This window comes from Calypte anna, chromosome 11 (genome assembly GCF_003957555.1).
Source record: "Calypte anna isolate BGI_N300 chromosome 11, bCalAnn1_v1.p, whole genome shotgun sequence".
Lineage (NCBI taxonomy): Eukaryota > Metazoa > Chordata > Aves > Apodiformes > Trochilidae > Calypte > Calypte anna.
Window position 1 is genome coordinate 11,076,813 of NC_044257.1, and position 249,706 is coordinate 11,326,518.

Sequence of the window (249,706 nt, forward strand, 5' to 3'; positions counted from 1 at the left end):
AAAACCAACAAAACAAGAACACAAAAAAACCCCAACACACACACACTTTGCTCTTGGGAGGGTGTGTGTTGGTGATGGTATTGCATCAGATGACCTCTTTGTCCAATCTCACTTATTATACCAGTCTATGCATTACAGGGACTAAAAGCTGAGTAAGAGGGATGTGAGCTGAAGGCAGCCTCACCAGCCTAGTTCACATATTCCTAATGGTTCCCAGCACTAGCTGAGCATCTCTGGTTCAGCCCTGGGGGGTGACTTGAAAAAAAAAAAATAAAATCCTTGTTCTACTCGGTGGCAGCAAGGTGAAGGGTGCAGACCTGGGGATGGCTTGTAAGGTGAACATTTAGCAGATTTAGCGACCATGCATCATGCAACAGCTGCCAGTTACACTGCTGTCTGGTGGCTCAGGTGCCATGCTGGGGACTTCTACTACACTGTGGGCTTCTGTGGTGCTCCCCCTTGGCACCTGGGTCCTGACTCACACCCTTTGTGCAATGAATGTATGTTCATTTTCCAGTATGTGTTTCCTGCCAGGAGGCCCACATGGGGCAGTTAATATTTTCAAGTAAGTACTCCATTCTTTTCAACCAGGCTGGTTATGGGTTGGTATAAATTCTTATTGCATTAAGAATATGTCCTAGATTTTATTGACTACATTTGTGTCACACACGTGGTGAGGCACTGTTAAAATGCTTTGAGCTGGCCTGTCTTTGTATTTTTAATTTTTTTTTTTTTTTATTCAAGGAGAACATAAATTGCTCTTTTTAAATTATGAGAGTGAAAAAATAGCATGTATGTGAAAGCCCGATAGAAGTGGTGTACATCTGTTTCAAAGCACTTAAGTGCAGACTGTGTCCCTGAAACAATTGTGACATTTGTAACTCTTTCCATTCTGGCTGTGCAAAAGGAAAAATTGCCAAAATAGCCATTGTATGAAAACCACCACTAAGTTTCATTTCCAAATGTGAAGTCATTTGTACTTTGCAAAGCCAGGGTGCCAGAACAGACCTCTTTGGTGGAGAGGGTGGCATCACACTGAAGTAGCAGCTTGTATTTTGGTTTCTGTAAATCACTGGTGGAAAGAGCATCCATGGCAGACTGACCAGCTTAATGGAAAGGAGACACAGTAAATGAGGACACCAGGAGCAAACTGGTTCATGTACTCTTTCCCCAGGTATCAACTTTTGGTCATATCTGCAGACATAAGAGAGCAGAGCTGAAGGAACCTTTCATCTGACAGCCACAGCTGCTCTTGCAGGACCACTGAGAGCAGAAGGTAAATGTGACCGAGCTCCTATCTGTGCCATGAAGCTGAAGACAAGAAAGTGGCAAAGAGCTTCAGAAAGGTAAAATACATTAAACATCTTTTTGATCCTATCAGAGCTCTGGCCGTGGTTTCTGAATTACTGTGACTTAGCAAGGAAATGGAGAAAATTCCTCAAGTCAAGGTCCGAGTGCTTAAAGTTATGCAAGTTCATAGCTCAGGCAAGTATTTAGCTTCTGGAACTCAAAAAAATACTGGGAGCCTTGCAAAGGAAGTGTTCCTCCATACCGACAGTCATACATGTGAACTAGCCAGACTGGTTACAGCTTAATTAAAAATTGCCAGAGTGGCTAAATTCTTTTCTAAGTGCAGCTGCAAAACATTAGCTGTGGGCATATTTTAGACCTTAATTAGTAACACTTGCACTGGAGGACCAAAAATCTTTCATGAATGCAGCTGCAATCAATTAATCAGTTAGGCATTTCTGTAGGCAATACAAAGGTCTTCTGAAAATGGTTTTAGTTCCCACCTGGGTTAAAAAAAATATAAACTACTTATATGCAACAAACTACAAAATCAAAGATGACTACAAAATGTCTTTATTGAAAAAAGCAGATTATAGCATCTAAGGTTAAATGAAACTTCTGACTTTAATATTAAATAACTTAGGATGATAGCAAGTAGCTTCTTCTTTAGATAAATAAATCTACATTTCCCAATTTTTTTCTTCAACAATCAAGGGAATCAAACACTGAAACACAAAACCACAAGTAATTCTTAAGACTAAAAGACAGAAGCACATTGAAAGGTTTTACAAGGATATATATACAAAAATAGTTAAACTAATGTATATTTTCAGCATGTAAACTAGTTACATGATATACAAACTGGGAATTTATATATTTCCTACAAAATAAAAATCAACGCTGGTCCAAGTTCTTGGAAGAAAACTATATTCTTTTAAAGAAAATGAAAATATTTCTCAAATGAAAACTTAATTTAAGTCAAATTATATACTCTAGTTATGCCATTAGTTACAGGATGAATCACAAACTTTTAAACTTTTCTTGAAACACAAGAAAGCAGCTTTTGTCTCCTTTAGAGCTTTGGTTTACTTAACTACTCTGGAATTTCTGGTCTTAAAGAGCTCCTCTAACCATGTTTTCTTTTTGAAGCTCCATCTTACAAAATATATACACACACGTGCACACAAGTGAAAGGAAAAGGAAAGAAACCCAAAAAAACCCCCTCTGAAAGCTCAGTTATCTGAGTGCATTCTTTTGATTTGTTTTCAAATAATTATTTTGGTCCTTTCTTTGGAACACATCCTCCAAGAGACTCTGAATCGCCTACAACAGCTTGGTACTGTAGGGCCTTTGCAAGACTCCTTACCAAAATGGAAAGGTGTAGTCCTGATTCAAGTGAGAACGACTTGGTATTGTTTTAACTTTATGGAAATATTCTGAAAGCACATCAAAGGCTTCTGAAGATCAATCACATCATAAAAGGAACTCTTGAAAATGTCTATCTGTGTTGACGTGATTTAACGTAAGAATGCTCCTTTAAGAAAATCATTAAAAGAAGCTTTACCTAATTCCCTAGACAGGAGAGGCACAATGTGCAGAAACTGTCACTAGCACTAAAGAGGACAGAATGTCATTATTTTAGATTTGCTTTTATTTCTCTCTTTCTTTAGGGGAAACAAAAACCAAAACAAACCCAAACGTCCAGCAAAACTGGCCAGTTTCACTCAAGCTCCAGTTCTCATACTGAATGCTGGAAAAACAAAGCCATACTTCATTATACAGTAATGGAATGCACCTGTCTATAGAAAATAACTAGAACTGCTGATTTCTGGTTTTAAAGGAACTGCTTATTCTGTATTGCAAGAGTACCTTTTGATTTTTTTACCATGATGATACTTAACACAATGGAGCTAAGTAAAACTACAAGAGACCCAGACAAATTAACTTGTGAAATTAAGTTAAAATTATTCTGTTCTACAGTACACTCATTTTGAAAACAGAAGAAAAGATATGGTATGTATATATTAGATAGTTGGAGTGGAACCTAAGCTTGCCACTGAAGGAGGCAAAGTGTGAAAGGAAGGTATTGGCTGAACTTACACCATTTCTCCTGTGATTTTTGAAGGTTTTTCTCCTATACTGGCAAAGCATTTTTACCAATACAGCAAAGTCATGTTATAGGATGACACAGTCACAGAAACGTACTCAAACCTTCTTCATGTATTTTAATGATTGTTTTCTAAATTTGGGTTCCTTAATAGATATTTTAATGACAAGCAAGTAAAATGCTTCAAAGCTAAATAGGTTCCAAAGCAAGTTCCTTAAATTGAAAAAGTATTATGTTACAGCTGATGCTAAAAGTTTATGCTGAAGCTCTGGTATGCTCCATGCTGGTAATAATCTGAAGGAAGTGACCTAGTCATACAATCCAATTTAAAACTATTTTTTTTCCCCCCTTTTCTAGCATTTGCTGCTCAGATGCTTCTACTTCCTTCTGAGGCTGGGCTGGTGACTGTGGACACAGAGGTAATGTTTGCAAATGCAGAAAAACTGTGCATGCACCCACTGTCCTCTCTTTTGCAGGCCTGGCCTCTTTAAGTCACATTATAGAAACAGGGCACTAGTTGCACTATAATTCCTCTAAAACATGGCTATCACATTAAATATGTTAATTATAAACTAGTCTGTATTAATTAGAAATAGCTTTTTAAAGGAGCATCTGACTTCCCAAGGAGCATTCAGTGGGATGTGTTAATCTAGGTCAATGGAATTTTGGCAAAAGTTCAGGAAACATACCTTTTGTTCTTTACTAACAGAAAAAATAGTTGACAGGAATTTTTCCTATTCCCTCTCTTCTCCCAGAAGGAAATTCCAGATTATCAAAATGTTCTGGGAGTTAATTATCCCATTTAGGAATTAGTGTCCATTGGATACTTTTTTATACTTTTCAAGAGCACCATAAATGGCTTTTTAAAAAAATCAATGGAGCATAAGAAACTAAACTTCAATGGTGTTGTCCATTGGATGCTTTTTGTACTTTTCAAGAGCACCAGAAATGGTTTTAAAAAAACGAACAGAGCATAAGAAACTAAACTGCAATAGTATTGCCAAATAAGTCATTTCATCTGTCTGCATGCTGAATTTAACATAGGATCATTTCCAAACAGATTGGTCAGATTCTTATTATTGACATGGTGAGAACGGGCATGGAAATGTCCCAATTTACACATGTGGAGAATCTGACCTGGTATTTCTACTTCCTCTGGAGCAGAAGAATTTTATTTCATTGTAATTTTGGATACAGTTGAAGACAGCAATGATGGATCTATTTAAAATATAAATTCAGGAAGGCTGGATCAATTCTCATGAGAAAGCCAGGAATTTTTTAAACATACAGATGTGTGATTTGCATGTAAATCATCAACACATGGTAGAAAACAAATCATTAAAAAGATTTGTCTAACTTCCTATATGGAAGACATACATTTCCCCAGAGCTCTGAGGTTACTGTAAGAGCTTATGCAAAATATGAAAGTGTGTACATTCTATGTACAACTAATACTTGTTATAATATACCAATGTTTTAAATGATTGTTTCTGTTAAACTGTACTTTGTTTTCCAATTAAGACAATCACCATAATCAGTACTTAGAAAAGAACACAAAGCTGAAAAGACAATACAAAAACTACTGCCCCCCTCTTTTTTTAATGATGTATCAACATACAATCACAAAGCAGTTGGCAACAAATTAAGTCTTGTATAAAACAAGTAGTATCAAGACAGGTGTACCTCTGTATAGAAAGGGGCTGCTAACCCTATTAAAAAAAATACAGTTTTAAAAGATGAATTCTTTACTAAGTGCCAAATCGTTGAATTGATATAAATGAATTTAAACCATGGCTACATTTGTATCTGTCAAGCAACTACAGAGGTCTGTTACTTTGACCCTGCATGTGCCATTCCTTTGGACATATTTTTATGAGAGAGAGATGCTTGCCATGTTTCTTTATAAGTGAAATAGTCTTTGGATGACTGTGGAACTTTGTAAAAGCTGGCCTGACACTTGTTCACAGAATGCCATTATTTAACCCATGCTGACAACTGTCATTGCTAGAAATACTTGTTTTCCTTCTATTCACTATTTCTGGGAATCTGTATTTTAAAAAATGTGCTACTGTATTCTCTAAGACCAGAATTCAACAAAACTAGCTAAAATGCTAGCATTTATCTTATCATGCTTGCTGCAATATGATAAGGTGCTAACTTTTGGAAAGTAGTTCTACACTCCTTACTTGAGTGAAATCTCCACTGAAGGAAAGTGAGTAGGAAGTGCAGAACAGCCCTTTGTACTATTTTTTTTCTTTTTCAGAAATGCTGTCATTTACCCTTACAGTTAAGTGGTGAATTATGTGTTCAAGTAGACAGTGTCTCAGTGAAAACATCTAGATAAAAGAATGCATATGTACAAGATCTGAAAAGGACCCCTCACCTCTGATTTAAAAAATAAATAGCTGGTTTAGATGCTCATTACTGGAATCTCGTCTTTAAGGGAACAAGAAAGTAAAGTTTACATTTTTTTTTCTTCTCTTTCAAACTGCTTCTGGTAATGGAAATGTCTTTCAGAGTTCTGTGACGTGCATTGGGTAGCTTGGAGGTGGATGTGATGGCAGTTTAATGTTAAGGCGCCTGATGTGACAGCTGTGGCAGAGCAAGTGGCCCTCTAATGGGTAACAGCGATGGCCTTCTTCATCATTGAGCTGCAAGCCACAGTCCTAGAAGAAACATACATCCTGGATTAGCAAGTGATTCAGGTAAGTCTTCTCACAACAATGGTGATCTACCCTGCATAAGCCTGAGAGCTCCCTCCTGTGCCTCCAAAGCCAGCAAGCTCAAGAGTTTTTGGCAGGTGGACCCTGACTATCTCAATATTATGCAAAATGACACCACTGAAATTCAACAGGACAGTTTATAGTAGTACATGGCATTTTTTTCCCCAGTGTTTTCCATTCTTGTCTGTTCTTCATCCAATAAACACTGATGCAAATCAGACAAAAATAGGTCAAGAACTGACCCTGACATATGCAACCTGAAAGAATTTAGAAAGGAGAAGGAGCTGATTCTGCAACCAGGAAGCATGCAAGAAGTGGGGAAGTAATATAAGTAAAATAAGTAAATATAAGTAAAATAAGTAGTGAAGGACAGGAGTGGGGAAGAGCAGATGAGACATGTTTTACTTCAGAAGCATGGCTACACTTTCTCTCATTTGGAATAAAAAAATTAAAAACTTCAAGGCCTTTGGTCCATCTTTAGTAGAAATATGTACCTCTGGGACCAACATTTAACTACACGGACAACATGAGTGGAAAACAGTGGAGGAACAGAGATTTAAAAACAAACAAACAAACAATGATCCTGCCTGCTGACTGTTATGCAAACTGCAATAGAGATAATCTTGGTTTTCAGTTGTCATCATTACAATTTTAAGGACATTGAAAGTAATGGTAGTTTTGTGCTAGGATTTGGTGTTTTAGGTATGATAAATGCTTACCAACTGTTACTGTGCCCAGTCCTGACAAACCAGAGATTCTGAATATGTATCTGTGCAGTTAACCAAAACTTAACAAGTTGGGCATACAAGTCATTTTAGTATTGAAAACTGATGCAAACTGTTTAATTTGACACAAAGTATGGTTTTTCAGCTTTTATAGCTCAAGTTAAAATCCTCAAATTTTACAGTGCTGAAATAAGGATGAAAAGGGGTTTTTAAAAGTGACTTTAAAACTGGAGAGTTAATTTAGGGAGGCTTTAATCAAAGTTTCTGCCAAGGTAGTTTTCTGTGTGTTATTGTATGTTATATAATAATTTTATATTCCTTTATCTAAGATTTAAAATGCAGTTGCTTGGTAACATTTAACAGTACCAGAAACCTTACAGATGTGCAGTGTTCACACCTTGTTCCCTCTCCACAACTGTATTCCTTTTCTGCAATGACAAAGTTTGCCTTCTCAGTGGATTTGGGGTTTAGAACGGGGTTCTATTCATCTGCTTACCAGCTTGAGCTTCTCAGCAGAAGTTAAGTGGTTGCACAACAAAGAGATGACAAAGAAGAACTGCCAAGTTTCCAAACCGACCACCAGTGGATGACAACATTAACAGCATTTCAATGTCTAAGTGGTCATAGACTTTGCACAAGTCTCCATGTGAATACCCCAAAATACTGGCACTTACATTTCCATCAGTATTTGGAGACATCATGTACAGTTTAAGAAGCTGATTTGAGACCACAAGGCAGGGTTAACAGGGTTATCTACTCCTGTTAACACATGGCTAACCCCCTGATTTCTGTACATAAATGCACTCTGCCATTCTGGGCAGATTTAGAGGCAGCTTGACTTGCCTCAAACTGGAAGGAGAATGGAGAAATGAATAATGAAACAAAACTGAAACCCCCATTGGGACATTCTAATATAAAGTCACTATCCTGAGAGAGAAGGGGAGGGAGCTGTCATCTTTAGCTGAAGCCTGCACAAAGCAGTAGATGGAAGAAGGAGGAGGGAAGTACAGCTCTCCAAAATGCTTCAGTTAGCTGACTTTGGCTACGGGGTGGGCTAGCTGGTGCCTGGTGCTTACCTCACAGTGATAGCACTCCACATGGTAGTCTTTGTCCATTGACACCACCCGGATGGTCTCTTCGGAGCCCTGTTAGGGAAGCAGAGAGAAGGTAAGAGTGTTTGTAAGTAGTGTTTTCTCAGTCTTCTGTCAGTACCCAACCCATTGCTTTGGAAACCTGTTTCTTCCTCTGCAGAGCACAGCTCTGTGACCACTAAGGGTCCTCCCCCCCGGTGCAGCAACACTGCATGGATTTTTCTGCTGTTCATCAGCAGCAGGGCTGTCTGACATATCAAAGCTGTAGAGGTCATTTGGGAAGTGTAGCCAAAAAATATCATCCTCAAGGGACAAATTTGTCTTGAAATCAAATAGTTTTCCAAGGGTACCCAAGATCTGAAAGGTACCAGCCAAAGACTAGGACCTGCTGATCTAACGTTTCCTTGTAGACATCCTGGCCTGAGTTTTCCAGGACTTGTATTCCCCTCAAACCATCTGCTGCACAGCTATTTTGCACGTGCACATGTCACTGTATGTACCCCATAGGGATTTACATACCAGTCTGGCAGGTAATTATGTGCACAGGCCAAAACCTCAGTGAGAGGGTGGATGCAGTGGAGTTGTGTAATTTCTGGCTGAGCCCCAGGCCCTGCAGAGCAGCCCATACCCTTCTTGTAACCTCCTAGACTCTTTCCCTGATCCCCTCTGAAGCCTCTGAAGACAGAGCTCATTAAATTCGTTGCCTTGCATTGTTTCCAGTTCCAGGTGTGGTTAGAGCATCAGGTATAACATAGACCATGTCTGAGAGAAGCTGTGGACAAGTTACTGCCTGCACTGCTAGACTTGAACTAACCTAAGAAACCTCCATGGGAAAGAACGTGGAGTCTATCCTGCTAGCTATTAGGTGAGTCAGCAGCCAGACTGCTTTGCTTTGCTTTTTCTTTTTCCTTTTTCTTTTTTTAAAAAGTAATTTTGTAAGACAAAAATCCAGTGAAATTTACATGTTTTCTTGTCACATTCCATCACCAGGTTAAGCAGTTCTGGCTCAGCTTTTATAAGGTTTTTAATTATGTGAGACTTGGCCATTTAACAGAAATAATAATGACAGAGTAACATGCACTGATGAAGGCAGGCGTGCTGAGAGGCTCCAGCCATGGGCTTTACTGAGGCACAGCAGACTACAGGATGCATGCTCTGGCTCTATAAACATGACAAGAGAAAAAGGAGGGAGGCACTGGGGCCCTGGCTTACAAATGAGTTGTCAGTGACCACTGCAATAGGAACTCAGAGGATCGTGCACCCATCGGAGCACAAGGGAGCAGGACTGCAGGCCAGCAGAAGGGGCATGTCTAATGCAGAGCTCTTACCATCCTAACTACACTGTCAGGACAGGCTGAGGTTGCAAGCATGTCATTCACCTGGCTTTCCTTTTAGCTAACTTTTCGGCAGCCTTTTCCACCTCTTGAAGCATTTTTATGTTGCCATTGCAGGACAATCTGTGTGGTCTTTTCACAGGGTCAGGGTAACCCTCAGATATCTTTTCAAGCTGGGGCATCTTAACAGATCCCCATCAGAAATGCAAACGTAGCAGACAAGGAAAATTGCTACTTGAGCTAATGGGGGATTCTAAAAATAAATAGGGCTTTACTTCTTGGGTTGTTCTTGGAGCCTCAGTCAGGCCTTTCAATTAGATGAGATTTACAACAGCATAATTAAGACCTGGAAAGCACCCTAAAGATACAAAGTACTATGCTGCATAACTAGTATGACTATTACAACCTCTGGGAATGTTTGGGAGTGACATTATTACTGAACTGTATTTAATTTAGTATCTGACATAGCACAGATTCTCAAAGAGGGAGGAAAAGCATCTAATGTGTTTTTAGAAAGTGTCCATAAGCCAACAGCTGTTTGCTCTGAAGAGTGTGTGCACATTAACACGTACCTGTGCTGGGAGGATTGGCTGGTTACAGGAAGCACATTTTGGTGCAAAAACCCTACGGTGCAAGAAAAAAAACGTTCAAATCACATGTAAAGTTTCTTCAAAAAGTAGAAAGAGAGTTATTCTTGCATTTTACAAAATACAGGTATATGGGATTTGAAACATCTCTAAATGTTTGATGTTCAGGAAAAAGGAGATTTTGAAGAGGCTGATCTACCCCTGCTTTACTGCTTAGGTTTTCCCAATCTCTAGGTGTAGTGAATCCAGCTCTCTTCTGACGGATGTCCTCTCTCTTACCTTCCCCCACCCATTAAGCCATTCAAATTCTTCCAGAGTGGCTGCGTTGAGTGCCAAGCAGCTCCTGACTTGCAGACTGTCACCATCTGACATCAGGAAGACAACTAAATACTAAGTAAGAAAAGGGCTGATTGTGTCTACGATCGACTTAAAATAAACAGACATCAAATGGCCTTATTTTATTCACAGTTGCATTTTATGACTATCACTGAGCAAGCATTCTCTCTATCCTTGTTATGTGGTCAATTTGGTACCAATAGGGTTGAGTTCTGAGTCATTTATTCTTGCTGCATAAGATGAGTGGAGCTAAGCTTAGCTCCACTAGAAGCATTCATGTTGCCTTGGAGTGGGAGCAGAAAAGCATCCAAAATCACTTAAACCACAAACATTTTGTCAGGTAAGCCTAAATTAATTCTAACACTATCTCCTAATTACATGTCTACCATCCAGTTTTGGGTAACCCAGCTTATGCTCACCAGTGTCATGCACTACCAGAGCCTCAGCTCTTAGACAGGTCCAGCAGAACCTACCACCACTCACAGAATTAGCTTGATCTCGTTAGTATTAGAAGTTCTGAAAGGAGTAACAGCCACCAGAGAAGTCTATCCTCTGACACAACTGGATCTTCAAACTCATCTGGTCACTGCTGCTGTACCGGGCCCATGAAGTTAATTTAATAAAGCTTTAAAATATTTTACAATGCACTATGTGAGACCAGCACTCGAAGGACATCTGAACAAAGGGGAACAACCTTGCTCATCTACTACACAGTGTTTAACTGCTATAATGTTTCCAAGCATGCAATGAGTTTGCATACTCACGTATGGTAGTCTTTGACACAGTAAATTTTGTTCTCCACATCTACAGTGAAGGGGACTCCATCCAAGCACTCGTTACACACCACGCAGCGGAAGCAGCCCGGATGGTATGACTTTCCCAGGGCCTGTAGGATCTTAAGAGGAAAACAGCAAAATAAGTGGATGCGTGACAACATGAGATCCTCCCCCCCCCTCGACTGATATGCCTGATTCTTACTAATGGCAGTGAGAAAAGCACTTCAGGATGAAATTACCACTCTGCAGCTCTGTCAGCAAGGGGCCTTTTAAAACAATCAACTTGCTTATTTCGCTGGGTTTCAGTAGGCTCCCAATAAAGACAGAGAACTGTGAGAATCAGGCTAATGCCCATCAGTCAGCTCTGCAAGGCCAATACTGCCAACAGAAATTAAAAACGGCTTCAGAGACCACTTCTTGGAAAATCTGTTGCAGCCAGATACAAGTTACTGGGATACAGAGTTAATTCACAAAACTTAACAGGCTGTGACAGACAGAATCAAAACCAGTCATGACTCAAAAAATAAAATAACAGAACAAGTAAATAAATTGGTGTCCCTGTATAAATTAAGGCTCCTAATTCACCACAGTTACTGACTGGTTACAACTCTGTCATAGGGCCCCCCCCATCAATTTCTGTTAAAATCCCATCTGTATCTGTGTCCATATCCATATGTTTGGATACAGATCCATCCATCTGCCCAGGCTTTTCTCAGGCTGGCCTTCCCTATTGCATATTAAAGGTTTCAAAGAAAGTCTTGATGAAGTCTCAGCTACAGTGCTACAGAACAGATCCCCTCCCTCCAGGCATCCTTGTCTGTAACGCTCAGTGAGGTACTGAGACATCAAGGAGCAGGCACCAAGCTCATGAACAAGGTTCTGGGAACACTGAGACATGGTATCGTCTTCAAGCCACTCTCAACAGGCTACAGCACCAATTGCACACAGTTCAGGTATAAAAAATATTTTTGGAAGACAATTTCAAGAAGTATCTGCTAGCAGCAGTGCTCAGGTTGGAGCTGCTAATAAACTAGGGCTGAAAAATCTCCACAGGCCAAGCTGTCATGGTCCTGTAGATGATTCTATGGATAGAGAGCAAATAAACAGGAACTAAGAAGTATCATATTAGAAAAAAATAACAAAGGCAATTCAATTTAATCCTTTTTTCACCGTTAATGAAGCCCTATATCTCTCTAGTTGTTGAGTGGCATCAGACTCCATTTGGTTTGCAATCCTGTTCCTAGCCAGAAGCACTTCATCCCTGTGCATGTTGCTGTCTAGGCAGCTATGCAGCACATGCTGTTAGCCTGGGCTTGTTGTGCTGTCACCCTTTTGCATAGAACAGCTCCTAATTCAACTGCACTTTCAGCCTTCAACAGCTTCAGCAGAGCCCAGTCCTGTGGGGCTGCAGCTCTCTGCTCCTTTGCTGTCCAGAGGCATCACTACTGTGCAGGCATGTTTGGTGTCTGTGCACTCCCAGGGAGGAACACAAAGGAAATGACCAAACAAGACTCCTTAATTCCTAGAGCTCCCAGAGCAGCTTCCTTTTGTCAGAGTGTGCTTGCTGATGGGAGAAAGGCAGACAAGCACCTGCCAAGCTTACAGCTACTGAGATCCACAGAGATACCGTGGACTCCTGCCTGGGATTCTGCAATTAAGGGCCAGCTCAAAGCATGCAAGTCAGGATATCCCTCCCCCTCCCAGCATGACACAACTCTAGAAATTTGCTCGTGGGCTAAAACGAACAATATCCTCGTCCAACCAGTGGTGCCAGGATAGGAGCCAGAATCCTCATTAGCAAAGCCTCGGTTCCAGCTCCTACCAAACCTCTGTGTTTGCAATGCAATAGCTACTTCTGTCTGTTGGGCATACTGAGGTTCCTGGACATTCCAGAGAGGAATATAGATGTACTACATGATCTGCACTTGTTCAATCTGCAAGCCACTTCATTTTGTTTGGAAATTTCTGCTTCAGAAAGAGAGTAAATTCTTCTGACTTTCACTCACTGAAACGATGCCAGCAGTATCTGGCCCAACCCATAGTTCTTTGATTTTTATTTTTTTTTTAATTATGAAAGTAACTCTGACTACTGACTCCCTACAAATCCCAGTGGCAATAATGCATTTTAACTGATGTAGAGAAAGTGGCAGAAGGTAAATAAAGGAAGTCACAGAGTGGGCAACAAATCTCAGGACTCTTGATAATGTCCCTCTCCTCTCCAGCCCAGATTCCATCCACTGGACACAAATCTTGCTATTCTACTGTCTTCCAGAGCACAGCCTCTGTCTTCCTTCACCATATTCTCATAAAAATCTCTGCTGGATTTCCCCCCTTAGAATTCCATCTTTTTTTTTGTTTTGTTTTAACTGGCACGTGGCACAACAACAGCTTCCCATAATCTCAGGCAGGAAAGAGGCCCAACCACCTGTACTTAATAGTAATAGAGCATGAAGGTGTTTTTGTTTATTTACTGCCTCAGCTCCACAAATTACCTTGACAGGAGTGAAGACACAGGGATAGCCTGACTAGAGAAAAAGCACAGTATCTCACCCAAAGTACATGAAAAGCATGCTGCCCCATGGTTAGGAACTGAAGGTGTCTTACCATTTCCATTATGAGATGTCCACAAACAAAGCACTTGTCTGCTGTTTGCTGAAAACCTGAATACTGTTCAAACAACAGAAAAGAAAGGATTATTAGTAGCCATTCCTCTAGCTCAGAAATGCATTCCAGACCAATGCTGTGCTATTTTCCAGCCTGTGCTGTGTATGACAGTGAGCTCTACAACAGGTCTTGGAGACACTGACTCAGCAGCCTTCACTCTGCTCTTCCAGCATGCTCAGATAACAGCTTGACTTTCTGATCCACTGCAAACATTGACATTTCCCATGTAACAGTATTATTTTAAGATTGATTTTTAATTTTGAAGCCTATTTGGTGAGTTCATGTATAGTATAATGGAATTATCTTGAATTCACTCGTTTGGTTGTAGTTGTTGTTGCGAACAGATATAAAGTAAGACTTACCTCCTGATTTCTGCTCACATCAGTAGCAGATGCTTACTGGCCTCAAAATTTCAACCTACCTTTTCCTAAGTGCTTTACACAAGCTAGAAGAATGAAGAGAGGCCCAAGGAGGATTTAGCTACCTCGTGGATACCAAGCTTTTTAATCAGGGAGGAATCTAATAATCCAGTTTGTTGAAGAGTGGGCTCCCTGCACAATGTGAGTTACAATAAGGTACCTCAAAAAGATGACACAAACCCCAAATCTCAGCCCATGCTCCAGCCTGTGATGGGAAGTGGGAAGGATGGGCAGTCCTGGCAGAAGAGCACTCTCGGGTTTGGTGTGTGGAGCATGACACTGGGGAATTACTTTGCTCACTTGGGACAAAATCTTGAAGTGTTTTTGACCTTAGCTTTGTACTGCCCTCCACAAAGCAAATCCTGTTTCAGATGCCAAAGTCTGTCTTTAGCCCTGTAGCTAGACATATACAAAAAATTATCAAGGTTATCAGTCTAGACAACTCACCTATCAAACAACTACCCTACAGGCAAGAAGCATTTCATAGAATCATAGAATTTGCCTGAAGAACTCCAACCACGTAATTTTGAAACTGGTATTTGCAGTGGCTGAACTTTACCCTCACCCACTGCAGTCCCATATAAATGAAGTGCTGTGTGTGCACTCATTCTGCTAGAGGGTGTCCAGTTATTTGTATGGTATTGCACAGTGATGCTTATTTCAGCAATTAAGGTCATAGCAAAGCTCACCTGAAATGTACTTCAGTTGCAGACGATAAGACAGGCAATGGGGAGGATAACTGTAAACCAGACTCTTCTCCCAGAACACAGGTTAATTGGCTCAGGCACCTAATGCACCCTCAGAGCCTCAGCCCAACAGAGCTTATGGCTTGCTCCATTCCTCCCTTAATTTAGTGGGGATTAAGCATCCTGCACTTCAAAAGCCAGTGGTTCCCAGCCTAGAGCTCCTTTTTATTGGTGTGAGGGGCTGACTTGTTATTTCAGATCAATAGGTTGGAGACAAAATTATTGTTGCTATGCAGCAAAGTGATTATGAAGGAAAAGTTCTCCCAGACACTTTGATGGGCTGAAAAAGTGAGTAAATGATGGTATGGCAGCCGTCACAGCTCCAGATACACTACACACTAAGGAACACAATTCATGCAATCTTAAGAAACTTTGAAACTTCATCAAAAGAGACCAGGGTGTTGAGGAACAAATCTAGAAGTAGGTAGTCCTAGCAGGCTATTTCTGCAAGACATTGTTTGTTTGCTTTTTCTTCTTACTGATGCAGAAAAAAAGTCTCACTGCTTGTGATGCTTCCTGGCTGCACTGTATCCGAGTAACCACCTGGCTTGATTATTTCCTAAGGTTGTGAACTCAGGGGTGACTGGGAGCAGGTGGGTAGCTCCTGGTGGTGCAGACAGAGGAGGATTAACAATAGTACCAACCCAGCTAATTCTAAAATCCCACTGGAATGAATTTACCAGTACCATCTGGCTGTCATTTGATAAGGAATGCAAAGAAGCACCTACTCAGCTATTGATTAAGAGCAAACATTATTCCTTAGGAACAGAACGGCATAGTGGTCAAATTAATGTCATTTATTGCTAACTAGATTGTCATACATTACACTGTTTGTCAGAAAGAAAGGTTTTGCTGACATAAAATCGCTCTTCATATGACTAACCCTAATAAATTAAAACCATGACTTGTTTTTAACAAGAGAATTGTTATTTGTCAAATACATCCAGAGCTGTATTACCCAACTGAGACGACTTTGCCAAATGGCAGTAAGTCTGATAGCAGTAATAAACTATTTCACAGGCCCAGGGAGCTTGTCCTTTACTACTGTACTCTTTTCTGATCACAGGATTGATCCCAGACAAACTGGAGATCTGATTCACTGAGATCAGGGCTTTGGATTCGGCTTGTGCATTGTATCTATTTGGACTGGAAAAGGATAGCAGTCTCAGATCCCAGCAGCACAGACACTGCTGTTTAAAGGTAAACAATAGATTATTTTCTCTACATTTTTTTTGTTTGTTCTTAACTTGCAGAGTTCAAACCAGGCTGTTATAAGTTTTTAAATTTAGGAACAGAGCAAATGAAGTCTTAAAACACTAATCAAATTGACATCCTCTGTCTTCGAAGCACTTGATTATTAACTTTCACAAATCTTGTAGGTACAATGAGAGAGAAGTTGTGACTTGCTCCAGACAAGGCAGAATGGCCTCTTTATTATCTCTCAGCACACCTAAGAGCCTCCATGATGGTGAGTTCCTAGCATGGCTGGGTGAAAGAAGCACTGGTTCCCCAGAGTTATGAAATAGGTAACTGCAAGAGATTATGCTCTACAGACTTGTGTTTTCTTTCATTAGTAACATAGCTGGAGGGAGAACGAGCTTTTCACACACCAACCCACCCTCTCTATCTGGAGACGTGAAATAGAGGTGAAACAGTGAAGTAATAACAAGCAAGGCTCTAGTGGAGAAGCCAAATCAGAGCTATGCTTCCTATAGATATGGTATTTTATACATACAATTTCTTTTGGCACATAAGCAATACTGGGCTCAATTCTAGCCTTATTCCATAAGCATATCCTATGTGCCAGTTTGGTGTTTTGTTTTGTTTTTTAAATAGTATTTTGTTGGCAGACCAGTAAGATGATGTAAACACAGACCAATACATTGAGAAGTCTACAGACAGTCTTGTACCCAGAAAAATAAGAAGCCTAATTTTGAACTTTCCTAAACGTTCATTATGCTCATTAAACATATATAAAAACTTTGAAAGAAGTTATAAAAGGAATAGCTCTGAAAATCAAAGCTGAAAATGAAGTGTTAATCTTTACTGTTACTTCCACTGCTTAGAAATAAGATGCTAGTTACCAGGATGCAAAGAAAATAACTGCATTTTGAAGAGCTGGTGTATTATTTTTCCCTATTTCTTAGTTTGGTCCCAACTGTTTTCTCCCATGTTTACCTTGTCCTTAACTTCTCCCAGGATAATAAAATCTCAGTTTATGTGCATGAATCAAGACTTTGTAGTCAAGCTTCTCAATAATACTTAGATAAGACTGGGGAAACTAAATAAGCCTTGAGAAGTATGTTAGTAATGTTAGAACAGAAGAGTAAAAATTAAAGTAGAAGACTTGGCTGGCTGAACTTTTGTTTGCTGTCCACTATACTTTGATTATCAAATGGGAAAAATAAATCTCTAATGATTCTGTCCAAGAGTCTTTGTTTAAAGGTAAGAGGAAAACAAGTCCCCTCCTGTCCTGAATATTTAGAGCTTCTAGTGTTCTCCTGTGGTAATCTTGGGGTTTATAACTCTTCTGTCTAATGTGCAATATATCTAAAAGAAATTAACAATGAATTTTGAGCATATAATGAACAATTATGCATGGAGGATAACCCCACCAATTACAAGAAACAATTTCTCCAGTCTGCCGTCAGTCCCATATCCAGTCTTGGTTGTCTACACAGGGTCGTAAAATTTGATGTTCTCAGCAAGATTTTCAAAAGCAAAAACATTCAGAAAATAGCATGCCTGAAAAAGTGTCAGGACCCAGAGTTTCTACCTTAGGCAATGCCAGACCTCTGACAAGATGTGACTGCTTCTGCTTCACATGCCCACTGTGCCCAAGGAGAGGCTGATGCACTTCCCTGCTGCTTCACACTCAACAAAACCAAACCTTCCCCCTGGAAACAGACTCTGGAATCTCATTCAATCCCATTTTCTTCCATGATGGGGATGTTCAAAACCTGCTAAAGGTTAGTGCAAGCAGAGTGGGTTACATTTCAATAGGTGTGGCAGTTGCTGCCCTGGTAATGATATGAAGCCATAAAAACTACAATTCACTGGTACAGCCCTGCAAGGTTGCCCAATATGACTGCTCAGCCTCGACTTGAGATTCCTATTCTTTTATGCTTTAAGGGGTTTTGAGAGGGATGATCAGGAGTTTTTGCCAAAGTGCTTCAGGCATTTAATTCAGAAAACTAATTTCTGAATTGGGTGCTATGCTAATAATGTATTCCAACCCCAGGCTGCCTGTAATCCCTCACAGACTCTCTTCTCCTTGCTTTCCCATTAGCAGAGCATCTGTCTTCTCGCTGCTTTATTGTTTGCTCTCTGCATGGGACTTTTAGTACATGGGGCACAACAATGCAAGAAATTCATGGGATCACATTAAGAGAGAGAGAGAATATCAAATTTGGTTTCATGCAGATGGGGTTTTTGTTGTTGTTGTTTTTTTACACACATATTTAAATGCAGTGATTAAACTGAACTGAACAAAATGGGGCCTTCTCAGGCTCAAAGATAGGGGAGCCTCATGGCAGGTGGCAGAGATTAAACTAAAAGAAGGTATTCCAGAACTTTACACTTCACCTCACTGAAGCCCTTTCCTATATCCTGTTGCTTCAGCCTGTCTTGCTATCAGTGAGGAAACTCTACAGCAGCACCTTACCATTACACTTCATTTCCACTTTGTTATGTCTGCAGGACCTGGATAGGGCAACGAGGGACTTCATGTTATGCACAGAGGTAACTGTTGGACTCACCATGCACAAAACTGCCAAAAAGCAGGAATTCAAGTGGTAACTAACTTTGCCTTAGGAGTCAGACATTTTATAGCCTCTAAAAAGGGAATAGCCATCTACGTCCTAGAGAGCCTACAGAGACCCATGTGTGAGCACTCACAAAGGCAACTTTCAAGTCTGATTAAGAGCCAGTAATGGTTTTCTTAACTAGATCCTCCTTAAACAAACTCCTTTGGAAGCTCTGCAGTGACAACCATCGATAAAAGAGCCTGCAGCAACTTGAACTCTGCATCATATCATACAGCCCAAAATCTATTACCTTGACTCACATTGTGCAGCACTTCATACTTCTCAGCACTATAATCTTGCTTGGGGTTATTTACTGTCACTACTACCATATATTATGTACACTGCAAAAGAAACTGTCTACACTAGAACATACCTTCCTGGAAAAAAAAAATCTGGATTTTATTCAAAACAGTTGTTGAAAGATTTCAACTCAAAACATAACAGCAATTAATAACAACATTTACTGCAGAAGTGGAAACACATCACTTTCTCACATGTTTTTTTCCTAACTCTCCCACAGAAAAAAATTAATGCTATGTGCTTACAAGTGTTTGGCAGGAGTTACACATAATTAGAAAGAGCTCTAGTTCTTTTAAGTGTGTTACAGTTATGGCAATTTACTTTTCAGTGTAATATAAAGAAAAATGGGGAAATCTGAATTCTTGGATCACCATCTCAAGAGAAAATAGAGAGGACAATCTGGCATGAGACAAACTGGACTGTGTAGCTTGCTCTTCAAATCATTCTACTAGAAAATGTGAAGTATGGGATAGTTGCAAAGCTAGTCCAATAGTGATACGTCTCAGAAAAAATACCAACTTTGTCTTACTTGTCAGTTTTGTCATGGCACAGAGAGTGATTCCTGTGCCCCATTTAACTATCCATAACCCTGTTGAGGAAATTCTGAGCTTCCTTTTACTGAATATAGATCTTGTTCAACATTGCATTACATTATGCTTATATACATTATAACCCAGGTATTGCCTGTGTATTGCTTTTACAAACTTTAGAGATTATTCTGGATTCCAGTTGGTCTCCTATTTCAAAGCACCAGTTTGCTTCAGCTAGCAGGCCAGCAGTTTGCCATGCCATGCAGTGTCTGCAGCATTCAATAGCTTTAAAAATTTGTCCTTTGATTAAAATTTGATTAATACCTTGGAGAAAATCCAGACCCCCCCTGAAGTCAATGGGACTTCTGCTACCAACTGCGATGGACTTTTAACTTGTTGATACAGGATACAGCTCAACAGGATTGTGCTGCAATGGGAGATGAACGAACCCAAACGGCCAGCTCTGCATACTCTTCATGATGATTCACATTCAAATCTGAAGAGGCCACTCAATGTTTTACTGTCCATTAGTATTTTGAAATTTGCGTCTTGAACCCATCTCTAGGTTTGATGCAACACTGCAATTCAGAGTACCCCAATTAATCATCATTACTGTCAAATTTGTTTATAGAATAAGCTCAGGACCTACACTACAAACTCTGGAAAAACTAAGGAAGGCAAATATTCACATGGTTTTGACAGTGAAGGGCTGGAAAGAGACACACACACAAGTAACAACATGAACTGCACTCCCTCACATGCCCATTACAGTAACAGACTATAATCTGTTTGCCTTTTTTTCTGGTGACAATATTTGGGAGCACAGCAATGCTCTGCATTCATGATGCCTCTGGAACTTGAAAAAACCTCCTGTCCCAGCCTAGAGCTGTCAGTGGCTTTAAAATACTCAGTGACTTCCTTACACTTCTGCACATCAAGAATACTGCAGCAAAAGCTTCTGTTAAAAATACCAATAAACACCCATGCCTGTCTGTTCTCTGACTGGAATCTCCTTAATACAACATCATCACAGTTACCTGGAATGCCATTTGCTCTGTGATTCCCATTAGACATGAAATGGACACAAGCTGCAGCTTTAATCAGTCTGCTTTTTTTTCGGAGAGACTCACTTAGCAGCAATGGGCTCTCTGACTAATGCACTGGTTCCAGTGCTCACCTCCCAAGGGGATCTCCAAACATCTATACTCACTGAGATGGAAAAATCAAACCTCTGACTCCAGCTGACACCAGCTTCCATTACACTACATAAAAATGATCTTCCTAGGGCACCAGCAAGTGGGCTGGGCCGTTTTCCACCCTCTGGGCTGGGAAGGGCAGAAAGGGGACACCCAAAGGTCTCCTGGAGGCTTGCTCTTTATGGCTGGCATGTGCAAAATGAAGTTTTAGTGCCTTTCTCTTTGAGGATTTATGGGCAGAGTGACAGATCTTCCTCCAGTCTTACTCACTGAAATGGATGAACAGCTTTAGATAAAACTTTCAACAACTGACAGCTAAGTTAGCCAGAGGCAAAAGCCTGGTGTGAAAAAGTTCACCCTAAATGACAAAATTTGGCAAAGTTATAAGCCAGTGAAAGAGATAATCTTAAAAGGGAAAGTTTTGGATGACCTTAATTCTATGCACTGCAGCTTGTGGTGTCTGTAACAGGTTATTTCCAGAGCATATGAGTATCTTCCAGTAGTGCATTAAGCAATGTACCTAACATCTGTCATGAGGTTCATTTTCACTCTCATCTCCTCCCTGGAGGGAAATTTTCTCATTTCTTAACCTCTATTGGACCCCCACTCAATAATGTTTGTTACCTTAAGAGAAAGGGAAAAGCCTATCCAAAAGAAAAGAAAAAAGAAAAAAAGAAAGAAAGAAAAAGGATAGAGATAATACATCTAAGATTCAGGCTGATCTGGTGACATTTTTAAAGTCTTTTTTGCCAAGAAAAACAGTAATTTCTTTTTAACCTCTTTACATGATATTTAAGCACTGAAAAGGAAAGACAAATTAAAATTATTGAGCTATTTTTCCTTCACCCATGATTATTCAGCCATTTATCAACAAAATGGAGCAGGAACATCTGACTGGAATTATTTATTATACAGTAAGGCATTTATGTTTTGTTCACTTCATCAAGAACAGTGTCCCTGTTATGGTGAGTTAGCCATCTGTGTCCTAAGAGCTTTCAGGGAAGGATTAAACTGTCATTTGTTTTATTTCCTTTCATGAAATAACTATCTTAGCAGGGCTGAGGAAAGACCTGGATACTGCTGAACTTGCTACCTTGTGGTGGCATGAAAAAAAGTAACTGGATCCTCTCTGGAGCTGAAGCAAAGCAACGAGAAGTTTGAGGTCTTGGTTTTGTTCTTTCACTCCTTACAATCTAACATACCAATCACTACTAGAAGTGCTCCTAGTGGAAACTGTAGAGATTAAGCAATCTCTACACAGTGCTTAGGCAGAAGTGGAATTATCTGTGTATTTTTCTTTTTTAAATCTGATTCATTCATTACATTTAGCCAATATGGCTTGGGTTTAGGCACTGAGAGAATTTGCAGCTAATCAGGGCTCGAAGCAGGAGGCTGAGAAAAAATAAACAAAGAAGGAAGAAGTATGCCACGTCCTCCAGGTAGCAAGGTACCAGCCCTCCTCCATCAATTCACAGCCCCCACAGAAGGCTGGCACCATCCTCATGACAACAACTGCAGCATGTGGCACCACTTCCCCATCTACAACTCTGCAAGTGAATCTAAAAACTTCTAGTCCTCCTTCCCTGGAAAGAATGAACAAAATAAACTGTCTGATTCAGAAAAAGATAATTTGTGCCCACAGTAAGAAAAAACATGTGGGAAAACTATTTGCTAGAAGAATGTACCTTGTGGCTGTTGCCAAAGGTTATGATGGGTGTTTCTGTGCTTTGGATAGCTTTATGGCTGCACAGTGGAAATTGCTGGTAACGAATGATACCATCTACATTTCTCTAACACCTTTCATCCAGTAATCAAAAGGACTTTTCAAAGAACAGAGCGTTGAAATGCTCAATGCTAGCAGCTCCTCATGTCACACTTACACAGAGTTGGTTTTTTGAAGGAACTTGGTAACCAAAGCTCTCTGGTACTCACTATACTTTCAGTGACAACTGAGCTCTCTTAAAAAATTATCCACCCAGCACTTCGCCACTGAAGTGCAGCTGTCCCTGGGGTGGAAGAAAGACACCCTGGAATACCTGCCACCAGTGCTGTGCTGATTTTCAAAAAAGATAACTTAGTGAAGGAGGGCAAAGCCTTGCTCCTGCAACAGTGCCAAACATTTATAAGCATCAGGCAATGGCACTCCTCAAGGTCCCAGCCTCAAGGACTGTAGAGAATACTGCAGTGAGATCCACATATCACCTTTGATAGAAACAGCGGATCTGTCTTGAGTGTGTGGGAGTTATAGAACCAGGTAGCACATGTGAGCCATCAGTTACACCTCTGGAGACTGCCCAGAATAAGCCATTCCAACACAGAAAAGCAGCAGCATTGCAGAATGAAAATATTGACATCTACAGGATGCTCAACATTTCCAACAGTTACAGTAAGGAGAAGCCCATAAATGTAATATCCGTTCTTCCCTAAAATTTCCTAAATTGACTGGGTCACAGCAAGAATCAGTTCAGCTTTTCTGCCCATTATTGTTCATGTGCTATTTCCTGCAGTCCCAAAATGGGACTTGCTGCAATCCCTGTGTCTTGCCAGGACTGTCCTGCAGAATATCCCCAGTAAGATGACAGGGGTGAAGCACCTGTAGCAAATTACACAGAGGGATGCACAGAGGGAGCAGTGTGGATGGATAGAGCTCTGCCAGAATTAACAAACCTCAGCCCTGTTCTATGCTGCCTGTTGGGGGTGGGAAGGGAACAGGGTCTCCTCCAGATAGCAGGGTGGTTTCAGCCCCCTAACACCCCTTTTCCCCCCATCTGCATTGTGTTTGCAAGTCAGCTGCTTCCCCTCAGCACACCTCCTGCTGGGAAGGCAAGTGAGAGGCTCATTCAGACCACTGCTGCTTTGGTGGGACTATGAGAAATGAAACACTGACACCCCACATCCAGGGAGAGATCATCCTGCTGTTTCAAGCCTAACCATGTACACGCAGCCCCTTCCATACAGTTATCACATGTATTTCACAAATGTCCCTAGGGTGACAGCACAGTACCTCCTACCCAAATTTCCTGTTCCTCAAATGTCCCAGTAGTTCCCTAACTTGCAGAAAGCTTATTCCTATGAGGTCCTTAACCTCAGTTTTCCTGGGAAAATCACTGCAAGTATCTCCCTTCAGAAGCTTACAAGAGAACACATATAAGAAACGAAGAGGTTTCCCCCCAACCTTTGAAAACTGAATGTTCTAGAGTTTTAGATTGAAAATTCTCTTATTTAGGATGACATTATGAGCTAATAACACCAATCATGTAATTAAGTCTGGATGAAAGGTTTTGATCGGGGGGGAAAGTTACATTCCAACACAATTAAAAAAAACCTCAAAGGTTTAAGCCCCTCCATCTCACACTCCACCTCTTCTACACCTCTGCCTTTGCTCTTCTGCAGAAACAGAGGCTAAAAAGGGCTGAAAAAATCAAGGGAGAAAACCCAGTTTTCTCTCAGAAATGTAAGCAAAACAGTGGTACATTTAAATTCCAGAAAAAAACTTATTTTCTGCACAAAATTCAATTTGCTCTTTTCAACAGTCTCCAGCTGTGGTAGGCTGAGGGCAAAGGTGTAAGACAAATATGGCTCACATTTAAGAAATTACCATGATTTTTATGGATTGAGTTGGCAAGAAATGCATTTGTGCACTCTGAGCTGCCAGCAACGTTTCTGTTGGGGGATACACTTTGAATAGGGCCATATATTCATTACAAATGGAAAGTCATTCTGGAAGACCCAACCTTCTAAATGAATGGTATTTCAATAAATAAATTAAGGTGGTATAAATTCAACATACTGATTCTCAAATCCATCAGTCTCTAAGCTAAAATATATCACTCCTCTCTAGCTTCAATTCCCAGCTACGCTGTCCTCTTTATCTTAATTATAAATCATAGAATCATAGAATTAGCCGGGTTGGAAGGGACCTCAGAGATCATCTAGTCACTTATCAAATAATTCTCTGTGTACTGTACAACCCTCAGTCTTAATTGCATAAATATTTTATTTTTGGAAGAACACAGCTCATCAACAAGTTTCAGTTTTCTTTTCATTACTCAGTCTCCATTAAAGTAAAGCATTTATAAAAGCTCTGGACACATGGAGAGAAAATTAGTTGCTCCTCCGTGGCTAACAGTTTTTAGCTAATCACAATGCAGCCCCACATCACTCTGAGCACAGCACTGATTAAAACAGTGCCTGCAACAAAGCAACATTGTACACAGCCATGACGTGCTCCAGTCAAAAACGTCTCCTCTCTTGTTATGATTGGTATTCCCCAGATGTTTGACTTTGAGCTCTAGCTTGGCAGGCGAGGCTTTGTGGCTGCAATTCAAGTCCCAGGCTTGAGCAGCTCCAGTGTTTATTCTCATAATTTACACGTTGTGATGGCTTACGGACAGTTCTGTACTTGGTTTCATAGCCACCACTTCAAACCAAGGGCCTGATCCTGTCTTCATTATGAAGTTAGTAGTAAATGCTTCTCAATTGCAGCACTGGCAGGGGGGCCCAAATGACTAAACCATCTCTCAAAGCCAATAAGCCAATATAAAAGAACAATTTGGTTTAAAAACAATTAAAAATTCCTGAAATCTTACTTACTAGGAAGTCTTCTTCACAGTACACCTTGCCATTGACATTGTAGAATGCTTTTCCTCGTAGTCTTCTCCCTGTTAAAAGATGGTACCATCAGATCGTGCTCTGTCCCCAAACCCAGTTGTTGAGGTCACAAGGTGAAAAGCAGACCCTGCTGTGCCTGATCTGCATGGCCAGTTCCTGGCCCTCTCCTCCCTGGTCCATCCAGTTATGTGGATGAGAGTTAGGCTCCTGGCTCCATCCTGCCTTAACAAATTCCTAATCAACTAAACATTACCTCTGGTGCAGGTTATGGAACCCAGCTAATACCAGTTCCTGAAAATTTTGAAAGATAAACCCAAAAATCATTATTCTGGGGGGAAAAGGGCATTTGTAAATTGAGACTATTTTCTTGGCAAGTGAAATCACAGCAAGCATACATCTACTGCAATCAACATCAGCGATATGTTTCTCTCCACAGGACCAAACCAAGGGGTACTGCATATGCATGTTCCTGTAGCCTTAAAAAAGATGAATATATTAATCAATGCCACAGCACCTACACTCACAGCTCCCTGCGATACCAGAGCAGTTTGAGGCACATGTGACAGAGAGAGTGGCATAAAAAGTCAAACCAAAACCAAAAGATCTCATTTTCAAGTTTGAACACTTGCCATTTCCTTAGCACTCACAGTACCCTACTGACAGAGCCTGCGATCAGCCTTAACTGATGTCTCCCTTTATAGCAGAAATGCACAAGAAACTCCATAGAGTCCCAACAAAAAGGATTAAATACAGGAATTCATAAACCACCAACCCCAACCCAATTTTAGATATAGCAGCTCAGATCTGTCTTACACCAGAGCTGCTTCTGTGGAAAGCAATGCCATTTATCAGTGTAAAACCAGAGAGGGAGGAGAGAAAACACACTCATCCTGACTCACCTGACTTCAACTCTGTGCCAGGGTCCCACTGGCCAAAGCTCCCAAACATCTGGGTGCTCTCAGGAGCCACTGGCAGCCTTGGCAAGCAGATGGCACAGTGCCTACAGTGGGCTGTGTGCTGGCTGCCCTTGGGTAGAGGAAGAGGGCAAAAGGCTCTCTTTTATCAGGTCAACAGACCACCCCTCCCTGGTCACTGCTGAAGCTTTTACACCACATGATGAGCCTAGACACCTCCTCCCAAGGCAGTAGCAGTTCCCCCATAAATGCCACCAGTCTTTACAGAGGGCTTAACTGAGGGCTGGCGAGCTGAGCCAGCTGCCAAGCACAGAGGGGCAGGAGTGCTCTCCACGGTTACCATAAACAACATTGAGGAAAATATGATTAATTTTCAGTGCTTGAAAGTGCTTTTTACACGTTGCCACTGAGAGCTGATCCTGGGAAACAGTGTGTGGCACAAAGAAGTTGGGATCTGGGCTGATGCTTTTGGGAAATCACATGCAGCATGTGGTTGTCTGGCGGTTTTACTGTCGTGGCTGAGGGAAATGCTTCTTTTGTGTGCACATTCTTGGGCTGTCGATCTCAGGGGCTGCTGTCTCCATACTGCTGGTAGGTGGAGTCAGCTCTTGTTTGTCTTTCTAGCTGCCTGGTAGCTCTGGTAAGGACCAAGAGCCTGGTGGTGTAGGCAATGTGCTGATACTGTACCATCTACTCCAAAACCCTCAGGAAAAACTGGTCCATCGCACACATCACCAAAGCAAGGCGTGGGGCTGGGACAAGCAATCAGGGGGTCACAGGGCCTCCCTCAACTGATGCAGAAGTAACCACCCCTAGATCTTCCCTCCTGTCTGCTCATGCTGGTTTTAAACCTCTCTAGTGAAAAGATAAAGGTAAACGGAGGGGAGGGAAGAAAAGGACAGGCTTTTTAAATTAAGGAATGGCTTTTTAAAGGGTGTGTTGGGTCTGCCAGGCCAGCCTTAATACACAACTCATCTTCAGATAGTGGAAACAAAGAGGCTGCACCCAAGACAGGGGCTTGCCTTGGACATGCTGATGCAGCACTTCCACATTAAGCACTCTCACTGCTGATGCAAAGCCAGGGCATTTGTTTCAGGTGGAGAAATGCTGGACATCACCCTCACCACACACCCATTATGGTTAGAAGCAGCAGAGGTAATTAGGGATAAATCCTGAACTCCACTGCTGGAAGGAATTCTGCAGGAAAGGAATGCCCTAATTCAGGCAGGTGTCAGCATCTCCTGAGGCACTGCAGAAGGTGCATGAGAACCCATACATCCCACTTTGTAACCCAGGGTGCAGAGCCTGGCAGTGCTCATGTTGACAGAAACACCTCAAAGTCTGCTCCTTTTGTTTCCTTAGCACAGCATCTCTGGCAGAAGGCAATGGGATTGTAGCTTTTCTGGATCGGGATGGAGTGGGAAGCCAACAACCCAAAGCAACCAAGGCAAACCCAACATTTGGGACTGGCTCTCTAAGATGTTATCAGATGTATTTGGCAGCTGATTGCCCCACAACATGAAACAACCTCACCTTACCCCAGCGTAGCAAATCTGTGAGCTTCCATCTCAGCCACTGCACAAGTTCTGAGCCCTTGCTCCAACCCTCTGCAAGTCCCCCCCAACCTGCCAAACACAGCTGCCAGGGTGCAAATATCTGTTTCACACAGCAGTATCTTTCAAAACTGAGGAGGAGCACCATTTTCCACCTGAAAAAAACTAGTCACCTCTTAGGGAATCAACTTGCCTGAACTCATAAAGCAGGCAAGCACCATGCTCACATGTTATAATTACTACTCTTTGCAATAATTAATAAGATAGGCCTTTTACCTTAGAGGAATTTCATTCAGGGATCTTACAATAATTATGTCATAAACAAGAAACAGCAAGTTACTACACAAACAACCATGACTGCACTATATTGGCTTCTACATACTGCATTCTAGAAATAAAAGCAAAAATGTACATGGTCAAGCACTAAACTCTACAGAAAAGTTCCTGGGCACCATGTGTAAACTCCAACAAAAGGAACACGCTGGCAGCTGCAGCCAGGAGGGAGACAAAGCCCAGGGAGATGCAGTGTTGGCACTTCTCCCTCTCTGGGTTAGGGTACCTGCCCCCACCTCCATGTACTGGACAAGGTGGTTTCACCACTCATGGTCTGGAGTAACTTAGGACCCTACACAGCCCCAGCCCATTCTGTGTAGCTGTAACCTATTACTGTCAGTTAGTCAGAGATTATAAGTTTTAAAAAAAACAACCCTAACATTGCTTTAGCCAGCTGAGTCAAATGGCTGGCCAGCTGGACCAGGTAGCATCATCCTGCCCACTGGTACACAGAACCTGTACTTGACTTCCCATTGAAGGACTGAGTCTATCCAAGCCTGGGTCACTGTTTGCTTTCATAATATTGAAACAAAAAAGTCAAATAGTTTCTGACAAAACTTGATGCAACTTGCCGATAGCTCGTTATAATAATAATGAGCACTTATAATGAGCTGCCTAGCACAGAGTTCACAAGCACAGGGTTTCACAAACACTTTGTTTCTTTCCTCCTTCTGCTGGATACCCACCTTGGCACGGCTGCCCTGCCAGACCAGTTTTCAACAGCAGGGAGGAAGAGGCTGTTTCACACCCAACCAGAAGAGCAGCAGGTCAGCCAGGACAGTGTGGAGGGACCATGGGACAGGGCAGAAGCCACCCAGCCTGCTATAGGGAAGCCCCTTTTCCCTGAATGCTCTTTAGAGCCTTGGTTTACTGTAAAAAGCAAAGCTTATGCTCTCACAGCAACAGCAAAAGCTTGCTGCTAAGAACTTTTCCATTACTTGGCTGACATCTACACATTTGAGGGATGCTGAGCATCAGGATAAGGGAGTACCACCACCCCAGAGACCTCACAAATGCTGCAGCAAAGATCACAAAGTTTCACACAGATAATCTATATGTTAATAAAATGCAAGATGAAATTACTGTCCCAAGGAATGATCCCAACTGGCATATGCAAACAAAAGGACAAACATCCAAAAGAAAGCAGGCTTCTGGAACTTCTAAAAATATACATAAAATCAGAATCATCTCTAGGTTCTTACATCAGTTTTCACATTTAACCAATTGATGAGTCTGGTATTTAAATGTATCTAGCAATTACTTCCTGCACAATTTTTTCCTCCCTATGTGTTGCAAATAAAAGGAAGGAATGGGAGAGCTGTTGGCTTTAACAAAGGATTCAGCTTGCAGAAGACAAAATGACCCACGGTTCACATAGGCTGTCTACAACTTTTCTCTCTGGTCTCCACAACACTTTGCTGGGTGAAAACACACCAGCCAGAAAGCCAAGAGGAGGTAAAACTTTTTTTCCAGCACTGCTTCAAAAGCTGTCCCAGGTCCTCGTAGAACAAAATGTGAATCAGACTGCATTTTATGGTCTGAAGGAGGTGCTCCAGAGGAGTGCTGAAAGCGTCTTGTCCCCTCCCCACTAGCCCTGAAAGCATCTTCAAAGCCCTCCCTGCTGCTGCTGCTGGCAGTGGGGTATTTGCCCACAGGGAGGTGAGTTTATCAAGTTGCAGCCTTCAGTGGTGCATCTCCAGCCTCACGTGGGATGATGCAACCGTGTCGGGGGCCAACCCCCCCTTCCTTTGTAAGACAAGAGATAGCCACATCTCACTGTCACAGCGTGGTTATTAGCCCTAATTACTGTCTGCAGCATGCTTTGAAGTTGAAAAGTGCCAAGCATTATTATAATATTTTAAGTACTTTGATGATTAAAAACATGCAACCGTTGGGTAATAATCGTGATTTACTAGCACTGTAGTGTAAGCAAGTTCATGTGAGAAGCCTGCATTGTCTCAGTGCCTGACGCTACTTAAAAACAAGCAGCTCCCCTCTGACATAATGGGAATGCTGCAGCCCCAGCCTCGCCTCCCAGATAAAGCCTTGCACGCCCCTGAGACTACCGGCACGCTGAGAGAAGTACAGCAGAGCAGCTCCTCACCATCATCCCTCTCGTGATATACGTGCCTCTTCTTGTAACTTCATGCGCGAAAGTTTCAGTGTTAGAGGGAACAAAGTGGGAGATGACTAACAATGTCCTTGTTACTTCTAACATTACAGACGTGTGGAACTCTTAAAAGGACTGTATTTTAGCCAGAAATTGTGATTAAACCCTCCCCATATGGAGTGCAATTGAAAAGTTCTGTTGTAGGTAGTGCTGCTCAACAAATTTGTTAAAGCTGAGCTAATTAAAAGCCTGAACAGCCCAGGCTAGTGCCATAGAATATTACTCAAGTACCTGCCCCTCCTGTTAGCTGAGGACATGCCTGGGTAGGTCTGACCACACACGAGCAAAGGCCTCAGCTCTGATGCTGCTTCTGCCATGGGGGCACAGCCCCCCAGGAGCCCCCAGGTTGAGGCTGCAGCAGGACCAGGCAGGATGCCGCTGCTGCTGCTCCTCATGGGAAGGTGGCACCATCGGCTCCTGGCTTGTCTCACAGAACAACACAAATACACAGCATCCTTCTTTAGCTGCTCTTTCTAGGGGAAAGAAAGCTTACCACACTGCTTCTGCCATTGGGATTTCTTCCCCTTACTTCTTTTACAAATTGTCAGTTCTAAGGCTGAACAGGACTCTCTGCACTCTGGAAGCTCTGGTCCATGACTCACATGGCTTTCTGAGCATGGGAGCCCCTGGCTCTTCATGCCTGACTGACTGAAGAACCGTGCATATCTGTTTTAGTTAGCAATGTTGAACATGGATCTAATTGCTTATTAACTGCTTCAGATGCCACCTCTGCAGTGACTGATGGGACACCAGCATCATTACCAGTCCCATGTTAGCATGTGAGGTGAAAGCCTCTCAAAGGTGTCAGACTAAAGTGACGTAAACATACACACAGGATTAATACACAACATTTGCTCAAATATTTCCCACCTGCCATAACAGGGAATATTCCCATGCATTGACACAAAGCCCTGTACAAGTGAAACCAGACACAAAGTGGCTTGGGCTGAGCAAATGTATCGGCCACTGTCTCCATCATCACTCAAAGGAAATGTAACTTTACTCCACCAAACTTGGTAATGTTGTTTTGGAAAAGCCCCTGGTATGGGTCTGGAGCTTTTCTGATTCAGAGCTGGACTGCAGCAGCCATCCAGGGGCTGCCCACGCTCCTAAATGCAGACAGCACCAAAGGTGCTCTTATACCCCATGTGCCACCCCAGGGCTGTGGTGCTGTCACCACCCAGGCTGCAGCTGGAGCCCAAGTGATCTCCTGTATGTCTTGTGGACATCATCATGACAGCACAGAGCATCACGATGGAAACCACCCTCCAAAGCCTTAAATGAAACTCTGGCACAGACACTGCAGCCTTCCCTGCCATGCAAGGTGTGATCTGCCCTCTGAAGAGTGTCCATGTGCTCTCTGAGTACGGCTTCACTGACAGAGAAACTGGGATCAAAGTAACTCAAAAGCTTAAGGGTGACCAAAACATCCAGAACCCAACCTGTTCTCCACAAACCCTCACACTGGAACACAAATATTTCTGAAAAGCGGAAGCTAAACTTCAAGTATCTAGGATGATTTCAGGAGCTGAGCTTCAAGAGAAATACCAAATTTTACATGGAATAAATAAGTGAAAATATAAGTAATAATAGCCCACCTCTTCTACCTCCTCTATCCAGTCATCTCAAAAAAAAGTGATGCAGACCTTCACCCAGATCTTTTCCTTTACTTGGCAGAGAAGGTTCACCTGCCCAAGAATTAAAAGATGTGCCAAAAGACAGCAAAAGCTTCCAATACTTTTTTTTTGTAACTGTTTCTCCTTTACTCACACATATGAGTCTGGGCCCGCAGCTCACCATCCTTCCCTCAGGCTTATGATTGTCCATCTGCCCAAAGATTATTTTTTTTTTTTGGTATAGAGTTTCTGTCCCTTCACCCACTTGAGAATGGGAAGCACCAGGGCTGCTTCAGCCCCTGAATAACAATTAATTAAATTTTTCTCCTCCGTCTCCTCCAGGGGACTCACACAAAGCCACGAAGCTACGTGAGCACAACCTCTTCACGAGGGGGTCCTGCGTCCCAGCCACAGCCGCATCGCGGGTGCCCAGGCAGGGTCTTGGTGGCAGGAGGGGTCTGCAAGGAGGACTGTGCTCCAGCCCCTGGGGTTGGAGAAACTGCCACCCCCCACTGCCACTGCCCCCTCCACCCCCTCACAATGCTCAATTGCTCAGGCTTTGTGAAAGGAGGGGTGAATTTCTTGGGCTTCCAGGGTTTTTAAGATACGGGGAAAAAAAAAAACCAACGAACTGAAGGCCAAATTATTTTGAATAGAAGACACTGCGTGTTGGCAGAAGGCACTTTTCGCAGACTCCAGCCGTTTGAAATCTGAAACACTAAAAAGTGGCTACTGTGGATGTGCTGTATTCTTCTTTTCAAAGCAATCTGGCACACAATTTTGCTCCCCTGTTTCAGGACCCAATCCTGCATTCCTTTCACGCTCAGACTCCCATTGACTTTAAGGAATGCAGGATTGGATCCTAAATGTGTGCTTTACTCACACAATAGCTCCTCATGGTTACAATCTATTGAGAAAGGCACACTTTAAAAACCATTTGGAATTGCAGGCTCATCCACAAGGCCAGAATGCCTGTAAAGATCTTCTATTATTTCAAGAAAAATGGTCGGTGTGTGTGTTATGCACACACACAGTTTTCCTGGTTTCAAGCTGCAGGCACAGCTTAGCTTGAGATGCATCAAAATATTTTGAGCGCTAGCCTGATAGTTCATAAAGAAACCACGTGTAATTTAAGTTTCTGAAAAAAAGCAAAACTCCAGGGGGAACAACAACAACAACAACAACAAAAAAAGCCACTGAAGCAACATATAAGCAGCTGAATCTTTAGGACGGTTTTTCAGAGAACTTTTCAAAAACCCTCTAAAAGACCTGCACAGGCTAAGACAAAACAGAGCCTTGCACTGCTGTTTGTGAGGATGCTGTATATTGAATTACGAGGCTATTACGATGCAAATCTCAAATGTACAAGCTTTTTACTTGGCCATAAACACAAAACAGTATACATTGTCCTTTCAGAAGAAAAGGTTTGCTGCTAAAATAGCAGAAGCCCTACGTAAATAACCAACATTCTTTCTGCCTGAGGTCACTGACTTGGCCTATTCAATTCCGGGCTAGTCTGGGATTTGACAATCTAAGCAGGGGAGAGGCCCTTTCCTTTTTTTCAAAAGAATGCTGGGATTTTATTTGAAATTTAAACTCTTGCAAACAAAAGGTGGCATCGTATGCTAGAGGCCTATGAAGGTGGAGTACAGGATGTGTATTGTTTTCTCCCTTTACATAGATTCTTTCAGGAAAGTGTATTCAGAGTCTGTGAACAAATTCTAATCAAATATTATTATCAGGTAGGAGATATAGCAAGATATAAAGGAAAACTCACAACAAAACAGGATATACACTTTTAAAAAATATTGATGCATGGAAAGCATAAATTGTTTCAAATATAAATTATCACTAAAATTTATTTTTATAATCTTAACTGAAAATTCCTCTGTATTTTAAGTTCCCATACTGTTCACATTTGTACACTAAAAAAAGACTTTCAGTGCAAATTTACTGTGGCTACAAAGTCAGCATTCATTCTCATTCTCTATCTGAAGCTGATCTGTCCTGGAGAGGCAGATGGCATTTCACTGTTTTCCCTCTCATTTACCATTGCTGAGCTCTCACAAAAGTACACTCGTATAATACAATTTTCATTCCCATTTCCATTTCTGGGCTGTGACCCAGGCTCTGCACTGCTCTCTGCTCGGTGGGTGCTGCCACATGGACGTGCTGGTACCAGACACCTCCCACCTCAGGCGACTCTGCTGGGCTGAATTTGCAGCTGGTGTAAATTGTGACGGCATCACTGAATTCAGCACAATTTATACAAGCTGTAGACCTGCCCCAAGCTACTATCTTTGCCAGAAAAATAGTCTGTCTCTGCTATGCACTCACCAACGTGTGCTACAATCCAGATGAAAACAAGGCAGTTTATCATTTTGACATGTTTGTAGCCCAAGGTAAACCCTAGACTCTCCTCTTCAGTTTACCTTAACCTGCCATGATGTCAAAATGAAAAACTTCATTATCTTCCCTAGGATTCTGCCTCATGTCAGCTACTACACTGAAGCAGACACCCTCCCAGCCAGAGAGCACGATGCCTTTGCAGCCACCAAAGCCAGCAAGCCCAAGACTGAGTAGAGGGAACGTGGAGGGTACATTTCTGTCCCACTCTAACTTTGTGACTTAAGTAGTTGGGTCTCTAGCAAGATCATGTAGATAGGTATCTGCTGTTACCTTGCTGTAAAACCCCACCTTTCTCAGCAGGGTATTCTTAATCTCCCTGCCAGGTTTACTCCAGTGTGGAATTCTCTCTTCCTTTCTCCTCCAACTCTTTGCTCAGGTTATTTAACCAAAAAGTTTCTTAATGCTGCAGGGACAAGATCATCCCTGACCTCTGGTACTCGGGCAGTGTTCCTGTGCAGACCATATTATAAACTTAGCAGATACTTTCAAGCTTCCATATAATTTGCAAAAGCTAAAATTGGCAGATGTTTCCTTTCTCTCCCACTTCTGTATTTATTCTGTCCCATACCACCCATCAATTTCAGAGTTAAGGCATAAATTATGGAGCTCTGACAGAAGAACTTAAGAAGATTCTTTTAAAAAAAAAAAAAAAAAAAGCCAAGTATGTATTTAAAAACAGGAATACAGCAGCCTGCATTGAGGTAATAGCTATTTTGAGCCTATATATTAATATGTATCTTGAAATATATTTCTTAATAAACTAGCAAGTGGACACACTAACAGGGGAAATGTAAACTGAAGTTCCAAATGTACTTCAATTAAGCTTTTTTTTATTTTCAGGGTTGGGGTTGGAAATAAAAAATAAAAATACATAATAATAATTAAAAAAGCAAAGAACAAGGGCAAAGCAACACAGACCACCAGGTAAAACCCATGAGAAGCCTCCCCACCACTCAGCAAGTTGGAGGGAAGGGGGTGTAATTCTTGCCACAAGGCATCTTTCCACTGTGGGAAGCCTTCATGATTTCACCACAGACCCTGCTTGCTATCAGCAAAAAATTCCACGTTTTCAGTTGCTGCCTTTAAGCCAGGTCTCAAAAGAGGACTTGACATCACACTATCCCAGAGTCCCAGACCCAGCCAAACTGCAGACACTGCAGCCCACGTGTCCCTGACTTGTCAGGACACAACCTTCCCAAGCAGCCCCACAACCTGGTGTGTGGCTTTCATTCAAGCTCCAGCAGGAACCACCATAATGGCAGCAACAAGGACCCACTGAGCACGGCATCTTGGTTCCAGCTCTGGCCAAGAGTGGAAGCTCAGTGGGAAAGAGCATTAGAAACAGGGCTTGCACAGGCTGATGTATTCCCAAGAATAACCTCTCAGCTTCCAGCAGCCAGCACTTCAGGCCTTCCTGCACCATGGGTTGCATCATAACTATTATATTTAATAGCCTCACTGGACCAATCCTTCTTTAATTTGTCTAATTCCTCTATGAGATCATTTATACTTTTGGCCTCCACGCTGTCCCTGTGGCAGTAAGTTCCACAATTTCATTATGTATTGTATGCAGCTTTCCCTTTTGTTTGTTTTAAACCTCTGCTGATCTCAAACTCCTGTTGCATCCTAAAGAATGAAGCAGCCCTGTACTCATCACCACTGGCCTAGAGAGGAGCTTTGTAAACTGAAACTTCAGTCCTGAACTGCACCTGGAAATGAATGAGATGCAGATTACAGGCACAACTGGTGTTTTCATCTAGCAGCTTTTTAAGACTCTGCTCAGGTCCTCACTGTACAACACAGAAGTGGACATATGTAAGTGGAACTGATAGTCCTTGGCTCAAGATGTTCACACTGTGTGTGAGCTCCCTGCAGGAGGGATGATCAAACCACCCAGTTCTGCATTGCCTGAAGTTCATGAGCAGACTTCAAGAGAAGTACTATAATACACACAAAAGATAATTTGTATGGGTATATATCCAAAAGAAGAACCCACTGCATTCCAGTAACACTAAAGAAAGAAACCACAAAATGTTTGGTCCCCTACTGCCATCTGGACATTCAGAGCAGGTCAAGAACCCACCAGAGACACCACCTGATAAACTTAACTAGCAAAAGTTGGGTAAACTTTTGAAGTGAGGGCACTGAAGATCCCTCACCGTTGCTACCAGGTTTTTCTTTTTCTCACGCAAGTTCAGCCTCAACTACAAATCACAGCTTAGCCTGGTTCTGAAACAGATGCTCAGAAAGCTGATCAGGAGGTGGAACACCAAGTCAGATTGTTGAATGTCATCTCTGCAGAGTAAGCTGCAGCATCACCTTCTCTCTTTATATGTATGTCAAACAAAAGGAGAGGACACAGCCCACTCCTGTGGCAACATGCAAGAGAGCCTCAAGGGAGATGAGCAATTTCCCTAAACTATCTTCTGTGTTGTCTCAGAAAAACAAGAATGGATCTGCCCAGAACAGTTCACTTTCTTCCTTCCAGTAGCATCAAATGCGTCAGCACCTCAGAGCAGCAAAGGGCGCTGCTGCTGAACCCAAACACAGCAGCAATGCCTGGGGTGAGACACATCCAGAAAGGGTTCAGCAGCCAGGACCAGTGGCACCCATTTGTTTGTGAAGCCAAGATCACAGTGCTGAATTCTTACTCCCTGTAGATAAGTCTTCGCAACAAAGTGAAATTGTTAAGATCCACAGTGAGAACGGAAGAATGTATTGGAGAAGGGTCCTTAGGACAAGAAGGACCAAGGCAGCTTTAAAATATCAGCACACAGTGGAAGAAAACCTGAATATTCTCAGGGTGGCGGTATAAAAACATTCTGTCAGCTTTGAAACACATACTTCAGGTTTAGATTATTTAACAGTAAGTTTGAAAGAACTGCCCAGAGAGACAACTTGTCTCTTGTTCACACTGGTGAACAATTATACTGATGTTATTAACATTACTTCAGATTTATTTTGGGTAACTTTGAATGAAACCTTGCTAGGACCTTAGATAAGGGTTTTAAATTATATTCTACAGCTGAAAAAAAAACCAACAACAAAAACCTGTAGATTACAGTTGTACTGAGTTACTGAAATAAACTGGGGCTTGCTCAGCCCATTTAAATATAATCAGAAATCAGCCCTCCAAAATAGCCTGCCCTTCATGTTTTGTGGTGGACTGACCACAGCTCCCTGCAGCAGGTCACATTAGAACTAAAACCACAAGCAGTTTCCAAGACAGAAAGCTGAATAGGTAGGACTCCTGATAGTACACTCACTTCTTTTGGCACTCAGGTACAATAAGGATATTGTTCCTTTAATGCTTAGCTTTCCTTTTAAGAAGTATGTGAGATTTCAGCCAATTCTCCCCAACGATTAGTTCAGGATGAATGTACTTAACTCAGGATTCAGCTGGAAGGAACCCAAGTAGATGCAATCAATTTTCCACTAAATCCACTTCCTTCCTCTCTTCCCTACCCAGCATGAGACATCAGCTAGCCACTACAGCCAGTGGTGACTAAAACAGTAAAAACCTTTGCCTTCAGCTATGCTTGTATCAAACTTTGTTATTTGCTCTTTTGCTTTTCCCTGGTTTTCTGTGTTTGCATATGCTGTTCACTAGCCCAGCACTGGGGTGAGGTGGAAAAGCAGCTCTTCATCAAATGACAAACACACTGCCTGCTGTGAACACCTAAGTTTGTCATTCACAACTGCACAGAGTCAGCAGAAGGCAGAACTTCACCAATAAAAGACAACTTTCCTCTTTGCACATACTTAACTGGAACCTCCCCAAGGTTTCAGCATGGGTACTGTATGTAAGAATCCGCCAGCATCTGTGCTGTGCCATCTCCATGTGTAACAACAAATTATCTTCACCATCTAAACACAATATTTCTGAGGTATCAGCCACTTCACTTGAACCAGCCTCATGCAGCACTGCCTGGAAAAGAACAGTTATAACAAGAGGGATGATTTCCAACTAGAATTTAACCAGGGAAATAAAAAATAACATCCTTTCAAAATAAAGGCTTGGAAAACATGATCTTTGGCTCTTACTTAGGTGCTTTTTTAAGAGTTTAAGTGGATTATTTCTGCCCTCACTTCCCCAAGCATATACATTCTCCTCTGTTAAATAACTTGTAGACATAGCAGAACAAGTACTGTTAGCTGTGTATTATTTAGGCTTTATTCCTTTAGAACAGCAGTCTCCAAACTTCTTTGATCATGTTCTAGCAGTAAAAAATGTTTGAGCATGCCAATACATGTATTATTTCTAAATTATATATATTACTGAAGTGTTTTCTTCCTGCACCCCAACGGACTGTGTCTGCACCCCACTTTGTTGCTCTCGTGACCACTGGACTGTTAATACTGATTCAGCAAATTGTTTCCCTTACACTACAGACCAGTGTAAGGTCTGAACTTACATCACTGCAGTTCCTAAGGTCAGTAATCCACTGACTCACACAAATAATTTATTTGCATTATTTCCAGGAAAAATTTTGCAGGGAACACAATTGCAAGAGTGGCAGTGTAGAGCAGCCGGGCAGTGAGCAAAGTGGCTGAGGTTCTATGGCTACATCCAATTGAATGTTAGGACATATCTCATGTTCTAAAACATATTAATAGACAACCACTGAGACACAGCAGTCAGGAATCAAAAACGATTGCTAAACCCATTCCTGCTTTTAAATACGCATTAAATTGGATGCCTTTCATCCTATGTAAGTACAATTCAAAGAGGTGGCAGGTATTGGTGGCCTTTTTCTGCACGTGCCCTGGCACCATGGGTCACCTGCAGCAGTACTGTCAGCTGGGCTCTCAGCAGCCACTGCTGATTTTGTTTTTCCTTACAGGAGATACTTAAAGAATTTCCCTCCTCCATTTCTTTGCTTATTTCTTGCCTAGCTCATTGTTCACTTTAATTGCTACTATTCCACAGTGCACATTCACTTTGCATGGCAAACAGAGAGTTAAGGCTTGATGTTTTTAGGCAAGAAAAATCAGCTTAGGGGTTGGGGGAGAAGAGGAAGAAGCAAGCCTAAGGAGGCAGGGAGAGCAGGGAGCACTGCTGGAAGCAGGAGTCCATGCCAGAGGAAGGCAGGAGGCTGGGCAGGCAGGAGCAGGTAGGGGATGGCAGTGCTGGGGACTGACCAGCTGAGTCACTGGGGAAAAAGCAGTAACAGGAGATAAGGATGAGGTTATATGGGGCCCTGGACAGGTAAGGGAAGGAATACAGAGGGGTTTGTACCTATAAACTGAGCTTGTGAAGGCAGAAAGGAGCAAGGGGTGCACAAAGCATCTAGGGAACCCCTCATCAGGCACCTGATGCCTCTGTGTCACCTGCACTCCATGGGATGAACAGGCAGAGGAAAGGGAGGGTACCTGTGGGACCTGAAGACCAGTCCTGTGAGCCTGCCTCCAACACCATGAAGCAGCACACACCCACAGGGGACTTTGGGAGTGACTTCAGAAGGCCCCAGTAACCTCATATAGGCTTTGAAGCCCATCTCAGATGCTGTGACTGCAAACAGCCTCCCCCACACCCTCCTGAAGCACTCCTCCCAGACCTGCACAGGTGACAGGAGCTCTTTCAGAGCCACTCAGCAGAAGATGCTTTGAGAATGTGAAAAACACTCACTGCCTCCAGTGACCACCCCATCTCCCTGCTGATGTCACACAGGAACTAAAACCTGAGCTATGTATCTTTCCCTGTCACTTGGGTTTGTGGGACTGATTGGTCTTTGCCATTTCCACTTGCAGGGTGGTCATTTCATCGCCCAGGAACATTGTGGGTGAAATGCTGAAGCACCTGAGCCCCCACAACCCCAGAACAAGGGAATTAGGTTGTTCTGGCCCGTGCCCACAGGCACAGACTGTGGTTTATGTACCTCAAGTGCTAAACATCCATGAGAAGACCAAGAGTCCTGCAAACGCTCAGCACCATTCCCTGAGAAGGGGTTGTTTGAAGCAGGCAAGGAACACAGGACTACACTCAAAGTTGTTACACTCCCACTTTCTCCATCAATTTAATAGTTCTCATTACTTTATTTGATTGTTGAGCCAGGAGAGCTGGTGAGCACTCATCAAAGGGTGGAACACCAGGAGAAGATCACCGATGTTCAAGGGACAACACAGAGCACCTACATACTGGGTACCAGCCAGAGCCAGAGACTGCTTTCATCCTCTGCAGCCCAGCACTGACACCACAGTGTGTCACAGCATCCCTGCTGCCTGCACTACATCCTGGAGAACTGGTCCTGAGAACTGCCTACTGGTGTCAACAAACCTGCAAATGGAGGAATACTAAATACAGACTGGAGCTTGGCCATCAGGGAAGCCAGGGTAGGCTTTTGCTTCAGTTTTTTTTTAGCAAGTGTTTACTGTACCTAATTCAAGACTGTGGGATTGAGCTTGCAAGCATAAAGATTTCCTATTTTTATGTCAGTTCAATGCAGGGCACTTAACACATCAGTTCCACATTGGTAAAATAGTATGAGTTTCTTCATAAAAAAATAAATTTTTACTATTTCTGGCATTGTGTTCATAATCAAAGCTATATTGCAAAATCATTTGCTTTTTATACAAGAGGCCTGGCTAAGGTGAAGCACACCATCAATGTCTGTGTGATGGCAGCAGGCTCCTGCTGCTGACCAGCCCAAGGTTCATGTTGATCTCCATGAACTCAGGAATACTTTGACACTAGCTGAAAATGGATTTATCCTAAGTCATGGCCTGATCCATCCAGGAAGTCCCAGTAGAAGCTCTGGTCAAATGCAGTATTTTTAGGAAATGCAATATTTATTGGAAGGGAAAAAAACTGGTTTCTGGCTAAGATCAAATTTATTAAGTTTCTTCCTGTCCTGTGGTGTGAGGGACAGAGGCAGAGAGGAGTAAGTGGGGAACAAGCACCCACTCTCCCCCCACCTGTAAAACCAACCTAAAATTTCCTGAGAAATCCAAGGATAGGAGAAAAACACCCAATGCTGGTAAATTCCTCTGGAAAGTGACCTGTAGATGTCAATTTACCAGAACCAAGCTGGTCATTCTTTAACAGTAAGTTTATAAACAGGCAAAACATTCAGCTCATGTCAAATACCAGGGGTCACCAAAGCACTTTCCCTAGTGCCCAGGGACAGCCCACTGCAGCTATAATCAGCCAATCCTCCTGAGTCCCACCATTTAAGTGAGAAAAAATTTATGGTTGTTTATGTAGGCCTTAGGCCAAGCCTGTTTCTCTGATAAGCTTCTCTGGTGCATTTGTGTCTCACATCCGATTTAGAGTCCTCTGAATACTGGAGACAGCATTCCTTGGATACTTAAAATAAATTAAAAACACAACGTTAGGCTTGGACAGAGGAATGGGAACATTACTCACGTGGCCCCATGCACTTAGGGCTCTGGGGAGTGGTGCTGGGAAAGAAGTCTTTTTAAAATCTTACATTAGTCCATGTATTTACTGACATATAATCCTCAAAATGGTCCTCCATAAATACACATTATTTGAGCAAGTCATTATTTTCAGTAGCCTGCTGCAGCAGCTGTATGGCTTGGCTGCCAGACACTGCAAGTGTTTCCTCCAGCAAATGCAGCTCTTTGTGATACAACCATTATTTAATAATTTACAAAACTTCTCACTTTTCCAGTACTTTGGCTTCAGGATCTCCAAACTATCTGAAAATATTAATGAAACCCCCACAGTATCACCCATGTGAGGTCAGGCAGAAAAATTATCTCCACCAGGGCAAAACCAGACAGGCAAGACAAACACCCCAGGATGACAAGGAAAGCTGTAGCAAGTGGAGTAAAGCCCTGTCCTCTGACTCATGGGGCTGATTTGCCCCTTTTGTGAGCACCAACCTATTAATCCCCTGAGATAAATTTTTTTTCTCTGTCATTTGCCAAGATCCTCTGACAGGAGAAAGCCTGAAAGAGAGAACACCATTGTCTATTGCCACTGTTTATTTCATAAATGTGAAGAGAAAGTTAACAACAACAACAACAAAAAAAAAATCCATTTTGTACATGGCAAGATTCTTATAGGAAACAGCAAATCTAAACCTGCAAGAAGCAGAAGCATTCTTAGGGTGAGGAGTGACAGTGGAAACCTTTTATGTATAAAATTAGCTGACAAGCTAAAAACCAGGCTGCTTTCTGGTGTGGAACATCAATGAGTTTTTAGGCCATACAGACATCTCTGCCCCGAAGTAAGTGGTAAGCAAGAATTAAGCCTGAATTAGAAACAGTCTGGACAGGAGGCATGGATGAGGTGCAAAGCAAGAGAGTCCTTTTGTTGGACAACACATGAGGATGAACATAACAGAAGCAGCAAAGAGAGATTCCCACTTCACACTCTGTCCTTCACTAAGCACTCCTGTCCCTGTTAGACAGAACTTGCTGAGTAGGAGAGGGAGAGGGTGGCCTGGCAAGGGGGGAGTGGAGAGGTCCTGCCACTGCATAGCAGAATGTCACCAGGGGAAGGGACAGCAAGGAGGCCAAGACTGGGAACAGCAGGAAAACAGGTAACAAGAACAGAAAACTATCAAGTTGTAGAAGTATGCTGAAAGCGTGGAAAAAGCTTTGCTGGTGAGGAAGGACAGACTGAGGTTCCCATGACTGCAAAGCAGTGATTCTGCCTCCTTGGTAAGGGGATGTTGACCTGCAAGTTCCCCCGGGAACTTGGGAATCCAGGAAAAGCCCAAGACAATGAGTCAAAACAGCAAATGACCAGTACAGTAAGGTTTCAAACACTGCCCAGGGCAAGGGGGCAAGCTCACTGTTTTCTGGAGAAAAAGATACATACAGTTAAGATCTTCAGTATCTTAACTGTAAAGAAATCTGTCGTGCTAACTTGAGAACTAAAAGATTCCCCCCCCCGAAACAACAATAAAGTCTGGATTCTTCAGTAGCAGAGCAGACTCATGCCAGAGCAAACAGTCAGGGGAGATGGAAAGTTGGCCCTCCCTTCTTCAGAGGAGATGCAAAGAAAAACTGAAGCAACATCCTTCCAATGCACCAAGAAAAGGATCAGGTAATGGTGGCCCACAGCCCACACTTTGGGTCAGTGCAGAGCAGTAATGGTGCGAGTCATACACCCAAAGGGGAGGACAAAGGAAAGACAGACACAATGACAGGAAAGAATCCAGATAACACATTTTATAAGGGAGACCAAACACATAAGTGTGGACATGTTCATGTATGGGAACAGGTTTGTGTGTGAGGATCAAATTAACTGAGATAGGCACTGGGAAAGAAATGAACAGTTGGCTGTGGGAAAAGATTTACTTCTGATTCTCAACCGATTTACTGAGTGCTGAAGTGATGAATGACAAAACTGATTAACTGGCACATGTGGAAATAAACTTGATTTATAGCTAAAGAAGTGTTGATGATCTATATTAAATTAGATTTTTTTTCAGAGAGCTATGGCATTCGGGGGTCTGCTTTTCAGATGAGTAAAGGATCAAGGACATCACTAAAGCACTACCTAAGCACTTTGCAAAATGTATAGGGACAACATAGTTGAACCTAGAGTAATTAAAATTACAGGAAGTCAACCATGTGTATTTCCTTCCATTCTTTTCCTTAATTTTTTTCCCTATCACCTGTTCTACCCTTTGTTTGTTAGGTAATACTTAAAAAGTACAGAATCTGGAAAAAGGAATCAGAAACATCTGTTGATAATGTCAGTGACTTCCCTGCACTATGTTCTGGATTATCTGGACTCCTTTCTTTTTGAGAGATGAACTCAACAGCAGCCCAAGGCAATCTTTTCTCTTGAAGAAATGGATATGTTCCAAGAAAACATTTTAAATGGGCAGAAAGGAAAGCAAGAAAGAAGAGGAAAAAAAGAGTATAGAGGGAAAGATGAAAAAAAAGCACACAAGAGATGTGGGTTTCAGTCTAAGACAATGGAGACCTTCAGGTAATAGAGGCAGATAAAGAGATAGGGACATTTTAGCAAATCTTGTTACACTTAACAATAGGTGGCATTCCAAACACAAAATTATGCAAAAGGAAGTGATTAGGTTCTCTGTGGCTTTTACTGCAAAACAAAAAACAGACGGAGAAACTTTGTTAATTAGTTTATTTTCTGTACTATGTGTTTTCCACCCCCTGAAAAGATCACGGGTGCTGTCAGTGATTGGTTCCACATTATGAATACAAAAATATTGTGAAAGGAGCACATCTATGGTCAGTCAATCAACATAGAGAAAAGTTTCCATCATTAGTTGCCAGGCAACCTCCACCAATTAAAATAACCATCAAAAGCCATGCATTTAATGCTGGAATAATTCATAGCAGAACACAATTACTACCTTTCAAGGACAGAAGGAGAGGGAGACAAACTACTAGCCTCCATTGCATGCCCTCTGATAATCAGAAATAGGGAATAGAGACATTTTCTATTTTTCTGTTGACTAGCCAGTTATCAACACCACCTTCTCTGGGTGTCAGCCTCTGTATCTACCAATGCTACAGAGTAAAGCAGCCCTCAGACAACAGTGATACTCTGTATTAAGACCCCTCCAGCCAAAATACCCCAAACTTTGAGCACACTCATCTTCAAGTGTCTGAGGCATTTCCAAGGAGTTAAGGCCTGGACTGGGCCAGATGAGCCATGCTTTAAAAACAGGTTCACTCCTGAAGTTGAACTAAATTCATTTAAAGCAGTCATAGAATTGAAAACCTTTCATAACATCTAGTAATATTGCCTATAGAAGGGACACAGAAAATGGACTGGTGTGTTTATCTGAAGTCAAGCACACAGATCACAGTGCCCTGCTGTGCTAGGACTAGGCTCAGACTACAGAAAGCAATGCAGAGAAACCACTAAATACCTCCTAAAATACAAAACCAAACCAAATACATTCTAAATAAAGGAGAATTTCCTGTGTCAGTTCAATCTCAAACAGTTCTGACTGCCCTTTTCCCATCCTGTCCTTTTTTGTTTTTCTAAAGCCTGGAGTATTATCAGATTAACCACGGATTAAGATAAAGGAAACATTTTTCTACCAATCAGTACTGAAGGTACTTGGGCTGCTACACGGGCCGGTATCCAAGCTTGACTTTTAATTCCCAGCAGACAAGACTACATTCCTTGGCTGAGACTCATTCATGGTTCAGAGTCTTGCGCAAGGTGAACCCAAACCTTCTGAAGGCAGCTGTCACCTCTGCCATCCCACTGCCTCTTCTTAAAGCAAGCACCTCCCTTTCTCTGAGCTTTGCATTAGTGGGTTTGTCTGGGACTGCAGCTTCAGACATACCTGGAATAGCTTTTAACCCTGTCTTGATAGGTGTTAAAACGGGAAGTACGGGGCTAAGCACAGGCTGTAACTTATACCAAAGAGGCAGAATGACTCAGGAAAAATTCCACGCTCCTTCAGCCACACCAGAAGTTCTCAGTTACACGTCTACACACACTGCAGCCTCAGCAGCACACACAGCAAATCCTTCAGTACTTTTTCCTAACTAAACTTGCACCTCTCCAAACCGATTGGCTTTTCCTGTGAACCACACTCCCAGGTAACTGCCCCGCACACAATGCAGGGCCCTGCTGCCAGCTCCAGTTACTGCCTGGAAACCACCAACCCTTCAGGTGCCTGTGAATTCAATGCAAATGCAGGGGCTGAGCTGGGGATGAGAAACAATCTCAGTTGTGCAAGTGGAGGGCATCCAGCTCTCACGCCACAGGGGTCGGGGAGGAATGTTCCCACATGCACAGGACTGAATCACCATCACCAGCCTGGATGCCTTCCCCTGAGCAGCAGGTATTAGCCAATGGCTCTGGCAGGATGACAGACCAAAAATCCCAAAATTCCAGTCTGCTCCAGTCCAACAATATGTGGTTAAAAACCAGAAGGGAAAAGAGTGTGAGGACATTAGCTACCCAGCAGACTTTCACTGCTCAGCAATACTCATTAGCTGCTGTGTTTCCCTGTGCTCAGAAGAGCTGTAGAAAGCTGCAGCAGTCAGATGAACAGACACTGGATCTGCAGCTGAGTCACCTCAATGTCAGCCACCAGGCAGCAAAGAGTTAAAGCAACTGACACACTTACTTGTACCACTGTGATCACCAGCTCTTAACACTGGTGGACACAGTGTAGAGCTTATACATTTGACACTGAACTTTGCTCTATTCCATGCAAAAAAATCACATTCACAGAGAATTTAATTTCAGGCTACGAAGCAAGTACTGGTAAAGTGCAGTTTGGATGCAGCAACTCATGCCAAACTTATAAATATAATAGAACAAATATGAACTGAAAATTAACCTTCCACTGGGAATCTGGCTATTTTAAAAACTCTGGTAAATATACACTGAAGGGACACACAAGTTGTTCCATGCTTTACCACCACCAAGGGCAAAGGTTCAACCTGTGGCAGAATATATGCAGAAGACCCTTTCCACTGTCAGAAGGAACTTCTCCCTAAAAGACAGGACTCCAGCAACTTCCTCTTAATAGACAGCAACATTCAGCAGCACTGAGTAGCCTCAGAAGGGAGCTGTGGTCTCCAAGACTTACTAGGAGCATGAGGTTGCATCCACAACCAGAAACCAATTCCCCTTTCACATCATTTGGCAGGCACAGGCTAATTCAGAACTGCTCTTTATACCTTCAGGGTAACAATACCTCCTGCTACAGCTGTCCTACTTGTGCCTCTTAAAATGGCAGTGCTGTCAGCCCTTGCTGTGACCCTTCTCTTAGAGTCTTGTAGCAAAAAGCTTGTGAAGTCTGGACAAAAGCTGATGCTGAGACAGCAGCACCAGTAATCAACTGAACCGTGATACCTTTACGAGCTGTCCCTTAAAATGAAACTGCTGTACAAACCCCCCATGAGGGCTCCAGCCTGATCAATAGCTACCAGGTAAGAAATGAGCTGCATACCTTTGGGATTATACAGTTTGCTTTAGGCTTCTGATTGATCTTGCAGTGATTTCCTGTGCCTTGAAACCAGTGGCAAAAGTGCAAATCAAAGACGAATGGCATGCTCAAACATTTGCCTTCATGTAACAGAACAGAACGTGCCCCTCATTTTTATGGTGAAATATGTCCCAGCTTTGAGAGTACAAAGACTTCAAACGTTTAGCTCTGCAAAGCTCATTCCCTGCCCATCTCCTGCACCCTCAGAGTAACAACAAACCAATATTCCTCATTATACAGATTTATTTTACAGCAGTTTCTACAGTCATTGCCACTAGATTAAAATTTCCAGCCTTAAAAGATGCTGTGGATGGCATTATGATCCACAAACTGGAGGCACCTGATCAGTTGTTTTCTTTCATGAGTATCAAACAGAACCCATTCATTCCTGCAACTGATCACCTACATTTACAGCACACAAGCTATCAGGCATTACTGGAATTACTCTTTAAAAAATCCCGTCACGCTCTGAAATACTACCAAGAGAAATTAAATGAAGAGCTTTTCAGGCAGACATTTTTCAGCTCATCTTCCATAAGCAAAATCTGCAACTGAACTCCTGTCAAAAACAAAATTTTACACTTATCAGGAGGGGCAGTGTATGTTGTTGCCTGAATTAATTTGTTATTTAAGATTCAGCAAAGCATGCTGACATATGAGTAACAGACATGTGCTTAAATACTTTCTTAGTGTTCTGCTTTATCAAGGCCTAAAGATGATAACAATGGTCTTAGGGCTGAGAGAGGATCTGAATCTACATTTAAAACCATCCTAACAAGCTTCAGTTGTTTTCGCTAAGAGATTGTGGATAAAGATCTGCATTGAACTGTTTTCTCCCAAGGAAACCAGATCACTTTGGTTTTTACATTACCTGAAGAGAATTATCTGACTGCTGAAGAAAGCTTTGGAGAATGGCTTTTTGCAGAAGGCAATAGGGGTTTACACAGAGATGTCACAAAAATTAACTGACAAAGTTCTGAAACGCTGAACTTGCTCTGTTAGGGCAGCAAGGCTCAACTATCCAAAGCACACTTCCTATTCTCTGACCTCAACTCACTGGCACAATCTCCTTGTTTTTCAAGCTCCTGTAAAACTCTGAATCAATATAGTACCAAGTTTTATCCCGAAGTTGCCAGAACCTAGGAAGACAATTAAGAGATTCATTAACTGAGCATTTTACCAAAATATCTGAAGTGGCAAGAAGTCTTCTGTTTATTTACTGTACCTCAAATATTTCCTCATCTTTCTTGACTACAAGCAACATAAATCCTCCAGCAATGATGTGACACATGATGGTGGGAACTGAAAAGAAGATCACTGGGACAAGTGCTGTATATGCTCCCTGGGATGCACAGAATGGCCCATTCTGCCACATACTGCCCTTTTCAACCAGGGCACCCTGACAGATGTTACTTGCCTCTTGTTTTTTGAACAAGCCAAACTCAAAGAAATGCCTAAGAAAGGACTCAGGCAGGATTTCCTGCTGAGGGTCTTTTCCCACTTCTGTGTGTAACTGGAGCTGTCTTGGCTGAACTGAAAATCCTCACTGCTGAGTGCTGAAACGAGGCCCTTGGAGGCTCCATCACTCACTATTCAATTTCAGCCTGAGGTCTCCAAACCACAACTTTTCCCAAGGGTTTTTGTTTTTATGGGTTTTTTGGTTAGTTGGTTGGGTTTTGTTTGCTTGCTTTGGGTTCATTTTTTTTTAAATTGCAGACTGTTAAATATTGGGCCCATATCTAAATCAGATGTCTTCAGGTGCAGACTTCTTTGGTTACTGCCTTCTACTTCTAGATGGATTATACTGAAAGTATGACTGATAACCACTGGAGAACGGTTTGGATCATTCTTGTTGTTTGGGAAAAAAAAAAAAAAAAAAAAAAGACAAGCTTGCACTCTTACTCTAGCTCACAGTTCACAGTATACATAGGAATTAGTGTATCAGAACTGTTTTGGCCAGAAAGTACTAATGTAATTGACCCTCCTGTTAAAAACCGAGAAGGAGTTCACATGTTGTTTTTTTTTACCTCTTGCCTAACAAATGTTATTAGCTATCAGCTAGTTACCTGTTTGTTGAATCTAAAAGCTTGATTCAGCTTAAAACATTTTCCAAGGGGACACTTGGTTTTAATGAGACCAAACCACTGAAAATCTGCCACTTCTCTTGCTATTTCATTCCAGTAGTTAATCATCCTCACTGTATAAAAACAGTGTATTATTTCCTATTTGAATTGTGTAATTTCAGCCTCCAGAAAAGATCTCAACTGTATTTGCTTTTTGTCCATACAATACCACTTTGCAATGCTGCTCCTAGTAAACGTGTTTCCTAGCTGCAGCCATGCATCCCCTCCCATCACTTCTGACACCCAAAACATAATGGGATCTCACAATGAGCTTTCCTCCAGTCTTTTATCATCTCTATAATTCCTTTCAAGCCCACTCCAGTTTTTCCTCCTCAGAAATCTCACCTGGGTCCCACCAATGTCACACTGAAAGTAAACTGAACTCTGCTCAGAAACTGCAGTACTGTGAGAAGTTTCCATTTGGTTAATTGCAAGAGAGGTCCCGTAAAGCTATGTCAGCAGCACACTTTAGGAGGCAGTTCCCACAGATGACACCTGCACGCCTTGCTCCCAAGGTGTGGATCTACCAGCACTGTCCTGAATCATTGTGGGTTTCCCAAAGACCGCATAGCCCCCAAATAAAGTAGGAAAACAGAGATAAAGCAACACCCCCTTTACAGTTATGCTTATTTTGATACTATTTCGGAGATGAGTTGAGAGGAAAAGCTCTGCTTTTATCTCACATGGCACATAGCTAAACTTAAGCTTGGATCAAGTTTTTTTAACATTCACTCAAACACTACTGCCACATCAGCATCACATCCATCTTCTCAGTGTCCAACGTAAGGCAGCCTCCACACATTTCCTTTTCAATGGGACTGTACCACAGAAGGAAATCCAACCCCTTCTTACTTGTGAACCATCCTGGTTCACATAGCTGAGCCCTCCAGCCCACCAGCAATACACCAAGAAGGCTGGATGACAACCTGGAGCACTGTTTCCTCATGCATGTGTGTGACTCATGGAAAGCTGTGTACATCACAAAATTCCACCAGCACCATGGGGTGAGGCAAAACTGCACTCTGAATGGACATGTCTCAAGTTGCCCTATGGTAGATGTATACTGGCCAAACATACCATGCCAGAACAGTCACAAAAGCTTGTTGGGCTTTTGAATAATCAAGCTGGGTTTGTATTTTGCAGATAAAATACATTCCTCAGCCCTTACACATTCTTCTGAGGAACAGGGTGACCTGTGTACAGACCCCTGTGGCATCAAACATGCATCCTGACTACTTTAAAAAAACAAAACAAAACAAAGCACACCATGTCTGTCCCTGAGAAGAAGGGCATTCACCCATGCAATTAGGCTAGGTTAGTGGGGCAATGAGAGGATAGATATAATCCAATATCATATTTTGTAATCCGCTGCTAAGCAGGATGCTGTCCACTTTTGGACCCAACAAATTAGCTACTCATTCACTGTCAGCAAAGCTGAGAGTGATCCCTAAAAGGTCTCAATTTATTCTAGAACCTACTGACAGTCCAGAGTAATTTATAAAGGTCACTAAATTCTATGTCCAGGTTGTAGGATTCTTTAAATTGGTATTTATCTATACAAATCTCCAGAGAAAAGACAACACTTCTTCTTTCACAAGTGAACTTTACAATGGTCTTTTCATTATCAACTTATTTGGTTCTATGCCAATAATCTTCTACTCTTTCTTTTAATCCTTAATTAATCCTTTTTATAAACAATCTATGCTTGGCATATTCAGCCCAGTAAATCTTTTGCTGTGTGTATGTATCACAAAAAGTTTGTCAACATCCAGCCAAATATTTACATATATTAGGAACCTAAATAAATATGTAGGTATATCAATAAAAATTACACGCCTCCTAAAAATTGAGTTCTGATACTTCCCTGAAACTCAGTGGGAATTTGTGAGCTCTCAGCAGTTACAGACAAAACACTGAGGAAGATTCCAACTTGAGTTCACAATGCTTAAGGCAAACTCTTCTTAAAGTGCTGCCCTGAGTTTTTCAAGTACAGTTTGCCCATGGCAAAGCCATGACTTCCCAAAATAACACACAGAATAATCACTTTAGGATGCATTCAGATTAAAAAAGAAACCTAAAAAGGTCTCAAGAACAGTGAGGAGGAGACAGTGATGTACCTGCAAATTTTCCTCTAAAAAGTAACAAATTGTAATAGCTTAAGGTGTTTCAAAATGCCCTTTTCTGTTTGTTCTTATCACATCCAGGCATACAAGAACAATCTTTGATCATTAGCTATATACAGAAATGAAAAACATACATGCTTGACCAAAAGTTGCATTTGCAAACAGAAAGTGAGGGAAAATATGGTTTGTCCACACAAATTTTATTGTTTAGTTTCTTTGGGGTTTTCTTCTTTGTTGTCATTTTGGGGGTTTGTTATTTTCAAGATTTTGGTTTTGTTTTTATTTTCCTGTAAAAATGATAGGTGGGCATTATAGTTCCATAAACACAAGTCATTTGAAGTATGTAGTGCTTAGAAGGGCCAGGTTGATGCCAGTTTGCAAATGCAGCCCTTAACACAACTGAATGCTACTTTTCTGGGCTGTTAGGAAAATGCCATTGAACACTTACAGATGGCAAATAAAAACCAACTTTTGAAGCTTGAGTCCTGCATGGGAATTTTGCCTCAGGAGGCAGGCAAAATGAGGTCTCCCTTTGTACAAGGGTTGCTAAAGGAATATATATTACAAAAGGAAGCCACTTAATAAGGTTATGGTAGATCTGACTTACCACAAGAGCAGCACGTGAAGCAGTTGGTATGATAGAGGTTACCCATTGCTTGGCAAGCCTGGCTCGCTCCATACACACCTTTTCCACATTTTATACAAATACCTACAAAGCAGAAAAAGAATGAAGTCAGAATCCTCTGCAGCTCCTAAAAACCAGCTCCAGGCTGTTGATTCATAACACTCAAAATAGCCCCACACCAGGCCTTAAACCAATAAGCTCCTCACGCTCACCCTAATAGATTCAGTTGCCCAAGACAGCAGCAGGCAGCTTGAGTGAAACAAATGCCAAAATAAAGGGGTGGGGAAGTCTCTGCTGGTATTTCAATACAGACTGGAGCTGGCTGTAGACAAAAATCCAGATGTGGCAGGCGCAATGAGAGGACAAAAAATGCACAGGCTCTCTAAAAATAACTCAATTTTCCCAATAAATAATTCAGTGAGACCTTCACAACTAAGTATTCCACCACACTATATTCCATAATCACTAATAAAACAATTTAGTTAAAAAACAAAGACTTCTCTTTGCCCCTCTCTCCAGCAATGCAACATCAAGGTCCATGGTGAAGGCCATACTGGGAAAATGGGTCTCTCAGACACATTTAGCCATTGCTTAGCTCTCCATGAACCACAGTACATAGGCTCATAAACATAACCTGGCACCTTACAAAACACAAGAGTGAGGCTTCTACCTTCCTTATGGTCTACAGGCACAAATTCTGACCACCAGTTTTGCTTTATCAGGGTCAAAAATTCACCTTCACTGCCCAAGGACGCTCATGGTGATGCTGAGGATGACTCCCATGAAATCCATGAGACCAAAGTAAAGAAAGAGCCAACATAGCACTGGCAAAGTCAGCAGTCAGCTCCACACACAGCAGACTCGCAGGAAATGTCATGATGTCAGTAAGCTCTACAGACAGAGGGTTTTTGCGTGCTTTTTGGTTTGTTTTTAAAAAGCTGCTTCCTCGTGGTCAGAGCTTTACAAGTATTTTGCCCAGGCATTAAGTTCTACCTATGCATAACCCCTCATAATTCAAATCAGGGCAGCAAGATAATTCACAAATCCCTTTGCTTCTGTATTCCCATGAAGAAGAAACAAAATGCTGGAGACTCCATGTCCTTCTGTCACATACTTAGGACTACTGATTTTAAGTTTTCCTGAGATGCTTACTGGTTTCTCTGCAACCGTAGCAGGACACTACAAGACAAGGCTGTGTAATTTACTTCTTTTTTTTAAATATTAAAGTAGAAAAAAATAATTTTTTTTGCCTCATGGAACTCTAAAAGGAAGCTGCTGTGCTTCATGTGTTTGAGGCCCTGTTTGTACAAACTCATGCACAAGCTTAGCATTAATCATTAGCATCAACAGAACTGCTAATATATTTTAGAGTCTAAAAACTAGACAACTATAAAATTGGACTTTAATCACCCAGAAATCTCCCCTGCTGTGTAACATTTTATAGAGACAGACAGAAAATACAAGCATATCCTGTGTTGTCATAGACAACACAATGCCCATGAATCTCTGCCTCCTCGAAGCTATTCAAGACAGCTTAAAAACCATTTCTGAAACTGAACTGTTCAAGTTCTTGCAGCATTAACACAGCCACCTGTGTGGCCTGTGTAGTGATATCAGTTTAAATGGGATAGCACCAAGTTTAAAAGTATTTGAAGAAAAAAACCCAAACATCTTATGCTATTAATTAAAATACTGAGGAGAGAGATACCTTTCATTCAACTATCTCAACATCCTGGCACAATGAATGTTGCCATTAGGCCACCAGCATATTTTTCAAGTGAAACCATTTTAAAAAATCTATTAATAACTATTATTTTAAAATCTTAAACCTGGTTTCAGTGAAGCAGGAACTATAACTTCAATATTATTGGGTACCAATGTCCCAAGCTAAACCTGTAATATCAACCAGCTGCCAGCTAGATCCATCAGTTCATTACAAATAATCTGTTAAGCAAATGCTGGTCCTTAGGCTAGCTCAGCTCTGACACAGAAAATTGGAATTTCAGAAAATGTGTTGCCTTATCCAAGGCTGTTACATCTATTTATTTACTTGTAACCAACTGTTATGAAAAGACCTATTTGCCATGAGTTAGTGGTTAAGTGCTGAAAGACAGTTATTGATTACTATGGACACTGATCAGAAGAGGTGTCCTGTCAGCCAGCAGCTCAGCATCCACAAACCTGTTTTCTGTCCCATCACATACCACAAGCTCTGCAATAGGTCTGGTCCCCCCCCTGCCCTGGGACATGAGGGGATGCACACACAGCACAGAACATGGGGCACACACTTGACACTGTGTCAGACCTTGGTGTGACATTTCAGTTTGCTCTTTGGCAGGGGAGCCAGAAGAAAGCCCTTCCAGTGCTCCCCAGCTATCTGTACCCTTCTTGCCCATCCTTTCATGCCATCCAGGTACCCGGGACTGGCAGAGAGCAGTTGTCTGACTGAGGTGATGCCAAGATCTACCTTTTCCCATTTACACTTATTATTAAAGAAGAGCAGAAATCCACAGTCTAATTCTCTGGCATTTCCATCTATGAACTCTCATGTATAAATATACTACAGCCATGAACTGCTTTGATAAATGGAGTTACTGCCTCATTTCTTTGCCATTGCTCCACTGAACCATCAGAAGCAAAAGGAGGATTTATTGTGGATGTTAAACTTCCATTGGCATCTCCAGCAAGTGATTCGTTATGAGCAGCTGTCAGTTTGTTAACTCCTTTTCTCTAAGAGACTACTCATTAACTCCAGGAATGAAAGACCACAGAGATGATTAGCATACTAAAAAAGCACATGCATAACTCCAGAGGTGTATTTTGGAAAATATATATGCAGCTGTGGTGTGAGTATAGTGTGAGCTCATAAGTGCCTAGGAAAAGCACTGATTACATGGCTGTTCAGGTCTGGTTTTCCACCAGTCACAGCCCAGACTGCACACTGCAAGCTTGTGAAAGCCTTGACATAACAGCTACATCACTTTTTTTCCAGATTTAATTTCAAAGCTTGTTAAACTGCCTATGAAGAATGTTCTGTTACACAGCAAGCACGTCTCGTTTCTGACACTTTACTTGACATGACTTCAGATCAACTGTTTCAGCCTTTTTACGAGTCCTTGTCCCTCCCAACACCTCTATTCTAAGTAGCCAACTGTACCTCCAGTTCTTTAACACATCAGCTACAGCATTTTCACCAAGACATCAGCTCACCTACAGATCTGGTGAGAAAAACTAACTAGAAAAAAAATGTTACAAGACACTGGATATACCCAAAGTCTGCGGGTGCTGCCCACATGTTTAACCACCTTGACTGTGTCAGTCAGAACATCTCTGGATGCAAGCCAGGGAAGCCTCCAGCACTGTGTGGCAACACAGCCCTCAGAAGCACAATGGTCTCTTGGTAACTCCTGCGTTAGCAAAATCCTAATACCACAGCGGAAGAAAGTAAACCAGGTATTTTGATGTCAGTAATTTTTGCTCCAGACTCAAGATGTATGCAATGCAATACATTATAATAAGCAAAGACATCAGCAGCAACTTAGAGAAGTTAAGCTACGCAATTATTGTTCAGCCTGCTACAAGATATTTGCAAAAGTTCCCTGTAGTAGCCTATGCCTTAGAAGTTCAGTTTGTGAAACCTGTATATCAAATCCTGGAATGCTCTACTGACCATGCCAGTACCAGTTGGTATTTCATACACAGACTATACCAAGTACACAGAACTGGGAAAAAGACAGCAGACAAAGGTTAAATGAAGTTTAACTTGCCTAATAGCAGATATACAACCACCATTCGGCCAAGTTTTGTCCTCAGACACATGCGGAACTCAGTCTGTGCCTAATGCCATCCTCACTTAGCCTGAAGTCAAGGATTTGGCACAAACGGAAGGAATATGGTACCATATGGCATCTAAACTCCAGTACAGAGCAGGTGCCCAACTCAGAGGGAGAAGGTGGCTACTGTACTCCTTGACTGTGCCACAGCTCAGGAATGAGCTGCAACTTTACTGTCTTATGGCCACACCAGATCTCCAGGATAACTGCTACACACTGCCTACAGTAGGAAACAACCAAGCCCTGTCATCAAGAGTTACGGTAACGCTAAAATTAACAACTAACACATGGCACAGATGATTCCCTCCCTGTCTCCGCAGCTCTGTTTATGCTGCAGTGCTGGGAAAAGGGTGGGTGAACATCATGCTAAGCTACTGCAAAACTCTTTCTTCTCCCAGGTATGAAAAGACCATCTCTACTAAAGTTCTCAATAAGCTTTTCCATACCTGTGACCTAGCCAAGGTGCAGGGGCAGGAAAAGGAAAACTTACAGCCATGAAGAACAAAAGAGGAGGAAAGCCTTAACTTGGCTCAGGAGTACAAACTGCAGCAACAGAGGCCAGCTACAAGAGCAGGAGGGCTGTGGAGGGGCTGTGTCACCTGTAAGTGCCACTGGACACAGGAGGTGTTCCCACACAGGCTGCAGTGCCTGTAGTCAGTGGTTTCACACCATGCAGGTTTTACACATTGTGTTGCTAGTACTTTAAAGAAAAATCATTCTGCTAAGAAGATGGGTAAATAACAAAGCATCAGAGCTGCCCCAAGCCCAGGCAGCTGTGCCACTGCTGCAGCAGTACCTGCCTGAGCTGATAGCTGCTACTGTGCAGACGTCCTGGACTGTGGCAGTTCAGATGCTGAGAGATGACTTCAGGAGAGAAAAATGCTCCCTTCCTTCCAACAACCACAGGAGGAGGGATCTTCCGACACACACGTCATCTCCCAGTCAGAGGCAGATAAAAGAAACAAGGCACCTACACAATGCACAGGGGCAGGGCTTCTCCCCAGCAGCCAGGCAGGATTAAGGTAGGCAGCTCAGGAAACCCCCTTGGCCCTTGCCACCACAAGTAGCTCTCGATGGATGGCTTCAGTTTATCACCCGGTAGATACCTGGCAAACGTACCAAAGCTTGAATACCCATCATAAAATATAATCTCCAATGTACAAGTTATACAAATAAATATATCCTGGACTCGCTCAGCAACAATGTCTTATGACACAAATGATAGATGGTAGCCTGATGAAGCTACAAACACTGCCCTCTTCTCCAGGGTAAGATTAGAATACAGCGAAACTTGAATTAAGGTCAGAAATTACAGACTAAGTGAAGTGGGAAAGGTAAACATTTTAAGCTCCCTTCCCAATCCATAGTCCATCCACACCTGGCACTGCAATAGGCCACAGCCAGGATGGTTCTGACCCCATTCTGTAACATAATTCTGAGCTGCAGGTGCCCATGTGCTCCCTGCAACAACAAAGCTGGTGTCTGAAGCAGGTTAAACTGGAGGAAGACACAAATCACAGCTTAACCAAAGCACAAGTTGTGGACCAGAAAGTTTTTTGCTGTCATTGATAACCTTACTGAGGTTGCTGCTGACCTTGGTTTCATCCTCAAGGAAAGAAGGTAAAAAACCCACCAATAAACCATTTAGGCTCTTGAGATACGTATCTGCTGCCTTTACAAGTTCTCCATCATTTCAGTGCCTACCTCCTACAGGAGGTTTTAACTCAATTAATACAGAGGCTCAGGACAGGAGTGCAGAACCAAAGTGCATGTGTAGAACTTCCTCAGACAAATCAAAGTTTGAGATGAGTTTAACTACAAACACAGTGAAGTTCACATTCACTGGAAGTTTTGTAGAAGCAAGCTCTAGGTTCTAGCTCCAGCTCCTGGAATAAATTCCATTATCTCCACTGCCTATTGCTTAACAAGGCTGTGGCTCGTGTCAGACAAAGCTGTTAAGGGAGGTCATGGCTGTAAGGGGAGCACTGGGACCAGTTCCAGGAATAATGGTGCTGATCAGGACACAGGAGCTGAGCTTCACCTGCCTAAGGGATTGGTACTGCCAGCAGGTCAGCAGGAATAGGCTGATGTTGACCCCTATCTGCTTTGGTAAATACATGAGCTGTTCTGTTTTGCCAGAAACTTCTCAGAGTTTCCAATATAGGGATGAGCTGAAGGACCACAGTTTGGGAACACAGAAGGCTGTAGAAACAACTCTCAAACACTTCCCCCTCCAAGACTCTGTGCTTCAGCAGCTATGAGTCTGGGGCATGTCTGTGCTGGTGAATTAAACCACAACAGCTCCAGGTTAGCACTGTGGAGTAGAAGATGTCATGGGAGGCAGTACCAGCTCTGATTAGCTGCTGCTGGAAACTGGAAGGTTTTTGTTACTGTTAAAGAAGACCAATCCAGTTGCACATTGAAAGCCTGAAGCCAGCACAGCAAATACAGTATGAGAAATTGCTGCTCTGAACCATGAAATTACAGACACTATCTCCACAGAGTTCCTCCTGCCCTGGCCACAGCCAGCGCGCTCCTGCATAACTCCCCTTTGTGTGGATCCCCGACTCTGCCGCAGAGCCTCCTGACAGCACAAGGCACATCACAGCCCCATTGTTCTGCGCAGTGTTTTAGTAACACTGACACTTGGTTTACAAATATTCATTCATTTCTCTGCTTCTTGATTTAGTACGTGGCAGTTGCAGGATGATTTATACCTCTCATTTGGCATTTACCAAAAGATCTTTTGCTGCTGAGGCACTGAACTGGAAAAACCCAGCAGTTCTCGTGGCTGCTCCATCGTCTGTGCCACTTTGAGTTGCTTTGTCCACGATTTAGAGCTCAGCTCCATGCTCAAGTTGACAACCACAGCACAAGGGAACTTACAAATAGCTTCAGGAAAAAAAAAAAGAAAAAAAAGAAAAAGCAAGAAAACACCACTTCTACAAGTACCTTGAGATTACTGGGATCAGCAAAGTAGGGGCACATGTACTGCTGGGTGGGTAAAGGATAGCAGAGCTGAGAAGGAATGACTTGGAGAGAAAAGAATGTCTGTTCAGGCCCTTCTTTGTCTTATTGCCCCTTTGCTGCTGAACATCTCAAAGTCTTGTTGTGGACATACATACTCTTACAGCCCAAAGCACCAAGCCATCAAGGCCTTTCAGCTCAAACCACAATTATTTTGCCTGTAACTGGATGAGTGTGATCACACAAAATTCAATCTACTTGAGGAGCGTTAAAATTTCTATCATGGCAGTGATAACACTGCTTGTACTACTGCTGGCAGAGAAGGAACCACCACATCTGGGGTCACCAGGCAACCCAACAGAGACACACACGTAGGTCACACAGACTGGAGGGAGCAATGCTCCCACAGGTCCTAGTTTCAGTCCAGGAAGGTGTTAACACCAACATTCAAAGCTCCCCAGTTCTCCTCACAAGTTTCTTGATGACAAGCTGGTGTAGAGTACCAGGAACATTCAGCCCAGCTGTATATTCACACTGATGTAAGAAGAAGGCACAGCTTCACACTGCATACTTAAATAAAATGAGCAACAGAAAAGGTGTCAGTTCATAGATGGCACTAGAGAAGACTTCTCAAAAGAAATACTTGGGTTGCAAATGTACTCATAAACATTTGGTTGTAATTAACATGGGCACTGCAATTTCTACCAGTGGTCAGAACGTGGGCCTGAGAAGCTGTATTTGAGCTGTTTCCAATACCAGGTTTACAGACATAAAGCCAGTTTTATTACAGTAATTAAACAAGAAACAAAATATTTAAAGCTTTACTTTCATCACCTTTCCTTTGTGCTTACTGATACCACACATTAGCAATACTGCATCAGCACATTGCAGATTTTCCTACATAAATGATATTGATTACAGTACAGAACCAGATAGCAACTCTACTGTATTAGCCCCCTTTTCCACTTTTTACTTTGTCTTTAGCAAACCATTTAGTTTAACCACATATTTAGTTTCCCTATGTGGCTTATTTCTACATGAAATGGAAGCCATAGGCACCTATGTGGTCTTCAGAGAAAAGACAGTTAAATGTTCTGAGATGACATGGAAAAGACAGAATCAACTTAAATGCTTTGGTTTAGAAAAAACTGCAACCAGGTTAACAGCATTGATGCTGAAAGTGCCAACAATACAGCCTAAAAACCCTGAACTCCCCAGTACATCAGACCTGAAAACATCAGCTGCACAGACATGAAGTTAGAGTTTTCATTACATTCTCCTGACACTGCATGTATGAGTCATCACTAATATATGGCAGAAAAAGACCATATATTACAGCTGCCTTCCTTGACATACTTAAAATGGGTTTATGATTACACAAGGAGACTAGTCTAAAAGTTTCCAGGTGCACTTTTCTATTTTCTTAGATAACGGTCTATTTCCAGAAGGAGCATGACAGCCTGGAACAGGCATGGCATTACGTAACCACGTTTGGTTATAAATTCAGCTGCTCCTTCCACAAGCAGTATACAAACACTACACGTCCACAGCAGCCCCCCCATTGCCAGCACCCACCCTGCAAAGGTGCCACTGGCTCACTAGTTCTCACCTGCTGCAGAGGTTCATCATCATTTCTAGGTTAAGCAAACCTAGGAATAGGTTTGCTTAAACAAAAGAATGCATATAGGTAGGTATTATACCAAGCTACTTAGAAAGACTGAACTATTCACTTAAGGAATGCTGGAAACTACTTAAAAACCCTTGTCGTATCAACCCTCTGAATCCAGGGTTTTTTGCAGTTATTAGAAGTGACACAAGGAGGCTTTGAGAACATGGAGAGAGACATTATCTTCCTGTAAGGACATCCTACAGGAACTGCAATTACAGAGAGTCACTTGCCATAGATTTCTCCCACTTTAAGCTCATGAAATATTTTAATTCTAAGTACCTTTTATTGACAAGCCTCATTTTCCTAGCCCTGGCTAGAGTGAAAAGCCCATTTTCCTCTGCAGCTGTAAGGCCGAGTCCAGGGAGGTGCTCAGTACTAGTGCAAACAGCCACTCCTCTGCTCCTATAGGACAAGAAGACACTCACACCATAAGAAAAGCCTGTCCTGATCTAGCAAGCTGAAACCCCTTGGGACATCTGGTCAAACACAGCACTAAAAGACATGTAAACAGGATATTCTAATTTTGCCACCTCCATCTCCGGTAAGCAGTGATACCACATTCTATATATATTTCATCACTATGGATCCAAGCTGGGGGGAAAAAATGTAATAATCGGAAAACTAACAAGTTGCCAACTTTCACAAAGCACATAGCAAAACAAGGCTTCCACAGACTTGGGCAGTCCCATGCAACTCTAAAACAGACAAGTGGTAGTTGCTCCAGGTTTTTGTCAGATTCTATATGCAATGATTCTCACAAGAGGATAACTGATCTTCCCATAACTACAAAAGGACCCGAGCTCTATTTTCACCTTCACTGAATTGCTCTGCCAGCCAGCACTGCTCAGAACCAGAGGACTGGGCAGATCTCACCTCACTCAGTAGTGACCCTTCCACTGAGATGGGCAGCAGCACTGCAGTATGAGGTCATGCTCCAGTGACTGAATAAACACAGCTTTACAATGCTTTGTACCATAAAAACAGATGCCACACAGTGTAAAGTACTGATGGTTACCTTCGTACTGGCAGAAATTCAGGCAGGTCAGGTATAATCTGCCTGGACTACTTTGACTTTTTTTTATGTATAATGCTGGAACCACAGTGCCCAACAAGATTTGCCTTCACAAAACAGACACCAGCATCTGCCAACCAGCCCTCAGCACTAGAAGACCCAACCATACATCAGAGCAGGCCTGTTCCCAGAACTAGACCTTGGTGCCTTCTCCACATCTACTCTTCTCACTGTCTCCATGCCACTATGGCAAGTTATCCTCTATTTAAGATGACTTTCATAAGATGGACTCAGTTCCTTGTAGAGCTGGATGCTAGACTCCAGTAATAGTGATGAACAAGAGGCAGGATACTCTTTCTCTCAGTCCCTTCATCCCACCATCCCCTCAGCTATCCCGCTGCTCAGACATCACTCATTTAGTAACTCATCAGCTCCACCAGCCACAGTCTGTCAGCAAAGGAGCTGTAGCTAAATTTTTAGCAAGATGTATGAAAAAAATAATGAAAACACAGTATTGGAGCAAATGCCTCCAGGACAATTCTTCGTTAAAAAAAATATATATTTCTAGAGGCAGCAAAAAGGAAACTCAAGAACTGCAAAACCAGGGAAAGAATGAGCAGGCCAAAGGGTTAGGGAGGTAATTTTCCACTTTGCTAGTTACAGTAAACATCTCCAAATAATGTGATCTTATGCAACTGATCAGTCAAACCTTTCTTCTCCATTTTGAAAGGTTACACAGTGGTGAAATGTTCGTTAATTTATGTCTTAGAGGAGCAGCTAAAAAGTAACAAAAACATGCAATCTTTTCGTAATTATAAAGTCAACACCCCAGTGATATGAGAAGCCTCTATTCATAGCAGCTAAAAGGAGCATTCATTGCCCTTTACATCATCCCTTCAGTGTTATGTCTTGATGCAATTTAACAGCAGGTGAAATCACTAAAAATTGGGAACAGTGTGAAAATTTTTCCTCTATCTGGTTTTAATTAAAATACTCAGCAAAACACACAGGACCAATAAAGACAAGGTAACCCTTTCCACCTCAATTGTGCTGTCTGTTCATCATGACAGAGCTCAATGGAAACCCCACATGCAACATCAGTGGTAAATATTTTCCCTACTATTAAAGCAGTGGTTCAGATTAGGATCATGACAAACGCAGTAAAAGATAATTCAGAGGTGATTATGATCTATGTGGTAAGTGTCTTCTGGCCTTTTAAGTCCCAGAATGTCCACCTGAGAAGCTGACACCAGAGTAACTGCTATTAGGAAGCCCAGATGAGTCCCGAGATGCCTCACAGGCTCAGATCATGGCAGTGAGATCTTCTATCCAGGCACTGGATGGTTGGGAGAGGCACTGACTGACAAGACTTGCCCACATTAGCAGAAGACAGAACCTACTCCAAATCCTCCAGGTCCTGCAGTCCCCTGGTTAGACACAGCTCTTATGGGCAAACTGCCCAGACACTGAGAATATGCAGGGCATGGACACAGCATGCTCCCAGGCATCCAGGGCCCACATTCAGCTTTGGTATCCCAATGATCCAAGACAGTTGGACATGAACACCAGCTCAAGATGCTGTTGGCTTTCTTTGCCACAAGGGCACACTGCTGGCTCATGTTCAGTAGAACCCCAGAGGGCCTTTCTGCAGAGCTGTTTTCCAACCACCAGGTCCCCAGGTCATGCTCTTGTAGGAGGCTGTTGCTCAGGTGCAAGTGCAGGTGTTCAACTCCATGAGGTTCCTGTTAGCCTGTTTCTCCAGCCTGTCAAGGTCCTGCTGAATGACAACACATATACCCAGTCTTATCAACAACTCACCCCTGTAATACAATTTGCAAACTTGCTAGGGATGTACTCTGGCCCATCATCCAGGTCATTAATGAAGACGTTAAGCAGTACTGACCACAGTAGCAACTTTTGAGGTGCACCACAAATGACTGGTGTCCAACTTGACTTCATCCTGGTGGTCACAACTCTGAGCCCAGCAGCTCAACCAGTTTTCCATTCCTCTCACAGTCCACTTATCTAGTCTGTACTTCACCAATCTGTCTGGAAGGATGTTATGGGAGACAGACTCAAAAGCTTTACTAAACCTGAGATCAACAGAGCAGTGGCTCTCTCCTCATTCACCAGGTTTTTCATCATAGAAGGCCACCCTATTACCCCTGCTACACATTTTCCCTAGTCTTCCTTTTGCTCATACATCTGCAGAAGCACTTCATGACCTTCATATTTTTCACCAGATTAAGCTCCAGAAGAGCCTTAGTTCTCCTAACACCAACTGAAAGTGCTCAAGAGTGTTTTTATATTAATCTCAGGTCACCTGTCCCTCTTTCCACCTCTTACAATATATTTCCTTTTAATTTCTTTCTTACGAGCTCCTTGCTCACCCCAAGCAAGCCCCCTGTCACTCTTGCTCAACTTCCTGCATGTTAGGATGGACCATTTCTGAGCCTATAGGCAACAATTTTTCAAAAATCAACCATCTCTCGTGGACCCTTTTCTGTTCTTCTTAGAGACCTTAAAGTCAACAAGATACATAATTTATATATGCAATACACTAAGTCGAGACAGTCTACAAGAATTCTCTACTGCAAGTACTAGCAGACTGCACTTAAGTATTCAATTAAAGCTTTCTCTAACTACATTCACAACAAAGTAACAGGTAAGTAAAGATCTCCCTGTCAATATTTACACATTTGACTCCCACTTAAGAGATTTAACTCCCCACTGGATGCTCTTTAGACTTCCAAATAAGCATAAACCCATTTCTGAGTCTGACCTTTAATCAAAACATTTAAGGATCAGTGTGTAAATCACTCAGCTGGGATTTTCCTTCTCATGCCCTAAATCACTGCAGCACAACCTAATGCAACCTTTCCTTTTATTTCAGCAAAGCCCTTCTGAAATCTCTCCCTTCACTGTATCCACTAAGAAATAATATTTGCAACCATTCCAGTAAAAAAAAAAAAAACAAACAAAAAAACAACAAACCGCTCACAAAACTTCTTTTGAAAACCAGCTAAAAGAATTAGTTTATTTTTTGGTTGCTTGGGGTTTTTTTTTCCTCCTCTTAAAAATTACTAGGGTCTTTTGACTTTAGACCAGATGGATCTAGTCTCCTCTATCTAATTATACCCATGGGAATAAGAGTAGCTTTTACTAAATCTGTGAAGAATCTCTACTGTGCTGCCTCTGCAGGGTTAAGAGTGATGTACAGAGCTGTGCCTATATATCCCCTGCTTGTCCCACTTGTGCCTTTGAGAAGGATTTCATCATTTCTGGAGAGGAGCTATCTGTTCAATTTAGAGAAAGAATCACTAGTTATCCTCAACTAAACCAGATTCTGTTTCTGTCTAGTATAGGTCACAAGCAGCCTTCTCTGGCTGTCTCCCACCATAGCCAGAAAGAAAGGTGTTTCTTCAAGCAAAGCAAGAAAAACGAAGTTATCGTTACAAATGGTTGCTGCACATTGCTTTTCACCTGAAGGAAACCACAGCTTTTATCTGGCAGTGGCGTCAGTGACTCAGGCTGACAGGAATGGCTTGTGCAAGTCTCTGGCAGGGAGAACACAGGATGAACAACCAACCTTTTCCCTATCTTACCTTGAACGAGCAGATATGCTGTGAAGATGTGTGGTACCACATAAGAGTTTGTCAAGCAACTTGTATCATCCCTAGAGAAAAAGCTGTGTTCCCCTACAGGACTAGGTTTAAATCCTGGTGATATCTGAAGTAGGTAGCATCTAAACATCTGTTGACAGCAGGACCTTCAGACCTGAAACTGTCCCCCATCCTCCAACCTCTTCTTTCTGTGTATAATATTGCCCAGTGCACATCTTGCTACTACTTCTCAATGAACTGATCTTGGAGCTCTTTGAGAGCAGAAAACTTTGAAGTATTTTATTCTTATTCAGGATCAAACATGGGGACTGTTCTCTGTTCAAATTCACATTCCAGGTCACACATAACAGAACAACCTCATCTCACCTTTTTTCCCCCCCTCCCAGGTCCTGGCCCTGAGCTGCAGGATGAAACCAAACATGCAACTATTTGTTATGAAATGGTCACACCTGACCCTGAAGTCAGACTTCCTGTACTTCAGACCCCAAGACAACACTTGGTCCCCTTAAGCCAACTGCTCAGTAAGAAATTGCAAGCTGCCATGTCAAAAAAATTTAAACAACAATTGGTTCACAGGCTTATTCCATTCTTTTTCTGGCTGGTAAGTAGTTTTTTTCAGAACAGTAGTGCCACGGGTGTAAATGATGTGTGCAAAACTGAGCCTGGACCAGCAGCACATGCAGGTTCTGGCTGCTGACCTTTCTTCAAAACAGGAATGTTCACTGTTTAGGGAGATGTTTTTACAAATGACTGGCATCTGGCTGTGTAGTTCTTGTCCTCTGAGATGAGTGGACAGGTCTGTGAGTCCTCCAGTCTGGTCTGGCCCAGGCACAGTGGCCTTCAGTAGTCTTTCAGCTTGTCATCCTACCTGCACAGCAGTATTAGAAATTCCCCATGCAGGCACACTGTACAGACCAACCTACTTGGAAGTGCAAAAGCTCTAAGCCTCACTATTCATAGGGTATTTTGTCAGGAAACTTGAAGAAAATGCTCCCCCCAGACCTTGAAATGCACTCTTTCTGACCCTGCAATAACCTAACACCAGACTGAGAAATCTGCCAGTCTTTAACCATACAAAACACCCAGTAATTTCAAAGCAAGTTCTGCCTATAAAGAAGCCCAAGATTTGTTCCTAAGCTCAGGAGCCAGTGTATTTTGGTTTGTATGGTGTTTTTCTTTCACAAGCTACAGAAAGAAATTAGATGGACGTGAGATAGGACAAGGGGCAACAATCATGAACTAGAACACAGAAGGTTCAACCTAAACATAAGGAAAAACTTCTTTACTGTTAAACAGAGCACTAGAACTGGCTGCCCAAAGAGGTTATGAAGTCCCCACGTCTGGAGACATTCAAAACCCACCTGGACACCATCCTGTGCAACCCTCTCTCAATGAACCTGCTCTGGCAGGGAGCTGGTCTAGAAGATCTCCAGGGGCCCCTTCCAACCCCTAACATTCAGTGAGACAGAGAGCCCAGCCAGAGCCAGGCCACTGCAGCAGCCAGACAGGTACAATCTGCTCCCCACTCCTGGCAGCCCCATGAGGAAGGAAAGGCCCTCCAAGGTGGGGAGCAGAGGCAGCAGTAGGGAAAGGCAGAGCTTCACACACTTGGCACACCAGAGCTTATTTGCAAGTTTACACTTGGAGCATCTTCAAAGTACATTCATTGTGAAGAAATGCAAATCAGTCTCTGGGGATCACCTCTTTCTGGACTGGTTCTTCACCAGCCTGAGTTTCTCTCGGATGTGGAACAGGGGCTGAAAACGCCTTTTTCTAAGAATAACATCAGTTTGCTATTACATGGCATGCAAGGCTATTTCAGCCTAAACTAGGCTACTCTTGTTTTTCCTAATAGGTCTGGAAGACTTTTGGTTTTGTTTTTTTTTTAAATAGAGTGGTCTGGCACTAGAGTCCTTCCACCCCACAGCAGAAGGGGAAAAGCTTGCCCCTGAAGCTCTAAGGCAGCCTAGGATCTGGTGAGTGAATTGCCATGCCTCTACTCTGCTAGAAACAACACTAAGGGGCAAACCTTGCCTTGTACCTGCCCTGTGTTCAAAGCTCCAAGCCCAAACCTGCCAGAGATTTGATTTTTTTCCCCTCTCTCTTAATTGGGCAGTGACCTGCTTTGCAGGTGTTGCTATGTGGCTGCCAGGAAGCCCTGCACCACTCTCCAAGACCAGGCAAGACCTTCTGGCACAGGCACTCTTGCCAACCTCACACAGGAATGTTTCCCTCAAAACTAACTCAGAAATAAGACTGGGAGGTTCTCCTTCCAAGGCCAACCAGAACAGCAAGCCTTTTTCTAATTGTTTGTAAAATAAAAACTGAGAGAATCTCTGATGCCCACCAACATTTCAGGAAAAAACCTCAAAAGTATCCATAAAAGGGATCTATTATGTTGCTGCAAAAAAGGCAACCAAAGGAAAAAACTGGCAACAGTACCCAAGTCCCCAGCCCTTCATTCACAGCACACACATCAGAGTGCTCTTCACAACCACCTGCAGATCAGAGGCAACAGGTATCACATCACTCACATTCCTCTGCTTTCTGCATCCTCTACAGGCTCAGGACTTGATACCTTTAAGTGACTTCTGTTCTGGGCAGAAAACTATGAGGAAAGGAAAAGCAGAGGGTGCAGGCACAACCTACATCCCACCCTGCCAAAATTACACATGAAAGTCTAGTTCAGCCTCTGGATCCACCTTCTTCAGACTGACATTTCAGTGTCCCAAGACAGTGGGATCCCAGCTTCTGCAACAAGGAGCTTTCCTAGGATTCACATGCATCTTCCATAAAAACATCTACTGCAAGAGAGCAGAGAAACTTGGGAACTCAGAGCAGAGCAGATAGCAGGCTCTGTGCAAGTTGAAAGAGGTCAGCAGGACTTAACAGAGCATCATAGCCCTCTCTCACATCATTAACTCCCCACCTGCTCTTTGTTATTTACATCATAGTTTGCAGGAAACTGTCTATCTGTCAAGATACCATGTTCCCAGGGAAACCACACATCACTTTTACAGCCAAAACACAGAGTAGTCAACCCCACAGTGGATATATTCTGGGAGGTACAGAGGCAACTAGGCAGGCCAGACAGAGGAACACAGCAAGGGTAAAACACAGATGTGAATTTGCTTATTCCCTGATCTCTGTGGTGTAATAAAAACAACTAGAGATGACTCCAAGATGTCAGAAACAAGTCAAAAATGCCCCAGTGACCTCAACAGGACTGTCACGAATGAGGAAGGTTTGGATTTATCTTATATCTCTTCCATTTTCTAAATAAAATACATTGGTTTATACCTTGTATGGATTTTGAGATGTCTTAAGGATTCTTTGAGTTAAGTCACTGAATCTCTGCACCTGAGCTGCAGGAGTTTTCCACCACTGCAAGTGCCTGGCTTGCTGTGAACCACTGCAACTTCACAGGGCTGTACCACAGGCTCAGCCTTGCTCTAGCCAAGAACAGGTACAACAAGCCAATATACTTTAAGACAACCAGCTACTGACTTCAGGAAATTACATACTTATTTCTCAAACCAGCTCAAAATCTGGACTCAAACACACTTGAATGTTGTGCAGCTCTGTTTTGTATCTTGAGTGTTTAGATCTGGGAAACATGGCTTTGATTAAAAATGGGCAAGCCACCAACTACAGAGAATTTTCACATAACTGCTTGGCAAAAGAAGAGCTGCAACAGTTATTAGTCATTAATCAAAAGTTCTGCCTTGTCCCCTGAGGAATTACCTGTTTCCCCCATCTACACCTGAGAATTGGAATGCTCAAGGTTAACAGCATGGCAACTGCCACAACAGAGAAAAACAGAGATCCAACATTTTACAAATTACAGCTCTTTCCACCACCTGGTATAAACAGCTATTTGTCAAAGCTGATATTGGGCCACAGTATCTTTTGCATCTTCCCCCTTTTTATTTTGGGAGAAAAATTCTCTTTGAACTAACTTTGTTATGGAGAGGTAGAAAGAACAACAGGTAAGACACTCCAGAGAGACCATGAGCCTAATCCTGCTGCACTCCATGGTGATGACAAGAGGAGGCAGGGCAGCCGACCACAGCACTGGGTTAGCACTTTTTTGAGCAGAGCAAACCATGGGTAAGTGGTAAAGTCTATGCACTATCCCCTTCTCAAAGACATTCCCCCAGTGATGATTATTTTCTATTAATTCAAGCAATATCTGGCCCAAACAGACCAAGTAGGCATTTCACACCAGGAACAAAGAGCACAAAACCAAGATCCTACTCTTAACACTAATGAAGGCACTGTCATATCCATGGAAAACAGAATTAAGCCACAGCAGCAGAGAGCTCAGCTGTCTCATTTCAGTCAGGTCAGCACTAAGATTTATGTAAAGATGTAAAAAACAATGATACTTTTTCCTACCTTATTAGAAATTCTAACAAAGTTTTCCAATCAACTACACACCATACATGTGCTGCAATTTTGCCCACTGCAAAGCCCATGCACAAAAATGAACCTCAAATTACTTGCATTTAAATTTGGGACACCCACAAAACACCTGACTTGCCCTGTGTTTCAGGTTCAACAACACACCACAGTGACCTAACCAAGGACCTGCATTTAGGACTGGCCTTACCCAATGCTTCCCAAAATCCCATGGGCCAGGCCTGTCAGCACAGAGTTAACATTGAAGGAGAGGAAGAAAGTGCAGCAGAACCACCAAACTTCCACCCAGGAGTTTTACTCACAGGATCCCAGCTCCCTGCACTGCATTTGCTTGGGGACAAGCTTGTCACACAGCAGAAGGGTTTATGCAATGACCGCCAGAACAAAAGGGTATTTCCCATGCCTGGGAGAGACCACAGGGTCTCCATGGACCAAAGGAAATATGATCCCAGTGAGCTGGACCATCTAAATATGCACAACACCCATACTGCATTTAGGAATGGTTTTGTGTTTCTCTTTATTTTAACTTTGAAATTTTCTAATTTTTCCAAGTGGCCACATTAAAAGGGGGAAAACATCTCGTTTTCACTTTCCACAAGTTCTGTGGTGTCACAAGTGAAACAGTTCACCAATTACATGTTTGTATGGACAGGAAAGCAAGCATGTGAGCCCCAAGCAGTCCCTCTGCAATAGCTATCCACTTCTCACAAAAACTATAAACAGGTTCTGAACTGAGCCTTGTTCAGCCAAATTCTTAAAAAAGCAATGGTGCTTAGCCAGACTTGATTGACCTTTTTGAACCTACTAAATGCTGCTTCCTTGTCCATTTGATCCCCTCCCTGGTTATTTCATGACAGTATGTGGTACTGATATCCTTTACAGTTGCCACATCCTTCCCTGAGCTTTTGCCAATGTTCATACATACACTCATTAACCCTCACAGCAAGCTGGATGCATTTCACTGCTGCCACCTGCAATTACAGAGTTCAGGCTAGGCTTGGGGGAGATGGTTAATGCTAAAGTATTTGTTATTTCAACCCAATCACATTGCCCTTCAAAGTAACTTGACTTAGTCCTGGCACTTGGAGAAACTCAATTCTCTGGCACCTCAGCTCTCAAAGACTCATCACAGGGCAAACTCTTGAGCACACCTGCAGCACAGCACCCATCAGCAGACCCCACACCAGCCCAACCCTGATGAGCAGCACCAGCCAAATCAGTCCAATATACCCCTGCTTCCAATTCATGCAGTAGCTGCCACTCTTGACCCCTTCTCTCAGCAGCAGGAAGCGTCAGGGATTGCAGTCACACTGCCAGAGGATGGCTGAGCTGTGCTTGTCAGCACATGAGCTCCACCACCACCCCAGCAATGCAGGGGTCCAAACCAAACTGCAAACTGGTTTGAATGCAAAACCTGACATGAAGAATTTTTTCCAAACATCTCAAATTTGAAAAAAAAAAGGTGTCACTGGCAATAAATCCTTATCCCCAGCTGAGTACCCCTGTGTAAGCTCTTACATGCTTTATATCCACAGTAGCTCTCAGCTGAGCATTAAATAAGTGTTTGTGCTCTGGGGTGCTGCGGTTTTTTCCTTAATGAGTCATAGGGTTTTTTCCTAAAAGTTTGCTGGAACGCAAAAATGTGACATTAGAGAGTTGGTAAGACTGCTCAGAAAAAAAAAAAAAAAAGGAATGAAGTTTCAAACTGTATGAAATACTCCTGATGAAAGAGATATATTGCTTACTTGTCAATATTCTTGTGCCCCTCTGTCTCAAGGCACAGTAGCAAACAAGCCTAATGCTGACAGGGAGTTAAAAATACACTCTGAGGTTAATAGACAGAGTTAAACATACCCCACAACAGAAATATCTGCTCAAATGTAGAAAAAGAAGGCAAAATCCACTTCCAGAGACAACATCCACACAGACACAACAAAAAATCACATCAATCTCCAAACACTGACATTCACTGGTTGATCATTAGCACATCTGCTAATTTTGCTAAGAGCTGAAGGCTGGTTCTGCTCCCAAACAAACCAACAGGAATCCTGCTGCCAGCCTCAGGAGCTGTCACACCCCTGGAGCATCTCCAAGCAATGCCACATCACAGCCCCAGGTACCTCTGTCTTGTCAGGACTTGAATCTTTAAGGCAGTTGAAAGCAGCCCTCCAAAACAAGCCTTCTTAAACATGTAATCCAACAGACACCATGCACATTCCTGCATTTCTTCCTCCTTGCTTCAGTTTTGCTTTGTATCATACATTCCCAGCCCTGTCGTTTGTCCAGGATGGGCATAAAAATCCGAAACCACATTATACTGACTCACCCAGTTTCTCCAGCCACAGAATGGGAACACAATATTGTATCATTTACACATTTCAAATGTAAAAATGATACAACTTTGGGAAGATTTTCCAAAAAGAAGCATCAACCTCAATCATGTAACTACAGCTACTTCGACAGTTACCTGTTCCCTCACAACAGGGTCATGTTTCTCCTCTGCAAAATATAGCACCCACAGAATCCATTAAAAGATTTACTCCCAATTCACACACCACCATGCACAACTTCCCAGTGCATGATTTAACACCAAACTGGGACATTCACACACATAAATCTTTATGGGGGATCAGGCATAAGGGCTAGGTAAAGAGCTGCCAATACAAGTTAAACTCTGTGAAAGTAATAATTTTTTACTTTGAGTCTTGCTTAGGATCTCTCCCTCACCCCTCCTAAGAGGGCTGTTTTTTTTTTTCCTGTGATGGGCACAGGGAAAAAGGTGTGTTTAATAGCCTGATGTTACTTCTGGGAATCTGAGAGCCTCCTACTTGAGGAATACAATGCAGACCTGGCTTGGAGCTTGTGACAGAGCCCTAAAAAAAAAGCAGATGTAATTAATTGCTTATCATTTCACACAGCAGCCCCATGGCTCTGCAATCACCAGGGGTACAGCACATTCCAAACCAAAGCAAACTGCTACACAGGCTCCACTCAACCCTTAACAAACCAGTACCCTGTCTGCAAGGATACAGACTCAGACACAGGTGGAAAGAAACTCCCTTCTTCACAGGCATTCTGCATGTAAATGATTCCTTTACTGCAGACCCATAGAGCTGGGTGGCTCATCCTTTCCCCTCTTGGACTATTGCTCCATCACCACGTGGCTCAAAAGCAGCCAGCTACAACATCCACAAGGGTATGAACAGAGGTGCATTTCCCAAACTATAAAGCAGCAGTAAAGGATAACAATTCCACCAGGAGTTACTACACCACAGCAGTGCTTAGGCCTACAGCAACTCTGTGCTACACATCCAAACCTCTATATCAAAAACCTTAGCTGTGGGACCCCTAATAAAATGTGGTGGTTTTTTGGAAGCTAGAAAATATACCAAGTGTTCTGGTACCAACTGCAAGCCCACCTAAATTCCATCCAGACTTTCAATTTCATCTTTAAGCAATACAGCTTCTAGGGACTATACACTATCTGGTCTTAATTTTGATCACACATCCTTCTACCACATCAACCTGCAAACACAAAGGAAACATGAACATGCAGCTGTGAACTTAAATACACTGGAGGGCCCAAAAGCCAATCCTGCAATGTCAGCAGTATTTCTCAATGCAAAGAAACAGATTTGTGTGTATGACTGTGTACACAAAGGGCAGAAAGGGTGTGCATGTGTCTAGGGATCTATTTCTTCCCTTCACCTACCTGCCAGGCCAAAGACTTTTCAACAGGATGTTATCTGTAGCATTTCTTGGTGGTGCTCCAAAAACTGTGTGCTGGTACTACTGGGTGGTTTTCTGGAAAGACCCAGCAGCTCTCAAAAGTCAAGCATACTTTCTAGGGTAAGGACAGGCTTTTGCTAGACAGTTGACTAGAGTTATTAACAGAAATCAGACTTCGTGTCTCATTCAAGACATCAACCAATCCTTGCTTTACAGGATACAGAGGAAGGGGCTGTTTCCCTCAGGGTGGAAAAGGCTTAGACAAAGGCACCTGTGAAAGCTGACAACTGACTGTGATGGTCTAGTCCTTTCTCACTGGGGAGCACCACACATCATACAAAACTATTCTGCATATCAGAAAGAGATATGGGGCTGAGATGGCAGCAAGGGGTGAAGGACTCTCCATGAGCAGTAATGAGAAAAGGCACCTTCACAAAGAGCATTGCACAGGGGTGTTAGAGGACATGAGCAAGATTGCCAATTTGCTGGTCCATCTCTAGACTTTGCACAGAGATTAAACAGCCAGCACCCCCCCCCACCCACTCTTCCATCTCCTCTTTAGTTCAAGACAGTGAGACTTAAGTCACTTTTTGCACAGGATCCCACTGCCCTGACCAAGATTAGCAGACACGCCTTGATGGCTGAGGGCTGCAGCACAGCAGGGGCTGCCAGGACAGCACGATTGCTGCCTGTGCCCCTCTGTCAGCTCCCCTTCCATTCCTGACAGCACACCAGAAGAGCCACAGGACATGCAGAGAAGTCTTGTTCAGAAACCAACAGGCAAATCAGCATGACTGTTCAACATTATGACAATTCCCTGCCTGCTAGATGACAAGCCACAGGTTTGCAGACAGTCCCTTCAAGGACTGCTCTGACTTGGACGGGCATGCCAAAACCCAATTTTTGCCTTAAACTGTCTTTTTCAACACCTAGAGATCGGAAGAATTCTGCAAAGTAAATAGAATTTCAGACTCCATGTGAGCTGATGACTTTCCAACAGCCATAAATGTCCTGTTGACACCTCAGGATTCACATTCAATTTAAAACATCCCTGAAACACAACTCTTGACAATTCACCTCATCACATACAAATGCTCAGCTGAGAATAGTTATGAAAGGGAGTGAGAGTGCTTTTTTATTACCTCTCTTCTCAGCAACTGCCACTAATCTGACCATGTTTACAGAACTGTCAGTACCTTGGCAGGGGACAGACACAAGGTTTCAAAGTGAAAATGATGAAGCAGTTTGGGCAGAGGGAGCACAGGAAGCATCTACAAAGGAACGAAGTCTCACAGCTTTACCCCATGCACAAGTGCAGACCACTGCCAAAGGAATGGTCTCAGCCTCCCAGAGCCTTCTGTCTGCACCCTCTCCCTTGGGTCATCTCCAGCCACTTCACTGACAGAGATGAACTGGAGCAGCTCGCCAATCCAGCCTGGGAAAAAAAAAAAAAAGAATCCTTCCTTTCCCCTTCCTTGTGTGCAAGCTTTATTTCTGTAAGGTCAAGGAGAGCATGTGGCTACAACACACTGGTGAAAGCACTTGGAAGTGGCAGGGTGCTACCTCGCAGCTGTCCAACTGGAGTAGGACAGGTGCAGAGCACTCCTTTTGCAGCACTGTCACCTTCAGTCAGATAAAACCAACTGCAGATGGGTGTTTTCCTTCTCTACAGATGCACTGAAGCCTGCCAGAAGATAGGGAAGGATGGAGAAGGTGAAGCAGTAAAGCAATGGTCCCAGCACACTGCTGCCTGGAGCTATTCACACCAGCATGGAGCTATTCACACAGCTGTCAGTCCCCTAGACCTGCTGGGTTGCACACTGTGTGGCTTCTCCAGAGCCCCTTTGAAGTTCAAACCCTGCACATGTGCTCCCCATCATGTATTTATCTGCTTCAGACTACAGGTGCCTCCTGAGGCAGAGCAGTAAGATATGGAAGAGCAGCCAGGGCCTGCCAGCACAAGAGCAGTTTGGGGGACACTCAAACTGCCCCACAAATGGAGAAAAAGGGCAGAGTTGCCCCTCCACCAAACAGAGCTGGATAGTCACTTAACTTCAGTTTCACTATAACATGCTGCTTAATTTTTCACTTTTTTTGGGGGGGAGGGAGAACAGAACACAGTAAAATTCCCGGTGTCCTCATTTTAGTATTTACTCACTTAGACGTCTAATTAAGGAGTATTAAACCATCTCCTCTGCTCCCTCTACCTTTGTTACACAATTGGCTCAACACTTCTGTTCTCCAAGGGCATCACAGATCACACCACACCTGCCTCTGCAGAATGCCAGACACCAGCACTACGGGGTAGAATGCATAAAGACTCCAGCTGCTATGCAAATCAAGACATTTCTCCTTGCTTCCCTTTATTAACATTGCTTAAGACTTATCTGAGGCAAGTCAAACTCACTAGCAAACTTCTCCCCATCCTGTTCTCACTCTCCTTGCCTCTGTCCCATCAGCCTGCAGTTGTCCCCGCCAACTCCACTCATGTGCTTGCTCAGGTGAAGCTCAGCATTCACTTCCAGGAGTGATCAAAACCAGAAATGCAGGACAAAGCACCCCAGGATTTATGAAAACCACAACATTTTAAGGAAATCAACTTTCTCTATTAATGCACCCTTTTTTTTGGGTTTCACCTGCTTCCAGGGTGAAAGTCACAGCAGTGCTACTTTGTGGTGTTACAATAACTACAGAGCAGCTGGAACATACACTAAGTGTAAGGGCACAGGCTTACTGCTGATCCTACATAGGACAGATCTGCCAAGGCTTAGGGCATGCTGCAACATGTCACTACAGAATATACCTGCAAGTAATGACACTCACAACAGACAAATTCTTACAAAAAAAACCTACTCACAACAGATTCCCCAGGGCTGATCCTGGATTCTTTGATCACACACCAACCTCCCCTGGCCACTGGAAACCCCTCTCAAGAGGCTTAGGACAGCTGTAAACTTGTTTCTGACTCCAAATACATCTTATTTCTCAGTCCCTCACTCCCTCACCGTTTATCACAGACATTTTGAAAGTAACATTTCTCTCAGTGTGTTAACAAGCCCTCTCATCCAGCTTCTGCACATATTCAGAAGTGAACCATTATTGTCCTCAGCTTGAGACATTCAGCTAAGGAGGAGTACTATGCCAGGTACCAGACTCCACAAAAGATGCAGTGGAAGACCATCAGCTTTCCTATCAGCCCTATGCAGGATGAAGAGAAGCAGTAAGCACTGCATTCTGCTTCCTTTGTCTGGACAGGACAGTTTGTAGGAACTATGCCACTGCGGGTCATGGAAAGGTCCTCACAGGAGAGGGTATTGCTCACTCAGCTACCTCTGCTTACAAGGAATCCAGCAACTCCTCCCTTCTAAGCAGGGTGTATTAATGCTTTGCCAAAAGTGGGCGACCCAGGTAATGCATGTCTCATCAGCAACACTCATGTTGGTCAAAAATCACACACACCAGCAAGCCTCTCCCCTGCACCCAGGCAGCACACAAAAGAACAGACATAACTGTCCCCTCAAAGGCCATGGACAGGGGCTGGCTCACCCACAGCCCATCACCTTCCCAGGCCTCTTTCTCCCTCCTCTGCCAAGAGCTCTTACACCCTTACATGAGAGCCTTCAACTCTCATTTAAGCAGGGGACAAACTACTCCTGACTACTCTGTCAGTCACCCTCATCTGCAGTCCCCAGGACAGGAGAAACAGGGCAGTATTTGCACACTCCAGGATCATCTTTCAAAGGCATTTTGGCCTTTTCCACCCAGCACAAAGAAAGACAGGGAAGCTTAATCCCGACTAGTGTGACTACAAAACGCGTTCACCCGTTTCAAGAAGCTACTTTTGGTCTACAAAGAAGCAAGAACAATTCAGGAGATTACCAAGAGGCTGATTTAGACTCAGCAAGGACAGAGGGTTCTTCTCTCCCATCCCAGGGATGACACTGACTCCCGCCAGCCCTCTGTGATGAGCAGACCCTGCGAGGCCTCATGGGGCAGAGACAAAGCCGGGCTCCCACAGGCACGCTGAACCAGCACAAAGATTTTATTGAAAAGGCACTAAAAACTGCTTCACCAGTCATGCTCATCGTCTATTAAAGTTATCACAGACAGCCCAAGAGCATGACTGCCAACACCACAGCTTCAAGGATGCTGAAGGTTGTCAGCTTCATCAGTCCAATAGGAAGGGAGGCAAACGAAAGAGAGCATAAGCCCTCAAACAACAGCTTCTAAAACACTTCAGACAAGTCTCCCATCTGCACACGAAAGGGGAGGCATCACATATCCTGGCAAATGGCATAACAGACAGAAAAGAGATCACACATCAGGCGCAAGCTATGGTGCAAGCACCTCTGACACCAGTGAGACAGACAGCAGCACTTGTAGCTATATGGTACTTCAACAGGTCCAGAGCCGCTCTGGGCATCACACGCTCACTTTCCCCGCAGCCAAACCCACCCAGTCCTACCGCTGCTCTTCAGCCGCTCTCCCACTACAGGCCGTGGACGCCCGCTCCCCCCCGGCAGCTCACTCACCGAAATACTCCTTCTTCATGTGCATCTCCAGCTCCTTCTCCAGCTCCAGCGTCAGCGCCTCCAGACGCCTCTCCGCCTGGCTGGGGCCGCTCTCCCGGGACGGAGTCACCTGGTAGGGGAGCTTGAATTTGGGAGCCGAAGTGGAGCCTTTGGTCGGGCTGTAGGCGTAGGGGGAGGCCGCCTCGGGGACGGCGGCCGGGTGCTGCTGGTCGTGCCGCGGCGGGGACTGGGCATGGATCTTGTGGTAGACGTCCCCCAGCTCGGGTGCGGCGCCGTCCTCCTGCAGACCCGGCCCCAACAGAGAGGAGCGGGGCGAGGGAAGCTGCAGCTCGGGGTAGGCACTCATAGAGCCTCGGGAGCTCCGCGAACTCTGACTAGAGATGCTGGAGCGGGGGCTGACCACGGCGGCGCCCGCCGCGCTACGGCCCTCGGGGCCGCAGAGGCTGGAGCGGGGGCTGGCCAGGGCGAGCCCAGCACCGCCCGCCCCCTCCTGCTCGGCACTGCCCGGCGGGCCGTACCTGGAGTCCGAGTAGCTGGAGCGGGGACTGGTGGTGCAGGAGTACTGGCTGGCGGTGCTGGAGCGGGGGCTGGCGTGGCGCTGGTCGTAGCCCATGCTGATGCCGCTGGTGCGGTTGCTGCTGGGTTTGCTGCTGCCACCACCGTCGTAGCTGGTGAGGCTTGCGCGGGGGCTGGAGTGCTTGCTGGTGTCGCTGGCCGTGCTGGCATAGCTGGAGCGGGGACTGAGGGCCGCACCGTCGTACTGCACCAGGCTGGCTCGGGGGCTGCCGTACTTCTCCTGTCCGGGCACCACCAAGCTGGAGCGGGGGCTGGAGAACTTCTCGTAGGGCAGCGCTGCCGCGCCGCCCAGGCTGGAGCGCGGACTGGAGAACTTGCCGTGTTCGGCGGCGGGACCCGGCGAGGAGGCGGCCAGGCTGGCCCGCGGGCTAGCGGCGCCGTACTTGCCGTCCGGGCCGCCGGGAGCCCGCCCGCCGCCCTTGGCCACGTAGCCGCCCTCGTAGGCGCTGCCCCCGGCGTAGCGGTAGCCCTCGGCCGAGTAGCGCTTGCCCTTGTCGGCGAAGCCGCTGTAGCAGGGGAGCGCCACCTCGGAGCGGGTGCACAGCCCCTCCTCGCAGCACGGCGGTCCCGCGGCCGGTTGCGGGTCGGCGGCGCGACCGTTGGCGGCGCGGAGCGGGGCGGCCGGCGCCGCGGGCGGGTAGGCTTTGCCGCAGGGGGCGGCGGCGGGGAAGGCTTCGGCGGGCGGCGGCGCGGCGGTGCCGTTCATCTTCCGGCCCCGCTGCTCCGCCGTCATGTGGGCGGCGATGACCCGCTTGGTCTCCTCCAGGTCGGGGTGTAGCGCCAGGTCCCGGCGGCCGCCCCGGCCGTACAGACCGTCCGGGCAGGGTTCGTAGAGGGACAGATCCTGCATGAACTTGGTGGCCTTCAGTGCCATGTCCTCCTCGTACTTCTCCATGCTCGGCCGGAGCCCGGTGGCGCGGGGCGGGGGAAGGACGGCGAAAACTCTCTGCGAAACCACAGCCCGAAGCAGAGAAAGAAAAGAGGAGAAAAAAACCCCAAAACCAAGCCAAAAAATTCAACAACAACCAAAAACACTCCTAAAGAAAGCCTCTTCCCGCGGTCCTGGCGGGGCAGCAGTAAGACGCAGCTCTTTCTCTGGAGAGCTGCTCAGCAGCAACCAGGCGAAGCGGCAGTCACCTCAGCGGCATCCCCGCGCCGCGGCGTTCGACTCGGTGCGGCCGCGCTGCCCAGCGGAGCGCAGCGAGCGGAGACGAGGAGCCCCTGTGTCACTTTCCAGCCTTAAATAAGTTGCTCGGTCCAGTCAATGGCGCGCTGCGCGGAGGAATTTGTGCTCGGTGGCTCCCTGCCCCCGCCGCCCCCGGCCGGCCGCCCGGTGGCGGGGCCGCGGCCCAGCCCGCACCCCCAGGTGGGGGGCGAAGGCGGCGGCCGGCCCGGAGGGGCTTTGCGGCGCGGCGAGAGGAGCGCGGGGCGCGGCAAGTCAGGGACTCCTTTGTGTGGGGCAGGAATGCGAGGAAGGAGACTGGGCGCTGCGTCCCGCTGGAATGTAGTTAATGCCGGAGCCAAACAATGATTTTCACCGAGTCAGTCAGGGAGAGGGCGGCCGCGGCGCTGCTCGGCGGCGGGGCCGGCAGCTCCCCTCCGCGCCGCCCGTTCTTCTCGGCCGGCGCTCACCGAGTCCTGTCCGGGGCCGGCGGGCGGTGCCGCTGCTCGTCCGGGACCGGGGGGCTGCTAGGCTGTCACGCGCCCCGGGCCGACGGCGGGCGGGAATCCGTGATCTGAGTCCCGGCGTGAGGGCTGTGGGGGAAGCCCGCAGGAGGGGCTGTCAGGGAACAACCGCCCGGGGTTCCCGCCTTCCGGGGGCTCCGCGAGCCCCTGACTGGAACTTTCCGGCGGGACCCGCGGCCTCGTCGCGCGCGGTGCAGGGAGCAGCTCTCGCGCCCCCCCCTCCTGCTGGGAGCGTCAAAAACCGAGAACGAGATGGGGAAGGGGTGTCTGTCCGCAGGGTCGGGGGTGTCTGTCTGTCCGCAGGGTCGGGGGTGTCTGTCCGCAGGGTCAGGGGGCTCAGCCCCGCTGCTGCAAATGGCTCACACACACCTGTGCGAAATCCCAGCACTGGCCAGGTGACTCCACTGAAAGGAACCACAGTTCAGCACGGCAGCTGTTAATTATTTGCAGTTATTTAGCCCTTACAAAAAAAAAAAAAAAAAAAAAAAAAGGCAACATTGAGACGCACGATAAACATATTGTGGCCTAAAGCAATCCATGAATTGACAAGCGTTTCAAAAAGCACGCTACTGTCTGTGTAACTTTGGAAGAGCTTCATCTGTTGATTCGGTAACAAACAAGATCCAGCACTGCTTGCTGTTTACATCTGTGTACACAGGAAAAAGGCTGTCAGGAAACACCTCCGAAATGGCTACTGCGCTTAGACCTCCAAGGCTGAGCTGTGTTCAACAGCTGATTTTTATCAGCCTTACAAATCCATGATGATCATTCATGATGATGGCAGAAATGCTGGCAAAGCCCTAGCAATAGGCACCTGAGTGGTGTCCTTACGCTGCAAGGTGCTGAGCAACCTGTGAAGAGAGAAGTATGTTGCAAGTTTGGGCTCTAGGCACTCTGCTGTGCCAAGAACATTTTATCCTGTTATCATACCTAATTAAACATTAAAGGCACCTGTGCACTCAAAAATGTCCCTAGCTGTGGAGGGCAATTGATTGGCAACCTGTTTGTGTGTGCAGGGGTGCTCTTTTCTAATAAGTGTTCACATCTTTGATTACACTTTTGGTCTATCTCCTAAACAAATGGTTACCTGTGCTTCTACAGCTTTACTACTTGTGGAACAAGTTACATTCTACCTGTAGTCTGCAAGTGTGTGATGGTGAAAAGTGCCTCCTGAAGCTGTGTGTGTCCTAGTGCACACCATTGCTGCTCCAGCTAACACAGCACAAGCCTTGGGCAACAGCACAAAATCCCAACAATGTGCTGCTGCACAGAGCAGGATCAAAGCAGCAGTCCAAGCTCCCATCCCATTCTATCCTGGGACTTTCTTGTAGAGCTCTCAGCCAAGATACAAACTGTGCTGTCAGCCATGTAGCATGGACATGTACCCATCAAAAACAGGATCTTTCCACAGAACACATGGAAATCAACATTAACTTGAGCCCTCATCTGCTCCACCAGGGGCCTCCTGTGCACATTTTGTTCAGGGCAGTGAGCACCTCAGAAGCTGTTGCTTTCAGATGCAGAGCTATTTCATCAATAGTTCCTGGGGCCTGTGCTAGGATGTTCTATTCTGTTATTTTTAACTACTTACTGCCCATTTTTATAAGATTGTCTTCCTAATAAACTAGGAAATGCTCATGGGCAACTCGGTCCATCAGAGCACATGTAAATGAACTTACAAGGTTTTTTAGGTTTTTTTGTTTTTTTTTTTTAGGAATACTTTACAACATTAGATAACTTTACCATTGATCTAACAGAATGGGTAAGGCATACTGGGAGGTTCTGGCTATATGCTTATACAAGGAAGCACTTTGAGCATCTGTCTTTACAGTAGGAACTGCTGAGCTGATGCTATGTGAAGCTGGAAGCATAATCTACAGCAGGAGCATTCTGAACCACAAATCTGACCCAGTTCCACCTTTTGAGTTAACACAGTTCTGTGGCACTTCTGCTGCCAGTAGGCAGCAAGTTTCTACAGTAAGCCTCTTGGTACATAAGTCTTCAAGGAACATTCTTTGTTGAGTATTAGCTCATGGGAAAAATACTGGGGTCCAAGAGAATCTAGGGGAGCTAAGAAAACAGGCCTTCTTAGTAGCAATGTGGATCAGATAATAAAAATCACTTACTTTTACTGTTGAAAGCTTGAGCTCAATAAGGAAATCCTCAAAGCAAGGCCCAGCTGAGCCTGTAGCAGCCCTGGTCCAGAGAGTATCCCTGCACAGCATTCCCATCTCAGCCTTACTGCAAGGGCAGTACAACAGACCTGCTCTTCACCAGTAAATTGTACTTCTGTCAGACACATAATGAACATAACATTTATTCACACTATAGCCACAGATGTAGCCCACATGGGTGAAATAAATATGTTTGCAGCAGTACACAGCATACTCAAGCACTGCTGTACTTCTCATAGAGGACCATATGTGCTGGGCTGTGCAAACAAAAAGTGTAGAGTTAAAGCTGCTGTTGCTGTAGTAAGTAACCCATCATTCTCCTTACTGTGATACGTAAGAAAATACAAAGTAATTACAGCTTGAAAATCCTGATGTGTTTTCCTCCCCCAGTTTATTTTCAATATAATTGCTTAATTTTAACAGTAAAATGTATATATTGCAAAAAGACTCACACTTGCACAACTAAGCACACAAGAGCTGTCAGAGTATTATAAAAGCTGAACTTAATTTCTTAATTTGGTGTGGTAATCCTTATGTCTGATTTTAAGTTATATCAGTAAATCAGATATTAAGGAAAGCCAGCTGCTTCTGTTAAATAAACTTCTTTGTCTAAGACTTAAAGGGAGCAAAAAAGCCAGGTGGAGTTATTGATCTGTGAACATCAGCTGGCTGGGCCTCCTGTTTCTGCTAATTGCCCGTGCCTGCAAAGGAAAGGCTGCCCAAGCCAACAGGCAGGGAGACCTGATGGTCTGCAGGGGATTTTCTCTCCCTGAGTTCCAAGTAGTTTATTGCCAACAAAGCAGAGAATCTAGTCTAAATGTAAGAATTCACAGGTGAAACTTTAGCCCTCAAAGACAATGGCAAAAATCCCACTGACTGGTGTTGTGGTGTATGTTAATATCAGATGTGGTTTTACTGACACAACACAGGAGAGCATTCTTTGTCTTACTTCATCAATTTAACAATTTGAAATGCTTGACAGATTTGCTTATTCAATTGGATGCTACCTAATTTTTTTTCAATCTCCCTTGTCATCTGCAACACTAAGGAAAAAATGAAATTATACCTTGAAGGCCACAAATAAGACTTATTATTACTCAGGGACTTACTGTTCTGATTTCCAGATTTAAAATCGATCAGTTCCTTGGTGAGGAATGTAATTATTCCTATTCTCTGGTCTATTTTAAGCCTAACAAAGAAATAAAACAAAACATAACACAACACAAAAAACGCTTGTGAAATTCATACAAACATTATGCAGAGAAGTGCTTTTATTTTGTGAGAAGGGGCTGAAGTTTTTATTTTACTCAAAACAATAGCTGTATTGTATTTATCGTGGCTTTGTTTTGCTTGTTTGTGTCCTATATGTTAATTTAATGTGATAACTTAAGTATAAACAAACTTTTTGGAATATAAAGTTTGGATATTAATATGTATTTGGACTTGGGTGATTTTTTGCCCAATCACCTTGCTCTGACATATTTTTTAAAATACTCTTTTGCAGTTGATCACAGCTTTTGAAAATTGAAAGTATTGAACATGTTTTAGGGCACCATCTTCTGGTAGACACAACACATTGTATTTGAATGGTTACCTCTCCTAGGCACAACTATTTAAAATATTTTTTACTAACACTACTCTGCAGGCTTACAGGTCATTTCTCCTTCTAAATATGCAATAAAACACTATTTAACATTTTTTTCATTCTTCTTATTCATTGCAAATGCAGCTATTCATTGTGCTGTACAAACATAACTGGGGACAGACCCTGTGAAACTCCAGTCACAACAGGAACTTTGTGAACTTGCTAGGTTAGTGAGACAGACAGCATATGTCCAAGCACTTAAGATTAATACAGCATTTATGTATCTTATTTCTTTTACAGTTTCATGTTCCACTTCTTTCAGATAATAACACTTCTGGCCAAAGCAGTTTATTGGTTCATACTTCAAAGATTGCACATGGCCTTTGTCATACTTCCTTGCAATCACAGGACATAATCACTGTATATTAAAACACAGCGTAATAGCAGCCACTGTATTTGCATAAATACATAATTTAGTTGGCTAGCTCAGTTAGCAGTGCACCCACTTAGTACTTTTAAGGAGGACATAGGTTATACAGTTTCTTTTAGTTTCAGAGACTTGGAAATACAAAAAACAAACTTGGGATCCTGCAGAACTAAAATTTATCTTGACTTGATAAAATCCTAATACTGCAAACCATAATCTGGCAAAAAAAATCAGACAGCATTTGTGCATTTAATAAAAAAACAGAACCACTGCAGGAGGGGCCAGACTGCTCTACATGTGCCCCTGTTCTCTGCTGGTGCATACCAGGGACTGCATGTGCCTCTTTGCAACCATTACAGAAATGAGGAAGGTTACAAGCACTGACCTCCTGACCTGACAATGCAACACACTTCAGCTATGATAAGGATGATTTCAGAAGACAGATGACATTGGTTTGTTGAGACCACCAATTACATTTACATTTCAGGATATTTTCCATATAAAATGGTATTATAGACAACCCTTGCGAACTGGAAAAATTTAACAAATTAACAAGTACAGAGCTGTTCTGGAAGCAAAGGAACTAACAAAGGCCAGACTCCTACAGGTCTGTATTCTGCATCCTTTCCATACTCCAGTTTGTAACCCTCGTTTCCAGATCCCAAATAATGCTGCAGTCCTGGCTCCATCTTTGCCCCATAGACCTCTCCCACTTCTGTGGGTCTGTTTCTCCTTTTCTACAGACACTTACTTGTCAGTTGCAGAGGCTTTGAAACCACAGATGTAATCACTTCATGTTTTCAAGTAGCTTCAAATGTTGCTGGAGATGGCAGGCAAAGCAATTCCGTATCTTTAGGAAATCATTCTGAAAATTTCTCACTTTTTCTCATGTGATTGAACAAGTATGCTGATGAGAAAGACAAAGATAATGACATGTATCTGAACAGCAATTTTCTTCTCTTAATAAAAACAGCTATAACAAGCTATATCTTAGGAGTACATTTATTTACTTCATCCTGTACTTCCCTAAAGAATCAAGGCCTCCAAATCAAAGCTAAATTAAATTTACTCCCCTTTCATTTGTATGTTCTCTGTAATCATTCTGCTTAGACACCAGCTCAGAAATAATCTCAGGCAGGCAAAAAACAGATGACTGACTTGTGTAAGAATTGTTGTGTTACTCTGATCCTATATTCTGCTTTCTTGCAAATTCATTATCTTTGATGCAAAGAAAGGAAGTTAAAAAACCAATCTTTACCTAAGATGCAGGAACAGAACACAGGGAAAAAAAATATTTTCCTTAATTCAGTGTTTATTCAGTTTTCTAATCCAAATCTACAGTTCTGGGGCAATAGAGATGAGGCTTGGAGCAGATAATACCAAAGGTATATACAAACTGAACAGAAGCCCATTTTATCTTCTGGGATCTAATAAATGGTTAGCAAGAGGTCTTTCTTGTAAAGGTCAGAACTTAAAATGGCACATCAATCTGCTTGCCAGCCATCACAGACAACAGGCCAGGAAAGCATGCACCTCTGTGGTTCAGCTATGAAATGTTTTCATAGAGTAAATGTCACCTAGCACTAGTACAAACATTAAACAGTTATCGACAGGTTTAAGGTGCTTTAGGAAATGGGTTGCTGGGGCTCTCTGTCATCCTGGCCCCAAAGTTCTTTCTCCAGAATGTTTATCAATTGCCCCTTAGCAGTAATTCTCTAGATGCTTTGAGACTCAGACAGTTGCACTTCCACTTGTCTTTTTTTCTTCTTTAAAGAAACACAATGAGATTGTGGAAAAATCTTTAAGCATTTCTCCACCTTAAGTCAGAGCAGCTTAATGGATCTCTACTTAACTGCTGTATATCAATGGTGGTCAATAGTCCTTTCCATGCACCACTGCAGAAAAGGGATATTGAACCAACACCATTCAAAGACAGATACTAGACACTGCTAGCAGCAACTACACTAAAATATTCCACTATTTTTCTTGTCCTTTTCATACATGTACTCAAAAGTAAATAAAAAATACAGATATCAAGAATGATTTTTTTGTTCAGAAGTTTATCTGTGCTATAGAAATTTGTATCAGTATAAACAAACAACTAGAGAAAGCTGTATGACAGAAGACCCAATTTGGATCAGTGTAAATAGCAATTTGCAGACTGAATTAATGAGCCTGGCTTTAAAATTATTAGTTAAGACAGAGCTTACATCAGGCTTGCCAAGCTGAGACACTGGGAAGAATTTGTGCTCCATTTTAACATTTAAATCCCACATCTTCCAACTACATTTCCTTCCGCATTAATATTACTGCTATTAGGACTTGAATAAATTGTCAGTAGAAAAGTGGCTTGCTTTTTTAAAAAATTATTTAAAGCTTAATAAATGCTTCAATTTATAATTTGCTCTCAAGGGGAAGAGTAAGTTTAAACTGGAAAATTCTACATTAATACAATGTTAGTCACTAGTAGCCAATTAAGGAAATTCATACTCCATCAGTTCTGAAAAGCAGTTTTTCATTTAGCAGTTTGCATTTTCAGTGTTTCATTCAGAACTGCCAAAGTTACAAGAACTGAACAGAACGGCTGGCACTACATGAACAGCCTGTCAAATGTTCTATAGAAGCAGCATGTGTAAAGAAAATATATTAAAATCATTCACTTTTAAGTATTTTACAGGGAGGATTTAGGAGAAATTTTTGGCTAACTACTTACTATCCAGACAAGAGAAGCAAAATTACATCTCCTAAGTACATAAAGATGTAATTGCTTATACAATTAGATTTAGACTGCCTTTCATGCTGCAAACCAAATAATGATTCATTATTAAAAGTATTTAATGCTTCGTTAAGACTTAACCTAACAACTGTCCTGCAGTGGTAACCCCATTTAAGATATAAGCATGGTTAACTCTAAACATTTTTGCAATCTGTCCAGGGCAGAGTTGTCTACTGCCCTGAGAAACTACTATGACTATTTTTATGGACAACAGCATCCCAAACATTTTAAGAGACCATCAGAGTACTGTTATTCTGTTAACATGAACAGAAAGCCAGCAGAAGCCAGTGACACTGAACAGTCCCAACACTTCTTCAACCCCAAATCTGCTACTGTCATATTAATTCAATTAAGCTCATATACCAACTTCCAAGTCATGAACACTCTCAGCTTTAGAAAAACAAATGCAAAAAATTACCTGAATTACAGCCTCCAACTGTTAAAATAATAAAAAAAAGTTAGAACACTAAATTCCCATATAAATGTATACAAGCAGAGAAATTTCTCATATAGGTAGTGAAATAGGGTCACAATACTTCAAGACACTTTACACATGCCATCAGCTTAAAGCTTTGTCATGTCACAATGAGAAGCACATCTAACTATGCAAGATACTTGACTACTAATTTAATAAACTAATATTTTTCAGTAAAGCTTAAAAAATGACAGCCTTAATTTTTGAAAAATTGAATCAAACATTGAATTCTACCTAGTGCTTCAACTGTTTATGGCATGACCTGTCAAAGCTTCTCACTGTAGCACTGGAAGTCCTTTCTGTGATGTCACCTTTACCTCTGAGTCTTCACTCATGCTGGCCCACAAGTAACTATCTCAAAAGGATTTAATTTCACGGTGGAGTCTTACAACTCCAAACAAGCTATTGCATTTGACTGTTACTACCTAGAAGAAGAGACAAAACATTAAATGCATTGTAGAATCAGTAGTTTTGAACTGCATTGCAGTTCAACACTAATGCCAAGCTGACTTTTGTACTAGACAGAACCAGATGCAGAAACCAAAACCTAAGAGTGTGTTTTTTCTGCATTCTCCTTCTATACAGTTAACCATTCAGTTTGCAAACTGCAACAGAATAAATCTTATCTGCTCAGTTCCTCTGCTCTGTGAAGCTTACACTCCATACTGTATTAATAAAGCAGCTTTGGTTCACTGGGTTGGAAAATAATTTCAAATAAAGTCAGATAAATGCCTGATTAATGCATTCTAAGAATCAACACTGATAGTTCTGAGAGCTACCAAAATAGCTTAAAAAAAATGCAGTTAAATTTTAAGACATCAATTCTAAACAGTACACTTTTGTCTTATGCACAAAGAGTCACATGTAAAAGAGCAGTGCAAGCAATGCTTCCTTTCTGAAAGGATGAGGTGGTGTTAGCGTGTGGATGGTGGTGCAAGGCTCCAACTGAAGAGGCCAATAACTGATTGTCCAAGAAAAAAAACATTCACAAAAGTTTTATTAAAAAAATTCCCCATTCACCTCAAACAAGTGAAGCTTAAGTTCTGTACTACTAGGTTATGCTTAGAAAAACGAAAATAATACAGTAATTTTTGAAGGCTATACATTGTAAAATCCCATAAGTCAGCATAAACTTGGACTGTGCAAGCAAATATAGCAAGTATTTCAGATGTCATTTATTTGGTCCATCAGATGTACAGTATAGTAGTAGTATCTGAGTTTACAAAACATCAAATATAAATAACCTGAAACTGTAACAATACACAAAAATTTGCTTCTTACATTGACATACCAGGCAGTACGAGCTGAAAAACTTGAGTAAATTAACAGTTTTACAGTAATTTACATAGTGCCAGCTGAAGTTTAAGAACACTGTTAAAACATGGCACTAATTTGCTTTACTGAATTTTCTTCTTTACTTGTTCAGGGTGTGAAAAATGTTTAGCACTAGGCTAAAAATACTTCTTTTCAAGCAAAAAAAGAAATGTATAGTTACCTAAAATCTGGGCATTAGCTTACAACCCTTCACTAAACAAGAGTAGGTTTTTTGTACTATTGAATTATACCTAAAAGGTATTTACACAAAAATATCATGCTTTTTTCATGACTGTTTAAACAAATACTTACTGTAAGTATTTATAAACTATGTTTCTACTACACTTAATATATGGAATTAATTAACCTCTGAAAGAGTCTATCAAGATGAGAGCTTTATCATCAAGAAAAACAGACACAAATTATTTAAGCCAGTGGTTTGTTATTCACTTGGAACAAAGGCCTTAGAATTAGTCTAGTTCTGGACATTTTTCACATCCCAACATAATATACTGTAACTGTATTACATTAACTGAATCACTTTGCCTGTTCAGTCTAATGCTATGATTTCATCTTGCTCTTCTGTCTGCTCAGTACGCACTCTCTTTGTAGACACACACTCTTTGTCTTCTAGTTTTCTCTTGAGGCCTTTGTTTTCCTTATCATCATCAACATTGCTTGAAGTACCTTCATCTTCAGAATCAATAATCAATAAATCATCCTGATCTGGAGCTGCAAAAGATATGTTTTTAATTCAAATGGATACTGTAAAGATAAGTCTACTCTCAAACTGAATTTCATACATAAAAATAAGATTGTCTCTGATACAACAAATATGTGTTGGAGCATTCCTTATCTGTATTCTTTGTTATTCAACTGCAAGAGTATTTTCCATTTCTCTGGAATCAGTATAAAACAGACTTTTCATGTTGTTATTCTCTCTTCAACTAGAGGTAAGGAAATTACTGTGATAACCAAAAAATATGGCAAATATGCTACTTAGCATGTGCAAAATAGAAGAGTTCCATGCTATCTGCAGCAGTCCTTGAGAAACAAACTTTTACACACACTGAGCTGTATTCCAGCCTCTCTTTCCACTAGTGCATTTAACAGAATTCCCCTAGAAGCCATGTTCCATGAGAGAGACAGCACGCAAAGAGAGGGAGAAGTGCAAAAGTGAGCAGATTTAAAGAGCTTAAAGATTACGATAGTATAAACAAGGGAAAACAGAGCCAAACGTGAACTTTCAAGACATCTAGTGGATTTTGTTTGAAGTACAAATTCACTGTAAAAATTTTATGCCAGTTCTTTAAATTAAAAATTTAAAGAAATTTTAGCAATATTCTTTTTATTATAATTCACTTATCTCTCCTGAAACAAAAGGCAAATGGAAGTGACTACATGTGTGCACTTGTGTACGTATCTTAAAAAGGACCATCTGACAGGCAAAGGAACACCATCCAAAAGTATAAAGACAGAACTACAGATATTTAACTTGCATGTCACAGCAAGTATTAATAGTCTGTAATAATTATAAAATGTTTCCAGTAAATTAGCCTTCAGTGCTTGTGCATCTCATATTACTTTAAGTTAAACTATTCTGAGTATGTTCAAAGAAACGCTCTACATTACGTAGGTGATGGCACTTCTTCCTGGGTAACAAATACTATTTTCTTGCCATGCTTTGCTTGACAGGTAAAAAATAATTATTTTGTGTAATAAAGACGTCTTCTTAAATTAACAAAATGAAACACGATCAAAGAGATCCACAAAGTAATTTTCAATCTGTAGGAAGAAAGTGACAGATTTGGTTGATTCGTTTTTGTCAAGCAATAGCACAACCATCAGACAGAATGGATCTCTTATTTAAATCACTGTGCAAATAGTGCACATAAGCTGACAACCCACCAAGCCCTGTGAGTTAAACTATAAAATTTTGAGGTGTAATCATTTGCAACTATCTTTGAATTTCTATTTAATATTATATTTATACACAGTGGCAACTTAAATGTCTTACTTCATGTTGGCAAAGTTAAGTCATAAAACTGAAGACAACTATTTTAATTAGACTGCACTACAGAAAGACTACTTTGTTTTATTCAATATTGATTACTGTTATTTACCTGTTGATGTTGAGGGTTGTGCTCCATCATCACTTCCATTGGTAATGTTCTTGGATGTTGGTTCTGATGGTTTAGGGCCAACTTTTTCAGGGGTATCTCCAACAACTTCAAATTCTACATCTTTTTCTAGGTCTTCACTGCAGAGAAATAAATATACTTTTTAAAAAACAGGTGAAAATAAAAAAAACCTTTGTCTTTTTCACAAAGTAGGTATGTCATTCTAATATGCCCCTAGAGCACCCTGTAACTATGACAAAATGAGAAAAAACATATTAAAAAAAGGAAAATATGCTCAGTGCTCCTGTATATACTTTGTCTATTTGTAGACACCATTCCACCCAGTACCATGTGCTGAGGAATAAGAGGAATCATCACCTGAGCTTACCCTTCTTCCTCATATGTCACATTCTAAGCCTTGCTGGAAGTTCAGTGTGTTAATTTACTGTACATAACATGCCTATTACTTATCCAGGGTTAAAATACACAAACTGATTATTTCCAAGTTACTTCAATTTGCATTGCTATATCTAAACACAGGTAGTCAAGTTGAGCATCTACTACCTTAGCAAGCTGGTTCTTTTGTGGTGGTTTTTTGTTTGGTTTGTTGGTTTTGTTTGTTTGGGTTTTTTAACAGCAGTTTTTTGCTTGTTTGCTGTCCTAAAAGTACATTTGGTTTTGAACTGTATTTTTATGTTGTGTGCTGACAGATTGCCCCAATAAACTTTTTGTAACCCTCAAGAAAGAAACCCAAAACATTCCACAAAAGAAAAAAAGGCCCCCAAACAAACAAAACTCCCCTAAACCCTATAAATTAATAAAACCCCCCAAGCCATTTCCTCTTTAACCTCTATATTTTCTTTCCATAGCTTGATCTTTGAGTTTTGTTCATTAATTTAACATTCTTAGTTTGGAAATTATGTGTGGAACTGCTCTACCTCTACACACAAAAATAATTATTTCAGAATATTTACCTATGAAGCACATTGATTAACAGTGTGTAGTCCTGGAGGAAATCATCTGCTTGTAGTCGGGTGCCATTTCGAATTCCAAAGTCTGATAACTTCCTGTGGTTATTTGCTAAAAAAAAAAAAAACAAAACAGTGAAAAACTGCAGTGTATACAGCTATTTATCTTTTACACCTGATTAAACATGATGGAATGAATACTCCAGAAGTTTTATGTACAAATGTAAAATTATCATTGCTTATATTTAAAGAAAAAGCTGATATTTAAGCCTATCAGGAGTTAATACTATTCCTGTTTGACTTACACCTCGTGCATCATGTTGAAGCACTTCACTATTACTGCATTTAGAAACATTCTGGATCTATTTGTGTTACGATCACACTTACAAGCATCAAAAAGATCACAATCTAAGAACAAGAAAATGGAAGAGACTTCACTCTTGAAAGGAATCCTGACACGCCAGGTATAAATTATTTCATATAGGGAGCCTGAACTGGACAGAGTGACCTGTAGACCTGTAGTGTACCAGCTATTCTCAAGCCACTTAAATCCTTGCAAATCCAGTCCTCTTCAAATATTAGTCCACAGGATGAACAATAGAACATTTGCTATATTTCCATTCTCTGCATCTTGGTTTCTTCCTAGTTTTTATCTGCTATTATCTAAGAAGCTTCAGTATGCATACCTTCTGTTTCTCCTTCTTCTGAAGAGATAAGGATAGTCCCTTTTCCATCATCTATTTGCACATCTGGTGCTACCATAGCAAATTTTTCTTTCACTATCTGAAAAGATGAAAATTATTATTTAATCAATATCTGACTCAATAAAACTTAAACAAGAAAGAACCTTTTGAATTATGTTGATTTTCTTTTCCTGGCTTATTTTCAGGCAGCTGCTGAAACTTTTTTTCTTTGTACTTCAATGAACAAAATCATTCTATTTTTGCTGTCTGAAACCTACAAGTTCAGATACTGAATTTTTTTTAGAATACATCATAAAATTACAGATTTACAAGTCTCATGTGACCATGCAATTGTAATGTGGCTAATGAACTGAAATGGAAATTTAGCTTTTTGCTATTGAAAATAAATAGACTTTAAAAACAAAAAAAGTAATTACCGAATATAAATATTCTTTCACAGATACACAAGAACATACAAGCAAGAAGCATACTGGCTAATTTAGCTCTTCTTTTAGGTGAGAGAAACGCAAGATGTAGAGCAAATACAAACAGATGATGTTCAGACAAAATATGAACAAAGCCCCAGCTTTAATAATTTACAGTATTAGAATAAAAATGAAAGCTGCAGCTATTATTCAAGATTTACCTTATCCTGGAGTGTTAACACAGTAACTTTGTGTACATTAAGTTTCACAGTCACTTCTGGCTTACTTGCACACACATAACAGTTAGGATTTGGTGGATCCAAAGCACAAGGGACCAACAGCTTCTTTCTGGGATTTGGCTGCTTGTTCAGAAAAATCTTGAGGACAGATAAGAATAAAACAAGTTAAACTACAAGAAACAGCACTCATAAAACCTGTTTCCTACAGATTTATTCTCTTGGTGTCACTGGTTGGTTGTTCCCTAATCCTCTTTGACATGCCTGCTGAATGCTTCCAGAAGGAAGTGCATATTACAGTCAGTCCACAATGACACTTGTGTTGACTGACCAGCTGTCACCAAATAGGTGAAACAACCATTTTTAGAGTGATGTCAGCCTGGTTCTCTCTCCAACCCAGCAGCCAATTTTCATTAAATCAGAGGAATTTAATGATCCTTGAGACTTCCACTTCTCTTTCACTGCAGCTGAAAGTTCCCAGCACACTCAGAATCTACTGAAGCAACAAGTGAGAGACAGTAAAACTACACAATAGTCAAAACAGGTTAAATATGACTTTTAAACAAACAATGAATAGCAAGAAAGTATAAAGTATCTTGTTCTAACTTACCGTTCTACACTGATCTATTTTTCCTGATAAAATCTTCAAACCCTCCAGCACTATCAGACCAGCTATTACTGCATTTGTAGTGGCTATAGCTGGGATAATATTTCCTGCCATTGCTGCAAAATAAGTAACAGTAAACAGATTTTTACTAGTAAATCAAAATGAGTAGTTAAGATTACTATTTAGATAAAACAATGTTGTATTTTATCCTTACACTTGATATCAAATCTGCTCTTCATATTCATACTGAAAACATGCATCCTGAGATTCGCAGCAGAAGTGACAAAATCCATCGCAGAAGGGTCATCCTGACAAGGCAAAATGTACTTAGAAATCAGATTACTCATTGGGAAAAGTTTTTAACACATTATTTCTAATATCTTAAAACCAGAAAGTTTTTCAAAAAAGTCTGCAAATGTTCCATTTCAAAGTCAGTATACTTCCTCTTTCAGATGGAAAGTTTAGACAGTGAAGTAGTACTTTAAACAAATGTGTTTAGAAATTGTACTTAGCATTTAGGTGGAGTTAGGATATTTAAAATGCCTTGTATATTCAAAATAATGTCTAAATCATAAATCTTACAATTATTTATGCTCAGTTTCAAAAACAAGGAGTATTTTTACCATCTGTTCTAATACTATTCTACTACTTTGTCTCTGTACATTTACAAACTACTTTTTTTTCCTTATGCCAAATGACATCTGACCACAAAAACATTAAACCTACTCTGGTGCTAAAAGAGAAAATTCTTTTCTTCTTTTTTTTTTTTCAGCAAAACTTGTATCACATGACTACTGTCAGAGCTAATTATTATGTACAGCTCAGTAGAACTATAGCTACAAATTAGATGTATAAGATCATATTTTAATGAAAGCTAGAGCAAAGATAAAAATGGAATTACATTATTAAAACATTAAAAAAAATTATGACAAATACTTCTGAATTTGTGCTTTTAGAAGTCTATGAATTAAGATATTTTCCATCCCAATACTTAATACTTACACACAAGTTACAACATAGTGTTTAATGTATAGATTTGTTTACATATGGGAAGAGCATTCAGTGAGGTGCCAGACATTTTCATTCTAAGCTACACTATTTTAGAATGAAACTAATTGAATCTAATTGATATTTGTATTACCTATGTAGAGTGTAACTGTTTCTGATGTGTTTAGTAAACTAACCTTATCCCATATAAGCTCTGCTCCATCACCCTTCTCAGCCAGGTGTAGTCTCAGGGTTTCAACACTCTTTGAAAACAAGTGTGCATAGCTCTTGACATCAAGAACCTGCTGATCCTTCAAGATTGCAGAGGATTCATTTTGTTGGTCGGATATGGTTTTCTCTTTGGGAAAAAAAAAACAAAACAAACAGTAACACATAATTTTTCAGCAAAACTCAGCTTTTGGAGATAAATGTCTTAGTGCTTATGGAAGGGTCTGCTAGAATAAGCTGACATGTAATTTGGTGAAATGTGAATTTTCTACAGCCAATACTGAGTATCTAAAATAAAAATTTCAGAGCAGTTTAAAAAAAAAATATTTCTACACAGAGAAAAAAATTAAATCCTTAGGAATATCAAAGAATTAATTTGTTCATTATCCACTACACTACTGTGACAGTGAGAAAATTTATGTATGAGAGAGATATATTAACAAACAGCAGGTATGACTTATAAATATAGATTGTGAGCAGGGACAATTACCTTGGTTTTGTACCTCAGCCCAGTCCAGTGGCACTGGAGGCTTTCTTTTTCTCCACAGTTTATCCATTGTCAGCAGGTATCTTATGTCATCTTTGAAAAGCTAGAAAAAAATTTTTTTAGAAGACAACAACAACAACAACAAAAGAAAAAACAACTTTATTTTGACATCTGCTGTGAAATTGAAAAATCAGCATTAGATTCATGGTTTTATTTTCTCCTTGAAAATATTTTAAATCTCATAAACAAAAATCAAATTCCACAGAAAAAAAATAATAATCCCAGATGTGAGAAACTTCTTACTCTCCATTCTCTAACACTTACTGCATAAAGCAGTCACAGCTCTGATTAATTTGGCATGGAATAAAGAAAAGATCAAGAACCAATAGTCCAAACAGTGGGTTCGTGTGCCAGCTGAAGCCATCACTACAGCTATTTTTACATTCTTAAGATATTCTTACCTATAAGCCAATGAGTGAAGTTACTGCTATCTATGACCATTACATTCTATACTCATTTCCTCTATTTATCCATTTCCAGCTACTACTTAAGAGAAAAGACTCCTAAACCAGCTTGTATTTTCTTGTGCCAGAGTATGATTCAACACAGAAGGCCACTGAGAGCTTCTAGGCCCTCCAAATCATTCTGATTATGCCCAGTGAAATGCCTAGAGAATTCAAGTTTATCTTTTCATGTTAGAAGTAATCTGAATGAAGTTTTTTCTGTGTATTATGGACAAGCTGCTGAAGCATAAGGAATGATGTAAAATATGCAAGTGCTGTAAAAGACCAACTCAACAGCAAAACTGGTTGAAGTCATAATTGCACGATTGATGGCCAGCATTAACTGTGCAAACTGGGTTTTGACTAACTTTAAAGCACCTCATACACTTAGAACAAAGACATAATGGGTAAAGAAGATACCTTAGTAAAAAGTTTCACTGGATCGTATCCTGTTGATTTAGCCCACTCCTTGGTTGAAACACGTTTAATCTCACCATCTTCATTGGATGCTCGTGCCCTGGCTTCTGCTTCTGCTGGCTCCCCTATTAGTAAAGAATTAATCAAGTATTTTAATTCACAAAAAGAAAAATCACATCCAAATATGTCCCCTAGAGTCAATAACTAAAATTATGCAGTGGCTCCACTGCACCCAGCAAAAGCTGATTTACGTAAAGTGCAACTCCTCCTCTTTTTAGTTCTGCAACTGCAGCTCACTAATTCAGCTCCATGTCACATCATTCCTTTAGTAGCAGAAACAGTGAACAATTGCTTCATATTAACTTTCTCCACATGATGTTGCAACTTCATAAATCTCTAACTATCCCCTTCTAGTAGTCTCCTTTCCTGTCTGAAGTCTTGGTTTGGTTAGAACCTCAACAACAACAACAAATCAGCTTGTCACCTCTGCTCACATGCAAAAAAATATTCCACACATACAGCTGTTATCCATGTTGTGTTTTTTCCCTTCACAGTCACATCCAGCAATTGCTGTTGTGATTCCTAATGCTGCAGTAGTATGAGGGAACTAAATTATGCACACTATACATGAAGATCTGTAAGGGAATATACTGTTAATAGACCCCAAAGTGGTGTGGTACAGTAAATGGAATCCTCTTAAAATGGAGCTGAACTCTCTAGCCTTAAGAAATATACAGGAAAAAACCATAATCTCTGAAACAGAACATTTTAGTAGCAGGGTAAGGTACCAGTTTGCAACACACTCACAGGCAGCTTCAGGGTCAGCTCTGTCAGGAGAGACTTCTTGATCAGCATCTTCTTCTCCAAACAACTGGCTGTAAATAATTAAGAAAAATACAACGCTACAATTTCATCCCATCTGGTTAAAGACTGAAATATTAGCTAACAGTTACACATCCACTTCAGAATTATTGATATCAGAGTGACACTTCATACATTGCCTTTTAAATTGTTGGGATTCATCACATGACGATTTAACACTGAGAACACAAGATGTCCAGTTGAAAAATGTACTAAAATGTAATAAATGTAATAAAATGTAAAAAAATGGAATAAGGCAGTTGTGTGTAACTCACTCAGTAGTTGATGCAGCCTTACATTTATATTGCAGTATTGAATGCATTGCTTATAAACCTTCAAGTTCCCAGCAAACTTTACATCTGTTAATACATGCATGAGACTGAAAATCGTGTTAACTTCACTCAAAGGTGAAGAATAAAGTAACCTCAACCTACAGCACTGTGCCAAAGTGAACCACAGTACCTAATTTCTTTTTTAGAAGATCACTCACTTGAACAAATACTTAGCCCACACAATGCAATGGATAGGTTCCGATGGTGTATTCCTGATTGTGCAGCCTGGAAAAGTCTTCTGAGTTGGTTTAGGATGACACTCATAACACTCTGTCACTCCCTAGTGAAAAGTGAACAATTTGCTTGTCACACTGTGAAGGCAACTGACAGCATATGCTATTACCAGATGAACTTTAACCACATCTCAACACACCCAACTCCCTGTTGTCTAAAATAGTCAATGATTTAAACTTAAACGACAAGAGTAGCACACAACCTAACCTTTTTAATAACTGTTACTTGTCCGAGGTAGCCTGCAGTTCCACTCTCTATAAGAGGAACATCAGCAGCCAGACACATCCTGTTCACATGGTTACGGGCAGCTGCAAATCAAGAGTTTTTTAAGAAAAACTTGAATAAATAGAAGAAAAAAGTTTTACTTCCCCAAATTTAATCTAGCCTCTTATGCAACCATTTATCTTTATGCAACCATTTATCTTGTTTCATTACAGAGCACTATATCTTTTTCAGTCAATTTTCAAAATTAACACAAAATGTATCAATGCTATTAAATGTAGCAAACACAACTGAATAAAATTACATATGTACAAACAATACTCCAGTTCCCATAAAACAGGAACATACTTAGTATTTACATTCAAAAAACCTGTAAAAGAACAAACTAAACTTTCAAGTTGCTAGTGAAGCACATACGCATGAGTCAAACTACAGAGTTAAGAGGATATTCGGTATTTGCAGAAGTACTAAGAATAAAACATTAAAATTCTGTTTCTATGAACAAGCAAGCAGTAATATTTTCATCTACAATATAAAAACGATAGTGAAAACTTCACCTCTGTTATCCAGAGCATTCATAACCAACGTAAACTGGCGGAAGAACTCTACATTATAGTCAGGGCTACAGAAAAGAAAAACAACACTCAAAATGGCAGATCAAAGTTGTTGGTTATTATACCACAACAGAAATTATATACATGCATAGGGTGGACTGATGATTGTGTAATAAGTTACACAGATTATAAATTTACTGCTAGTCTTTAACTGCCTCATTTGTCTTCTACCCATTCTAAAGCTGGGGGAAAGCATGAGTTTCATGCTGCTGAAAGGAAGCTATAGCAATTAGTACTAATTTGACCAATGAAACAGGCAGACAATGAAAAAGTGATTATACTGTTCTGAACTAATGAGTAAATTAGCTGAGTTATGGTAACTGACCTTAAAAACCATCAGCTAAAGCTAAAAAAATGTGCACGCTGTGAATAGCTCATTACACTGTTGATAATTCATTATATTGTGATAGCTCAATTGGTTTTGATTGTGCCTCCATGTCCTTAGGAGCCAAGACACAGGATTTCAAAATATTGACATTTTAATATCTTTATATTGCATTTTTCTGATTTAAAGAAGGTGGCAAATAAGAGAGAGTAAAAAGGAAACAGGATTAAAGGTTTTACAGTTTCAAGAAAAGAATGTTTCAGTGAGTAACAAACAGAATTCAGTTCAATATTACAGAATATTAATTTTTAAGAAACAGAAAAAATATAAATTAAAACAGAGAACAGCTAATGATAATCTACATGATTTTGTACTCTGGTCATTGGTTATGGATCACAAAGACTAAATTTTAAGTTTTGGGCATATATAAATGACACTCAATTACCTACACACAAAGGACTCTGTTTTTTTAATAACAGACTCACCATTCACACTTATTTTAATTAAATTATTGCTCACGACATAAGGGCATCCTTACAGTATAGAAACTTAAATAGTACATGTTGCAAGTAAAATTAAAAAATAGACACAAGCAAATGGCTACAACTAACTAGGAGAGCTTAAGAAAACTCATGCAAAATCTACACTTCCACTCAGGTGTGTGATAGTCTGCTATTAACAGCTATTTCTCCTTACTGTAGTAGCTTTGTAAAATATCTTAAAGAACACCATCTTAGTATTTAACACAGGACTTGCAAATCAAAACATGTAATTAGAGCTTAAAAACAAACATACTTCATGATGCTATCATGGTAAGCTATAATATTAGCTTCTGGATAAAACCGTAACACGCTTTCCTTGGCAACCTAGAAATAAAAAAAAACAAACAAAAAACAAAAAACCACTTATTATTATCTTCCTTCCTTCTAAAGACAGACTCAATACTAGTTGAGTATTGAGAAAGATGACTACCTTAAGAGGTTTAAATACGTTTATAACGAAATGTGGATAGCTGTGATCAACCAACCACCACTTACCTCTTTACAGTAGGAAAAAACCTGTGATATGTTTCTAAGACTGTCCATAAAACATTACTAAAATGAGCTTTGATTTTTTTTCCTCACCTGTGATTTTGATCTTCCAACATGTTTCTTTTGAAATAAAAACTGCCTGTTGAGATTGCTGACATCAATAGTATCCAAATCAATCTATAAACATACAAGAGAGCCATTTCACTATCACAGCAATAAAAGGAACAAAATCATTAAAGAGTTTGAAGCAAATGCCACTGACCAAAAAGCATGAACTTCACAGATCTGTTTTCAGACCTGTATGCAGGTGTTAAATCTGAACTATAGCAATTGTAAAGGCACAAGGATCACATAATCATCTTCAGGAAATACATACATTTGTTAAAGAATTAATAACTATGGAACCTTAACTCAAAAATTAAGGCCAATATGACAACAAACTTTCTGAAAATAGTCCCTACTAAAAAGAAACATGTTTTGAGATTCATACGCATTATAGTCAGCAGAAAGTCAATAACTCATTGTCCTGTGTATCATAGGAGAAAGATTTTAGTAAGAATTCATCAGGAGCACAGCATACAGACTCAGAGACAGAGATACTGCAGTAATCAGTCTAGACAGGCCCAGTCAGACCCTAGGTGGGACAAACCACCCTGAATGCTGGTGCTGCACCACACTTCTTCAAGGTTCAAGGAAGGCTACTTGAACTAATTACTACTTTACATTTGATCATGGCTTTGAGCAACTCAATCAGTAAACTGAGGGCTGCACTGTCATCTAATTCATACACTGCAGACAAAAGCATTTACTCTTTGTAACCAAGACTAGCACTTAAATGAAGTGTCATAAAAATATGAAGTTTATGAATTATGAAAAAAAATCCAATCACACAATTAAGATGTTTAAAAACATATACCACAGAACATGTGATATACAACTTCAAAGGATGCCACAACTGTAATCCCCCTAAAAGCCATTTCTATTAATTAGTATATGCACATGAACATTGTAATTTCAAATGTCTTCACGCCCCACAAGAATTAAGATTTAATTAGAACTGTGAGAACATTTATCCCTTTGCTGTCACTACTTTTCCTTTAATGAAACATTTTTCTTTAGTTTTTTAGAAGTCCTCTCTTTTCAGAGGGCTTCTAACATTTTTAACTAGGAGGGAAGGCAGACAATTTTTCTAAGCCTCAGAGATATGTCTCCCAAATTCCCATAGATAATGCTTTCAGCTATGCAGAGAGTGCTATCACACTGACTGTGCAGTGGGAAGTTTAAGCATGACCTACTGAGGGTGTTCTCGTATGCTTTTGATTTAATTAACCAAACCTGAATAATGAAAAAACAGTACCACACACTTCTCACTTAAAATACTTTGCATGCAAGATCCAGACTCCAAAATTAAACTTCCATTTTTCTGAAGGGAACAGTATATTAAAACTTAATCCTTAAACAAAAAATAAGAACTGTAACAGCTAATGAGTTTTATTTAAATACTAAATGAAAGCACTTGTGGATCTAAAGCAAACAGAAAATGCACAATATTTAAGAAATTTATTATAAAGCAGCCTGTTTATTACCCTTAGTATCCTAGTGACTACTCAAGGTGTTGCATCTTTCCTTGAAAATGTTATCTGCATGAAAACACATTCCTACCTCCTTACCTTCTGAGTGTAAGATACACTCAGAAAGTTTGCTTAGTCCAAAGGCCAAGAAACTCAACTGAAAATGATTTAGGGCTTAATTCTGTTAAAACTTCCTACTACTCAGAAAGCTTTTAGTGTTTTAACTGGAAATGATAACAAGTGACGTAAGCCACAAATGATCCAGTACTATCAAGGCCAGAAGAAGAAAAGGAAGTTTTTCTCCAAAGAGAATACTTGAGACCATGAGACCTCAACAGAATCTTCAATCTAGCAAAGACTAATCTCAATTTAACAATTCTCTCATTTAAATAACCTTTATACTGCTGCATTTTAGTAAGTTAGAAGGAAAGGCCTCAGAAGTTCTTAAGAATATATATTCACATTGCTAATTCAGACTTGGATTTTAAGTAATTTTAGTTTGTTCTGCATTAATGAAAATAATGACACTGCCTATCAACAAAGTATGCTTAATTAAATCATGTATTTGTGAATTGTCTGGTAGTCAAAACTATTATTTTTTTAGTATTTTTTAAAAATAGATTTCACAACTTGAAGAATAAAAAGCATTTTCAAACATTCAAGTTTGACAGCACTTAATAACCTAGGAAAAAACTCAACCATATCACAAATGTCAACAAAAGCAATTTAATCTCCTAACAGCAAATCTCCTCTATGTGTAACAATTCTTTTTTTGGTCTCTCCTTGTCTTTTGCCTACCCACTCTGTATGCTATCAAAACACTACTGTCTTGCATAGAACACTGCCAATGATATTTTTAAATGAAGATGGCCCTGATCCAACATGTACTTGAGTTAATGGAGTCTAACCAAGTCGGCCTTAAAAGACAATACTAAAAAAACCAAACTAGAGTTGGTGAAAGAATAATCGTACCCAAATGAGATTTATGCCTAACAACTGGAAAATCAGGAGACACTAAACCTTTCCTATTCTAACAGCCAGCAGGAGTACACAAATGGCACAGAGCAGGGAAAGAAAACAAGGATAAAAAGTGCAGAAACTGCAGGCTTCCACTCTTTTGCATGTTTACTTCAACAGCAAAATGTTAAAATTGGATGGGCTCTCAGTGGCAGCCTCAAATCAAAGGGACAGTTTGGAATGACACTTAAGCATATCCTACAATTCTAAAACGTATTTCAGTAGAAAGGCCTGAGCTGTCAGAATAACAAGGCAAACCAGTAGTTGCACTCTTCCACAACCTGATCGTTTCAGATAAAAGCTGCTTCTAATATGCTCTTCTCATTAAGTCTGACTGTAAAAAGAAACTTCTTAAAACTCATCATACATAAGTCTCAGATGTGACTCCTGGCCAGGCACACACAAGTAAAAACGTCCTCAAGGAATAAGACCTGTGCTCTAGCTGGATTTGTACTTCCACGATTTCTTAAAACCACATACTTTTCCTAACTACAATTAGAAACTAATAAAGGTGGGTCATCAAAGCTTTGCCAATAGTATTTCTCTCTACCTCATTTTCATAATCATCCTCTCAATTCTGCCCTTCCTATACACGTTCAAAGATCTGTTTCAGGAAGCAAAAGTGAAAGCAACAGCCCGCGGGAAGCTACCGTGACCGGACGAAGAGTGACAGTTTTACAGCTCGGTATCTAAGAATACAGTTCACCTCCAAAGTATTTCGGTTTTCGCTGCAGTCCATCCCTGGACCATTACCCAGCGTATTAGCCAAGGAGGCAGTAGGCAAAACTACGGCTCGAAGGAGCAATCGCTGGGCAGCAACCATGGCACAGCTCTGCTTCCTTGCAGATCATCAACAGGCTCCCGGAGGGGCGCAGCCACTCCTCCGCCGACCGAGGGCTGTACCCACCGCTGTCCCGGAAAGGTGGCCCGACCTCCGGGGGGACACACCGCCCGCTCCCCCTTCCCGGCGCCCGCTCAGGGCGGTCGGCGGGAAGCAGACCCGCGAGGCGCTCCCGCCTGAGGCGGAGGCGCGGATGGCGCCCGCAGGCCGCGGCCCTTTTGTGGCGGAGCCCGACCCTCGGCGGCGGGGGCGGCAGCCCGGGGCCGGCGGCTTTGGCGGGCCGGGAGCAGTTTGAAAACACGCAGACAATGCGGCTGGCGGGAGGGGCCGTGCCGACACAGCGCCCCCCGCGGCCCCGCCGCCGCGGCCCCCCTCAGGCCCCCGGCCCGCTCCCGGCCACCCCTCCCTGCCTTCCCCGCCCGGCCTCGGCCGCGCCGCTGCCCAGCGGCCCCTCAGCCGCCCAGGCCCCCGCCCCGCCCCGGCTGCGGCCCCGGCCCGCACCACGTCGATGTTGCTGAAGCCGGTGAGCACCAGGTCCTTGAGGAGCTCGCAGCCGATACCGCCGGCTCCTACCACCAAAAGCCGCGCCTGGGCCACGGCCTCCGCCAGCTCGCTGCGCAAGGGGCCCGACACCGGCAGAGACATGACGGCGGGAGGGCGGGCGGGCGGGAGAACGACGGCGGCGGCTGCGGGCAGAGGCGGCGACTCGGCGCGGCGCTCCTCAGCCGGGCCGCACTCCGGTCAGCGAGCTCGGCCGGGAGGAGAGCGGCACCCGCCCTCCAGCGCCTCCTGCCGGAGCGGAGGGCCTCGGCCCACGCACCGCCCAGGAAGGCTGCAGCGGGGCGGGCCGGGAGCACAGAGCCGCCGGTTCGAGTCCCGCTCCTGCCGGGCCCGCAGGCCGCCGCGGCTGGGGGTCTGCCGGGGGACTGGCACCCGGAGTACCGCCCGGAGGCAAAGGCGGCCCCCCCTCTGTCTGCTGCTGCCACCACGGCTTGGTCCACACACTGCACTCTGATCTCACTGCCAAGGCCGGGGAACGGCAGGGCGAGCACCAGCAGTGCTCAAGGTGTAACATAAGAGTTTATACAGGTTTCACTCAGTTAACTCACTCACTTCTAGAAAATGACACGCTGTGCTACAACTCTTCCGTACTAAATAGCAGTTTTGAAAACACGTGCCAGCATTTTTGCTCCCCCTTTGTGGAACGCACTTTTAGTGTGCTAACTTATGCTGCGGCATTAAACCTGTACAAAAAGTTTTAAGGGTATTTAGTTAAATTACTCCTCCATTAAGTCAATTAAAATACTGCAATTTAGCCTAAAGCAACAGGGAACTCCACAGAAGAATGTGAACAGTTAACAGCAGCAGCACGATCAGACTGTGAGCAGCAGCCCGGAGTAGCAAGGCAGGGGAGCTCACCCCTCGCTGTGAGAACTGAAATGCCAACAAAAACCTCCAACCTCTCCCTTCCCAAAGCACTGTGACTGTCAGAGCTCATTTAGCCATATAAATGTAACATCCTTCACTGGAAAAACAGAAAAGCTTCATCACAGGAAGACTGTAGGGACAGCAAGGTCCTTTCAGACACTGCCCACTGAATTCCCAATCTGCCATCTAAACAAAGCAGATTTTTTTTTAACTCAATTTAAGGTCTTCACTGCTAACAGGTCCTAAAAAATGAATCCTGTTTGTCTGATGAATGCCAACAGTGTAACTAATTGCAATAAGACAACTTTTCTACTTTCCTGACCAAATAGTAATTGTAACTAGAATAATGAAACAATCTACACTTACGTTTCCATGTGTAACCAAATTATGCAAGTTTTCTATCATCACATTTTAAAGGCATGCTAATACATACTTTAATAAGTTATTCTTAGATATAAGCAACACATCACCAAGTAAATTAATTTCATTTTTCATCACATCTGAGGAAAATTCTGTTGCACTTTTACTTGCAGTAAAAAAAATAAAACACAAAACCAACAGACCTTCCTTCTATGCAGAGAAACACAATTTATTTAAATAATCTCTGGTCTGGGTCTTCTTGTACAAAAATAAATTCTTCAAGTGGGTTCTGATGAGCGTTGAAATCTGTTGGCCAACAGCTCCTCTCACATGTGTAAACTATAACAGTTCCAAATTCCACTGACAGATCTAAAAACAAAACAATAAAGGTATAAAATATATATATATAAGCTATAGCTTATTGTTATATTTCAATCTTTGCCAATTCAGGAAGTATTTTTCATATTCAGAATCCTATGTACATAGCATTTTCTAATTTCAAAGATTTTAAAGAAAACTGACTCAGGATTTTCAAAGAGCTCCTTAAGTGTTTGCAATCTTCTCTGGCAGTATCATTTTTCCAAAATCTGATTTATGAGGCCATAAAGACAAAATCCTCCCAAGGTCATGGAATTATCTACATTGCTGTTATTAAAGTTCACTGGTGGCAAATGGAAGTTGCAATCACGGAGCCTCCACAAACCTGAGTTAAATCTTTTGCTTAGTGAAAGGCAAACAGAGTGTTTTTTATACAAGATGATCACTGTAATGAATTATGGTTAGCAAGAACCAGTCCAAACTGCAGTTCACTGAACTTTATCAAGGTTATTGCTCCTAATATTCATTCAGCTAAGACAAAGGTCAGCACCTGAATCACTCTGGAGCATGCTGACCAGTGCTGGCATGAGTTGAAATTCAAATATTCTGTTGCTTCCACAGTTACTGCAGGCTGGAATACCTTTGTTAATGTTGGCTGGGGGACATGTTATGAATAAAGGCTGGCCACCCCAAGAGTATCTATGAAAGAAAGGAAAATAATAATAATACTTTTAATCAAAACTTAATTGGAAAACTTACATGTTGTCAGCTGCACTGGGATCCCCTGAAATCCCTGAAATTGCCTTAAATAAAATACATTGTTACAGACAAGAACCATTGCCTAATTTCAGGTAAACAATTAAAGAATAAAAATGAAAAGTTGGAAATATTTGGAAGGTCAACACTTGGAAAGTCTTCTTAAGAGCTAGATTTAAAGGAGACAAATGCTTTGAATGGACACCCCCAAAAATGTGCTGTATCTGGTGCAGTTAAACAAACAAAATACACTTTCCTGAAAAAAGGAATCCTAACCAGCGCCAGTTAAAGATACTCAACACAGAAAACATCTCACAGCTGCTGGTTACACCACAGATGCTTTACTGTAAGAGTTATCCTAACTCTTACAGTGTTCAGACATAAGCAATTAGAATGAGCTTACAAAACTTCAGAGGAGCAAATAGCCTTGAAATCTATCACAACAGCCTAACACTGTATATTGTACTTCCATCTCAAAAGTGACTCTTGAAAACCCTTATGCCTGTATTTCAGGAAGTCTTTAAAGACAATCTGCTCTTATGTTTAAGAAAGTCTCCCAGAGCCAGATTGCAGCTCTCTGATCCTGGTTTGCTTCTCATCTACTTTGCATTAAGAAGTCCAGCCAGGGACTGCAGTCTGACAACACAGGCCAAACAGCTCTCTTAGAGATTTTTTTTCCTGTTGAGAAACAAAAATATACATCTATCTCCAATGGTTTATTTTGATGAACTAATAATCCATCTCTATGCTTTGTTACAACCAGATAATCAGCATACCTTAGAATCTGCTCATGACAAAGAGATATTCTTTTCATAAACTTATGGAAAGTGTGGTCCATGCTTTTTACTTCACTCTTCTCATATTTTTCATTGTCACCTTCACCTGCAAACCTACAAGAAAACAGTAAAATAAACAACATTTCCAATAAGTTTTTCAGCACAATATGCATGCTTTAAATAAGCAATGATTACTGTACATTCCCATTACATTAAACTAAGTAAGCTGAAAAGAAATTGCACTTTTTAAATTAGGAGGCAGTTCCTGTTAGAGGTTGCAAGTGAAAATTTTCCTTCTAGTTCCTTGGTTTCTGGTGGCTTACAATCACTAACTGCATTTCAGAATACCACATAAGATTCACCACCAAATACCTTCTTACACCTTAAAAAAGTCATTCCTTTAGTAACTTTGCAGAAGTTCTAGTTTTTAAATTACCATGTTGTTTTTACATTTTGAGTATATTCTATGATTCTATAAAGGTCAACAAAACTCAACAGGAAAACCACGACTAAAAAGCATTTTGTGCAGATTCTGCAATTGACAGAAACTTTAGACATCAGAAAGTTAAATACTGTCCACAGTTCTGGAAAAGTCACTGGACATACTAAGATAATCAAAAAAGAAATTATCTGGATCCAAGTGGTCACTGTGATCACATAAGATAGCAGTGAAAATACTGTCATTTAACTACATTAAAAATTGTTTTTCAGTCAACCTTTACAAAACCTTTGTGAGTCTTAACATCTCAGACACAAGTAAAAAATCTCTAATTAATTAAGCCCTTAAAAATTCAAGAAAAAAAAAAGTTTCAGCCCTGTCAGGAAAAAAAAAAGTCAAATGTCACAATATAAATTCATGCCATTCAGCATAAGATGATGCTTAAACCATACTGATGTGGTTTCAGAGATGGGTGATCCACTGCACTATCTGGAACCCAAGGACATTCCAACTGTTCACTCAGAAATAGATATATTTTGGCATAACACAGAATTTGACAGAACTGGGTGCACTGTTATGTTCTTCCAGCAAAATACTACACACCAATGATTCCAATTACAAACAGAACATTCAGATTTAGTGAGAGCCAAATTTAAATTATCAGCCACTATATAGGAAAGAAACTATGTAATCCCTTCAGTTTCAGCACAAAACTCAGATCTGTTCTCACCTTTCTGACATTAACTGTTCCAAATCAACACCCTCTCTCTGCTGATATTCCTTCAATAGTTTATCTGCATGATCTGTATCAAGGAAACCAGTGTAGTCTTCCTCATCCACAACACTAATGTAAAAGGGCTGGAACACAGGAGCTGGACTAGACATTTCCATTCCCTCACTGACTGGAGGATGAGTGTTCAGGGAACCTGACCCATCTGTGGCTTCAGACAAATTAAGCTGTTGGAACTGGGATGCACACTCTATCTCTCTGGACAAGGAGCTGCTCACTGCTTCATTTAAGCCAAGCAGCTGAAGAGAGGCACATGCAGGAGATTCTGCTCCATCACTGGCCCCCCAGTCATCTGCTTCATCACACCAATCCTTTGCAGCAAAGCTTGATTCTTGTTTCTGAGAAGAACAACAACAAAAACATCCAAAGTAAAAAAAAAACAAAGGAAAAAGAACATTGTCAAGATCAGCCACTCTAATGCACTTCAACTACAGTTTCATAACATATAGAGAAAACTAAACTTTAACATAATGTTTAGTGTTATTTCACCTATGTTCCTCACAGCAGTAGTTACCAGCATACCCACATTTACTTTTCTCAGCAGCACAGTTATGGCAAAAACATCTCACAGTGGAGAAGCAGAACAAGAATTCACTGAGTTTTTGTACAGCCTTTGTACACCACGTTGCCTTACCATGGCTACTGGCATGATCACTCACAGCTAATTGGGGTATTTTTATCTGAAGTACAGTTATTGAACCACAGGTAAGCTCAAAGAATATGGAGAAAAATAATAATACCATAATTTCATCATACATTAAGACAATTTCCCACACACCAAAACTGAAGATGCACCAGCTGAATAAACATTCTCTGCCTGCCATTACTAGATATCCTCCTCTTTCATCTTCTTAAGCCAACATGCAGTTCTTCTTCACAAGAAAAAATACTAGAAGCATATTAACAACAATTGAGTCAGATAATTTAAAATGCTATCCTAAGTTTTAATTAATCTATTTAAAGTAGCAAATAAACAAAACAGCTTAAAGATCAAACCTAAACAGTATAGCCCACTCACTTAAGAGTTGAAAAGTAAAATGTTTAGGTATCTCAAGTATTAAATATCTGTTATAAGCCTAACACAGATCACAAACAAGCAGGTAAGTTTTTAGTAACATGAATTCCACAGCCACAACTCCTCCACAGGCCCACATACATAACCCAAAGCTGGCACTACAGCACAGCTTCTGGGGAAAGGTTATGGTCACTTACACAAGCACACATGCTGGGTGTGAAACTCATCCACCTCAGCTGCATCTTTGTTGGACAATCTCAACCCCACACTTCAGCACACTGAAACAAGGGCAGAACCCCAGAAGGCAGTCTGCTCGTTATACCTGTTTCACACTGAAATCTTCGGGTTCCTGTTCTTGCGCCTGCAAATACTGGGAGCGCAGCACCTTCCAGCTTTTAACGGGCCGTGTAAAAGAAAACAAAGACACGTAAGACACACAACTCCCCGGCCTTAAGCGCATTCACCAGCCAGGGCCAAGCGGTGCCCGCCCGGAGGTGCCCCCCGAGGCCCCTCACCCGCGGGGAGCTCCCCAGCAGCCCCTCTCGGCACAGGCGAAGACGTTGAGGAGGCGGTGGAAGGGGGACCCCTCCAGCGGGCAGTACACCTGCACCAGGTGCGCCAGCGGCTTCCCGCAGAGCCCGCAGCAGGGAGATCCGGGCCGCACGGAGGGCAGCCGGTCCTGCAACAACACCACCGGCACGGCTGGAGAGGGGCCCGGGGCCGCAGGGCCCCTCCGCCTCCAGCCCCCTCCGTCCTCCCCGGTCCCGGCCCTACCGCGGAGCCGCCCAGTTTGTTGGTGGCCCAGGCGGGGGCCTGCCCGCCTCTCCGGCCCGGTCCCGGCATGGCGGCATCGCGCAACCCCAGCAGCACCGGCGGGCTGCCCGCCATGACAGCACCTCCCGCCGCGCTACGGCAGCCGCCAGCGGACACACCCCGCCGGATCGCCGTTGCTGCTTGTGTCAGCCCCTCCTGGTGCTGGGTTTTAGGGAAAAACACGATATCTGCAACTCCTTCAATAATGAGAGAGTGCTGGAGAAAATAGTACACCTGAGTTATTTCCATATTGGTTTTTCTTAGAAAGATCTTTCTTAGTGTTTACCTAAAGAAATCACCGTAGTGACCTAGTTTTAGTTGTCACGTGTAGTGCCAAGGGTAACTCAGTTTCAGGCATTTTTTGGAGTTTCTCTTACATAATTTTAACATTCCACAGTAATTTTAATATGAATGCTCAAGACAGAGAGTGTTAACCAATTTCTAAGGCCAGCTTCTTCGGATTAGATGAGCAACAGAGTCAAAATAAGCTTACAGAGGAAGACTGCAATATAACAGACAAGCCAGAGCAGTATTATGAAAAAACCTGATTACAGAAATTGATAAAACAGCTACTAACAAATGGTCAGGCGTGCAAAAAGAAGATACTTCTTGATGATTGCACTTTCTAGAAAGGCTACTGTATCACTTGGGTGTGATTTAACCCCTTGATATTAGCCTTCATCAGTAACGTGAAAGAATAGGAAGCTCCAAAAAATTAAAAGCAACATTTATTTATAACAGTTTACAAAACAAGTAGAGATTTTTTTGTCCTCATGTGTGAGCTGTCAGGTCCATCACACGTATTTTTTGATGGATGCTCTGGTCCCTACAGGCTATTTCCAATTAAAGAAAGTAGAGACTGTAAGAATGAAAACTGACCGTTCTCTTCTGAAAGAAGTGGGGAATAAGCATATAAAATATTCTTGCTTTTATGATATATTCTGTATAGATAATTTCTTACGGATTTCAACATATTTGCCAATTTCCCCTTCATTCCCCTTTCACACAGGAGCACTATTCAATTTTGGCATCCACTGAGTAGATAACATAGTTATTTTATGAGCCTGAAAGATTATGGGTTTTTTCTACTTGCTTCATTAAATAGTGATTTTAAATCCCACAAACATTCCAAATTTCACCGCAGTTCTCTCCTTTCACTGTGATCATGACAACAGATTATGTAATAGTGAAGGTGATTATTAAACTCTGCATCCTAACTAAATTTGTTCGACTTTACTTTGGGTTTTAAAAGCAAACTATACCCTCCACAACTCCTATAAATCAGTGTGCTCTGTCCTTTCCTTCAGCATTTGTTCTGTGATCTGTGTCCAAAACTCCATTCTGTGTCCTTTCAATTTCTTTGCTGCCTTCTGCGTGAGGTCTATTCCCAGGTATCCTTCATCCAGATCATACTGAGGCCAATGGACCAAGCCTTCTCCATTGGGATTTCTGAAAATAACATAATGAAATATTAGCTCTCCATTTGCCTATCAACTGTGTTCTAACTGCTCAGGCTGACAGCGTTTTAGAAAACTCACATCAGTTCAGATGGTGATTCTAGTACCGGAATAGTTGGATGTTTTTAATCAAATTGCTCACCAATAGAACATCAAATGTTTAATAATACTTTTGGATCTAAAATTCCACTGCAGATTGTACAACAGCCCTTGCTCTTTCTTCTTTTTTTTTTTTTTTTTTTTTTTTTGGTCTGTAGTTTCATTTAAAAGTTTTTTATTGCAGTCATTAAGACTAGAAATAATTTGCTTCAATATTTATCCTAACTTCTGCCAAATTTGTAGGAACTACCATGTAAGTATTGGTACTATGTTCCATGCAGCACAGACAAAACTTGAGCTTCAATTAACATTATGATTCTCACCCATATCTGGCAAAGTTAGTCCAGTATCTCATAACAGTTCTGCTAAGTTTATTTTCTTCTTCTGTAGCGTTACCTGCAAAATGAGAGATGAAATGGCAACATTAAAAACTAAATAATAAACAAAGAAACAGTGGTATCAATTCCACTGTCATTAGTTACACTTGTTACTCTGAGCCATGGGAGTTTTACCTGAGAAGAGCTCTAGGAGAGAACAACAGATGAATGATTTAATGAAAAGTTACTACTAAAGACAGAAAATGCTTATATTGATTTCAATGTTTTTGATAGAGAAAGTCTAAAAGACCTCCAAGTAAGTAAAATTAACAAGAATGATGTGTTAAAAGGAAAACTTAGTAAGCATGGATACAACACCTGCTAAGAATGGCTTTCCAAAGACAAATGCAATCTCATCACCATGATCTGCTTTTACAAACTCGGGCACAACGCCTGTCGCTGAACTTGGTCGATGTTGAAATTCATAAAAATAGACTGGGTTACCAGCATCTAGTAGAAAATACACAGAGGAATGTTAGTTTGAGAGCTGGAAATACCTGCTACCAAAGATCATAAACTTTCATTAGGAAATATTTTGATAAAACAAAAACACTGTCAGTTCTTTGGACCATGAAGTACAATGCATACTGTCCATAACACACCCCAGGATGGAAATTTACATTTCTTCCATCAGATGCTGGATTGGACACTCACCTCTATGGTATCTAGCCACTTCAATGGATGGAAAAACAAACAAAGAGTCTCCCATTGCATCAAGGACGCCATCTCGCACCTGAGCACGCGTTTCTGCATTCTTTACATACTCACTGTATACTTCATCAACAGCTTCAGAAGTTATACCCTGGAATGAACAACAGAAATACTTTTTATAATTATGATGGAGACTATAAAGAGTAACAGCAGCAACTGGGTGTGCCATCTGCACATCCCTGGTTAAACCCCAAACATGACCTTCTGTCAGAGAAAGTCCTCAACCCTGCCAGAGTATGGCTCAGAGTTCAGAGCTGGGAGTTACACAGCTTCCAGATATAGATGTTCTCACAGATTGAGGTTTGGAAGATCTAAAGATCACACTCCTTTATCTAAACATTAGTCAGTGATACTTCTGCATAGATGGAGTTGTCTGTTCTCCCTCTGTGCAAATAACCAGCATAAGAGAGAATAAATCCTGTTGAATTTCACAAAATTAATTTATTGTTGTAGATGGCCATAATTTACTCCCTGTTAGAACATGCCTGGGCATCTGCCTTTACAAGTTGATGATGGATGCCTTTGACACCAAATCATCCGTTGCAACTGCTGGCCCTGTTGATGAAGTCCTTAATTCTTACCTATAAATCTGTATTTTTCAACACTGAGTAGTTTCAGGAGATCACAAAGGAACCAGAAGGCTAAAAGGTTTGTAAATTACAGGGAAACAAAAACTTATAATACCTAAGCATAGGTCTCTCAGTGCCATTTTAAACATCTCAGGTTATCCTTTCTAGTCTCCAACTACTGTTTCAGAACAGTGCATTCTATAGGTCTTGTGTCATACCTGCCAGCACCATGCATGTCTTGAATGATCAATGATATCTGAAGTGTCACAAGAGATCTGTATTTAGGTACCTGAATCACTCTTGGATTTCCACAGAAGTCCTTTTAAAAAAGAGGGGCATTTAAGCTAGAAATTTAAGTCTCTAGTGTAAACAGGATTACACTGTCTGCTGCCATAGTAGGAAGCTGTCAAACAGAACAAAGTTTGCCTCTAAAATGCACAAGTGTACAAATATAGAACCAGACCAGTGAAGAAGCAGCTCTGGGTCATTATGAAATAGTCTGTTACCTTAAATGATAATGCTAGGGAGCTCTGTAGAACTTGACGTGCAACATCTTTATCTAGACCATCTGTGTAAGCAGGATATTTCATGAGCTGTGTGATAGAGAGAATCATATTTGTTAGAAAAAGCTATATTAACAAAATGAGACATAAATAAAGAAATTTTAAGTCTCTTACCATAGGAAGAACCCATCCAAATTCACAGTTGTTTACTCCTATGATATAGGGGACTGCATTGATTTTCTTTTCAGACAGTAATTCCCTGGGACTCTTTGGAAAAAACACACCATCTGCAGATGCACTGATGAACAGGGAAGGCTGGAGGGAAAAAAAAAAAAAAAAGGAAATTCATTAACTTTATTAAAATACAAATTCTGCTTCTAGGAAAAAAATTTGAATTTTTACTGTCATTTCAAAGGAAAACAAACTAAAATGGCAAGTGAAAATATAAGAAGTATTAGTCTTCAAGCCATCTCTAAATTTTCTCAGATTTTCTGCACTAGGCAGAAGATCCTGTGATGTGTTTGTGAAACACAGGTTATGATATAATAGAATAATAGAATGGTTTAGGTTGGAAGGGACCTTGAAGATCGTCCAGTTCCAGCCCCCCTGATAAGCAGGAACACCTCCTACTAGACAAGGCTGTTCCACGTCCCATTGACCCTGGCCTTGAACACTTCCCAGGGATGGGACATACACAGTTTCTCTGGAAAACCTGTTGCAGTGTCTCACCACCCTCATGCTAAATAATTTCTTCCTAATATCTAATCTAAATCTACCCTCTTTCATTTTAAAACCATTACCCCTCACCCCATGACTACATGCCCTTTCAAAAAGTCTCTCTCCAGCTTTTGTCTAAGTCCCCTTCAGGCACTGAAAGGCTGCTAAAAGGTTTTCCTGGAGTCTTCTCTTCTCTAGGCTAAATAACCCCAACTCTCTCAACCTGCCTTCATAGGAGAGGTGCTCCAGCCCTCTGATCATCTTTGTGGCCCTACTCTGGGGTGAATTTAACATCTCTTCTTAGTGCAATCCTATCATGGATTTGTGGAATAGCAGTGGAAAAACTAACTTCAGTGTTGAAACTGGAAAGGAACATGGAAGCCAGCACTGTGATAAGAAATTTTAAGTAGGACATGATATATTAATTAATTTTTGGGTTCTCCAGGGGAAACTGTGACATTTCATCCACTCTTTTCTTTCCCCTGGCAGACTGTGACAGCTAAACAGAAGCAACTCAAAGTCCATTCAGAATGAAAGGGAAGTAACCTGTTCACATTCTTCAAGCAAGGTAGAGCATAGCTGCAGGGTTGTCAAACTCTGGAAAGCTCAAGAAAGTCAGATGTTACATGCACTTCAAGTTATCCTAATATGACAACACATAAATTGCATACTCTGTTACTGTTATGATAATACTTGAAATATCATTTAAATGCAAGGAGCATAATTTCACCTACCATTTTTATTTGTGTCTGTACTATCTCTTCTTCTGTTTTTGCTCTTAAGCATTCAACTACTGCATCCGAGCTGGATTTTTCACAGTCAAAGGCAGAAGCAATTCTCTGCAATGAATAAAAACAAACATTTTTTCACACACTTCCCACAGAAGGCTCTGTGTGGCACCGAGCCCGAGAGTCCAGCAGAGGGGAGTCTAAACTTCTGCACAAGGTTCATTGAAGTCACACATGTTCAGGGTGCAGAAGTGGAGAATAGGAAGCCCTCATAACCCTTCTCACTGTGAGCTGAGCAGAAGGACAAAACATACTCCTCCAAGTTATTTACATACAGAAATAGACAAGATATTAATTCTGGTAAATAACATGCTGTGCTGAGCAGGCAGAATGACATAAAGGAGTTAGAGTGATGGACAGTGAGAATGCAACCACATTGATGCTAACAAAGAGCACATCATACTATTCTTGATGATGTCTTCTTGGATAGAGAAACAGCTCATTAGAGAGACAGAGTTGCCACTTCTTATCCCATTCTTATCCCAGATTATCAAATCTAGGTTCCTGGAAGTTGTTTTGTGTAGTTGGAAAAAAAAAAAAGTGAATAAGCTCTTCCTTTCAAACAAAAGGATAATTAATGAAGTCTTTATATTTTGCACACAACAGGCATCAAACAGGAGGGGAAGAGAAGAGTGTTCCTAATCTGGTGCCATTTTCTATGCAAAAATTTTATCTCAGCTTTTGAAGAAGTACCTGTGATAGTATTCCTTTACATTTCACACTCCTTCCCTGCCTTCCTTCCTTACTTAGTCTTTTGCTTTCACTCAGACATATATAGATATTTGGGTGCTTCAAAGGAAAACATAATTAAACATGCATTATTTGCATACAGAAATGCTGTCTTTAATGACTGACTGTGGTTTAGTTTCACAAGACAAGCAATCTGTTTCTACATTTTGGAATAATCAGTTTAAGATACATAAAATTATCTGGAAAAATAATGAAAACTACTACAAAACACCTACTTGTGCTTCCTGCTTAGGCTGGCCAGTGAACAAAGCCCTGACTGCAGTACCACTCTCTGAAATGGCCTTATGGAACAAGCCCTTTGCCAGGGGAGACAACACCTGTATAAAAACAAGAACAAGCATAATGATCATGACAAGCATTCAGTTCTGATCACTGACTTGGAATTTTAAGATCAGGAATTGTCATTTAAAATGTTTTGAAAACAAATGTGATAAGACTCTTATTCTGCAGCCTCTGATCATAGTTCAGTTATACAAAGGACACCATCAGGGATAAGGAGTTCATGCCTGGCTTTCCCCTCTCATAGCACCTCCATTCCAAGACTTTATGGAGCTACACTGCAAGCCAGATATGGATCTAGAATAACTGTGTCCACGATAACTTGGCTGTGCCTCACAAGGGGAAGAGAAGACTATTGGCCTGTGGGAAGGAGCTTAGTAAACAGACATTTTTATCACATGTCACTGAACTCTGCTTTCACTGTTTGATCTGTATCAAACTGTGAGACCAGAGAAAATCCTCTTAGCCAATGTGCTCAGTGTTGATGAAAAAATTTTATATCATCATTGGGATACAAAACACACATCTTGTTCAGCTCTTGTGACTCTTCACCTATGTTACCTTGAACAAGTGACTGTCAAAGCAAACAAGAAATAGGCAATACATCCTCTTAGAGGACTCTTCTCACAATGATAAATGTTTGGGGTTTTTTGCACTGCAAAAGAACACCCAGAATTTATTTTAGTAAATGTAGAATAAAATTTTGAGTCTGAACTATAAGATTTAGGCATGAAAATAATATTTTCATCAATCAGCAGCTGTACTGATACTGCATTCTACTATAGATCAAGGTGATGTGTCATTTACTATGAAGTCATCCATTTCATCTCACTAACTTTTCAAGCAGGTACTAAGAATGAACTCGGACAGTGCTTTATTTTTCCCTAGGTAATTTAAATACAATATTACTGTGAACTTACAAGAGCAGAAACACTGATTCCTCCTGCTGATTCTCCAGCAATAGTGACAGATCCTGGATCTCCTCCAAAATGCATGATGTTTTCCTGAATCCACTGAAGAGCTGCTACTTGATCCAAATACCCCCAGTTACCAAGAGCATGTTCATCACCAGTGCTGCAGAGAAAGAAAATATGTCTTTAAATGCTCAAAGCAGGAAACAAAGCAGAGAAAAACACAATATGTGGTATAAGAAATCAGCTGCCAGTCTCTAAACAGAGCTTCTCTGCACAACTAAAAAAATAAATGACTCAAAAGGCGTGGAGATTAGAGTAGCAATCAAACAGGAACAGACTTGCAAGCTGATCTGGGACTTGCACATTGTTCTCACCTATTGCATAATTAATTAAGAAATTTATAGTTTTTTTGCATAAGCAAGTATTCTGCACCTCTCTTTATTAGGGCTTTGCACACACAATTTTGGAAGTCACTTAGCAAGAACTGAGATAAAATATCTACCTAAAATATCCAGGAACACCTAATCTGTACTGAATTGTTACAACCACCACATTGTCAAAGGCTGCTAGTGCTGAACCATCATATGATGAAGCTGCTCCAAAAACTAATCCACCTCCATGGATCCATACAAAGACCTGGAAATACAAAAGCCAAAAGACAACTCAACACACAGAAGAGCTCATAGTAATAAAAACTAAAGATAAACAAAAATACAATATTTTGTGTTGTTTCACTCTAGTGTCTTTGACATAGTATTTCACAAATTGTAAATATCTTTCAAATATGAGGCTACATTCTTAGAAAATGTAATTGGTTTTATTAAATATATTGTAACAACGCTCTTTCACAGATTATTTAGAGAAAAATCAAACATTACTTAGCTAACAAGTGTCAATATTTTTTCTTTTTGTAAACTAATATATTTTAACAATCTTTTAACCCCAGAAAATATTTACTGAGGTAAAACATATAACATCATAATAAAAAAAAACCTGCTTTGGCAAGTCTGCATATAGTCTGGGTTATAGATTTGCTGTAAAATTATCTTGCTAGAGATTTTATAATGATTTTACTTACGGGCAGTGCCTCCTTCTTTCCTGTAGAAACAGGTGCATACACATTTAGGTATAAGCAATCTTCAGATATTTGGAGGGGAACTTTTTCTTTTCTATTAGTAATTATGTCTGAAAAAAGCTGTCCTTGTACTTTATCCTGTAGACACCTGAATAAATGAAAAAAAAAAAAAAAAGCAAGAGAAATAACTAAAACTTCAAAGTTACAAAGTGCAGATTCCTGTATGTCAAAAATAAAGTGTAAATCAGAAACCAATCCCTCGTATATTTCTGGATTGTTGACAACAGAAAACATTAACAAAAAAATTAAGCTTTTAATATTTTTTCTTCCTTTGACCAGGCATTAAGGAGATCTGTAAAAAGGAGCCAGTTTGCAGGACTGGACAGTGCAATATAACAGCAAGATGTAATTTTGCATGTTTCAAAATATTACAGAAACATACCTGCAAATGCATATGGCTATAAATTACTTAGATGAAAATGCAAAATAATTATTTTACATTTAAATAACTTTTTATACTTTAATAGTAGGTATTAGGCTCGAGGTACTAAACAAGGGCAGTATTACAAATGAAATACAACATTTATAACAGACTTGAACTGGTCTGTATTTCTTCTGACTTAAGCATCTGACTCACTCAGCATGCTCAGTACATCAGTGTCCTGTAATTGCAATAATATAAAGTTATTAAAAAGATGAATGATTTAGTTATTGTCTTACATTGGTGGGTAGGAAGTGGCATCTCTGACACCTTTCCATGGCTCAGGTGGCTGCGGTTCAGAAAACCTCAGTGGTCCAACTGGGGGCTTAGCAAAAGGAAGTCCCAAAAAGACATTTACATCCCTCTCAGCTGCATCTACTTTGAATTGATACCCTCGGACTCTCCCATATTTGGTTACCACTTCTGGTTGCTCTGCTTTTTGTCCTGGGGGGATACAACCATAAAAATCACATAATTGTTCTATTTGTAATTAACTACCAGATTTCTAAAAGCTTTGACCACTTAAATATACATCTTCTGTTTGCTTAAACAATTAATTTTCATACAAAAGGCTTCAACAAACACTAATCAGTATAGTTGGCACTATTTCAGCCTTCCTTCTGACTGGCTTGTACCTACAAACTTTCTCAGACATAAAATCTGTCTTGTCTTACTACCCACACACATTAGTAATACCATATCGATCTTAAACCTTTTCTGTCCAGGTTGTTAGTTTAAAGTCCAACAGCTTGTTCCCATTAAGAAAAGGCATTTCTTTTTAAATAAAAGATCTCTGAATACACAGAATACATCCCAGACCCTTGACAGTTTGTACAGTCAAAAGAAAAATCTTCTAACATACCTGAAAATAGTCTGGCATATATAAACACTGTTAACATTTAGTTGAGATTCATTTTAAGATTGGTGTGAAAGTTCTCAACATTGAATTACAAATGTGGTGCAGTAGCATTCTTTGCCTCATTAGATAAGGTTTTGGGACAATAATTTGGTTTTGCTATTTGCAAAAAAAAAAAAAAAAAGGCAAATAACACATATGATGGAAAACCAATCACAAAAAGCAATTAAAAACTATTTGCTATTCAGATGTAACTTCTGTGCAGCAAGGCTATGCACCCATCTCCTCTGACAAAGCTTGGGTTCCCCTAGGTGAGTGAGCTGCACCTATGCCCTATTTTCTTACAGAAGCCAATAGGTAAAACCCCCTTTGAAGCTTACCAGTAGCTACCAGTGCTGTGAACCCAATGGTGAGAATCAAGGCCAGCAGTGCTGTATCCTTTCCTGTTGCCATTTTGCAAGCTGGTCACGTATTTACCTCCTGGGTGTGCTGCCTTATATAGTCTGCTGGGGAGAACTCTTACGCAAGGCAAACACTGATTAGAAAAGCAATATTCAAGCTGTAAGGCAACCTACCTGTCAGAAGACAAAGCCTGTTGCCTTGCCTGGAAGCCTGTGCTCCAGTGGGAGTGTACAGCAGGTCAGCTGTAAATGGGAACGAGCATACCTTCTGCCTTGCAAAGTGGCCCAAAGAGCTTCATGCTGGCTCCCCATGTGCCTTAAAATGCTTTGAAAAGTTTTCTATTGCACCAGGAGGTTAACAGCTGCTGTACCTCTACTGTCTCTCACAATTAAGTTACCATTTCCTCACACTACACAGTAGAGTGACTAGGAAAGGAACTACACTACACTGTTTATTTCATTTTGGTATGAATATCTCAATGTAAGGAACACACAGTCTAGCCACAGAGAACAAAATCCAAAGCAATACTCCTGAAAAATGTGCTTTTGCTGAGGTAAAAGGTATTTTTACTCACACAAAAGGATGTTTTTTTTTCCACAAAAACAATACTAGAAAAATCTTTAGCTTATACTGCAGGGTGGATACTCCACCTGTCACTCAGTCCTGTGCATTTGTTTTCTTTCTCAGACAATACATGAGTTTTGCAACACTGAAGTGATTGCTCAGTCAACTTTAAACTGGATTGCTTAGAGATCAAACGTGGCCCGTAGCATCAGGTGTACACATTCAGTGCATGCTGAGTATCTTATGTGTTTGCTCAGTTAATGAGGGAACTCCTGCTGTCTGTACTGAGCTCTGTACTGCAGCAGCTTCACAGTTAACAATGGCAACGCTGTGCTAGTGTGGTTATCAGCTCTTCCTGAGTGTATGGTTAGTGCACAGTATTCACTGGCAAGTGGACTAACACTGTTAAGTTTGAGCTACTAAGAGAATAATGTGGATAATTTCATTGCAGAATTTTTATAGCTTTATAGATCTTCTCTGAGAAACTTTTTCTCAGGAACAAAGTTCATGACACTGAAGGTCAATAAAACTGGTTTGAGATTAGTCTGCACTGCTATGAATTTACAGTCTATACTGTACTGAGTACACTGACAGGTATAGTAGTAGTACAGGTGAGTGCACTGTGAAACGCAGTGAATGGAAGCAGGTGCCTGGGTTACAAGTGATGGAGTTTAGTATAAGCAGTCTTCTACCTTGACCTGTGTGATGAAGAATTCCTAGAAGCCAAAGAGTGTAGCAGCAAACTCCAGATTTCTGTTTGCCTGCTTGAATACTGATGCGAATTCTCTCACTGTCTCCACTTACCTTGGACTGCTCTGGTTCCTGGCATGGAAAAAACTCTTGATGTGAGATGGAACTACAAGAATCCCTGCTAGTGACTCAGCTTCCATCCTGATGAACATGTAAGTCTCAGCTCACTTGTGACCTAGAAACTACAGGAGTCCTTTGCTACAAAGTCAAATGTTTGTCATTGTCCTTCTGTGCAAACACAGAATCTGGGACTGACTGATGGCAAAGAGAACAGCTTGGAACACCATGCAGAGCACCATGGAAAAGAGAAAGTGTGAAAATGTTACCAACATTGATTCTTCTAAGGGTGTTATTGCTATTGAAAAGGAAAAATGTGTAGTAATGGAGATTGTTTCTCCCTTTTCTTACATTTGACAGAAGTCTTGTTCCAGCTCTACTGTTACCAACTATGTATCACAAAAGTTAGAAATATTCTATCTCTGTTTTAAAACTGACTTACAAAACAGAATATTTTTAGTTCATTTTTTTTCCCCACAGAGGACATTTTTGTCTCTAAACAAAACCAAAACTTTTGTATCATCACTGATACGCTTGCAATCCAAAGGCAATTTTACTTGCAGATCAAGTCTTTATTGATTTCACTTTATTAAACAATATTGCTGCTATGATCTGTCTCCAGTCATGGAGAAGTGACAAAAAAACCTGAGCAGTGGGGAAATTTGGTACATAATAAGCAATCCTTCTGTTGTAGACAGGAATCACAAAGGAGAAAAGAACAGTGGGAATTATTATAGACAATTATTACAAGTATGAAAACTGCAAAGAAAAGGTGAAAAGGGAAATGTTATTTTATCCTCAAAATTATTTTAGGCGATTTATTTTATTATCCTAATAGTTTGCCTATTATGGGTATGCTTTGACTGTAAATTATAGCTCTGAATTAATGTTCCGTTTTTCCATTCTTTTGTTACTTGTTTTTTCAAATATCACCTTTCTCCAGAGATCTATCTTCTCTTCTTTCAACTTTCTGGCTTTCTTTTGTTTTAGATTAATCTCTAAATATTCTTCATTCAGGTTATAAGATGGCCAGTAAACCAAACCTTCCCCATTAGGATTTCTGTGAAAAACAAGAAAGGAAGAGTGAACACCCTTTTCAGTTGAGGGGCAATTCAATTCACAGCATTTAAAACTGAATCAATACCACAGCTAATTCACTTTTGAGTCAGTACAAGCCAAGTGTGTAATGAAACCCATGATTCTTACCCATTCCGTGCAAAGTTAGCCCAGTACTTCATTAGAGTTTTACTAAGAATCTTTTCTTCCTCTGTAGCTTCACCTAAAAGACAAAACACCAAGTAATTATTACCTGTGACAGAAATCAAATTCATACTGCAGAAGCAGCATTTCAGTCTGTGAATTTGTTGTAGCAACTTATTGATTACACAGAGACACTGTACCTGCAATATGTTAATAACATAGTAATCATCTAGAGAAGATTTCAGCACTCTTTATGCTTATCATTAGCATAGATTATCATAAATATCCATATTCTACAAACAAGGGACCTGGGTTACAAGGAAATAAGGCCATTTACCTGTAGTTTTTCAGGAAACCAGAAGCAGAACCAAGAAAATAACCCATGTCTCCTGAGTCCCATTACATCTCAAAGAATGGGCCACATGTTTTAGTTTCTAGCTTTGTGGGACTGAAAGTTCCTCAATTATTCAGAGATTGCCTAGGCAAAGGTTTCTTCATTCTGACATAACTTGATGTCATTGCTTGTCTCAACAATTCAAGAATTTTCATTTAAATGTAGTTACATATATGAACACTGTGTCAGGTAGGTGAAAATAATTTTAGTTACAGTGTTATTGTGTTATAAATGCATCTCAATTCATCAAGAAAAATATTATCTATTTAAATGCTCTCAGTAATTTCAGAAAAACAGAAGAAGAACTGTACAGTGTTTTATAGTGTAGGATAAAAAAAGCAAAGTCAAAAGCAACAAAATAATCTAGTAATATATTAACTAACATTTTTACAGCACAGCTGGATTGCTCCAAAGTTCAGTGGAGTAAAATGAAACCCTTTCATTAATGTTGGTGTTGAAACAGACTATGAACTCTTGTGCAAATGATAAAAATAGAAGCAGAGAAAATGGTGAATTCATTTAAAATAAGTAGAATTTCTGTGTTTCTTTGTCAAAACAAGAACTGCTCCTAATTTGCTTAATGGGAAAGAAATTATTATTGAATACTGAATATTACTGTTTTAGCCATCTGCAATTAAAGCAAGTTATTTGGTTGATAATATGTTTGAGGATGTGACATCTTGTATCTAACTGCTCGATGACTGGCACATTCATTTGGACTGTACTAATGTGAAATTTTGCCTTAAGGAACCAGAACTTCCAGAATCCTATGAGAATGCCCAAACTGACAAGGCAATGGCAATTTTGGGAGTGCACCCTTAATCCTTCCTCAATAGTGTGACTGCATTTTAAATAAAATGCCTAAGTATTGAGACATGGGAGAAAATAGTCTTTAACCTGACCATTAGATCTTCATGCAGAAAATGAAATGCTGGAGTTCCTTGCTGTAACCAACACAGATGGAACAGTATCTGCAAAAGATATGAGTCCCCTATTCTCTGGAGCTTGCAAGCCCATGGGATTTCCTGGAACGTGTGTGAAATTAACTGAATTTCCTCAGAAAAATAATGGAGTCTAGATTTCCTGGTTCCTGAGTACTCTGCTGATTCCCTGCAACTTAAATTGACCTTTCCTTCAATTTATTCTTTAGCCAAAGCTATCTGCCAAGTTAATGAATAGAGCTGGTACAATGACACTTGTGTTTTCCAGCAAATGCCCTATTTGCTAAATTGTTGACAACATGTGTAACCTACTGTGCTTCAGAAACAGCAAAACCATGACATCTGTACATGATAAAGAATGGAGAAGACAGTGAATTAATGTTACACAGATTCTAAGAGGAGAAAGGGTTATACTTTGGTCTCACTGTTAATGTATGCACTCTAATTTGATTAAATGGAAGTAGCACTACTGAACAGAATAATTTATGCCAGTGAAAAGAGTAATTTGTATGTGACTATTGAATGTCCTGTTCCTTACTACGTAGCTGAATATCACCAGCCAGGAATGGTCCCCCAAAGACAAAGCCAACTTCATCTCCATGATCAGCTTTCACATAGTCTGGTTTACTGTCCCGATATGAAGTGGGTCGATGCTGATACTCAAAGAAGTAGGCAGGAGCTCCAGATTCTAGAAGATGTAACATTTAGAGTTAAAGATGAGATGCATAAATTATGGCTGGCATCATCAGTTTAAAATATCACTTTAAATACACCCAGAATCTTTATACTGGAAATGTAAATGTAATGCTACATTCAGATATGTATTTCTGTTTTTAAAACTAAGGCACTCACAGCATTTGCACATTAAAAAATTAAAAAATTCACCCAGGAAAAAATATAGGAAAAAAACCAGCATCAAATTATTTTCCAGTTCTGGGTATTTTGAAATGTCTTGCCTACACTTAGAATACTTAGAAAATCTCCAGAATACAGAGCTGCTGACTTCCTAAGTAGCAGAGGGCCAAAGGACAAATTGTGGCACTCAGTGCCATGGTCTGGTAATCATGGTGGTGCTGGATTAAGGGTTGGACTTGATGCCCTCAGAGGTCCTCTGCAACCCGGCTGATTCTGTTATTCTGTTCTATGATTCTAATTCCAGGTTGCTTTAAAATGTTTTCATTTTAAGTCTGTATACTTTACATAGCAAACATTTACCTGTGTTATCGTTCTCTGTTCTCATACTGTGGCTAAGAGGACAAGTGTAAGACACCAGCACAAAGGAGTACAGACATTTCACACAGTCCTGAAGGATCTGTATCACTCTATATTCCCATCAAGTTCCCAGTGGGAATCTTGAGAAGGGCTGCCTACACACGACAGGATTTGTGTCACTTGATCCAGCATGCAGTGAGGTTTGAATATCCTTCTAGTGTTGATTAGCTCACCCCTGAGATAATCCAATACTTTAATGGATGGCACGACAACTCCTACATCCCCTAACAAGTCCAGAAATCCATCCCGTAGCTCAGCAGGATCATCTGTGTTTCCTAGATATTTATCAATTACAAGAGGCAAAACCTCTGATGGTATGTACTAAGAGAAAAAGAGAAAACAAGAAACAAATAGAAAAACAAACCTTGTCAGAGGTAGCAACTAAAAATGTCATCTTTTAAACTTCAGAGATTCTGCAAAGCACAAAGGTCCAGAGTAGCACCCATGTCAATGGGAAACTATCGTGACAAGTAAAACCCAATACCAAAACCAAAGCAAACCAGCATCAGGTGAAATTTGCAACAGATTTGTATGGGTTAAAACTCTACAGGAATCAATGACAATCCATCAGCTGCTACTGATAATAATACCTTTGTCTTCTGTTGTGTTTTTTTGTTTGTTTTTAAGAAAAAAGAGATGGGAATAACAAAAGTAAATTCTCTGGGTCCTTAAAAGATGTATTTACTACTAGACTACAGAGCAAGAACAGTATGATCTCCAAACATTGCTTGTCAGTGTTAGAATTTGCTGCTTGAAAGATGCATTTCAAAACTAAAAATGTAAAATAACGATTTGAAAATTACATTTAATTTATTATAAACAGACTGAAAAATCCTGCCTTGAAACTCATCAACCAGGAGACCAGCCATCAGAAATCATACATTTAAGGACACTATTACAGTAAGCCTACATACAAGGACATCAGATAAAAGTGTTGGTTCAGAGGTCTAGAAGGAAAAAGGTATTTCCCCAAATTGCAGGCCTGACTCAGTCCTATTTCTGTGTAACTGCATACAGCACAGTTCTGTCAACTTTGCTTAGACTTTTCCCAAGGCACAACATGATTTCAAGTCTTAGTAACACTCTGACTCAAGCAGAAATTTAGAGAACACCAAACTTCACAAATCTGTTCTAGGCATTAAAAAGAAATATCACTTCTCAAGTTAGATTAGTGCAATAGTTCTTACCAGCATTGGTAGGAAAAACTCTATTGTTGAAATGATTGATTTTCTATCTCCTATTTCCTTTAAACCTGGAACGTCCAATGTCTGCACAGAAAAAAGAATGTTATTAGCACGACTCAATCTCTCCAGTATTTTTAAAATTGGAACTATATTACTCCACCTTATTCTTAGTACTGGTGTTTATTTTTGAAGCACCACGTAATATGCAAAATGCAGTATGATACAGCATCTGTATTGAAAAGCTTGTATTTACTAGAGTAAATGTTTCCCTGGTCTAGGTTTCTACATAAACCACTCACACTAACCAGCTTATCCTTAAACGAACACACAACGTTGAGAAGCTTACATGACTAGAAAATTTCAGGGCAGAACTGAAAGAAAAAGCTTATTCTGTCTCAAAGACTTATTTCCTCTCTAGTAGGAGAGACCTTAAAAGTCACTGATAGCCTCTCTACCTCTAGTCCAGTTGTTTGAACCATCTGAGGTAAAGATAAGGCAATGATCCTCCTCTTTTAGAGCATTACACAAAATGAGTCTTCTGTTTACAAAATTAATTAGAAAAGATTTCACTTTACATTTTTCTTCTTGGACTCAGTACCTGCACACTTCCAGAGACACATACTTACTACATAGATTCAGAACAAATGTTTTTACTACATAGATGATCATGAATACTTAGAAAATGAAAAAAACCAAACAGACAAAGAAGAGAGAGGTCACAAATCCACCTCCTATAGTTTTGAGCACTGCATAGCAACTACTCACTTTTTGGAAACACACATGAAATTCATATGAGAAAGAATTTATGCACTGAGAATGGGTGGGGCATGCTCTGTTCCCAGCTGAGCTTTTCAAATGACAGATCTTCCTGCATGCTAGCAAGGAACACAGAGGTGATGACATAACTGGCAGCCAGAGCTCATAATGACCTACAAGGTAACATGTTTAAGGTGACCAATGCCACATTTTCAAACACTCTGTGTATCAAGGCTGAATACTGTGTGTGCAATGTCTGTGTGTTTGTTGTCAGGGAAAGGATTGCTTTTAGGTTTGTTTTTTCTTTAGTAACAAGCACTTGACTGTTGCTTTCTTTTTCCTCTCTCTTACTGCTAAGAAAATAATGTATAAAATTAATTTCATGTAGTTTAACTTGCAGAATGAAGTCTGTCTCACTGCTTTGTGATCAAAATTCCTTGTCACTATAGAATCATAACACAAGCAAACTTTACTTCATATATACTTTTCAAGAATGCAAAGCCTTTTGGCCATATGTAAAAATTGTTCTACCAGTAAACAACTGCTCAGAGCTGCCTGCATCAGCTAACACAAACACACAAGAAAAATTAAGAATAGCCATTAAATTACATCTCTAATATTCCAGCCAAATTCATTGTTGGTGACTCCTATCATATATGGGACTGCATTAAATTCTTTTCCAGCCAATATCTCTTCAGGTGCCTTATGAAGAAAGACGCCATCCAGAACTAAGGGTAGAAGTGGGTTTCCCTGAAGGAAGAGAAAAAAAAGATCAAATTATTTGTTATTAGTATTTTCCTCTTTTTCCTTCAAATCACATAATAAAATGTCCACATTTAATGTTACAAGTTTCAAAAAGAAAAAAAAAGCTTTTCAGATATCTAGGTATCTACAGCTGCTGTAATATACATTTCCAGCTTTGCACAAGAGTATCAAATACTAGCCTGGTTGGGTCATGGTATGGAGCAATGCAATGGTTTCTTGATCCTGTGCTGCTTCTAACTGACATTAGAACATAAGTATTCTTGAGTCTTGCTCATAACTTTATAGGTGCTGAGACACTTCACTGAAAATTCCAAAGTTAAATTATTTCAATATTTAGGGTGTGTTCAGACAAAAAATAGGAAAAATCAACTTTGAAACAGGCCAAAAAAGAACTCTAATCAGAGGCTGAGCTAAGTTTTGCAAATATGCAATTAAAAAAATCTGTTACTAAGTAAAGCTTCACCTACCATACTTTTAGAGACAATATCCTTTGTGTCCTGGTTCCTTAAGCAGTTTATCAGTGAGAGTGAAGTGCTCATCTCACACTCAAATATACTTGCAATTTTCTGAAAATTATTAACAAAGATAATAACTGTTAGCTCTGAGTTGGTCTTCAAGGAATTTATAAACAGAAAATTATTATACATAGTACTGTTAATAGTTTTATTTAAGGGCAGATCTAGGTGAGCTTGATAGGTCTTCAGGTCTTTGATTTACCAGAAATACTGAAGTTTGGTCACAAAGTTAAATCATTTTTATATTACTTATATTACTTACTTCTCTTCATATATTTTCACTTTTCTACAACAAACCTTGCTGTAGAGATAATACAAAGTTGCAGCATAAATTAAATAAGGCAAGAAAAATCAGATCAACTTATGAGAGATTTACATTACTACCAACACCTTTTTCAGGAGAAGAATTAAAAGATACTTACAGAGAGGAATTTAATTTTAAAGTGTTTTTTGTTTTTATTATTAACTGGTTAATAATTTTTTAAAAAATTAATTTACTTCAAATAAAGGCCCACCATAAAGACCAGAAATTAATAAAAATGGAACGCTTCTTCTGGATTCTAATTAAACTTTCCATAAGTTTCATAGTCCATGAAAATAGACATATGCCTATCTTGGAAGATGTGTGAAAACCCAAATTGACCCACAGATATTATAATCATATAGCTGTACAATCTATTTCCAACACCAAACTAGCACAGTGTTTGAAAATAAATACACTATTTGAATGAAAAAATACTTAGTGCTAATCCATGTATTTATAGATATGCTGTGAGGATGAACTTCACCTTCATTGAATAATATGCATTCAGATTTTTCCTTTTTCTCCTCTTAGCTAAATTATCAGATATAAAAAATATCATATTTTAGGTTGTTAAGGCTTTGAAATGAAAAAAAAAAAAAAAAGAGCCTACCTTAAGATCTGTTGAAAGATGTAAATCTTTATCAGGGGGTAGAAGAATCCCACTCTCTGATATTGCTTTATGAAAGAGACCCCTAGACAAAGGGGATAAAACCTGCCAAGAAAGGAACAGAAAGTATGTGGGGTTTGGTCTCTTCTTCCATGTATGTGGTGACAGGATGAGAAGAAGTGACCTCAACTTGCACCAGGGGAGGTTCAGATTGGGGTATTAGGAAAAATTTCTGTACTGAAAAGAGTGTTTAGGCATTGGAACAGGCTGCCCAGGGAAGTGGTGGAATTCTTGGAGGTGTTAAAAAATGTGTGGACCTAGCACCTGAGGACATGGTTTAGTTGGCTGATGGTGCTGAGTTGATGGTTGGACTTGATGATCTCAGAGGTCTTTTCCAACCTTAATGATTCTATGATTTATTCTACATTAAGGTCTTTCTGCCATTAACTTTGTCCTTGATTAGACTGCTGGATTTGGTGGGGAATTACACTTTTTTATGTGCTTATAAGGGAAGTGTCCAGATTTAGCACAACATGCCATTAATGTTACTTTGAAAAATCAGATTAAGCATAAAATGTTGCACTAATTGATTTTTTAATACTTTTTTTTTTAAAAGACTTTACTTTTTAGTATATGTACTGCATGCCTACATGTGCAAAAATGGAGCAAGATCCTGCAGATACACCAAAGAGTGTGACAGATCCTGGATCTCCACCAAAGTGTTCAATATTATCTTGGATCCACTGAAGAGCTGCTACTTGATCCAAAAATCCCCAATTTCCACGAGCATGTTCATCACCAGTACTGAAAGAAAAGAAGTATAAGCCAACTTCTCAGGAAAAGTACTAGCTCTAATATGGGAACAAAATAATTAATAAACTCAATAATAAATAAATAAATTTATAATTTAAAAACCCCAAACTTCACCAACTTATATTTTGTGAAGAAATGTCATATTTGGCAAAGGAAAGATCTGTATGGCCTTCTGCCCTCCACAGTCAGATCTAAGCCCCACTGACTTGCTCCTATTATTTGTTCACCCACCCAGATGGATTCTTGGCCTTCACACTATGATTTGTTGCTTTACACACCACCTGATGGAACAGGCAAGAACATCCAGAACCAAATAAGCTATGATTTGAGAGCAGGCTATACTCAAATGATAATGCAAAATTAACTTAAGGACACTTGTTAATGTTCTTAAATCCTGGTATCAGTGAAATATGTACATTAAAACCACTGTAGCAGTGCAAAGTTGGTATACAAGGTCAGCTGATTTAGAAAACAAAATGCCCATGCTTTAAACATGATAGGAAGCATTTTGTAAAAAGTTAAATAGGTGATCTTACTTGAAGAATCCAAGGAGTCCAAGTCTGTACTGAATTATTACTACCACAATATTCTCATAGGCTGATAGTGCAGAACCATCATACCTAGCAGCACCACCAAATATAAAATTGCCTCCATGGATCCACACCATTACCTTAAAAACAAAAGGATGAGACACACTTTTATACATTGCTCACTCCATTTCATTTGAAAATGGAAGACAACACGAGAGAATTAAGAACACCAAATCACTGAAGCTCAATGGGAGCTGAACTTTAGGTTGGTGGACTTTGACTTTTACATAATAATATCACTTTTGCTAACACAGCACCACATCTTCCAAAGCAAACAAGTGACTTAGGAGCTATCATTCAGCGCAAACTTTTGATGACATGAGTTTGTACAATGGATTTACCTACAGGTAATTTGTCTTTCTTGTTTGCACCAGCAGGGCTGTAAACGTTCAGATACAAACAGTCCTCAGAAGTTTGGAATGGAAGGTGTTTTTCTTTGAAGGTTTTCTCAGCTGTTTTCAACATTGACAGATCTTGAGGACATCTTCACAAAAGGAAGAGAGTGTGATTATTAGTAATTAACCTGCAATAGCAACAATGTAACAATTACAAAGAAAACACACTTCCTTTTGCTCCACAGACTGAATTCCCACAGGGTGCACAATCTTTGTGTTACTTATACACAGAGATGCAATCTGTAAAAACAGAGCTTTACACTTGTACTTCAAAAGCTGAATTATTTCAGTACAGTACAAAGAGAATATATGACTTCCAAATACAGGAATTTCCCAAGAATACTTTGTGGTTCCTAGTCCCACAGTTCTTAAGAAATATTTCAGTACTGGCATTATATTCACTACCAGTCAATAAAAGCTCCTTGCCAAAAATCAAACTCTGTACCCTAAAAGCATGACAACACTGACAAATATTCACAGGTCCTACACAGAAATGAATTGAACAGCTCTCACAGTGGTGGGTAAGAAGTTGCATCTCTCAGATCATTCCATGGTTCAGGTGGTTCAGGTGGGGAAAACCTCAAGGATCCAAGAGGTGGTTTTGCAAAAGGAATCCCAAGGAAGGCATTTACACGTCTGTCTGTCCCCTTCACATCTGTCTGTCTCCCTTTCAGCCGTCCAAGGGTGATAGTCACTTCTGGCTCAGCATCAGTCTGTCCTAAGTAACACATAAGGTAAAAATAAAATAAAATAAAATAGCATCTTCATAATAATCAGACAAACTTTCCAGTGAAGCATTTTTACTGACTGCATAATTGAGAAGATTTCAGTTTACTTCTTTTAACTTTGTTCAGCTTTCATTTTGCATTTGTGCAATGACAGACACGCCCTGCCAAACAGTTCCATCACTTGACTCTGCCAGTGACAACTGGAGGTAGCTAAGACATAGTTTATTCACTGTGCATCAGCATAAAGCCTAAAAACAAAATTCAAATATCAGAGCAAAAAGCAACTGCCAAAATCATAAACATTTTCTAAATTTATCATCCAACAAGATGTTTAAAATATTATGTTTAGATAATCCACAAACATTATTTGTTTTCTACCTTTTAAAACAGAAAATTCTATTATTTTAGAAATGGTTACAAGCCACAAAATCAGTAATTTTTGCATTAAGCTTATTAGGATACTTCTGCAGTTTGCTAACAAATGTGTAACAGATGCACTACCTTTGAAGATCACTACACTCAAACTTGTTAGTGCAGTTGTTTCCCCAACAGCACAAATAATAGATTTTGCATCTCACCTTCTGCTCCATTAGTGATGAATGCTATAGTACAAAACAAGGTACAAAGAAAAGTTATCTGTCTTTGAGGAGCCATTTTTTCTCTCCCCTGTTCTGACTCCAGACTGTTTTGTGGTGTTATACAGAAGAGAATGGTACAAAGGTCCCAGCTGAGGACACTCTGAACAGGGAGTGCAGCAAAATTCCCTTTTGAAAATGCCCTGCACTAAGCACTTTCAGAGCTGTACTTGATACAGAGTGAAAATACAATCCCTTAGTGTAAGACACTTAAATCATTACCTGATCCTGACAACGGATGACCTGAAAATGACTCAGCATCATCTGAGAACAACAAAAGGTTGAATCACAGTTGACCTGTTGTTAATCCTACAAGCAGAGAAAACAGAGAGATTCTGAAGAGGTTCCAGAACTGTCAACACTTAAATTCTTGTTAAAAAAGTCACCCCAACAACAAAAACCTCACCTATTACTTTACACCTTTTGATGCAACACGGAGAGATTAAAGTTGAGAGTCAAGTTATTGCTGCTTCTTTATTATCAGCCTCAGTGGAGGTCAGAAAGCAGGGTCTATTTATCAACACCTCATGAGGTATGCATTCCTCTTAGAAAGTGGGAAAGGCCCATGACCCCACTTTCTCTATAAAATAGCTTCCTACAGTGGAAATAGGCTGGCAGTTCAGCAAACAGGTTTTGCCTGCTGTCTGAAAAGGTCCTAAAAAATGCTGTAGTTTTTAGAAGCATGAAATCCCTCAGTGTGGATGACTGCCTCTAAGCAGATGAGCCTCAAGGCCACCTTCTGCAAGCCCAGTCTGCTCCACTAACCCTAAGCTTCAACTGGCAGAACACCCTCTACATTCTGAGTCTGTGCCTTTCTACCTTCGATTTGTTTCACATCTGGACCATGGTGTCAGTTTCAAAACAAACCTCCTCAGGCTCCTCTGTGCTGCTTTCACTTCCAGTGGGGGCACTCACAAAGCTGGTGAAGCAAACTTTCCCATCACAGATCTAAGTTCATCCTGCTTGGGAAACAGGTTTGTCAGAGGAAGCCTCGTTCTTCTTTGACACAACGGGTCACAAATGAGATAGGTAAAACAAGATGTTCAGTTCAAAGGAATTTAGAGCTTCTTGCTGTTTCTTAAACAGTTCCAGAGTCTCTGTGTTGCAATAGCTTCAGAAAGTCTACCAATTTCTCACAAATTTCACCTGGAACTGTGCAAATATGCACTGCAAAACATAAGTTGCCTCCTAGTTTGCCTACTTAGATCTTTCTGGAGCATCCTCTCTGCTTCAGCTGTTTTTGTTCCACTCCAATGTGAATAGCCCTGGGAGTTTTGACAGTTCTTCCAGCAGACTAAGAAGACTTAAAGACGAAAACCAGCAGAGAGATTTCAACATACAGGAATAGGTGTGTGCACCTATGTACGTAGATGTATGTAGACATCCATCCATGCAAGTATACATGCTCATGCACGTGAGGCAGGGAGCAAGGAGTTGGAAAAAGCAGGATTCCATGAGGCTGCTTAAGTGGAAGTTTCCATCAGTGAAATCCAATGAATACAGACTTCTTGCTGCCAAACAATGCTTTTTAGCCAATTAAAAACAAAACAAACAAAAAAACCAAACAACAACAACCAAACAAATAAAACTGACTTTTAAAATCGACCAGCATCTTCACCACTAAAGGTAAGTCATCTCAGTCAGCTCTGTATTTCATAAACAGAAACACAATGACTCCACACTAACTGAAAGACCAAATTGAGATAACGAAGGATTAGGTTAAGAAGTGAACTTTAATGTCAATGTCAACTGAAAAGAATAAAAGAAGTGAATATTAAAGCAGAGATAAATGGAAACTTTCCTCAGAGGTAGTTTGTTTGTCTTGAAAATATCTGCAGATATGTAAACGTTTCAGTTATCTTCAGAACAGGTGTCCCTGGGGAAAAGCCCAGCTCCCTACAGCCAAAAGTACACTTGTGAGAACCACCCTGAATCTACAGATCCACAATATTGTTCTTTTCTTCCTTCTGCAATATCTTTTGAAGCAGTAACTCGGTTCCTTTCACATCCTCTTTTCCTTCTGACACTGAGGTAACTGCCCCTCTCTGTCTGGGGAGCTGCGATGACCACAGTTTGACACAGCAGGTGTGAAAGAAACCAAACGCTACAGAGTCCCTGTTTTGCAAAAAGAAATCAAATACATGGCAAGGAAGCTAAACCAGATAATGCACTGAATGTTTACTCGGGGGGGTGTGCACTAACTCCATTTTAAGTGGGTGTATGAAGCCAAAACATGTCCTCATTACACACTATTGCTACAGTTTCTTTAACTTTGTAGGGTTTTTTTCAGATACAAATGGACTTCTCAAGGCAATTAAAAGATGAAAGAAATAATTTTTATCAAGAACATTTTGCATGTAACGTGCAATTTAATTCACCCATCCCTGACAGCACTAAGCTCCCTTCAGAGGTCCCTCACAGACCTTCGCTCTCTGTTCAAAGCTGAGCACGACTCCAGCCGCCCAACTCTTCCCGCCCAGGCCTTCCCTCAGCGTCGGTCCCCGCCTCCTGCGAGCAGTATAGCCCACACAACCCGCTCATTCCGCCCCTGCCCACCGGCGACCACTCCCGCCGCGGGGAAAAGGGGGCAGGGAGGGGACCGAGGACTCCGCCCCGCCCACCACCGCCTCAGCGCCCGGTGCGGCTCCGAACGGCGTCCGGGCTCCTTCCGCCCCGCCCAGCGCCGCTGTGCAGCCGCCCGCAGCGGCCGGCCAGGGCTAAGCGGCGCCATGGTGGGCCCGGGCCCGGGCGGCGGGGCCGCGCTGGAGAATGCCAACCCGCTCATCTACCGCCGCTCCGGGGAGCGCCCGGTGACAGCGCGGGAGGAGGACGATGATTTGCCCGACACCATCGACGACCGGGAAATCTTCGATATCCTGCCGGGAGGGTTGAGAGGGGCCGGGCCGAGGGCGGGCGGGCCTGTGGGGCGGGTCGGTGCGGCTTCGCTTTCCTTAACGTCGCACATCTCATTCGCTCCATTAACGACCCCGAGCACCCCCTCACCCTGGAGGAGCTGAATGTCGTCGAGCAAGTGCGAGTGAAAGTGAGATCCGCGGAGCTGCGCTTATCTCCAGGCCTGCCATCTCGGACAGGGCCGCGGTCCGCGCTGCCGGGCAGTGCTGCCACCTGCGCAACCTTATTGTTTTCTAACGTTAAAAGAGGTTTAGTATAGATAGCAGTCTGCTGCAGCTGAACACAGGGTTTTAAAATGTCAGTGAAAAAAAAACGATAAGCAGCAAAAACAAAGCTTCAAACTGCATTTCACATACAATGCCTTCAGCAAGCTGGGGGTAAAGCCACTGAATTTTGTTCATGAAAATGTTTGGTTTCCACAGGTGAATGATGCAGAAAGCACGGTGTCAGTGGAGTTCACTCCCACCATTCCTCACTGCAGCATGGCGACGTTAATTGGCCTCTCCATAAAAGTAAAACTGATCCGATCTCTGCCCGAGAGATTTAAGGTGAGTAATCAGATGCCCTGGAAATAAAAAGAAAGGGGATGGTGTTGGCAAAGAAAAGAGGCAAGCAAACAAACAAAAAAAGGGGAGGAGGGGAAGGAATCTCACAAGCATACACTGAAAAATAACTAGGGCTTTTTTCATACTGTGGGTGAGGGAAACACTCGTGGAACCACAGAGGGCGCTGAACGATCGATGCAGAATGAGAGTTGTGTGACAGTCACATCAAGGGCGGGTGATGGGGGAAGTCACCGCAGTGCTCTTGGCAGGGGAGGGGCAGAGGCTGGTGCCTCGTGTTTGAAGGAGGCTCAAGCATATGGAAATATTCTGTAATTTTACACTTTATTTTATTCTGCTCTACATAGTAGTTGTTAATGGCAAGAATGTCCTTTTCACACTCTTTGTTATTGCCTTCATTGTATTATTAAATAGTTTGAACCTGAGCCTCCAATGTTTTGTTGATTTGTCCCCTTTTTTTGTGCTTTTTAAGCTGGATGTTCACATAACACCAGGAACACATGCCTCTGAGCATGCAGGTAAGGTTTTAATTGCTGTTGAGCGGTTTTTTTGGTTGTTTTTTTTTCATTTTGAAATTTGGGAGAGAGTCTCCCACACCTGCAGAGCAGCTCGTTAGTTTCTGGGACTTCACGTGCGTCAGCTTCTAAGGGGTGTTACAGAACAGGAGTGTGTAATAATGGCACTTAGGTATGTTCTGTACTGTACTTTTAACATCTCCTCAGGCAACCTGTGTTCTCACTAGTCATTGATTTTCCTGGGTTATGGAGGACTCAGAAAATGGGGAGAGACTGGAAGGAAATTACCTCTTGTGTTACACCTACACATGTGTAGCTCCCCGTTGCTGAATCATACACAGCTTGATGACTTAAGTTGTGGTAACCTGGTATCTTTGAATTCATATAGCAGCTCTGCAGGGTACTTAGCATCTGCAGAATTACTTGCCTACCTTGGTACCATGGCAACAGCATGATGATGTGTCTCAGTGTAAAATGTTTTAACAAAGACATTGTATACCAATGTTTGACTGATTTCTTGTGGTGTTTCTTCCTGCACAGTTAATAAACAGCTTGCTGATAAAGAACGTGTAGCAGCTGCTTTGGAAAACTCTCACTTACTGGAAGTGGTGAATCAGTGTTTGTCTGCTCGATCGTAGTTGCCCAATGAGGAAATCACTGGTATACTGCTGTGTTAAATTAATCCGGTGTGTAAGTGGTGATGCTGGTGTTACACTATACACATATCTGTAAGAAAAATAAAATAATTTAGATTTTCTTAATGAAATGTTTAATTACTCCTACAAAAATAGTACGTGGGACATTAGCTTACAGGTGGTAACAAAAATATAATAAGAATTTAATTTTAAATTTAAATAATAAATTTTAAATCCTGCCTAAATCCTGCATTATTTAGGCAGGATTTTTCTTTTAAAATATTTGTTTCAACCTGTTTTGAAACAGTTCCTCACAATTCAAAATTAACTACAAACTGCATTTGGGAAGTGGTTTTTGCACACTGGACTTTACAGGTACAACAAGGTAGTCAGCAGTAAAAATCTTTACATTCATATGACTGCTTTGGACTACTGTTACATCAAAAGCTTCAGACATCAAAAATTGTGTAAGTTCTTGTGTGTACATTTGCAAATTAGCAATAAGTGTAACCACTACTTCTACATCATCTGCCTGGTTTTTATTATATAAACTTGGTTAGCCAAATATGGAGGACTCCTTAGATCTACATAAAACATGATTTAATTTTAATTACTCATTACATGTGGTAGGAAATACGTTATCTTTGAGGCAGGGTGCTTTTTTTTCCCCATGCACCTGCCACAATATAGGAGTAATTAATAGCTTTCAGTATGAACAGTCCAGCTATCCTCTGCTGAAAGACTTCCCTGGCAAAGTCTGACAGCTCAACAGCAAATTATACTTTAAACATACTGAGATTTAATCGTAGTATTAATAAAGTATACTACTAATAATAAATCCTTTCAGGTATTTTGTTGCCTGAAATCTTGCAATGTAACCTTCAGTATCATCAGTTATCTGGAGAATAACTAACTCACTTTTTAAAAAGTAGACTGTGCTCACCTATTTGATAGTAATGCTTTATATTTCAGTAGTATTTTCTCTTGGAGGGTCTCAGATGCTATTTGAAAAATGGTGAAGCTTATGAACACAATGTAAACCACTATGTAAACAACTATGTAAACATATAAAACTAAGTAAGATAGTCATCCAACCTAGTCTGTGTGGAGCAGCTGAGGAGACTGGAGCAGTGGTGTACCAAGTGTGACATGTAAAGTCATATAGCAAAACAGGACAGAAAAAAATCCAAATCTTCCTACTTCAGAAATGAGGCACCCAGTTTGCACAGGGCTTCTACAGAAAGAAAGTCTGAAGCAGCCGTAGTCTGTTTATTTGGCTTAGCATCTTTTGAATGATTAGATGCTCAGATATATGAATTGAAACTGTAAGTAAACATGGTATTTATGTAGTAGTAATAGTGGGAAAGGCAGTATGACCCAACTGTTAATTCCGTCTTTCCTCTTTGCCTTTCTTGCTGAATCACTGAACTCATTAGTTCTGATGTTGCCAACATCTGCACCACAAAGGAAACTTCAACCACGGCAATGCATGCAGGCAGCTCATGGGCAACACGCTTGGTTGGTTTGATTTTTGTTTTCTGTTTTTTTTAATAGAAATTAATTTTGCCCTCACAGATTTTGGGGAAGAAACAAATGCAAATATGTGCTAGGGGGAAAAACAGAAGGATGACTAATCTGCCAACAGATTGCTTCAACCTGCACTCCCAGTACAGAAGGCATCAGTAAATTAAGTTTTGTTGAATTTCTCTGCTTGGCTTTCTCCACTACATTATGATAGCGTTAAATAACTTATTTGGATGTTGGCACTTGCCTCATGAAGCACATTGTACACAGTAACCCTGGAGGTGCATTTTTAACCAATTTCCTTTTCAAAGAAGCAACACTACCTGATTAGGTTTTTTAAATTTATAGTATTCGGTATTGGAGGATGTTCTTTTCAGTAAAGGGATTCTATAGGGGGATATCAAAGAAAAAGTCTGGCTTTTGCTGCTTAGGGATGGAGAATTGTATTACTTTAGATCATAGAATCGGCTGGGTTGGAAGGGACCTCTGAGATCATCAAGTCCAACCCTTGATCCACTAGCAGAGCAGTTACTAGACCATGGCCCTAAGTGCCACATCCAGTCTCTTTAAGTATCTCCAGGGACGGAGAGTCCACTACTTCCCTGGGCAGCCCATTCCAATGTCTGATGACCCTCTCCGTAAAGAAATTCTTTCTAATATCCAACCTAAACCTCCCCTGGCAGAACTTGAGACCGTGTCCTCTTGTCTTGCTGAGAGTTGCCTGGGAAAAGAGACCAACCCCCACCTGGCTACAACCTCCTTTTAGGGAGTTGTAGAGAGTGATGAGGTCTCCTCTGAGCCTCCTCTTCTCCAGGCTGAACAGCTCCAGTTCCCTCAGTCTCACCTCATAGGACTTGTGCTTAAGTCCCTTCACCAGCCTGGATGCCCTCCTTTGCACCAGCTCCAGCACCTCAATCTCCTTCCTGAACTGAGGGGCCCAGAACTGGACACAGTACTTAAGGTGTGGCCTCACCAGCGCTGAGTACAGGGGCAGAATCACTTCCTTGGATCTGCTGGCCACGCTGTTCCTGATACAGGCCAGGATGCCATTGGCCTTCTTGGCCACCTGGGCACACTGCTGGCTCATGTTCAGCTTCCTGTCAATCCAGAGTCCCAGGTCCCTTTCTGCCTGGCTGCTCTCCAACCACTCTGTCCCCAGCCTGTAGCGCTGCTTGGGGTTGTTGTGGCCAAAGTGCAGGACCCGGCACTTGGCTGTGTTGAACCTCATCCCATTGGAATCAGCCCAACTCTCCAGTCTGTCCAGGTCCCTCTGTAGAGCCCTCCTGCCTTCCAGCTGATCCACACTCCCCCCCAGCTTAGTGTCGTCTGCCAGTTTGCTGATGATGGACTCAATCCCCTCATCTAAATCATCTATAAAGATATAAAACAGAACTGGGCCCAAGACTGGTCCCTGGGGGGCACCACTAGTGACCGGCCGCCAACTGGATGCAGCCCCGTTCAGCACCACTCTCTGGGCCCGGCCCTCCAGCCAGTTCCTAACCCAGCACAGAGTGCCCCTGTCCAAGCTGTGGGCTGACAGCTTTTTCAGGAGTATGCTCTGAGAGCTGGTGTCAAAGGCTTTGCTGAAGTCCAGGTAGCCCACATCCACAGCCTTCCCCTCATCCACCAGGCAGTCACCTGATCATAAAAGGAGATCAGGTTGGTCAGACAGGACCTGCCCTTCCTAAACCCATGCTGGCTGGGTCTAATCCCTTGTCCATCCTGTAGGTGCTGTGTGATTGCCCCCAGGATGATCTGCTCCATAACCCTGTCAGGCACCGAGGTCAGGCTGACAGGCCTGGAGTTTCCCGGGTCCTCCTGAGTGCCTCTCTCTTATCAATTGCTTGGCCTCACTCGAGGCCACCAGCAGAAGGGTGTGTCACCCTTCGCAGCCCTTTATAAGAGCCCTCTCTGCAGTGCTGGGTGCTGCCCCCTTATCATCTGATTGGCCATGTTTCTTTAAGTGGTATGTTATATTTATGAGGTGATAGAAACAACAGTAAGAACAAACCAGTTTCTTTGGTGCAGATCACAGGTCCTTTCGTTAGGGCTCCCTCAGCTTGGATACTTGCTGAATGATAAAATACCACCCGTTGCAGCTAAAATCTTCTATTCCCTGCTTTTAATGACTGTTAGCTGGCTTCTGCTGTATGGAGATAAAGTGGGAGAAGAAAACAATAATTTTTTACAAGTATTGCTTCTCAGACTTATTTTTCAAAAAAGCTACCCCTAAATTTAGTCTCTGGAATGCTTTGCAGTAGGACACATTCCATCAGAAAATATGACTCTTTAGAGCAGCTGTGTGTTGAATACAAACAGCCTCATTCAAGTCCAGGAAAAATGCCAGAAGCAGACATCTGTTTCTCATTCCTAGGCTCTGGACAGAGCCTTGCAGGGGTGACTGAATGGCATTCACTACTCTCAATCTGCAAACACTGGAACAGGAGATCCCCAGAGCAACTGGCTGTGTTGTGCACTACAGTAACCTGCCTGTGTTTGAGCATGCAGACCAGCAGAGTTTGTGCATTTTGGGTTCCACCACAGTGCACATATTTGGGCCTGCCCACACTCTCTGGGAGGAAACAAGACTTTTTTTCCAGCTGCTCCCATGCTGTCATTGCTGCCTCACACCAGCAGTATGAAACTTCCAAAGACTCTTCATTCTTCAGTTTCATGAGTGGCAGGGAAACAGCTCAGCAGCTTTGTTTCCAGAGATGCAACTGAACTGTCCATGGATGAACGTTACAGTTCAATGGTAATAGTTCTTGTGGTCCTTGGGTGTGCATCACACAGCAGGAAGTGTTAGTTAAAAAAAAGTTATTTCAGTCTTCTAGCCATGGTTAAGATTGATGTTTACATTAATAAAGTGCTTTGATAAAAGATCTCACTCTGGAACTTTGATTTATAAGCTAAGAGTTCTACAATTTCTTTTTCCTTTTTTTTTTTTTAATAGCTGTTAAAAACATTTCCTGTAAGCCTGTCAAGCAGGCAACTATACGACTCTCACTTTCCTTAGGAAATACGCTGTTTGGCATAAATACACACTGAACAAGTGACAGAGTCAACCTTTTCATAACGGAAGAACAGCTTATAGCAAAATCTTTCAAATGTTGCTATGGAAAAGTCAGTATTAGCAATGCTGATAAAAACAGAAGTTGAGGCTGTTACCTGTGTGTTTAAGTCTGTTGGTATGTCTCACGACCATTGCCAGCAACATTTAACAGCAAGCAGATAAAACTTCTAATTCCACAAAATGCTAAAAATACACACGTTTACAAAACAGAGAATAGCAGAGCCTTCATTTTGTTGAAAACACTTCAGTAGTTGCAGAAGACATGCTATCACATTCTGTAGCCTTCGTATGCATTTCTTACAATTAATTAATACGTTTCTTTTGTGTCCTACCTGTAAAGAGCTTTTGCATCCTGCAGCATGTTATCTCCATTCCTTGACTTTGTGGATCAAAGGAGCAGCCCTGTCTGCAGCGATAAAAACATCCTGGTTGTTTGGATGGTTGGAAACACTGCTTTCTCAGCTTCATTCCACACACTCATCAAACTTGCCCAGTAACTTGCCAGTTGTCTCATCAGTTTTATTGCTTTCTACATCTTGTTGCAGCGCATGCAAGCTTCAGATGCCAGGGCTCTTCAGTACAGCAGTTAAAAGAGACTCTGGTTCCTGCTCAGTTCCCAGCACAGGGCTGGAGGGAGAGAATAGGGCAGAAGGTAATTTCCAGCAAGTCTGTGGAACAAATATAACATGGGAATGGGGAGCAGCTGCTGCCTGAGAGCTTTGGGAAGGCACAGGAATAAAAAGAGGAGGAAATGGCAGGGGCTTACAACACCTCACTGTTCTACTACTGGGTATTTCCAGCCTCTGCCTGTGGCAACATGGAGAACAGCCAGCACTGGAGGCTTTGTTCTCCAAATTGCAAGGGCTATAAGCAAGCTCCTACTATCAAATGCTAGACATCTCCCACCCCTCTGGTTTCCTTGTTTCTTCCAAGCTGTCTGCTTGCAGGGGAGATGCCCGCATAAAGCCTGTAGCTAAGTCATGGCCACCATGTGGCCCTCTGCCCTCTCTTGCTGGGCTGTTCTGCAGCCCATCCCATTACCGCCCTTGCTCTGCTGCAGGTAAAGAGAAAACCTTTGCAGTCTCACAGCAGTTAAGCCACAAAGAGCTGGAGACAAGAGGACAGGCATCTGTGCAAAACTAATGATTTAAGTTGACAAGGGGAGATGCACACCTTGCCAGACTGTAAGCACAGTAGCTAAAGAGCCTGGGCAGCAGCTGTGTCTGCACTGTGCCAGGCAGAAAGATCCAAGCAACTGGCAAGTCATCACTGCCAAATTCCCCTTTATTTTGATGTAGCTTTGAGAGGATGGTTTATCATAGCACTTTTTTTCTTCATCTACCCAGATCAGTTTCATCTGGGTTCCCATCTGATGTGTCACACGTGGCTTTGACCAAAATAACAATATATTGTGAGGAGCTTGCTTAACCCCAGGACACCCTGTAGCTTGATTTCTCTATACTTTTGCTAATGGGAATGCTGGCACATGCACTGCCTAAGGGACTATGAAGGTTTCTCAACACAATATTTTTTATTTCCCCCCTCAAAGTGACAAATTAATCATCCATGTAGTCTGAAATGCTTGCTGGAGAACAATAAATGCCAATAGATTCCAATTTTTTTCTGAACACTTTTACTAGAACAAAGCTTGTTTTACTACTGAAAATCACAAAATTAACACTGCAGCCAACATTTTTAGAAACACAATTACTTATGAGGTAGACAGAAAATAATGATTAGGAATGAGTCATAAATGGCTTCTCTTCAAATTGGTACTGAGTTTTATTTTCATAACTGCATTTTAGGCGTTGTTTTTTGAAACAAAAGTCAATAATGTAGAGAGTCTATAAAATACTACTTCATTAATGATTCTTACAACAAAATGTACTAGAAGCTTGGAACAGGAGCTGTTATTTAAACAGCTTCTTCCTTTATTTTCAAACTCACCATTCTGGGTTGGATCCTACAAATTTACAGTTTTAATTTAATTTATACTCTGGATTATATTGTTAGAATTGAAGTAATGAACTCTCACCACATTTTCTTTTGTTGTTGGTAAGACAAATATTGGGTCATTTAAAATAAAACAATTGAGAGTTAATTGATTTTTCCAAAGAAAAGGTAAACAATATCAACTTTAACCTCAATCATAACTGCCTTACTTTACATGTGTATCCCATTTGTGGTTTTGTTTCTGTAGTCTAAGCACTTTACAGATGTATTTCTGCAGTTACCAATTCATACAATTGATATTTTTCTGCATTTTACGGCTGAATAAACAAACACTACAGCTTAGATGCAAATTGTATACACATCAGTTAATGTGTATCATACAGTTTAGGATTTGCTACACATTCTATAAATACTTTAAACTGCAGGAACTTTGCTATAGATGTTAGGAAGATGACGTACCTTTCTCTGACATTTTACTGTGATCCAGCCTTCATCCTCTTAGAAGTTGCTCAAATCTTTCATTGTCTACAAATAAATTGTATCTTTTTTTGGCTGGCATGCCTAACTGGGCAACACCTGCTTCACACAAAGAATGACAAGATGAAAGAGACAACATGGTATGAGTCATGCCTTGGTCCAGCTGGGAAGAATGAAAGCCATCCCCCAGAAGAGGCTCTAGAAAAGAGAAGAAAGCCATTCATGAAAGCTGCCAAGACTGCAATGTAATGTCTCTGATTAGCTACATTCAGGTCTGTACTAGCAAAAATACTTGCCACAAAACCTGCAATGCACAGAGCATGTGCTTACACAAACACAGACAACTTGAGAGGGACTGACCAGTTTCAGGACAGATTTCTTCAAGGTTGGCCCCAGGTCTCCTGCCAGCACTGTGCACAATCTGTCCCTGTCGTGCAGACTGCCCTGCTACTCCCAGACTGGCAAATAAAACTTGAAAGCTCTGCAAGTTAAATATATTTCTGCATGTTCAGACAAATCAATCAGTGAGATGTAGAAAAGGGAATATAGAAGAAATGAGAAACAGGGGATAGCTGAAATCCTGAGCCAAGATCGATTTCACATGGGTCAGGGGCTGTCCTGAGACCTGGCCAGCACAATCCATGATGAGAAACGAGGAAAATGTGTTAATCCAGCACCTCAGAGCTCCTGCTGCCTCTCAAGGCTGAAAGGAGTCCCCTCAAGGGCCAGAAGATGGCCTGGCACCTCTGTCATCCTCTGTATGCTGGGTTCATCACCCTCATGGCATCAGATCACAACATTTTTTGGCTTGCATTGCCTTGAATCCCTTCACGCACATAAAAGCAGCATTCGACATTCACAACAGCTCTGTCCCTGCAGCGTGATGGACTGTATACAATAGGATGCTTTTACTTATACTATCTGTTTTTTAAAGCTATTAGGATTTAATCTGAACTGAGATAGAATTTATTTCAGCTAACTTGGTATAATTCTTGAAGCATTCAATTTTAACTGTGATGACGGTTAATGAAATCTGCCATAAAATTGCTTGTGGGTTTTAGTCTATGCAAAAAGCCTTACAAATAATGTAATAGATATAGAGAAATTAATAAGAACAGTACACAATGCACTATTTTCTTTCCCAGCTGATCAAGGGAAGCCTATATATCGATAAAACTTGATGGTGACAGGGTGACAGACGCATTTCTCCAATGAACTGTTTTCTTCTTATAAGGCAAAAAAAGCACTGCATCCGTATGAGATCATCTAGAAAAGTCCTCCTTCCTGAAAAATACTATATTCTTTTTAGTTGCCTAGCTACATGCTGCTGTTACCTTAGAAGGCTGTAGACTCATCTGAATGATTCTGGTGGTGCCGATGTGCTTGAGCAGAGAAGTAGTGCAAATATATAACCCCTCCTTTGGTAAAGATTATGAAAGAAAGAAGCGGGTGTGAAAATAAAGAGCCTTTGCAGAAAAGCAATTTACTGCATTCAACATAATCCTTTTGACATTAATTGTTGAATAAAGACCATTTCCCCTCACAGTCCTGGGTGCGTGAGCAGGCACTGAACTCACAGACTTGATGCTTTTGACGTGAGAGTCTGATGCCAAGGAAACGTTTGCCTTGTTCATGTTAATATCTGCGGTGAGTAAATGTACAGAAGGGAAAAGACTGTCATGGACTGATTCTGATCTCTTTTCCAAAAACATAACAGAGAAAAATGCCATGAAATGCAGTCAATTTGCTGAATTTCTTTACCACCAGAGACTAGGATTATCACTGTGTCCTTCTTTGAAAGCAAGTAGCTCTGATGATTTGGAAAATTAAGAAAGTCTACTTAAAATGCTCAGGGCCCGAAGATTTACATTGTAATGTGCCAAGAAACCTCTGTCAGGGAACACTGCCCTCAAGCATGTGGCATGCAGAGATAGAGAGCTGAGCAATAATTCCCTGGCACTTGCCCAATGTGATCAGCAACTCATCAATCCACTGCCTTGCCAGAGATTTCAGTATGCTGGTATTTGCTAGATGTGGGGAAGCTGCTTGTGGAATGAGTGAGGTGAATGGAGAAATAAAGTTATTTCTTATATGCTTCACTGGAACTGGTTTGGGTATAGAATGTCCTTGACGTGCATCAAGATTTTGAAGTTTTATCTTTAGGACTGAGAGATTCTGAGCACTGGAGGTTTGATTCAGCTTTTTCTTGCCAGGACTGCTTTTGAATTTAATATCTACATTTGCTTTCATAAAATAATATTTTTTCAAGTCCACTGTCTATAACTTTTTATATAAAGTATATAAGGCACACAGTAACATTGTATTTGCTTAGTCTATGCTTCTGCTTACTCCCTGTATTTTATTATCAGCCTAGATCTTGATAATTTTATATTTTTTGGGAAGTGGTAGATAATGAAGCATATGATGATTATCATCATCCTTATTATATTCTTTCTCAAGGGTAAAATCACAAAGGACTTTGACAAATTAAAGTGAAAATTAAAAAAATTTATTCCATTGTAGTTCTACAATAAGAATTTTTGAGGTCTTCATCAGAATAGCTTGTATAGCAGGAAATCAGACATTTAGAAGAAGAGATGTCTGCTACTGTTATGATACAAATGTGGAATTTGACAAACCCAGCACATTCCAACTGGACAAATCCTGAGATTCTCCTGGTATGATAACATCTCTCACAACTGAATTCCTACACACTTTGCATGAACTATTCCATGACATCACTCACCACAGGAGTGATGCACTGGTTTTATAAAGAAGCATAAAGACTTTCTAATTCAAATTAATAAGTCTCGCCAGTGACTGAGTTTTTCTCCCTGCTTCAGGATTTCATTTGTTGAAATCAAAGGGAAATGGAGTTTTTCCCACAAGGGAAACAAGACCAGATTTTATCACTGAAAGCAAAAGGGCAGCTTTCTTAATTCTGGTTGCCACCACTTCCCACCAGGAGCCTTACATAAAGTGTAGCAATTCTAAGCATTGTTAAGTGCACATTTGAACACAAAACTCAAGTTCTCTGTGTAATGAAAGATAGATCAAAAAATCTTTGTCCTTATTCCTTATCTACTACACAGAAGAGGGCAGCACAGTTAAATTTTCACTTGATATTGTCACAATCCTTATAAATTGTGTTTCTTGCTTATGTTCTTCACTCAGTGAGGGATCTATGTGAGTCTGACTGGAAGCACATTGGTCATTTCAGAGGACCACAGGTCTGTCCCTACTAATGGGTTCTCAGTGCTAGGAAAGTTTTCCTCATTCCTCTGTCATATGGATAGAAACATCTACAAGGTGTTGACTTTATCCAGATTTTCAGACACTACATCTCATCTTCTTTCACTTGATATCTCTGTAATGTGTGGAAACACAAGCAAAGCCTTGTCACTGTCACAGTCTGCCATGCCCCCAGCACCCTCACTGTCATCTTGTGCTACAGAGAAGCTTTTCCTTCTGCAGTTTTTGTGCTTTTTTCTGTAGTACTATGTAGAAGAAGCCTGCCAACAGGCAACCTTTTTAGACATATGGAGGTGATGGCTTCTGTGGGCTATCAAGGGCAGATTTAGGCTGTCTTTTACCTGATTTCTTACCTATTAGATCCTTAGTTCCTCAGTAAAATAAAGTTACTGTAGGTCCGTAAAATGTTACTCAGTGCTCAGTTAACAGCATAAATAGATGCTAGGAACTCTCAGGATTAACAAAAAACAGAAAGCACTACTGTACTCTATGAAAGTCCATGGGCTTTCCATGCAGATTGAATTATTGTCTTTCTAACCTGTGTGCTTCTTGCCCCTGCCTTCCAAGATGTATTAGAAAAGATACACAGAAGGATAAGTAGAGATCGTGACTACACAAGGAGTGAATTTTCTAGGTTCCTCAGCTGAGAAAGGTAATTACTGAAGCCAGCTATAAAAAAATTACATACATGAAGGAGATGTGAAGAAAATCTTACCCTCTGCTTCAAAGTAAAGGGAGGTGTTGCAGTATATAAAAAATCTGCATGGGTTAGAAAGCAATTAGAGAAATATACAGAAAAAAACACATCAAGGACCTCTGAGAAAAAGGAATATTTTTAGCCTAGCAGTTATATGAGGGGAATTTTAATTGTGTTTATTGTGTTCTTACTGACAATTCTTCTTTAGATATCTGCTACAGACAACTGCTGGAAACTGGCTGTAAATTGAGTCTGACCCACAACAGCACCTTTAATGTGATATTGTAAGTAGATCCATTTCTCTTGCCAAGAGCTATTGCTGGTAAGCAATCCATCTTACATTTACAATTTGCTTGCTTAACACCATGGACTTCTTAGTAAGACTGCCAGCCAGCCATTTACTTTGTCCACTCCTTATAGCAAGTGTCTGTTGCAATCTGTAAATTCAGAAACCTTTTCATGGTATCAGACTTCTAGATATTTCTTGTAAAAGGCCTCTGAAATCCACACTAAGGAATATACAGCCCACAGGAATTGTAATGGGATATTTAGCATTCTACTCATGGATGGATGATGCATGTCATGCACATTGTTCGTGACACGTTTAATACAGAAAAAGGGGAGTGAGGGGTAACAGAAGAAAATAATTATGGAAATATCTTAGGTCATGTTCTAATTTTAGTCTAAACTTGAAATGCAATAGGACCAAACAGCTGATCACATACAGAATGTGCTAATTGAGTCCATTCCACAGTGACTCAGGCAACTGAAGGGGTTTTCTGACACTTGTATCAGGGTATAGCATGAGGTGTTACCATGTCAGTAAGAAGTAAACCTGAACCTGAAAACCTAAAAATCAATGCAAAATTTGGAGTTAGACTGAGACAGAACACATTCCCTACGTATATTTTAACAGGATGTTTTACTAATAGTATGGCATACTCCATGAAGAAGAAGTAGGGGATCTGGAGAGGCAAAAATGAAATTAGATATGCTACTTGTGCAAGCTTTTTTTTTTATAAGCAATGATTCACCTGGTTCAGTTCATCTTGAGTTTCTCTACTAGAAGTTTTTGAGCTTACTCAAGGCCTTGAGAAATTCAGAGTAGTAGGAAGATGAACCACATCTCATTATTCTTATCCCAAGTTATTTTTTGCGCTCTTTTGCAACCGTTTCAGAAAGACAGATATCTTTGTTCTGTGTTACAAGCAATGGACTTTAAATGTACTTATTTTATAATATTCATTTGCAGTGTCTATCAGTAACCTTCATAATTTCTGACCTGGATCTGAGAGGAAGCATGATAGCCATGAGAAGAACCAACTTCTGATTAATATTGTAGATATAATAATGGGTATAGTTAGGTTTCTGCTTGCATTTCCCTCTTGGCACTTTATGTGAGATTTCTAAGCTATGTCAATTTCTATTGACTCCAAAGCTCATATTTCTCACATTGTTGTTGCAGCCCCAATTCATGGCTACCACTACTCAACCAAAAGTACAACCTGTCAATAAATAGAAGAGTAATTATGAGTAAAAGCATAGCTCCTTGCCAAACGGATGTGGAGTCCTCCCTTGGGAATGTCTAAATGCAGGTTCAGTAGAGATGCAACTTTTATCAGACTTTCCATCTAAGGACTTGGTGCTAAGGCTGAAAGCTCTACCACTGCTGCAGTTTCTCCTGCAGTTCAAGCTGTAGCCTGCTTTTAAAACCCTATATATTAATTACAAGATAACACAACATACCATATGCTACACATACAAGGGTCTAATACGTATTTTCATCCATTTCACAGACTCAACCCATTAACCCACATCTGTTCAGCATATGCTGATCTGTGATTTTATGGGTAGTGGTGAGGAAAACTCAACATCAAAATTGCACTATATCCTAATTTTTGAAAAATAAGGTAGGTTGTTTTTTTTTTAATTAACCTGTACCTCTATCTCTCTTGCTTAGGAAAAAGAAAAAAAAAAAAAAAAAAGAAAATATTTCCTACTGCTGCCTCTGTCTCTTCTCCCACTGGTATGTCTGTCAGTTCTGTAATTAAAATGATAATAAATGCTGCTATTTCTTTTTTAGTCCAGGTATTTGGGAGGCAGCCAGACTCTCATTCTGCAGGAGTAATGCTTCATATAACTTGGCAAGAACAGACCTTTGTGGATATCTCTGCAGTTTGTACAGAAATAACTTCACCCACATAATGGCTGATTAATTAGACTTGAGGCAGTGCAGATGAGTTGAAAAGCAAGGAGAGGAGAAACCCACAGCTTCCAGCATAGAGACATGCCAAGAACAACACTTTCTCCCAAACCTCACTGCTGCTTATCCAGTCTTTGGGCTGCTCAAAATATTTCTATTATTCCTAATAAAATGTTAAATAATTCAATGTAAGACAGCAGCAAAAAGCAAACACTGTGATTCAGTGATAATAATAATTTGATGTAGAAAAAAAAAGCTATTTATAATATGGCATTTGACCTTGAGCAAATACTGATGAGGTAGAATATCACATAATTAATTCAGCTCCCAAAATTCTGCTTGTTTACCTGAAAATTCTGTGAAAATTTTAGTGAAAATCATATGAAATAAGGAAAATTAAAACCACGTGAAGACAAAATTAAACTGAAAATACCCTAATACCTTTCCAGAGAGCTTTGTGTTCAGTTCCACTCAATACAGGATATCAGTGTTCCTTTCTTTGTAAGTCTCATATCAGAGTCTTCCATGAGAACTATAGGACACACACCACAGGTGCTGGGCAGCCAAGCAAAAGTGAAGTTTTTTGATCAGTTCATAAAAGGGAGGCTAAATGACTCCACCAGGATCCCAGAATACTCTGAACATTAGGGTGTAGCTGAATGGGGTCCCCGAGACCAAAAATAACCCACTGCTTCTGGCCTCAGCAGATTCTGCTTGTTACTTGTGTTAGGCCGTATCTCCTGATGCAGTGGGATCTGGGTTAGACAGCAGCCTCTGGGCTGCAGCTCTGCTGCTGGTTGTGACACAGCCATTGCAGGGGACAGGCACCTGGCATGCTCAGGAGTCACCCATGACTCTACAACTGCAGATTGTATCTCTGCTACTGTGATAATTCTGATTCTCTCACTGCGACAACAGTCTGTCATGCAAGCTGGAGTTACTTTCAATATTGGTAAGGGTTCAGGTCTGGCTTTTGTGTAAAATCCAATAAAATCATAAAATTTCCAGTTTCCATTTCAGTATGTAAGGAATGGTATATGAGGCTTATTAAAATTATCACGTCTGCAGCAGTGTCTAAAGCACTTGCTTAATTAAAACAAACCCTAGACCAGTAGAAGCTTGAACAATAGAAAATAAAATTAGAAAATCAAGACATGAAAATATCTTTTCAATATAACTGCTAGAAGCACAGTTACATTGAAGTGGAAATGGAGGACAGGTGGAAAAGGAGATATTCAGAAAATCCTTCAAAAAGTCTGGAAAAAGCAGCATTTCAAGACAGAGGTTCTCATGCACCCCACTGAAAGCAGCAATTGCCATGGCAATATGTATATGAACATACAGGAATAATTAACAACAAATAGAATTACATGATATGTGAAGAAGCATGGTATACATCTCAAATGGTTAACCTGAATTATCTGTTAATTCCTTCCAACTTCACAAAATAGCTGGACCAATTAAGATCAAAGGAGATAAACCAGCTACATGACCCCTGTGGTCTCCCCCTCTCTCTGGTTCCAGGCACAAATCCCGTGGCAGAACTGCCCTGGCACAGCACTGCTCTGTGCAACTTGGACTCATCCGTCTAGGAACAAGCGAGGCCCCAGGGACCTAATCCAAGGCCATCTCACTTACTGTTAAAGGACAACTCACAGAACCCAGTGCCAGATCCAGAGAGGTATCCTGTAACTGTGGTGGTATTCTATAACCATTAATTTGTAAATTGCACCTGGGTACTGGCAAAAAAAACCCAAAAAAACCCAACCAAACAAAAAAAAAATATTTGCCACAGAGCCCTAAATTTTTTTGTTGGTTTGTTTTCTACTTGGTATTATTTTATTTTCAGTTGCTTTCCTGTTGGAACACTGTCCTCTCAAAGTTTTCCATTTAGCACTTTTACATATGCCTTTCCTGTTTTGGTTTTTTTTTTTGGATAGTAAGAGGTCTTGCACAAAGATCATTAAAATACTCATAATTGTCATCAGCAAAAGGCCTTGTATAAAATAGGTCTTCTGTAAGTCCAGTCAGTGAAACTCCCATTTTTAGTTTGGTTCCAGTCAGTAGTGCTATATGTGGCACAAAAGTGGCACTGTATCTGATTCTGATGCTTCTCAGACTTCCCTTCTTTCACACAGAAAAGAATTTAAATATACTCCCACTTTATATATCAACTTCTAAAACTTGACTCTGACAGACAGTAAAGGCATGCAAGAAAGACTGGTCCAAAAGACTTGCAAAGTCATCCAGAATATTTTCAGGTGAGAATTTTAAGAAAAAACATTTAAATTTTTAAATAGTTAACCAAAGATAAACCATTTCTGGAAGCGTGTTTACTAATTAACTGCATATAAATACAGATTAATCAAGATGATTTCACAGATTCCAGTTTATCCAAGTTAAGTAACCATGGTGTACTTCAAATACTAACAATAATTTATTCAAATATGATTTAAAATGCTAACCAGGGCTTCATAATTCAGTTCAGTTGACTGAAGCACTCACTTTGTTTCACCACCAAACTGACTATTTAAACTGACAAGGCTATTTTGGTTGTTATTTTGTGAGACAGGCAGAGAACTTGCTGCAAGCACTTGGTGATCTTTAGCTGCCCCATTAGCACGTCAAACTGCAGTTATCAGGATGAAGGGGCCAAAACCTTCCCAAGAGCAGGGACTGTAGAATTATAATTTATAGACAAGAAAATATCCACTCACTTAATTTCATGGGAGAAAAATACCCATTCCCTGTAGTCAGTCTCTTCAAAGTGTTTTCAGTGTTTATCTTTGCTGCAGTTATGTAGCCTGGGAAGTTTAGCATGTTATTTAAAAACAAAACCAAACGAAACAAAACAAAACAAAACAAAACGAAATTAAACCAAACCAAGCCTATCTCTGAGCCACTATGCTATATTTTATAGAATCTTGTATTCCAACCCCACAGTTCCTTTGCCTTCCCTTACTTTATGGTCTACATCTATGGCTTCATTTTCCATCACCTCCCTATCTCGTCTGCTTTAGCCTTGCTTGAGCAGCTGATTTGTAAACCCTTATACTGTCACGAATTCGATGGCAACTAACCCGACACAGAGTCACAGGGATTTTCCCGTACTCATCAGGCTGTAATCTTTTGGGAGAAGGAGCCAGAGCTATTTTGGTTGTAAAATGTGTAACAGGTTTCGGTTGCTAGGTAAACAATGAACTGTATACACGATGCTTGGTGAGCCATTCAGAATACAAGTATAGCTATCTGATTAGTCGTTTCTTCACCCGATCACCCTGTAATGACTGTGTCACTCAGAAGACTTTCACTGTCTCACTTTGCTGTTCAGGTGAAACCCAGGGAACAATTTGACCTTTATGTTTTACATTGCCCTCTGAAATGGTTAACGCTGCCTGATACTGAACAAATACTGAACATTTTCAGATATTCATCCTAATACTGTAGGCACCAGAAATGTACCTAAACTCCTGGATAACGACACAGTTTAGCAAGCCGAGGGAACACATGTACACACAACACGCGCTCCCTCACGCAGGACTGCGAGTGGAAACAAGCGACACGGCAGCCAACGCTGTGCTCCGTCCTCCCCCGTGGGGGCAGCAGCGAAGTACCCGGGGCAGGGGCGTAGGGCACCCCCCGCCAGCCTCCCTAACCACCCTTTCCCTCACTACACGTCCCGCTATTTCCCACCGACCCGCTCCGCGCCCACTCCTCGCCTTCCCACGGCTCTCGCCCTCTCTGGGAGCGGAGCCCCGCCACAGCCCGCCTCGCTGCCGCCAACAGCCCGGGCCGTACCCCCCCTTCGGCGGGGTTCCCCGCCCCCGCCCAGCCGAGACGAGCGGATCGAGGGAGGTGGGGGTGGGCGCTGGCAGAGCCCCGCGTCACGGCGGGGAGGGCCGAGCGGCGCCGGCGGAGCCATAAATATGGCGCGGCGCGGGGTGGCGGCAGCGCTCGCTGGAAGGAGCTCCGGCACGGGCGGCTACCGGCACGGGCGGCTACCGGCACGGGCGGCTACCGGCACGGGCGGCTACCGGCGGGCATCCCTCCCCGCTCCCCTCCCCGCTCCCATACCTCCGCCGATTCCCCCGAGGTAAGCGCTGCTCCGCGGGCGGCGTGGCGGGGCTCTTCCGTGCTGTGGCAGCCGGTGCTGGGACGCGGCAGGGTCGGCGGGGCTTGACAACTCTCCTCTCCCTTCTGGCCACAGCCCGGCACCCCGATGACTCTGAACCGCGGTGACAAGTTGCGGTACCTGGACAAGCGGCGCGGCAGCATGCCCTTCTCCGTGCACCAGCACCTGCACCGGCGCAGCATGCCGGTGGACGAGCGGGATCTGCGGGCAGCCCTGCCGCAGGACGAGCTCTCCGGGCTGGTGCGCTGCACATCGTACAGCCCCGGCGAGGAGCACCGGGAGAGCTGGGCTTCCGACTCCTCCGACTCCGTCATCTCCTCGGGCAGCGACTCCGACAGCAGCCTCTACAAGGTGATCCTGTTGGGCGAGCACGGTGTCGGCAAGACCAGCCTGGCCCGCATCTTCGGCGGCGTGGAGGACAGCGCGGACGCGGAGGAAGCCGGTGAGGGCACGGGGCGGTGGGTGACACGCAGGGAAGCACCTGGGCGGAGCAGGAGTCCCGGTCCCGGGGACCGCCGCTCGGAGCGGCGTTACCGCAACCGGAGGGCTTCCAGCCTCACCTCCTCGGGCATTCCTCTCAGGCCACCCCCTCCCAGGCTGCCGTCAGGGATGGAGAAGAATAACTTCTTTTTTTTCTGAACTTTTTTTTTGTTTGTTTGCACAGGAAATACATACGACCGATCAATTATAGTTGATGGAGAAGAAGCATCTCTCGTGGTGTTTGATATATGGGAGCAGGTACTGCAGATTTAAGATTTTTTTTCTTTATGGCTTGGTTGGTGTTCCACTCTTTAAAAAAAGTAGAAATGGAACGTCTGTTTCTTCGATCAGAACAGTAACATTAAAAAAGTGACATTAGAAAATTAAAATTCATATTGTCTTTGTTCTCCCCCTAATTTATTTCTATAGTGAGGCAGATAATTAAAAAAACCTGAATAGGGCTGGTGTGTGAATCCCTTAATGCCTTTAAATAAGCAGCAGCTTACATGAGCAGCCCAGGGAATTACTTTAAAATTACAGATTCATGATACGATCAGTGCAGATCTTATATTGTCTCTGGAAACAAGACAATTTCACTTTTAACATCTTTTAAATAGCAAAACCTTTTAAAAAATGGGGAGACTTTTACAGAATCTTTACAATAAAACTAAGAAAAATATCTTCAGGGTGCTTACAGTAATTAAAACATCGATCAGACTGTGTTTAATAGATTTTTCAGTGCAATAAGTCTTTCTCCTACCATTTCTTTTAGGATGACAGCCAATGGCTTCAGAACCACTGTATGAAAATGGGAGATGCCTATATTATTGTATATTCAGTGACAGACAAAGTTAGTTTTGAAAAGGCCTCTGAGCTAAGAATCCAGCTAAGAAGAGCAAGGCAAACAGAAGACATTCCTATTATTCTTGTGGGCAATAAAAGTGACCTGGTCAGGTCCCGGGAAGTCTCAGTTGATGGTAAGAGACACTATTGATTTATTCAGTAATGTCTAAATTAGTGTCAAAGGCTATGGAGAATCATAGAGAATAGAAATTGCACTCTGGAAAAATCAAGGAACCTAGGTCATGATGAGGGACCTGGTACCACAGAAAACAGTGGAGATGGTGTGTGGGGGAAAAGATTTGTGACTGTAAAGAGCAATCTTTGAACTGCAGTACAGGAAAACAATGCATCAGAGCTGCAGCTTTAGGATACTGTTTAGTGTAGGATTTATTATTGGTCAGTATTAACTGAAAGGGTTTGATTGTCCATTATGTGTGCAGCAGCACCTGCTAGTCTCAAGATGTGGTAGTTCAAGCTATGCTTTTTATGGGACAGGAGTGCCATGTCATCCAACCCAGGCAGCCTTTGAAAAGGTTGATCTTTATACAGCATGATCAATCCTCTTTTTTTTTAAGTGATTCCATCACATTTGAGTATAGCTGGTGGGATCAGTCTCCTTTAATCCTTTTCTGTGTTCTTCAGTTGTCATCAGTGAGAATTCTCTCAGCTAGTAGCATTTTGATAACTAAAGCACCAATCACTTATTTAAACATTTGATGATCTTGGTTTGGTTTATTGGTTTTTTTGTTTGTTTATTTTTGTTTGGGTTTTGTGTTGGTTTTTTTTTCCATTGGGAAGAATACACCAAAATATCTCTGCCTTGATGAAGACCCATCTCTTGCTGTATGTTTTTGCCATGTTCTCTGTGTTAAATGCCTGCACAGGGAACTCGAATGGAGTTCATCAGTTATCACATTTTCCAGGCTGGTGGCAGCGCATGGTTGACCTGTTCTAATCATGACCATTGGCACTTTGCTCAGATTTGTGACTTGAACAAGGAAATTTGCACTACAGCAATGTTCCAGAGTTACATGTTTACGTATGGAACATTGTGCATCTTGCATTTTGAATGAAGTCCTAGCCAAACCCAACTTCATGTCCTCTAGTCATCTAGTCAATGACTTGACCTTGTGGACTGTATCAGCTGCATTTGTAGCTTCCATGGAAAGCTCTCACTTATTACAGCAAGGCAGAGGTGCATAATTGCTCAACAACTTCTAGAGGAAATAAACCCCAGTTCTTTCTGTACCTTACACTGTTTCATATCCAACAGCAGGCAGGCATCCAAGTCCCTCTCCTATATCAGCTTTAGCTCATAAACAAGACTGGGATGGTCTGCCTAGAGGACAATTGCTGCCTTATATTCAGGACCATCAGTCAAATGAGATTTCTGATCACATTGCAACAAAAACAGAGTAAGGGGGCGAAGCCATAAGTGCAAATTTAGACTTTCCAGCCATGTAGTAAAGCACTTTTGTGGCATTGAAGACACTTTCCTTGCTTAAAGTAAATTTTTATTTTGCTTTTCTGCCAGTATGTATGAAGAGACAATGTCCAGCTCCACTCATCTCCCTTCTTCTCTTTTCATCCAGAGGGACGAGCCTGTGCTGTTGTGTTTGACTGCAAATTCATTGAGACCTCAGCTGCTCTTCATCATAATGTCAAAGACCTGTTTGAAGGTATTGTTCGGCAAATTAGACTTCGCAAAGACAGTAAAGAAGACAATGCTAGGAGAATGGCCAACACAAAAAGAAGAGAAAGCATAGGCAAAAAGGCAAAGCGATTCCTTGGGAGAATTGTGGCAAAGAACAATAAGAAGATGGCTTTCAAAGCAAAATCTAAGTCTTGCCATGACTTATCTGTGCTGTAGAAGCTTTCAGTAAAGCGAGATGTTGCACATGGGTGATGAACAAGCATTTGACTGTTATGAGAAGTGTACAGATAATCCTCATGGTGATAAGAAGAATGACATCAATTGCAACTCTCGGATGCCTTAAGGTGCGCAAGCAAGTCTGGAAGTTGTACTACAATGTCTGCTTCATTGAGAAATGATTTAATTTTCAATGTGTGCAAGGAAATGAACTCAATATGTGGCTTGACATGCCCACATTTTCACTGTGTACATATGTTATATCCTCTTGTCCTGTGCATACCAGAGACACAGAGATAAGAAAGGATGATATGTATCACCATAGACTTGTCTCTTTTGCAGAGCAAAACTTAAAACTTGTACGCAGGCTCGTACACTCTTTTTAGTATAAAGCAAACAATGAAACAAAAATCTTTTTGAACTTAAATGTGGGAAGGGAATGAGTAGAACCACATTAGAATGGGAGAAAAAATTATATATATAGTTAAATACAAACCGGATACCATTTTATGAAGTTAATTTGCACTTCCATTAACTGTTATTCAATTAATTTGTTACTTGTTTACATGCAGATTTTATAATAAAGTATTATTTCCTGTTATAAAAAACTGTGCTTTTCTCATAGTAGGTATAAAAAATGAGAGCAGTATTTTTATATAGACCTTTTTTCACTGTACAAAATGTTATACATGGACTATGCAGATTTACATGTGATAAAGTTCTGGAACAAGACAAATCAGGAATATCCTATGTTCTTTTGTTTAACAGTTTCTTTAAGAAGTAAACCCTGCTTTTATGAATACTATATTTCAACAGCTCATATTGGGAACGGGGCCTTGACCCTTCATATTGCTGTTTCATCTTCAACTTAGTTCTTGTCAGTTCAGGTAGGAGCAGGCCTCTATACTATGCCTTTAGTTAGATACACATCTTGTGTCTACACCGATAAATTGAAGCCTGCAGTGTTCTACTTTTTAAGTCCTGGCTTGAAGGTCTCATGTTACAGCCAATAAGCAAATGTGGGTGTTTGTTTTTTTAGTTTGGGGTTTTTTTCTTTCCTGGGAGCCATATAATTTTCTCATTTACTCACAAGCCTGTAGCTACCTTACAGTTGTTTCAAAGGCTGGCAAGGCTGTTTGAAAGAGTAGCAGGCTTCAGTTGCAGTGAGTGGTGGCCTTCGGTGCTGTTACAGGTTTCAAGTTCGTTTTACTGTGTTATAACTAATGTTTTCATGATGTTTCCCCATTTGCTATTCATGAAGTGAAAATGCAGCCACATGTCAGTGAAAAACTTGGACATAACTGCATTTGCTTTCTAAATTCCTCTTCAAAGGATACATTCTCTTTAATCCATAAACTCAGTTCTCAAAAACAGAAAACAAATCCTCTTCTGTCTTTCTTCTGCTGTCCCTGCCTGAGTCCAGTTCTTCAGAGAGATTGAACCAGCTGCCTGGGAGCTCAGTTTGCCCATGTTTTTTTAGGGGCAACTCTCACCATACAGCAGACAAATTGCACGGGTTCTTACACCTTACACTGAGTTTCCCTGAGCTCGAACAAACAGCTCTCTGCTAGGTTAGACCCCTGCTTGGACACTCATCAGGAAACACTTGGATTTGGGAGAAAATTAATCTGATTTCTATAGGTAATGCTCTGTAGAATTACTGTCTCCTGATGGTGGACCTAACTGGTTAGATGCAAACTTAGCAGATGGTGCTGGTAAAGGGTCATGCTTCTTATCAAGAGATGTGTTTACTTTGTGTCCTGAGTGAAGTCTAAAGTGAGTAATTCTGTCCTGGTGCCAAAACTCACATTTACATGATGATACATTTTAATTGGATTTGGCTTTTTTTCATCAGCCTTGCTTTCTGGCAAACTATTATCACTGGAACATTTAACCCCTGTCAGAGTATGCCAACAGCTCTCTATTTTTGTGCAAGGAGTGAAGCAGTTGCTTTAGACCTGAAAACTACAGCAAGTGTGTCCAAATTCATGTGCATAAATTGGGCTCATACCTATTCATACACATGCTAAAGTTACTGACAAAACTACATGGGTTCCCTATATGTTTGCAAAGCTTCTGTCTTTTGGTAGCCCTATGATTTCAAGTATGACCTGGAGAGGACTGACATTTTATTGACTTGAGAGATTTAATAATAAATACAAGGAACAGAATGAAAACTCAGAGCTTAAGATACTGCATTTCACAAAGTGCAAGAAGTTATGAGGATGTGTCACTTAGACTGCTGCAACATAACTGCAGCTGCAAAGCCTCTTCAAAGGTCATGGTTAACAGCAGTGCTTTATTTGCACCCTGATACACAAACCAGGTATTTTACTGTGTTCATGAATTCAAAGGTTAGGTTTGGACATCTCTAAAGTCTGACATATTTCTGAGGTGCTCTAGCACATTTCTAAAGGTTCATTTAAACCTTGGAAAATAATTTGTATTTTGGAAGTATTTTATATAGGACACTATGAAACAATAAACTGAATCACTAACGAAACATGGATTAATCTGTCATGTATTCTATAAGTTAATACTGTTCAATAAAATACTTACTCAAATTGTTATCATACTGGGTTTTTTCATTTGTTTGTATAGGAATTAGCATAATACATCTATGGTTCATGAAAAGGTTTGTTGCTACTGCAGCCCTGACAATAACTTGCTCTAGCCCAAGATCATATTCTATGCTATAGAATTATTACCGTTAAAACTATTTTGTAGAAATTTTATAGTTCCTTTTATAGTTCCCAGGAAAAAAAAAATATCTTGGATGTCATTCAGTGGAATTTCCAAGTAGACTTTTCGGAAGTATATGTGCAACACCAACTAGAAGTCAGTAACAGACACCTAATTGACAAATGCCATTAAAAATCAACCTTCTTCAAAAGGTTACTTGTATCCTCAAGCACTTGAAAGTCACCTATCTTTTTTCGTAATTTGAGCTGTTTTATTGGTCTGGATACTCAAATTCTTGTCCTGAATGTGGCAACTCTGTCATGTGAGAAATAGAGAATCCCAGATAACAGTATTTTCTCTATTTCCAGAGTAGAAGAGAGTGTAAGGGGTAACAATGGTGTGAGTTTTCTTAATTTTTACCAAAAACATCAATTTTAATTTGAGGGACAGTTCACACAGTTATCTTTGCTGCTGCTGCTGCCAGATGAAGTTCCTATTACTGATAATTGTGATGGTGGATTTTGTGTTGGCACAAATCCATTTGGAAGAGCTCGTTATTAACAATCACAGTGGAAGAACACTGCCTTTTATATATGACACATATGTTAAGTAAACACATCAAAGCCGCCCCTGCTTGCTATTGCTAAACTAGCTCCTGCAAATTCACCATATGAGAAATGTGAAAAAAAACATTCCTCCATCTGCTAAAAACACCCAGCGTAAATATAGATGAAATGTTAACTGCTGGGGGAAGACTTAGCATGACCAAAAATGTAGTTTTACTCAGTTTTACTCAGACTAGAAAAAAGAGGGCATGATCTACATAGTAACATTGCATAACATCACTGCTCTTTACTGAAAAGGATAGTGCATTGACTGTGGTAAGTATCCTGTGCGTAATAAAAGATTGCTGAGCCTAAATAAAAAAGGGCTAATACTTATTATGCTGAATTTTGCTCTAGTACTCTTACTTTTATTCAGATACAATCTACAGATTTAATTGAAAGCACATCGCAGAGCCTTCCCTGAAACTCCAAAGACAAAGGTGTTGCCTGTGCATTCCAGTACTATCATTTAATTTATAATTTCCCACATGATGGACATTATGTCCATTATGATGGACAATTTGATTTCCTATTTGCATAAAGGAACATTTGAGCTCCAACAATATTGAAGTTATTGATTTCTAGAAATTAAAATAATGAATTATGTAAACTGTCCTTGTGCTTTATGACATGGATGTTGAACTGAGAAGTAAAAGATAAGAAAAGAACAAATGCCACTGCTTATCCACAAAAAAGATTTCTCTAATCAACTGTTCAGAATTTAAGAGGAGCCAACATTTTTAAATTTAAAAATGCACTAAGGATTCTAGCATTAGAAGGTAGGAATCAGGATAAGAAATTTATTTCAACACTGATTTTTTCACCAACAAAATAGTATTAATTATGTACCACAAAGGTGTTCTGGCCACTGGATAAGATGGGCAGAGTATGTTCTAAAGACTCTCCTCTCTCCTGGTTTCTTTTATTCCCTTTTTTAAATTTATAAATACACTGGATGAGTAATTGGAAACCAGTTAGGAGCCTAAAGACTTTTTTCCCAGTATTTCCATATTTATCACAGAAGATGAAGAAAATATGAATGGGAACTGAAATTTAGCAGCTTCAGAGACTGGGATAAATAGGACAGATTTTAAAATCTTAATTTTCTCACATTCCTAAAAAGGCTTGTCTAAGGTCCAAAACAGAGGCTGGAGAAAGGATGTGACTTAGAGAACAGCTGCTCTGCTCAGAATTGTCTAGTCAGACCAATAAAGATCTCCTCAGCTTGTTCCTGGCAGTAAGTCCCACTTTCATCAGCCTTATTATACCAGCATAAGTAATTATGGTACTGTTAGGCTTGTAGTCTCACTGAGGGTTGTGCCCCTTGCTGTGGGAATGACAGTTTGCAGTTCAATAGATTCCTTGGCAGAAGAACAGTAATTTTTGTCAAATCTGAATTGGATTATTCTAATGCATGACACCTAACAAAGAGCTTTCAGGAGCTTCAGGTAGTAGGAAATACAGCCACATTAATTAAGCTGGCTAGGTCAAAACAAACACATAACTTCTGTGTTCAGGCCCAGGGTGCCATATGTTTTTAGGTGAAGTGATGGTCTAGAAAAGTTGTAAATATAATTGGACATCACTAATGTTGAGAAACCTTCAATTTGTTGCATGTTTCTTGGCTGGCTACAAATCTTGCTGAACTCACTATAAACTCAGCAGCATTGCTTGGTTTTGGACAGCTCAACAAGAACAATCTTTGTATTTATAATTGCAGGTATTCAGGTATCTTATTAGAGGTATTCAGGCCACAACAGTTCAGTGCATTTGACACTGCAATAGTAACTGCAAAACATTATGACCTATTTATTACTCTTACAGATCAAGGATGCAGAGTATGAACCAACAGAAGTACATCTAAGCTGAACTAGAACACAGGGTGAATTTTCAAGCTGTGGAAACTTGCATTAACCCCATTTCATTACAGCCCTGCCATTGGAATTTACTGAGGAGTATTCACCAACCTTCTTTAATGAGAAGAATGGAGTCACTGTCTTTAGGTATCAGCCAGGTGCTGAACAGCTTTCCCACAGATTTTTCAGCTGAGGGTATCTCAGTCGTAGGGCTTCTTTGTCACACGCTTTTCATGTCAACTTCAACTTTATCTTTCCAGCCCCCATTATTACACATTGTCACCCTTGCAGCAGTGTGGTGGGAATGGGAAAGTGGAACCCCACTTCTGCTGCATGACTTACTGAAAAACACGAGTTGTAACATGAACATTTACATAATATAGTCTAGCTAAAAATGTCACATTTTGCTGCATGTAAGTCCCTGACTAAGACAGCAGAGCAAATTAAATTAATCTCTCCTTGAATGTCAGAGGAACTGTTGCATTTGCAAGGGAAAAGGGAATGGTAGATTTTTAGCTAATTTGTGCATGGAGTAAAAAATAAAAAAACCTTATGCAATCTGACAGCCACCTCTCATTTTTACTCTATAGTATTTTTTTCAGTGTAAATGTTTTCTGCTATCTTGTTGTATATGCTCTTCTGCTCTTCTGAATGTTGATAAAGTTGTTGCATCTCTATCCTTCCTACCCAGTCCCACAGAGAAAATCTTAGAAGTCTGACACATGAGCTCTCAGGGAAGATAAGTTAGGTGAAAGACAAGAGAAATGGAAAAGTTTCCACGATTTTGAAAACACTAAAGAAAACATTTTATTCAATAAATTAGTATCTCTATGCAGGGTTTACAACTTGCAGTCTACAGCACTGTGGTAGTTCATTAAATTAAGAAAGGAAAAATGCAGAACTTTTTAGTCTTTATCAATAATTACTATTTTCTGTGTTTATCTTCATACTTAGAAACAGATCTGAAGTCACTGTATTAAACTGCAAAGAAGTAGAAAAACAGAAGCTACAAAGCTAGGTAGGATGTTTTAACTCTTCTTTTTTTGTCATTACCAATAGTAAGCTTTCACTTGTACAAGTAAGGGCATTCAGTTCATATCTATGCTAAATACACAACAAATGTATTTAACATGCAGCCATTACCCACAGAACTGTTTTTCATTCTTTTTTTTTCCTCCCATGTAGTAATTCAAAAGATAATATTAAAAATCTAAGTTATGGCACATAAGTGAAATAAGGACAAAAATAAAGCAGTAGATAGCACTGGATAAGCAACTAATGCCTCCCACAGACCTGTTTCTTATTCACCATTTATTTTTTCAAGATACTGGAGAACTAAAGTATCCATGCATGTCTGCACGATGTTATACAAAAGCTGAGCCATTCAAAGATCGAAGCAAAATTCTGAATGGCCAAGTCCTCAAGCACAAACATTTGGGACACAAATATAATGTACCTTCTGCCTTTTAAGAGATATGCTTAGCAGAAGGTCCAACTCTTTTTAGATAGGCTTCGAGGGTTCTAGAAAACAGCATGTCATATTCTAAAAGCATATTCAATTAAAAAGCTGTTAAGGGCATTTTAATGAACAACTCTATACTCAACCTTCATAAAATGAGCTGTAAATTTAATTCTTACTTAAATTCTGCAGATCCTGACTTGGTGAGTAACTGGTTCATTTTTAATTATAAGGTAAGTAATTACCTAATATGTCTCTATTATTCCATTCCCAAAGTAATGTTCTGCCTTTCCTGAGTAAGAAATATTTTTTATTTTAACCAGAGAAATTGGCCAGCTCTTTTCTGCTGGCTTGGACTGTGACCCCTTTAAACTCACACTGCTCCCACCTGTCCCTCCCACAAGAGTGAATAAGGAGATCTCCAGCTTCTGAAGTGAGCCCTACAGTCATGAGCAATTTGTCTGCTTTTAAATCACTTTTTAAAAAACTTTGCTCCAGTGTCTTGCTAATATAGTATTCATTTGAGGAGTATGATGCCAAGCCCAAAAGACCAAACCACAGAAAAATGTTGACAGGAGCTTGGATGTTGTGAATATTGTAAAGGAAAATCAGCATTCTGGGTGGTAACCCCAGGTCTTTCTTGGCTGAACAAAGATGTTTAATGTAAGTATTTTGTAGGCTTGCTTTTTAAGATTTTTTGAATCATTCAGGCATTCGTTTTATATTGCATGGGGGATGTTTGGTGACAAGTATCAGAGACATATGTCATATTATGTCTTACAGTGAGTTTTCTAGGATTTTTTACTTTGGGTACTATAGGAAGATTGACTCTATGTTGGCATCTGCAGAATTTACATAGAAGTCCGAGCAAAAAGGAAAATATTAAAACTATTTCTATTACCAACTTATATTTCCATTCAAGGGAAGAGATGGAGTACTTGTGAAGCAAACCACTTCTAACTTCACTGCTGAAATTGCAGATGGGGTATGGAGTGGGTAAACAGGACAGAGCAGACCTGCAGGTGTAGCTGCAGAGTGTGCTTTTAGATCACCCCCAGCTATCAACCATTCCCTTCCCAGACTCAACACCCAAGTGCAGGGATTCTTATGCTGAAGCAGAGAAAGGGAGGGTAATTAGAGGAGAGGAATGAAAATATTGCTGGTACTGTCTTCTTGTTGCAGAGCTTCTTCTAAAAGAAACTGCATCGTGGGGATTGATGCCTTCAGCAAAGAGCTGCGCCTGAGGAAGACCAAATGAAAAGTTTCCAAGCTGCTCACGAGGGAGTTTGTTTTCCTATGGCGTGCTTGGGAGGAAACTTCTTGCATCCCAAATCTTTCCCTCTACCCTTCCTCCTCTCCCCCCTGTCCTCTCCCCAAAGGGCTGTTTTTAATTCACTGATGGCAAAGCTTTCCTGTCCCAGCAGGATGGAGATTTAATTAATACTCCACCTGGTAATAACATAATCCAGTAAAATCCCATCCATTTCAGGGAATAAATATGTGCTGCACAGCAATGCAGTTTAGGCAGTTTGCTGTAGTTTTCCTTTAATTTAACTGTATTTTCATGAGAAAAGTTGTGAAAACTTTTCAGATCTCTAAAACATTTTACATGCCATTTCAAAGGTCACTTGGTGAATAATGGGTGAAAAACACTAACTACATTTAATATCTGTGTTTTGCTCATACCTTGTAATTTTCACAGAGATAAATCGACCAAAAATCCCACTGAGAACTCTTAACTCTTCTAACTCTTCTCACTTACATCCCTATCTCTATGGCACAGAAGGCACAGCACCTTCATTACTAAATACACACACAGCTTTCTAATTCCTCATTCAGCTGAGAATGACTTATGCAAATGATACAATTAGGAAAATCACAGGAAAAAATACTACTCTTTCTTGGAGAGTCAGCAAATTTAGCCCCCATTTTGGGGCCTAGTACAGGCTTAATGTCATCAAGGTACACTGACTGTGTAGAATCAAATTAGTGTTTGAAAGACTTGGTTTGGAATTGTGTTCTTGCTGTACTAGGGGGAAAACAAAAATAGAATTTGGCATTTTGAGAATGTCTATGTCATCTCATGAAAATGTATGGTATATTTGTAGGATCAGGACTATGTCTTGAAAAGAGAATAACTGCAGGGCAATTTGTCAACGAGGAAATCAGACCAGTGACAAAACCATGAAGTTCTCCAAACTAATCAAAACCAAATCCCAACAATTCCTTCACTGATGATTTATTTTACTTAATTTGAGGAGCCATAAGACAGGTCAAGTATCCACTATAAAAATAAGAAAGAGGGAGTACAGTAATTATTAATAAATTCAACCTTGGGTTGGAATGTTGTCAGCACTTACAGTTCATTGGTTAAAAATAATTAAAATAATAAATTTAATGTCACAAAGACAAAGAATTTTCAATAGATTAGAATGGAGCTAAGAGTTAGTTTTCCAAAGAAAGGCATACAATTCTAAGACATTATCCTAATTCTAAAATCTGCAAATTTATGAAAGGGTAACTGAAATGTTGCTTAACATTCTATCCATTCTACCTTATGGAGAGGAATTATTATGTTAGAATCTCATGCCTATTAGAAATTCTAGCTATGGAAGTTCAGGAGAAAGTTGAAAATGTAAACCAGATGGAACTCAAAGGTTCAAAAGAAAGTGATTTCATAAATTTCATAATTCATAATTTTGTATCCTGGCTTATGAATTTGTGACAACATTTTAGACTGGTAGCATCATGGATGTGTTGCTGTGGAAAGCATCCATTTGCAGGTTAGAGAACCAATATGAACTTGCTTCTGAGTCTTCTTGAGTAACAACAAGTTTTAAACAATTCTCTATTTTCTCTGTACTAACTATACTTTATGAAATGAACCACTAATTTCATATTTTTCTACTGTCCCTTACCTGAGGAAACAATTTGTTGTAGAGCCCAGTTTAACTGTGTGATATTTTTAGTACTGTTATTAGATGTATTATTATTTTATTTTAAAAATGAAGAGTCTGTGAATTTGCAGCACAGCACACTCCCCATTATCAAGATTTGCCTACAGTTATTAGCTTTTTTTCTTTTTTCCTTTTTTTTAAATCTTTGTTTGCTATCTCAGATGTTGAATCCTTAAGAAGCAAATAGATATATTTATAGTGTTATGTAATCCCACCAAATTTGGAACTACTTTGTATTCTTTTTGTCCACACCACTTTTTCTTTTTGTATTGAAACATCAGGTACCATTCCTATACCCTTGTGGTACAGGAAGAGACCCAAATTCACCTCAGGAATTGTTAGGCTCTAAAACCAAACCATCCTACAATGCCCACTACATGCAGGGCTGTAGCACTGCTCTATTTTTTCACTTGTTTTTTGTAATTCAGACCCATTCCATCTTACATTGAACAAGTGTATCTTGGAATATGGATGAGTCTGGATCCAGCTCTCTTGCTTTCAGAATCATTGCTTGATGAAGTTCCTTCTCACTTGCCCTCTACTTCCTTAATGACAACAGAGTGTACTTTGGGGATTTGATGTGAGGCTGGGGAAAAGAAAAATAATTGAACACCTCCCAGAATCATGTGGTGGGAGTATGGTTTCCTGCTGGCAAATACAATGGGTTAAATGCTAACCCTGATGAAGCCAGTAAGTTTTCCCTTAGACCCAACTGGTGCAAAAGCTGTATTTCCTCTGTCATAGAAGATGTAGAAACTTGAAAAACCATAAAAAGGAAAATAAGTTCTATTTTTAAATTAATTTTGTACAAATTGGCAAACTATGCAAACAAAGAAATCGAACCCTGTAGCTCATGTTCTGTGTTTTGCAGAAGAATGTTTTAACAAGTGGATGCACTCAGACAGAGAAATTAAGAAAATTAATCCAGTAAAGGATTCCTGATTATTTTTGTTTCCAACATCTCAAATAGTTGAGTGACTAAATGCAAAACTATGTTTCTATGTCTGGGAGGCAATTAACAACAGAAAAACTGCAGAAAAGTCTTTCGTTTTATTTGATTGAAAATAGAATGGAGGTCAGAGTCCTAAAGGCATTTGCTGCTGCCCAACTTTATGCTGCAGAACTCACTGAGGTTAAAGGAAAAGTTTTAATTTAAGAAATAAAACATATCATTTGGGATCTGAAGGGCTGACTGTCCCCAGCTCACTCTACACACCACCCCTTTTGCCAGAGAGTGTGTGTCTTGCACTCCAGACATCTGGCTGACCCACCCCCAGCCACCAAGGGAGATAGGGCTGAGCTAATACCTGGATACTCCTCATGTGAGAGGTGCCATCCATATTTAACAACACAATTTTGACAATCCACAGCAGAATTTATCAAAGCTCTTCTATCACACATTTCAGTTATTAGATCTCTGCTATACAAACTCATGGGTATTGAAGAATGAGTCAGTTAGAACTAAACCTGACAGACTGCTTTAATGAAGGCAACTTCAATATTGCTCCCTCCCTGATGTGCTCATATTAAGACACGTATGTGCTTGTTGCTATCTGAATAAAGTTCCAAGTAACACATGCATAGCTGTATGTGCAGAGCTACTGCTCTGATGACTGCCTGCAGTACCACAACATCCATTGTGGTATCACTCTTCTTTTTGTGTAAAATACTATTTGTTCCCAAGAATAATTTATTTAAAAGATACCAGAAAAATAATGATTAAAATAGTTTCTAGTACTTTCATGGAAACAGCAGAAAGAGATATTCATCCACTGTTGGATTTTTGTTGCTTTATATCAGGGGAATTGTCAATTCAATTTAGGCAATTGTTTTAATTTAGTTTATACCAGGGACACAATTAAGTCAGTTTTCTGACACCGTGACAGATACGAGGCATAGCTGGCTTAAATAAATTTTTTTCCACATATCACTCTTTCACAATTAACCTTTCAGTATCTACTGATCTCAATAAGAATTTCCGTACAGCCCTAATGATTATATTTTTTTTTTAAATGTACCATAATTTTTCTTTAATAAGAAAATTTGATAAAATTACTACTGCCAATTTCCTAGTATAAATGAACTTATGTTTCACCCTGAAAAACTTTTATCTTTCACAAGGATATTTAAATCAGACTTCAGTTATCCAGCTTGTGCCTACAGAACTATCATCATCCTAGTTTGTGGCTGAAATACCACAATCAGTATTTGCTACAGCACCAATGACATTAGTGAGCTCACTCTCCCTTTTAAAATATGTTATAAAAAATAAATATGTAAAATAAATATGTGCTAGCTGAGATTCTTAACAAATTTCTACACCTCTGATGTCTCTATTTAAGACAACTGAAGACTTAACTCCTTTAGAACATTAATTTGGCTTTTTTAGTTAAAGCTCCAAATCTTAAAAAGAAGCAGCATTTTATTTGAAGCTGTAAGCAACAAAATAATCAGAAGTAGTGGTAGGTAGAATTAGACCTTTTAGAAAGAAGTGCTTTTTTCCCTTTCCTCTTTCTTTTGACTAAAGTGAGAGTCCAAGAATAAATTTATGTGAATATCCTTATCACTTGAGACATGTTAACCTTGTACAAGACAATATTTTCCCAAAATAAATTATCCTAGCAAAGTTGGATACATATTAGCAGATGAAAAAAAACTGGATATGGTAGTAAATTGTGTTGTTATGAGAAGTTTTATGTACTCTAAATGGTATTCTGTAATACAATCTATAGGTGTTTCTCTAACCTACAAAACAGATCACGTGCAAAAGTTGTCCCTCTAATTTTTTTTTCCTCTCCAGGAGTATCATAAAGGATCAATCGTTATTTAAATTTTTCTGCCACATAACTTCTGATAAAGCCAAGAGAAGCCTTTCCTGGTACTGGGGCAATAAGAATTAATCTTTTCACTTTTCTGTGGCACATGTTAGGACTCCACAGACTATATATATTGTAGGACTCCATATGCAGCATAAAGTCAAAAACCAAAATCCTTATCAAGAGAAATTGTATGATATTGGAATAGATATGGTCTCTTGTCACTAACAAAGAGAAAAACAGTATTAAATTTCCAAATATTTATGCCATTAGCATTAAGGAAATAAGCATTTAGTGTTAAGTAGATATTTGTGATTCCAGACTGTCTCTATTCGAATGTACCTTCCAAGATACAAAAAAATAATTCTATTACTAGGCACAGAAATCTTTAAGTTAAGGTAATTTCTTGAGTATGATCTTAGTTCACAATGTTGAAACATTTTGTTGCTAAATTTTTAAAGGCATGATTGACCCTGAGTTTGTCATCTTCTGTGATTATTTGCTTTTGTCATGTGCTTAAAACCAGAAGCCCCATTCTTTACTTCCTTTTAAAATTGTTATGCAAAGAAAGTCTCAAGCAGTGTGGAATCAACTCAGATGAGCTGTCTGCTGTAGTGCACCTAACCTTTGGGTTGGAACTAGATTATCTTTAGGGTCTCTTCCAAACCAAACTGTTCTATCATTCTATGAATAAATAATGAAAAAAACCACAATACCCTAAATTTGTAAGTATAAACACTGTTGTCTAGACCCACTCCTTTTAAAATACATACAGAAAACAATTTATACTGTGTAATTCTCTGTATCTTGGAACCTCACAGGGCACAGAAATTTTTGAGAAGGCAAAATAATTCCTCAAGAAAACAAAGTAAAAATACTTTTAGCATTTATGCTCATTCATTTTCATGGAGCCTGCAACCCAATGGGAGCAAAAGTCATTTACAGTAAGCTTGCCTTTTAATTCCTAACAACAGTTTTGAATTCAGTAACTTCTCTCTGCTAGAATAACAAATGGTCATTCTCTTTGCAAGACATAAGCACCATCTGCCATTTAATAGGTGCTTCAGTGACTCATTAGTCTGTACTTAAACTGACTTTGAACAGAACACTGCCATTTTATTACTGCTGTGCTTCACACCACCAGCTAGGACCCTTAAAATCAATACTGATAATGTCTATCTCTGAAAAAAGTTTTCAGCCTCATGTGACCAGTGCTGGAACTTTATTTTCAGTCGTAGTACTGATCTCTTCACCTGGCACTTTCTGAATTCCTGAGCATACAACATGGTCCAAATACAAGTGTACTATTTTTCATAGGGTAAAATTACAGCTCGTATTTTAAAGGGGATTTTTAAATGCTTTGCATGTGCTAGAAGTGTGTTTGGAGTGCACAGCTGCCCAGATATGTGTACAGAGTCAAGTTTTGTGCACTGAAACAGGTATTAAATGAGTGTGAAAAAGTATAGACATATGTTTGATAGTGTTTGAAAAGTTACTTAAAACGCTATTGGAACTTCTTTAGGTAACAAATTAAATTGTATTTTTATGCCAATTCACCTTCTCTTTAAAATTAATTCCAGGTGCATTTTTATCTGTAAATATTCTAGCTAGTCTTAAAGTCACATTGCTACAACCCCTTCCCAGCTGTTCTTGTTACAACCAACATACACTTTGCCAAGTCTATAAAAAATTAGTATTTATATATCCCTTTTATTTTGCATTTGTAATGTTCTTGCTTGTTATGTCAGATCTTTAGTACTGTGACTGGAGATCACCACATGGAAAAACTAAATAGGCTTGACCTTGTCAGGACTACTCAACCAGCTGTCAACATGTGAATGTCCAAAGAGAAAATAATTAACAAATAATACTTAATAAAGAAATGAAATAATTATTTTAAACCCATCCCACATTATCAGCTAATTTCACCCTACCTAATACAAGTTTGCAAATTAAAGATTATGTTTTACTCTTACACCTTCTTAAGCTGACATCTTCTATACTCCCAAATACACTAAATGCCTCACACATGTAATCAGAGTTACAAACTTTGAAAGAAAACCATGGGGGCTTATGTATCTCTTGGTGACAACTTTATAGATACCTGTTATTTCCTGAACCCTTTTCATGCCAGAATCACATCTAATAGCCTACTCCACAAGCAGAATACACTTCTGTGGGTACTTATCCTGAGTCACTTGTCTTCTTGACACTAATTCATGCCACACTTAGCAACAAGGTTGTTTTCATTCCCCGGGGGTTTCAATATGAGGTGAAGCTAATAAAAAAATCTATAGCAGAAGTATTTGACTATAATCAGAAGTATGCTCTGCAACCTCCAAATTAGGAGATTTTTCTCTGAAGACAGAAAACATGCGTGCATCTGGTTACATGAATGTGTACTGGTGACAAGCACAGATGAAGTGACAGACTCAAACATCCAAAAAGGCCGATACTGCTTCAGGGGCAATATTAATAAAGCAATGTCCAAACACTTGATCTCTTCATATTGTTTCTTTCTGGACAACATGTAAGCAAATTGCACTTTCACTATGCCCAGATAACTAGAAAGCTGCAAAAAACCCATCACCCACTTGTTACCAGTAAGCAGAGAAAGCTGTAACTCCAACCTTCTGTCCCCAAGAAAACACAAGCAGCAGTGACAGGACTGGGAGATCTCAAGAGGAACCCATCTTCTGGGGGATTCAAGGGACAGAAATTCAGATAGAGAGACAGAGGAAGCTTATCTCTATACCTCAGTTTATTGCTTTCTCCTGTATTTTCTATATTTTAAAATCTATTAAAAATTTAAATATGAACTTCACATGCCCTTTATTAGTTGCAACTAATAGAGGTTCTCCTACAGCTCTGGTAACATCATATGTATTATAAAACATGTTTTAAAAATTTGCACTTGGAAAAGATGAAGGTGAGCATCCAGAATGAAACTCCATGACCATAACCACAGCAGTAAAAAATGGAAAAAGCAATATGCCACTGTTGGCTGAAGATATCTTCTCCACAGTTCTTAAGAAACATGGCAAGGTAACATCAACTTTCCCAGCTCCTTTCTAAAAATGTTCATTGCTTTCTCTCCTCCTACATTTAAGCCAAAAGTTTTACAGATCACATGTGCCAATCTTTGTAAATTTAGTCAAGCATTTCAATAAAAGAATCCAATTTCTAGAAATTACATAGTGTTTATACTAAAAAGTTAGGAAATTATTTGCTCTCCCAAAGAAAAGACAAGAAGTGAATATCAAAAGAACAAGAAAAAATGCTTTGCCTCCCCAGAGATAAACACAGACATCCATGTGGGAAGGAGAAATACCATGCCTTACTCTTTGGGATTAGGGCATTCTTTTAATTTGCCACTTGGCATTATGAACACAGTAAACAAAGAGAGAAAATATAGAAACCATGTGACTGGTTGTTCCATAGCCTTTTGCACACTGCTACTGCAGACTTGCTTTCAGATGTCAGTACAAAGCTGCCTGCTCACTGATGCTCAGTAAGAAATGTCAGGGAAGAGATAAGCAGGCTAAAAGGAGACTGTTTTAGAATCACAGGCTGTTCTATCATTAGTTCTATAGATAAACTTCCCAACATATTTTTGAACAACAAATGTTATTGCTTGGCCAAACGTAAAGTCAGAAGGAGACAGTATTTTAATATGGAACCAGGGGTGATTTCAGGATCTTCATATAGGGTGAGATTGTTTAACCTTGTTAGGCTGCTGTTTTAAACTGCTAATGTACTTGAGTGTTCATGTTATAGTGATTCTTCTCGCAAAAAAATGGGGAAAATAAGTGTAAATCTTCAGGACATAAGTCAGAAATAGAAAGAAAATAACCTACCTGAAGGTAGTGATCATTAAGATGTCATAGAATGCAAAATAAAGGCTAAATTCTCAACAATTCTGCTTTGCAATGGAAGAAATTCATAGAACCATAAAATGGTTTGCTTTGGATAGGACCTTTTAAGGTCATCTAGTCCAACCCTCCTGCAATGAGCAGGTACAGCTTCCACTAGATCAGATTGCTCAGAGCTTCATCCTGCCTAGCCTTGAAAGTTTCCACGGATGAGGCACCTACCACAAGCTCTAGGCAACGTGTTTCAGTGTTTTAACGCTCATCATAAAAAAATGTCTTCCTTACATCTAGTCTAAATCTACTCTTTCTTAATTTAAAACCATTTATCCTTATTCTAGAGCTACTAAAAAGCTTGTCCCCATTTTTCTTATAAGCCTCCTTCATGGAAGGTGGCTATGAGACCTCCCCAGAGCCTTCTCTTCTCCAGTCTGACCAACCCCAGCTCTCAGTCTTTCCCCATAGGAGAGGTGTTCCATCCCTCTGAACATATTTGTGTCTCTCTTCTGAACCCGCTCCAGCAGATCTGTATCTTTCCTGTGATGAGGGCCCCTGAAGTGGACACAGTACTCCAGGTGACTCTGGTCACTCCCGATGACTCTGGTCACCAGAGCAGAGTAGAGGGGCAGAGTCACCTCCCTGGATGTGCTGGCCACACTTCTTTTGATGCTGCCCAGGATACAGCTGGCTTTCTGGGCTGTGAGCACACACTGACAGCTTATGTCCAGCTTTCCATCCACCAGTACCCTCAAGTCCTTCTCCACAGGACTGATCTCAATCCCTTCATCCCTCAGCCTCTACTGACTGCCTCAGGCTTGCCCTGACCTAGGTGCAGGACCTTGCACTCTGTTCATATGGGCCCATTTCTTGAGCTTGTCTATGGTCCTGAAATACCTTGTAACTCGGACTTATGGTATCTGATGAGACACTTTGTGATCAATATTTCAGCACACAAGCCCTAGTGCTTCCAACAGTAAGCAAAGGACATGCCATTCATCTTTTGGAAACATTCTGCAAAGTTAAACTGAAGGGATTTGCCCAGCTTCCCAGCAAAAAGGTCTATTAAATTTGATCTGTATCTGCTTGTGATCTACTAATGTCAAAAAAGAGCAAAATAAGGTGCATCATATTTGACTTGTCAACAGGGTTTACAATGCAGCAGAGTGTGTGTGGAGCACAAAGGAAAATAAGTAGTTTTAGACCCCCTTAGGTAACAGATTATGAACCTCAAAGACTGGCATGGTGACAGAGAAAATAACAGCCACAAAAAAGTAATGTACCTTGTAAAGGTACTCTCAATCTATTGATCACCTTTGCCTGAAAACCTATATTAATATTTCTTACCCACAACCTACTTTTAAAGTATTTTAGTTAGTATTTTTAGAAGTCCTCTTAGTCATATCTAAATGTATCCCAAAGGGATTTAATTTAGACTGCTATTAATTTTCCTCTTCCCTACACAGCAAGCACAAATATTATAAAAGCTCCTACATGAGATAGCAAGTGTTTTAAAGCTAGCACAGATGTCAAGTAGTCATGATGTGAGGGAATAATCAGCAGAGAATGTGACCTATTTGGTATTATATTGCTCTCAGATCATTATAAATCAGAAATAATCCCACAGAACTCTGGCTTATTATATTGATGAAAATGAGGTGTAAGCTAGAGATCTCTGATTAATCACAAGAAGTTTCTTTTGTCTGAAATGCTGAAATGTCTTCAGCTTGATGGTTTCCTCAATGTATTCATTTGGCTTGCACTGGTCACACAGTTTTGCGTCACGTCTCAGAAGGTGGCTTTTAACAGCAATATTCTTTGTGTTATAGGTGTTATAAAAGGCTTGCTGTGCATTTCCATGTTTGTAAGTGATGCAAAAGTTATTTCACCCTGCAGCAGCAGCATTCATAGTGTGAAAGCTAAATGAGTTTTAATGGGTACTTGTAACTTGCTCCAATCTGTAGCAAAACCTCAAGAACAAAGGAAAATACAGGACAAAGGTGGTGCTACAATCCTTAGTGCTATACATTAAATTAATGCAATGTAACAGCACTTTCCTCACACTGCTTTCTGAATCTCACAACTGTTCCAAATATTAACCCTTGTATGGTCTGTCTCCACGTGCAGACACACTCAGGTACCTGCAGGCTCTCTCACTCACCACAGGTTCTTAGTGTTCTTCCTTCCACTCATCACACGTACAAATGTAATATAGACTCTAGTGAGTTCTTTGACCCCAAATTCTCAGGTTAAGCTTTCCTTCTGACAGTTTAAGAACAAAACCAACAAGGAGCTGTCTGTGCCTTCTCCAAACATTTCCAAAAAAGAGACATGATGTAAGATACATAAAATCTGTAAGAAAAAACCTCCAGGTGCTGAGCTGAAGGGTTTAAATAGCAACAAGTAGAAAGAACTATCTGTGCCTGCAGTCCCAGGCCACACTTGAAAGGTTTTCTGCACAATTGAAAAAGCTCATGCTGTTCCACTACTAGCCTGATCAAAACTGCCAGCAGATGGGTTAGGAAGGAGGACAACAAATATCATAAGAACTGGCAAATTTGAGCCTACAAAACAAGGCTGATAAGGAATACTTTAAGTCCCTTGAATGCTTCAGAGAAAAGATGCAGTAAATTTCTCTTGCTAATCTATCTCATTGACAGTAGATATCCCAGGCAGCACTAAGATTTGGGAACTTACAGGACAGAAGTTTAAGAAAAGAAACTATTAAATAAGCTGTGAATGAAGAGTCAGCTTGAACACAATGACAATGGGAAGGTACACACCGATCTGTCTTTTACATCTGAAAAAACCCAAAACGCTCATACAAAATGCTCTAAGTACAATGCATTTAAAAGTTTCAGGATAGGCAGGTGCTTGCTAGGCAAAGAAGTGTGCCTATAAAAGATATTTGTCATGTTGAACCCCACTGTGTTTTAAATTACTGTGTCACCAAAACCAGTTTACAGTCTTGAAACCTGGAACATCCTTTGTGCATGGCTGTGCCACTGGCTCAGGTGACCCTTCCAAACCAAATGCTGAGTTACGTCATAAACCTCACACAGGTTCCAACTTAATATTTAGAGTATATGTTCCAGATGGACCCAAGGACATGTGCTATTTCTTTATCTGTAGAAAGCAAGATACAGCTGGGTAGTTCTCCCTTGTTCTGTACTGAAGTGTTTGGACAGTTATAGAGCTTAGGACTTAGGAAACAAGAGCCAGTTATCTATTTTGAGACCACGTAGAATGCAGACAAGCATGTGAACTACACAAAGGAATGTTTTTTAGAGACTGAACGATGGACCATCTCTCTTAGAGCTAGGAGTAAGCTCTAGGTTTGGAGAGCTGTTCAGGTGCTCTCACCATAAAGTCTTGAACTCCCTATATCACTCCAGGGATAACACTCTGAATAACCAAATGAATACATAGTAGAGAACAAGAGCATGCAACACAGCAGCTCTCATATGACAGCTTAGTTTTATGGGAAAAAAATTTCCATCAGGTTTTCAGTTCTGATTTTAAGTTACCTAAGCAGTAGAAATGTAATACACCTTGACATTACTCACTCTGAGTGGCACTTCAAAATGATCTCAACAATGCTGAGATTTTCTGTGACTCCAGGCAGAAATCTTTCTGCCAAACTGTATCCTAAGGCACCCACCACCAGATGATGCTGCCTCGGATGACTCCTATCCTCAATTCTTCTGTGAATAAAATCCAAACACAAATTTTTATACTAGACTTGTTTCTGAATCTGCAGATTATAAAGTACAGCTCAGAACGTACAAACTATTATCCTTGAAAAATACTGCCTGATGCTTTGAGTACACCCACATGATGCATCACCAACAATGACAAGTTGAATTTTAATTTTTTTTTGTATTGCAGAGAAAGGTGTTTCTGAAGTTCATTTTGTGCTTCTGCAGTCACTGTGCATGGTATGAAAAATTTTCAAGGGACTAAATCTGTAGTAATGTAGCAACCACAGAAAATTTTGGAAAGTGCAGCTAAGGGAAGTCAATACAAATGGATAGGGGATTAAATAAATCTGTAAAGATTTTTGTAAACCCATAACTTGAAATTGTATCAAACTGTGAAAGCTATTTTGCACTAGTAGGAAATAAAAGAGGAAAGGAAATAGTGAAAAAAGACTTACAGACAATTACTATCATTAAATAAAACTACAAAAAAAAAAAAAAAAAAAAAAAAAAAAAAAAAAATCAATAATGTCAGATGTTGTAAAAGAGAACTAAAAAAGGCTAAATGTCTGCTCCCCCAAAACATAATGTCCACCCTGTGAAGGTTTTAATCAAGTGTTATATCAACTAAAGAATGAATGTCATGGCTTGGGCTTCAATGAGCTGGCCCTGTAGCAGATTCATCTGCCACAGACATTTTACAAATTACGTTTTATACAGAGAAAAATTTCCTGGAAATACAACAATAGAACAGGAAAACTCAAAAGTAGTAATAATAGAATGAATTTAGAAGGCACAGTAATCTCATTTTTTAAGAAGCTAACACAGGTTACAATGCTCTGTTCAAATGTAAAATGCTGCATCGTGTTACAGTGGCACAGACCTGCATTCCTGGTCTGTGTATTCTTTATGTAGTAACATGGGAAGCACTTATTATTTAATGATCAAATTAGAAATTCAAATTTGTAAGCTGCTCCTTAATGTCTCTTTCTCTAATTTTTTTTCAAATGCTACATAAGGCTGTAGCATAAACACTGTAATGGAAAGGGCACAAAAAACCCCAAACAAATGCAAAGCTGAGACAGTAATTTTAAGCATTTTCATAGACATGGAAAAAGAGTTTTTCCTCTCCTGGACAAACAGATGGAGGCCATCACTTAAGAAGGTCCTTGTTTATAGTTTAGATAAAGGCTTAGGTCAGACTAGCAGCCAGGAGTAACGACCAATCTGGACAGCTGGTTTCTTAGATTAAATGAATTCTGTTTTAACCAAATGATCACTCAAAATGCGTCAAATGAAGCAACAAACTCCAGAAAGAAGGGTTCAGATAAAATCAGATTTTCTTCCAACCTTCTAATCTAATATTATTCCTCTAATGTCCCAAATACAGCTGTCAATTTTTAATTTTTTTTTTTTTTGTTCCAGGAACTGTTAAGCTGTGAAACACATCATCCATGTCACTGTGGTTTGGGTAAAAAGATTCAAAAATATCAGGCTAACTTCTCTCTGACTGATACAGCAACCTGCTATAAATCTCACCCTCTAACACAAAACTGAAAACATGCTCTGCCTCCCTTGTGATAACAAAAGGGCACATCTTCCCTCATTTAAGAATTCAGAGAAATTTCTATGGCTTTCGGGCATTATTCACAATAGAACCATTAGAGAAAGCTGCATCACCAGCTCAAGAGAAATGTAGGATGGAAGAACATTCAAAGATCAACATCCATCTTCCTGCCAGGCTCCTTTAATACAAGCTTAAACCCTTCACCCCCTCCCACTCCTGACATTCTCAACTCCAGTGACTAAGTTTACTTGTACAAAGGAAGCAAGAGGGTAATCCTAGGGAAAAGGTCCATACAAAGCAGTTTGGGAAGGGCTACCATCCACTCAGAGAGAAACCAGGCAGGGCAGAAGGTAGGAGGCAGCCTGCAGTTCAGTGACAAGTTGCTGGAGTTCTTAGGGGTCTGAGACTGTCATCACATACATGGGCATCATGAGTCAGCTTGACATCATCTCCATCCAGCCTTAGGAAGTAACAGCCATCACAGTGACACACCAGACAGATCAGGATGCCTGGTGCCTAAGGACTTAGGATATGGTGTATCTATGACAGCTTTTCATGAACTGGCCACTCTATTGAAAATGGGAAGAGGGACTTTCCTAAATTCAGCTTCTGAAAGCTCTTCCCCAACTGCCTACAACAAGGAGTGCCCATGCTGTATATATGCACAGCCACACTGATATGAGAGCTAACATCACCCCAGGTAAGTGAAGACAGGCCACAGCTTTGCCTAGAACATGATGTGTATGATCTCTGGGTAACTGTCTCTCTTTGTATACATACTCCTTCATCTGTCCCTCAGCAGAGGAGCTCTCTCCTCAGAGCCCAAAAGCTGTGCTTCTCTCTCCTGGCAACTCTCACTCAGGGCTGCTCAAGGACTTTTTCCTGGCACCACAGGATGCTGCAGTCACCTTAAAGTGAAGATGTAGCAGCCAATAACTCAGGATTATCAGCAGCAAGTGATCAGTACAATTACAAGCCTCTGAAAGACACGTAAGTATCATGGAAAATATGGTACAGAAATGTCCCAGAAACAATCAAAATTCTTTCCTGCTAGCAGGCTCAGCAGAGATGTTATGTCCACCATCTTCTTACCATTGGCAGTAACAAAACTGAATGAAACCATTGGTAAATATAGAAAAATTGTCAAAATCAAGAATATAGAAATATTCCTGTAGCAAGGAAGCTTCTCCAAATATTTAGCAGAAATTAACAAGAAAGGGAGCCTAATTTCATGTTCCTAGATCAGCTGTCATGCTTTTGCAAGAGACTTAAAAATGTCTTGATAAGTTTATCTTATTTGTAGACAGCTCTGTGCTTGACACATCCCAGGTCAACAATTGTCATCTATTTGTATTAGTCAAAGATGAGGAAAATAATTTTCAAGGATATTATGCCTTAGCAACAGTGGAAGTTGCAGCTGTAGAAAACACCCAGGTAGCTCCTGGTGCCATTTTCCTTCTAGAACTCCTGAATGTGAGTTATCCTCAAATCATTTCCAATTTAAGTCAGGAAATGTGATTTTAAAAATCATTCAACTCAGATGATGTGACAGTGTCCTGCAGTCTTACATCTACTCTGGGTAATTCTTTGGATTAGAAACATTGGTTTTGATACTGGAAACTTGTGATTAATTTATCTTATGCATAACCCCATTAAATTCAGCCTTCTCTTGTGCATTTGCAGAAGTGCTGTGGTGTGCACAGGTTTGTTATGAAAAGATTTGCTTTGTGTTGCACATTGGAAAGCAAAAGGGAAATGTATATGGCAACAAGTCAATTTTAATTAGGAGATCAGGAAACAGATCTTGGGTGTATGACCTCCAAGTGACAACAAATGAGCGTGTTTTTAATTTACGTGAAGATGTTTAAAATCATTTACATGCCTGTGTTATGGACCATCAGTCTTGTTTTTCTCACCAAAAGACTTAACTCTGCACTTCCACATGCTTACCCCTACATTTTTGGGTATACTTAAAAATCAGTGCTGCATTTTCCCAGTGTCTTACTCCAACCCTAAGTGCCTGCTCAGCTTGCATTGCTTGAGCAGCATCAGAAACACGGGGCTGTCTAACGTGTACAGAGTAAAGCCTGCTGCTGTTCTATTTACTGGAACTCCAAAGGGATTCCCTTAGGCATGCAAAGATGCAGAAAGGGGAGGAAAAGGTCGCTTAAAATAACAATCCTATTTTAAACATGGGTTAGAGATCTCACTGTCTTTCCCCATAGGAAAGCAAATAATGCTGTGAGGGAACCCATTCGCATGACTGTATGCACATACTTTGGGAATAGGGTCATATGGGTAAAGAGGCACAGAATCTAAACAAAATCACCCAAGAAGCATATTAATACTAGCATAAACAAATGGATGTTTAAATAAGAACGAGGCCTCCATAGTGGCTTTGACTTTTTACTTTGAGGGCTGATGAGGCCCTGTACACGTCTCATTTATAACAGTCATCTTCTCCTTTCTCCTTGTTAGGAACTGTTCTGCATTCACAGAGTAGAAAGGGTTTGCATGTTATAAAAACAACTGACAAGATGTATTTCATGAGGAGTGTACAGCCTAAACACAAGTGTTTGTAGCTACATCTCCATGGTAACAGAAAAAAAACGGTTATAATTTTCCCAGAGTTTGTTGTCCATTGTTCCTTAGACTATCTAGCATAAAATTGTTTTTGCCTTTCATTAGTGCAGTACTGCAGAAATATTTTTAGCTCCACTAATTCAATTTCATATTTAAATCAATCTGAAAATGAGTTAACTTTCAGTCTGCCAAAGGATGTCAGGCAAAGCCTTCACTGATTTGATTTTGCTTTGGCTTGAAACAATAGAAAAATTACACCACATAACAATAAGGAAATGTGTCCCAAAGTTCTAGAAGAATTTAATTATTTTATTTAGATTTCATTATTATTCTTTTGAATTTATTTTATATAAAGTGCAAACCTATACAGTTCCACAAACAGATTCACATTATCTTATCAGAAGTCTGAATAATAACTAATTGTATATTCAAAAGATCTCTAAGCAGATTGAGAAAATTACATATACAAGTCCTGCAATATTGCAGGAGGTGGCCTTATACTGTTGTATTTTACAAAAACTGAGGCTGGGTATTTTGCTGTTCGTTCATAAATCCAGCTAAAGGCAATAAAAACTGGGTAAATACAGAAATTGGCTGCCTACTGATATGTAGAAGTAGTCTGGCAGAAATAAATCTCCAAGCCCAGCATTTCTTCGTTTCCAGATGCCTTCTATAGCTAGTACACCATACATCAGACCTTACAGTCTACACTATCTTACATTTTTTGGATGCCCTTACTGTGATTCTCTGTCCATCACCCAAAGGGGTGTAACAGAATTAATTATTGATGTTTCACTTATGTGGGAACATATGGTCCTAAATATTTATAGAAAGAGCCCTTGAACTTCTACGTATTAGGAAAAGATGCAAGCTGCTCTCTGAAGATTCTGAAGCCTGTCATGGGTCACATTTCACCTTTATGGTTTAGATTTTTCTCTGGAATAGAAAATTAGTTCTGCTAACACAACACGAGGCTTTGAATGATTTATAAAGAAAACGTTATTGAAAAGTTTTTACACAAGCCAAATTACAAGCAGCCTGTGCAGATCAACACAGAACTTGAACAATCTTAGCCCCTCTCAGTCCTACACATCCTCAGAATTTTTCCAATTATTTTTTATTATTAAAAAGGATTTGAATGGTACATCTATAGCATGCCAAAGTTTTTATACAGACTGAAATATTCATGCCTAATTCTAATAATATTAATAAGGTAATAAATTCTACTAATATTAATAAAGAAAACATCATATAAACTTAAATGTTTTGGGTTTTTTTTCATCAATTTGAACTCTATCAGTATGAGGTTCTTGCTGGGAACAGTGACAGTGACAGGCTGGTGTACAGGAATCCACTTATGATGCTGATAACAGTATTAGATGAGAATGACAACTTGCCAGTATTTACCCAGGAGTTTTATCAGATATCACTCAAGGAGAATACAGCCCAATTGGACAATGGTTCTTATGCAGTAACACAAGTTGTAAAATCATGACTAATTCACCACAGCTCTGTGAAAGAATAATAATTTACTTAGGACTCAGCTGCACAACCTTTACTTCAGTGAGCATATTACCTTGGCTGTCAAATGAGTCAAACCAATAACTTTTTTTTTTTTTTTTTTAAGCAGAGGACTTGCTAGAACACTTGAAAGTTTCACTGATTTTGATCTAGAAGAGGCACTAGCATTTATAAAAATTGTCTTAAACACATTGTCTTAAAATGAAAATTTAGAATTTCATTCAAAACAGCTTTTTTTCCCCACTAGTTGCATATACACCATAAAAATACCCTTTTTAATAGTTGTATTTATGGTTGCTTTTTATCAAATTCCCTCTCCACTCGATTTTCACTGTTTGGAGGAAGTGAGATTATCACAGTAATGACCCAAAGACAAATAACTCTAAAATTGCTTCTGCAATACTGAGCCAGGAGCCTCAGGTATCAAATGGCTTTTCATTTCATATTGGCAAAGAAATCTGAATGACAAGTTACACAATAGGAGTGATAACCCTGCAGGATTACAATTGGAATGCCAGTGCTGTGAAGCATTACTGGCCTTCTTGCTGGAGCAGCAACCCTTTTGAGAGGCTTTGAGTATAGGAGGTTTTCTGTAGTCCAGTGAAAAGAATAACTGCTAACTTCATGGTCATGACGATGATGCACTGATTTCCCCCAGTGACACAGCACTATTGCAGCTCCAGTGGCATGGAAGATTATAAAGAAGATTATAAATATCAATGACACTCACAGTTTGGATTCTGGCATATAGATCCATTTTACATAGAGTATCCACATACATGCAGTCAAAATATAGATATTTTTACAATTAAGATTGCTATGGAACATGATCTGGTGGGCAGATAACTTTATTCTCCTGACTTCTCTTGTAATCAGATTTAGAGCAGATTTTGAAACCCAAGAGGAGATTCATCTTTTGTCAAATCTACAACATCACAGACCCTGTGTGCATGTGTAGTTTAACACATACTAATATGCCTACTTTTGCACCTTAAGCATGGATTGGAGTAAATACCTTCTTTTGGCTATCACTATGTGTATTTGCTACTTCGAGGAGTGCATGCCAGCCATCTATGTAGCCATCTATAAAGGCCTCCTTACTCTTGCATATGCCTGTGTTTGAGGAACACTCAAGAATCTGTACATGTTGTCCACCCAGTTACTGAGTTACAGTGTTGCTAACCATCAAGATGTTAAGAAAATCAGAATCAAGGCTCCCAGATCATTAAATCACTCTAAATACCATATGCATACACAGAGACACATTCCCACACAAATTATGCAGGGAAAGGGAGTAGAGCTGCCTTTTGTAAACCTCTGCATTTTAGTCAAGTCACATTTCTACTCTACTATAATCAAAGTACGAATTTTCAGTAAATTTGCAATAACAGCATGTGTACTGGGCATACTAATTTGGATGTCTGTAAGAACATCCAGCCAGTAAGAACACTTCAGAACACCAACTGTCTCCTGAAGTTTTTATATTAGGTCAGAATTTTTACCTACTCTTCCAGGTTGAAAAGGTCTCCTTTCCTTGGGCCACCATTGTTTTTTGAAGACATTAATTGCTTATATTAAAAAAAATGCTCTGATGAACTGAGACCAGCTTCAAGAAGACTGACAGCCTTTTCTTCCAATCTCAATTTTTCTCTGTTGTTTTTAGAATAGCATGTCAGGGCTTAGGACAGAGATAAACAGCACAAAACACAGAAATGATTCCAAGCATCCTTGATAAGTATCTGCCCCGTTAAGACGTTGTCATTCTTATTATAGAAGGTGCAATGTTTGATCTCAGAGGGGACAGATTAACACACCAGACTTGGAAACTTTACTCTAATAGCTAGCTGTCAAAGGAGTGCTGACATCTTAGAGAATTGCACTCTGGAGTATTGAATAATGTTCAGTTACTCAGCAGCCTAATCACATCCATACGTAGAGAGCCATGACAAAGGTTAAGAGCAGACCTAACTTGGTTTCCACTAAAGTTATTGATAAAATTTTCATTAATTTCACTAGGAGAAGAACCAGGCTAATTGCAATCTGATACACCATCTCAAAGATCAGTTCATTGTTTTGAAATCTAATTATACTTGCATAGTGATGGAAGGGAGAAAGGGATGTGTTGTCTGGTATATTTATTAATCTTAGTTATAGAACATAAGGGGTTTTATGCAAAAATACTTTCCCCCCTCTTTTTCTCCCTAGTCTGCTCTTCTTTTTTTCTCTCCTTAATTCACATTGTCAATTTACCCTAAATTTTGATTCTAAGATTATTGAGACATGGATAAAATGTATACCTTGATAGAGCTCACAGGCCAAGGACTTTGACTACTAGTAGTTGTAACTAAATGATACAATAATGCTGCCAAGAATATATAATATTAAATTAACCAATTCTAAATTAAAAACTGGGGAAAAAATTTTGTATCAGGCACTGTATATAAACTATAACAATTATCAGATTATACCAATCTCTTTCCTGCTACTATAGCTAAGAGTGGTCAGTTGCTATAGCTACTTCTGTATTGTCATGAAAGAATCTGTTACACATTGAAAAAGTTCATAAAAATAGTATCTTTAACAGTGCTTCTGATTTATATATATCGAAAGAGATAAAGCTATAATACTAAAGTTCATTCACATCTCCAGATGGAACATTCAAGCCTAAATGACCCACAGACCAGCACTATGAGCATCTGGTCTTCTTAAAAAGAAATGATCTGAAGTTTGTGAACCAGTGGGTTAAAATGGACTCAAATGAAGAGGCTATGATACACACATACACACACACACACAAAAAAGTCACAACTTCAGTTCAGCCATTAGTTGTTTAAATGTGGGTCACATATTAAAAAACCTGCCAAATTATTTATAAATAAATTATTTATAAATATTTATAGCTAATATTATAATACATATAGATAATGATTTGTAAGATAGTATCATGTAGGAATCTACTTCTCAGAATCTACTTCTTTAGTATTCTAATATTCTGCAGAATGAGACTAGGACAAAAGCTGCTCATTGCATACAGCTTCCTGGAACAGTAATTCTGCCTTAGCAGGGTAAATCTGACAGTGATGAGATTGTTACAATATATAAGGTATGAAGCTCCAGGTTGGAATTCTGCATTTACTAAAAGTGCTTACAACATGCTTACTTATCACTTAATGTCTGTTGGAATTGTAGACAACCATTATCACTTTCCATGGAGCTGAAAGCACATCAAAGTGGAAGAAAAGAATTACAGATTTGCTGTAATCTAGTTTCCAGAGAACTCAACTTTTTATGAAAAACAGATGTTTCCTCCTTCTCCTGTCTGGAGAAGCTCAGCACAATGTGATATAAAGCTACAGAACACAAAAGGAGACACAAACATTTTTTAAAAATTAGAATTAAATTACCTCCTTCCTAAAGTATAACCTAGGCTCCTGGAAATTGCTGTTTAGTTTTTCCTTGACTTTAACCAAGCAATTTGACTCTAATTGAAGTGGCGAGTGACACTACAGCATATGTAAGCAAATAAGTAATTGCACTTGTAAAACTAACACATTATTTCTACAGTCATCTCCATCAGTAGCAGATATGGCAGTCCACCTAAGGTGTAGGACCAAGTCTTACACTCTTAAGCTTACCTCTTCCCCATACTGGTGAGAATCCTGCATGGTAAGGGCTATGAAATGAGCTATAGGGATTTTTCCTCAGGTTTTATTCAGGTTTAAGGGCAACAATAGATTTCATTAAAGCAGTTTGGACCTTGTCCAGAGACCATATGAGTCACTAATAAAGGTAATTAAAAAAAAATAATTATCTTTTAGTAATTGTATAATGCAGTACATCCTTACTGGTTTATTTCTGTGCAAACCAGCCTTACCTTTCTACTGACGTCAGTGAAGGGGTAAGACCTGGGCTTCCTAGTGTTATCAGTGGAAATGCTAATACTCTTAAGCAGACAGCCATGTAAGTGATAATGTTCTTTTAATGAGGTCAGCTAGAACAGTAGATTTTTGGTCACTGCACGTCACTTAAAAGGAAATTTTAGCTTCTGACAGAAGTGGAATAAGGAAAAACAATATTCAAAACTAGCTTCTCAGTCAATAACAGCATATGTACAGGCTTGGACAAGGTTGGTCATCAACAAACATCAATTTTAGTACAAACTGTCCAAAACAGAAATAGAAGATGTTAATTCAGAGTTGGGCTTCAAAATTACTTGTTTGCATGTGAAGAGTTCTGATAGTGTTTATCCAATTTGCAGATTACAGGAGTTTTGTATTACCTAAAAAGGTATTTTGCCCTTGACACATAATACAAGCTATTGCATCCCAGCAGGGAGTCTAGAAAACACTCCCAAGCGAAGCAAAAAGAATAAGGTAACACTGTATTTGAGGGACATACATTGTACTCTGTAAACCTTAAGAGGGAGAAGTACAAACCTGTTTTTATCTGGTTGTTCTGCTTTCTCAGCAGCCAGTACTCTTCAGCTCATTTGAAATGGGGGTCAACTCTGCTTCACAGGCCTCTCCAAGCTTTAATCTCTGTTCAGCTTGATTACAGATGCCAGTCCTGGCTGCCATCTTCCTTTAGAAGCTCTCTTCCTCCCACACAATGAGCATGCCTGGAAAGCAGTAAATAGCACCACTCAGTTCCTCTCCATCCCACACAAAGGCATCTAGAGAAAACAATGATGGAGAGAGCACACTGGTGGAATGTATTTTCATACCCCTTTGATGTAGTGTTCTATTCCTACAAAATTGTATTGCTGATTATAGCAGAGAAAGTCTACTGTAACCTATTACATCAGTGTGATAAAAATCCTTTTCTTTCATGCAAAACAACTCTTTTCCTTTCATTTAAAAAGTGACCAGTTTCATAGTAAAATTGAGAAAGTCTCCCTTGATGTCACAACACCATACCACTACATGCAATATGAATGCACCTAAATAGAAAAGGAAAATGGTTCTTCCTGGGGTTAAGACCTGAATAGCAATACGTCTGGCTTCCAAAAATGTATACATGATAACCTTGTTGAAACAGCTAGACACAAAAATTGTCTCCATTCAGTATGTGTCAAGGTGGCTGGCAACCAGATGATCCAATTTACACTGAGCATCACCAACATAAAAAATTAATTTACACTTCTTTCTGAAAAAGTACTTTGGGAAGTAACCTAATTGCTATAAATCGCAAGCTATTTCTATTGACCAGAGATGTTAACTCAAGCAGAGCAGCACAGAGGCAGCAGCCATTTATCATTCTAGAAGCTACTGCTCTGCAGTGATTCACACTTAAGTGACATCACCAAGCAATTTAACAAGAAAAAACCCCCTCCAAGTAAGTTGGACAGGAATGTTTCTTTTTCAGCCTCTGTCTGAATCACACCTAGTTGTGACAACAGATGGAGAATCTACTCTTGCCTTTGTGAATGAAATAACCATACGTGAAAGCAAGTGCTGTAATTCAAACATCCATCTGTGTCACACAAGATTGTAGTGAGCTGGCTGCAGTGGGGAAAGGCTGGCACTCACATCACCTTGAGCCAGCAACAACTTCTGAATGGTGAATCACTGAATGTCTTAAAGAAGGTAAGGTCAACAAGAGGACTGTGATCACATTTCTTTATAGACAGTTACATCAAGAAGCAACTGCAATTATTCATTCCTAAAAATAAATAGGATCAAGCATTCCAAAAGATCAATCCTAAACAGTTTCAAAGTCAGGACTGGAAGGAGCTTAGCCTCTCATATGAAAAACTCAACAGCTTCTACTGTTAGGCATTAGCATCTTAGCTTTGTGTTCACTAGTGTCAGAGGGTCACATTCCCAGCCTGCCTCCAAGAGTGCATACCCAATTTTAGGTGCTGAAAACAGGATTATATACATGGGCCTAACAATTTTTGGCTTGTTACTTTTACTAATCCACAACAGTTTGCTTGAAAGATTAATCACAGTCTGAAATTAAAAGGTAAGCAGTATATTACCTCTCCCATCATTTGTTCATGATGTCAAGAAAGAAAAAAATTCATGGCTTATTTAGTATAATTTTTTTGTCGATTACCTTTGGAAGAGATTTTGTAACCAAGCAAATATTTGCAATTTGAGAAATACTAACATGAATTACACATACTGATTGAATCACTTTGTATTCATGGACTTGCATGTCTAAGACTTTTTTGTAATTCTCTTATCATCCTTTCTTTGTCCTTATTTCTTCTTTCTGATTTAATAATTCCAATTTTTCAGGAGGCTAAAATTATGCATACTTCTTTACATGAAGTTTAATGTATGCAATACAAAAAGGCATTATATTGATTCTGCTTCATAATCTCTATTTTCCAGAATTTTCCATGATACTACCTTAGACATGAGTCATAGAGACGTTGTAAGATTTATTTTTAGCAATGTTGTAATGACACAGATGACTACATTTTCAGCTGTTGCTTTTAAACCTGTGCTTACAAAATATTGGACATTTGCACATGCACAAGGATGCATTCTTGCAGACTCGGTATTCTGTAAAAGACCATGGCAGTATTTTCCCTGCATGCACAGCCTATGGTTTTAAATAGTTAGAGAACACTTGAAAATCTCATTGAGAAAAGTCCACCCTGATTCTTTATAAGGAAAAAGATTAAAACTTGTTGAAGAAAAAAATTCAAATTCATAGAATAATTTATGTTGGAAGGGTTCTCAAGAGGTCATCTCCTGGTCACATCCAATTTACCATTCGAGGCAGGACTAGTTTCAAATTTGGACCTTGTTTCTGAGGGCCTTATCCAATTGACCTCAAAGGTTGAAAGTGGTATTTTTTCCCCTTCTCTCATACATGATCATATAATGATCCCACCATAACTGCAAGTACAGGTAGAATTGCTTGGAACACCTTCTCACTAACAATATGTTGTGAAGCTTTGTACTATTGACACCTTTTAGAAAAAAGGTGGGCAAGTTAACACTGGACTATGCCATATATAATGCACATCCAGACCAGACTTTATTAACTTGGCAAATTGTAGTCACTTAATCTCCCTGATAAATCTGCACCTGTTTATAAGGATTTAGGACACAATCAGACTGATGATTAGAATGATGTCTTTTGGCTTTATTATCTATGCAACTGTGAAATGAGACGTATTCATAATGAGCATTTTCCTAATTTTCTGACTTGCCTAAGTTTCCCAATGTCCATACTACAAAACAAGATTAAAATGGTTTCCCATTCAATCCCCCACCCCAAAAAAAAAACCACCACAAAACAACAACAAAACCCCCACTTCCTAGCAGCCTTGTGTTAAGGCTGCTCCATACATTTTCACTGATGCTGTTTTTGCTACCTTACTCCAAGCCAAAATGTGCTCTTAAGAAAAGCAGTTGTGCTAATCTGCCAACATGTACATGAAAGCTGTCTTTTGCCTTGTGCCAAGAAAAAAAACCTCCTAAATCTGTCCGCTGCAGAGCAGTTGCCTCTGCATTTAGTAAGTTACCTGCAGGTTCAGAAGGATATAGACAGCAAAATATTTTCTTGTTCTTTTTTCCTTATTACTGCCAGTAATGCAGGAAATAACTGAAGAGAATAAAGATTGTCCAAGACTGTTTATTTTCCTTTGCACCTGCAATCTGGATGGAGCACACTCAGTGTCCTAACAGTAAACCATTCCAATTATCTGTAAAGATACTCTATTTTATTTGAAAAAGAAAAACAAAAACCCAACAAAACATTTTTATAGTATTTATTTGCTCAATCTGTTAGCAAGATAGTTTCCTAAAGCTTTTCTATAGACACAAGTACATGTGGTGATAATTGGGTGGAAAACCAGCTCAAGTATGTTTGGAAGAAATTGCTGACAAGGGTTTCCAATAGCAGTATTCAGTTTCAGAGAGGGACTGTAGAAGAATTGTGTTACTAAATAAGCAGAGAAGGAGAAACCAAGAGTCTACTTTCTGTTGCTGGCTAGGTCCTTGGCACGTGAACAGGAGATGAAATCACAAAGCTAAGAAGAAATATGAGCTGTTAAAAGCAAGTCTACATAAACAGTAAATGTTGTCTGACAAACTTTGTGAAGCTTAAGGGCTAATGCAGAGGACATAAGAGGCTGATATGTGGGAAATAACATAATCCACCTTTATTAAGAAATCTGCTGCATTGCAGCCTAGTGAACCAGTAGGTGAAGGTATCAACAGTGACAATATTGAGCACGTAACACTAGAAATGTGAAAAGTAGTCGGAGAAGTATGGAATGGTTCATCATCTGGACCTGCACCACCGTAATTTTCACTATTTGTATCATAAGTCTAAAGAAAACTGCCTTCGATTTATACTGTGTACTGATCTTTGCCTCTGGCCTTGGAGGGCTGTTGTACCTGCTGTTGAAAAAATCATGGCATCTTAAAATAGAATTAAGAACAGATTGCCAACATGTTTCTTTTCTGCTGTTGTCAGTGACCTACAAGATCCATTTATAAATATTGCTCACAAGTTTCTCCAGGTCCTTACTCATCAGTGTGGAAAGGCCAAGGACTGTTACTCCTGCAGCACAGCTGAAGAAAATTTTTCACTCCCAGAGAAGAGGACAGTGACCTGAGCTGCTCTTGCATTAGCCAGCTGGCATCTGTGCAGAACTTCCTTGATTGTCCTTGATTAAGACCTCAGATCTGTTTCTACTAAAGGCATGTTTAAAGTGTGGAAGTAAGAGGGCTGACAGTTATGTTCATTTACTTTGAAGCTGGACAGTAAGATACTATCTAATCACAAAAAATGTTCAGGGCACATTGAGCATCAACTAAAATGTCATTGTCCATCAAAATTCATTGCCCATCAAAAATGTTATTTCCTATGCTATTTCCATGCTTACCTTTTCTTATTTCCTATTGCTTATTTCTTATTGCTTATTAGTGCTTAGTTTCTCCACATCTGAAACAGCTCACAGAAATGGGCCTGCCATGGAGGTTACTGCCCCTGAGGGCCCTCAATATAATGAAAGGGTCAAATCAAAAGGAAGCTTTACTGACACCTATAAGCCTGATGCTACCTACCTATTCATTAGATATAGAATTCTTGGTGGAATGAGGCATGTTTTTTCTCTTCAGATAAGGCATTATGGTCACTGTGTTCAAGTGCAGTAAAGCAGAATTGGTATTTTTTAGGTCATGTTAAACTCTCACTTTGGACTCAGCACTGTCTGGTAACTTTACTCAATGAGCATGTAATCTGTCCAAAACTTCTCTTCGATTCCTACTCCCATGCTTGCACCAGACTGCATTGTACATAATATAAATAATGGTTTCTCTAAAATGGCTGAGTTTCAAATTAAACAGCAGTTATAACAGGAAGTAAGAAAGCATGACCAAGCAATAATTACTCAATCCAGAGCAGCCCACATAGATGGAACTTGAACAAACCAAGCTTCTTTCTCCAATTTCAGCCTGCAGCTACAACAGTTACATGCCTGTGAGATGCTGCTTCAGGGGTATGTCTCTCAGAAAGCAGGCCTCTGCATCAAATAAACTGATTGGTGACAAACCTAGGCATGAGAAAATAAATTATTTACTGGGCCTTGTCTGGCACTGCTATGGAGTGATCTGGCAGTGTTGATTGTATATGTCAATGGAGAACAACACTAGAGAGAATGCAAAACACTGGCAAAAAAGAGGGTAATTACTCAGGGCCTGATCTACAGTAAGGATACATAAGCTTTAGTGACAGTTTTTATCATGAAATTTCATTATTTTATGAGATTTCTTCTGCACTGGGGTCCTGACCCTGTTCCCAGATTCTACATGAACCAGAAATAGATGAAGCTGCTTGATGATGGTCTAATACACAATTTGCCAGCTTAATGAGTTGTGGATTTTTAATAGCTAATGCACTGCAGTGTGTTTTGACTGAATCTCCAAGATGTTTTAAAAGCCCAACTATATCTTTAAGGTCAGTAGGCACTTACTCTTAAGAGCCCATGATTCAGTGTATGCTTGGGTTCTGTGCTCCCTGTAATGTTTTAATGTTTGCTATTAAAATTTCTACAGTGATTCATTTGTACACATTTCTCCTTTGTTTGAAAGGGAATCATTCAGAGTGGCTATTTTAAGGGTTATTAAGTGGAACACCGTAAGTGTCAACACTCTGAAAACATAAAAGGAAACATTTAATATTTATGTTATGCTATTATACTGTGTCCCAGGAACATAAAATCAGATTGCTATCTCACAGGTCTTGTTTTAGAAAAACAGCACTAAAATTAATAAAATGTATCAGTAACTGACAACACAGGTGATGATTTTAAAAAGCAACTTAGAGGTACAATTTTAGCATGCTTACCAAGCTAAAAGTCTGCTGAAACAATGCTAATCCCTTTTTGAAACTAAGTTCTCAATCCTTATATTTCAACACATTGTGCAGGGAAAGAACACATTGTGCTAGATGGTTAAAGGGATTCTTTGCTTGTACTATCATGGACCAGGTTCACAGATAGATTGGTCAGTGTTTTGTAAAATTTACAGTGAGTGTTCAACTTCTGGCACAACTTGGGTCTCTGAATTCTGAAAGACTATATGTATGCTTAGAGTTAACAGATACATTAATCACTACCCTATAGGTTTTGAGGAGTGTAACAGAGCTAATTTTTTTCCTTCTTCAAAGCATTTACAGTCTTTTTGATTGACAATAACTTTTTATAAGTGCAGACATTTGCAGATAAGAGATGAACCAAAATAAACCATTTAATTTTTTCAGGTTTTTCACCTACTTCTGCCAGTGTCTAGTAGTATGCCATATTAGGGTTAAACCATTCTCAGAACTGAAAGTTGGCTGCTAAATATAAACTTGAGCCTAATCTAAGTTCTCGCTTCAAAAATGTTAGTTTATACAGCTGACTATGCTAAGTGGGGATGGAAAGTTGTTATTGCTGAATAAGTTCCTTACTATTTTAAAGCAAATTTACCTGCTATTTTTTTGCTGTATCCCTTCTTGTCACATTCCTGGTCATAGCTAAAAATACAGAGAATATTTTTTCCTTTAATCACAGAGCAGTAGGCAAGAGCAGCTCCTGCATGTTAATAATGACCAAAAAGAGCTATGAAGCTTTGGTCAATATTAATAACTATTCAGACTTTCTCAAGGGAGTCCTGCTTTTGTCAAGACCTACAGCTCTGTTGGTGTGGGTCTCATTGCAGAACTGGAATTTAATGTTCATTTTTTTAGACAAGAAGGTATTTCAGAGGAAGTTATTCAAATGTTTTGAACAAGGTGTGATTTTGCTGTTATTTACATGACAGATGCCAAAGATTCTAGGGATCACTGAATTGAATGGGATCACACAATTGAAAGTTGTATCTTAGAGGAAAGAAGTGTAAATGTTTCTGGAACAGCTCTACCAAGTACCTTTAAACAAGCTTCAGTTTATGGGAGGTCAGTTTTTTGGTTACATGTACAGGAACCAGGCTTTTCAAATGGGAGAGTCTTACAAATGTCTCAAATGGGAGAGTCTCATAAACGAGCAAGAATTATCTTCTTGCTTGAAGAGTGACAATTAGAGATTCATATACACTTCCTATTGTGAAAGCTAGACGAAAACTGCTGTACATGCCAGTCTTTGTTTCCTATGAATTATGTTGTTTATATTCTGTAACTGTCAATCACTTCCTCTTGTATCTATTAAAAATACATTGCTTTTGTCACCTGCTGCTTAACAACTTCCTTGATCAAATAAGGACATGCCATATTACTCTAGCTAATCCTAAAGTTGAACATGATCAACAGCTTTCTGTAAAAATGCAATCTGTACATTTGATCAAGAAAAAAGTTACTTTTACTGCCTGATGGAAATTAAATAAATGCACATTATGCTTACAGTGGCACTTAAGACTAGTGGAATCAAAGTTCAGCCTCTTTGTACTGAGTTATTATCTGAATGACTTATTTGGAAATTGAAATATAGCCAGTCAGCTGAGACTGCTTTTACCAATTTAGACATCTGATTTATAATTCATAGAAAATAAATACCCATTCTGAGAAGTGTTTTAAGTAGGAACTGAAACTTGTATGAGGGTATTTCCCTTGTTTTGCAATGAGGGGAGGGAAGCTTTCTTATAATTGAGGCTGATTTCATAGTTTTGAACTTATAAAATAATTAAATCCACCACCTATATGTTTGGACCTATTTTTAGTAAATCTTATCTGGAAATAACATCTGAAAAACAGCATCTGACAGGGCAGGGAGACATTGAAAGTGCACCCAGGGGCATGCAGTGCAACTTTTTCTGTTTAGACTTGGTACTGAACCTTGCCTAGAAGTCAAAATGAAAACCAAAAAAGCCATGTAAAGTGAAATGGACATTTTCCGGCATTTTTTTGAGCTGAAAATGCCATCTAAAAAAACCCAACTACTGAGGTCAGGTAGAAATACTATGGGAGACAATTTTATAAACCTGTGGAAGCTTGCAGGATTGCCAGGAATTTCCAAACAAATAATGCAATAGAGGAAAAGCTAAATTAGTTCCTACCTACTAGCACATTTTACATTCCTCTAATGAACTTCTTGAGGACAGATGCAACTAATACTTAGAATAAAAGGGTTTTGCAAAGTGCACACAAGCTTGAAGATGAACCTTTGATAAAATTTACATTTTGCTTACTGAGGAAAGGAACAAGATTAATTTAAATTAGAGCATTCACAGCAAGGAGGACACTCCTTCTCCTTATCCAGGGATTTTTACCCTTTGAAAGACAAGCTGTCATTTATGTCTTTTTTAATGACCTAAAGACAGTGTTAGCTTTTTTTTCTAGCACATATTTCTGCCAAATATAGGGAAAATGTTCAGGAGAATGCAGAAAATATTAGCATCTTCTCATGGCACAGCATTACGAGCTTGCTAGATGTCAGGCAACTAGTCCAATTAGCTTCCTTGCAAAGTTTATTTTTGAATTTGTTCCAAGAAAATTATTTATTTCCCAGCAAAATTATCACTAATTGCTTAATCACCAGTTTTGACGCAGTTGTACAGAACTTCCCATAATAGATATTCTAGGATTCCCTTTTTCTTATGAGTATTCATTTTGTTACAATGGTAATATCTAAAAATGAACCAAGTCTCTTATCTATATTTGGCACATATTTTAGAGGGAGCCCTTTGGACAAAGCAGTTTTGTTTACATAGAATCCAAGAGAGTTTATTGTCATTTCGATAGTATCCTCAGCAGATATTTACATCCACTGTTCCTTGCAGTGCTGCAAGGACTTCTTTCCTTGCAAGGAGCATCACTGCAAGGATATTGGTTTATTTAGTTATGAAACTGACAGTAAAACACCTGCCCTTTATTAACTTCAAACAGTCAATGCGCAACAATCTCTAATTTGTCATGAAATTTCAAAAAAGACTGAGTGATAAATAAGAGGTTAATGGTAGTTAAGAAGCAGGTTAGGTCTTTATAAATTTCAGAAACAAAATCCTTTCTACACAGAATGTAAAAGGTTATACAGGTTCTCAACTGATGAATCTGATGAAACAAACAATACTCTCTAATGAGAGATAGTTTCATGACTCTAGATTTAAGTAAGCATCCTGATTAATCCCATGACATTTGCTTCAGGCAGCCAGGTGTTGTTTCTTCAAATGTAACAAGAGTTGCCTAAATTGCTATACCAATGTGTCTCCAGGACATTAGCATTCTACTGAAGTCATTAAGATGAACTTCCTATTTTTAGCAGCCCAGAAAGCATATTCTGCCAGAATAACCTTAACATTCAAGCAGCAAGAGGTTAGGGGAGCTGAAACTGCATTTGTTAATATCTAAAGCCTGACCATTCAAATGTCAGATGTTTATAGTGACATGCTGATGATTTTGACAAGTCTTTTCAATCTCCCATACACAATTTTTGCCTTCATAGTAGAAGAGTGCAATACTTACTCAGTCCCAGAAATAACACCATCTAAAAAAGGGCCATATGAGACAAGCTTCCAGTTCAAAAGCAGCTTATATTTAGCAATGAATGATTAAGTAAATGATCCAAAAATTAGAATAGAGCCAGTAGTGTACAAGGAATGTAGACATGAAGTATATTTTTAAATTTTTTTCCATCCTTAGAATGGCACAACACCTTAAAGAAAGTGTGCATCCTAAAGCTGTAGTTCTGTAGTAATTTCAGATTTCAATAAAAACAAGAACAGCAAGCATTCACAGTCAAGCAGTGAACAATATTAGCAACAGTAGTTGCCAGTTTTCTTCAAGGAGAGCCATCTTGTCTTGAAGTTTCTGTTTTTTCTGAGGCAGGACAGTCTCCAACAATCAGACATTCTACTTTTTGACTGCTTTCACCTACTTGCCTTACTAAGCAAAGCCAACTGTTTTAGGTCTCACATACCCTCACTGGGTTCCTCATGATCTTTTCTTGCAAATAGTGCCAACTTACTCAGTTCCTATTCCCAGCTGCAACCACACTGCTCTTTGCACTGTGCCAGCACAACTGATGTGCCAAATGTCTGGTGAACAGCTTCAGGGAACCAATCCATCTCAAAATAATGTTAAAAATATATGCTTAAACGTTTCAGATGGCCACAGTTCATTCCACAGGAGTCTTTACTACTATCCACATAAGGTGGTGACAATTAACAGGTTTTAAAAGATGAAACATTTCTCAATATAAGCGAGTCAGTAGCTTTGCCTGCACTGAGTGAATCTCACACATGGGATTAAAGCTCAGGAATTCTTGGATAAAAAGATAAGTAGAAAGCCCATATTTAGTAATCAAAGCAGAAATAGAAAGAGTAAGAGTATACAAAAATAGCAATAAAAAGGAATGCAGTAAAGTGAAACAACAAAGTGAATAAGACACCTTGCAATTTGGGGCTGGGAACACATTTTCATTCTGTGCACACTGGGAATCCTGGATCATAGCTGGGGTCCTAACTGATACAATATAAATTAAAATAGTATAGGAATAAAGAGTGATCTTTCCCCATCCATTCTGAAAAACAGTACATCCTAACAGAAAAATACTCAGCTTTTAGGGAAAAAAAAACACAAAACAAAACCCAAAACACCACCCAAACCACACTCTCACACAAAGTGTTATGTTCACAGCATTTAACAACTATAAACTTAACTGATAAAATTGCTTACTTCCTTTGTTCAAGCCACTGAGCTTTTTTAGTTTGGAATTCATCTGAAGAAACCCTAAGAAACAGACACTGCTATGGAGAATACTCCAAAGACTCTGAAGGAACAGCAATTATATAAATACTGTGTGCAAAGCACCAGAGGAGCAGAATTACTGAGGTTATGGAAGCAAAAGCTTCTTGCTGCCACAAGGACTGTCCATGCAAGCAATCCTTAAGATAGATCATTAACATCTTTGCATACCATCTGCATGACAGTTGAATGAAAAAAAAAAAATCTTTATGCTTCCTGCTTTCACATGTTTATATACAAGTCATTACAACACTGCTGAAGGAACTGAAATATGAATTCACTTGTGCATTCAAAATTTAAAAAATTTCTTACATTTTCCTCAGTTTCAAAGGTAAACAAAAAGCCTGCATCTGTGTTGAGTTTATCAGAGGTGTGTCTCTAAAACTGGGCAACCAACTAGCTTAAGCACTATTTTTGTAAAAAAAAGAGCAACCTCTCAGACTACAGTGTCAGCAAAACACAAGTAGGAAAGCCCGACCTTATTCCTTTTCTTTGTCCTGCTATTTGGACAAGTTTATACTAAGCATACCTTTTAAAAAGAAAGCTAAATTGGGAAGATATTGAAAAGATAACTATGAAATTCCTTTCTGTGATAGCCAGGGCTCCCTGTCACTCAGAGAAAAGGCAGCAGCACTGCAGAAAAACAGTGACAAGATGACTTCAAAGGGCAAAGACAGTTCAAACCTTGCCCTTTGAGTCCCTCTATTTGCTGAAACCTCCTCATGAAGGCAGCATTTCTGCCTCAAAGCAACATTGCTACATGCAAATAGCCTCCTTGAGAGCGAAAACTAGAAACAATGTCAGAAACCAGCCTTTGGTAATGTACAACTTTGATATTTGGGTATCAGATTTAAGCATCTGCTTTGTCCTACCTGGGTCCTGAAGGGTCCTGTGCTGCCAGTATAGCTGCTTCAGGCCAGGCACAGCCATGTCAGCCTCCTCAGCCCGCGGAGGCAGCTGAGGTACCAAGATGGCTGCCTCACCATCTGTGGCTGCAGCCTCCTCAGGCCGAGACGCTGACAGGAAAAACATCCACCTCACCAGGAAGATCCAAACTGAGATGTCCAAGGACAGAGCAGAATGTCAGTCCACAGGTGAGGGTGCAGATGAACAGGGCCACGGCAGGGATGGCCTGGGCTGAGCTGGATACCTCCACTATCAGCCCAGAGCTCAGGGGGAGCTGAGAGCTCATGTTTGAGCTTAAATGGCGTCCCAGGGGCTGTGGGCAGGATGAGGTCCCAGGTGAAGCTGGGCACAGCCATTAGGGCCTCAGGGCTGTGTCTGTCTCTCTGGCAGTGGTCACAGGCTCCAGCCATCCCAGAGTGGGATGCTGAGGAGAAGATGGCTGCCAGGTCTGACCAGGAGGGGTTGGTCACAAGCTGTGGCATCAGCTACCCCAGATGGGGACACTGGCAGGGAAAATGGCCGCCTTACCTCAGCAGGGGAGGTGGCAGACCTTGCTCCTGGCCTGACACAGTGAGCCCTGAGGGGAAACAGACATCTTCCCGTCTGGCACCGCCTGGCTTTTGTCTTTCAGCCCCTCTTCCTTCTGGGCAGGGAGAAGAAGAAAGAAGCCCATGGCCAGGGAGCAGTGGCCATCCCGACTGACAGACGTGGCTGTCCCCTCAGCAGCCTCCAGACTGGGACAAATCCCAACACCACAGCAGCTCGGCCAGCAAATATGCAGGTAACAAGGCTTTATAAACTGTTCCATGGAATTTCTAGTGAATGGCTTCAATCTGAGATTCCTGAAGGGAAGGAAATACCAGCAATAAAAAAAGTAAGCAGTCAAATAATAAGATATAAAATATGGGTTAGTGGATCCCTGGTGTAAAATCAGACTTAACAAATTTATTTTCTTATCAGTGCAGCTGATTTTCTGTTCACATTAAGATTAACAGGAAAGAAAAAATTACTGGCTAAGCATGAAAGTTCAAAAGTGAGCAAACTTTAAATTGGAATCAGCAATAGCCCCAACTCACCCACGGCATTTTATAAATAGCAGTTTAAATTTGTTATTTGGGATCTGTTATTAAAACAGAAAGGAAGAGGAATTTAAAAATCACTGTAAATGGGAAGATGAAGAATTTAAAGGTAGTACATTGGCAATATTATATGAGCAAGAATTTTTAAAAGTAGCTATTCCTTCAAAATACCTTCATGTCTTTTATTTGTGATGCAAGTGTGCAGTAATAGCAGCAAATAATTTCACCTACTCTATCTGCTTCACCTAATCTTTTCCCAAACTGAGGCAAAGAGATATTGTTTTGTTGACCCATTTACAGAAATACGAAGATTAATTTTGATTTAGATTTTAGATAGGGATGATAACAAGTAAGGGATGGATAATCAGGCTGTGCTAGAACAGATCAGATCTCCAAAAAGTGTGATAGAACAGTTAAACCACCCACAATTTGTGCCTCAGCTTTTTTGGCTGTTGGCTCTGGATTCCCACCTCGTAGGTGGGAGTTCCCCCTCTGAATCACAGGCTAGCCTGGCAGCTTTCCTGACTTCATCCCACCTACAGCTCCTCTCAAAGTGAGCACTCCATGAGCAGTCTCCCTTACCAAGCAGATACCACAGTTTTTCTGTCAATACACTGCACCTTGGTGGATGTTAAGGTCTAGCAGAGGGAATGCTCTGGAGTCCATCTGTTTGCAGTTGTTCAGGAGTCCTTGCCAGGCCCCTACAAACTGTGTAGACTTACAGACAGCAGCTGTGATTAAACTTCCCATACTGTGGAGGATAGAAGATGATTCCTAATATCTACATACAAGATTTTCACAGCTCTGGCTGGAAATGTGTCTCAGTGGAAAGAAGCATTCTGTACTTTATGCTTCCCAATGTAGCACACTGGGTGGTGGCCTCACTTCTGAACACATCTTTTCATTGCCAGGACCTGGTGGAATTACAGAATGCCCTTGCCATTTTAGCAGAGATGACAGGAACTAAGAAGCTGCAGGACTGTGACAGAGGCAGCTGGGTATGTTACACAGGCTGCTCTGTCCTTACTCAGCAGCAATACAGGAGCTCCTAAGCTCTAGAGTCCTCCTTACACCACCTTTCACCAGCAGCCATTAATATAAGTGTTTTCTGTGTAAAAAAACATCAATCAGAAGTTTGGATACTCCCAAGTATTCTGTGAAGATGTTTCTAAATGGTATTCCAGAAATAGCACTAGCTTTTATTTACTCTGTAGCAGTCCACATTAATTTGCCAAGTGGCATTACATAACAGCAATTAATTACATTATTTCTTTGTTCCTAGCTATGAGCATAGACTGTTTCCACAATGTGCTGAAATGTATTTCTGAAACTCTTCTCGGCAGCTCTGAAGGGAAGATAAATGAGGACAAGCAGAGTGCCCAGATTAAAAACATGATAAATCCAGGCCCCTTCATTGAGACCAAATTAAATATGCTGTTGTAGGCCTTGACCTAATTCCAGCTATTAATTATTTTGCTGTACTTTTTCATTAAAAAGATTTAAAAAAATCTCTGGGTCTGCCACATGCATAGGCTATACACTTCCTTTAGACATGCATACCCACAGAAATTATTCTTGAAATCTGTTGATAATATTGGAGAGCCTCCAAAGTTTCCACTAATTTTGCTGGATCCAGAATTTGATTCTCTATCTAAAGAGAAAAATTTATGTTGTTTAGAATAATGTTTTATCTACCTTGTTTTAAATGCTGCAAGTGGTATCTGCTTTTAAACAACTACAAATGTTACTGTCAGGACATGGTTCTTAGTTTTAATCTTAAAAAAAAAAATCTTCTTTCCCTTGTTTCCTTTTTTAACATTTAACGGATAAGAAGCATGTAAACTAGTCATCAGTGTGTTGTATACTATGCTAAAATACATACTACATGTATGTTAGCATAAGTATGTATAGTACAGTATACTGTACTATACTATTTCAGCAGAATTGTACTGCCTTTCAAACACTTGCAAATAGTAGCCAATACTGTATTGAATTGCTTAGAGTTACTTAATTCATTTAATCTTGTCTGGTTTTACAGCCTTAAAATCTTAGTAATTTATTTTTTGAGCACTCTTATACCTCTCTAAATCTTCCCTGTAATAACTGATCTCACTCTCCCTAGGATTCAGTCTTCTGTATTAGAAAAGACTCCCATGTCTTCTATCTTATGGGTTCAAAAGCAACTCTAAATTACAGTGACCTATTTCACTGACCACTGTATCACTGTCAGAGAGGACATTTGCCAGATGTCTTAGATGTTTCATTATACCCTCAAGGAATCTGACCTATCCTAGAATAAAACAGATTGCACAGGAAGAACAGTTTCTGATTCCATGGACAGTGAATTTACAGGACAAATTCAGTCAGAGTCTTGGAATTTAATTTGTATTTGCATGGGTGCAACTGAGGTCGGAATCTGACTAAAGAGCTACTCTGACACTAAAGGTTTGCCAGCTGGTCACTAAACCTGGTGCTATAGTGAGCCCTGGTATGTTAAGCTCCTATGTTTTTAAATTGCTTTTGGCTCAGGTAGGGTCCAGATATGTGTGTGTGACACCTGTAGTGCATTTGCTGAGAAAAAGCTGATTATTCAGAGGTGGTGTCAGTTCTGCTCCTCTGGAGGCAAAGTCCCAAGCATGAGAAGAAACTGTTGTGAAAGTAAATAGGTCCACACATATGCTTGCTAGGGCACTTAACAGTGCAGTTCTAAAAATCCCAGAATACTGCACTATCACTGATCTTTTCATGTTCTTTGAGCTTAACTCAGGGTCCTCCAGAATCCCCCCCCTCTTTTTTGCTCAGCCCTGATTATCTTCAACTATCACATAATTCAATCAGCCAGGGGACCAGTCAAAACCAAAAGATATGGGCTACACAAAAGAAATAAAAGACTCATCTACCCTTCAATGGCTTCCAAAGAGATTCTATCAAGTAACTTCCCAAACAAGTGAAAGTCTGCCCTTCAGAAATCCCAGGTGGCAGTTCTGCTGCCCTTTCTCCCTCTCCAGCATCTCTAAGAATAGAGAACATTATAATTTCATGGTCATGAGTTTCAGTTTTATTTTTTCAGTTAAACAAAAGAGAATGATACACATAGAAAGAGAAATTGAATTTTTAATCTTCCCTACCATCTGTAATCTTCTAAGGGTATATAATGTTTTTTTTTTATATTATCTGATTTAATAAGACAGACAGATAAGGTAGTCCAAAGAGCTGTATATTCAGTACTGAAAACATCAGCACTGACTACCATACTTCCTGATGTGAAAAAGCCTTTGCATTAGACCTTTTAAAACAGGAATTTAACTGACTGTATATTTTGGGTACAGGCAAGGGTACATAAAGGTCTGTGTCTGCATAACTTTAAACACCCATCTCTGTCTCAAACTGCCATCCAGAGGCTATGTTTTACAACTTTCTACTGATCCATGATAGAGATAATAGAAATATGTGATATTCTTATTGAATCCAGACCATACCAGAAAAGGACCGTTTAGTGACCACCGTACTGCAGTTCTTTTTTCCAAAATCTATGTTGCAAGTTGGCAAGCAGAAACTTATGTTGAGCTCTTTTGATAGAATGAGCAGTGAAAGGGCAGTCTTGAAGGTAGAATAACTTGACTGTTCTCTAAAGTGGCACCTCTAGGAAAGCTTTTAGCATAGGAGGGGACAATAAAGGAAAGCTTCCCCTGATTCTTCTCCTATCATGAGAATTATTAATCTGACACCAAATACAGTTTACCCATCTAATCTAAAGTAAAACAAAACATCAGTTCATAGGTATCAGAACATTTTAGGCATGCTTGCAGTAAAAAATTTTACAAGGTGTTAGTGAGATTGCCAGTACTGGAAATAAATATACTCATATCAGAGTTAGAAGCTTAAGAGCCCCATCAGAATGAACAGAGACTGTAATATCTAACTTTTCCCGATGGAAAAATTTAGGGTATATTAATTTGACATGTCAGTAAGGAAAGGAAAAATCCTCTGACTTATGACAGCAATGAATGCATAGTCCAAAGTCACAAGGTCTGGAAAATCTGTCCACTGCTCGAGGGGAAAGGAGACAGTGAAATCACATACACTGTGAAGATCCATACAAATTAGATAAGCAAATTCTTATTTTTAGCATTTGCCCGGCAGCAAAGACAAGGGAACAGCACATAAACAACTCAGAAGGGAACATGTAACCTAGGCAAAGCCAGAGTATATAGACATGGTCAAGTTCCAGATGCAGGGTGTTCTTACATAATTGAAGAACATGTAACTCAAATAACTGAATAAAAATCCTAATGGGAAATCAGCTAGAGAAGACAAAATGCATGTGTCTGTCCCTACCTTGCCAGTCTGGTACTGATCTTGCAAGATACCAAGTGTCCTTTGCTTGAAACTGAGGGCCAGAGCAAATATTTGTGCCAAGATTTGAGACTATCTTGGCACTTATCTCTCATTAGACTCCCATGGAATTCAGATGGGTTTGAGGAAAATAAATCTCTGAGGATCTATGCCTTTTGTACCTAAAATAAAACCTGGGCTTAATTTGAAATACAGCACCAAAACAGTGATTTTGAATATTTTTTAACCATCTGGATATGCCTGACATTTATAGTTATAATTTTCCCTGCTTTTCTGATAGGGGTATAAAGATAGAATGACTTTGTGGCATAGGGAGTATGGAAATCAGTCTTGAGCACTTTCATTCTTATTTATTTTAAGCAAAAAGGATGAATAACACACATTTCCATACCTCCTTCCTGAGCAACTGCTTTTGCCAGAAAAGGAGAAATCACCAATTCATTTCCTTAAGGAACTTCTCAAGATAAAAAAGGAAGCCCTGCTCTGTTCTCTGAGTGAACAGGCAGATGTGATATCATTTGGAAGAGGAATGAGAGCTGTGGAACCTGAATGGGCAGAAGATCCTCCCTGACTGCAGAGAATAACATGACTTGCAATGGAGAGTGTAAGACCCAGCTTCTCTCCACTGCTTTCCCAGAAAACCACATCCAGCTTCCTGCTCAGCATTGTGGCTCCAGACCCCTTCTTGTTCTTTCAAATTCTTCTGTAGCGCTGGATTATGAAGTCTGCTCCTGAGATCCCATGCCTAAACTTTAGGAATAGATCTGTTACTGAATTTGGCCTTGAAGGTCAACCATAATTCCACACAGGTTGAAGCTCCTGTGGAATGTCTGGTAAAGTAGCATTGTTCAATATCTTGCTCATGTGTTTGCATCAGACTTCATAATGAGCTGGGTAAGACTTGGTAGAAATGAGCAGTGTCTCAGGTTGTGTTATAACCCCACCATTCCAACTGTTACTGGTTGGCAGGTGTCAGATAGAATGGGGGTTGTCCAAGCAAAGCTGGTATTTCTGTGATTGCTCCCTACTAAACTCATAATCCTACATATATGTTAAGAGAGATGGATCCAAGTGAGTCATTCCCTGTCCCAGATTCAATGTAACTGTAGTTTATGTTCTGCAATATATAGGACAATATAAGATATCTCTCCTAGGATATAAGAGAATACAGGATATATTCTCCTAGGAGCTAAACTTCTTTTAATTATCTAAAACATAATCAGGACTTGTTCACACTATAAACCAGACTAAATTGTAGTCTTCTTCACTGATTCAATTTTGCTTGTAAGGACAGTAATTAAAGATGTCATTAACTTAGTGGTGAGTATGTTCTTATGAGCAGTCCTGTGATTAAATTAATGTTCTCTCTAAAGATAATCTCCTAATTTCTGCTTGCTTATTTTCTCTGAAAAATTATGTTTGCGTGTAACCTGAAAACCATAAGATTAAGTGTATATAGCTTAAAGTAAAGCCACCTTTCTGAAATTATAGAAATTGTACTTATTGAATGATGTTCTCAGTTCAAGAAAAAGATATTTATTGGGATGGGCCAAAGAGATTGTTCCAAATGTAATCGCTTCAAGCTCTGCAGGAAAAAAGGAAATGCTTTAGATTGCATTGTAAGAAATCTGAACAAAAGCAGCAAACATTTCCCTGAACATTTTCCTGTTCTTAAATAGGATCTGTTCTGTATAGCAGGGTGCAGCAGTATATCCACGCATTGCTTGAAAAATATCTAAGGAAAGTTAAGTACTTCAATTGAAACAGATCAATTCAGCTAAAAAAGCTGAAGTTTTAGTAAGCTTTTTTCATCATCCTTTTTAAAAACATCAGTTGCAATAGCATGGACCTAACATAATTTGTTAAAGCAAGGGGAGATAAGATCTTAACCTAGAAGAAGAAAAATATGAATTTGGGAGTTTTCATATTATGATATCATAGCATCATAGATTCATTAAGGTTGGAAAAGACATTCAAGATCATCTTGTCACCATCAATCCTACACCACCGTAACCACTACATCTTCTCCAGTGTCTACCTGTTTTTATAATACCCCCAGGGAGAGCAGCTCCGCCACCTCCCTGGAAAACCATTCTTTTCCTAAAAAATACTGAAATATTTTCAAACATATTGCATATAATTTTTGTGTTGTTATAAACTACAAAGTTTCACCCACCTACTGTTCCTTATTGCTTAATGTTCTGTTAAATTCTCCTAACAGCCTTACTTAAAATCCATTTTCTTGCAGTAGCAATCCTTATTTATCTAATTTCACAATGATGGATAAGAATTATGCAATTTATTGATTTTACCAAACATAATTACCTTTCATAATGTAAAAAGGTGGATATAAGCTCAGTAGAGCCACGTGTGAAGATACTCAAGATTATAAACAGATACAAAAATCAAGTTGTACAAATGTTTTAAAGTAATGAATCTGTGTTATTTAGGTAAGAAAGAAAACACTGCAACATGTTTGTGTATGTTGTGAGTGAGTTTACTTGAGAAAAGTTTTCCTTGAACTAATTATGTCATAAATGGATAAAGACTCAAGTGGCAGAGCTTTCCCTGAAGTCAAAGCTGGCTATTTCTCCTTAGAGCATGTAGAACAGATAAAGCAGTATTACAGTTGCACGAAACATTCTTTGAAAACTTCACTTCTAAATAACATAAAAAAAAACCCCAAAACTTACACTGGTACAATAGCCCTCAAAAAAACTCACAGTGTGTTAAATATCTTCTTGAATTTAACCTGAAATTATTTCTTTTGCTCTTTTCTTTCAGTTAGGAACCTGCAATAAACTCAGTAACATGTCTAAGTGGATCATATGAAACTTAATAATTCTATCATTTACAATATAAAATTGTTCTATACATCAAGAAACATCTACACATCAAGATTTAACAAATCAAGCTTTACCTAGTGTTGTATTTTTAAAGGACTCTGTCAGAGAACCAGAAAGCTGTTCATTACAAGACAGTCAGTTCCTGTTTATCACTGTCATATCTGATAACCTCACAAATAGCCTGTTAATATAGAGTTTCCCACTAAATACTCAGATCAAAAATACAGTTAGATTGAAAGTGTCTGAGACAACACTTAACAACTGTGATGTCAACAGAGATCTCCCTAAGTATTCCACAAATATGTTGGTCCATAGAGATGTATCTTTCAGGAAGCTGAAGAAATACAGAAAAGTTGAGGGAGGGAGTCCCACTGTACTTCACTGAAACACATGTTGTTCAATTCAGGATAATTTATTGAAAGTACATTTCACTGAAGTCTGTCTTAAAAGTTACTTGATTAGAGAAACCAAGCTTTCAGAGAGTTTTGTTCTCAGTAAAATATTGAAATATAAATGTTTTCAAGTAAAAGAGAATCTCAAAACTATAGGCAATTGATTAGCTCAATCACAAAACCATTATCTGTGTGCATCAAGTGCCCTATTGCTCCTTCTTTGTCTGAAACATATGCATGCAAAAGCAAGTGATTGCTTCCCAACACTCACGCTTTCCCTTCCCTAATCTATGGCTGCCTTCTGCTACATGACAGTACACAAGCACATTGCAAGTAACACCAATAATGTAATGTAACTACCCACTCTGTGGACATTTTTCCGTCCAAAATTATAACATTAGAACATACTATATAAAAGCCAAATAAGGGCTGATGATAAAAAACAACTCACAGATTAAGACTGCTAAAATGCATACAATTTTGTCTTTGACTTCTCTGTGGATTAAAGATTTCTGTTAACCTCAAAATTCTTTTTTTTTAAATCAATAAGATGGTTGTTTATGATCTGATCATGGGTCTTAGCGGAGGCAGCAGGAGGAAACACTGCTAATAATCAAGGATCTGGCCTTTCATTTTAGATGCTAGCCAAGAAATAATTCTGAAGAAAACAATAGCTTCCTAGCAATCATGTTGCATTCAATGAAATAAGAAAAATTCACTCTGGCTTGAGTGAATAAAACCTGAGTGAACTATTCCCTGAGCACAGCCAGAACTGATAAAGAGCACAGACTGTGCTGTCACCATTGCTAGAGATGCTCAGCAAAATATAAAAAGACTGAACGTACAATAAATGTGATGAAAATGTCCAAAGCTGGGTATAATAACATTAAAAAGAGAGACTTAGGTTCAATAACACTGGTTAACCCTGATCTCTTTTAGCATTAATGAATTTTCAGTGCCCATTTCTGCTTCATGCAGGAAATCTCTGTGGTTACAGCAACCGACTGACCTTCTTTGAAAAATCAGATACATGATAAAAAGGAAATTAATGTGTTCTAGGTAGATACCAGCCTGTAGTCAGCCATATGGGAATCACACTTCCAATACTGTAAGTCAAGCCAACATATTGGCTTCTGTCAAGGATACAGCTTCATATAAGTTTATAGGGACATACGGTTTTCTACTAACACATTAAAAGTATTAAATAAAGCTCCTTTCATCAAGATTGTATCAATTCAGAAGATTAATCATTCTATAGTGAAGAACAGTACATGCACTTTTTATTGTATTTGGATATAATTCAGCAAGGTACTTAAACAATTGTTTACTGCTAGTATATACATCCCAGCTGAAGTAAAACCTAAATAACTAAGGATAAACGTCTGGGTCACATTTTCAAAAGCAGCTTTTCATTTTATTGCTTGACCAAGTTCGTTTATTTCTAAGAGTCAAAGCATAACACTTTGGAGGTATTCCAGCATCTTCGCAAGTCTCCAAACTCCCAAGACTGCTGCTGAAAGACAAGTTGTTCTGAGCACTGGAAATAAAGAGATGGCTGCTTTCTAGCAATTCCTACTCATTGTCTCTACAAATGCTCACCTACATCATTGTATTAATACAGTTTCTCTCTCCATGTGTTCGAAAACATCCTCAGACAGCACTCGCCTGTAGATTGGCTACAGTCTTCAGTTTTACTGAAACTTACTTATGATTTACTCTTCCATATTTTTTTGTAAAATGTGGCTAAAAATATCCCATGGGTATAAAATATTTTCAGTGAGACAGGACTAAGTTATTGCTAATAATATGATATAAATCTCATTTTCATAAGAAGCTGACCTATAAAGAAAATGTCAGCATTAAAGAAATGTGTTTTTAGGAGATATAAAGTCCTTTTCTAGAATAAATCTGGGACTGCAATCAGAAGTTAGCAGAGGTTATACCAACAGCTTGTAATCTTCTGTGCTATCACAAAGTAAGTCTGCATAAGTATCAAACTCTAAGTAAATGAACAGAAAATAACTAACCACAGGTTTTCTGTGAAGGAGAAAGCAAAGATGTGGAGAGGGAGCACAGGAAACAGGCAAAAGGAGCAGTTATCAGCATTTGATTGATTGATTGATTGATTGGGTACTTTGTTCTGGAGACTATATTCACAGGGGACCAAACCTGATGTAATTGTAATTGTAACTTCTCTGGGTTCAGTTGAATTCACCCACGGCTTGAGATTCTCTCAAAAAGCAAATCTGGGAGAGGATCAATAGCATTTTTCTTGGCTGAGAATATCCAATGATTGAAGTAACTATCTTTAAAAAGAGACAGTGACCTCCAGAGTGTAAGATGTTTCTGCTGTCTGTAGGTTTTCCAGAGGCACTGACAAAAGGCAGATGGAAGGGAAAAGTTCAATGTGTACCCAGGTCTGGTTGAGATTTTCTGGATTCAGATCGTGTTCTCTTTTTACTTTTTTACCTTTCCAGGATGTTAGTGCAAAACAGATTAAAACATCCCCAGAAAATGTGTGGTTAGTTATAATTTCTCTTTACTAAGTTCAGCTGGATCCCCATATTCTGTTTTAATATGCATTCATGCTTTTTTTCCTTGTCACTTTGGATCAAATTCATTATGCCATTGTACCAGTGAGTAAGAAACAGAGTAATGTTCCTAGTCACTTGCTAATAATGGCTCTACTGATGTTTCCTGGGGCTTCCAAATCTTCAATGAAGTGACATATTCCTTGATTTATTTTTAAATATTGTAAATCATGCTCACTCAAGAGGCAATATTTTACATCTCTTTAACTGTAATGACTCATTCCTAGCAGCTTAGAATTGTGCTTTATATAAAAGCTCTTCTTTTTAGAGTGTTTTTTTTACAGAACTCATTTGAAATTGGTGAGCGATTTCCTTTGCATTTGATCAAAATAATACTGAGCTGTGAAAAATACCAAAATTCCTCTCAGTTGCAACCAGGTGCCTGGAAACTGTTTCCAAACATAGTTTCAGAGTTTGGATGTATTTTGTATTCCAGAAAGTCATTGTAGTCTAGCTCACAAATGAGCCGTTTTGCAGTAGAAGTCTTCTGTTCCCTCCAAAGTTGGACATTGCCCAAATGCACCCAAGCATAGGGTGCAGCAGGTTAAGGTCTGCTTTCAGTAATACCAACTGCCAGTAAACTCAAGAGGGCTATTAAAAATAGAAATAGTTAAGACAAGTGGTCCAGCCACACAGAATTTTCCTGGCAGGAAAGAAAAGAGGTGCACTGGAGCTGCAACATAAATTTCAAGCTCATAAGGATTCCCTCTTCTGTGGTGATCTCACAGTAAGTTCTTAAGTCATCAAGAGGGACTGCTTTTTAATAAAGGTTTATCTACAAAGCAACATTTTCCTATTTCAGTGGGAACATCAGAAACCCAAAATGACCTTCTGCTCTTTTTTTATTTTCAAAATTCAGTCATTTCAGTGACACGTTCAAAAAGCCAGTTTATGGGAATGAGCTTCTGTATGTCCACCTGCCTATCAATTTCCAATTTGTTTTACACTTCAGCAATGTTTAAGACTAGATCTTTTGGGACATTGGAGTTATGGAGGAATTAGGTAAGACTGATTTTTTGTTTTTTAAATTCAGCTTATTGGGAATGAAGACTGCAGTTATTTGATGACCTGACTGAGGAGCATTCATAGAAGAAATGAGATGAAGGAAAGCAAAACAGACAGATTGAGTAGAAAGACAAAATATAAATTTGTATTTTGAAGTTTCCATAGCAACAGCAAAAGCAAGTCATTCATATGGATTCAGTTCAAAAGACACAAAACATAATGATATCACAGATCTGAGAAACCAAAAAAGAGTGACCTTCTTCCTCCAAAATGCCCTTCAAACACTGGCACATTAAAAAAAAAACAAAGCAAACATGCAAACAGATAGAAGGACAGAAGTCACTGGTTCTTGCATTGCTGTTGCCTCCTCTCCCTGTTCCTTCCACCAAGATGAAGAACAGGAAGAGAAGCCTGGAAAGGAACTGAATCATCCTTGCTGGGAGCTGCACCTCCTCTTAGGAACTGGTGATGAAGAGGGCTGTAATGATCTCCACGAGGCTCCTTCCTGTGGAAGACCTAACCACCTCTCCTATCAAATCAGAGGCTATGAGTGGCACACAGAAATGGGGTGAGGGTACAACTGTTCACTTATTTATGTCCTCATTACTCTCTGTGTTGCAAAGGTTCAGCTCTTCCCAGTGGTAGACCTGCTGAGGCTCTCACTCAGGGCAATGTCTCATAGACCTTCTTGAACAGTTTGGTCTCACTGGGGGAGAGAATCTCCATCTGAAGATATTGACAGCCCAGTAAATGGACTGAAACCAGTTACTCAGCAGATGGAGAAACCTCCTTCCCCTCCTGCTTCCTTCAATCTGAAAAGTCACCTTGCACATTGCAAGACCTTTCTCTGACTAACTGACAACTTGGCAGCCCTGACAAGAAAAATTTGACTTTGGATGGGAGACGGAACTGTGGCAAGCATATAGTTACAAAATAAGTCATGCTTTCCTTGTATTGACTGCATGCTCTATTTATAGCACATTCCAGATTATGCAAGGATTCCCAGAACACTGCAGTCTAGTTGAAAATTATATCTACATAGTATGGAGTATATCAAGCAGGATTTTAAAAATCCCATTGTTAGCAGAACAAACACCTTGCAGTTATATCTACAGAAAAGCTGAAGTAAAATAGGAAACATACTGTATAGTAATGAAAAGTAGTTACAGTTCATTTTAATTTGTTTCCCAAGTCATTTTGATAAATTGTACCTTTTAAAAAACCAAAACAGTAATTGCAGAAAAGAGCCAAAGCAAATAGTTCACTTGAGAGAAAAGTGAGATTTTCTTGATGTTTGAGAGAACATGTATTTAGAAGATATGTTTTAGAATGTGAATGATTTATGACAAGAAGATCTGGATTCTAATATTTTAATATCAATTTCCTCTCAAAGTTGAGATAAGATACAGCATCTTGCAATCCATTCAGCCATGGGGTACGAACTTGCAGTGAAAATGATGCAAAACTTTCAGGTTTGTGATGCAATCATTACAAATTTCTTTAATCTTCATATTGGAAATAAGAAATAATAAAGCATGTGACATTTCAGAATTTCTAAATCCTGAAGTAAAACAACATAACAGGAGAGCTATGCAGTTATATAAAAACAAAATACATATGTCACTGCACATACCTGTTTTCAGTGCAAATACCTTGTAATCACCTATATTTATTTCTTTTCCTCCAATTCTTATGTCATGGAAATTTAAAGTACTCATGCTTTGAAAGAGGCCAGTTGGCAAAGCTTATTCTGAATTTTCAAGCGACTTCACTCATTCCTGAAGTGTGAAGCAAGAATTTCTGAGAGTCAAAATCAACTTGTAAATTATCTGAGATTTGTCAAAAACTAAGATCAGTAATTCTGCTACAAAGTTTATTATCACTGAGTCAACACACTTTTTCAATGAACTGCCAAGTACAGACACAGCTTTGGGTCAAGACTATTCAAAATATAAACCATGACCATTGGCATGCCAGTGCATTCTCACAAACTTCCCAGTTTTGACTACTTTTTAAAAATGGATGTATTGATTGGATGTCCCAGTCTATTTTAAACAGCAGATTCACTCTAAACTCTGTTTATGGTTTGGTGGCTATCTAATCAATACAAGGACAAATTGTACACTTGCAATATCTTTTTTAGTTTATTGCACAATTGGCAGTCCCTGTTGTGAACTCTGCAGTCTAACAATAACATACACATATAGAGGAAGTCTGCAAAGTTATCTTCCAGACTAGGTTAATTTAGCAATATATATGGGTTTAACTGTAAAATTTTATCAAGTGTCTTTAATGTGTTACAAAGCAGAGTTTATACAGCTTATATTAAACAGCTTGCCCTCAAAACCACCTTTTGTGCTTGGTTTACAAGCTGTGGGTTAACAAAGTTTCTTAAACTGATTCTGCTCTTGCTATTGTTAACACAGTATTTAGGCCACTATACTTATGTGTCAGATTTTGCAGTATTTCAAATCATTAAAAATAGAAAATAAATGGAAAGAGTAGAGAGAAAAAAGAGAGGATATTTCTAGAACCCAACAGATTGCAGAAAGGCATTTTTGTTTAGTGGTATCTCCTATACTTTTAACGTCACTCAAATTTTAATCTCTCAAGTGCTAATTTTCCATCAACAAACTATGGAAAGAAGTAATGTGAGCTCCTCAATTATCTATCCAATTATTCATTAATGGGCTGAGTCGCAGCAATATAAACCTTCATGCATAACTTTAGAGTCAGAGAAAGGAGCCAGATTAGACCGTTTTAATTACCCAAGAGTCATCATTTGAACTCTCCTCATACTCTCTCATTTTTAAATCAAACCTCTAGTCTCATACGTTAGTTTTTGCACATCATCCACTAGATACTGGAATAATTTACACAGGGTGTGAAGTAGTCTGTTTTTAGCTATCTGTTACAAAGTTAGCAATGTTACTATTCTTATTGGGTGCAGTGTTTAAGATGTATTCCCACACTAGGAGAGTGGTTAGTAAGGTCACAAGGATGCCCAGTCCTTATCAAACACATTCCCTGGAAACTTGGCAGGGGTTTCATTTTACAAGAATTCAGGGGCAAATTAATGGTATTGGGTTTAGACTCCTTTAAATTTTTCAGTGTTTGTGAAGAAAGATATTTGTATTACCAACCTGTAACAGAAAAATTGCTGTCAGCGTATTAAAAGTCTAATTTTGATTTGAGTAAATTGATATTTTATTAATTTAATTTGTTAAATTCAGTAGAGTTGCTTCACATTTGCACTAGAAGCAGGCTTTATTCACACTTCTAAGATTTATTTAATCTATTTAATAATTTCTTCAGGAAGAAACTGAGTTTTTTATCCAGTTTTAAAGATTATAACATCAAGGCTGGAGGCAAACAGAGAGTAATACATGCAAGGACTGGGTGAAAATATTTCCAGTGTTTAAAAAGATCTTATGTAACACAGAGAAACAGAAGCAATAGAAATGTGGCTCTAAATGGAGAGAGAACTCTGCAGAAAGGAATTGCTTAGAGAGCTCGGTCTCTAATAATCCATGGGACAGAAGGATGTCACACACACGTTTCATTTCTTATAATTTTTCTAACATTTTCCTTAGTCTCTGTTCTGTAGAAAGTGTATGTGGTAGGAACATTGCCACTGAGGTGGAAATTCAACACAAAGAATCATTGGAGATCTTTGCAAAACTCCCAGGCTGTCTACCTAATAGCAGGATGCTCTTCAAACTCTGCTGCCAAGACAGAACAAATTGTGCATCCTGAAAAGGTGCATTAAATAAGACATCACAGTGCTTCCAGTGCAAAAAACATGGGATCTGTTGTACTCATGAGGATCATAAAAGAATGGTGAGCCTTATTTTAGGGAAGTCTTTCTAAAAGAACTTAGGAGGGACAAAAAAGAAGAGCAGAATAGTTATCACAATCTGAAAAATCTGAATGTGGCCTCAAAACATGAGGGGACTCAGATTGCTCCGAGAATCCAACAATGTGTATAGAACTAAGTTATGAAACTTAGAAAATATATTCAGCTGTGTTCTGAAAGCAGAATACATCCACCTAATATGCAATACAAAGTATTTGCTGTGACATCATCAGCTGTTTTTTGCCTGTTTGCTATGCATTGAGGCCCACCCAGTGTTCTCAGCCCCAGAGAGAAATGGGAATTTGAAGCTGAATAAATAATTAGTTTTGATTAACAGGACCCTACCTCATATTACACCCAGGCAGATTAGAGGCCAGGGGTCACCAAGAGTCCCTTTCTGCCCTGGCAGATTCCATCAGGCACCCAGCACTTTACAGCAGGCAGCAGCACTCAGGAAGATGATTTGGCTGAGCTGCCAGCCTGCACTCTGCTCTCTTGGGGTTAGATCTTCCTCCCCAGCACTCTGGGGTGGCATCTTGCAGTTTGCAGCACGTTCTGGCCAAAAGACTTTGTATTTGGATACACAACTTCACTCCAGAAGTCCAACAAAATAAATTGACTCAGCCTGTCTGCCAAAATAAAGTCTTCTACCAGAGGAAACCCTTTGTCAGAAGTTGGCAGTCCTGCAGAGGACAGCCACACTTAGCAAACTTGCTTTCACATCCTGCTCCATCAGAGATTTCTTCAGTGACCTTGAACAAGTAATTGGGTTATCCATGCCTCACTCTGCTGCATGAAAATGTTTGCAATGGGTTTTGAGGGTACGATTGCAAAGCCCTCAGATACAATGGCACTGAGGACCAGAAATGTGGACAGATACAAACTTTTTTTTGGAAACACAGCTTTCTATTTAAACTATCAAAACCCCCAGCTGCACCAGAGTTCAAGTATGGGGGTCAAAAAAGGCTGTGATAGCAAAGAGCCTTCAAACTCTGCTCTGGGGTAACCAGCGTGTCTTCTGACACTTAAACAACCCCTGCTGACTGATAAACAATGCAGCGTTGCCCTTCTGGCCTGCAGAGAGAGTCATCACATGCAGGGCCTTGGAGTTCTTCTGGGAAATGCAGATCTTAGAAGACTTCACCAAGAATGATATAGTTCCATGTTACATAATTATCATTTCTCCTGTAAGATACGAAGCTCTCAGACAGTAACATTCCCTGGCTTTCCTCACGTGAGAGTCACAGCGCTCTTTGGGCAACATTGCTCCTGGAGCTCACGGTTCAGTAACGTTCTATCTGCCTTGATTGTAAGTGGCAGTGTCAACTCTCATGCCAAAAATAAACCCTCCTGACGAATGACATGGATACTCCACAGGCTTAGAGGCATCTTTTTATAGAAACCCTTTGATTTCAGATACCAAATGTCTGCTATTTTTGGCACAGAGGCTTGGAGTAAGTTTCATGATCTTTAGCCTTCGTGACCAGTTTTGCACACAGCTTAGGTGCTGGGAGAGTATTTGTGGCTTTTCTTAAAGATAGGGAAATATGTTTAATCTACTGGATATTTCTACTCACGAGAGAAGCAGCTGACCTATAAAGCAGAGACACCTATCACATGAAGTTTTCCAAATTGTTGCTGGGGTATTAAGGAGCCTTCGCTTCAAGAAGTTCTAAGATGTCTGGTTTCTTGCTCATGTTCTCTTTCTGATCAATGACATAAAAGCCAATCTATGTCATAAGGGTTCAAGAAGAAAAAAAAAAAGTCAGTGTTACAGATGCTTTACCGATATTTGAAATAATTTTAGAGATAATTTCACAAGCAGCTTGTGATTGGTACCTTACTTCTTCTGTAAATAAATGTGATCCTAAATGCCAGTGCATTAAAGGCTGCTAAAGGCTGAATGTAGGATGATTCCAACTTTTCCTATTTTGACAGGGTATATGCCCTGTCAAAATACTTTTTAAACCTACTGAATGCAATTCACTTCACAATTATTTTGAAAGGATTGAAAATCTGACCAGATTAGATTTAAATCCTGAACAGCAATTGCTTCATGCACCTATTCATTCTAGCAGTTCACTGATGTTAATATCCACTGGTCATTAAGTAAAAATTCTGTCCCCATAAGGCATGCTAATGAATTTATTCATGGATATTAATCTAACTAGTAAATTGTTCCTCTCCCTCTGTACATAATCTCTCCTTTCAGCATCTGACTATTTCAAAGGCTAGAAGAGAAAAAACCTTCCGTAAACAATAAAATGGAAAGAACAAAAGAAAACAAAAGGACTGAAAAGTTACTATGGATAAGGTAAGTGAAGAAAGAGAGCTTTCATTTTAAAAGCTGATATATAATGATATGGTTGTATCTGTGTATGTATATCCTTGTGGTTTAGCAGATTTCTTTACCTTTTTCAGGTATTCACAGTCAAGTCTGAATGCAGGGCCTATGGAAGATTTTGTATCTTGTTGTATTATATCTGCCAGAACCAATTTATTTGAGAAAACAACAGAAAACAGGCTCAACTAATATTAATAGGGTCATAACTTAGACTGTCAACAAGAAGACAGGCAACAGAAAAATATTTAGTAAAACAATGACCTATTTTGATTAGGAGGAAGTTCCCTTCCTTTATCTTAGATATTCAGCAGTGATTTTTAATTCTAGTACTTGTCAGTAAAAAACCCTAAAATACTGCTAAGTATCAGAACTTCAGAGGTTCAGACATCATCAGAGTAGCTGCATTGTCATATAGCAGAGTTCTCTCATTATTTTTCTAAAATCTGAAAGTTAAAATTAAACTTATGAAAGAAACCTCTTTTGCTAAAAGAGGACATGATGCTAGAACAGACTTTTTTTGCTGAGTGACTTACAGGCTTGTTTACAGTATGACCATGAAGCCAGTGTAAAGAAATAATATTTACTATCTTTTTTTTCCACTGCCTCCTGCGCACAAACACTTTAAAAAGAAAATCAGTCCACATGCACAAAAATGCTCCAAGATGAGGGCATGCCTTCCCCTGAAAATGTAAGATGATGCAGATCTCCTTTAAGCAGCTGTGACCAGAACCAAAGTGAAGCAGCCATATCAACACAGCCACTGTGGAAAAGGTCCCACATCAAGGGTTTTTTTTAACCTAAGGAAGAGCATTGCACACCATAACTATTTGCTGTCTTTGGAGTCAAAACTGGTTACTCTTCAGTGCCATGCTGTAGAACAATATATATATTGATGAGTGAATGGCATTGCATTCCACTGTGCACCATGTTTCATTGAGGAACTCTCCTAAGAAGACACATAGAGCTACTGCAAAACAGACAGGAGACTAAATTCGTATCCTTAATGTGCAGTAATTCCCTTTGTAAACAAACAGTGGTTCAGACTACTACTCATCTTACTATTGACTTGTCAGCTTATGCACTCACTTTAAAGGATGATAGTTACAACCTGCTGTGGAGAACTTCCTGACACATTATAAATACCCAAGCTAAGCCTCCTGAGTACATTACACTTGTGTGGATCCAGTGACTCCAATTTCTGCACACCAATTCCCAAGGAGCAGCTCAAGCCCTTGATTCTTATATTTTCCTACTGGCTTGACTGTGTATTTTTAATCGGGAAAAAAAAAACATTTGTATACCTTAAATACATAAGGTTTATGATTATGTTACTCAGTTTGAGTCAGACAAGTAACAAGAATACTTGGAGTAATGCATACTACCTACAGTCAACAGCAGATTGCCAGGGAGAGGGGAGTAATTTTAAATTACCTTCATTTCAGCCTGAAGTAGGAAAAAAAAAAAGTGAATGCCATTATGAAAGCTAAAGAGGTCTCATAATTTATATCTGAAATCCCTTATAATTTAAAGGGGAAGAATCAAAAGAACTACCAATTAGAAAGACCATAGAACAATATTGGATTGTTGGTTATATGTGTACGTGTTATTAGTTTATTTTCAACATTTTTTAAAACCTTGCTGTCAGATGAGAGCATCTTTGAGTGGATCCCATGCAAATTGTCAAGCACATAATCTTTAGGAGGGCTTTCTCATGCCCAGTTTGATGTAGTAGGTGAAAATGAGGACTCTGCTGACAGAAGGCCAGATGACTGATAACAAGTACATATCTAGCATCAAGTCAAATGCTCCCAAATCCCAACATAGACCCTTTACAGAAAGACAGACATTTGTGTAACTAACATTTGGCAAGCAAAAGGCAGGTAAGTAGTGAGTAGGTGGTCTACTGAGAACCATAGTTGTAGTCATCTGTGTATATGTGCACCAGCTGTCGACCAGAGCTGGGCAGTTTCTTTAGGCTGACAGTCACCTGTATTCACCTTTTCTTAGCTTACAGAGGAAGAACCTTCCCTTTCCAGAAAGGATATAGATAGACTTTTCAAAAATGTGAATGCAGTGTAGATTAGTAAATCTCTAAATGCACAAGTGAACTTATCCAATTTAATGTAGAAACACATTTTTGGTACACATTCTCATTAATACTCCCTTGCTGGAAATCAAGAGAAGTCCTGCAGGTGAAGCACTAGCCACTGCGAACAAAGTGTTCAAAACCAGAACTTTTTTACCTTTTCTTGAAGACAAGTTCCTCTCAATACAGTACCTCTGCTCTTCTTACCTCCAGATTTTGACAGAAGACTTATGGTCTCTTTTCTGGAAGAGCTGTGATAATTTTACTATAAAGCAGACAATACTCAGCCTCATATTTCAAACAAGTTCTTTTGCTCACGTGATCCAAGTTATGAGGCACCAGCAAAGCAACCCGTTTTGTTTCCTAAAGCAAAAATCTAGAAAGATGCCTTTGTTCCCAGACAACAAGACTGCTTTCACTAACATCTTTTCTTCCTTTGATTAACACAGAGTATAGAGATTCTGCCCACAACTGACATGGTTCCTTCCTGTATTTGGTTCAGCTCTTCTGTTCCCTATGTATACCTGAGGGTAAAAGTACACGTATAAATTTATCTTTCTCCTGTTGTCTGAAGTGGATAGAACTTTATCTGGTACTTTTCCATGTGAACAGTCCCTCCCACTTCCAGAATACAAATACTTTGACACAGCTACATAAAAGAAAAATTCCAAGTGACACAGATATATAGCCATTAGCAATAGATACTTTTAAAGAGGCAAAAAGCACATCATCATTTTCAGAAAGATGCGCAAGTAAACTCAAAATAGCAGCTGCAGACAATATTCTCCAGTAATCTTGGACACCACACAAAAGCCCTTCTTAGCAAGTATGTAAAATACTTAAATCTATGTCCTCAGTGAAGACTACATCTCTGTTCCCCTGGCAATCCCAAAGTACCAAGTATTCTTGCTCAGGCAGAGCAAGCAGTACAGTGTAGTTAGTTGAGAACTGTGTATTAATACAAATTTATATGCATACAGTTTTAACTGAAAATGTGCCTTTTGAACTGCAAGCAAGTTATGCTATATTTGCTCCAGGATTTCCTTGTCTTTTTTTCTGAACAACAGTTGGCTTGAAACTGGTTTAGAGTTAAATATAAGGAGAACAAAAAAAACCCTACCCTAGATCTAAGGTTTAAAATCCTTTGTACATTAGGTTAAAGGCAGTACTATTACATCTTACAATTTTGCCATTTCCAACGCCTTGTAAAAGAATCTTCTCTCATTCATCCTGTTGTGCTCCCTTTAAGGAGGTAAAATATTAGATTAAAAAAAAAAATCCACACAAAAAAAGCAATTAATAAGTGTTATCTGATACTAACATAGCAAAGCTATGCATACTGCCAAAGTACAAAATAAAATCAGGGATCTTCACATTGTTTAACACAGCTAGACACAAACAAAAAAGCAGTTCTTTTACCCTAAAGCGTGGCAGAAAACACCAAGGTTGCTAACATCCTGTCTCTGAAACAGACATAATCAGTATGGGAGAACTAATAGTTACTGCTTGCCAAAGCCAAACAAAGTATCTTGGGCCAAACTATGGGAATAAAAAATGCTAAATATCAAGTTTGCTTTTACTATTACTTATTTTGGTTCATAATAAGAAAAATATTCCAAAATAAGTCCATTTCTTTAATCCTGTGATGCTAAAGAACATTTGCAGTCTGGTGCCATTAGTCAGCTCAACTATCCCAGCAGCATGCTAGACCCATGGCATTCCAAGGCAACTCAGTAAAATATGGACTAATGCTTTAAAAAACCCAACAAACCAAGCACCCCACTGTACACCATACATTGCCAATACAAGTCAGCCTGTAGGTAATGACTGTTCATAAAGGGATTTGAAATGAACAAACTTAAAATAAAGAACGATTCAAACTCCTACTGTGCAGGAAGCAGAATGTTTCACATCCAGTTGTGGAACAGAATCAAGTTTCTTCACAAGGGAAGATGAAATAAATGTGGTCTAAAATGCAAATGGCACTTTATGTCATAATTCAATCTGAATCAGTCTGATCAAGCTATAGACAGGGAAACTTTAAAAGCTGATAGCCCATTTCATCTAAGCTGGTCCTGAACAAGCCATTTAACTTTAAATAGCGCTGATGGAAGTTATTAATTGCCTTTTCATAGAAAATTAAGGTTTTTTCACCCCTTCCCCTAGGAAAAAATAATTGAAGCATTTATTTGCCTGTAATATTTTGTTGATTAATTAAAAACATTCCAGTTTTTATCCTGTGAAAATCAAAATATGCAAGACTGTGAAACGTGTGACTATGAAACACTTCAATTAAGCTAAGCCAAAAGAAAATTACTGCATTTTTCATTTTTAATGAAAATTGGAGATCTATATGCTACTGGCTATTCATAGCTAAAGGCTATGGGTGCTTTGAAACTTTTTTTAAAAAGGAAACCTTTTCATAAATTAAAAATGACCAATTGAAATAACTTCCACATAGAGGTTGCTCTAATGCTGTAACTTGACAGGTCATAGGTTTTACAGACAAGCTATAAATTCTCCAAAGAGACATCAATAATAGAAATAATTGCACAGTCTTTTTAAAGCAGTATGAGCAATTATAATGCAATATAAAAATCTATTTCCACTATAACCAGCAATGAATCAGATGCCCATTAATGAATAAAGGTGGTGAATCACCATCCTTAAAAGATTTAAGACTATGAAATGTAACAGCTTCTCAAAATTGGCTCCCTAGCTTGTCTATGTTAACAATTGCATGTCCAGAGATTGTTAAGAAATAACTGGAGTTTTGCTTCAGCATCACTGAGACTGATCATGTATTTAAATTGCTGATGAGAGAGACCAAAATTCCATTAAATCCTGTAAGTCATGCAGGCTGTGAATACTGAGACTGATGCTATTTCATGATTCTCTGAAAATATCTGCACTGTGTAAGAAAAGACAGCTTGTCAAGTCACAAACACAAAACCCAGCTTTAATTTCAGATACTTCGTGGTTCTTTTTGTCAATCTTATTTTTTGTAAATAAGATCATTCTGGTAATCTGAAAGACATGTTGGTGGGAGGAGGGGTTGAGAGGGAGGCTGGAGATGAACCAGGGTTGGAAAACTAACCAGCTCTCTTGCCATTATTACTGGTTCTTTTCCAAATTCAGTATTTTAAACACAGAAAAGTCATCTTAATTTTTCAGATACAAATATGAGATGATGATTTATTTCAAAAGTAGAATTATAATCAATACAATTCTTTTTAAGTTAGAAGTCTCTCTTCAGGTGGTCCTCTCAAAAGATCACATATTAGTATAACTAGGTCAGCTTTGCACAAGAAGATACCTGATGTCAAAGACATTTCATCCTTCCATACTCAGGAAGAGGGAGCAGGATTCCCATAAGGCTCTGCCATGTTCCTGGCTCCAGACTCAGAGCTGTGAACTAGCAGCAGGGGACAGCACACTACCAGAATTCCTAGATTTTATCTGCTACTGATAATCTCATCTCAGCAAATCTTCTGATTTCAACTGTTTCCCTTTCTACCCTCTTTTCATTTTTAGGTATTTACACTACATGTACTTTCTTGTACATTACATCTAGGGGACAGCAGAACAACCATGACAAGTGTCTCCAAGCTGCACACTTCCTAATATTCACAAATGGTTCTTAACAGCCAGATTTCCCTGACTTTTTTATTGGCAAAGCTATACAGTCTGCTGCCACCCAAAACTCCCATCCCATACCTGTATGTATTTTATCTCATCCATTTTCACAGCTTCCTTGTGTATTTTAAATTAGTGTGCTTTAAATAAATTACAAAACAATGTCATCAGTTTCTCCTCTAAACTTAGTTCTATCAAACAACAGATGGAGTCACCTGGTTTCAGTAAGCAGTCTAAAAAAAAAAAAATAAAAAAAAAAAATTAAGTCCTAGAAGGACAAGATAAAGAAATTCTTCAATAGCAAATTTACGTATCATAGAAAAAATGGTCTACAGCTCCTTCACAATTTCTTACTGTGTCCAAAGATTATAGGGCCTTCCCCCTGCAGGGTATGCTCTGTTTCTCAGTAAGGAAAGAAGTAAAGACATTAGTTAGGATATTATTTCATGAGGATATTATTTTGTTACTATAAAAGTAGTTTGGAATCCAGATGGGTTTGGAGTTTGCCAGGAAGGGAAGAATTAGGGCAAAGCCCTCATGCAGGCACTGGCACCAGTTTCAACTTCTCAATCACACCACGTACCAGACACTTATTCAGAGCAGATTATGCACAGATATTCAGTGTTCCCAGACAATACTATTCTGGACTGAAGCAGTAAACATTTATTCTGTCATAAGACTAGACAGTTTAGAGGATTCGTGCATTTTCCATTAATAATCACACCTGAGATACTGAAATAAAAATCACATATCAGTAAATTTACTTCACCACTTCAGCACTGAGTACTGATAGGGAGATATATCTGCCTCCTACATAGGAGGAAAATAGGCAGAGGTAAGAAGACAGCTCAAAATACCAGAGGTCATTTGTTTATTCCACTTTATACACTTCATATTCTTTTTCATTCATATTAACTACTCATTTTTTCTCCTTTCTGTCCTTCCAATATATGCTGCATTGAATCTCTTTTCTGGATGGTTTCCATCCCCCTTAACAGCAATACAAAAATAGTCCATTTGTAATTTAAAGGTTTAGAACCAATTAACTAAGTCTTTGCTTTCATTTCATCAGCTCAAAGCTTCTGTATGTCAGATCACATTGTTCCAGCTGAGATCTTAATGAGCTAGAATTTCTCATTTTGGTAGCCCTGAATTCCATTTATAGACTCCTTTGCAACAGTGAATTCATCTGTTCAGCAAACAAGGTCTGACTGTGCTCAAAAATAAGTTATAATGAGCCATGTCAGCAAATACTAGATAAAGCTAGTGCTGAAAGAGGGAAATAAATACTTCAAGCTCATTTATGATTTATGAGTTCAGAGCTGATACGCAAGTGGCACACAATAATGAACAATGGAAATACTTCTTGTTTGGAGAGAGAAGATGAACAGAAGTTCAGGCTTGAATAGGTTATTAATAGGTTATTGAGCTAAACCATTTCTGCCTTAAAAAAAAAAAGAGCAAAGTTCAAAAATCGGTCAGCAGCCAAAGTATTCCTGCATGGCCATAAGAATACAGACCTCTCACCATCAGTCCTGGGTGTGGTGCATCTACAACTGCATCTCTTTTGCAGTTAGAGTATACATATCCAGGAATTTCATACCCTTACTCTTCCCAAGTTTTTCAAGGAGAGGTCAAGGGGCTCTGGACTGAGTTCCAGGATGTTATGGTCATGAAATCTTAGTGACCAAGTGAAGTTCAACCATGTATATTCTGCCAGAGAGCCGAAAATCCCAGAATTTTTTAGGAGTGAACATTTGCTTGCTTTCTACTCAACCAGTTTCATTCACTGCCACATCTCAGAGAGTAATGATCCTATTGATCTCACCACAGGACATCTGACTTCAGAAGCAATGCCTGCACCATTGGCATGTTTTGTTTTATTCCACATCATCTTGAAAATCAGAGCCAAACTTTGACATGATTCTAAAGAATGTTTCAGAAACATGCAGTCATGCCACTTACCTAATCTCTTCACAGAGCATAAAAATCACATTTTCACATTTAAAAATATATTTAAAAAAGCAATACCCTTGTATTCATGACTTCCTAGGATACTACAGTTCTTCCTTTTCATCTGTAGAGAAAAGATTTACACTTTACTTGTAAGGTTTACACTTCCTACAAAACACATTTGCAAAATACAGCTCTAGGAAAATCATTTGATGACAGCTAAATTATTTGCTAGGTTTTAATGAAGAGGTACCAGCAATTAAGCTGAGATTGTGCCATCAATAACATTGATGTTTATTATCAGTTTCCACTCAAGTAAGAAAAAAGAATTATCACTTAACTGCATTTAATTCAGTGATATCTCCTCAAATTCCTACATAGGTGCCTATGTGAAAAAGAGTATTGTGAGCACTTCCTTTTTCCCATCAATCCACATTGCCAATTAGTTAACTCTAACCTCCACTTAACAAAAAAAAAGAAGGGGGGGACGACAAAAAACTTCCATCACTAAAGAAAACCAAACACTGATTTCTCAACCCTTCACCTTACTCAAGAATCCCATCTGACAAGAAGGCTGAACCAAGATACCTCTGTGAACACCTAGACAGAAGATCTCCATCTCCTCACAACAGCAACCTTCTCCAGTATTTCAATGTAATTCCCAGACTAGAAGTTTTCCAGACACAACCTAAATCATGGCACAGCCACGGGGCAGTTGTGGCCACCTGAAGCTTCTGAGCTGCTCAACAGCAGGAGCTCAGACACCCAAGTAATGGTTGAGCAAATATTTTCTCAGCTTAGAAAGCACCTTTTCTTCTTGTGCAACTGAAGACTCTTTAAGAAACTCTGGCAGGTGCCTCTTGTCTTAATTTTCATGTTCTTGTACATAACTCTGCCAGGACAAAGAAATTGTTTTCCACAGAGCTTAAAAGCTTAGCTTGGGCCATTAAACTTGATCTTGGGAAACAATCAAACTGCTGCTCAGATCGCTCCGTTCATGAACTGGAAGTAGTAATAAATCAGACTGAATGTTTACGATGTGTATAAGTGACTGGTGGGGCTTTTTTGCCATTTGCCAACAGCACTTGTAAGTTACATTACCAACACAGGGAAAAGAGACTCAAGTCATAGCACAGTTCTCCTTTAGCAAAACTCAGATGACACCTTCTGGCCAATCTCGGTTCTGCAAGGAGGAAACCAAAAGATTTATTTAGTAATGCACTGAAATCAAAATCCTTTTTGTTAGCAGAACACCACAGAACTATGGAAGATGAAGTAGTGATACAAGACACCCCAAAGCAACAATGACAATTTCAGAGAGCACAAATTAAAGCACACTGAACAAAAATAGAAAAGAGCATGTCAAAGGCTCCACCTGCAACAAATTCCATGGATAATTCAATTTAAATACCATTTGAATTAAAAAAAAATAAAACCCAACCTCTAACTAGTTTAATGTTATTCTTTTCCACTGTAGGATAATTACAGCATTGCATGTTAAAATGAGAAAAACTAACATTAAATTAGATGCAATACCTTCTTTACTGTCAAATGCATCCCCCAAAGCAATCATGATGTTATAACAACCATATATTATATGTTGAACAACCTACCTACAATAAAGTATCCAGCAGTAATGCTTAGATAACATAGTAGCACAAAGACTCTTTCCAGGGACAACTCGGATTTCACCCGAGCGGTGAAAAGAACAAAACAGCTTATTTTTATTTTCTATGATAACTGGCTTGCTACATTAATTTTGCAGTTGCAATTTTGCTCTACATGGAAATTTTTCTAGATTATCCTCATTAAGAAATACATAACTTCATATCTGCTGCAATACAATTTATCCCCTTTGTTCCCCTAGCTACGCTGTTAAGTAATTTATTAACAGGTAGTCTAGAAATGCATTATGTCTACATTCCAAGCAATGAAGCATGTAATGAATAACAAAAAAGTATTTTTAAGAACATGGAAACAAAAGGGCTCAGAAATGCTGCTGAAGATTCTCCCCTGCTGACTCAGTTGGCTTGCAGGTAGCCCCCTGAGGTTAACACCAGGCCAGACCTTTGCTGTTTGCTTTTTTCTGGCACATGAAATCTGTCCCAGCCCCAAGGACGAGAGCACACATTAAAGTAAAGGGGACCCAAGCAACGAGAACTTCAGCAACCACTGTAACATCTTGCACATACCTGATGTCTTCCCCTATTGCCAACAACTGTCAGATTTCTTGAGCCCATCCTGTTTTCTTGATATCTATGGGAAAAGACCTCATTTTATCTGGAAAATGGGGCTACGTGCCTCCAGGTTGAATTGCTGAATGTATTCCAATATATACTAGATAAAAAAAAGGTAACAATAAATTGGTTTTCCAGAAGTTTTTTAAGCATGCATTCAGTGATTGCAATTGTAGCATTGAATTACAGGTCAATCCTGACTACTCAAAAGCACGAACATTTTTAAACAGTTTTAGTTTCCTTCTGATCAGTCTTCAAAACAGATGGATGAAATGCCTGAGAACTTTTATTTGGAGGGAAAATAACACAAAATACTCCAAATTCACAACTGCTACAGGTTTATTCTTCAAGATTTCATCCACTGCAGATCTTTAGAAAAATGCACTTACCTTTTCTTCTGATATACTGCAGAAGGATAACACAATAAAAGTGAAATTCTGGGGGGGGGGGGAGGAAGCAACATTTTTATCTGCTCTGCTGCACCCACAGGAGTTCTTACTCAGTAGCAACAGCAGTAAGCAGTCTTATATTCCCAGTATGCACATTCTTGCAGGCAACAGTTACTACTGTGCATAAACAAGGAAGAGTCTCTAGGGAACACTGTATGTGAAATTTAAGAAAATACAGCTGATTTCCAAGCTTAGACTGGCACACTAGAAAGAACAATATAAAGGAAAACCATAGCAAAATACACAAAATTATACATTCAGAAATTAAAATGTATATTCGTCAGAAAAAATAACCCATATGGAAAAGCTGATATCCAAAGGCAAGAATAAAATAAACGTATTTTGGTGAAATATCAACACCGCTGTTCCTCTCCTAAGTTAAATCTGAAGAGAAAGGGCCTTTCTCTTTTACTTTAACTTTAGATTACTTTTTAAACTTCTGGATCTGTCAAACAATTTAAATTTACAGATGGAAGATTTGATGCACAACACTTTATATGTCAATTATAAAAGGGTACATTCCTTAAGCAAGTTAGAGACTTAAATACTTAAGTCCTTAAGTCTAATATTGTTAATTCCTAAACATGGAATCATGAAATCCCCCGTGTGTTTGAGCTGTAAGCTGTCACACAAGTCCACACAGAGCTAAGATGATATGCATTCAAACATCAAAAGAAGAAGATACGACTTTGTTTCCTAGCTACAAAACAAACCTAGGAAAAAAATCCCAGGGCTCTTTCAACAGCCCTGACTTGAACATTTCATTAAAGTATCCAACACTGTTACATCAAATAAAGGTTTGGTAGGGTTTTTTATTTAATTTATTCAATTACAGTGCTTCAATAGGATGCTAATCATTTTTCACAAGGGTGAAGCCTTTTTTACACTCTGTGTAAAAAAGCTACAGGTATTCACCTCTCTATTCTATTGTACCAGCATCAGTGAAATTTGTCTCATTTGTTCATATGCAAAGTTTTACCACTGTTTCTCATGGAAACTGGGTCAGCAATCTTCAGACCAGTTACATTTCAGTGAAATTTCTTCATTTTTCTTCAGTGTGTACAGACCTGGAAACTCATGGAACTTTCACCAAACTCACTTCTAGAAAGTTATTTTCAAGACTAGTAAGTAACAAAAAGATTTAGGAACTTCCAGACCATAACACTGATAACAGATTAACTATTAGAAAAAAAAATAATGGTTTCAGTATCAAAGTTAGCTAGTGGTACAGAATAGCAGCAGTGCAAGTCTCTACTCATTGTTTCTGTAGTAATTTTCAATTGATTCTGAATTAAAATAAACCACAGTAACAGTGATATCATCTCTGTACATTCTTGCAAGGTCTTCAGGTAACGTCAGCATTGCAGCAAGTTTCTCTTGGTCCACCTCCCCATACTCATTACTTCCAATTGCATGCCTTATTAAATGAGTAGCTATGTTCTGGTCAAGTGAGGCAATGCCTCTGTTTTTCCTCTGAAGTAACAAGCTGTGCATATAACCCAAATTAACTGGTTTCTCAAAAGCCAGTTGTGGTTTCTGCACATTAAGCTCTGCAAGATGTCCAGCAACAAGTTTTACAACTTTCTCATTACTTAGCAGCTCCCACAGTCCGTCTGAAGCAATAACTAGAAACTTATCCTTGCTTCTTAATTTGTGGTATGTGACTTCAGGCTCTGCAGTTAAATAAGGGGGTGTATGGTAGTTTGGGGGAACATACTGAAAAATATTCAGAGCCTCAACATCACAGCTACTATCGAGAATGCTGTGCTGCAATTCTTTACTCCATTTTAATTGCACATCTCCAAAAGCTCTGGAGGGCATGAGAATCCCCAGTAATCTGTCATTCACAAATAGGGTTTTCTCCTCAGATCTAGGATGTTCTCTCTTCAGTCTTCTAATTTCAAATTCATCACAGGCATTGTGGTCTCGGGTTAAAGGGAGAGTAGACCATGTTCCATCTTCTTCATGAACCCCTAAAACAGCTCTGCAATCACCTGTATTTGCAACATGTAAATGAACACCATCAACATGAGCTACACAGGCTGTTGCACCAGAAAAAGCTACTTGAAGGGCAATATTTCTCATCAATTCATTTTCCTGGGGAGCCTGCACTTCCAGTGATATGTCCGAGTCTAACCTTTTGAATGCACATATCATGGCTTCTTCTAAACTAAATCCTAGCTCAGTGTCTAGGTCCAGTAAATGTTGCCAGTAAACCCGGAGGTTTTCAAAATAGCGTGAAGTTATTTCTTGAAACCCTGTGTCATTTGGGTGCTTGTGTGGCTGCAGAATAGGCAGAACTGGTTTCATGCACTCAACAGCAAGCTCAATCTCTTCCAAGGTCTGCCGAGACATGAGAGAAACAGCAATGTAGTGAAGGAGTCTCTCACTGACTGCCTGAGCACAGGCAGAACCTGCATGGCCATCAAAGACTCCAAACATCATCCCTTTAGTCTGTAAGCAAGTGGCTGCACTTCTGCGGTCTTCAATAGGGGTGTTGGATGCCAGCTGGTTACTTTCAAACCTCAACACAGAATTTGCACTCTTACCGTTCAAATCCAGTATTTTATGGGATAATTCACCTGCTCTTAGTATATCATTGATTTGTGATGGAGACAGCTGGAAAGAGAACTGTTCTTCTTCAGTGGAAGTGTGTCGGAATGCTTTTTTTAAGGAGAAAGTACTGTCTAAGCTGCAGCTCCCAGCAGGGTGGAGATGTGTTTTGGGGAAAAGAAGCTTCCATTTTATCTTGTTTCTATTTGGAGTACAGATGGAGTACAAACGTCCTTTTCCTTGTAAAACAGTGCTGCTCCTTGCTGAGCTTAAGATCCAGGATGATACAGTTCTTGACATTGTAAGCCACTCAAAAACAGGGGCACCTTCCTTCAGTAATACAGAATGTCCTTATAGCCTGGAGCCTAAGAACAGGAAAGGTATAAAATTTAGATGGCTCACAAGAAGCTTTCTAAGTAGCAATTAAAGTAAAGTCTAGAGCCCACAGAAACATTCAGAAATTATTTCCAAAAAAGACTGTTACAGATGAGACATCTTAAAAGTGATACATTTTTAATCACTTAATTATGAGCTTGGTGAATTTAGGTTAGGATACGAAGGCCCCTCTCCACTTAAATAATCAGAACACCTAATTTTTAATTTTCAGGCATGTTTTTCCACATTGTGGCAAGGCTAAGAAGAAATTTCAACTTTACTAAAAAAGTGTAATCATAAACTGTTCAGAGAAAAGCCTTGTCTAACATAACACAGAACAAACAGATCCAGCAAGTTAGAAAATAAGAATTTAAGTGACAGATAATGCTCAACTTTTAAAAAGCCTGCTGGAGAACAAATTCTGTTAATACACTCTAAATATTAAACCAAGAAAAGGTCAGTACTGAAACACCACAGCAAAATCGAAAGGTGTATAAATTAATGATTTCTATGAATTGCCATGATCCTCACATCAGAACAAGCTACAACCTTTGCAATGCTGCTTCAGCACATAAATTCAAATTTTATTTTTTTTTTAACCTTCAAGATCTTAACCAGCCTTTCACATGAACAGGATTGCTTGCACAGCTCAAGAAAGATTCTACCACTAGTTAATTAACCACAACATTGTGCACTCTGATTCAGGGAAACTTAACAGCACAGTTACATTGACAGCATTTACAGTTTGGCTCATTCTTTTGGACTGAAATTAGAACAAGCAAATGTGAAGAGCTCTGCTGCCAACATCTCTGAAGCTTAGGGCACCTGAACAGCTGAAGGGCTTCAGTTGCCATGGGGAAGGTCCATCAATTGTGTCCTAGTTTAAGGAGGTATTGGAGCTGTGGGAAATTGCTAAGTACAACCAAATGTTTACCCCACCACAGAATTTCCCCCCACGGATTTCAAAGCTAATTGTATAATAGCAAGTACAATTACTTCCAAAAGGTCATGCTAGCAGCCAGTTAGAACAATATAGCTTTCTCTGAGTTCTCAACCTCCTTCAGGTGGCCTGTAGCACTATGCACTCTAGATCTCAGACCAAAGACACTAAATACTACTGCAGTATTGTTTTGGGGATTTTTTGTTTGCTTGTTTGTTTTTATATCTAGGCATTTAATTAGAAACATTAAGCCAGATGTATTAAATCAGTTCTAAGAAATCAACAGGAGCTAAAACCAAACTTGAGCTATTCTAAACAAATGGCCTAATGATACAACCCAAGGACTTCACTGAAATCCCATTTGTGAAGCAAAAGCAACACTACAGAACATTTCTGAAGTGTCCTGCCCATGCTTTACAACAGAAAAGAGTGGACAAGCCCCCACCAAGAAGCCTACAGCTCTGGGGACTCCATGGGAACAGGTGAAGGCCAGCATGATCTTACTGCTCATGCCAGAAGAACAGATAGAAAAGGCAATGCCAGTACATTGCTGGAGGCCTGCCTGCAGTCTCCCAGGACACTGTATTCTCCCAAAACAACTGGCACCTTTTGTCATACTGCAGAGAAATCAAGAAATAAAACTAACAAGGAGGCAGCTGCTAGCTCCAGCATCAGCCGAAAGCACCAATAGTGCAAGACAAGCTTTGTGTCTGCCAATCTTTTCCAGGCCATTTCCCATCTTGGTTTTGAATCTCTCTTGCAACTCGCCTGAGCCACCCAACATTGAAAGAATGACAGCTTACGTGTTCTTTGCTCAAAAAGCCAATAGAAACAATTAAACAAACCTTACCCTCTTCACATGAGCTGGCTGACAGACAGCAAGGCAGGTTTTTTTGTTTTGTTGGGGGTTTTTTGTTTGGTTTATGGGGTTTTTTGTTTGGTTGATGTTTTGTTGTTTTTGTTGTTGTTGTTGTTGTTTTTTCCCTAGCAGCAGAGTTGCCTAATACCATTTGGACATCTGTTTGCTCATGGTCAAGTACCATCGATCAGTCCCGGAGTTCAGTTCCGAATCAGCCCAGGCACAGAGAGCTGCCCAGGACACTGCTTCTGCCCAGGACACCCGCCCGCGCCCAGGGGCCACCCCAGCACAAGCCACGTCAGGACAGGGCAGCAATGGCAATAAATGAGTTTATGCAAGGCCCAATGACACAAACCTTTGTCTCCGCGGGCGGCACTTCCTCCTCAGCGGAGTTACTGACACCCGCTGGGTACTGGCCACCCAAACCTCACGAAAGGGAGACGCCCACACTTTTTCCCATAAAATAACACAATTCCACCAGATTTAGTTTCACAGCTCTCCAAAGACAGCCCCCACGCCCCCCTCACACACACCCAACCCTTTGCCCACGCACATTTCTCACATGCCGCTGCACCCCCGCAAGCTTCCCGCCCCACGCCCTCACTGTCCCCGCATCCCACCCCCACGCACACAGCCCCGCGGGCCTTTCCCTGCAGGGCAGCCCTGCCGCCCTTCTTCCCCCACGGCTCCATCCTCCCGCGGCCTTGAGGGCTGCCCCTTCAGCACACTCCTCAAGTGAGCCCGGGCTCCGCTTCCTCTGCCCCGCGGCACCGCCGCCCGCCCTGCTCAGCCGCTGTCACGGCGGAAAGGCCGCCGCCCAGACGAGCCCCCGGAGCCGACTGCGGCGCCCGGTCTGGCGGCAACAGCAGCAGCAGCGGCCGCCACGCTCCCTACCCACCACCGCTGCCCCACACAGAGCCCCGAGCGCACCCACCGACCGCAGCAGCCGCCACACGACACTCGCCGCCTTCAGATTCCGGGCTCGGGCTCGGGCTTGGACTCTCCGGCGCGGGCGGAGAGCGCTGAGTGACAGCTCCGCCGCCCAACCCGCTTCTCCGACGCTGGAGCTTCCCGGGCAGCCCCGCCCTGAGCCGCTGCCGCGCCGGGGGGCGGTGCGCGGGTTCCTGTCAGGACGCGGCGGGGCGGAGGGAGCGTGGGCTGGCTCGCAGCTCCGCCATGTTCTCCTCGGCGCTTGCTTTCCCTCGCAGCAGCTCCTCGGCCAGCAGGTTCGGGCACAGCTGCGGAGGGGTGAGGTAAAACTCGTTCCGGAGATGCCCCCGGGCCCGGGGAGAGCTGTGCGGGGTGGGGTTCCGGAGCCTCCCGTCACCTCAGCTGCCCGTGCTCGGTCAGTGGAGCTGCGCCCTTGGCGGCCTCGCAGTGCCCAGGGGAGATCAGGCGGCCCTGGGCTTCTGGTTCTGTGTTTGCTGCGTGTTTTCCAGCAGAGTAATGACGTCAGTAATAGAAGCAAGGGGATGAGGTGCTAGGGTAAACAAACAAAAAATACAAAAAATCATTAAAAAAGCATTATTCTCTTGACGGAGCGGCCTTAGGAATTTTGCTTGTTTGGATTTTTTTTAAATCTAAAGGACTTTCTTAAAGTCTTCATTAAAATTTCTGAGTGGATTTAGACAAGGAATGAGCCCCAAATGCCTGGTGGTTAATAAGTAATTATTGCGTGTTATGACTTGGTTAGTAAGGAATCCTTGCTTTTGCCTGTAATAGTGATTTTGCAAAAGCAGAGGCACTCAAGTCACAAGAGGCTTTGATATTATCAGTGCATTTTTTATCTTCCTGGCTTCTTGCACTAAGGCATTTTTCATTTCAACTGTGTTGCCAGTGAACTAGATGAGATGGAAGGTCACCTTAACGAAAAAATTCAGGATAGTATTTTAGCACACATGAAAACAATTATCTAAAGTTTGAAATAATCTTTGGTTGTCCTGACAAATCTGCTGAACTGAAAAGAGGTCACCCACGACAGCCCTATATGCATCCTTTGGTCCTCTGGTCCACTGTTCAGGTTTAGGAACAGTAGTTTCTGGGTCTCAAGACACTCCTCATTCTGTCCTACCATTTCCCTCCCCCCCCAGCTATTTTGCCATTACAACAGTGATAAAACCTCATACAGCAGCCTGAAAACTAACCTGACTGCTCTGAGTTTCCTGTGCTCCCAGCATGTTTAAATGCTTCTCTTCAGCTGGAAGCAATTCTTTACTGCTCACATGTTCATGCCATAATTTATATACTCATATGCATAAGATGAAGTGATTTAGGAAATGAGTAAATGAAGGTGGAACAGCAGCCCTGCAGGAGGAGGTGTTGCTTTCACCCTGTATTTTCAAAGCACAAAAGAGAATATTGATGGCTTCAAGGAACTTAATGGGTTTCAGTGTAAGTATCCAATACCTGACAGGACTGGATATTAAGTTGAATTGAGATCTAGATTCTGCTCTGGAGTACATTTGGTTATGCTGACAAATCAAAGTGATATATAATTAAAGTTTGAAAAAATAGAAATGCTCCCTTTTTACATGATTTGAGGAAAGAAACAGTATTGCTTACACCTGCAGTATTTTTGCCTTCAGGAATATCTAACTAAAATGGCAAAATTCTGTGGTGACTGTGGCTTGGTTGCCATAGTGCTCTGACTTGTTAATTTGCATTGAAAAAAAAATTAAATTCCTCTAAATAAAACTAAGATTTCGTTTTGACTTCCCTTTTTACAGGTGAGCTAAAGTGCAATAGCAAATGTCCTATGCCAGGGGTAAGTGCTTATCAGTATTTATAAGCAAATTAATCTAATTCCAAAAACATTGTGTTGAGGTTCAGTAATTGGTTAAAATGAAGCAAATGCTATACTTAAGGTTTTTTCTAAGAATTTTATGTGTTGGCTTGTGCAGTCCAGCAACTCTGATTTTCTGCAAAACTGCGAATGCAGAGTTCTCTTCTCATAAACAAACAAACTGGGATAAATAAATTTCCTCTATGTCTGTCAAAGCCATTGAATTTTCCTAGTTTGGCTACAGCAAATTCCAGTACTTGATCTTCCTATATAATCTAAAACAAATACTCAAATGCTAGGAAGGCAAACAAGCTGCAAGAAATGTCAATGAACTGAGGTAACCATGAATAACTGCAGGAAAAATGCCACTTCTACTCTCCAGCTTTGTTTAACCTCTGCTGTTACAGCAGAGGCGAAGCAGTGTGAAGCATGTATGAAGCTGCAGGGGATAAATTGAAGGTTCAGTTTAGTTAATATAATTGGACTGGTGCAATGTCCCATCTAGTTGCTGTAACTGGATCTGGACTCCACTTGTATAATATTCTTACAAACTTGTTCAAATTAAGCTGAAATATGTGTTCATTTAAGGTTCTGTACCACTGTAAAAATTAGTTTTAATTTATTAGGAACAGCTTACAAGTCTTTGTAAGCTTTACTTCAGTAAGGTCTTCTGGCTTGGTATGAAGTGCTGATGGGTAGCAAAGTAATTGTATTCCTTCCCTCCCTCCCGCCCTGCCACTTTCCCTCCAGCAGATGAGCAGTCCGAGCTGACTTGAATTGCTGCATTTAATATTCTGCTATAGTATTGTGAATACAATGACAGATTGCATTACTATGTGCCAGTTCACAACCTCGAGTGAGGGGATAAAATTTTGTTAAACTTAAAATGTAGGAGTATAAACACTCTCTGCCTCGCAGCTGTGCAAATTGGGAGTAGTTCTGTTGAAGTCAGTCAGCTCTCATTGCTGTACTCTGGTTTCCTAAGGGCAAGTGAGAAAAAGACTCGAGACCCCCATTCTTACAGGCACCATGGAGAAATGGTCTCTCTTGCATGGGAGGAATCCAGAGAGGAAAACAGCTAATCTGAGGTATAAGATAACATCTGATTTTTTTCAGGTTTATCTCTGCTTTTTTTCTGAAATGCTTCATTTTTTATCTTTCTGACCTTTGAACACCACCAAAAGCACCATGTGGTGACAAGGTATCTTGCAACACTTTCCTCCTGATGCTTATGTTTGGATTTACTCTCATCGTGAAATTTATCATGATAAGTCACTGCTAGATTGTATCAACTATATCACTGAAACTGCCAAAAATTTTTTTGTTTGCGGAGGATTAAAAAAAAAAAATCCGAAGTTGACCTTTAAATATAGCTATTAAAGTTAAAAAGTTAAAGTTTAGATATCATGCAGAGGAAATCACCACTCTATCAGTGAAAAGACTAACAAAAATTTGTAACTGATTGATTTTCTTTTGTAAGAATTCTTTTTTTTTTATCTAGTAAAGGAGTTTCAAGGACTGTGTATGTAAAGCCAGCTAAACATTATCCTTCTGTTGTTCAGGAGTGAACCACCCTTAAAGCCAGAGACTTCAGTTACATCCCCTATACCTTTAAAAATAATTGTTGTCGAAGTTAAATTCTCTGTTCTGTTGTATTTTGAATAAATTTGCCTTTAAACTGTTTTAAGCGTTGTGGTAAGAAATGGAAATAGCCACTAGATGGCATTTTCAGTCTCGTTTTTACAGCTGTGCGGTTCCAGCCACTGCCCTGAATACACGGCCTCGTGTTCTCAGTCACTCCAGCAGTGATCCTGTTACAAGTTACCCTCTGTCTTGCAGGAGTAGGTACATTCAACTATAGTTCCTTCAACATAGCATAGAAGATAAGGATAGCACGTTTTAAAATTTAATTTGTCTTGTGAGAGGAGTGTTGTTGAGCAGAGTTTGTGTGCAGAGGAAGAGGGTTCAGAAGGAAAGAAAATAAAATGAAGTTTCTGCAAATCCTCAGAAAGCTTTGGTGTGTAGCACTGGTGTTTGGCCCTGTGAATGAGGGGAAAAATTCACACTGGAGGCACTGACTAGACTAGTACTAGGACTGTGGCATTTTATTAATACAGGACATGGTCCTTGTACTTGTAAAAGAAATAAAGGACTTGCTATGAAGCTCCCAAATTAACTATATTTTGACAGATATATTAAAAATTCGAGAAATTATATAAGGAATAAAAATTAATAAGGTTTCTTGTACCCCAGAATAGTATTACTGAAAGAACTTCGCTAACTGAGAAAGAATCAGTGAAGCTCTTCATGCTAGTCCTGAAAAATACCTTATTACATTGTTCCCCCCACAAGACTTAAAATCACAAATTGTTTTTATTGTTTTTGCTGTGTTTCCTGGTGGATATATTTTCAGTAACAGGGAAAAGACAGTAAAAGCTTAATCTAACTAAAAACTAGACATTCATCATACTGATCGTATTAGTCATTCAATATCTAATAGAAATATGAAATATATATTTGTGTATATATACAGTATATTTGGTTTTCTTCCTGAAGTTTGCTTTTATAATCTCAAAATAAAGTAGAAAGTAGTAGAAAGTAGTTCATAGCTTTAAAACATACAAAAATTAAGTATTTACTTTTTTATTGAATAACTAGGGTCTCAAGAAACAAAGAAAATAGTCCCTTTAATATTTTGTTTCACTAGGGCAAAAATAGGCCCCATTCTTTAATCTAATAACTGGAACAAAAAAAAAAAAAGTAAATAAGAAAAATTTATGAAAGACAGTATAGTGCAATTTCTTCCAGAAACTGAACACCCTGAGGGATTCAGCATTTAAAGCTCTTTACAGTAGCTCAGCTTGTACAGTTCCCTTGTGAGCTGAACATTATCCTTCTGTTGTTCAGGAGTAAACCACCCTTAAAGAAGCTTAAGTACTGCATTCAAGGTCACAGAATAGACACATTCTGCAAGTAAATATTTATTTTATTAGACTGAAAAAAACCTATTGATAGTATCAACCAGTGACCTGCTCTTTTGAAGTGTATATTCCCAGAAACTTGGGAAGGTAAAATTTTATTTGTACTTAGATTATTCTACTACAACATAGTCAAGGTTGAAACAATTCCTTGATGCCAAATAGGTGCATCAGTTGAAGATCTCAAACAGCATTTCTGTTAAAAGTCTGAGAAAAACAGTGCTATAAGTAGGGAAAAGTAGGTCTATTCAAAACAAAGGACAAAGAGGTACACTTGAAAGTAAAGTCTCATTTATTTTATTTGTTAAATAAATTTGTTAAATAAGTTAAGATACATTAAATAGATTTTCTGCAATACCAGCTTGCCTTACTAGCAAAGTTACATTCATAATATCTAAACACATTGCATTTTGTAATTTTACTCCCTTTAGCATCTACTGTATAAAAATCTTGCATCTAAAACAATGCTAAATTAGCCCTCACAACATCCCTGTGAGGTAGGTCAGCAGTACCCTCATTTTATCTAAAATAATACTGAGGAACAGAAGGTTTTAGGCCATTCCTTGCACTGTGCCTCATATCTTCGAAAAGGAAGAGTCCATAGTAGCTGGTGCTCTCCTTTTTCCCCCCTTTCCTTTGTATTGTACATCTTTGATTTCTCCAGATAAGCTGATAATTGTTAGAAGTCAGCAATATTTGCCTGGGCTGTACACATAAAGTAGAACACTTGAAGCCCAGCATTAAAGCAACTGAAGAAGTTGTAGGTGGTTACAGATAACATCACTGTTTGATATTGAGACACAAGTCTGAATTCTGTCACTAAGCTGCAGAAGCAGTAACAGTAACACATGGCTTTTCTACAGCAGCTTTCTACTGAAGAGGTAAAAGGACTCAGGATGATGAAACCTCTGCAGGGAATATCCCAGACAGACTGACAGAGTGAGGGAATGATTTGTGCAGCAATGCACATTTAGTGCAGTCAAGGTCTACCCATATCCCTACAAAATACCTACTTTCTTTAGGGTAGACAATGAAGGGGATGTATCACAGAGCAAATCACTTAAATGAGGTAGAATTTGAACAACTGAGAACCACAGAACACATAATTGAATTGCTAGAGATATTCTTTCTAACATATTTGAAAAGAGCATTATGGTTATGTATGCTGCATGGGCTAAGAGAAAGAATGCCCAACCTCAATAAAACGGTCTGCTTTTAAACAATATTTACAGTATTGTTTAAGTTGCTTATAAAATAGCATTTTAGAACAGTAATTTTGATAAATATATATATTTTTCACACTAGTACCCACTTGATGCAAGTAAAGACCTTTTTTCTAGTACTCTTCATATGCATTGTATGTGTCAGAAAGCAATAACACAGTGAAAGCAGTTTTGAAATCCAGCAGAGCTCAGCAAATATTAGCAAGAGACCAGGAAGGAAATTTAAGTCAAGTTTGCCAAAAATGCTAGACTAATGTTTCATTATGTAGTAAATGAGACAATTGCAAGTGGTAGCCATTGGTACTAGTAGGTCACTACATAGTTAACCATTTTATAGGAAGTGGGATTTTAATTTCATCTTAATGTTTAAAGTTTCAAGTCTTGGAGAACACTAGTTTCCTAAACAACCCTTTATATTTAAAAGTGCTACTTAAAAAGATCTCTAAAAAAAAGATCTTCTAAAAAAAAATAGCAATTCAGATAAAATACAAAAACTGAAGATAGTCCCCCCTCCTAGAAGAATGTTGATGGAAATGGCTCTCTTGTGTGTTCCCCGAGTGAAGACCAGAGTTTGTTTATAGAGTCTGAGATGTGGAAGCTCTTGGCTATCTCAGGGCCATTATCATGTTTCTTCAGGCCTTGAAGGAGGCTCGAACTATTCTCCCCTTGAGAGGCTGAGGGGGACGAAAGTTATTCACCATGTGGACCCTCTGGTCTTCCTCACTGGTGAAGAGGAGCATGCGGAATTTCTCCAGCTGGAAATTCAGGTGAAATAATTTACTGCTTAAGAGGGCAATCAATATTCAATTTTTAAGAGTAAAATGTTCAGTACATTTTAGTCTTTTGATAGAACAGGTTCAAACAAAGACCTTAGAGAATATTAACATAAAAAATAAGCCCTGATTATTAAACAGGCTGATTATTGCCATACTAACTATCTGTTAAGCTGGCCACATCACAGATCAAAACTGTCACTGCCTGTTTACCCAGTGTTGAATCCTACAGGAACTGGGACAGTAGCAAAAGTTTACCTGTTTCTCAGAAATTCTGATGGGTTCTTTCAGTACTATCCATGTTACACTTTCATTAAGTGGTGGTGTTGTCAGAGAACCAAGGTATGTCCAATAATCTAGACTCAAAGGCAGGAGACATTTGGGGTTGAAGCTCCTAAACTGAGCTTTTGTTCCCTGGAAGAAAAGAAAAATTACTTTTTTACTTTTAAGTGCAGCTTATAGCTTATGCATGTTATAGAATACATTAACCTCAAATTCAGACAAGATAACATTTGTAGTGGTTTAATCGGTCTGGACTTCAGAAAGTGCAGAAGGTATCAATCTTCAGCAAAGCTCTCAGATGCAGCTGTTGAAAGGCAACCAGCTTTAGGTATCAGTGTAATATCAGACTAGTCAGGACCTCATTGAGGTTGTCCCAACAGCTTTGCAGCAGAAGACAGACAGCTGTGACTTGCTCAGGACTAGGCTCAACAAAGAAGGATCACTCTGTGTAATCCTTTACATGAACTGTGCAAGAGCTGTGCCTGACGGGTCATGGAGCTTTTGATTTTAGATACTCTGTGAAAGGCAGAACCTCTAAATGATTAGGGGTCTCAGCATAACATTATGCTGAGATTAGGCCAACAAGCTGAACTTTGAAGGGGAAGAGAAGAATACAACTATAGTGACATGGACCCAGTGATGGGGGGATTTGTGGTGGGTGATTTTCCATTTTTGTCTCAAACACATACATGATCTTGATATTTAAAGGATATCGCAGGAACAACTAAAGATCTTAAAGCTTACTTTAAATTTTACCATGTAGAATGCATCAGTGAGTCTGTTCATATTGGCGTGTTCTTTCCCAATCTAAAATAATGGAATAGAAAGGTTAAATAAGACTGACTATAATTATGCTCTGAATAGATGTTGTTTTCTTATCTGAATGTCAATATTCCTGCTAAAGCAAGTTTAACAGTGATTTGCAATGAGATACTAAGTCATCTGTTTTCCTTAAGCACTTCTTAAATAAGGTAGCTTGGTTCTCAAACACTTGACAACATAATACTTAGCATGTAAACGTGCTATTTTTGTGATTCTTACCTCCAAGAAAACACCAACTACTGCCAAGCCATCTGGAGCTGCTGCTGCTTCTCCAAATGTTGCATATTTTCTGGCATTCCAGTGAACTAAGTGGAGCTGTGAAGAAAAATGACAATTAAGAATTAAACAAATCAGTTATAGAAGCCATGAACATAGGTTCTCACAGGAACAGTCACTAATGGTCATTCCTAACAGAATGTGGGGTTTGCACCAAAGCTGTCTTTGGAAAGATGAGCAAATTCAATCTTTTGGACCAGTCTACAGGCATGGACAGACATGAAACAAAGCTTCTGTAGACCAACATTAATTTCAAACAAATCAGGCATTAACTTGTGACCCAGCTTCCCTGATATGGGCCCTCATCCCATAAAGCTCCAGTATTCACTGATAGACTCCAGGATGGTAAGCTACTGTAAAATATGGGACAGGTTGTGCTGGGAAAAGTCCTGTGCCTTGTCCTAGCTTTTCACAATTTTCTCAAGAGCCCTTAGATGAAGCCATTTCTAAGCTCTGGCTAAGCACCAGCATGGTTGTTCCAAGGCTGAACAGCTGCTGAAGCCTGAGCTAACTGCCAGGTAGGGGAGCTACACATGGCTTCTCAGCCTTGTGTTTGTCACCATGTCCCTTCCCACCTCTTTAAGTAAGAAGTGCAAGCAATTGTGCTCAGCAGGCTGGGCTACACAGCAAAGCACTGTTAGAGGTGCTGTCTGAGCACAGCAGCCAAAGTGTGGGGCTAGCTGTGTCCTGTTGAATAGACCAGGATGACAGAGTCCTGGAGAAAGGGCACAAGTCTGCAGGCTAAAAATCAGGTAGATGAATAGATAGCTTCAGTATAAGGGAAAAAATTCTGATTAAAGTATATGCTGACATAACCACAGCAGTAAGCAATCAGAATCCTAAGGGACATGCAGTCCCACTGCAAAGTCATATATCAAAAGAATCTGCATGAATTAATGCCATCTGTAAAAAACCATCATTACCTCACAGGGGAAAGGTTTGCCATCAATTGTATGCTCTGATCCCTGGCTGTGCTTTGTGCCCCAGTGAAAGTGAAACTGCTTTAGCCGAAATGGATTCTCAAAGGGACCACCACTGATTGCTAGGCAGGAATTAAAAAAAAAAGAGGAAAAACCTTAAGTATACTGGCTTTTTGCCTTCCTGTTAGTAAAAAAGAGCCACTGTTGGCACAATAGTGAAAAAAAAAAAACAAAAAACAAGCAGCATCTCCCAGTTGCCAATATCAAAGACATGCATTATCCAGACATTTAGAAGGGTTAGATTTCTAATGTAAAGCACCCACATTAAAAATTTAAATTAAAAAATATTGAGTGGCTACTTGTACAGAATTTTGTAGCTTTTTTGAAGGAATATATTTGACATGTGAAGATACGGTAGTTTTGTTATGGTTATGCCTTCCTTGTGAAACACAAGAAATTGAAACTCAATATTAAAATACAAATAGTATTTTGAAACTCCTGTACCTAAAGTATTTGACAATGCTACTTGAGATCTTGTGCAAAGAAAAAAAAAAGTGTAGGTGCCTTGAGTATCAGACAATTCAGCTAAGTATTCTCTCAGAGTCTGTCCTTCCCATGGAGGTTATCTATATTCTATTTCCTTTAAATACCTGATCCCATAGAACAGGTAATATAATAGCTTGTACTTTACATGACACCATTCAGAATCTCAAATCACCATATAAAACTGAGGAAATGCTGCTGTGAAACTTCATAAATGATTTAGAAATAGCACTTAAGAACAGATGAATGTTTAAGATGCCGCCTACAGAAGATACTTTATCAACAGCATCAGTAATCCTCCTGCAGTTTTATATGGCACTAAGTCAAATAAGTGTTGCCCAACAGACATGAATGCCTGATCAAAGTCTTACATTAAGAATATCAAAATTACTTCTAGTATCTGTAAAGCACTTACCATCAGAATAGTCTACAACATTTTCTTTGAAAAAAATCAATCTGGGGCTTGCACAGTGCTACCACCCGTGCATAGTTCCAGCTCTGCCTTTATGCAGGAAGCTAATCCTGCCAAAGCAAGGCTTTCAATGTTAATAACAAGTACCATCTAGAATATTTCTTTCAGAACTTAATGAAATGCATCGCTTAGCTCAAACTGTCAAAATTCTGTTGTGCCAGTTATGCAGAGCTGTGAGTCACAAGATCTATTTCAATATGACTAAAAACACTTTAAGCCATGTTTTCAGCCATGCTTTCCATTCCTAGCAGTGTTATTCGTTGAAAATGTTACTAAAACAAGGCATGTGCTTAGTGTAGAAATGGCAGGTCTTATTCTGTGCATGTGCTCAGAGTCTGTATGTCTAAATGCAGACTAACAGATGATGTTCTTAAACTTATAAAGCTGGATGAAGTTTACTGTTGCATAGATACGGTTCATCTTAGAATTATACAAAAGTAGCTAGCAAACCAAGATAATACTTCCAGATACATTTTACAAATTCTCTTTATAGGCTGATCTGAGCCTTTATAGGATCTGAGTACTAAGACTTCAGAAAATGCAGTCTTCTATTAAAATTCAGTAAATATGCTCAAAAACCTGACCATTCTGTAGGGCAATTCTATATTTATTCCAGAAAATTTTTAAAATGGAACAGCTGGAATTTTAACCCCCATCCCTTATTTCAAAGGGTTACTAGCACAAATCCCTTCACAGAAAACATAACTTGTTTCAAATCCCTAGGATATCCTATTTAGCAAGAATCAATAAACACACCCAAATGCGAGATGAAAGGTTTAAAAAAGATAAACAGTTAAAATGTCTTCTAGAGTGTGTTATTTTTAATGCACTCTTTCAATTTATCAGCTACTTCCTCATCTCCCTTTGAATGCTCTTTTCCCACCTCCCAGATGTAAAAGCAAGGTCTGCCATGGTAGTAGAATTAACAGTTAGTTGGCTATGTGTTGATCTTACCTGTTCTGTCATCAGTATCTTCAAACTCAACCATAACTGAATGGCCATTGTTGGAGATACTGAGAGATGTACATGATTCATAGGAGATAATAAGTGGCTTCAGATTAGGATCATAAATTGCTCTTGCAGAAACTATATCAATAGGTGACTGGCGGTTCCCTTGGGCAATAGGATAAGTTTTGTGCCATTCTGAAGGTCCTTCAAAAGGAGAGAAAGGAAAGCACCATTATTTTATGCCTACTGTATTCAAAATAATCATTACACATTTTCATGAGGCTTGAAGTAAAACTTGCAGAGCAGGAGTGACTTGAAAGTTTGGTATCCAACAGGTTCACTTTAATTCTAAGCTGATGTGGTTTTATTAGCACAAACAGGCTGCAGCAAGACAGGGAATTCAAATATCTTGTACAAAACACACTGAAAAAAATCACAGCACATCAATAGACTGCTGTATCTTCAGTTAGATGTGCCACTCATTTTCTGTGGAGGTTCACCCTCCAAGGTGAATGCAGGTGTAAATGCACTGGCATTCTCACATAAATCATATGTCTTTGAGAGAATGTAATTCCTCCTAGGAATGATAGTGTAAAATCTCCAGTGATTCAAATTAGATGCAGATGAGTCAATCTCCTAGCTACTGACTATGCAGTTATTTTTAAAACCCTTTTATGACTGCAGTAAATCTTTGAGGCAGCTTCATTCTTCACTCATGCCCATAACGGTATCTCTCTACCCAGAGTGAAGGGTATAGCATGATAATTAACATTTTAGGACTTCCTGACCCAAATAGTGTGGGGAGACAGACCAATTGAATAACACAGCTCTCTACTGCTAGAGCTGGAATATTCTCATGCTCTTTTAAGACAACAAAACCTCACCTGTATGAAATAATTTCTTATTCTTACCATTTCTTTCCCTACATTCATATGGCAGTGCAAGCAGTAATTATATTCTTTTACAGGGTATGTTCACAAAGTATTAACAGAAACATTTTTACTCTAATATTCCAAAGAATTACATTTTTAATAGTAGCATTCTCATGTACTTTCACAAGCAGAAGTTTTTTAATGAAGCATAAACATTTACCCTCTTTGAGTTTATGAAACAAAACCAGTGGGCTATTATACTCCTTCTTTAGCATTTTCTAAAAATGCCAAGCTTATAGAACTGTAACTTTTCTCAGCCTGCCTTTAAGGCAGGTTTGGGATTTAAATGCTGTTGTACAAGCTTAGGCAATATAATTTGACTCTTAGGAGTTTTGTAAGAATACAAAAAGTGATTTTATAGTCACTACCTATATTCCCAAACACATAACACTGCTAGCAATAAGCACCTTCACTTAGCTTTCAAACTTACTTTTGGACTCACAGAAACTAACTTAATTACTGTAAAGAGAGAGTGGCTCCTCAAGGTTATGCAAAAGACTCGTTGGACACTGAGCATCAAAAATAATTGCTTGCAAAAAAGAGACTCCTGAAGGTTATGCAAAAGATTTTCTTATTCAACAACACCAGTCACTCATCCATCCTTCCCTGTAAAGGATACAGGTGCTATAAAACACTGGTGTAGGAATCTTTCAGTAGCTTCACATATCCTCTCATTCCATGACACATATTCTCGAAGGTGGGAAGCAAAGGAGAGTGACTAAATTAAACTGTCAGATCAGAAAGCATAAATTGTTCTAGAAGAGAACCCTGATACTGATCTGTACAACTTACTGATGTTCTAGAAATATACATATGCCTTATTTTATTCACTTCTATGGAAGCCTAGATATCACAATTCAACATCTACGGAGGATCAAATCTATTACTGCTCTACTATATCATCTTCCCTTAAAAATTTGCTTTTGGAGAAACAGACACAATTAATCCTTTTCATAACAGTTTTTTAGAGAGGAACCCATCTGTAATATCTGCAGCCTGAGGGAAAAAACCACTCAGTACAGCTTCCCTCAGTTTTGGAACGTTGATTCCAACAATTGCATCTTTCAGTGTCACTTTCTAGGTGCTATTTATTATCAATAAAGTTATTAATTACCTGCTGTGTAAACTTGAAGCTAGAAGACATCAAAATGCAGGCAGCTCTGCAGGGCTCAGGCAACTGTTCTAGAAAGAAAAGGAGAGGGGGAAGACAGACGCAGCAGAGAAATGCTGTAACCTACCGTCATCCTGCCCATATCCCCAACTCTGCTGGCCAGTCATTATAGGGGAGCTGCACCCTGCTTTGTTCGCAGCTCCGTGATCAGGGCACTGCTCCTTACCTGCCTTTATAGCGCTCACCGTGGGATGGGGTCAGCCCCTTAAAGAAACAGAACAACCAAAGCAGTTCTTGCAGGACAGGGGAAGCGCCCGTGTCCCTCCTGCTCGCTTTATTTGCTAACTCAGCGCAGGAGAAAGAAAATGTAAAGCTGAAATAATCGAAGTCCCAGTACTCGGAGAGGAAACAAGGCTGTCCAGCTGGCATTGGCATCAAATTTAGGGAAAAGCATTTTCCCGTTCTACACCGCAAGGAAGCAAGAGCAGTAACCTGCTCTGACCATCAGGGCACGGTAAGGTGCAGGTTGCCATCGAACTGCCGTGCTCACTCCTGGGTTCTGCAGGGGGGAACATCACCTACTTATTGTCTCTCTTTTCTTAAACACTCCCTCCAGCTGCAAAAAATGAATGATGTTTCCACCTGATGTGTAATTAGAACTTCAGAATCGGTGCTTAGATGAGATCTCATAAAAAATTACTTGTGCTACTTTTAAACAAGGTAAAAATCACACCAATTAAGGATAAATCGACAATCTTGGTGGGGTTTTTTTGGGTTTTGTTTTGGGTTTTTTTTGGTTTTTTTTTATTTTATTTGTAACTCTGAAAGAAACTTTTTACAAAGTCAAGAATAAAATTGTGGTCATAGAGAAAGAAACAGGTCTGTGAAGCCTCAGTTATCTGGTATGATCTATGAGTTGTCTGAACTCTGATAAACCCATGAAGACACCACGATGAGATACCCAGTCTGTGCCTGTACAATGCCTTGCGACATCTTTGTGGCAAGAAAAATGGCTCATCAGTAGTAATTTTATTAGATCTGAGGAAATGCTGTCTGTCAAGGCTACATTTTGTAAACATATTGATTTTCACAAAGATAAATAGCACACTGAAATAGGTATTCTTCTATTGTGCAATCAAGAAAATGGAGGAAAAAAATCAATGAAAGCATTTTATGCAACTTTTGCAATATTTATGTTGTGGTATTGCCTTGTAAGAATTAATTTCCTTTTTTAGGAGCTTTACATAGGATTCAGTTATAAAACCTTTGAGATTCACTGATGCAAGTTAAACCACTCACTAAGGGATATAACCTGCTATAAAGGTCTTCACAGCATAGTTCTGCAATGGCTTACTCAGGTCAACTTCTCAACTGATTTCTGCTAAACTCCTGTCGTCTATTCAGGTGTCTGCAGAGGTCTGACATGCTCCAGGCACGGGCACTGTGGATGTGTCTGTGGCTCTGCACACACAGATCCTCACAGTGACTCGGAATCCCAGGCTGCTGGGAGCAACACAGCAGCTCTGCCATGGGGTTAGAAGACTTTGTTGCTTAGTAGGGTCAATGAGCTGTGAGAAGCTGTGATGCCTGGGTTCTTATTTTTGTGGGGCTCTGTGCTTTGCAGACTGGGAAGCCAGATGTGGACAGACAGATAGAGGCAAATAGTCAGGAAAGCTGTTCTGGATCATGGGGGAGAGTACAAAAATACCAACTGACCAGAGAAAAGAAGAAACGGAAGAGGGATTTTGAGGGTTAAAACAGTAGACTATGTATTTGGGGGAAAATGTATGCAGGACAGACATTACTGAACAGCTCTCAAGAGAAATTTGAAGGTTATGTTTTGCTTGCAAAACACGGTGCCATTGAAGTGGCCCAATGTCCACATGCATCTGACACCATCAATCTAGCTTTTATCTTTTGACAATTCAAAAACATGTAGATGCCTACGCATGTGGACTACAAATACAGGACATAGCATAAGGAATATTCTCTCTTCTCCAGTCCTCATTTTACTCCTCTTTCACAGCAATGACAAGTGAAGAGAGCAGTAGCCTAGGATAAATACATGGGTTATTTTTCTGTATCTGTCATGTTGTGATACTAAACAAACAAACTAATGCTTCAGGAGCAGATTAAATGTTAAAACATTAATCACTACAGATCATGCCTACACCCCAGGTTCTTGAAAGAGTATCTTGTTTATCCAGGCAGCTCATCTCTCTCCTTACACTGCCATTACTAATGCTTACAGTTTCCAAATGGGAACCTAGAATGTTATACCAAGGCAACATCTGTTCTTTAGGTGGGTGTTAAAATGCTTTATAATGAACCCAGAAACTGTACAAAAATACTGTGCAAGGTAAATATAAACAGGAGGGTGTACTGCCAACGCCAAATATTAAAAAGCAGAATTATTCCAAGGGTTTCTTTTGTGTTTTGTTTTTAAATTTTTGTAGTGTTTTACTTTAAAAGTGACTGTCTACACTTGTTGCAGCTCCGCAACGCAGCCTTGAAGCAACCCACGGTACCGCCGGGGGAACCTCGTCCCCTCGGCCCAGTGCGGCAGCCGCAGGGCGCGACGGAAG

General features: G+C 40.0%; 9 protein-coding genes across 18 annotated transcripts; 2 read left to right on the forward strand and 7 right to left on the reverse strand.

The window, feature by feature from the left end:
* Positions 1-4,963: 4,963 nt before the first annotated feature.
* Positions 4,964-79,685, reverse strand: WTIP (WT1 interacting protein). 3 transcript variants are annotated; one of them, XM_008491679.2, is made up of 8 exons: positions 77,809-79,685; positions 52,004-52,105; positions 25,224-25,291; positions 13,574-13,636; positions 10,958-11,088; positions 9,843-9,894; positions 7,922-7,990; positions 4,964-6,063 (listed from the first exon to the last, which is right to left on the reverse strand). In XM_008491679.2, exons 1-8 carry the CDS (start codon positions 79,277-79,279, stop codon positions 5,911-5,913), a joined length of 2,109 nt encoding a protein of 702 aa, XP_008489901.2. In that variant the 5' UTR covers positions 79,280-79,685; the 3' UTR covers positions 4,964-5,910. The 3 variants fall into 3 exon arrangements, with proteins under 3 accessions (XP_008489901.2, XP_030313454.1, XP_030313453.1); XM_030457594.1 differs by lacking the exon at positions 77,809-79,685 and adding an exon at positions 52,234-52,301; XM_030457593.1 differs by lacking the exon at positions 52,004-52,105 and having other exon boundaries at positions 77,809-78,514.
* Positions 79,686-88,487: 8,802 nt separating this feature from the next.
* UBA2 (ubiquitin like modifier activating enzyme 2) lies at positions 88,488-104,317 on the reverse strand. Its single transcript, XM_030457595.1, has 17 exons — positions 104,032-104,317; positions 100,195-100,278; positions 99,866-99,936; positions 98,689-98,753; positions 98,117-98,217; positions 97,834-97,955; positions 97,290-97,357; positions 96,486-96,607; positions 95,566-95,665; positions 95,045-95,205; positions 94,075-94,168; positions 93,864-93,976; positions 93,239-93,394; positions 92,596-92,692; positions 91,916-92,021; positions 90,945-91,081; positions 88,488-89,553 (listed from the first exon to the last, which is right to left on the reverse strand). Exons 1-17 carry the CDS (start codon positions 104,173-104,175, stop codon positions 89,372-89,374), a joined length of 1,923 nt encoding a protein of 640 aa, XP_030313455.1. The 5' UTR covers positions 104,176-104,317; the 3' UTR covers positions 88,488-89,371.
* Positions 104,318-105,481: 1,164 nt separating this feature from the next.
* PDCD2L (programmed cell death 2 like) lies at positions 105,482-110,300 on the reverse strand. 3 transcript variants are annotated; one of them, XM_030457716.1, is made up of 7 exons: positions 110,187-110,300; positions 109,928-110,091; positions 109,735-109,804; positions 108,338-108,735; positions 107,169-107,282; positions 106,277-106,335; positions 105,482-105,687 (listed from the first exon to the last, which is right to left on the reverse strand). In XM_030457716.1, exons 1-7 carry the CDS (start codon positions 110,298-110,300, stop codon positions 105,548-105,550), a joined length of 1,059 nt encoding a protein of 352 aa, XP_030313576.1. In that variant the 3' UTR covers positions 105,482-105,547. The 3 variants fall into 3 exon arrangements, with proteins under 3 accessions (XP_030313576.1, XP_030313575.1, XP_030313577.1); XM_030457715.1 differs by having other exon boundaries at positions 105,527-105,687; positions 106,187-106,335; XM_030457717.1 differs by lacking the exon at positions 109,928-110,091 and having other exon boundaries at positions 105,527-105,687; positions 106,187-106,335; positions 110,187-110,290.
* Positions 110,301-110,931: 631 nt separating this feature from the next.
* Positions 110,932-120,285, reverse strand: LOC103526541 (fatty acyl-CoA hydrolase precursor, medium chain). Of its 2 annotated transcripts, XM_030457722.1 has the most exons (14): positions 120,182-120,285; positions 119,185-119,389; positions 118,468-118,612; positions 117,892-118,025; positions 117,396-117,549; positions 116,412-116,513; positions 115,393-115,497; positions 115,205-115,255; positions 114,116-114,256; positions 113,945-114,031; positions 112,813-112,960; positions 112,477-112,608; positions 112,105-112,177; positions 110,932-111,674 (listed from the first exon to the last, which is right to left on the reverse strand). In XM_030457722.1, the coding sequence occupies exons 1-14, from the start codon at positions 120,252-120,254 to the stop codon at positions 111,500-111,502; spliced, it is 1,725 nt and encodes a 574-aa protein (XP_030313582.1). In that variant the 5' UTR covers positions 120,255-120,285; the 3' UTR covers positions 110,932-111,499. The 2 variants fall into 2 exon arrangements, with proteins under 2 accessions (XP_030313582.1, XP_008489847.1); XM_008491625.2 differs by lacking the exon at positions 115,205-115,255.
* A 1,851-nt stretch (positions 120,286-122,136) lies between these two features.
* On the reverse strand, positions 122,137-132,704 carry LOC103526542 (fatty acyl-CoA hydrolase precursor, medium chain-like). The gene is made up of 13 exons (XM_008491626.2): positions 132,617-132,704; positions 131,824-132,028; positions 131,261-131,399; positions 130,862-130,995; positions 130,163-130,316; positions 129,516-129,617; positions 128,554-128,652; positions 127,931-128,071; positions 126,569-126,649; positions 125,555-125,702; positions 124,648-124,797; positions 122,781-122,853; positions 122,137-122,634 (listed from the first exon to the last, which is right to left on the reverse strand). The coding sequence occupies exons 1-13, from the start codon at positions 132,690-132,692 to the stop codon at positions 122,445-122,447; spliced, it is 1,692 nt and encodes a 563-aa protein (XP_008489848.1). The 5' UTR covers positions 132,693-132,704; the 3' UTR covers positions 122,137-122,444.
* A 2,653-nt stretch (positions 132,705-135,357) lies between these two features.
* CIAO2B (cytosolic iron-sulfur assembly component 2B) lies at positions 135,358-139,065 on the forward strand. 2 transcript variants are annotated; one of them, XM_030457672.1, is made up of 6 exons: positions 135,358-135,544; positions 135,637-135,716; positions 136,009-136,134; positions 136,622-136,667; positions 137,205-137,350; positions 138,875-139,065. In XM_030457672.1, the coding sequence occupies exons 1-5, from the start codon at positions 135,403-135,405 to the stop codon at positions 137,300-137,302; spliced, it is 492 nt and encodes a 163-aa protein (XP_030313532.1). In that variant the 5' UTR covers positions 135,358-135,402; the 3' UTR covers positions 137,303-137,350; positions 138,875-139,065. The 2 variants fall into 2 exon arrangements, with proteins under 2 accessions (XP_030313532.1, XP_008489904.2); XM_008491682.2 differs by lacking the exon at positions 138,875-139,065 and having other exon boundaries at positions 137,205-137,425.
* A 15,316-nt stretch (positions 139,066-154,381) lies between these two features.
* Positions 154,382-158,838, forward strand: RRAD (RRAD, Ras related glycolysis inhibitor and calcium channel regulator). The gene is made up of 5 exons (XM_030457681.1): positions 154,382-154,571; positions 154,686-155,052; positions 155,275-155,348; positions 155,863-156,067; positions 157,526-158,838. The coding sequence occupies exons 2-5, from the start codon at positions 154,698-154,700 to the stop codon at positions 157,801-157,803; spliced, it is 912 nt and encodes a 303-aa protein (XP_030313541.1). The 5' UTR covers positions 154,382-154,571; positions 154,686-154,697; the 3' UTR covers positions 157,804-158,838.
* Positions 158,839-229,124: 70,286 nt separating this feature from the next.
* On the reverse strand, positions 229,125-234,451 carry PDP2 (pyruvate dehyrogenase phosphatase catalytic subunit 2). Of its 4 annotated transcripts, none has more exons than XM_030457599.1 (2): positions 233,998-234,451; positions 229,125-231,250 (listed from the first exon to the last, which is right to left on the reverse strand). In XM_030457599.1, exon 2 carries the CDS (start codon positions 231,183-231,185, stop codon positions 229,584-229,586), a length of 1,602 nt encoding a protein of 533 aa, XP_030313459.1. In that variant the 5' UTR covers positions 231,186-231,250; positions 233,998-234,451; the 3' UTR covers positions 229,125-229,583. The 4 variants fall into 4 exon arrangements, with proteins under 4 accessions (XP_030313459.1, XP_030313460.1, XP_030313458.1 ...); XM_030457600.1 differs by having other exon boundaries at positions 233,990-234,451; XM_030457598.1 differs by having other exon boundaries at positions 233,994-234,450.
* Positions 234,452-239,408: 4,957 nt separating this feature from the next.
* On the reverse strand, positions 239,409-247,309 carry CA7 (carbonic anhydrase 7). Its single transcript, XM_030457602.1, has 7 exons — positions 247,125-247,309; positions 245,085-245,282; positions 243,119-243,237; positions 242,139-242,234; positions 241,842-241,904; positions 241,074-241,229; positions 239,409-240,797 (listed from the first exon to the last, which is right to left on the reverse strand). Exons 2-7 carry the CDS (start codon positions 245,116-245,118, stop codon positions 240,675-240,677), a joined length of 591 nt encoding a protein of 196 aa, XP_030313462.1. The 5' UTR covers positions 245,119-245,282; positions 247,125-247,309; the 3' UTR covers positions 239,409-240,674.
* Between the last annotated feature and the right edge of the window lie 2,397 nt (positions 247,310-249,706).

Excerpts from the sequence above, each read along its gene's own strand:
- WTIP (XM_008491679.2), bottom strand. The coding sequence starts at position 79,279 with ATGGAGAAGTACGAGGAGGACATGGCACTGAAGGCCACCAAGTTCATG. Across the intron at positions 52,106-77,808 it reads CATGAAGAAGGAGTATTTCG|GTATTTGTATAAAATGTGGA; the intron begins GTGAGTGAGCTG and ends TCTGCTTTGTAG. Across the intron at positions 25,292-52,003 it reads CTTCACGTGCTGCTCTTGTG|GGAGAAGACTACGAGGAAAA; the intron begins GTAAGTCAGATC and ends ATCTTTTAACAG.
- UBA2 (XM_030457595.1), bottom strand. The coding sequence starts at position 104,175 with ATGTCTCTGCCGGTGTCGGGCCCCTTGCGCAGCGAGCTGGCGGAGGCC. Across the intron at positions 97,956-98,116 it reads AAGTAACAGTTATTAAAAAG|GGAGTGACAGAGTGTTATGA; the intron begins GTTAGGTTGTGT and ends ACTTTTCACTAG. Across the intron at positions 92,693-93,238 it reads TGTTAACACTCCAGGATAAG|ATAGTGAAAGAAAAATTTGC; the intron begins GTAAATCTTGAA and ends TCATCTTTTCAG.
- PDCD2L (XM_030457715.1), bottom strand. The coding sequence starts at position 110,300 with ATGGCGGGCAGCCCGCCGGTGCTGCTGGGGTTGCGCGATGCCGCCATG. Across the intron at positions 109,805-109,927 it reads TGCTGGGGAGCTCCCCGCGG|CTGGAAGGTGCTGCGCTCCC; the intron begins GTGAGGGGCCTC and ends GCCCGTTAAAAG. Across the intron at positions 108,736-109,734 it reads AAGATTTCAGTGTGAAACAG|AAACAAGAATCAAGCTTTGC; the intron begins GTATAACGAGCA and ends TGTTCTTCTCAG.
- LOC103526541 (XM_030457722.1), bottom strand. The coding sequence starts at position 120,254 with ATGGCAACAGGAAAGGATACAGCACTGCTGGCCTTGATTCTCACCATT. Across the intron at positions 119,390-120,181 it reads CACAGCACTGGTAGCTACTG|GACAAAAAGCAGAGCAACCA; the intron begins GTAAGCTTCAAA and ends GTATCCCCCCAG. Across the intron at positions 114,032-114,115 it reads TTGGATGGGTTCTTCCTATG|CTCATGAAATATCCTGCTTA; the intron begins GTAAGAGACTTA and ends TCTATCACACAG.
- LOC103526542 (XM_008491626.2), bottom strand. The coding sequence starts at position 132,692 with ATGGCTCCTCAAAGACAGATAACTTTTCTTTGTACCTTGTTTTGTACT. Across the intron at positions 131,400-131,823 it reads GCAACTTCTTACCCACCACT|ATGTCCTCAAGATCTGTCAA; the intron begins GTGAGAGCTGTT and ends CCTTTTGTGAAG. Across the intron at positions 126,650-127,930 it reads TTGGCTGGAATATTAGAGAT|ACATTGGACGTTCCAGGTTT; the intron begins GTAATTTAATGG and ends TTTTCTGTGCAG.
- CIAO2B (XM_030457672.1), top strand. The coding sequence starts at position 135,403 with ATGGTGGGCCCGGGCCCGGGCGGCGGGGCCGCGCTGGAGAATGCCAAC. Across the intron at positions 135,717-136,008 it reads TCGAGCAAGTGCGAGTGAAA|GTGAATGATGCAGAAAGCAC; the intron begins GTGAGATCCGCG and ends TGGTTTCCACAG. Across the intron at positions 136,135-136,621 it reads CTCTGCCCGAGAGATTTAAG|CTGGATGTTCACATAACACC; the intron begins GTGAGTAATCAG and ends GTGCTTTTTAAG.
- RRAD (XM_030457681.1), top strand. The coding sequence starts at position 154,698 with ATGACTCTGAACCGCGGTGACAAGTTGCGGTACCTGGACAAGCGGCGC. Across the intron at positions 155,053-155,274 it reads CGCGGACGCGGAGGAAGCCG|GAAATACATACGACCGATCA; the intron begins GTGAGGGCACGG and ends TTGTTTGCACAG. Across the intron at positions 156,068-157,525 it reads CCGGGAAGTCTCAGTTGATG|AGGGACGAGCCTGTGCTGTT; the intron begins GTAAGAGACACT and ends CTTTTCATCCAG.
- PDP2 (XM_030457599.1), bottom strand. The coding sequence starts at position 231,185 with ATGTCAAGAACTGTATCATCCTGGATCTTAAGCTCAGCAAGGAGCAGC.
- CA7 (XM_030457602.1), bottom strand. The coding sequence starts at position 245,118 with ATGGTTGAGTTTGAAGATACTGATGACAGAACAG. Across the intron at positions 243,238-245,084 it reads AGATACTGATGACAGAACAG|CAATCAGTGGTGGTCCCTTT; the intron begins GTAAGATCAACA and ends ATTCCTGCCTAG. Across the intron at positions 241,230-241,841 it reads TCTACATGGTAAAATTTAAA|GGAACAAAAGCTCAGTTTAG; the intron begins GTAAGCTTTAAG and ends CTTTTCTTCCAG.